Here is a 288358-nt window from a genome sequence, read left to right as displayed (position 1 = left end):
GGAGTCATTAACAACTCCAAGATGAACATGGGCCAACAATGCAAGGTGACGGTCAGTAGGGCTAACCATACCTTGTCGTGCATCCACAGATGCATCACAAACAGGGCCAAGGAGGTGGTCCTCCCCGTCTATGTGACATTGTTCAGGCCGCAGCTGGAGTACTGCATCCAGTTCTGGGTGCCGCACTTCAGGAGGAATGTGGACAGCATTGAGAGGGTCCAGAGGAGGGCCACCTGCATGATCAGGGGGCAGCAGGGCAGACCCTACGAAGACAGGCTATGGGACCTGAACCTGTTCAGCTTTCACAAGAGAAGGCTGAGGGGGGACCTGGTGGCCATTTATAAACTCACTAGGGTGGACCAGTGGGGTTTGGGAGAGATGTTGTTCCCCCTAGCGCCTCCCGGAGTAACAAGGAATAACGGCCATAAGTTGCTAGAGAGTAGGTTTAGAGTAGACATTAGAAGGTGCTACTTCACAAGGCAGCTAGGATCTGGAACCAACTTCCAAGGGAAGTGGTGATGGCTCCTACCCTGGGGGTCTTTAAGAGGAGGCTTAACATCTACCTTGCTGGGGTCATCTGAGCCCAGCTTTTCTCTCCTGCCCAGGGCAGGGGGTTGGATCTGATGATCTACAAGGTCCCTTCCGACCCTACTTCTATGAATCTATGGAGTACTGCATCCAGTTCTGGGTACCGCACTTCAGGAGGGATGTGGACAACATGGAGAGGGCCATTCACATGATTGGGGTCAGCAGGGCAGGCCCCATGAGGAGAGGCTACGGGACCTGAACATGTTCAGCCTCCACAAGAGAAGGCTGAGGGGGGGACCTGGTGGCCATTTACATACTGGTCAGGGGGGACCAGCAGGCACTGGGGGGGTCCCTGTTCCCCTGAGCACTACCAGGAGTGACCAGGAATAACGGTCACAAGCTGGCAGAGGGTAGATTCAGGCTAGACATCAGGAGGCGCTACTTCATTGTCAGGGCGGCTAGGATCTGGAACCAACTTCCAAGCGAAGTGGTGCAGGCTCCTACCCTGGGGGTCTTCAAAAGGAGGCCGGATAAACACCTGGCCAGGGTTGTTTGACCCCAGTACTCTTTCCTGCCATGGCAGGGGGTCAGATTTGATGATCTGCTCAGGTCCCTTCTGACCCTACCAACTATAAAGTGATATTAAGCATGTTTCACAGTATTGCATATTTCTTATGTTTTTACATATGTAAGCAAACTCCCTTGACCATGACAAACATCTTACTAGGTGTCCCATTTTCAGCATAGGGAAATATGGTCACCCTACATCTAGCTAGCCAAGATATACCATAAGTAATCATAGCTGCTGCCTTTAAAGGCAGTTGCTTCTTCATTCCATACATCCACTGCATGCAAACCCAATTTGGATACTAAAGAAAGCATCATTATTAAATGCATGGAAGTCATTTCTTTCCTTTGACCCAGAGTGGTCTGAATCTGACACTGAAGAAGCACTTGCAACCTGTTTGAAGTCTCAGGGGGTTATTTGTATTCCAGGAGTATACACTATGTACTAAACACTGTCAGCTCCTATAACAAGACATAGACCCTGGCCTGAAGGTCTCACAATCTCAGAAAAATGATAAAGGAAAGAGGAATGGGGGAAGTCCAGGACAGAGGGATTTTTGGTTTGAGGATACATGTTTCTTTATCCCTTGATCACTGAACTACTCAACATATTCAGTTTTGCTTTTGGAAACAAACAACCAAATCAACCCCTTTTGCTCTTTAGTTAATATGAGAGCAAAGCAGCTTGTTAATGGCTCACAGTTGGACTGCAGTCACTTACTAAAATCTTCTATTGCATTTCTTCTACATGGATTGAATGAGGTGGAACACCTGGCTGCATGGATCTGGGCTCCATCTCAGACACTGTGTTCCCATTCTGTCAATAGATGCGTGTGCCAATAGGACCAATAGCAATGGTTTCCTAATGAAAACATTTCCTTTAGTGCCTTTTATATTCTGCCCAATGAACCATTTTGAAATAAAAGGACTTAGAACCACAGGATAAATTCAGCTAGCTTGTGGGAGACAGGAAGATTTTAAAATTCAAAGAGTGCTGCCTGTGAAAAAAAGACAGGAGATGCATGCTAAGGCACATTCTAAATGTGAGTTATTTAGTTGCTGCATAAGGATCCCACTGTACAGCTATGCTGTCATTATATTTGTATCATCATAGCACCTAGTCCTAAACAGCACAGCAACAGAAAGGGATCTCAGAGTCACTGTTGACATCAAGATGAACATGAATTGCCAATGTGTAGAAGTGATCAGTAAAACTAACTGCACTTTATCATGCATTAGGAGGTGCATGACGAACAGGTCCCAGGAGGTGATACTTCCCCTCTATGCAACATTGGTCAGGTCACAGTTGGAGTACTGCCTCCAGTTTTGGGTTCCACACTTCAAGAGGGATGCGGACAACCTTGAGACAGTTCAAAGGAGGGCCACCTGTATGGTTAGGGGCCTGCAGGCAAAGCCCTATGACGAGTGATTGAGTGCCCTGGATCTCTTCAGCCTCCGCAACAGAAGACAGAGAGATCTTGTTGCTGCCTACAAAACTCACTGTGGGGGGAAGGGGGGGTGGGGAAAGAGGGGAGCAGCAAGGAATAGGAGATGCTCTGTTTACCATGGCACCTCTCGGAATAACTAGGAACAACAGCCACAAACTGACAGCGTACAGATTTAGGTTAGACATCAGAAAAAAACCGCACGGTAAGAGTTGCCAGCATCTGGAATGGGCTTTCAAGGGAGGTGATGCTCTCCCCTACCTTGGGGCTCTTTAAGAGGGGGCTAGACATGTACCTGGCTGCAGTCACCTAACCCCAGCACTCTCCTGCCCAGGGCAGGGGGTCAGACTTGATCTACTGAAGTCCCTTCCAACCCAAACATCTATGAATTAGGATCAAAACCCAGCTGCACCATCCACAGTACAAGGCCATAATAGCCAAAACTCTTTGTTCCTACCCCTTCACAGTCTAAGCAGAGAGGACAGAGAAAGCATGGCAGGGGAAACAGGCAGAGCAAGGTGCAGTGACATGTTTAAGGACACACAGCAAGGACCACTCTGTCTACCAAAGCTCACAAGCCAAGCAGGCTGATCAGGACTGGATTGGAACAGAACAGTGCAGCAGAACATGGTATCCTTCCATTCAGTAGATTTAATATTTGCCTCTGAGTCAGCGCTAAGCCAGGGCCTGCAGATGTGAAGAGGTGCAAAAACACTAGATGCCTGATTGTGTTCCCCCCTCCCCACAGCTAACAGGCTGCACAGATGTGTGCACACATACACACACAGACACTCTCTCTGCATATCAAAACTAGATTCTAAATGCCAAAGTTATTTGCAAATATACTCTTCCTTTCCAACCACATCTGGGCAGCAATTTACATGCATCACCAACAGTCAGGAAACTTGCTGATTTTTTCCTCCCTAATTCCAGAGAATAAATTTTTCCCATTATTGGGCTACTACTAGGGCTGTCCATCTGCAGTCATTAAAGATCCCTGAGGCACTTTTCATAAGAACAAGATCCATCAAATTCCAGAAATCAGTTAACTGTATTGCACTGAAACCTCTCTAGAAATGTTAATGGATATGGTACTCATCCTTAGTCTCACTCCCTGGGATGATCAGAATACAGTTTATTGGTGCTGTTAGCTAGTACCTTTCACTGCTGGTTTATCTACATTTCTCAGGAGTGGGAACTAATTGGTATTTTGCAAGGGACTCAAACTTTTAATATAAAGCTAGGGAGAGATGCAGATTATTATTGTATATGGGTAAAATAATTCCTTTTCCAAAACTACCATGATCTACTATGTTATTCTAAACATTCTGGCTCCTTGCAGATTCTGTTACTTTTATATTGGCTGGTTTTGAATCTTTCATGATATCACAATAGAATGGATTTAAGTGTATTTTAAACCTAGAAATATTAGTCTTTATAACACTGGCCTTAATGCAGGGGTAAAAGGGTAACATTTTATGGCCTACAACTTGTCTTAGACTAAACATTTTTCTGAGAGTCATTCAGTTCTGATCTGATGTATTCAAGGAAATGGAGACTCCCCAGTGTGACTTGGAAGTCTGTGCCAATGGTTAAATAAAGTCTTATTTCATTTTTCCAGCTAGAAAGCGTAAGAAATTACCAAAAGGAAACCTGAAATTCTGACACACAACTGTCATTTTTATGCCTTAGTGTATCTCCAACCTCTGCATGCATGCACGCCACTGTACACAACCAGTCCTGAGGGGCAAGAATGATCTTTTCCGAGCACATGGCAAAGCCTGCCTTTCTCTCCCCCTGTTCTCTTTCAGGTTGGCTGATCTCCTCTGGCGGCCTTTAAAGTAGGCTCAGCGGGGGAAGGGGAAGTTGAGGACGGAGGGTGCCATGGAACACCGACCAAAGAGCCACCCACAAAAACAGCCCAGCCAAGACAGGCAATGAGAACAAGAAATACCCAGGTAAGAGACAGGCGCCCAGATAGTCCTGGCATAAGGGGTGGGGGGGCAGTGCATGCACCTTCAGGAGGCCTTAAATGCCTTTACGCTAATGCTTGCAGTATGGGGAACAAGCAGGAGGTGCTCTGGTGAGGTGCCAGAGGACTGGAAAAGGGTCAATGTAGTCCCCATTTTCAAGAAAGGGAGGTAGGAGGACCCAGGAAACTACAGGCCCATTAGTCTTACCTCAGTCTGCAGGTTTGATTCAGTAATAGATGGTGGATTGTGGGGATGGATGGCAATGCAACATACCCCTTGGACACAGTTACAAATTTATCTCTTGGGATAATTCACCATTTTCAAAGGGAAACGCTTCATGGTGGGGGTGGGAGGAAAGAGGAGGAGGAACAAATCTGTAATGGGTCCCAGACTGTATTGTAATAAAAAGGCAGGAAAAAGATTTCCTGTAGGATCAGGAGGTTGAAGTTCTGTGGATCCAGACTTCACAGTGTGCATTTACAAAGGGCCCCAGTGCTGCTGTGGAGTCTGAGCAGCACAGCTCTTGCTAGTATTTTGATCCCTAGTAGGCAGCCTTATGACTAGAAACTTGGGAGCACTGTGAACTGGCCCCGAAAATAGGCTGTGCAGTTATGAACAAGACAAGTGGACTAAGTTTTACTAAAGCGCAAAATCTGTGTCTGGATTTGTCTCAACCACAAATATTTCTGGGGAAGAGTTGAGGTTTCTGGTAAAAAGGTTGGAGCTTGGCTTCACCTCTGTAAGTTACACTTCCAGCAGAAAGATCTGTATTATCAAACCAGGAGATCATTGAAAAATGTGGAACATACATTTAATTGTTTATATCTTAAAATTTAGTGGGGTCTTGGCTTTGTTTATTTTAACTAAAGTGGTATTGGCATGCAAGTATTTTCTCTCCGATTAGTGGTGATGCACTACTTTGTATGTGCTTATTTGGTCAGTTCCTACAATGGACCTAATTATCAAACTCCAGGCTCAGGAGCAATTCAATACTTAAAGACACATATGACAAGAAGAATGATGCTCCCATAGTCTGTCCAAAGTACTTAGCTGACTCATTACTGGACTGTTTGTGCACCTCACTAGCTTCTCAATGGCCCTTTGGAGGTAGAGAAGTGCTAGTATTTTGCAGATAGAGAATTAAGGTACAGAGTTGAAGGATGATGGGGGAAGCTTATGGAAGAAAAAGGCATCAAAACTAAGTTCCTAACCATTGGACCACTCTTCTTTTTTGCTGACAAGGAAATGCTCCCCAGCCCAGGACTTTGGTCCCATTAGAACTCCAGAAACTGAGAAATATAACATCAAGCTCAAACAGATTCTACAACAAAATCCCAAGTGCCTGTTGAATTTGAGCACGAGTCTCTTCTCTATTCCAACCCCTTTCCCCTCCCCAAGGTTTCCAAACAGTGTCTGCCTTTATTTTTCTTTACTTTTCTTTGAAAGGTTGATCCTCAAAAACCTCTCCCCAACATTCAAGTAAAGAGAGCCTTTAACATCCTTACAGGTTGAAAGGTTTAGCAAGGGTTCTTCGAGGAGCTGCTTTGGCAAGCTCCTGGCACCAGATGGTGCTATGCCTGCATGAGCAATCTCAGGAGCTTTTAGCAGGCCTTGGGTTTGCTCCCTTTAGAGACTTTATTCACCCAAGGAATAAGCTCTGCTTGCTCATGCTGAAAAAAATGCAACATTTAATTGCCTAGTGGCTCCCTGCCACACTTTCTTCTGATTCACCCAGGAATTCCATTGTTGACTAAGTCACCAAATGATCCAAGTAGCAGGATGTGGCTGGGTGAAGCAGTTACCCCCCTCCCCTCAAACTTCATTCTTAGAGAATTCAAAACCACTCTGACAAATGCTCTCCCACTCCTTCATATCAGGTCGGAAAATATCAAGTGTTTCTCCCTTTTGCCAGGTTTACCCCCCAGGAGTTCCAGTCTTCCCCCCCAGCCCAAATTCCACCCTCAGCCTGCTTCATTCCTTTACACCCCTCCCCCCACACTGTTGTCCCTTAGCAATATGGCAGGAAAGGAAAGGAAGATGATAAGGTGGGCATATATTAATTTGTATCCTGAGAACTACACACCTGGTGGAGCTGTGGGACAATGAACAACTGGAAGACAGGAAAAAAGGAGGAGATGCTTCCCCCTCCCCCACCCCCCAGGGGAACAGCCAGGACTTGGGGAAATCCCATTCCATTCACACAAATAATTTTTCCTCCTCCACTTGCCCGTCAGGCAGGCAGAAAACATCCTGGGAACCACAATGTCTTGTTCAGGTACACAGACAAGCATATAAGAATGGGTTCACTTTTGCAAGCAGGAGTTGAGCGCTCAGAGTACAGGGGCTGGAGGGATGGCTACCCTTTTGTCCTCTGAAGTGAGAAATTCTCATTCCTATGTCTGGATATCAGGTTTTAAAGTGGAATTCTTTCTTTGCTCTGTCCAAAATTTCAGGCAAACTGCCTAGTAGGGCTGTGCAAAGCTTCGGTCCCCGATTCAATTCGGCCCAATTTGGTGGCTGAATATCTGAATCCGAATTGAATCAGAAGATGCTTTAATCTCTCCAAATTGATATGGAGTATTCTCATTTGATTCAGAGAGATTCAGACATAGATACAGCTTTAAATTTTTTATTTATTTATTTATTTTAACATACCTCTAGGTAGCAGGCAGCTTGTGAATGCTGTGATGCTGGGGTGGATGGAGTGTCCCACAGAAGCACAGGGAGATCCCTAGCATGCTTGGCAGCAGACCTGGAAGTGAATCAGAAATGCTTCTGGTCCACTTCCAGGTCTGCTGGGGAGCATGCTGGGGGACCCATCTGTGCCCCCCCCAGCTCAGCGATTGGTGCCTCCTGAGTCGGGGGGGGTACCCAGGGTCCCCCCACAGCCATTCACTGAGCCAAGGGAGCCTGGGTCCCCCCCCCCCACATGCTCCCCAGCGTACCCAGAAGTGGACCAGAAGTATTTCCGGTGCACTTCCAGGTTCGCTGCTGAGCATGAAGACCACCCCCCCCACTTTTGTGGGACTCTCCATGCATCCCAGCATTGCAGCGATCACAAGCCACACTGGTACCTCAAGGTATATAGAAAAAACATTTAAAGCTGTGTCCATGTCTGAATCACCATCGAATCTTCAGATTTGGCCAAACTGAATCAGGGACAGTGATCCAAATCAATGAATCAAATCAATGTCTCCAATTCGGGCTGAACCTGAATCTGCAGGGGCGATGCATAGGGGGTGCACACGCACCCCCTGAGAGTGCTGGTGCAGCCCTGCCAGGCCGCGCTCCCCGTTTAGCTGGCAGGCAGGGGAGCAGGCAGGAGTACCAGTGCCCCCCCTGTGAGCACCAGCTAGGGAGCAGGGCCACCAGCAGAAGTGGCTGTGCCACTTCCAGAAGTCACATGGCCACTTCGGAAAGCGACATGGCTGCTTTTACAGTGAGTGAGATCAGCTGGAGATCACCAGCCACTGACCGGTGTCAGGGGGAACACATACCCCCTGCCTCTGACTCAAGAGGCACCAGACTCCCATGCAAATCTGAACTGAACAGGGCCCACTTCGCACACCACTACTGCCTAGCAGTTACAGCAGAACTTCTATTCAGGCAGCAGTAAGGGAATCAGCTGATTCGATGGCTCATCGTAATTTCCTTGATTCCTTCTAAATGCTTCATTCCACAGGTGTTAATTACTCTTTCCATTTAAATGGTCTTTAACGGTTCCACTACTCCAGCTACCCTTACTTCTCCAACGTTGCTGTCTGTTAGCTGCTCCTAGTTATGTAGTTCCCATTTCACAGCCTTGTTTTTTTAACTGAACCTAAAAATGTTAGCTTAGTTGTGGAAATATGAGCTCAGGTCAACATTAGTTCAGGTGCAGAAATCACTTTCAATGAAGCATTGGAAGCACTGTCCAGATGCACAAGGCGGCCTGGGTTTTGTTTTATCAATCTGAAAGAGACATACATTTAACAGTAATGACTCTAGGACTAATGGATTATTGTGGCCTAGTTTGTTGTGTTTTTATACATATAATAGATGGTATAACAAATTACTGCACATCTCAATAAAGAGGGGTTTTTTTTCACTTCAGTCTCATTGAATCGTATAACTCTAGGCCTCTACTTATTAGCAAAGCTTCTAGTTTCTTTTTAACTGGATAAAAATGTGTGTTGTGTTATACGTGATGATGCACCACAGTCTGCACCCTCCTTTTCAAAATCCTAGATCCACCTATGCTAGAGTATATGAGGAATAGTATAATCAGTTGAGAGGTACTAGAAACAACATTGTTACAAGGGACTGTTAAGATTTAATTCAGAGTATTACAGGCACTTCTGGTGACCAGCATTCAAGAGATGATTTTAACCCTGAATGGGTTTAAAACAAAAAGGGCCGCTAAGTTGGTAAATGAAATAGCTACCTTTTCTTATGGCACCAGATTAAAGGAACTTGGTGTTTTTGGTTTAACAAAGCAGAGACTGAAAGACAATATAATCACTCTTTGCTAGTATATTTGTGAAGTGAATGTGAGATAAGGAGAAGAGGTTTTTAGGCTCAGTAAACAATACTGGCACATGGTCAAATGGCTACAAACTGGCTATAGATACATTTGAATTGGAAATTAGAAGGTACGTTCTAACTATCCTCAAATTAGAATCATAGAAAATGAGGGCTGGAAAGGACCTCAGGAGGTCATCTAGTTCAACCCCCTCCTCAAAACAAAACCATCCCCAAGTAGATCACTAAACTAGAGGTAAGTCTCTTGAAGTGAGGAAGGTGTCTAGTAATCCCATGCTTCAGCATTTTGCTCATCACCAGTAGGGGCGAGAAAGGAGCATTATTTCTTTGTAAATATTTTGAAAACTGTTCCTGTATGAATGTTAAGGCTTCATCTGTAGCACTGGGATACTGGTCACAGCTAAGGAAACAAAATGCACTGATACTATTGTGAGTACTTGGGAGATGTAGTGGTTCCTATCTAGAAGGTCTAGCTCTTCTACTCAGGATCATTCTAGATGCCAAACTCGGGGGCCAGGAAAGAATGTGTCTCTTAGAACAGATTGGTACAGACTGGGCATGTCTATGAGTGCGTTAAGGTGCTTTTTCTAATGTACATTAAATTTAGTACCTCCAGTGTGAGGTATTAAATAAATTATCATTAAGCTAATGAATGTGCACCTTTATGTGATGTTTAATGTGCAGTAGCCTATTTTAACGGTGATCACATGATTTTTTATGTGATACTTTAATGCACATTAAAATAAGCTACTGCACATTAAAGTACATGTGTAGACATGCCCATGGTAGGGAGTTCCCCTTCTGTAGGGTCATTGTCCTTCTCTTAGGTTAATAGATGTTTGGAAGATCTAACTACCTCCATATCATTGCTGTGCCAGAGCATTGGAAATGCCCTAGCCTCCTTTAATTTTACTTATTAAAAGGTAGTCTTGGTGTTTTATGTATTGTGTCTTATACACGTGTATAAGGGTTTGCTTTGGTATGAGGGGTGGTAATTGCTAGGATTCCTTGGATAACAGTTTGCCTCTGAAAACAGGGGACTGGACTTTATAACTCAAGAGGCCCCTTCTAGTCCTATGTTCCTCTCCTCTACTAGATCTGGACAAACACTTGGATAAGATGGTTTAGACATGGATAAGCCTGCCTTGAGCAGGCGTTTGGATCTCCTGAGGTCCCTTTCTTCCCAGTTTTTCTGTCATTCTATGAAAACTGGGTAATGGAATGGGCTAGTGGGAACTGAGCATCTCCCCCCTCCCCACCCTTAGGTTCCTTCTTTAAAGTCTAGGCAACATATATATGACCCTTATTGGTGTTATGATCATGTTAACTATTCATCTGAGCTTTTCTACAGAAGGTCCTGGGGCACCTGAAACAACCTAGGTTTTAATTTTACCAGGCAAAACTTTTTCATATTGATATAAAAGCTTGTTTGGAGCGATTTGCTATACTGCCTAGCATTTGTTCTTGGTCTGCTTGGAGCAAAGAACCTGGTGGAACGAGTATTCAGAGTGAGGATAGTGTTTGGCAACAAGAAAGCTTAAATAGCACTGGGGCTCATTTGAGTTATCTTTTTGCTCAGAATACTTGTTAATGACACTTGTAAGAACTCAAACGACTTGGTTGTTGGAAAAAGATCCTCCATACTGAGGAGAAGGAATAGCAGCTGTTGAGAGAAAGTGAGAAGCTGGTAGGGCTGTGCAGAGCTTTGGGTGGCAATTTGATTAAGAGGAGATTCAGGCTGATTTGGTGGCTGAATTGAATCAGGGGACCAATTTAAAAGCTCAATTGATTCAAAGCTCTCCAAATCTTCAGCAAAGATTCGGAGAGCTTTGATGATTTGGGCAGTCCCCAGTGGCTGCAGCAGCGAGCTGCAGCCACTCCAAGCTGGTAAGTACTAGGGGCAGGGGAAGAGACCATGGGGGGGACCCCTGCCCCCCCACTCACTCCGCCAGCCCCCCCCCCCCCCCCCCCCCCAGCTTGGTACTTTAAAAAAAAGGCCCAGTGCTCACTAGGTGCTGCCGGGCAGGAGTGATCCCCACTGCCCCACGCTGCATCAGGGGGCTCTGCATGAGCCCCCTCAACCCCCTCCTGCTCCCCTGGCCCCCCCATGGCTGCCCCACCTGCCAGGGCTCTGGCCCTTTAAGAAAAACAAAAAGCTGAGAAAAGCCCCAGGACTCACAACTCCTCGTGCAGCCTTGGGGGCTCATGCAGATCCCCCCACATTGTGCAGGGCAGCGGCACTCACCCCCTGCCAGCAGAAGCGGTGAGTCCCAGGGATTCTTCAGGGTTTTTTTCTTAAAGGGCCAGAGCTGGCCCAGGCAGAGCCCATGCAGAGTCCTCCATGAAGCATGGGGCAGTGAGGAATCGCCCCCACCTGGCAGCACCTGTTGAGTCAGGGCTTCTCCCAACCCCCACCACCCAAAGTGCTGGGCGCTGGGGCAGATGGGGCAGCCATTGCTGGGCTGGGAGAAGGGTGGGGAATGGGCCTGGCCTGGCCGATTCGGAGATTTGACTGCTGCCGAATCTCCAAATCAGATCTGGCTGAATTGAATCAGGGTAGTGATTCGAATCAAATCACTGTCCCCTTGAGTCAGTTGAATCCAAAGCAAATACTAGCCGCTTTGCATAGGCCTAGAAGCTGGTAGTTGTGATGGCAACACATGGTAAAGAGCATACAACTATCTTGTTATGATCCTAAAAATTATACACGAGATAATGTCTCAGTTTGAACATTATGATCCCTTTTACCCATGGCTTCTTCTATTCACTTTTAAATGGAAGATTTCCTTGGTCATGCTACGGTTATGGAGGATGAAGGCTATGCAAAGGAAATGCATATATTGTACTACCATAGAAGCTTTGCTTCTGCTTTGGCTTATTATAGACCAAATGTAAATATTTTGTGCTTAACAACTTAATGTAAGCTTCTTCAAGACATAAGGAAAGGAGCATTTTGCTAGACACTGTTATATTTAGTTCAAGCTGCACTTGTGTACATAATTGTTCTGCTTTACAGTTATGAGTCTTCAACACAAGGTGGTTGCACTTTAATAGGCATTTTAATAAAAAGTTGTATATTAATGCTATTTAAAATGGAAATAGAAGCTAACATCTAAGTCTCTAACTTCCAGGGTTCTCTGAACATTCTAAAAGTATAAATAACAAAAACAGGAAAAATACAAGCACATCTCTGTCTTTTCCTCTAATCTTCTCCCCTCCACACACACATAATTTTAGAACAGTGTATCAGCTGATTGTCTATAGTGACTAACACTCAGCACCTAGGAAGTAGATTTTGTCAGAGGAACTCAGGGCACTGACAGACCTGCAGTTCCCCACTGTAACTCATGGTACTTAACAGAAAGTGCCATGAGTTACAGAAACCCCCAATCCAACAGACATTCACTGTTGTGTCAGGGGCAGGGGGAAGGGTAATTTACCCTCCCCCCCATGAGCTCTACTTTAGAACTGTTCTAGGAGGAGCTGCATGTCTGTAGCCTCTCCCCCTTAGCCACAGCCAGCCCCTCAACTCTGATGCTGTCCGCAGGATAGGAGAGGGAAGGAGCTCCAGGCTGGGATTTGCCTGGCGTGTGCTGGAAGGGGTGGGGGTGGATTGGAGCCTCGCTCCTTCCCTCCCTTAGCACAGGCTAGGCAAAACCCCAGACAAGAGCTCCCTATCCCCCCTCACATCCTGCAGACAGCATCAGCTGAGCCCTCATCAGGCAAAAATTAATGAAGGCACTTCACACTGGAGCACCTTTGTCTGAATCTTCATTAACTGAAGGTTGATTTGTCACATGATTGGTCACTTTTAATTTGCCATGTGTAAGCTCCCTGAAAGCAGAGCACATGTCACTTCTGTCAGTGCCCTCAGAGCGCTTTATAGTAGGAGCTTTAGATTACTTCCTCAATTCTGAAAACAGACAGGTTGACTACTTTTTAAACATAGGTAATGTGCAGTGCTGGGGTTACTCAGGTAATCATTTGTTTTTCTGAGCACACGAGAGCATAATGTAATAGCAAATTGGTAGTTAGCAAGACCTGACTGGGTATTAGTAGGTGAATACTTTGAATCAGATTAAGATGCAAGAATACTGTTAAAATGGAAGATGGTTGTGGGAACTGACAGGCTGGAAATACAAATGCATACTTTGGAATATAGATTATTATTAACAGCTCTTTAAAATGCTTATGCAGGAAGTTAGAGTTTTAAAGCAGTAACACTAACAATATATCATGTTTCTTTCCTATTTATCAGTTTTGTTTCTCCACAGGACATTCCTGAAAGGGAAACAACTTTCATTTCTAATCAGGCTTACTTTAGCCAAAATAAATCTTTCTGCTGTTCTCTCACTTCTGAACAACTCTTGGAAATCACCTACTAGGCACCAGATGGGTTAATGCAATAATACTTGTTAATGAAATGGCTGATGCTGGCCAGGTGTTATTCAGCTCAGTCAGTGCCAGGGCCTCCCCCCAGTCTCTTCATTTTTTTGGATGGCAGTCACACAGCCCCAGATGCCAAACTGTGGAAGCTAATTTACCAGCCAAGGCATCTGCTCCTTGGCAGACTCCATGATCCTCTACAGTGGTGGCTTTGAATAGCCTTTCCTCTTGCCATGTGGTTAAATACCTGGGGGCTAAACAAGGGGCCTACATTGCCTTTCAGAGCTGTTTCAGGAGGCATCAGTGAATCAAGGAAAGCATTTTCTCTGTAGATAATTGGCTGTACATCTCCTATATCCCTTTGTATTATGATTGGTAGGGGAGCCTGCACAGAAACAGAATCTTTGTTTCCCACTCCCCAGTCCCATTCTCCATGCACACAAGCTGAAATCTTAAGTCCTTTGCTGGCAACATCAGGGTGGTCGTTGTGGAAATGATTGTATTATCAAAGGCAGATGCATGAGATTGCAAGTTGTCACGGAGTGGGGAGAGGGGCACAGAATAAGTCAGTCAGCTCAGAAGAAACAACACTTCTTGTGAGACACCCACATTCATTTAAATGAGGTTATGAAATCATAATAGGTATACACCAGCTGGAAGATAAGAAAAAATAGCAAGGAATGGTCAGTTGTTATAAGCAATGCAGTAGAACGGTTGCTTGGCCTTGCCAGATTTGGAAGGCCAGCTCTGAAAAGGCAGGCTGAGACAATCCCCCTATTAAAAGAAGAGTGCAGTCCTGTACCAGACAGACTAAGTAGGAAGCAGGCCTATTTGCTATGAGCTTGGGAAATTAGAAAGCAGGAAGTTATGCTGCTGTAGGCATTTCTTTTAAAGCCCCAACTCTGGGAGTCATGCAATTATACAAAATCCTCTTCCAATTTAAAAAAAAAAAAAAAAGAGTTAAGGTCTTAGCTTTCCTCCCCACCTTGTTTGCAAAAAAAAGTGTTTTGAAAATATAGATTCAAAAGACACTAATGACAGAAGGCAGATACCATATAAAGAATGCAGGACTTAATTTCATTTCATGATTCTGTGAGGCCTAGACTTTTCAGCCATGAGGGTCAACAATACTGAAGAAGTCACTGAGGGAGGAACGGTCTGTGTGTTTTACTGCTATAAGTTAATACTGCTTTCAAATACAATAGATTAATTTACATTTTGTGTAACTTCTTTCATTCTCTAGATCCTGAAGTACTTTATAAACTACTAGTCAAATAGACACACCACCACAGGAATGCATCTGGGGTAGAAGGATAGCATCACCAAGTACACAGCATATTGAACAGCAGCAAAAAGAGAAGTCTTATGTAAAACTAACTTTCTGTAGAACATCTTTCTTTGATAAAGGAATAAATGAGAGAGATCATTTACCTATCCAGAACCCATTCTCAACAGATCTGAGTTTTAACATCAGTGGTTCTGCTGTTTTTCAGAAAGTTAAAAGCTTTCTTGAGATCTCTGTCATTCTCGGCAGTACTGCCTTCTGAGAAAGGGCACTCATGTCAGCCCTAAGGTTAGGAGACAGTCCACCCAAAATGAAAATTATTTGGGTTAGAAATAGGAGACCAAGGATAAAAAAAAAAACCTGAAGGGAAGAATCAGGTAATACTGCAAGAGCAGCATGTGTTTGCATATTCACTCTTCCTTCCTTTTGAGGCTTTAGCACATGCAGCATCCCATATTTGGGCTTTGGGAGGCAGAGACATGCACACCTCAATTTTACAAGTCTTGTCAGTTTAAAAAAAAAAGCAACAACAGCAGTACACAGGGATGCTTACCATTACTGTCATCATCTGCAAGACAGAAAAACTTTCTAACTCTGCTCCAGGCATTGCAGGAAGCCATTGAGGTGAAGAGAAGCCTTTAGAGAAAACTGATATTCTCTGACTTTTCCTGATTCTGTTCAGGTGACTGTTATAGCTACTGCACAAAAGCAGAGCTGTTGTTGAGAAAAAAATTGGCTTCCTTCATCCCCTATTAAAAACAAATGTGAATGAGTATTCACCTATAACACCAAAGGGGGCCTGAGAGGTCACCTGGTTCTAACTTACATCTCTGGTAGGTGCCCTGTATCTCTGCCTTTCATTGCTATAAGCAACATCATGGTCCCTTGGAGCTGGATGTTGGAAGAGATGGGACATAGGGCAAGTTATTGCATTAGGGTAAATCATTCTAAGTCACATTTAAACAGCTTTTAATATTATACTTGTTTAGCTAAATCAGTTTTAAAACTTGCTTAAAGGTAGTACTATATTGATGCATATTAGTTAGAGTGAAAACTATTTCAGGTGATTGCATTAGGTTTCATTTACCTGGGAGTTTTACCCTAACCACAGATTAGCTGCTTCTGTTTTGTGAGGAGGATGCACTAATACTACACATTACTGAAATACTTTGCCCCTCTGCAGCATCTTTCTTTTGAGGATATGAAAGTATTTTCCCAAAAGGAAAAACAGGGGATGGGAATACTGCTATTTTACGCTTAGTTAAAAAGTTCCACCCTCTGGAGTTCTGAACATGTAAATGAATCTTAGCTTAATTTTTTTTTTTTAAAAAAAGCCTTGAAAACATGACTCAGATGCATCCCAAAGGCTCAGAAACCAGTAGGTAAATGAAAAAACCCCTAAAATGTATAGGATTTTTTTTTCTAATTGTAAAAGGTGTGATTTTTGAGGGCTCCTGATTCATGATTTTCAGGTGGCAGAGATTAGCAATGCATTGGATTGTCATTTTTAGAGTAGTAGAAGCACATGCATTTTCTGTGCTATCATGGAATGGAGAATGGCTTGTTTATTCAACTCACAGGGAGCCCAATTCCTCATGCAGGTTGAACATTCCCAGATGAATGAAATGGAGCCTCTGCTTTGCCAGCTCTTCCTAATCACCCTGATGATTCTCAGAACATTTCCTTAAGCAGCCCAACTGTTTTTCAGGCTCCTAAACTTCTTTCAGCAGGGCTCATTTTGGAGCACCTTTTGACTCACTTCCATCCTTAGCCCCAACTGTTAATCCACCTCCAACTTTTGGAGTTCCACCCTGCCCCTACCTGATACTCCTCTAGAAATTACCTTGTTTTCGGAGTGTGAAGTGAGCAAGTTAAACAGCATGTCAGTGGCAGAGTAAGGTTTAGACCTCAGGTTTTCTGACTCTTATTTGCCCTTGTTCTGACTCTTGGCTTAGACAAGAGATCTTGCCATGTACTAAGATCTACTTGGGAGCCAGATGTGAACTTGTTCTCTTACCTAGTGATGTCTCTTTACCCTAGTCTCCTCCTGCTAGGAAGCAGCTCCTTAGCATGCAGGAAATAAATCCAGGGCAAAAAGCAAAGCGGTCTTTCTAAGCAGTTGAGTCCTTTGATCTATGAGAGAGGTGAGCCAGAGTGCATTACAGTAACCTCCTGCTATGTAAAACTTGGGTTGTGTGATGGGACTTCTGGCTGCTTAGTGGCTCTGAGTCGCAGCCTTTACTGCTTGGATTTAATGTGGATTTTTACAACAGATGCTGAGGAAGTGAGGTGGCCTCACTCACAAATATTTGCAGTGTTTGGCAGGCAAAGGTAAATGGGGGTAGATTCAGAAAGTTCTGGCTAGGGCAAGCACAGCGTGGTGCTAAGGTCTTTGCAGTGTGTGTGCGTGTGCTGGGGGTGGGAAGCAGTGTTGAGGAAAAAAGCAATGAAGTCCCTTGATTTTTGATTTTTATTTTCCCAGCAGAGTTCCTAGAAAGGATGAGTACTCTAGAGATTTCCTGTGAGTTTTGGAGTAAGGAGACTCATTGGCTTTCAGGGAAGCCTGTTCTTTTTTTGACTCTCAATCCAAAGCACTCCCCCTCCCCTGAGATTGCAAGATGCATCTCCCTCTGGAGCCTGTCAATGTTGTTTTGTTATTGGCTAAGGGTTGTGCTTATGCCCTTCATTGCTGCAGTTTGCCAAGGAAACTTCAGGTCCAAAGGGCATCATTCCCTATTGCCTCGCTGCATGTGCAGTACAGGATGCAGGCAATGCAAACAACATTTTCTGTGCTGTTCTAAGGCTGTGAAGGGCAAGCAGGAATTACCATGGTTCCAAGCTGTGCGCAAAGCAGCTTTGGCATCAGCTCTTTGAATCAAGTACCTGGTTCTGACTTGCTGTTACTCATGCTTTCACTTTCATGAGCATTAACTGTATCCGCAAGACGGTTACAGCAAGCTATGACCTCTAAACAGTAGTCACCACTGTTTGGCCAGAGTCTTCAGATCTTTAGGAAAACATACATGCGCACTTCATGCACACCTTACTAAGTTCTGAATCCTTTGCAAATATTATATAATCAGGAAAATAATTTTCACCCCACTTGTACAGGTATACGTACACCCAGTCCCATGTGTAAAATGCATTCTTGGACAACATAGGACTAGTCGGATCTTATCTGCTCCTGCCTTTCCCAGCTGCTGTCCCCCAAACAGCTTTTAATCGCAGGAGCAAGTGCAACTAACAAGGACACTAATAATCAGGGAACCTGGTTTTCTCTGTTTAAAAATCACAACTTCTCTGATAAAAAATAATAAATTTTCTGATTTAAACCCCTCAAATCCATGTTTTTTTTAAATGAAATACCACTATATACATAGATATCAGTTGAACACGATGTTTTAATTATATATTTACACTTCTAAAGCAATTTGGAAGTCTGCCAGTGCCTCAACTGCTATAATAAAAAAAATTCTAAATACCTATACGTTTTGGCATTTGATTTTTGGGTTTTTTATTGTGGAAAATCAGAGCTTCCCTGCCTTCTTCATTCACCAGCATGTGGGTTCAGTTGTGGCTGTTCCATCCCCCCTGCTCTGTGGTGCTGAGCAGCCCTGGTAGGCCAGTGCCCTGACCATACCATTTCTCCTCACTGCTGACCCACAGCCCCCCCCACCCCTGCTTGTGCCACTTACATCCCACTCACAGCCCCCTGCACCCACCAGCCCTACTGGAGGCAGCCCCCAGCTGTCAGGGCTCTGGGGACAGGGACTCGAGTCCATAGCCCACTTCCCCCTGCTGCAGCACCTGAGCCCTGGCTGCCACATGTGGGAGGCGGTGGCCACTGCGGAGGAGCAGAGTACAGAGCCCGGTTCTCCCGCCCCCATGGGCAGTACAGCCAGAGTAGAGCCTACTGGGGGAGCCTGCTTCAGGCTCATTCTCCCTGCCTTGCTGCCCTCCCACCGAGGCCTCCACAGCTCATTCGGTGGGGCCCAGCACAGCAGGGCAGAACAGGGTGGGGAAGCTCAGTGCTGCCTCCCTGAGCCTCACGCCACCCTGGCAAGGTGCCCTCTACCTGCCTGGCAGCAGTGGGGGTGGCAGCATGGAGTTGTACCCCTCGCTGCTGCTGGGTGGGCAGGGGGCATCTTGCCAGGGCAGCGTGGCGCTCATGGCAGCAGCATCACGTTTTCCTGCCCAGCCCCACTCTGCTCTACTATGTCTGTTCCTACCCGCTGGGCCTTGGAGACCCTAGGGGGGAGGGTAGCAAGGCAAGGAGCATGAGCCTGCAGCAGGCAGCCTGCCCCATGCACAAATCTGAAGAACATGTGCCCCCATGCCCCACCTGGGAGTGCACATAGCAGGGAGCGCACATAGCAGGGAGCAACCTCCACCCTAACCCCTGAATGAGTTGCCCATAGCTCCCTCCAACTCCCTGCCATGGCTATGTGGCCATGCGTTCTGGCCCCACGCCCCAAGCCCCACATACTGCCCGGGCTGGGCGGCAGCCCCAGTCCCAGTCCTGCCCAGCTCCCTCCCTCTCACTGTGGGGGCCTTAACCCTGCCCGACTTACCTGTGGACGTTTCTCTCCAGGCTGCCTGGTGGCACTATACATGTGTATATGTGCACATGCACATGGCATCTCCTGTCAGACTGCCCTTCCGCTCCCCCCAGCCCCTTGCAGGCTGGAACTCTGCCAACCTGCAAGGAGAAACCCACCATTTCCTGCACTTTTTTCCTTAAAATGAGAAAATCTGGGGTTTTCTCCTTAAAATGTGGAAATCTGGGTTTTACCATGTTTTTCCATCGCAAATGGAAAACTCTGATCCCTGCTAATAAGGAAGTGAATCCAGTGCCTGCATAGATAAGTGGCGGAGACTCTGTAGTATAAAATAAATTGGAAGTAAAGGCTGAAAGGGAAGGAATATGACCATATGCTCTGGATTCCATTGTCAGTGTATCTTCTAAATATCCTGGTTTCTGATGTGAGAAAACAGAAATAAAAGAAACACTCATGGCCCCCATGCCCCTATCCCAAGTGCCAGTAAAACTGAGAGCTAACAACTAACTCTGTGTAGTTGATTGTTGTATGCCCTCATGACCTCCTGTTTTGTGACTGACCTGAGCCTGGGCAAGGATTTCTCCTTGCGACTTTCTGCAAGGTGTGAGCATTTGGCACAGTTCTTGAGTTTTATCTCCTCATCCAAATCCAGGCTGCTTCATTTTTTTTGTAAAGGTTAAATGGTTCCCACAGGGCACAAGAAAGGGTTATTGAAAGCAGAGGGTCTTCTTCTGACTATTGCACTTCTGGTAAATCTCTGATCCAGCATCCAGTGGTTAACCACTGATACAGGAAATGACATTTAACATTTTATCACTCAGCCAGAAATGGAAGAACAAGGCAAGTCTGTATGTGGTGAGGATGGATCATTTCCTGTTTCCTTCCCCTTAAAGGTGTACCAATCCATTTAGAAAAAAATGTTTTTCAAGCCTAGGCTTTTCTCTCTCTTTCTCTTCCTGTAATTTTCTGCTTAAATCAGACTAAAGAATAACACATGTAACAATACTCCCTCATTTTTATTTTTTGTTTCTATATAGAACTACTAATGGGGCAATGCACTGCTAGGAATATATCAAGCAGGTAGACGGTCTATGCTCCTTTGTGTGTCCCACAACCTTTGTGGAATTGGTCAGAGAAGACTCTGAATCAGTGTTTACCTAACCCCTTGGCATGGAGCTCCTAGCAGTTAGAGATTCCTTGGGGTTTTTTCCCTTTGGATGAGATGTGAAGCTGTAAGATGACCACTAAATCTCCCACAGCCAGCTGTGAGACAATATATTAAATGAAAAGAGAACACATTAAAAAATGGCATTCCAACACAGGGCCTGAGCTTCGGCTTCTATAAATCAATGTGGTTTATTGATTTCAGTGGTGCTAGGCTGAATTACATCAAGTGAGCATCTGGCCCAGAAACAAAACACAATAACCACAGTAGTAATGCTTTGTGTCTCAGGCACTTAAACTCTTGTGCAGATAACAAAGAATTTTTTCAGGAAGAAAACAAGTGAGATCCAATGTCAGTTCAGTTCTCACAGTTTAAGTTTGTCTGCAAAAGCTGCCAGATCAGCCTATATAAATCCCTGCTGTTTCAGATCTTTTCATTATACATACTGAAAGACAGGAAACCAAAGAGAGAAGACACATCCCCCAAGCTAATAAGCTATATAGTAGGGCTGTGTGAAATGGCACCATTCCATTTTGCCTTGAGTTTCGACGGTTCGAAGGAACAGTGTTCCATTTCAAATTTCATTTTGAGTTGAAACAGTTGTTCCGTTCTGTTTGAAACAGAAAGGCTGTTTTGATGCTGTTTGAATGTATCACTGGGGCTGGGAAGTCAGCCCAGCTGGGCTGCCTCTTGCTGCCCACACGATTGAGCACCAGGGTTGGGGATCTAGTGCAGGGGATGGGAAGTCAACCCAGCTGGGCTCACTTCCCATCCCCTGCTGGATCTTGTGTTGGGGATGGGAAGTCAGCTGAGCTGGACTAAATTTCCATCCCCAGCCTATGGTGAAAAGGTTTTGACTTTCAAAATATTTCAACTAGCCTTGTTTTGTTTTGAGGCTATTTCAGATGCCTTTGTTTCATTCCAGTTTTGCTGTTTTGACCTGAAAATTGGTCAAAACAGTGTTGAAACAAAACAGCCGGTGAAATTTCACACAGCCCTACTATATAGGCAAATGGCTTCTTTTTTTAACTGTTTCACAAGAGTAAGTATCTCTGACAAATGATAGAACACAGGATGTTCTTCCAAATGTTTTGGAGATGCACACAACTTCAAGGAGAATAGAGGCTCAGATTGGCTCAAATCTGTAACATAACAGAAGTTCAGTGCACATAAATTGCTTTTAAAATGGCTGAAACAGGATGGATGTAGTATCCAACTTAACTGATTTAGACTAATCTGTCTTAAGTTAAATCGGTTTATTGAACTTCTGTCCCAGATCCCCTCCAGATTCAAGTTAACTCACAGTCTTCCAGCATTCCCACAACCCCCCCCTTGGAGGGTAGGCTAGCTAGCCTTGGCCCAGGCTGTCTGCTGCATCCCAGCAGGGAGGCATGCTCTAGCACCTGCAGCTTCTAGCCTGGGCCACTTCTGGCCTGTGCCACTGCAGGTGTGTGGCTGCATTTCTGGAATCAAAAGTGGACATCTGTTCACTTGCTTATTGGTTCAATCAACACAGCTTAGACTAACCTGTAAAGACTGAATTGATTCAGCCTCAGGCTTTTTGACCATCTGTATTTAGCCTTGGTACCACTGTGCTAAGCACCTAAGAGAGTTGTGGAAAACTGGGTAAGTAGGGAATTATGATTAAAATAATGTATACAAAAATTAAGGACAACAAAAAGTTAAGGACAACAAAAATTAAGGGAGCAAAAAGAAGGCACAGGGTAGCATAGGACCTCTACAGGACAGACGAGGGAAATTGGTGACAGAGCGGTGGGACAAAGCTGAGCTCTTCAATGAGTTCTTTGCATCTGTATTCCTAGACACAGACCAAGACAAATCTCCCAATTGGATAATAGACACAGGAGGGACACCAGGCCACCAACTGTTAGCATAAACTTAGTGAAGGGGCACTTGGCGGGGGTGGATGTGTTCAAATCACCGGGCCTGGATGAACTTCATGCAAGGGTGCTGGAGGAATTGGCCATTGTCATAGCAGAGCTGCTGGCACGGATGTTTGAGCACTCATGATGCCCTGATCCCAAAGGACTGGAGAAGGGCCAATGTGGTCCTTATTTTCAAGAAGGGGAGGAGGGAGGAATCAGGAAACTATAGGCCAATTAGTCTCACCTCTATCCTTGGCAAAGCTCTGGAAAAAACCATTAAGGATCACATTTGTGGGAGCCCAGCAGGGAAAATAATGCTGAAAGGAAATCAGCATGGATTCTTTGCAGATAGATCCTGCCTGACTAACCTTGTTTCTTTTTATGACCAGGTCAGAAAATATTTAGACACAGGAGTCGAGGTAGATGTCATCTATCTAGACTTTAAGAAGGCCGTCGATATGGTATCTCATTTTCTTGTAAATAAACTGACAGGCTGTGATGTAGATGATTACATGGTCAGGTGGGTGGCAAATTGGCTTCGGTTCACCCAGAGAATGGTGGTGGATGGGTCAATATCAACCTGTAAAGGTGTGGGCAGTAGAGTCCTGCAAAGCTTGGTCTTTGGACCAGTACTATTCAATGTCTTCATCAGTGACTTGGACAAGGGTGTGGAGAGCACCCTGGCCAAGTTTGCAGATGATAACAAATTATGGGGCAAAGTTAACACACCAGAGGGTAGGGATCCAGATAGATCTGGACAGCTTGGAAAATGGGCAGAATGAAATAGGATGCAGTTCAACAAAGAAAAGTGCAAAGTGCTGCACCTGGGCAAAAAGAACCAGCAGCACACTTACAGGCTGGGGGATGACCTTCTCAGCAGCACAGCAGCGGAAAGGGATCTTGGAATCATAGTTGACTCCAGGATGAACATAAGTTGTCAATGTGACAAAGTGATCAACAAAGCTAACCACACTTTATCATGCATTAGCCAATGCATGATGAGCAGGTCCAGGGGGGTGATGCTTCCCCTCTATGCAGCACTGGTCAGGCCACCATTGGAGTACTGCGTCCAGTTTTGGGCACCGCACTTCAAGAGAGATGCAGAGAATCTTGAGAGGGTTCAGAGAAGGTGCCACTCATAAGGTCAGAGGCCTGCAGGCAAGGCCGTATGAGGAGAGACTGAGGGACTTAGATATCTTTAGCCTTCTCAAGAGAAAGCTGAGAGGTGATTTTGTGGCTGCCTATAAATTCATCAGGGGAGGGCAGCAGGGAGTAGGAGAAGCTCTATTTACTAGGGCACCCCCTGGAGTAATTGGGAACAATGGCCACAAATTGACAGGGAGCAGATTTAGGTTGGACATTGGAAAGAACTTCTTCACAGTAAGGGTGGCCAGAATCTGGAATGGGCTTCCAAGGGAGGTGGTGCTCTCCCCTACCCTGGGGATCTTCAAGAGGAGACTGCACAAGCACCTAGCTGGGGTTTTCTGACCCCAGCACTCTTTTGTGCCCAGGGTAGGGGAGAGCACCACCTGAGAAGGGTAGGGGGTTGGACTCAATGACCTATTGAGATCCCTTCCAACCCTAACATCTATGAATCTATGAATAGGGGATGTGGGGGAAACAATGGGTTAATACTGGAGGGTGTTCTGCTGTTAAGACAGAAATGTTGTTAGATCTCCTGTCTGCTTCTAATTTTCCCTGTAGTTATGGAAATTTGTTTGAATGCAAACAGCAAAATAAAAAAGGCACAAGGAGCTGCTAACAGGGTGCAGATGAGGGCTCTGTTAGACTGGGAAGCAAAAATGGTAATACATACAGAAGTGGAGACGAGTGTGAGTTTCTGAACCCAGAATCCTGGCCCTGATTTTTTTTCAGACAGCTTTACACACGTAAATGGCCCTCAGCTCACCATGCAGTGGTGCATTTAAAAATCCTTCATGTTCAGTCTCACTAAGTTTTTAGACCTCAGTCTTCCGAAATGCCCTACACCAGCCTGTGTGGGACTTTACTGACTTAAACACACCTGAGGGTTTGCCTGTGGATGGTTACTAGCATGACCTTTGGGTGCACATGGGGAAGTGATTCTATTCATCCATGTATTTGCACCCTGTTATGTGCTTAAAATGTGTTCCTTGTATATTTTCACAGTGACTGCCAGCAGCCATCCCCAAAGCTATTTTTTAACTGGAGAAGCTTCTCCAATCTTTGCCAACCCTCACGCCCTCCCCCCATCTCAAACAATTAATAACAATAAAAATGAAGCTAGCCTGGATAAAAGAATTGGGCTGCCTTTATAAATCAGCAGCGAAGGCTCAAGAGCATCAGTCTTGCATTGTTAAACACACTGTCTTATGTTTTCCATTGCCTTGGTATCCTGGTTACTGAGTTTTGTGCCTGGTCCCTTTACGTTGTGTTGACTGTCTTTGTGCCTCCTGTCACAGGTAGAGTGGCAGATGGGCACAAGTTTTGCAGCACAGCATGTTGCTTTGATCCGTCTCATTGTGGATGTGAGATGGGTATGAATGATCCCACAAATGTGCCATCAGCCTTCTCTGCAGGGTTCATTAATTTGGGGAAATGTAGATTACGAGAAGCTGCGCCCAATGTAGCTGGGGGTGGGGGGAGGGCTTGGTGGTTAGGTTAATTCTCTGTGCTGTCAGGAGGGAAATTCTGGTGTGACTGTTTGCACGTATGTGTCTTCTTCGTGCTGTGATCTTGTCAGAAACTAAACAGCTTTGGGTTGGGTCAGTGCCTGGATGGGAGGTCCCTGAGGACAAACTGTCGAAGGCACTGCAGGCAGTGGCCTTGTTGAGCCATTAGATGGCTCTCTCCACTCTGTTAGCACTGAGGCCAAACAGCCTCAGTGCATTGTTGGGATGTGGAGCTGTTGTAGCTTTGATTATTATCATGTCTGGTAACTAAAGGTTTTGTGGCCATCCCCCCAAAATAGGGGTGTTAGTTTCGGTTTGCTGTCCTGGCTTAATTCCAGGTGAAATAGAGAGGTGTAGCAGAGAGGTTCTGTCCCGGGTGTTGTCGGTGCCTGGGCGGCTCACCTGCAGCCCGGCTGCTGACAGTGGCAGGGCCACTTGGTGTGAGGACCTGCTCTTTCTGTGCCCTCCCTAATTTGACAACAAGGGCTGGTGCTCCAGTCGACCCTCCGGGGTTACACTGCTGGTGACACGGTAGCCGCATCGTTCCAACCTAAGCTTCCTTCTGACCTTTTCAATGCACACAATTTTCTTCTGGTGCTAAACTGGCTGATAATACTGTTATTAGGCTGTAGCTAGTTTTTCATCTCGGAGCTAGCATGCTTTCTGTAGTGTATATAAGCATAGCTTGAACTTGATATATAAAAATCATTCTAAAGGATTTGGGAATAAAGGGATAATGTATATTAAATTCTAACTGTTATTGTTCTATTCTCAGCAAGACCAGGATTTTACATTTTGCCTTTCTGGAACAGCAGTGTCTATATGAAGCACATTCATCTCCTGAGGTAAGAATGACCCACTTTATTTGACTGAAGCCTCAGTCAGCACCAGAAAAGATCAAGGTGGAAATTTCATCCTGAGGACCCTGGTTGGCATTTGAAACAAGGATGTGATTAAGGAGTATGGAAAGGAAAATGGCTAGGGAAGCATATGGAGAGCTTGGGCAATTCCCAGGGAACATGGAAAGGGAGGGGAGAAAGTTGGCTCCTCTTTTGCTTGGTCTTTGTTCTGAAATTTCACATGCTTGGAATCCCTTTCTCAGCATGTGTATCATCTGTAAAATTGATCGGAAAATGATGTCATTTCTGAGTTTGCTCGTGGTGGTTGCCATCTTGCTGAGAAAATCTGTAATGCTGGCAGTGAGGAAGCATAACATGACAGATTTCTAAATCCAAACCAGCTTCCTTGAAGCTCTCACACTTGTACTGTTAATGATAAGCAGGAGGAGGTAGACACATTTTTACTTAAAAGCTGCCTTACACATGTGGAACTCCCTCCCTACAAAAAAAAAATCCATACAGCCACTACTCAAAATAATTGTTCACTTACACTAGCACAGATACCGTCAAGGCAGATCGCATGGTAAGTGAAACTGAAGGCTTAGTCTGTCTCCATTACCATCCGTAGGAACTGACAAAGTAGACTGTTACTTACAGAAGCTACCTCTCTGAATTAGTCTATAAGGTGCCATTCTGCCTTCCATTCTTCATTACACAAAGAGTGTGTGTGTGTTCCGATGACCTGTTACTTTGTTTTCCTTCCCAGCCTGATTAGTTTGTTCCACTATTTTTCATGTCTTCTACTGAGGCCCAAACACCTGCAGCTTCACCTTGTGTGGAGGTACCTAAGCTAGCTTTGAGCTAGCTGGCCTAGATATTGCAAGCAGGATAGCCTTTGCTGATCTCCATGCTACCATGCTTAACTGCCCACATATGTTTTGTGGTTACTGGCAGTTACATGAACTAACTAGTTTCAAACTATGCCACTTATCTCCACCCAAGCTACAGTATAGGGACTGCAGTGTAGAAATACCTGTAAATGCATGCTGTTCTTTACATATATGACCAATCAGTCCCATGTTATTGACACTATTCAGGTGCATTAATGTTTGCAGGCATCAGTGTTTGCAGGCTTAGGGCCTGAGCTCAAGAGTACTCAGGGTATGTCTGATACATTACATAGCACAATAAGCCCCTGTCTGGTAGAGTTCTCTCTGCTTACATATTGCAACCTAAATAATAATAAGCATTAGAAATTATTTTCCCGGTAAGCCTGTTTTAAAGCAGTTACAGTAGCTGTCTCTGTAGATGAAGTAACCATTAAGTAAGATTGCTAACCACCCCTCAAAGTATTAATTTAAAATAAAATCTGACAAGATTGAGTAAGCTTATTTGTTTTTAAACTCATTGAAGTAATCTGGAGAGGATAACTCTATCTTTTATTACCATAAAGTGGTTGAGATGATATAAATTGCAAGCAACCCTACGTGTGTGGCTGTAGGCATGCACAGAGAGCTCTGCTGAAGTCAGTGGGTTTCTTTTCAAGATCAGGGTTTTAGTGGTTCACTCCAGTTCCTACTTGTCAGGTGTCAGCATTACAACAGTAACCTTCAGAGTGAACACCTTTGCTGGTATATCAACAGGGAGGCTAAGATGGGATGTAACACATAGGTTGTAATCCACAATAACTGGATTCTGATAATAGCCAAGTGGGCTTGGATAAGAACCATTGTCTAAATCACTTGCAGTTCTGTGTTCCTAAATAGCAATATATCAAGTTGGGTGTGTACTTAGTGAGGTACCAAAGATTCAGTGATAAAGTTAGTCTATTAACATTTTCCTTTAGATCAATCTGCGTTCAGCTTTTGCTCCCAAATCTGTATGGTAAAATTATGGAAATAAATTAGAACAGTACCTGCACTGTTAGATGGATATAATTAGTTCCACTATGCAGTACAAATGGGTTTAACTGTTTTCTAAGCAGGTATAGTTACATTTCTCATTTTTACAATGTTTCATTCCTAAATGATCAACCTGAAACTATCTGGAAGTCAAAGTAAACACATTAATATTATTAGTGAATGACAGTTGTACTGAATCTGAGGGTAAATACAAGTATTACATTTCAGCTAGTAGAATCACAGTTCCATCAGCTGAAATGCTCTGTGAACAAGTGCTCACAGGGGTTTAAACAGTTAAAACATGGCTGCTGCAGTAGAAACTCTTCAATCCCTCAGGCAAGGTTGAAGTTTCAATCGATTTGTGTACAAGCATTTAAGTGAATGCTTGTATACTGCCCTAATCACCTGGAGCCACTGCAATGCCCTCCAGCATCCCAGCATGCCTTGCTGCCTTTCCCTCCTTGCCCTCTAAGGAGATGTTCTGTGACTCAGACCACATTCTACTGCTGAACCTGGGTCTTACAAATCCCTCCCTCTAATAGCTGAGGGGTTGGGAAAACCCAAAACCTCTCCACAGCCCTAAGTCAGGCTCTAGGTTTTAAACACTGCCCCCATTGGGGGGCTGCAAGTATAGGGTTTAATGTGCCAATGGGGCATGGGGAGGGGAGAAGATTCCCTCCCATGACACTTCAGAGCCCTGTGCTTGCAGCCTCAAGTGTAGAGCCTTTGTCTCCCAGGGCACTTCAGAGCTCCACAACTGCCTGAACTACTGAGTAGGGATAGATTTTCCCCCTGCAGCTGTCTAGATCTCTGTGGTAGCAGCCCAATGTGCAGGGTGCAGACTCGGGGCTCAGAAGTGCACTGCGAGGGAAAAGTGGGTTTGAGAACCTTGAGCTCTGCCCATAGTAGCAGGGCTTCCCATGGCCAGAACCCCAGCAGCAGAGTAGAAAAAGCCCTATTACCATGGCTGGAGCCCCAGCTGTGGCTGCAGTAGCAGGGGATCAACCCCAGCTGCCTGCAGGTGAAGCTCCCCACTGCAGCTAGAGCCCCAGTTTCAAAATATAGCACATTCCCACCATCAAGGGAGAGTTGTGAGAAGGAGGAGGGCCCCTTGGGATCACCAGACAATCAGCCCTAATTGGCACCTGTTTTGAGGTTTAAACTAAGCGCATGAACTTCAGCTGGATGAATGGAATGCTTGTATGCATCATAAAGAAAGTACTCCCTTAAATGCTTTGGGAACCCTCTTCTGATGCTAGATAGAGCAAAGGAGTGTGTAGGTAGATAGATCTGCCTGTTATGTTTATTTAGGAAAACTGTTGTTTGGATTCTGTATGTCTGTGGTTTCTATACATAATTTAGTTGCAGAAAAGGCAAAACTACTAAACGGAGGAAGGTGGTGAACACCAATGCAGACAGAAAATTGATTTAAAAAACAGTTAAAATTGTTAAAGAATGTGTGAAGAATAGTAAGGAAAGAGGAATTTGGGGATTAAATAATGATTTTTTTCAATATTTTATAGTTGCAAGTGTGTCCAGTTCAAATCTGAACTGTGTATGAAAGCAGATGAATGGTAACAAGTTTTCACTTTAAGGCTGTCTGTTCTGGCTATTTGTGTTATAAGACCTATGACCTCAGTCAAGAGGTCATTGACCAACAGGTGGTGACAGGATGGACCTTGGTCTAAAATCACCCAGTCTGGAGGATGAGCACTTTCCTCTTGCCTGCCATGGCTTGCTGTTATAACTTGTTAAGAGGAAATTTCCTATGGGTGATCTTTCTGGTCCTAATTCTTATTGTCTTTGTAGGGTTACATATCTCCCCTTTACCTGACCCTAGCCACTCCAGTCATTGATAGAATTAAAGTTTAGCTGAGGCCTGATAATGAATGCTCTAATAACTCAGATACAACATCAGCAGCAGCCTGCAATCAGGTTGGCCATAGTCTCAGTCTGTACTGTGCCTATAACAGGCTACACAGGGTATGGTCCTTCCTTGGACTCTAAGTAATCAAAAGACAGTCTCTTTTCATCCTTCTCTTCAAGGCCAGAAGCTGCAAAAGCCTCAGGGTGTCCTCACCCCTTACTCAAGGTGCAGTCTCTATTCCCTGAATTAATTAGTAAGTTGTTGCTCCCTCTTGAGCAGTACCTGTCTCAGTGGCAAGAGAAACCAGTCCAACACTGGGGTCCTTCTTCTGATCAGTCCCCACCCAAGGTTTCTCTGATCTTAGAGCAGTGGTGTCCAAACTTTTTTGATCGCACACCCCTATCAGTAAAAATTTTTTGATCACACACCCCATCAGTAAAAAATTTTGAGCATGCACCCTCAATATATGTATATTTATTTATTTATAAATTATATACATGTACTACTCAGTGTAACACTGTACAAAGTTTGAAGACCACTGTACACTGTGCTACTGTACTTCCGTGTTGTGGAACTCCCACTCTTCCCTCAGGATACCTCGCGTACCGTACGTGACACGTGACCGTCTGACATACGGACCAAGTGAGGGCGCCAGTGTCAATCCATATATTAAATACTAGTAAATCTTAATTTCTTTCTTATTTCTTTTAGATAAAAAATAAATATAAATAGAAGTTCCAATATTTTCTTCCCGCACCCCAATGGATCATCTTGCGCACCCCCTAGGGTGCGCTCACACCACTTTGGAGACCACTGCCTTAGAGGAAGATCACTGCTGCTTCTTCTACCGGAGTCCAATACATCTGATCCAGTGTCCAGTGAAGTCCGAGTCTCTGTGTAGGCAGTGCTCCGAGTGCCCTGCCTTTCGGGTCATTCCCACAGTGTTCCTGGCAAGGCAAGTAGCTCCTGCTCCAGGGAACAATGCTTGTCTGAGTGGCTTGTAGGGGATTGACCTCTGCCCCTCTCCGGGGCCTGAAATACCTCCTGGCAGCCTTCCTCCTCCAATCCGGAGTGTGAGGCTGCTCTGGAAGTGCTGCAGCAGCATCTGCTATGCTCTCTCTCCTGGTTCCAGCTGCAGCCTGGTAAATTGAGTATGCTGCGTGCTCTGTTTACTTTCTTCTTCCCCTTCATACTGTCATATAAGAGCATCTAGAATATTGCAATCAGTGCTGGGTAGGCCTGTACAAAGCAGCTAGTATTTGCTTCAGATTCGGATTTGGCTGATTTGGGGGACAGTGATTTGATTCAGTGATTTGGATCCCAGTCCCGAATCAATTTGGCCACATCTGATTCGGAGACTTGGCTACTGCCAAATCTCTGAATCACCCAGGCCCCATCTCCCACCTGCTATGTGTCCTTTATCCTCTGCCCACTCTTCCAGCCTGGCAATGGCTGCCCTGCCTGGCCCAGCTCCTGGCACTTTGAAAAAAAAAGCTCCAATTCAGCAGGTGCTGCCGGGCGGGGGTGATCCCCACTGTCCCTCAGTGCCCCATGCTGTGTGGGGGGCTCTGTCATGAGCTCTCTCACTCTTGAATACTCTCTCACACCACTGATTTTCATTAAAAGCCCTAATAATAATCATTGCAAAATCATTATTTAAATCATTATTTAAGTGTTGGCAATGCACTCAGTTCTGTATAAGACAGAAATCTGAGGATAGCTCCTGCACCAAAGAATTTAGAGTTAAAATGTTTTGCAGCAAGCTTCTTTCATGACTGCCAATGGAATAACAACCTGGAAAATGTTCAGTCCACTGAATAGTTCAGTGAACTCTACCTTCCAGGCTGCTTTAAAGACTCTTGTTGTTTCATAGTTATTCAGAGTTCAGGTGGTCAAGGTACAATTCCACAGCAATAGAAACAAACTAATATACAGGGGGAAAAGAAGACATAAGACGGTGGCTGCACGTACTGAACAGTTCACCTCACTGCAGAATATTTTCTTGAGCTATGTCCCAGTGGTGCATGTTGGTTTAACCTGATGCTCATTAACCTTGACATTCTCTCTTGACATGTGCCCTCTATCTATAATCTAAAGCTGTTCATGGAAGATAACAACTGTGTGTACTGGTTACAAACAGAGAAGCTGCAGTGGAAATTCACACAGACGTAGGTCAGAGAACAGCATCTGTTATACTGAGAGAACCTTACAAACAGTAAGTGCTCTCCTCCAAATTTCTACAGGGCAATTTGCTTTTTATGCTGTCCTGCTACTAGAAGTCTTATCTTCTAAAATGATATACAAGGAATACAAGATGTTTTCTTCCCCATCAAACAAGTAATATTTTTAGGTAAGGTATTATGAAAATACGTAGATGCTCAGGGGAGGAAGAGGCATAACATTTCTATGGGTGCTTAACTTGGAGTATCTTTATAAGATAAGGCTTTTTTCTCTCCAACACGTCCACATTTTCTGAAATTCTCCCTGGTGCCTTGAAGTATCTCAAGTCACACACCCCAAATCACTCAGTGCTTTAGAAAATCTTAGCATTTGTTCATGTACTGAAACGTTTTGACAGCTCTTGCCCTACCTCATTTCTCTTCTCCACATGTTCTTAGATCTTGAAGGGAATCTCTTCTAAGTTTTATTCCAGGGAAAAATAAACTTAAAAAAGGAGAATGTTTTTATGATACAGTGACAGCAACTGACTGAGGGGAGAAACATTGGAAATAGGTCTCAATTTAAGCTTAGGTTTTGAAAAGAATGGTTCAGAATCAGCAATGTTCATAGGATTTGGAAATTGTGTGTATTTGGAAATACAGTAAGATACTGCATAAAGTCTAAAGCAAGGTTGGGCAAAATATGGCCTGCAGGCTGGATCCAGCCCATGAAGCCAATCTATCAGGTCTGTGGGGTCCCTAAAAAAAATGTAGAAAATTCAAATTGATCTGTCCTTGCTTCCTGTCAAAGATGACAGGAACCAAGGGCAGTAGGACCCAGGGGAAGCTCTGGAGGGCTTCACCCAGCCCCACCCCCCAGCTGGAAGCCCCAGCAAGGGCTTCTGACCTGGGACCGTGTGGCTTCTCCAGTACTGGAACCTCAGGTAAGGGTGGGGGAGGGCAGGGGATGAGCTGCTGCAGATCACGGGGGAAAGCGGCCTCTCCCCCGCCCCGTGGCCGGCGCTCCCTTCTACACCTGCTCGCAGCCTGCACAAGGATGTTCTGAGCAGGCATAGGCAGCCCCATGGGGCTGCAAGCGGCTGTAGCGCAGGGCACCAGGCATGGGGCAGATGAGGGTCTGCTTTTCCCGTGCTCAGAACCACCTTGTAACCCACCCTGCTGCCAGCTGGGGCCCTGTGCTGGCTCCAGGCTTGACCATTGGGGCTGCACATGGCAGCAGCAGCTGCGGCCCCCCCACTTGCTGTGCCAGGCAGCATTTGCTACTGCTGTCCAGCACACGAGCTTCGGGTAGGCATCAGCAGCAAATGTTGCCCAGCATGGCAAGCAGGGGGCTGCAGCTACTGCCATCGTGTGCAGCCCTGATGGGTGATTCCAGAGCTGGTGCAGGGCCCTGGCTGGCAATGGGCTGAGTTACAAGGTGGTGCTTAGCACCAGCTCCTTCCCTGCCAGCGAGGAGGTGGTTGGGGCTATGCACTGCCCCCCCGCCTGTACCATGGGGCTGGGGGTCACTGGGAGTGAGCAGTTGCGGGAACAGGGACCACACCCATGTTCCAAGGCCAGCACCAGGAGGGCCCAGAGTAGGGTGGCAGGAGTACAGGGTCCCGGCCAGTAGGGGTTCCATGAAGCTGGGCCAGCTCCCTGCTCTCTATGCTGGTTCAGCCCAGCCTGGCTCCACAGACCCCTGCCAGCCTGCACCCTGCTCTGGGCCCCACCAGTGCTGGCCCTGGGACATTGGTCCTAAAATGGTGACCAGGGGGTGGGGCACCTGTCAAGGGGCGGGGCTACCCATGTGGCCCTCAACAGCTTACCACAACTTGGCAAGCAGCCCTCTGCCTGAAATAATTGCCTGCCCCTGGTCTAAAGATACACACCAGGAGGGCTTCATGTGCTATATATATCTGGCCTTTTAACCCCTCCAGGCTTTACTGCCTTTCAGACATTTCAGTGTGCCTTTGTTAGAGTCACACGTTCAAGTTAAACATCTTGGGTGAGGGGAACTTTCACCTGGGAATGCAATGGGGACTTGGCAAGCTAGGAGGCTTCAAAAGGATGACTGGGGAATATGCCATGTTTGGAACAAATGCCTTTTGACCCTGGAGTGGAGGCTGCATCTCACTCCATTCAACACTGACCTCAATAGATACATTATGAAAAGTGGTTGACTGGTTCCAAGCAGCCTTTATTGAGCAGATGTGACAACAAACAGGAGATGTAGGAGATAAAATGGAGGAATAAATGGACAGGTACTCAGGGCTACAAAAATGGCAGAAGACTTTTAAAGGAGGAATTAAAATGGCAGGCTGTGTACCTATCATGCAGCTGTCTAACAAGTACAACCCCTACTCCTTTTCTTTCCTCTGCCTTTTTCCTCCCTACTGCATCAAGCACCAGTTTTACCCCTCAAGGCTTTCAGCACTGATGCTGCCTTTGTCCTGCCAGTATACTCAGCCTTCACTGCCCGCCAGCTTGTTCTTTTTCAACCTCTTTAAGCCATGAATTGTAAATTGTAATGTGCCACATGTTCAAATGAATTATCATGTGATAAAAATGGTAAATCAGCCACAAATCATGTTCTACACTTATCCTTAAAGTGGAAGATTGTTTTGGCTGGTGTGTATTGCTCCTTAATTTGAACATGTTGCACTTTAGTTTAAAGCGTAGCTGAGGAGCCCAGTTGATATGGACAGAGACCTGAGGGAGAAATGAATGGAAAATATGAATGAACTAGTCAACTGCCTGTCAAGAATGATGGGAGGGGAGCAGGCGAGAATGGAGCCCGTGTCCCCCTGCCAACACATCCCCGGGACCACTCCCCCTCTTCCCTCCTGTTGCTTGGGGTTTGGGCCTGCTCCCCCTTCCCTGCCGTGGCAGTGGGGAGAGGGGGCGGAGCAGGCCTAAAGGTGGGGAGAAGCTAGCCCGCCATAGCAGCTGTGGGATGGAGCAGCAGGCCCAGGACAACACGGCAGCAGTGGGGGGATGGGGGGAGCAGGCTCGGGTCTGATGCAGGGGGTGTGTGGGAGGAGTGGGTCTGGGCCCAAGGTGGGAAGGAGGCCTGCTCCTCCACTCCCCCTGCTGCTGCTGTGTTGGGCCAGGCCTGCTGCTTCCCCCATGCACTGCTGCGGCAGGCCAGCTTCTCCATACCCACTGCATCACACCCGAGCCTGCTCCTCCCCTCCCCACCACTGCTGCCACATCAGCTCAGGCCCACTTCTAGCCCCGGCCCCATTGTGGTGGGCCCACTTCTCCCCACACTGCCCCATGCTGGGCCCGGGCCTGCTCCTGCTCCTTCCCTCCGCCGCTTGGAGCCTGGGGCCACTCCCTCGTTCCCCCCTACAGTAGCAGGGAGAGGGCAGGAGTGCATGCCGGCCAGCTCCTCCCTTCCCCACCACCATGGCCAGCCCAGGCCTGCTTCCCCCCCATGCCAGGCCTGGGACCGCTCCCACACTGCCACTTGGGGTCCAGGCCCACTCCACCCCGCAGCACTGCCGGCTCCAAGGAGCGGGGTGAAGCTAGTGCTGCTGGCCTCACCCGCACCATGCGTTCTGTCTCCAGTCCCTCCCCACTGGTCCCGTTCTTTTGGGGGGGCAAGCGGGGGTGGAGCGCATCTGGCCTCACCCCCACTTCTTGTCCAGCTCCATTCCCCCTGCTCCCTCTTCCCCCTGCTATACCGCATCCAGGCCCATTTCCTCCCCCCTCAGTTCCCCGCCGCCTCACATTTTAATAATGTTTAAACTTAAGGGAAAAATTAAAAACAAAAAATTCAAGTTAAAAGAAAAATACACCAAGGAACCTGAATGCAGCAGAAAATGAGCCAAGAGAGGAAAAGAAAAGAAGGGAAGAAGCAGAAAGATAAAGCCCAATCCTGCTGAAGTCAGTGAGCATTCACCAGAGCGTTTGTTCACCAGAGCGCCCCAAGGGATGACTAGGTCGAACGGTCACAAATTCCTGCAAGACCGTTTCAGGCTGGACATAAGGAAGAATTTCTTTACTGTCCGAGCCCCCACGGTCTGGAACAGTCTGCCATCGGAGGTGGTTCAAGCACCTACACTGAACACCTTCAAGAGTAAATTGGATGCTTATCTTGCTGGGATCCTATGACCCCAGCTGACTTCCTGCCCTTTGGGCGGGGGGCTGGACTCGATGATCTCCCGAGGTCCCTTCCAGCCCTGATGTCTATGAAATCTATGAAAGCATCTTTCCATGGTTTTCAGTGGGATCAGCACAGACCCAGCATGCTTCAAATAACCATTATGCAAGATGTAAGCCAGAACAGCTTCTTTAACATCCACATAAAAATTACACAATATTTTTTCAAAGAAGTTTGCAGATGCAGCATATCCATAAACCCTCCTCTTCTCATTGGCACAGCCAATCCTGTCAACACTTGCCACCGGGAGTAATGCTTGTTACCACAAAAGATTACATTGCCTTAATAGTACCACAGGCCCCCACTCCTGCTAAAATTGATGGGAACCGAGGGCACTCAGCATTTTTCAGGGCTGAGCCAAAACCCTCATCCTGAGTTTCTGCAGAAAAAGTCTGATGTGTTTTCCATAGAGGCCACAAGAAGCAGCAGTTTCCAGTGGGAGGGGCAAAGTTGTTTTATAATTAATGAATCTTGAAGGTGTTATCACCCCCTTCTCTCCCCTGCCCTGTAGCATTTTTTCCCCTCAGAGAATGACCACAGTTTTTCTGAGGGCAGACAAAACACAGGACAGGTTTGGCAGGACCTTTCAAAAGAAAAATATTCTCTCTCCGTCTGAGTGATTATGAATAATGGTCCCTGCAGCACATTGAGTTCAGACTTCAAAGTCTTGGGGGCTGAGGTGGTGTCAAAGTGGACCTGAAATGGTTTCAGACACGAGAAAGGGTTCATAGAAAACAATGTTTGTGCCGATCCGATTGCTGTAATCCTGCTAGCCACCTGGGTTAAACTGATTTCTATACATTATTAGTTTTGGGGGTTTTTTTCTCTCCTTACCTTTTTCCTGGAATTAAAGAAAGGATAATCAGCCCTGCCATTAGTATGGGCAAGGGGTACGATGTGAATGCTATCCTCAGTGCTGCGGAGTGCAATCACTGTAATAACGGCATGTAACTCCCTCTTGTGTTCCCCTCCTGAGGGCCCCATCTGCTCATGGACCACAATCCTGACTGGCAGTGCCCTCTGCTACCCCAGGCGTGGGCCTCGCATGCAGCTTTATCCAGTCCACATCAGTGCTGACCCTGCCACACCATTTCCAAGGCTTGAGCAGAGAGACTGCCTACCTTGCTGTGTTTGGGTGATGACTATAAAGCAGAACAGACAGAAACCACCCAGCCAGGGTGCATTTGATTGAAATCAAATCCATTTAAATCACAATTTTAATCACTGGTCAGGGAGCCTCAATTTAATCATTGTTTTCTACAAAAAGTGCATTCTTGTTAATTTGATATAACCTTAAGGCATATTATTCACAACTCAGAGATAGATATAGGTTTCATTTTTAGAAGGTACACACTATACATTTTAAAGCAGTGATTCAATGTTGATTTTTTTTCAGATTAATTTTGCAGCTACATCAGAAAACTGAATTATGATTTGGTTATCTTATTTACCAAAGATAATTGAAGTAGACACTTGTGAAGTCATTGGGAGGTGAAGTATCTCTAATTCACTAGATTAATCATGGATATTTGGGGGATATTTTTGCCACACTGTATTAGGAGGACAACAACAACTGTCACCAAAAACAACAGGCATTTAAATTGTTTTATTTAACTAAAACAATAAGCTTATACATTTTGGATATTTTTCTTCAACAACAAACATGGATAATTATTTTAACAAAACAAGCATATGTATTGTTTATTTTTAACTATTTTATTTATAAATGTGAAATGTGTTTTTAACAAAAATAAAATAGTTTATTTCAGCCAGGTCAACTTGAGGAACTTAAAATATTGGGTTATGCAGCAAACTCAGTCTTTACCTTCCTCCTCTTGTTTATTCATAGACTGGAAAAGAAAGACAAACTTTCCTGCTTTTCAGTTCCCAACAGTTTCTCAATTTAGAATGAATTAGTCCAAAGGAAGAAAATATTTGTTTTACACCTGCAGGAGAAACTACTGCTGTTAAAAGATGGATTATCACTTCAATAGTCTCTGATGGATCCAGGTGTTTAAGTGACTTCCACCAGTTCACTGGTGTGCCTTTCTTTAAAACCTCATCAGAAAACATACTTTTTGAATGGTTCACCCTTAGCCCTGAAATTTATTATAGTTGGTATTATGGGGGGATGATTGCTGGATGCCAGTGTCATAGCTAACTCCTCTTCTTCAGCAGTACAGGATTGAACCTGGTACCAAGTACTGAAAATATTAGCAAGAAAATGATCTGGATATAGTGCTTGAGCCATTCTTTTTTTTTAATGCTTGTAATTTAAATCTGTCATTGCGTATATTTCTTTTCAAAGTCTCACTCAGTTCCTTCCATGTTTCAACAGCATCAGCAATAAAATAGCAATTTCTCTGTACTTTGTTCAAGGCTACAGAAATAGGCTTCAGCATAGTCAGCCTACATCCTACATTTCTTTTTAGCCCAATGTTGAGAACTTTAGGTTTGCCAGTTTCTCTATTTTATCACAATTTTGTTCACAAATTGTCATCAGATTAGGCCAGTTCTTAATATATCACTCAAAACAGTCCACTACTGAGATCCATTGCACATCTTATGGGAGAGTTAGTTTGGTTCCTCCTGCTTTCTTCATGCTGTGAAGTGGTTGATACGGAAATAGTTTGCAATTTCAACATTAGCCTTTATTTCTGGAGCTCTGAAGCACTGAAGAGGTACATCAAATGAGAGCAGCAGCCATATGTTATTAGTTTGTGGCTTTCTTCACTTCTCGGTTTCTTCTTGTCTTTGATACATTTGCAGCATTGAACATTTGAATGTTTTTTCACAGTTTGTTACAGCTTTTACTGCTACTAGTTGTAAGTATTCTGCTGTGTGTGCATTTCCAGATGTATCAATTGTTTCTGTAAGGTAGACAGTCCCTTCTTCTATTGCCACACAAGCACATATCACTGGATCATTGTGGACATTGCTCCAGCCATCAAAAATCAGGTTAACAATTTTCCCCTCCTGACTTTTTACACACTGTTCAATTTCTGTGTCATACACTTTATTCAGAAATTTGCCTGCTAAATCTGCTCTGTTGGGTGGACTATATCCTTGTCATAATGACTGAACCATGTCAATGAAGTGTATGTTTTCAAGTTTTCAACCATATGAAAAGGAGAGTTTATTGCATAAACAAACTGAGCAATTTTTTCATCAGTTGTCCTTTCTGTAATCTATTGGTTCTTACTACAAACTTATCTATGTTTTTTTCTGGAAGATGGAGATTTTTTTTTCTTTTTGCTGCGTTTGATATACATTTGATATACATTTGACTGGAACATGAGCAGATAACGCTGAAACTGTAGACAGTGACGATGATGTTGAAGATGGATAGTCAGAATCCTGTATGTAAGTCCACCCAGGAGATATGGACAGGAAAGGCAGGGAGTCCTTAAGAAAGAAATATAAAATAAGAAAGTTAACTAACTTGGAGATCCTGCATGTTCAGACATGTTCCATTTATCATCTTCAAAGCAGCTTCCTCCTGAGAAGGAGGAATTCTCATGATGATGTTTCATCTGGGCAACAGACCTTTCATTTCTTTGTTGCACTGTGTGGCAGGGCACCATCTTGGGGCCATCTACTGCATCAGTCTGCCCACCTGTCTAAGGCAGTTTGCCTGCCTAACTTACCTGCCATGCCTTTGTTGTAATTAAAAAAGTTATTTCCAGGTGGGAGGCTGCCCACTTAATGCCCTGATGCCAAGGGTGCAATACATGGCTCCAACTTCCCCTTTACTATGTCCCATGCTTTGCAGATGGCATCACATACAGGTGACAATTCATTCTCTTGGCCCCTTATTCAGTCCCATGCTGAAACTCTTTCATGCTGCCCCTAGCAGGGTCACACTCGCTCTGACCCTTTTCTTGGGCCACAATCACACTGCCCCTTGCTGGGCCTCAATCACACTGTGTTACTCTGTATGGCCCTTCAGGCCCCTTTGGCCCTACCCCATGCAGCCCTTCAGGCTTCCTCTCTCTCATTCATGGTCATGACCCCTTGCTTACCCTTAGGCTGCCAGATTCTGGCCCTGCTTAAAGCCAGGGCATCAGGCCTACTGCCCCACACCCTGGGCTGATTCCAGGCACTGGCCTTCTCTGTCCTCAAGCATCTCAAATTCGGCTGATGGCCCACTCAGGCCTCAGGTGTCTGTTGTCATACCTGGACCCCAAACCTGTCCCCTTTAGAAGGTAAGACATCGGATCATGGGGGCTGAGGCTTTCCAGCACCACATACTTGCCGTTCACTGGGAAGGCACAGGAGTGGCATTTCCTGGAGACTGCCCCACCATAGGTAGCCCCACCACACCATCCAATGCCAGCAGGGTGCAGTTTCAGGTCATGCCCAGGACCAGAAATCTCCAGGAAGCATCAAAGGTGCCCTGTCACACACTGTTTGCATTTTGCACGCATGCCTGTCTTACCCACAAGTAGAGGAACTTTATTAAAATATTCCCAAAAGGTCTTCTTTACAGCCTGGCAATCCTGCTTCCATGATAGGTTTTCCATTCTTCTATACCATTCCCTCAATGATCTCAGATATCAAAACAGTGGAAAGGCTATACTCAGAAACTTATCCCTCAAGACTCCTTGAATCTTCTGCTCAAAATGTCTCTCTTTTGTTTCTACTGCCCCTTCCTCCTTGTATTTATCTCCAGACTCCTCTTTCTTGCCCAGATCTACTCCACTCCCAGTAATCCTCTATTTATTTAACTTCTTGAAACTTTGCACTTTTAGAGAGAGGTAAGGGCTTGACTCTGTGTACAGAAACTTACAGAGAGACAGGAGGCCTGATGGGTAGGTAATCAGGTCTGTTATCTCTCACCTCCATATACTGCTGTTAACAAGGGGTGTGTGTAGATGAAACAGGTCCCTAGATTGAAGTGGTGGGTTTTAAAAAACACTGCTTCAATTTAGAGCTGATTAAACCCCCATAGTGAGTACACACTCCACTGACCTACCTGACTCTCCAGTGGGGAGGGGAGGGCAAACTGCTGGTAGGCGGAGTGGTCCCTGGGCTGTAGGGGGGCGTGGCTGGTGTTTCCCTCTGTAGCAGCTGCACCACCCCCCCCGGTGGCACCCGCCCACAGGCACCCAGCTCAGGTGGTCCTGGGGGGCACTGCAGCCATTGAGGGAAGCACCGGTTCCCTGCACAGCTCAGCCAGGCAGGCAGGCTTTGTGGGGGGGGTGGGGAGAGATCAGGCTCGCTGCTTTTCTTGAGTGGAACTGCTTTCTCGGGCTTCCTGCAGACCTGTATAGTTGCACAGAGTCCAGTGCTTGGCTCTCCAGCTGTAAGGGCAGCAAAGTATCCTCGAAGTAGTTTTAGTTTACTGCGCCTTCAAGCCATTTGAGACTAATTATGCTGCCGAATTTCCTGCAGCGGCTCGAATTAATGTGCAATACGTCACCAAAGTGTGCAAACACTGACACCATTAAAGTGGTGCAAAAGCATTTAGCCCACTTTCAAGTGTCATGCACACACAACTCTTATTTAATCTACACACAGCCAAGGATGTTATCTCTGGAGACACAAATCTGTAGTCTGAGAACTGAAATTAAGCATCACAGAGATGCTTAATGGCATCTTCTAGACTGAACACTGAGTCCCATTGGGTAGAGTAGCTTTCTTTAATCTTAATTAATCTATAGAGCAGCCTCTGGGAACCCTGTAAGACTGGGCCTCTAATATGGCCTAGTGTGACCTATTTATAACACTTTTCTGAAAATGTTACATGAATATATTGTCTCAAATAGTATATAATTAGAAGTTATAATTCCTATTCCATGAAGATATCTTTCAGCTTTAACATATTGTAAGTTAAAACTATCTTTATATAGGTTTATTTTTTTAAAAGCATTTTAATAAAAAAATGTAAATATGATTACATTTTTAAAAACCTGATTTAAATTAAAAAAATCCAACTATTTTTATTAAAAAAAAAATCATTTATTTTTATCCACCCTGCATCCAACTCATTTTTCTTTTTCATGCACCAAGGAACAGTCTTGGCTGAACAGTAGGAACAGCTGACTCAGCTTCCCAGGAATGGAGCTGTTGTGATTGTACTTAGCAAGATAAAGGCACCCTATAATCTAGTCATGCACATAATTATCTTCTGCCTTATTATGTTTTGTGTAGTATAGATTCTGCCTTACTGTGTAGTATAGATTCTGCCTTACTGTGACTGAAGAATGTCAAACAGCTTAAGAAGAGGATGTTGATCCTTGATGGCAAGGCTGACCACTGCTTGGGGCCCTACCACATTGTTTCTAATAAGAGAAACACACTACATGAGTCAGGTGTATTCTTTGGTGCAGTTCTGTTTATTCCCAAAGATGGTACACAAAGTCTTGTTTCCCTGATCATAGTAGGAACAAGCTGCAACATATTTCTGTGCTAACTGTTTCTAAACCCTACACCTCAAGTCAGTTCTGAAGTCCATGTTGGTCTTTGTCTATAGCCATGCTCACAAGTGATTTTCTTGCATTTTTAAAAATTTTCTTTTCAGCTTTCAAACATGTCAATATTCTAGCCTCTGTATTTGCAATCACTCCACATGGAAATGTGTTGGCTCTTAAGGGCTTGGCTGTTGATTCAACCTGCATGGGGCTTAGTCACTTGGGCAGTGACTTTCAGTGTCTCCATTGATCTCATGCCATAAAGCAACTTAAGTGCTTGTTTCCTTCAGCCTGAAGGAAAGGTTAGCTAGCATACCCAGTAGCTTATAGACAACTTATTAGTAGTTTATTGACTACTTATAGACAAAGGCACATTTGATGAGGAGCTCAAAATTTGAGTACTATGTCCAGTTTTGGGCCCTACAAGAGAGCTGGACAAATTGGAAACAAAACAAATTGGAAGAAAAAATGATTAGAGGTCTGGAAAACGTGATGCATAAAGAAAGGTTGGAAGATTTGGGATCATTTAGCTGGAGCAGATAAGACTGAGGAGGGATTTGATAACAGCCTTCAAGTGCATAAAGTGTTACTACAAAGAGAAAGGTGATAATAACTATTCTCTGTGTCCCTAGGGAACAAGACAAGCAATAGTCTTAAATTGCAACAAGATAAATTTAGGTTGGATGTTAGAGATAACTTTCTATCAGGGTGGTGAAGCATTGGAACAGGCTAGAGAAGTTCTGGAACCTCTACCACCAGAAGTTTTTTAGAGCAGGTTAGGCAAACACTTGGTTTAGATGGCTTACATAGAAATAACCCTACCTCGAGCTAGAGGGTAGTCTAGAGGAGTTCTTGAGATTCCTACCACCCCATGATTCTTTTAAACACTTCCAGCAAAACAGCACCATTCATTTCAGCTCTTTCCATCATCTCAGAGTTGCTGAGTGAGATGAACTTCGCTCATTCTTCTCTGATGGGGTATTCATCTCTCTGTCACACCTCTGTCCTCAGCTACATTCTCCATTTTCCTCCACAGCTACATTCTACTTCAGTTCCAAGGATACCTCGTCAGAAAATACTTGTGGATAACTTTACATTTTGTTCTCAGATCTATCAGTAACAATTAGCCCACTTCATTTATTCACAAGGGGCTTTTCATGGTTTCTTCAGTTTATAGAGCTCCTACTTGTAGCTGTGGAAACAAACTTGCTCTCCTCTTTTTTAATTCCCACATGACCAGACATAGGAGGTCCTGTCCAGTCTCATGTCCTGAATCCCAGAGTCTTGCCAATTGCTAGCGTGGGCAATTCCATAATAATTTCACTAATAAATTTATCGAGCTCCATCCTAAGGCTAGGTATGTTGTTTGTCCTCACTGTTCTGATAACAGAGTTATTTCATTTTATCAGCAGCTGTCAAATTTTGCATGCACAGATGTGAACTTGGTCAGTTTGGGAGTCTAAATTTGTTCCTCCTCCTCCTTGTTAGTAGTTTGGGGGGTTGGGATCCTGAACTTGGCCCAAAACATGAAGGGCAGCTATAAAAAGGATGGAGAGGGATTTTTCTCTGTGGCTGTAGGGGACATGACTAGAAGTAATGGCCTCAAGGTTGGTGATTAGGAGGAACTTTCTGATTATGAGAGTGGTCAAGCATTGGGACAGGCTACCTAGAGAAGTTCTGGAATCTTAGTCCAGGGAAGTTTTGAAGAGCAGGTTGGATAGACCCTTGACTGGGATGGTTTAGTCAGGGACAGTCCTGCCTTGAGCAGGGGACTTGACTAGACCTGCTTCCAGCCCAACTTTCCTCCCTTCCCTTTTCTGCTTTGTGTCATGTGTGTTGTTTTAAGCCTTCCTCAGAAGTATTGGATGTTGGGTACAGCCAAGGCTGGGGATTTTGACTGAGGTGTGGCAGTGATTTTGCTGGGACTTAGAGCCAGAGGTTCCTGGCTAGAGAGTCTTGGCCCTCTGCTTAGGGTCAGACTGATTGCCATATTTGGGGTCAGAAAGGAATTTTACCTTGTTGTCACATTGGTATGGACTCTGGCTGGGCAGGGGTTGCTCTCCTCTCTAGTGGGGGATGTGGCGGCCCTCTACCTTGGATCCCTTGAGTGTATATTAACAGCCTTTTAGAGAAGCAGGACATTGGCTACCATGGTCCCTTTGCTTGACTTGTGGCAGGTTAGGGTGTTATGTCTTGTGTTGTGTCTGGATTGACAGTAGTTTTACTAAGAGGTTAGATTATGGATTTGCATAGGAAGGTTTGGATAGGGATGATCCTGCCTCAGGCAATGTGTTGAACTAGATGACCTATGGAAGTGCCTTTCAGTCCTACTTCGCTATGATTTGTATGATCCTATGAAGAGTGCTGAGTATTTTGTCATCTTATTGACTTTTTGATAAATCAATGGGCCGTACCAGGGGTTGTCAACCAGGGGTACACGTACCCCCAGGGGTACTTGGGAAAGCCCTAGGGAGTATGCGCGGGTGGGCAGGGATGGAGTGGGTAGGGCCAGCATAGGCTCCACCCAGCCAGACAGGTGTGGGAGGTGGATGGTTGCACCCACCACCCTACACTCCTGCCGCTGCATGTGCGGCCATGCACCACTCCCCCTCCTCCCCCACTCTGCGTCCAGCCACGAGGTGTACACTTATGAAAAAATGTTGAAACTCCATGGGCTATACTGTTTCCAATCCATTTGGCACTGTTTTACAAAAGTAGTGAACTGAACCCCTGGAGTTGGATGGTCACCATCCCTTCCAGTGGGAGCATGCTGGGTTGGTGTGCATTTTATGGACCTTACAATCCATGAACCAGCTGATACCCTTCATATAAAATGTTTTCTCCCATTTAATCTGTGTGTAGGTCACCCAAGACCCCACATCTAGTGAAGAATTAATTCTCTAGAGCCTCTGATATAGGCACAACTTTTTGGTTCTTTATTGGGTAAGCTTCAGGCCATATGGTAAAGCAATCCATGGCTACTAACAAATATTAGATGTGAAACCCTTTCTCAGTACAGGGCCAAACACATCAACAGCAATATGGCTTCTTTGGTGCTGCCCTGAGATTTACTTCATTAGGGTTCCCCACTAGCTCAGTGCCTTTCAACCTTTATTCATTTACAGAGCCCTAAAATATTTTGAATGGAAGTGAGGACCCCTTTGGAAATTTCAAATGCAGGTATGAACCCCTTGAATTGTAAGTGTGGGTATTCACATACTTTTGATTGATCATAGTCATCTTTCATGGACCCCTTAGACATAGTCTGCAGACCCCCATGGGTCCGTAAACCGCAGGTTGTAAATTAGGACTGCGTGAAACTTCAGTCACTGATTCAATTTGGAGGAGATTCAGCTGGATTCAGCAGCCAAATCTCCAAATCTGAATTGAATCAGGAGACCCATTAATCTCTCCAAATCGAATCGGAAGCCTCTGATTCAAATCGGAGAGATTTGACAATTCAGACGTAGACACGGCTTTATGTTTTTTCTACATACCTCAAGGTACGAGGTGGCTCATGAACACTGAGTGCATGGGGAACACTCCCTCCCATCCCCAGCTTGGCAACTGGTGCCTCCAGGGTCACCCTGAAGCTGATTGGCAAGCTGGAGGAGGGTCCCCCACATGCTTGGCAGCAGACCCAGAAGCGGAACAGAAATACTTTTGGTTCAATTCTGGGTCCACCGCCGAGCATGCAGGGTGCCCCCCGCGCTCCTGTGGGACACTCCATCTGTCCCATTATCTCGGTGTTCACAAGCCACGCCTGGTACCTTAAGGTATGTAGAAAAAACATTTAAAGCTGTGTCTGTGGCTGAATCGCTGATTCTCTGAATCAGAATCTAATTTTCAGATTCAACTTTGGCTGAATCAAATCAGGACAGTGATCCAATCAGCGAATTGAATCACTGTCCCCTGAATCAGGCGGAATCCAAATCAAATATCACCCACTTCTCACATCCCTATTATAACCACTGCCATAGCTTAACAGGAACCTTCTCTACAACGTTCTTCATGCAGTATTTTACACTTTCCATATGCAACATTTCTTCATTGCAAACCATAGTGATTTCAACTTTCTCCTCCCCTCAGGAGAAGAAACTGTTTGACCATGAAGGTATTCCATTAAGGAAATGATAGGTAATGTTGCTTAACAACAATGTGGTCAGAACATGCCCCTTTGGGTGATGAAATGGCTTAGGTCTGTGTTCTTACCTCTTTTATACCATGGCCCATGCTGTACCAGAAGAGGTACTGGGGATTCCTCTTCCCATAACGCCATAAAGACAGGCAGGGAAGTTATACTGTTCTTTCTCTATTTCTTTTTCTGCCTTTCCCCAGTACCAAAAGAAATGTTAGACTTTCCAGATTAGGAACCTGTAGGTCCTACGTGAATGATAAGACAAGGAATCTTTAACCAATAGGTTATAATTCAACCTTAATTGGGACTAGTAGTTATCAAAATACTTACTATTTGAGGGCTGCTTCATGGTCTAATGGTTTCAAGTCCAGTTTCAGCCATATGCACAACATAGCTCACCATCCCACCCGGCACCCTCATTTGCAGTGTCAACAGAGAAGCTGAAGACAAGATGCAGAGTTGTCATGGTGATATGCATGGTTTGGAGAGTCGAGAGAAGCAAGAAGAATAATGCCAGTGACCAGCCAGTGACTACCACAGCTGGAGGATGCTCAGACAAATTAAAAATGAATTGCATTGCTTTTTCCAAACTCTGGGGAATGCTTTTTTTTCAGGCACCCTTTTAAAAAGCTGACCTATATTGAGAAACCATGCACTTGGACTAAACTTACCAAAACGTACCAGTATTCTTTCCTGCCATGGCAAGGGGTCGGACTAGATGATCTGCTCAGGTCCCTTCCGACCCTAGAAACTATGAAACTATGAAATGCCGAGTTCAGGCCATTCTAGAATTGAAGCCCGGAAATGTGTCCAAGATAAGCAGGAACTATAATTTAATTGTTCTTTATTTTACCAACAGCCAATGGCATCTCATTTACATCTACTTCTGTTTGCATTGGCAATCAATTGGAGTGATGTCAAATGTACAGCACTTGAGAACACCTTGAACCTAGCTGTTCTAACAACGTGTGAACTTGGCTGGTGCCCTGCTGAAAACACAAAGAGATGCACAGAGATTGGAGGCTGCTGGAAGCTACAGAGCTGCAGCTTTTACCAAATCTTCCCCAGGGCACAACATTTTAGGTCCATAACAGAGCTTCATTTTGATACAAAGCATCTATGACTTGCTGCTTAAATCAAATAGCCTACTAGAGTTGGGGAAGGGAGAAGCTTAAGCGTTTTCATCCTTGCTGAAAAGAAGGATAGCTTTCAGGTGACAGACTGACTCTAAGAAATGCTTCTACTGTGGCTCAGACTACAGGGGAAAAACACAGAGGCTGAGTGAAACAGAGAAATAAGCAAGGGACAAATGGCCAGAGGCAGCCCCTGACTCTGACTTGCAATGGAAGTGTTATAATATATTTGAATAGAAGGCAGACTGAATCCCAACGAGATCCCAAAGATTTTGAAATATGTTTTCAACATTATAGAAGGAGAGTGAAAGTCAGGAGACCTTGGTCCTATTCCTGACTCTCCTTCCTGGATGGGCAAGCCCCTTCACTTCTCCATGCATCAGTTCGTGTATTTGTGAAATGGGGCAGATAACAATGATACTTCTCCTGCAGGAATGTTTTCTGTGAGCTTTAAATAATGGTTCCACAATCCTCAGAGTCGGAACTGGGCAGAGTCATAGAATCATAGAAAAGGAGGGGTGGAAGGGACCTCGGGAAGTCATCTAGCCCTCTGCTCAAGGGTAAAATATTAAAATTAAAAAGGCAAATTTGGGGTGGTCACCCTGATGTAGTTCCTTTGACCTGAAGCATAGAATTTTGTTCTGGGGTTATTTAGCTTTTTTATTTAACATTTTTTCTTTTCATGATGTCAGTTTTGAAATGAAAAATGCAATTTTGAAATGAAAAACTGCCAAGTTTCTTTTTGGGAATGCGGGAAGGCAGGTTTTGGGTATTTCTGACAAAAATCATTTCATTTTGACAATGTTGAAGCAAAATGTTTCAACGCTTTCAAAATCCTACCCCTCACCATTTTTTATGGCCAAAACTATTATCTGAATATGGCCTGAATTCACAAATACATTTGGTCCCTTTTGGCAAATTTTACAATACCTCAAAAAAATATCAACCAGCTCTACTTGGACAAAGGGCTTTGTATCTCTCCAGTGAACACTGTTAATTTGTAAACTGACTAGCAGCACATATGCCAGTAGCCAGATTGCCTAGTGATTATTTATTTTTTGTATTGCAGGGCTGTACAACTGCTGCATGAAGCCCCTGAGGAGTTAAATTGCAAATCGTGGGCTTCCACCTGGTTGCCTCTCTCCCTATTGCACCAGCTGCAGCAGCTGGGGGCTTCAGACTCCCCCTCCCTCTGGTGCAGAAATGGCAGGGAGAACAGCAGTGGGAGGGTGTGCAGTGCAGCAGGGGGTAGGGAGAGTAGCAGTGGCAAAGCACCAGGAACAGTAGGGTGGACAACCAGGTGCTCCATGAAGTTGGTGCAGCCCCTGGCCCCTCTAGAAGTTGGACAGCCCTGTTATGTTACAGCAGCTCCCAAGGGGCCCAGTCACAAATCAGGGCCTCCTAGTCCTCAGCACTTTACAGGGTACATCTACATGAGACATTTTACTGCGAAGTAGCATAGTTTACTGCTCAGTAAGTATGTGTATCTACGCATGCACATGCTTACTGTGCAATAAACCTCATCAATCACAAGTGAATTTGCCACCTGAAAATGCAAGCAGCAAATTTATTTGTGAGTAGTTACTGCACAATAGTGCTCATGCAGATGCCTGACCAAAAGCAAATCTGCTCCTGGTCAGCCAGCCACCAGGGGCAGGAGATCGCTCCCTGCCCCTGGGAGCTGCCTACTGCCAGGGTGGGGTCCACCACTGGAGCCCAGGTGCGGACCCCCCTGCCTTAGCAGCAGAGCACTCCAAGACTGCCCTCCAAGTCTGTGATTGGGAGCAGGGGCTGAGCAATCCTAATCTCCCAGTCTCTGCTTTACCATCATGATCATTCCTGCACATATAGATGCCTGCACATATAGATGCCTGCCTGGGAGTGTTTACTTGTGAGTTGTTTACTCACAAGTACACTGATCTTGGATTAATTGCATGTGTAGACATGCCCACAATCAAGCAAAACTAAGACTATCTGTGTGCTGCAGACTCTGGTTTCTGCAGTGATTATTAATGAGACCAGATTTAATTAGAAAGCAGTATATAGTGGGTCACCAAGATACATTGAAACTCCTATATGGTATGCTTCAAGTAGACAGAAAAGCTTTGCTTAAAGAAGAGAGAGAGCTGTATCTCATGCAAGGTTATTAAAGTCCATGGGAACCTCTCTATTGACCTTGATGGGCTTTGAATTGGTTCACAGATGTACTGGCTCAGCATGTACAGTGTTTGGCATTGTATGAGTCCAGAATTTGATGGTAGGTTTGGAGCTATTACTCTTGTGCTGAGCAATCAAGCTGTCTGACTCCAGAGGAACTCTGATGGGGCTGGTAGTACAGGTCCTTGGCTGCCTATACACATACTGGTTTTAATGTGTCAAGACCAGATGTGATTAGTCAAGTGTTCTAATTAAAATGCTCCAGTGTGGTTTCACTGTCATGTGTTTAAGCCCCCGTGCATTTTAAAATGGCTGTGGGTACGCTTCATAAATCTTTACGTTAGATGAAGCATCCATAACCATTTTTAAATGTGTGGGGGGATTAATACACATGATGATGAAGTGTTTTAATTAGAGCAGCTCTCCAGAAACTGCCCTGGTTATAACACTCCACCCTGCTAGCCCCTGATCATGTGTATAGGTAGCCCTTGGCAGGACAGTTCGTGTTAGGGATTTAAAAGGGTGGAGCTGGGAGCATATTTGTCTAACCTCCAGCTTTTGACAAATGACAGTCAGAGTGCTAAAGGATTCCTCAGGCGTGAAAGGCGTTCTCTCAAACCTGCATTTCTCAGAGGGTCAGATGAGAAGCAGAAATTCTGACCCATAGTAAATTTTTCATTTCTTAAAATGAAACAAAAATCAAGAACCACCCAAACCTGTCACTCCAAATCAGAAATGGATCGTGGAACTGTGAGTTCCCTGCAAGATTGCATTCTGTTTCAGGAGACCCCGAAAGGGATTTTTTTATATTTTCTCAGCTGGCAGCCTAGGGAACAAGGGAGAGTGTGTGTGTGGCAGGGAAGGGTGGGGAAGGATCTCTTTCTTGGAAAGATGGAGAACCAGGCAGCCTACTTCTTTACCAGGCAGGCAGCCCAATGAGCCAACAAGCTGTGGAGCTAGATGCTCAGGTAACTCCAGGAATTGGATGTTGTGGGAGCTGGGCAGCATACCTGCATGCCAGGTTGTATCTTAAGAAGCCAGCCAGGTGAGGACCTGGCACTCTGGTAGGCAACTGAGCAGGAAACTACTAGAAACTTGCTTGGCATGGTTGAAAATGTCATCAAGTTTGTCATGTTCTTGTGGAACCTGTGGGTTTTCACAAATCTGTATTTTCCAATGGAAAAAGTGCTAGAGGAAGATTTCTAGCCAGCTGTAATCTCCCCATGGATACAGCTCACATTCTCCTCCATCATTTTGGCTGTCATGAGCCCATCAAGCCTGGGCAGGTGGGCTGTGATTGATATGATAAGCCAGCTATGCTTACACAAGCTGTGCATGCCTTTCTAATATCTTAGATTTCTCTGTGTGTGTGTGGATGTGCCTGTGTGCATGTTTGTGCATGTGCATGTGTGTGTGAATGCCTGTGTATACACACTTTTCCTAGGAGTCATCATGTAAGCTCTGTTTGGTCTCTTGCAAGAACAGCACAGGGAGTGTTTTACCTGTGGCCTAAGGTAGACACGGTTCTCTGTGTCATAACCTAATGTAACAGCTGCCTTTTGAAAACCCTAAGGCAGATCTCTGAGTACCCAGACAGTTGGCAAATTCAGCTGGCACACTGAACACCCAAATACCTGTCAAATCCAAAGTTGGGGCAACATTTTCCCCAGTGCCTGAATCAAGAATGTAACCAGGAAGTCCTCACTCCCAGTCCCCATGCTCCAAAATTGTTTCCTTATTTAAATAGACCAAGTGCATTCATTAAAAAAGTATAAGCAGAAAATATATACTTTTCTTTACAGATATCTCTTTGCTTCCATCTGCTTTCAAAGCTTTTGTCTTCATACTTGCTGAGCATACAAAAGCACAAACCAAATAAAAATAGCCTTCCAAAAATTCTCCTTCCTTTCTCCATGAGAAAAATTTATTGCAATAGGTGGCAGTCTCTCTGCCCACATATCTTCCTCCCCTATTCCACTTGCTTACTATTTTTTTGTTTGTCACAGCCACAGTGTCCAGGACAACCATAATAGAAGATATATCTTGTTGAGGCCTAAAAAGAATTAACCTATAGCCCTGCACGCATATACAAGAAGACAGAAATAAAGCACTTCCTTTTGAAGCCAGAAGAGTGTTGCAGGTGATGTTTGGATTCGTTTCCCAGCAGCCACAGAACAGGTTAAACATGCCACGCAAGACAACTTGATAGCTCAAGTCCCTAAGGCATGCTGTCCTCCCAACTTTGGGGGAGGTAGAAGAGGATGCCCTGGGGCCACCTGTTCACTGAAGTTGAGAAAGGCACACACAGAGAGGCGCTTTTGGACACAATATACACACTTACTATGGAAGTGGGTTATGAGACAGGAGTTGATCTGTTGTCATCGTCTTCCTCCAAACACCTTGTAAAGAGTATGAGCCAGATTCCTCCGTTGGTGTAAATCAGTACAATGCTATTGACATCCATTTCAATGCCACTTCAGCCGAGCAGGGCTGATTGGTGCCAGGTGAAGACCTGGTTCAGTAAGGACACCCTGCATACCGCAAACCCTGTTATTGCCAGTACTTACCGGGACAGCCCCAAAGTGGGTCTGGAGTACTAGGGCTTTGCTCAGGAGCTGCCTCATGATGTTTATGCCTCCTTGGCAGGTGGTAAGACATGAAAGCACATGCCACTTGACAAGTTCAGGCTGTTCCCTCCTGTGGCAGCTTTCTCAACTAAGAAAGGGGAATACACATGAATGGTGCGTGCCCTCAGCTGGGGGGGCACAGCTGCGCTGGTGGCAGCAGAGTGCAGCAGCGGTGGCAGAAGCCCAGCAGTGGTAAGTGTGGAGCTCCAGCAGCAGTGGCCAGGGGCGATCGTTGACCTCCCGCAGATGCCGCTGGCCATTTCAGCAGCAGGGTGGTGAGCGGTGACCAACTTTTTGCAGTGGGTGCACCACCACGCTCAGAGGGTGCAAGTGCATCTGCATGCACCCCCTACGCATCCCCCCGGGAATACATTTGGTACTCCCCTTGTGAGCTTAGTTCTCCCTTTGGACAGATGTTTTGGATGGCAGGGGCTTCAGATGTGTGTTTCTTACATTACTGTCATATATATTTCACACTTCAGTTTCATATTGAAAAACTGCATTTGGTCCTTAATGGAATCCTAAATTATTACAGGACCATTCTTGCAAAGAGGAGTGATGAATCCACACCTGTGAAGCACGTTCTATTGTCCTTGACAAAGAGGAACAACTGGCCAGTACTTTGCCCTGGGTGGTGGTGGTGCATGCTGCAGCAGCAGAAAGTTTGTTGTTGTTACTGTTCTTTTTACCTGCATAAAGGTATGTGACATCTCTCCCAGGAGCAGCAAACCATTGGCCATGTGCCACTGTGTTCCCCTGTCCTCCCCACTGTCAGAGCTAGAGCTGTATTTTCTGCAGGGAAAGTGCAAGATTGGGGCAGGGGATGACACGAATGGAGGGATCAGCCTTCCAAACTTAGGCAGCACCTAGGGCTCCTGGTTGCCCATTGTGAAACTACTGCCACCACAAGTTAAGACTTCAAAAAGCTTTAATCTTTTAGGGTGCAGACAGAAGTATCTGAGTTACAATGATCCCCCGGACCAAACAGAAGTCCACCGCTGGTTCTGGGGGAGCTGTTGCCTGGGCTGTTTTCAGGCTCCCTCCCACCCAATACACCTACCCCATTCTCCAGCACTGGCTGAAAACCCCCCCGACTGGACTCTCTTGTCTCCCTTTCCCACCTCCCATTCTGAAAACAGTGACAGGCTGGGAGGTAGCGCAGACATAAGTTACAGAAGATGCTGTTTTGAAATGTCTTCTTCTGACCCCTCATGCACTAGGGGTTCAGTTTTTTGCTTGATTGGCCATTTTTTTAAGTGATCTGCAGCCATGCACTTGTGCTTGTTCACAGCTATAAACTGGTTTCTGTGGCCAGATTGGGCAAGAATTGTCACTTCTGTCTGCATCCCTAGTGTTTGGAGCACAGCCTGCAACCTGAATTCATGTCACAGGTGGTCCAAACAATCAGAAATTTCAGCCAAAAAGAAGAAGATATATGTTGAGAAGACATTGTATTTTCCATCACACTATGATCTAGCTTGATAGAATGTGGGTATATTGGTCAGCTTTAGATAGATCTGAACCTGCCCAGAGTTTCAGGAGGTTCAGATGTAGTTTTCTGACCTGCATCAATTTCTGTCTTAGGGTTAACAGTCCTGAGATCTTTGAATAAGAAGCTCAGCTCTGTTTGGTAGGGTTTTGTCTAGCATATATTCCTTAACTCTTGTTGCTGCACCTTCAGCTGAACCTGCCACATATGGAAGGAGTTGAGTTCATGAAAGAGGTTCCTAACACTCCACGTCTATCATTCTATCAGGCAGAGAGAGACATAGGAGAGGGCTTCCAAATCCAGCCTTTTCAGTCTTCATACCTTCCTCCTCTACCCAGTGTACTTGGCAGCCTCTGAGCTCACTCCAGGAAGTCGCAGGCATCTGTCTGTCACATTGGCTTATTGCTCTGTTTTGATATGTGGTAAAATATTCTGTACCTCGCTGCCAGCAAGACTAACCACATCACAGACGAGAAGGAATCTACATAAATATTCAAAGCATCTGGATGTTATGCCACCACAGCAATTAAATGCACTTGCTTGGTCTCACGCATTGCCTGGAGGGGCACAGGCAGCATCTTGGGTTGGAGAAGGACATGCAATGAAAATGAGCTTGTTTCTTCATAGTCCAGGTTGGGGAATCCAGTGTAAAACATGATTGTTAGCAGCAGTCTTGTACATTTCCCTAGGTTTTAGTCAATTGCTTTTCTTCCCTAGGGGGATTTTTCTTCCTCAGGCTAGTTATTACTCTACCACATCTTCACCAGGATGAACTGAAGTGTAAGATTTATTTCTCTCTGATTTCTTCTCTTTTCATCTGCCCTCTACTCCTTGGTTTTAGGTGAGTCTTAAACCTTTGTTGGGAAGGCTAGAATATAACTCAGACACCTGGATATTGCATAAACTGAAGGTATCCTGCTAGACACCAAGTCAGCAAATCACTGAAGCACATGCCTAGCTTCAACTTGGTGCCTTGTTGAATTGGAGTCTGTTTAATCTCACACTGTATGCTTGGTAATAACACAGGAGGACTCTGTGCTTGTATGACCTAACTGGCTCTTTAATAGGTAGGCTATTTACAGAAGTGCTGGCATAGCAGGTGGCATTCCCGCCAGGTGCTCACACACTTACTCCCTGGTACCTTCTCCAGACTCTTCCTTCCAGCAACCTGTGCACTCCCTTCAAGGTCCATGTGCGTCACTACCTGGTTATGCTTTACGAGTGGAATTCTTCCCAGTGCAGAGAGCCATCACAAAGTCTAGGCCCCACCTAGGTCACATATAAGTCCTATTCGGGGATGTAAGGGCTGGCCTTTTGTACAAGAAGGCATTTCACTGTATGTGAGAACAGTGGCATAAAATGCTGTCTTTTTATCACCCTGCCAAAACAGGCCCCATCTCTTTGCTGCTTCTCTGTTGCCATGGAATACCACTTTCACACTGGGTGTACCTGGAGCCAGTGGCTTGCTCCACTCCAGTCTGTTGGTGACAAATATATAGATTTGTGTGCTCAGGTTCTCTTCCAGGAAGAAAGAGCAGAGGTTTGAAGTGTGTTTGAATGGAAAACCAATCCTGTATAGCAGCAGTTCCCAAGCTTTTTAAATGGTAACCCCAACTCAAGGATCACACCCCAAATGCCTGTTGGCTTGCAGTCATGCGACACCACACTACCAGTCTGGGCCCATCTCAAGTAATGGAATGTTTCCGAGGCCTGCCGTCCCATTTGCCAAGAGACAGCTCTTACTTCTGAATACCTAGTTCAGGAATGACTGCCCTCTAAAGTAAAATGGAGACTGTGAGGTGCTTGGAGAAATCATTCAGAAAATGGACTGTAATGACTTCTCATCTCCATCCTGATAGTCTCCTTTGAAGCTGGATTTGGGGCAGTCCTATCTTAGTCTTGGATGGCACTCCTTTGAGTGCTTCAGAAGAAAGCACTTTATTTAGGGCATTAAGAGTGTCTGTAATAGAAGAAGCCTGTCTAGCTGTGTAAGGAGCAATACAGGGCCAGATTAGTATCATATGTCTTCAGATGTCCTTTGCCTTAGTCAACGATCATGCCCTTCTGGCATGGTCACAGACCGTGAGAGAGGATAACCCCAGGGATGTAAGTGACAGTAATAGACTTGATTAAAGTGAATGGGGAAAATGGATGTTGCCTATCACACTTGTTTGCAGAGTGTGACTCTCATCCATAATAAGGAGAAAAATAACATAGCAAAAATAACTATTAGGTCTCCCATCAAAAGCTGCAAAGGGCTTTGCAAAAATAATTGTTCAGACCCTGGAGCTCTTCTGTAGTTCATTAGGCAGCTGCCCACATCCTTTGATATCACAAGACAGCTGTTGAGTTTAGTCATGAAAGACGAATCGGGTTCAGCCCTTGGAATCCAGGCAAGCTTGTTCTGAGATGAGATGCCTTGGAGTGGAACTGCAATGTGGGCCAGGATCTTTCAATTAGAATGGACTCATTCCAGGAAAAAGATAGGTTAGGACCAGCAGGATAAGATAACAAGAGGGACTGCACAAGAATTACATTCACAGTGCCCCTGTGGTGATAGTAGAAAGGTTCCAGGGTCTACCAAAATGGCAGTCAGAGTTGTCTAGGTATCACTTGAGATCAGACCGAGGTTATGCTGATGGGTTAAAGGAGTCAGACATGGGGAATAGCAATGATGGAGACCTGTTTTCGCCAGCTGTTTATTCTTTTTTTATTCTTGACCATGTGTATATGAAATGAGGGGCATGTGTGCATGACACTTTAAAGTGGGTTAAATGCTTTTGCACCACTTCAGTGGTGTCGGTGTTTGGATGTGTCGGCGGTATGGTAATTCCAGCTGCTGTAGCAAATCTGGCAGCGTAATGCACCTTAAATGACTTGGGGTGCAGCAAACTAAAACTAAACTCCTCTGAGGAGTTTTAGTTTGCTGCCCTACAGCTGTAGAGCAAAGCACCGGGCTCTGTGCAGCTCAGGGGCTCTGCAGAAAGCTTGTGCAGGCAGCCTGCCAGCAGCCTGGGAAGGTAGGCTCTACCCAAGAAAAGCAGTGAGCCTGATCTTTTTTTTTTTCCCCTGGAGCCTGCCTGCCTGCCTGGTCTGCGTGGTGGCCTGGTGCTTCACTCTGCAGCTGCAGTGCCCCCCGGGACCACCCGAGCTGGGTGCCTGCAGGCGAGTGCCACCTGGGGGTTGAGTGGGAAGAGCGCCACTGCTGGGGAGGGAAGCACCAACACTCCCCCCACCTCCCCTCCTTTGCCGCAGCCCAGGGACTGCTCTGCCCGCCGCTGGAGAGGCAGGTAAGTTTGGGTGTATGCACGACGCGGGTTTAAAGGGTCCTAAATTGAAGTGGTGTTTTTAAAAACCCACCACTTCAAATTAGGGCCCCTGTTTCATCTACACACATCCTTTGTTTCTACATGGTGGACTCTGTTCAGTCTTCAGCTGCTCTGTAGTAGCAGGGGCTGAAGAATATGCCCTTGAATTTATGCTTAGTCAGCTGGCAACATCCTCTTTCAGCTACAGATCTTCCAAAACATATTTTATTTTGACGGGAATTATTTTACAGTTGTTCATTCAAAACACAAAAAATAAACAAAAATTTTCAAAACAATTGAAAAACTTTCCATTCTTCCTAAATTTTGCCCACAAAATGCTCATCAGTTTTCCAATCAGACTTATCTTCACTTATTATTAACTAATATTTATCTATAGGACTGTGGGAGCTGGGAGTCCCAATCACATGACTCAGCTGTCCCCCAGTGGCATCAGAAGTGCATACTTCAACCTAGTGTTTCCTGTTAAAGATGCCAGAGATTGGTAGAGATTTTTTTTCCTGGACCAGGTGACCTGGGTCAGCACCAGTCTGATTCACCATTCTCTATCCCTAGTGTCACCTTTAAAATGACTGTCTGATTGCATCTGTCCTGGAATCAACCCCCCTTTAGTATTATCTTTAATAAGCTGAACCTTGTACACCAAGTAAAGCCTTTCATAACAAAAGGAAAATAAATTTTATTAACATCTTTCATCTCCCAACCCTTGAAACTTGTTCCATTGGTACTAATAAAAGCATTTTGTGTGTGTGTGTGTGTGTGTGTGTGTTTGTGAGACAGAATGCATATGTGTGTGTGTATGTGCATGTGTGGCTCAAGAGTAATAAAGATTTCAATTATTCATCAGCACAGTAGCTGACAAATAGTAGACAAATGTCCAGTTATTATTCACCTGCAGTTAGTGAATGTCCTGTTTCCTTTTGGAACTATCTTGCTCCCCTTGTTTTTTTGAGGACATATTCATGGTGCAGATCAAAGGAGGACTCAGTGGTCCGCACTTGCCATGAAAAAGCTTGCAAGGTAATGCATTCAGCTCTAGAGCCTGAAGGTCCCAGTGACACTATTCTATGTAGAAACGACAACTTGGTTTTGCATCTTTCCTTGAGATAACACTTTGCACTTTTGAAGTCCTTCCATCCATAAACAGGAACACACCACTAATCTTTCAACACCCCGGTAGGCATGTAGCTATTGTCTTCCATTTTACAGTTGGAGAAAATGGTGGTTGGGAGGATAGAGCTTAAAAAAGAGCTGCTACCTCCCAATTCCAGTCTTCAGCCATAGTGTTTGCTTCTTTTTATTCCTCTCCAGGTGTAAGACATTCACCCAAAAAGGGCCTTGAAAGGAATGCCAGGATATATGACACTGAATGCAGTGGTGGTGTTGGGAGGCTGGGTCCCACTGATTTGTAGGAGAACAGAAATGAATATTGCCAGTGTAAAACCTGCTTTAAACAGGTGACATTGCCTTGTCTGCCCAGTTTTATTTTAGCAAGAATGGAGGACTGAAGGAACCAGTGTTGTTTGAATATCACCACATGAAAAAGAAGTGGCGGTGCTAGTTCTAAGCAGTTTCAACAGGAACTTCAGGGATTTCTTTAATGCTCATTTTTCAGATTCCTGAAACATCAGTGTGTTGCTTATAAATGTCACGCTGCATTGCTGTGCACTTACGTGCCTCAGAGGGATCTGGAACGATGTAGAAACTGAGTCTGGGAACAGCAGGGTTTAGAATTCAGAGTGACAAAGAATTTTACTCCGGGGAAACAAAATGGGCACTGTTCTACTCATTAAGCATGGTGCCATTTGGTGCATTTTCGTTCTTCACCACATAATTACTGTCTAAGTATTGACAGCAGCTACATTTGCAGTGAGAGAACGTGATTCTGCCCCTGGAGAGCAGCCTTGAGTGTGCTCTTGCAACTGGGTTGGTCAGTCCCCAGTCTCCTGCTATGCTGCAGCCATGCTCTTTGCACTCCTTCCTCAATCCAGGTGCCTTTGCAAATATCACATTACAGCATCTCAGCTGGGTTGTCTGAGCATGTGGCTTACAATGGATTAACAGAAGGAGAACTCTCCTGCCTTTTTTTTGGTAGAGGCGCTAAGTTGAACAAGGAGAGTTGGCAGCAAAAGACTGGGCAATGAGAGACCTAAGCAATTAAAAAACAAAGAAAATTAAAGATATCATAGTTGTATAAAGATAGAGGCTTAAAACTGTATGTCAGAGGCTAAGTGATCTGATTTCCAAAAGCACTGTGCTCCTGTTGATTTCTCTGGGAGCCGTTGGGTACTCAGTTCTTTTGAATATCGTGTCATTTATTTTAGTGCCTAATTCTAGATTTAGCAACTTAACTGTAGGAAACTGCTTTTGCACTATAATCTTCTCTAATATGCTAGCAAATATGTGTATGGGTAAAAAGCATTTGGCAGTCAGCTTCTGGTGAACCCAGTTGACAGGAGTTTGCACAGACCTATTGTCTGCTGCCAGTTCCCAGTTTTGAGGTATCAGTGTGCAAACCAATTCATTATAAAGCACAATCAAAAAAGAGATCCTCTTGGTTTTGACTCCAGAGTCACAACTCAGCATCAGATTGTTAGAAAAGTTTCTTGCTCTTTCGGTGAACCTGGGCTGAGGGTTTACCTGTATGTAGTGAAACCCTCAAAGACTCAACTTCCATTGGGCTGCAGTGATACTCTCCATAGCTCTGCATTGCATTTCATCACAGATCATGTACAATTCAGGCTGTGGCAGAACAACAGTATAAAGCAACATGAGGCAAAGTTGCATTGCTGCTGCACAGGCAATTTGTGATTCCTGAGTAACCAGACAGCAGACTTCAGACTACAGAGCTACGAATCCAATCCCATATGCCTGGAGCAGGTCCACCGAAATCAGTGGCAACATTCCTATTGATTTAAAGTGGCCAGAGTGCCGGCTGAATACTTGGGGTTTGTGATACTGGAGTGCATCTATTCCTGTTCTGTTCATATCAAGGGTGGTGACAGCCTGAAGTGGCTTAGCTTTTTTGGAACTGAGCAGAGGGTGGGTTCCTGGCTGACTGGAAATCAGCTGCTGCTATTTATTCTCTGTTGGTTTTTCCACTGAGCGGTGTAGGTGGATTTGAGAAGAGACCACTACTGGAATCTCTGTGAGCTGAAACATGGTGAGGGGGAATCCTTTGCCTGTCAGACAGTGTGTTGGCAAGAGCTTTTAAGAGCATCATGAGCTACCTAAAAGAAATAGGAAAATGAACCTAAAGTCTATATAATGTTTTTTTAACTCAGCACATCTGTCATAAACTATGTACTCCACAAAACTGTGCCTAGATGGGGAAAAACTGAGTCAGGGAGGCAGAGGAGGTATGAAGTTTGGATAGTGGACTAGCTGGACTCCCAAGAGTTTGTTTTGCTCATTCATATATTTTTCATATGACCCTTTATATTTCTTTTCAACCAAACATTTTCAAAAGGACTAAGGTGCTTTTGCAAATGTTACTGCACACCAGGAAGACATACAGACTGGTCCCTCTTCTAGGGACAGCCTCAAACCACAGTGGCCAAACCACGGCTTGTGAGCAACATGAGGCTCTCTGGAAATTGGCCAAAGCCCCACGCACTTCTCCCCGAGGCAGCTCCGGGGGACAGCATAGACCAACACCTTCTGCTGTTCCAGATTTCCCCATGGGGAGCACACCCCAAGCCTGCCCTCTTCCTCCTCTTCCTCTGGGACTGCTGGCTCAGGCGCCGGGCTGCCGGGCCAGGGGCTGCAGCTGCTCTCCTTAGCCTGCGGTGCGCTCCTCACAGGGAAAGCCAAAGTGGCTCAGTGGCACGTGGGGGGTCACCTCCACTCTGGGTCATTCAGCACCCCTCCCCACCCCTGCTCTCCAGCTCTTGAACTTCGTGGAGGATTGGATGTGGCTCCCAGGGTGAATAAGTCTGGTCACCCCTCGCCTAGAAAATACCATACATAGGCAAATGCTGCATCACTTTAAGGCAGTGGCTATAAGATGGAGCATCTACACCTTCCTTTTATGAATCTTATTGCTAAATTGGAATGGGGGTACAAGTGATTCAGGGGCTGGAAAAAGTAGCAATGAGGGAGAGACTTAAAAGCCACCACCTGTTTAGCTTACCATAAGCGAATATTGAAAGATGCCTTGATCATCATGTATAAAGTATCTTCACAAAGTAAAACATATTGGGTACTGAAGGACTTTTAATCTAGTAAGGAAATGCATGAAACAAGTTAGAATCTAGATACAGAGAATCAGGCACAAATTCACAGAAATGAGGGTGATTACTCATTGGAACAAACAGCCAAGCTAAGTGGTGAATTCCCTATTATTTCTTGATGTCTTTAACAACATGTCTGGAAGCTATGCTATAGGCAAATGCAGAATACTGGGCTCAGCACATGAGTGAGTGGGTAAAATGTAATGGGTTGCAACATACAGGCTATCACATTAGAAGATTTTAGTCCCTTCTGGTCTAAAACTCTATGAATCAATTAAGTGACCCCTGCTGTAAATTCCCTGATTCTCTTGTACTGAGTCAGTTACTTTGGCTCACCTTATACTTAGGCAATATGAATTCCCTGCTGTTCGGAAATTGCAGTAACAGAACCTGCTTTGTTAGAGTGATCTACCCTTCAGTTCCCTCCTTTTACCATGATGAACGTTGAGAAGAGATCATTTGACAACTTTACCCACTTAGCAGAGCTTGGCTTCAAATCAATGCCCTCAGGCGAATGGTGTTTATCAGCCAGCACTAGATCAATTCTAATTCCTGAACTTTTATCCTGCTTCCTGTTACAACTGTTTGTCCAACACTTTGAGATGTTGGGAAACTTTACTCACAGATGTCTGCAGGGGGCAGAAAGATTGATGTGCCCCTGCAGGTTTTGCAACGGATCATATCAGTCATAATGACCTCTATTGTCTTACAACAGACCCTGTGTTTGATTTTGATTGTAGCTTTTGATCACTAGAACAGTATGGTAACAGTAAGTTGTCTGAGGAAGTATGCTTATTGATTAGGCGTGTATGTATTCAATGGGTATTGAATCAGATTCTCAGCTGCTGCAACCTGGCAGGGTCAGCCTTGCTCTGACCCAGAAGAAAAGCTTAAGCAGAAGTTTAGATAAATGTGGTGATACCCCTAATTGACTGAAGACTGTTCCCCTGAAGAATGAAGAAAAACAAGGAAGTAATACAATAACCTGAAAAAAATCCCAAACCATTGAGTATAAACCAGCATTTGCGTGCAGCATTTTAGGAAGAAATTTGGGGCAGGGGGTGGGGGATGTATGTGAAGAAAAATATTCAGCAACTAAGTAAACAGATTGCATTTTCCAGCTTTCAATGGCTTATTATAATCAATGGCGGGAAGTTATTTTAAAAATCTGCTGACAGTGTCCAGTAAATGAAGGGTGTTCCCGCAAGCAGTAAAATGTTATGGCAACGAGAAGAAAAAGATTGCTTCTTAATTGCATAGATGACTTAATGTCTGATACCCCCCCCCCCCAGCCTGGGTTAGTGGAAGAAACTGGTGCACGGCAGGGTTTCTGGTTCAGTCAGCAGCAGCACATGCATGGCTATGCATACACGGCATACAAAAGCTTAGGACAGCTGGTTATGTGTATCCAGACCTCTCCTTTTTGTTGCAGGGGTGGGAGGCACTAGCAAAGAAAGACAAGACAAGAAGAAAAGAGAAGTGGCTGTTTTCCAGGTTTAGCCTCAGCAAAAACTGTAGCCAGAACCTGACCCAAGCTATAGAAAAGCTGGAATGTCTAGAACAAAATAAACTTCCCACAATGTCACTAATCATACTCTGCCATGCAATAAAATGCTTTCAGTTGACCATTCACTTGCATGAGAATGGGAAAAGGTGGGTTTGTGGCACCTTTCTGTTCCTTCCTCTACCACTCATGGTCCTCTAGGGCTGCTCTAAACCTTTCCTGGGTCCCTATGGTCTCATATCCCAGAGATGGGGAATCGCTGGAACATACTGTCATCAGGCTTCTTTACCTCCTTCCTCACACCCTCCTCCATGCTGAACCTACAGGTGGTGGTGAGGGTACATGGGCTGCTCTTTCCTTTGACTTGAAATATGCTTACCATTTCTGGCTCCTCATCATTGTGCATTGTTGTCCTGCGTAGTAGTTACAACACTGAGGTACAATAAGACCAATACAATAAAACAAGGTATAGAGATATCACATAAACATCAATTAAATACCTCTGGTAGTCTGAGCAGCTGAACCTTCTGCACCAGTTCACTTTATCAACTATAAGGGAGACCATTTTGGTTAGAATTTAATGGCTTATGGTGTCCACCCATCACAGGTCCCTTGAGAGTTCAGCCACTAGGTTACAAGATGCTGTAGGAGATGATCTGGTCAGACCTATTCAACTGAAAGCAAAGAAGGGAATCTGATGGTTTAATCCTACCATTAGTGTTAAGTATTTGTTTGTAGCATAACCATTGCCGCCACTGTCCTCATACCCCCGCACCCCTCGGCCATTTGGCATAATGCAGCATGGTTTCCAGTTTGTACACCAGTGCAGGTGTAATCTATTATTGGGACGGGGTGCTGATCTCCAGGCTTGACATGAACAGGCACAACTGAAATGGGGAGATAAACTTGAACTGGCACATGGTGATACATCACAGACTTTGGGTACATTGGTAGATGCATGGCAATCCACCACTGCAAGAGCTGCAGGACAGGAAAGGCATGTAATAGTAGATCCATGTGGTGTGCTAGTCCTGCGGGACTGTACCTGTCCACACAAGCATAGACTTTGTGTTGGAGAAGTCATTTACTGAAAAAGACAGTAATACTGCTCTCATTCTGTGGCTTCCGTATACCTGTAAAAAAAAAAAACAAACCCAAACATTCATTTCCTTTCTGCTGCAATCACACATTAAGTGATTTTTTTTTTCTGGGTTGCAGAGAAGTGGTTTCAGTTTACAGCTCATATTGAAATTGCCTGAATCAATTTAAACCTCTAAGCAAAACACACTTCCTTGTAAGGTGACAGTTTGTACGTTAAGTCTCAGCTTGAAGAAAGCCAAAAAAAAAAAATCAGAACGACATGAAAAATTGTCCTAAACTCCCCTCTCAAGCTTCAGGTCAGATTGTGCAGGGCAAAGAGAAACTTTGCACAGCTTTTTCTGGGCTTGTCCTGGAAACAGTGTTCCCAAGCTCTCATTCTGCTACCTTTAGGCAGCAGTTAAGTAAGAGGACAAACATGTCAGCGAGTGTACATGGTTTGTTTTTCTGTGCTGAGGTGTTTAAAAGTATGTGGACAAAGTAAGATATGGAGCTGTTATTCTGGGCTTTATATGGCCTTTAGTATGAGCCAGAAACACTGAAAAGTCTCCTTCCTATTCCAAATACTTAATTGTAATCCTCAAATTGCTGCTTGTGCCATTGTTCCAACTGCCTTCCAACAACAGGTTGTGTTAATGTGAAGATTAAATTTGTTCTGCTGGCTTAAACCGAGGAAATCAGTGACTGGGCAGAAATGTGGCGCAAGGTAGAGAATTCTCCTTGTGAGCAATTCCCAGCTTCCAAGGTTGATTTGCTTTGTGTGTGTTCATTATTTTAGAAATTTGTCATATGTCATATTTAGAAATAACAGATGAATGGTGTATGAGTGGTGTATGTAGATATTTACCCTAACAGAATCCACATCTCCTTGGTCCTCATTCAGGACAGCTGCAGAATGAGACATACTGCTCTCCAACCTTTAACTTCCCAGTGGTTTACCTACCTGGTAAAGGGGCAGAAGTACATGGGTCTTGACATGCTGAGTATTGTTTTTCATGGACTTGAAGGAACTCCAGGAGCTGTCGAACAGATGTTTTGTTTTTTGGAGGAGAATCAAAATATTAGATAGAAAAACACACTTCAATTAAAGTTCCTCCCATTGCTTCATCATGTTTCTTTAACATGTCTCCAAACAGCTTGTATTACAGAGTCGTCAGAGTGTCAGCCATGTGCTGTGATCCACAAAGAAGCAAGGGTGGGATTGGTGATTTGGGAAGGCAAAAAAAAGAATGGTCCAAGAGATTGGTTTAACATTTCAAAATAAGAGATGCCTTGGAGAACCAAATTTTGCCCACATTGGTTTGGCTGTGGCAAGGCTGCTGGTTTATTTTCATGACTGAAAATGCCTTTTATGTATTCACTTGGAGGAAAAGCAGTTGTAACATTTAGGTATCCCATCACCATAAATTTGCATCTCACAATAAGTCAGCAACAGATACTTCGCATGCCCTTTTTTTATATTAAAAACTTTTTTATTGAGATGATGTAATTACAGGCATTTTAAAAATTATTTGCAACTCACTGGCCCTGAGAATAGGCTTTTTTGTTTGTTTTGTTACATTCATTCAATTCAGTCCCTTTAGCCCACACCTTAAAAAAAGCCATCATTAATAAAAACAGACTAGAATTTGTCTTTAAAAAAAATCCAAAAAAATGCATTCTGGATTTGCCCTTCGTTGCAGTCATATACTAAAAAGAAATCATGAAGAATGCACGCTCAGCATTTATGTGATATTAGGGGAACTTGCCATTGCTTAGTGTTTATGCAGGTGGCCCCAATAGTGTTCTTCTGAAGCGACAGTCCTCAAAAGGTTGGAGACTTTAATTGGGAGACGGTTGCCTTCTCAGCCATAGAATGGCCATCTGTCCTGCCACAGTAGCTCAGATCCCTTTCCATATGCACACAGTGGCTTATTCAGGCTGGATTGCTGATGGTTGGGAGAGCCCCATCTAAATGCCAAATTTGAATGCCCCCTTACCAGCGGCAAAAATAACTGATCCTCAAAACCTTTCACTCTATTCTGATTCCCCTTGGAGGAGACAGACAGTTTGGCTGTTTGACAGCTGGCAAATTCTGCATTGTGAATTGAAGGCTGGGGAGGCAGAAATGGCAAGGTGTCCTGTCCACACACCATGTGTCAGATGTGAGATGAAAAGGAATCTCTCTCTCTCAGCTGTTAGAGAAGTGTATTATACAAGGCTTGCAAGGTTGCCTCCCAAATCCCAAAGGCAACTGAACTTGAGCAAGGCCCTCAAGATACTGCAAGTCCTTGTGATCTGTCCAGTTGCTTCATCATGCACTGCATTTCTTGTTACTATGCCCCCTCCCTGAGCCACTGTGATTTGACTGCAACTTGAAGACAGCACTGGTACTTAGCTGAAAAATTCACCATATTAAGAACCTACTTTGAGACCAGAGACTATTTAAGTTTTTTGTTATTGTTGTATCTGTATAGGGGCATAGAAAGCTACTGTTCATTAAAGACAGAAGGTATCTCAAGATGCCTGTAGTGCTGTGTTGGAAAGTAATTCCCAACGTTGCACAAAACCAAAAAGGAAATGTATAATCCTTGATTATTTGGCAATTTTGGCCTAGAGTCTTCTCTTAGTTTTTTCAGCTAAAGAAATATCCAAATTCTCCATGGCATTTCATACTCTAGAACAAATGTGTGGCAATTCAGATTCCCTTTTCTTTTGTCTTTCACTCACTCTGTAATGACACTTCACTTTGTTTGCCAATACAAACAGCAAGGAATTGAGGACAAATTGGAGAACTGTCAAATTTCTTAGGTTTATAGCAATCACATACAGGCAAGGTTCAAAATCTGTGGTTTAGCAAAGACTTTAGATACTCAAGTTCCTTTCCTTGTTCCTCCACTGTGTCATAACAATAGCAGGAGCAGAAAAAATTAAAAATGATTTATGTATTGGTCATGGCCAGTGCACTAGAGAATTTGCACAGCTCCCAGCATAAACTTTTCTTTTCTGACACCTTAAAATTGAAAGAAATACAGGAAAACAGTAAAGATCTCTATTTAGCCATAATGTTTTTTGATGTTTTTACTTCCTCTTATTTGCATTCTCTCCATAAATTTTGTCTTGGGCTTTCTTGGTCAGCGGTCATCAGATCTCTGTGCTATGGCTACAGCCAGACTGCCCGTTCAATCTAAATATACACCCCTGAGAAAGGGCTGCCATGTGTGCCCCTTAAGCAGGTTGATGGGAAGATAGATCACCAAAATTAACTAAAACCAACAAAATCTCTCTCCCCCCTCTCCCCCCGCCTCCCTTCAGAGTTGGATTTGTCACCATAAGGCGAAAAAATCCCTCAGTACCTCCCATTTTCACTTTTTTTTCTGGTGCCCCAAAAGGTTTTCAGATATACAGCATGGATGGGAAAGGGATGATCATCTCTTCTGCAGACAGATGCTTCTGCTGTTCTTTGATGCAGCAACATTTGGAAAAACAACAAAACAATATGTAGTTATTTGGTAAGCACATTATCTAAGAGTATGGAAGGCTGATTCATTAGGTGGGTGGAAAAAGCTGAGGGATAGATGTATTGCCTGTCTGGTTTCATCTGAAGCCAACTGTGAAGGGGCTGCTGCCCTCATTCCATAATATTTGGCTGTGTCCTTAATGAACCCCGTTTGCCCTACAGTAAGTGACTCAATGCACCTTACAGTGAAATTGGACTTAGTTTATTTAAGAGTACAGGGTACCACTGGTAACCAAATGGGAGGTTCTCTGGATAAATTAACATTTCTGTTAAGTATCTGGCATACACTAAGCGTTGTATGGGTTTAATAAATGATACCCCACCTTCCCCTGACCCTTTTAGGCTTTTTGGTTAGATGGAAGAAATCAAGGTGGTTATTAAATCCATTTCTAACTTGTATGAACCCATAGAAGAGGTTGTGCTAATAAAGACAGAAAGGCTTTCTTTCCTTTGGACATCACAAGATACCTACAGAGAAACTCCAGTCTCCATGTTGAAAAATCAGGTACATTTTCTCCCAAATCAAATATACATTTGACTGCTTGAATTTCCTTCACTTTAAAGGGGACACCATGTCTTCTGAAACCTTCAATGTCATGTTGATGTGTAACACTGCAAAGGCAAATAGTTCCTCCCATCTCAGACATAAAAGCCCACACAGATGGAAGGATCAATGCTTCTACTGAGATTCCTGCCTGCAGCCTAGGCAAAGCTGACCGCTCCATCCAATGCACACCTTACCCTAAATCAGGGGTTAGCAACCCCCAGCACATGTGCCAAAGCATGGCACATGAGGCCATTTTACTTACCACACCACGGCCAGCCTGGACTCTGGGCAGCTGCTGCCAGCCATGGAGCCCAGGCTGCTTGCAGCAAGTGGTGGGGAGGCTACAAGCACTGCTGCGAGCAGCCTGGACTCCATGGCAGGCAGCAGCTGCCCAAAGCCTGGACTGGATGTAGCAGGCATGCCAGAGTCTGCTAACAGATGCACCAGGCTCCGTAGCCCCAGCAGAGCTCTATAGTGGCAGCAGCTGCACATTCGCTTTGTGGCACGTGGTCAGCAAGGGGCCAGGGGAAATGCAACTTCAGCTTTTTGCTTGCCATGCACCCCAAGATGCACATGCAGCCACAATCGGACCCCAGTGCAGCTGTTTACAGCTTCCCAGCTGCCTGTTGCTGCTGCCCAGATCCCGGGCCAGCTGTGACAAGCAGCTGGGAGGTTGCAAACAGCTATACCAAGGTCCAGCCAGGCTCCAGAGCCCCAGTTAGCTTCTGTGGCAGCAGCAGCTACACAAGTGCTTTGGGGAAGATGGCAGGAGAAGAGTCAGGGTTGCGCTGCCCCAGGCCCCTCCTGGCTGTGCGTCTCAAAGTGCACATGCAACCACCACCATGGAGCCTGCTGGGGCTTCAGAGTCCAGCACAGCCAGCTGTCTACAGCCTCCTGGCTACTGGCCACAGCTGGCCTGGACTCCGGGCAGCAGCAGGTGGCAGGGAGGCTGCAAACAGTTGCACTGGGGTCCGGAGCCCCAGCACCAGCTCCCTGGCAGTGGTGGGTATACGCATGCCTCAAAGTGCACAGTGGGGAAGGGGCTGGGGCAGCGCACCCTGGCCCCTTCACTGCTGTGTGCCTGGACGTACGTGTGCACCCACCACCAGCAACAAGGATCAGGCCCTTTGCAGCTCCCCGCCTTCTGCCTCTGGCACACCAAGTCAAGGCATGGGTCAAGGTTGAAGTGTTTTTGGCACTCTGGCCAAAAACATTGTAAACTCCTGCCCTAAATGCTGGAAATCAAACTGGGGCTAAAAAAAATGAATATTTAAAATTAAAAGGCAAGAATGCAGCAAGATTGTTTATAAGAAGAAAATTGTGTTAAAAACAGGTAAGCTGAAAAGTGATCACTTCCTGGCAGAGCTGTCATTAGAAGGGGCTAGGAAATTGGATGCATCAAAAAAACCCAAAAAACCAAAAAAACCCAACAAAAAAACCCCAATTTATAAGATACCAGTGTAGCTATATGGTCTGTATTGTTTTCACTTTTCTCTCCAGCTGTGCAGGACAATTCTGGGGAGCTTTCTGAGTATTACAAGCAACTATGTGGGTCCCTTCTCTCTCCTACTAAGATGGAAAGAACAACCCTTCGCCACAAACCCCCAAACCGCTAGCTGGTGTGTAAAACAAACCTCCCTTTTGTCATAATGACTACTTCAAATCTGTCTTTTTGAAAGAAGACTGAATAAAGATTCCACATTATTTGTGTCATTTCAATTCTACTGTTTTGCTAGAGGGAGGGAGAGCAAAAGTCAGCATCAGTCTATTGCATTTTGTCAGGCCTTGGTCTTATTTCTTCTTCTTTCCTGGAGCACTTAGGTGATTGGATTTGGTCCATGGGCTAGGCTAGCAGTGAATAGCTACTTGCAGGACTCAAGATACCAGCCCATAGTATGCTGGTAAAATGTCTCAGATTGACAGTGAAAGATGACTCCCCTTCATTTAACAGATATGTATTCCAAATTGTCTTGGTAGCTCAAGACCTTCCCCAGTGACAGCGTGAGCAAATGTGATCCCAGCACATGGAACCATCAGGTGATCTCTTTCATGACACTGCCACCAATGTTTTTAGGCCATGTTATGGTCATGAGACTTGCAGAGAAAAGAACAATAGCGCACTATTTCCATAGGAAAGCCTTCTGAAGAAGCAAAATCTCACAACTTGTCCTATATGAGTTAAGAAAAGTTAAACTGGGTTTATTGGGGGGAAAAAATCCAACAAGAAATGCCCCCCCAAAAAACTGAAACAAACAAGCCAAGGAAAGAAAAATTAAAAACAACTCAGGGGAGACTCCATAGGGATGATGAAATAGTGCATGAGTCCAGGCTCTCTCTCTTCCACCTTCCTGCCAGCACCACTTCCACCAGTTTGTTTGTTTTATTAAGGTGCCTTGGGTCCTGCATGGTCTTCAAGTTAAGCGCTGACCCCATGTTCTGCTCCTGTATCGTTTCTTCCCCTCACAAACTACCCTAGCTGTTGAGGCAGATGTTTCTCCCATAAACCCGGTGAGGCAGTGCACTTGTTTCTTCAACACTCATCTTCTTGGTACATTTGTTCATCCAGTTCCTGGGACTCAAGGTGCTCAAGGCGGTCTGTTCGGCCACTCATAATCTCATCTGGGGTCTTCATGAACCTTCAAAACAGAAAGTGATACATGAGTTATATAATGACCCTGGCTCCTTGGACTTGTCTCTTACCAAGTCTCTGAACTTTCTGGGCTCCTTGGCTTGTCCCCTTACTGCAATACTATCTGCACATTTCTATTCCCTGCAACTTGCTAAGTGACTCTCTGCTCTTCCCCATTTGTACTTTCTACCACCTATGGTCCTTCCCCACATCTCCAAGTATTGACAGCCTGTCCCAGAATACAATCAGAGCAGCATTTGTTTACAGAAGTATCCACACATGAAAAAGAAAGCAAACATTTATAGAGAATAAAGTGCTCCTTTGTGGAGCCAGACAGCTGAAATGCCCTGGCCCTCCATTTCAAACATGGCCACATGTCATCACCTAAAACACAGGCTCACACAACATAAATGTAGCTGGAGGGTTTCTGCTGGCTATTGCTTTGTGAAGGATTCTAAGACTGCAAGAGAGAGAAGAAAACATCAGCAAAGCAGAGCCAGAAAAACCCAAGGACCCAAGCAGAACAAGCCCTAATAGTGATCCTGAGAGAACCTGAGTGAGCATTTTTGAGTTCAGCATTGACTGGAAAATGGTTTAAAACTGCGAGCAAAGACGGTCCTGGGGCCTTAAATCCTTTGTAAACTTGGGGACTTCATTAGAGAAACACCTGACTCTAGAATCAGTTTTTTTTAACCGAAAAAATCTGCAAGACCTCAAAATTTTGGCTAACCACTCAGGTTTGAAAGGATAACACTATTAACTACAAATCTTTGCTAGATATGAGCTCTCTCCCTCTCTCAGGACATCCTCTTCTAATACCATAACCAAGAGTGACATCCTTATTCTGGGTCAATGAGAACAGCACAGCTCATTGTCAAGGAAATGATTACATCGCTGCCAATTTAGCAGGACCAGACGTGTAAACACACTACCTGGCTTTTCCGTGCCTCTTGTACTTCCTTTTCTCCTGCCTGGGGGAGCCCTGCCCTCGCAGGAAGCTTCTGAGCAGAGGCATGTCTAGCAGGACTCTCAGGGAAGGGAGTGGCAGGTCCCACCTCTCAATATTACTGCTGATGGCTCTCTCTCTGTACTGGGGAAGATGCGTCCATGTGACAGAAGGAAGAGGAGAAGTCAAATGTGCAAAGTGGTGCCTTCCGGCTCCACTTTTGCTCTGCTCTGTATTTGAAGGCCAAAACTGGCAGCTGTGGCCTCAGTCTTTGTCTTCTCTCATTGGATTACAGCAGTGCATCAGAGTGAAAGTTGTCTCTGAGCTTGACTTGCCATCAGGTTTTCAGTAGCAGAAGCCAGTGATTAGGGCAGGGAATCTTGAGAGCTCCAGCCTCTTACCCCACCCTTCCCCTACGCCAATGGGTACGTCGGGGGCTGGGAAGAAAGACACGCTGTGGGGGCTGGGCAAATGCAGGAAGTGGGAAAGGACACATGGTAATCTTTTAATCCCTGCCTCTGCTCATTTCCATATATCCTTTGGGTTTATGCCACCACCTTTGTACACAAACAGGGTTTTAAAGCTCTGATTTTGCCTTCTGTGCTGGATTCATGAGACGAGAAAGTGGGTCACAGGAAGGAGGAAATGCTGCTTGAAACATGCATCACTTCCATGTTAGAAAAACTAGGATGAAGTATGTGGGATGTTTAGGTATCCCAAATGCACTAGAATAGTTTCCACCTTATCAAAGTCCCTCAAAAGTGGGGAAAACAGCAGGTTGTAATTAGTAAATCAGAAGGACTAGTTTTATTTTAGTCTGAATGTACAGCCAGGATCTTCACCTAGTGAAAACAAAGCTGATGAGTGGAATCATTGTCAAAACCCGTGACCCTCCAAACATCCCCACTGAAGTTAATAGGAAAAATCTGACAGCACCTCCTCCCATGAGATTGTAACATGCAGGCCTTTTATGATGGAGCCTGAAAAAAATCTTAAGTCTGTCAGCAAATGCATGGCAAAGCCTGGGGCTCTTCTGAGCATTTGCCATCCCTTCTAATTTTGGAAATCACACACACATAAGCACCAGAAATAAAGCAGTGTTTTGTCACCCTTGTGTGCCTCCTGTTTTATGTTAAAGCAGTTGTTCTCACCTGGGGTATTCAGAGACCCTTTAAGGGGTGCCACAGTGTGACTGGGAAAGGCTCTGCCTGCATTAGTGTTCCCTGCTAAACCAAAAGCAGACAGGAACCCCTGGTCCTGCTACAGCCCTTCCCAGTCCAACCCCACACGGTGTCTCCCTTCAACAGAAGCTTGCAGGGCAGACAGACCCTTCCTGGGCACCTCTGTTTCCAGGAAAAGTGCTTGGGGGGAGGGGGCGTGGGCTGGCCTAGGAGGTTGTGCCCTACAGAGTCCATGTGCCTCTCTGCTGGCTTACCCTATCCACACGCTAAGCAGCACTGATAGACTAGGCAATGTAGCTTCCTGGAACTTGCCCGGACCTGCTGCGCCCAAACATGCCTGCTTCAGTGGGAGAAACGGGGTGCACCAGTTCCAAGGGGCAGTGGTCAGGCTCCCGTGCAGCTGCTCCCTGGCCTGACTGGCTTTTGGGAGCCAGGGATACAAGAGAGCAGACAGGTGGGGAAGCTGGAGTCCACTGGCAATCTGGGGAGCCTTCTTTCTAGTGGGATTGGGGAATGGTTTAATACCAAATGGTACTACCCTGGCCAGCACCAAGCAGAATGGCTGCAGACCCTGCTGAAAGGCAGCATCCCCTTTTGTTAATTCAAGCCCATGAAGGGACTGAGGGCTCCTGAGGGACAGGAGCATCTAAAGCAGAGGGCAGCTCCAGAAAACCTCCTGCCGCATCCATACCCCTATCTGGTGATCCTCTTTTTCTAATGTCAGAAATGCAGCTAAAGACTGGTGCTGGTATGGGCTGGGGGGAGGGAAGTGGGAGAAGGAGAGATTGAGAGAGCATACATAGGTCAGGGAGGCAAGGCCGTCTGCCCCTTGTCTCCAGTGATTTAGGCCAACCATCCCCACTTGCAGATAGGGGCTCGGATCTCCATGAAGCAGAAGCTCAGCGAAAATTGGTACTTTTAAAATGTCTCAGCTCAACCCTGCAAAAAGCGGAGCTCCTAGAACAGTGATTTTCAACCAGAGGACTCTTGGGCTTCATGAATCAAGGCAAAGGTTGGGGGAAGAAAGGACTTATTTTCCCTTGTGCTTGGAAAAGTAGGGACTCTGTCTGTGTGTATCCACAAAGGGTGCCACTAAATTCAGAAAGGCTATGGAGAGATGCCTTGAGTCTAAAAAGGCTGAGAAGCACTGTGCTATAGAGTAATTCTGTTTGTGTGAGCACAGGCAGAAAGGTATAACAACAGTGGTGACTCAGGCCATAACTTTAAAATGAAAACATACTAAATCTGTAGGTCAGCTCCTGCCCTGACTTTCATGCCATGTCTGGCTTACTGACTTTAATGATATTTTGTAGGGGTTAGGTCAAAGCAGAGTATGATCTTGGGTCTCCTCTACCTTGTGTCCATTCCCTTTCTAAATGCATGTGAAACAGGATGCAATGAAACATATCACTACACTTACTGTATTATTTCAGATGTATTTTTAAAGTTATGTCAAGGGCACCTACAGCATCTGCATCAGACTTCCTTTACAGCATTTATAAATATAAATATATAAAATAATAAATGGTGATGAATTAAATGGTGTCAGACATTAGCAATGACCTCTCCTGTTGCAGAAAAACACTCAACCACTCTGATATATAGATCTCTCTCCATCTCCATCTTACTAAAAGCTCTGCATGGAGATTTTCAGAAGACAATTGCCATCATGTTATTTATAATGTCACATTTCTATTATTTTTTACTGGTGAGAAACAGCCCAGAAAGGACCATTAATGGGTTGATTTAATATAGCTGGTCATCTTTTTCACTATAGAAAGCAATAGAACTGGAGGGAGAAACCTTTTTTTAATTGAAAATGTTGCCAAAAGCTTGTTTTTCCCTCAAATTTCCAAAATATATGAAATATTATTTTCTGCTACTTTTATCCTCTTATACCCTATTTCTTTCTTTCATAGAAAAGATTGCCTTAAATAAAACATTCAATTAAAATATCATTTTTTATTAAAAATGTTTTGAGTGTATGCTTTGAGTGGTTCTCATTATTATCATGCAAAAAAAAAATCAAACACAAATTGGTGTCTTCATGTTAATACGCTTCCTGTTCCTGTTAGCTGATCTGAAACCTACTGAAGTCAAAGGAAAAGACCTCCAATGAGTTCAGTGTTGCTTGGATGAGACCTGGGTTGTATTCAGGTTGTCCAAATCCAGTAAGAATCAGGCCAGAACAGATACAGAGCTCTGCTTCAGTACTGACATGTTACACACACATACATGCTACGTCTATGTCTGCTTGGCATTCTTTAGAGCAGACACTGGCACTGCATACCTCTCATTCAATAGTACTTGTTTTAACCCACGACAGCTCTGGAAATGCCCAAACGCAGTTGAGCAATCATAATGCTGAGTTGAGCACCAGTACAATGAGCTCATGAGACTTTGGTTTAGATTAAGACTTGCTCTCTGGCTCTGACCTTGACACCAAGTGGGAGGTGCCCAGATGAGGTTGTAAAGCCAGATCAAATGCTTACTGGAGTCAAGAGAAAGGCTCCCACTGAACCCAGTGGGTACTGAATCAGGTCTTTAATCTGGTAAATTGGTACAGTCCCCTGGCAGGCTAGCAAGAAGTGGTTTCAAAGGCCACGGCCTACAGTATTACGCTACTAACAGTGCAGCATCATCATGTTCATCATGCCCTTCTCAAAGAGAAATCACCTAAAGAAAGGACAGAAAAAATAGGAAAGAGAGAGAATTACCTGAACAAAAGCCTTTGTCCTGGCTCCTTCCGGATAATATTTAGTTTGTAGTAGTGGCGTAGGGCTCTGGACATTTTCTCATAGGTCATATTTGTTCTGTTCTGTTTGTCCCAAAATAAAAAGGAGAGCAACATAAGGCAATTAAATTCTTCATTTCTTTAGCTCTTCTTGGAGCTTTATAACACAGCTAGCTGAGGAAACTACCCTAGCTCACGAAGCAATTGGCAGATCCATCCTTCCCCTATAGTTTTCATCACAAACTTTTCTGGTTTAGTCTTTCTATAGAGCAATCTGAATGCAGGTTACTTCAAAAACACTGAGGGTAAGATTTTAAAGGTCATGCTGGACCATACACAAGAAAAGGCTCTATCAACTGAAGAAATGACTTCAAACTGAATGAAGTTCTTGCTCAACTCAGCAGGAATGTGGTAGGCATCTTTCTAAAGAACGGCCTTGACGGTGTATGGACAATAGCTAACAGACTGCATTTGTCAGCATCTTTCCTGTTAAGTGCAGAGCTCCTCTGGGATTCTTCTCCATTAACAAGTTAATGTTTATGGAACTCTTTGGACAGGGAGATACTGTTTCTCTTCTCACTTAGGCTGGTGTAAATCAAGCTAACGCCATTAAAATGTTTATCTGTTTACATTATGAAACTGCCCACACAATTTACCACATTGGAAATCTCAGCTCAGGAGAGGAGACAAGGTGTTGGCAGAGGTGGGCTGATGTGATGATCTGTAGTAGCAGGTGCCACCAGGCAGAAACATGGTGCACAAGCAGAGTTGTGTGTGGGAAGCTTTTTAGGGGGAAGTTCTGCATTTAGACCATACTAAATCTGTGAAGTTTTAAGTGGTGTTAAAGTTAGAACATCCTGTGAGTAGTTGCATGTTAAGAGTTAATACCATTTCTTTGCTGCACAGCTTTGATTTATCACTAGAGGGCTGGTAAGCAGGGGTTTGTCTAGGAATCAGGACACCTGGGCTCTATCCCACTCTGGGTGATGTGGGGGTCTTGGAGTAGTGCAACCTGGGATGCTGGAGTGCTGTCAAATTGCTTATTTTATCTCCATGAAACAGAAAGAAGTTACCCTAACATGACCTAGGTAGCATGGCCCAGAATTAACCCTCACCTGAAATGGCATAACTCTGAGATGCTCAAAGGGCACTTAGCACAAGTTAATGAGCTTTAACATGCAGATGCTTGCATTTGAAGTGTCCTTATCATGGTCAAAGTGTAACGTGTAACTTCACCCTTATAGGGTTTGCCTGTTCCAGGCCTGTCATGGGTTATCTATCATCACTCCTAGGGTATACCAGCAACAAAGCACTGTGTAAAGCTCACACAAAGTATGTGGGTGAAAGTATGTGTTGAAACACTTTCTAGGTGTCCCAAGATGTATCATTCTAAAACTGAGGCCCCCAAAAGTTATCTCTAATTTTTTTTTAAATCTTGACCTTTTCTTCAATCACAGTCCACGTAACAGGAATACAGCACTTCACCATGACCACATTGCCAATGCAGCTTCTACTCTTTGGCAGTGTTAGGTTGAAAACAAGCAAAATCATTCTTAGACAAGAAAGCTTTGAAGTCTGTTATACTGATGTTTGTCATAGCACAATATTTTCTCCCACCGTGAAAGAACAGGTCTTATTAATGCAGAGAGAAATGTTAAGTAATAACCTTCAGAAACAGAAAATGGGTAACTTGTCTCAAATCCCAGGCGAGTCCCAAAATAGAAATGCCTGTCTTTTTGATTGGACAGTTCCATCCCAGAAACCCTCTATACTTCAGTCTAACCTGAGTGTCTGCTAAGCTCATACCTGAAGGAGTGAGGTAACTTGAGGGAACAGAATCATTACAAACTGTAATGCATATACATTTAATAACTAACTATCTAAAAGGCTCTTTATATGTCTGGCTTTTTGCAGCTTGTGCTGCTGAAGACTAAAATATTTTGTAAACAGAATGAAAGATTAAATTTCTCAATAATTTTTTCTCTCTTGCATTCTCTCCATCTAATGTTGTGGAATAAACCTATGAAACCTCTGAGTCCTATGGAAGTCAGTATTTCATAGATAGAAAATGCCTCCTGCTCTTTACCTTGTGGTTTCCCCACAGCCGGGCCAGCCCATTGGGATCCACTATCCGAAATATTTTGGACTCCTTGTCCTCCCATCGGATGAAGTTTTCGTACCGGCTGTCAGAAAGTAGCTGATAGACGTAATCCCAAAGTAGCCTGCAGTCTGTGAAAAGAGGGGCAAGAAACTGTCATTCAAGTAGAAACATGGGACTCTTCAGCCTGGAAAAGCATAGGCTCAGGGGTGACTTGGTGGTAGTCTATAAGTACATGACGGGGGTGCATCAGGAACTGGGAGAACGTCCGTTCACCAGGGCTCCCCATGGGAAGACAAGGTCCAGTGGTTACAAATTCCTGGAAGACTGTTTTTGGCTGGGCATAAGGAAAAACTTCTTTACTGTCTAAGTCCCCAGGGCCTCGAATAGAGTCCCCCTAGACATGGTGCAAGCACCTACTCTGGATACTTTCAAAAAACACTTAGATGCCTATCTTGCTGGGATCATTTGACCTCTTCTGAATTCCTGCCCCTTGGGCAGGGGGCTGTACTTGATGATCTTGCAAAGTCCCTTCCAGCCCTAATGTGTTATGAAATCTGTGAAATCTATGAAGTAGTTTTACATGAGATACATTTTGGGAGGTATCAGATGCGGCTGGACTATCATAAGAAACATTGCTTCTCTTTCACTGTTTTTCATTGCCTTGAAACAACAAGAGGCACTGCCAAAGCAGGCAAAGCAACCTGAAATAAAATTCTACAAAGGACTTGGATTGTTCATACTGATGGATATAAAAATTGTAACAGGATATACCATCTTTTCAAACTGGTCTGAACCCATTTTAGGACACTAATGATCGCAAATTGTTACAACTGATGTGAATCAAGAGGCTTGTTTAAAAGGGACAAGTATTTGTACAACATCCACCAACACAACTGCTCCCAACTGATAATGTCAAGACAGTTTGATCAAGGCAGTCCATTGCATCAGTGGAGGAGTCCACTGGTAAAAAACGTGTGCTTTGCTATACCTTGTTTGCACAGCATGGTTTTAATGATCCATACATAAAGCTGGTATTTTCACCATTTCTAAATTTGCTTTTCAAAAATAAGCCCCTGGGGGAAAAATCAAGTACTGTAATTATTTTAGAGCTATTGAGAGGTTAAATGCTTTCTATTTGGGCAACTGATTCAAAATTTCCTTCTGGCAAACGGTCTTTATGCTGCTAATTAAAAGTCTGACAGATACTTAGGTTTTAGTTTCATGTCTTTCAGTTGCACAGCAGTCTCTTGGGACAAAGAAAGCCAGGGGTAGATCTACTTCTCCTTCTGACTTGTGATGTCTGTATAGCACAGTATAACAACAGACAACTAGGAATTATGGAATCAAGAATTCCGCAGAGGGGTCGGTCGGTTGATGTCATACCCACATGGGAGCAGCTCAGTCTGCCAGAACACCAACATGGCCTTATGTCACCTTTTACTGTGAAGGCAGCAAATAACATTTCCTCACCAGCAAGCCAGTGAAGGACAGCCTTGTATAGTAGTTAAAGCACAGAACAAGGAGCCAGGATATCTTTGTTCTAGGTCCAGTGCTATATGTCACTCACTTCTGCATACAGTTCCTCTCCTGTTTGTTTTGGTTTCGCTATTAGTTAAAACTGGTATGATAATATGTATGGTGGTGTGTGTATGTATATAATTAATATAATACATAATGAGTAGGCTTAAAAATAGCTAGAGATTATATGAGTTCTACATTGATTCCCCATTTTATAAACATAAGGAATAGCTCTGAGTCCTATACTAGCTTTAAAAGGAAGGTATCCACTGAATCTCTCTTAGGGCTACTGAAAGGAAGAAAAAACATGTACTTTCATGTATTGCATGAACCTCTCCACTTAGGAAAACTAAACACCACAGCACCCTGGGGCTCTTCTCTTTTGACTAAATAATGTGTCCAGTATAAGGTATTTGAAAGCCTCCCTGTCAATGACCGAGACTTTTCATGGTGTTGTTCTTCTTGAACAAGGAGGAGTCCTATGTGTAAGATGGAGCTGGCTAAAATGTTTTCATCACAGTATTTTTTGGATTAAAATTTGTATTTTTTTCCCGATGAATTTGTTTTCCCATTTTTTTGTTCATTGGTTTTTAATTTTTCTTTTGTTTCAATATTAAAAAATATCAGTTTTGGACCAACTGGAAACTTTTAGTGGGAAATAAATCTGAAAAGTTCCCTTAACTGCCTACACAAAACAACTGGTGTTTTTCAACCATCTCTGTTTCATACAACATAGACCTACAAAATTCAATCCTGCAAGGGATAAGAGTCATGTGTAGGCCTCTTTGCATTGATAATTAGCATATTTATCTAGAATCTTTTACTGATATAAATGAGCACCTCAAAGTCCTTATCTTCTCTTCATAATGCTCCTGCCCCAATCTTATAGATGAGAAACTCAAGCTAAGGGCTAGACCCACACAAGCATTTAGGCACCAGACTACAGCTTTATTAACTTACATCCAAATTTGTGATCTTCACACTCCTCCATTAGTTGCCATGTAGTCCTGGAGGCACTGAAGGCCTACAGGCATCTATGTTTCTCACAGTGAACCCCTTCAACACCTCTCTCTTTGCTTCTGGGCAAGTCTAGAAGTACCTGAATCCCGATGGTACTGACTGAGTAGCTTGGCACCACTCTCTTTCACAAGAGGATTCACAAATTAACCATTCTTTTGCCTGTTCCACATGCAGGGCTTGATCCAGTAGGCCTACTTTGGGAACACCAACCATGCTTGGCCTCAAATAGAACAGCTTTAGTTGTGTCACTATTTCCTTTTTCTCCAACAACCTGATAATTAAGAGTGTTCACTAAGGGAATGTAGGAGATGAGGGTGCATTTTCCTTCACTACTGCCCGAGGGAGGTCTGAACCTACATCTCCCACCTTTCAGGAGTAGTGTGCCTTAGCCATTAGACAGGAAGGTGCTGTAGTGCCAGAGAGAGAAATTCTTTAGTCTTGTTTTTTGCGAGTGGGAAATATCTGCATGACAGCCTCGCTCCAATAAATAATGAAATATTTTATATGTAGTCAATAGGCTGGAGATTAGATCCCCCCTCATGTAGTAGTGATAAAGTGATTCTCTCTCTCTTATCAGGGCTAGGGACAGAAATTACAGGAAAACCACTATAAGTGACTGGAAACCGGTTCAAATAGAAGTTCAATTCACATAAACTACTTTCAAAATGGCTGAAACCAGTTTAAGATAAACTTGGATGGATGTAGTATCAGACTTAACTGATTTAAGTTAAAGTAGCTTATGGAACTTCTGTCCCAGATCCCCTCCAGATTCAAGTTAACTCACAGTCTGGCGGCATCACAAGAAGTTTTGCAGCTCCCCCACAATTGCATGGTACACAGGCTAGCCTTGGCCCAAGCTGTCTGCTACAGCCCAGCAAGGAGGCATGCTCTAGTGCCCTCTCCCCACCCCCACTTATGGTTTGGGCCATTACAGGCACATGGTTGCATTTCTGGAATCAAAATTGAATTTCTGTTCATGTGCTTATTGGTTGAATCCACACAGCTTAGATTCAATTTTCACTACCTGTGAAGTTTGAATCAATTCAGCCTCAGGCTTTTTTATTGTATTTAGCCCCGATGACTATTTAATTATTTCATGCTAAGTGGAACAGCTCCATCAGAAGTCATGGAGGTGGTAACCAGAGTTAAACTGAAGTCAGACAAAAGGCAGGGCAGGGTGGCACCTCAGGGCACTTCTACACATACTCTGGGGGCAGGTGGGGGTGTGGTGCTTTACTCAGAGTGCATCCCAGAGCTAGGCCAGAGCAAAGAACTCAGACAACACGAGACGCAGAAGGCTGCTGGAGCACAGGACTTGCCATGCTCCAGCAGACTCGATAAATTGTGATTGAGTCTGCTCCGATGCAATGGAATTCCAGAGTGTCAGAGCAGCGTCACTGCTCATGTACAGGCACCCTTAGAGGCTAACTAGTTCAGAGCAGCGTGGTTTTGGTAGGCAACAAACTACTTTGTCAGCTGCCATCAGGTTTTCTCCTACAAGGAGCAAAGGAAGGGGAATTTGATACTTGCATTTGCTTTCTCCTTTTCATGGTGCTCATATGCTATGTTGGTGAGTGCCCATGTAAGTACCTGGACAGTAAAGTAATTCATTCCTTTTTGTAAAGAACAGTGAGACCTTTCAATGGAAAACTGTATGGAAAAAAAACCTCGAAAACACAAGGATTCTAATTTTTAAAAAGTTTTTCCCCTCCAACTCTTCTCTCTTCTTCCTTTCCTTTTCACTTCTCCCCTGCCTCTGCTCCACCAAAACATTCTCTTTCCCTTGTCTGACCATGAGTGGATTCAGTCACATGGCCCTTTTGAAAACCCCACTCTGGAGCTCTACTGAGTGGAATAATCCATATAGCTAAAGGAATTACAAAAGAGGCAGAAACCCTTGCTCCCCTGCACTCAAGTTATTAGGTTATTTATTTTGATTGTTTGTAACCTTCATGGGACAATGCATTAACAAGCAGGAACATGCGCAGGAATGAGTGTGTGGTCCTGTAATGGAGTATTCAAGCTCCCTGCTGGCCCACAAAGTGGGAATAATATGCTGTTCTGGGTTCAATCAACCCCACCATGTGAGAGATATCAGCCATGATAGGAGCAGAATAAAGGGGGTGGGGTCTGGGAAGGCTGGATACAGCCTAGTTGAGAGCAGCCCAGGCAAAAATGTACATTTTTTTACGTTTATTTTGCTCTGATACTGAACCCATGCTTTCACAGACACCTGCAGTTGTATTTGACATGGGTCACAACCTTCCCAGCATGACTGTGGGAAGAGAGACTTGATGCCCTTTAGGACCCAGGCACCCTGGAATGGGTGGACTTGCTTAGCATCATCTGAAGGGCTGGATCCCATACATTCTCTCTGTTTCTGACCGCCTAGACCAATGGGTCTTTTTAGACTTAAGACACCCCACATTAGATTCAAGGGCCCCCTTGAAAAATGCCAGCTCTTAGTTTTCACTTGATTTTGTTTTTCACTTGTTTTTGGACTACAGGAAGCTCATAGAGCATTTTTTTTCTGTTGCAAAGAACTCAGACAACAACAGGTCAGAATGCTTTTAACACTACAGATACCTATCTGAAATCTTTGTGTTTGGCTTGTGAATCATATTTGCATACTTAACGGTGCTAACATTGCATGGCACCTCTGCGGCGCCCTGAAAAGATCTTAAGACACCTCAGGATGCTGTCAGGTGAGAATCACTGATCACTGGCCTAAACAATGCAGACCAGAGGTTGATGAGTGCTAGACCCTATTATACTTGGAGGAAGGGAGGCCTGTGACGTGCATATTTCCACTCCTTGACAAACTGACTACAAACCCCATGATTAGCTTTCAGGTTACTTTTAGGTGCTGGTTTGCCAAATCTTTTTACATCAACCGATCTAATTATATATATATTTTGGAATCAGTTTTTGGGTGCTTTGCTTGCTTGCCTCACTGCTTTGAGTGTGCTTGTGCATCAGTTATAAAACACAATTTTGCTTCCTAATTATGTTTCTATGTCTATAAATTTATATGGCACCACTGGAGTCCAGTGAAGTAACTGGCAATATTTCACTGACTTCAGGAAAAAGTCTTGTATCTTAATTCAGTTTAAGCAGTAATTAGCTGTATCTGCGCAGCCCATAGTTCTCCACTGGAAGCCAACATGTATTAATCTCTCAGTGGCTCAGTAAAATAGGAGTATAGGGGAGATCTTTTAGATTAACTCTCTGCTCATGAAACCATGTGTATCATCTTGTATTGTGTGTGTGTGTTTTACTTCATTGCTGTGGAAAAGTCCATGATAAAAGGATAATGATAAGACTAGTAGGATGCCCTCAGAGTGGAAGAAGGTGCATGATCCAAACCCAGATCTGGATTCTGCTATAGGCTTTCTAGCATCATAGAAAAATGACTGGAAGGACCCTGTTTTCTCTCATCGCTACAACTGCAGTTGAGGTTGTTCTCTAGAAACATCTCTCCCAGGATTTAAGAGACACTCTTCAAGACATATATCAAAGTTAAACAGAAACAACTATTTACTATCTAAACCATTCATGACAAGCTGAAGGACACGGGGGCACAGGTGGTATTTTCCTCTCTTCTTCCGGTGAGTAGGCGGGGATGGCGACACGAGGCCAGCACTGGCGTGGTCAACTGGTGCTTATGCAGCTGGTGCTGCCAGGCAGGCTTTGGGTTCCTTGATAATGACCCATGTTTTCGGGTGGGGGACTTGCTGGGGTCGGATGGGCTTCATCTCTCTCCTAAAGGCAAGCGTGTTTTCTCTTCCAGGTTCTTGATCTCGTACGGCAAGCTTTAAACTAGCCTCGCTGGGGGAGGGGGCCGCAGGAAGATGAGGAGACCCCATCCCAGCAAGACAGGTGACGAAAGCAAGGAGTGCTAAGGTAAGAAACGGGGGTCCAGACAGTCTCCCTAAACAGGGGGTGGCACACACAGTCTTGCAAGGCCTTAAATGCCCATATATCAATGCTCGCAGTATGGGGAATAAACACAAGGAACTTGCCCTCAAAATAGCTAGAATAGAATAGGGCTAACAGAAACGTGGTGGGATTCGTCCCGTGACTGGGCAGTTAGCATTAGGGGCTATAGGCTTTTACAGGTGGGATAGAGAAGGAAGGAAAGGTGGGGGTGTGGCGCTCTATGTCAAGGAGCACTATGCATTCTCTGCCAGCAGAATGGGGTCAGAGGAAGGGCAGGCTGAAGTGCTCTGGGTTAAGATTCAACGGGACCATGGGGAGAGCGATTTGACAGTGGGGGTCTACTACAGACCCCCCAACCAAGGGGAGGAGCTCAACTTAGGCAAGGGATGTAGCTGTCATGGGTGATTTTAATTACCCGGGCATCTGCTGGGAGGAACAGTCAGCCAGGACGCACCATTCCAGGAGGTTCCTGGCTGAGATACAGGACCTCCACTTAATCCAGGAAGTGCACGGACCCACCAGAGGAGACGCCCTACTGGACCTGGTCCTGGCCACAGGCGATGACCTGGTAAGGGGCCTCCAGGTTCCCACCTGGGCGATAGCGATCATCGCTTGCTGGAATTCACCATCCAGCGCAGGGTGTCAAGGGCCTGCAGCAAGACAGTAGCCCTAGACTTTAGGAGGGCCAGCTTCAACAAGTTGAGGAGACTAGTGGGTGAGGCGCTGGGGTCCTTGAGGGCAGGGGAACTCAGCATCCAGGACGAGTGGTTTTTCCTTAAGGAAAGGATACTCAGGGCCCAAGGGGAGTCCATCCCAACAAGAAGCAAGGGGGGCAAGAGTGCCTGAAAGCCCCCCTGGCTTACCAAGGGCGTCCGGAAATGCCTGCTTACCAAAAGGGCGGCGTACACCCAGTGGAAGCGGGGTGCTATCTCCAAAGATTTCATAGATTTCAGGGCTAGAAGGGACCTCGGGAGATCATCGAGTCCAGCCCCCTGCCCAAAGGGCAGGAAGTCAGCTGGGGTCATAGGATCCCAGCAAGATAAGCAGCCAATTTACTCTTGAAGGTGTTCAATGTAGGTGCTTGAACCACCTCCAATGGCAGACTGTTCCAGACCCTGGGGGCTCAGACAGTAAAGAAATTCTTCCTTATGTCCAGCCTGAAACGGTCTTGCAGGAGTTTGTGACCATTCGACCTCGTCATCCCTTGGGGCGCTCTGGTGAACAAACGTTCCCCCAGATCCTGGTGGTCACCCTTGATAAATTTATAGGTGGCCATCAGATCACCCCCGAGCCTACGCTTTTCCAGGCTAAAGAGTCCCATGGCTCTCAGCCTGTCATCGTAAGATCTGTTTTCCTGACCTCTGATCATGCGCGTGCCTCTCCTCTGGACTCTCTCAAGCTTCTCCACATCCTTTTTGAATTGTGGAGCCCAAAACTGGACGCAGTACTCCAGCTGCGGCCTCACCAAGGCCGAGTACAAGGGGAGAACGACGTCCCGGGATTTGCTCAAGAAGCATCTCTGGATGCAAGCCAGCGTTTTGGTCGCTTTACTAGCCGCAGCATCACATTGCAGGCTCATGTTCATCTTGTGGTCAATGATGACCCCCAAGTCTCTTTCTTCTGTAGTGCTAACCAACGTAGCACTGCCGAGCCTATAAGGGTGCTGCAGGTTTTTCCTCCCAAGGTGGAGAACCTTGCATTTTTCGATGTTAAACACCATGAGGTTCTCGTCTGCCCATTTGCTGAGCTTGTCCAGGTCAGCCTGGATCACCTGCCTGTCCTCTGGCGTGGATGCTTTGCCCCAAAGTTTGGTGTCATCGGCGAACTTGGCCAGTCCACTCCTGACTCCAATGTCCACATCGTTAATGAAGATGTTGAACAGTATGGGTCAAAGAGGAGTATACCTCCTCTGCTTGGGCTTGTAGGGGGGCTGTCAGGAAAGCTAAGGTGGACATAGAGCTAGGACTAGCGTCCAAGATCAAGGATAATAAAAAGTCCTTTTTCAAATATATAGGGAGGATGAAGAAGGCACTGGGTAATGTGGGGCCCCTGCAAAGTACACTGGGCAATCTGGTGGTTGCACCACAGGAGAAAGCGGAACTCTTCAACCAATTCTTCACCTCCGTTTTCTTGTGCAGGGACCGGGACTTCCCCGCTGTGATGCCAGATGGACTTGAGGGGAACACCTCCAGACCTCAGGCTGGGGAGAACCGGGTTAGAGAGCTTCTGAAGGGGCTGAACGTGTTCAAGTCAGCGGGTCCAGATGCTCTCCACCCCAGGGTGTTGACGAGCTAGCTGCGGTTATTGCAGGGCCCTTGGCATGGCTTTACGAGCGCTCGTGGTGCTCGGGCCAGGTGCCGGATGATTGGAAGATAGCTAACGTGGTCCCCATCTTCAGAAAAGGGAAGAGAGAGGACCCGGGCAACTATAGGCCCGTCAGTCTTACCTCAATCCTAGGGAAACTCTTTGAGAAGATCCTCAAGGAGCACATCTGTGATGGGCTGGCTTCAGGGATGATGCTCAAGGGCAACCAGCATGGTTTCATTAGGGGCAGGTCATGTCAGACCAACCTGATTGCCTTTTATGATCAGGTCACAAAGGCAATGGATGCAGGTGTCGCCGTGGACGTAGTCTTTCTAGACTTCAGGAAGGCCTTTGACACCGTCTCCCACCCCATCCCCTTTAAAAAACTAGGCAACTGTGGCATTGATGCCTACACAGTCAGATGGATTGCAGATTGGCTCAAGGGTCGTACTCAGAGGGTGGTGGTGGACGGGTCATATTCAACCTGGGGGGAAGTGGGCAGCGGAGTCCCCCAGGGCTCAGTCCTGGGGCCTGCGCTGTTCAATTTCTTCATCAGTGATTTGGACGACAGGGTGAAATGCAACCTGTTTAAATTCGCTGATGATACCAAAATTTGGGGTGAGGTGAGCACGCTAGTAGGGAGGGAAAGATTGCAGCAAGATCTGGATAGGTTACAGGAGTGGGCTGACATAAACAGGATGCGCTTCAATACTGACAAGTACAGGGTGCTGCACTTAGGCAGTAGAAACCAGCAGCACACTTATAGAATGGGAAACTCCCTTCTTGAAAGCACGGAGGCAGAAAGGGATCTTGGAGTCATTATTGACTCCAAGATGAACATGGGCCAACAATGCGAGGTCTCGGTTGGCAGGGCTAACCGGACCTTGTCGTGCATCCACAGGTGCATCTCAAGTAGAGCCAGGGAGGTGATCCTCCCCCTCTATGCGACGCTAGTCAGGCCACAGTTGGAGTACTGTGTCCAGTTCTGTGCGCCCCATTTCAGGAGGGATGTGGACAACATTGAAAGGGTCCAGAGGAGGGCCTCCCGCATGATCCGGGGACTACAGGGCAGACCCTACATTGAAAGACTGCGGGACCTAAACCTGTTCAGCCTTCCCAAGAGAAGGCTGAGGGGGGACCTGGTGACTGTCTATAAACTCACTAGGGGGGACCAGAAGAGTTTAGGGGAGACACTGTTTCGCCTACCGCCCACTGGCATGACAAGGAACAACGGACACAAATTATTAGAGAGTAGGTTTAGATTAGACGTCCGCAAGAACTACTTCACAGTTAGGGCGGCTAGGAGCCGGAACCAACTTCCTAGGGAAGTGGTGCTGGCTCCTACCCTGGGGATCTTTAAGAAGAGGCTTGATGACCTGGCTGGACTCATTTGAGTCCAGTCTTTTCTCCTGCCCAGGCAGGGGGTCGGACTTGAAGATCTACAAGGTCCCTTCCGACCCTACTTCTATGATTCTATGAAAGCTTGTGCTAGCCTTGTATCTATCTATCTATCTATCTATCTATCTATCTATCTATCTATCTATCTATCTCTACTTTGATTAGTCTCTAAGGTAGAAATCTACCCTGCTTTCTACTTGACTTCAGATTAATCCAACTAACTACTTCTCTGAACCATCCCAGACAAATGTTCATCTAATCTACTCTTAGACTTTCAAGGATGGAGATTCTATAACCTCTCTTAGTAACCTAGTCCAGTGTTGAATTCTAACCCTCCTGGTTAGAAAATTTTTGAATATACCCAACCTAAATTTCTCTTGTTGCAATTCAAGCTCATTACTTCTTGCCCCGTTCTCTGTAGAAATAGGGCACGTCTACACATGCATGTTAATGAGGAGTAACAGCCCATTTTACTGTGCATTATAGCTTTGCGTAAAAAAACCATGCAAATATGCTAATGCATAGTAAAATAGGCTACTGTACATGAAGAGTCACTTAAAAAGTATGCTAAGAACTTTTTTCCCAACTACTCAGTCGGTCTAATAAAAGATGTTACATCTACTCAAAGAACCTTGCCTGCCTATGTCCTTAGACCAGGCCTATCCAACATATGGCATGCAGGACACCATGCGGCCCGCCAAACCAATTTATCTGGCCCGAAGTCCCTCACTCAGGACAGGCGAGGAGTCCTGGCACCTACTTCACGCTCCATGGCAGTGGGGCAGTGGCAGGGCAAGGCGGGCAGGGTCAGCCCTCAGACCCCAGCCAGCAGCGAGGGGAGGGGAGCTGCCTACCCCCCACGGGGCTGGGCTTCTCACGTGAGCCGGCTCCCGCTGCTGCTGCCCCAAGGGCTGCGAGGTGTGGAGCTGCCACAGCCGTGCCTGATTGGATGAGCTGGGCACAGCGCTCACAATTTTTCCTCTGGCTCTTCCCCTTGCACCCAGCACACAGCCGGGGGAGCTGCAGTATGGCCCACGTCCTGCCCGCATGTGTGGTGGATGGAGGCACTGGGTAAATTCCCATGCGGAGCTGGGGGTGCCTCGGGGCCAGGCTGGGACTGCGGGGTGCATGGTTGCCAGGGCTGGGTTCAGCAAGAGGCAGGAGGAGCCCGGCCCAGAGGCGCTTTACCTCCAGCTGCCTCCTTGCTGGTTCAGGTCCTGCTAATGTAGCTGGCGTGGCTGAGGATGGGGGTCTGCATCTGATCGCTGGTGAGGATTATGCATGTTTGGGAGTGCCTGTGCTCCTGCTCCTGCCTCCCCGCCCCAACACGAGTCTGTGCCCGTGCCCATGCCCATGCCCACGCCCTGTGCTGCCGGCGCGGCCCCATGCGGGAGGCCAAGCAGTGGCCGCTGGCACTGCTGGCCTGCACCTGCCTTTTCACCCGCCCGCTTCAAGCCAGCCCCGCTGCCCTGCCCTGCCCCACAGCAAGGCATCACCTGCTCCCCCCAGGTGCTGCAGCTCTCCGGGCCTGGTCGCCCATGCGCAAGGCCCTGAGGGGACCACTTCTCACGTGCTGCTGGGGACAGGAGGAGCCTGGCTGGGTCTGCACCAGCCAGCAGAAGAGGCAGCAGAGCTGTGTGCTGCTCGGGACAGGCCAAGCCTGCACTGTTCAGTCCCAAGCAGCACACGGCTCCGCCGCCACTTTTGCTGGCCGGTGCAGACCTGGCCGGCCTCCTCTTGTCCCCAGCAGCACATGGGAAGCTAGCTTCAGCTGCAAGCTGCTTCTCCTGGCTGGTGCCGACCTGGTTCTGCCCAGGTGGGTCCTGCAGCACGATGTCAACCGGGCATGGCACCAGCAGGCCAGGTGGGCCCCAGGTCAGCCCTGGCCTGGCCCTGCAGCTTCTCCAGCACCAGGTCAACCTGGCTGTAGCCAAGCGGTTCCTGCAGCACCATGTCAACCCGGGCATGGCACCAGGCCGGCCGGGCACCAGGTCTGTAAAAATACTGTCCAGTGTTTGGATTGTGTTTGCTTGTTTCTCTTTGTGCGGGATTGGGGGGTTCAGTTTGTTACTACTTGTTAAAGATGTGTTACTAACAAGTTATTAATTCAATAAAAGTAAATCTTCTTGAAGATCATTCTCAAAAATGCCCATATTTTGTTGCTTTGATTAGTTTCCACTCTGGCTGATATCTTTTCCACATTTGATCTGTCGATTTGCATTATGCTTCTTTCATTCATTGAGAAGTGAGTAGAAGAGAAAGTGTTTATTTTAGTCAAGTGTTTGGTATTATTTCATTCTTGCTTTTATATTGTTTTTATTTTGGATTTTAAACCACATTTCCAGACCCATTTCATTGTCACTTCCTGCAACTTCATTGGTGTCAAAGGTCACGTGACATCACTTCCTGATGTGATACCACTTCCTGTGAGGTCTTTGAATATGGCTCGCCTGCCCAGTGGGTGATAAAAGTTCGTGATCTGGCCCCACATTCAAAAAGGTTGGACATCCCTGCCTTAGACCAACATGGCTACAACCAAAAACCCACTTAAAAAGCATGTACTCTTGGTACTGCATACTGGGAGTGCCTAATGCAGATTTATTTAGTACTTCATATTGGAGGTATGAAATGTAATGTGCATTAGGAAAACCACATAAATTGCACATGTAGGCACACCCACTAAAAATAGCCTATCATTATTCTCTTTTTAACAAACCATCTATGTATTTGAAGACGGTTATCAATTTCCTTCTTAGTACGCAGTGAATCCCAAGTGCTCATCTGTATTACTGTAGCCAAGCCAGTCATGCCCCAATTTGCATTTGTGGATTTGATTTTTCCATCTTAGTGCAGAACTCTGCACATGCCCTCAATGAATTTTATTTTATTGATTTTGGCACATTTCTCCAGTTTAGCAGGTCATCTTGAATCCAGTTCTGCTTTCCACTCTAGCCATCCCTAGAATTGATCCAACCTACACAGTGCATACAAGCCCCTTCTCAAAACTGGTTCTGCTCATGAAGAGTGGAATCTTGTCAATCCTGCCTCTCCCTTTGTTCCTGCATTCCTTGACCACAGAAAGATGTTCTTCCTCATCAACCAGTCCCACTTTTTAAATGCTTGTAAATCCTTGGGTTACTCTTAATGCCTGGTCTGAGGTTCCTGTTCATCCACATAGGCCTCTGGCTCTTCCCCACCAACTTCTGTTCTTGCTTGGAATGCAGGTCCACAATAGTATTTGTACTTTTGCTTTAAAATATATCCATGCTCTTTGCATATCCACATTTTCAGCTTTCATGTCCAACTGATTTGAGAGTTTAAGCTATTGCCTTAATTTTCCAAAATTCTCAACCTACAGATGGCCCTTTTGAAGGCAAAGTCCCCTGTTATAGACCTATACTTGTCCCCTCTGCATTTAAGTCAAAATTGAATCAGTTTGTAAACACTTGCTCCTCAATGATTTCCCACAAACAGTTCTATAAGATCCTGACTACTAGCCAAAATTAGATTTGAGGTAGCTTTGGCTCTTGTTGGTACAGTGACCATCCTTCCCCACAATGTGACAACATGGGGATACGTAGTGCCATAGAAAAGTTGTGCATTTAGAACAAAAAGGAGAATACTCCTGTGTGATTAGCTGTTACTTCAAGGGCATACACCAAGACCAGGATAAAAAACAAGAAAAAATCTGTAAATTTCATGGGAATTAAAAATGTATGCTAAAATAATTAAGGTAATCCAATCTCCTGTTTCATGTTGTAAATTGATCCTAGGTGGGGGTTAGGGAGAAACTATCTGCCTTATCCCTGCACAGCATTGCACAGTTGGCTGGGTGAAGCTTGGAGGTGTTTCAGTGAGGACAATTTCATTTTTCTTTGTCTGCTACTTGAGGCAGGATGCCAGGCTGCTATAGTAAAACCTCCTGACAAACAACTGTTTGTACTGTTCTGTAAAATCAAACTGGGGCTGAGGAGGAGGTTGCCAGACTTTACAATTCAACAGTTGCAACATTGCTGTCTGCCTTGAACCCAGATACGGGTGGGGAACAGAACAACGCCAGACTTCTACCGTGACTATGTGTGATATTGGAAATGAGGCAGGAACACAGAAAAGAAAATCTGGGTTTGCCCTGTTGCAAGCAGGAACAGGGGGTGGGAAGACTTAAAGGACTTTATCTTTTGTGTTTGTGGGAAGAGGTCAGAGTGCCCTCCTCTGGGTTATATACAATATGGGCCAGGAATTGAGAAACAGGGTAACTGAAACTCTCAGCCATTCGGCATCAAAGATTCAACAAAGGGCAGGAATGTAACCGCAGCCCTGATTTCTGTCTGGCTGCAGACAAGGAATTTACTTCTTAACAAGCAGGCTGAAAGCAACGTAAAACATACAAGGAACAATTTCCCCATACCAAACAGGTATTTCCAGTATAAGTTGCAGGTGCTGTTTTCTCTCATTATCACAACTGCAGAGAGCAGTGGAATTTGTTCTCTAGAAACGTCTCTCCCAGGTTTTAAGAGACAGACTCTTCAAGACAAGTACTGAAGTTAAATGGAAACAGTGAGGGAGACTTTGTAGCAGAGTCCTCCCAACAATGAGATGCCCCAGAGTCTACACCAGGGGCTCAATTCATCTCTAGGTTCTGGCAGCAGTAATGAAAGTGATAGCTTTCTAACGGTGGAAAAACCATGATCACATGGGGCTGTAACAGTACAATGAACTGCCAGAGCGCGTACAGCAAATTCAGCTGAACCATGTATTGATACAGTTTGGCCCCAGGGAGTTTCTCATTGCTTCGACATAAGCAGTAAATTACACTTTTCCGCTCCTTCCAAAACCTTATGGAGGAATGATGGTGGAAACACTACTTGTTCCCCCCGCCATGTGGGAATTCCCTTTTGGACCACAGCCAACTTTGCTGATAGCAGTATGAAGTGAAGACTCTGAGGCCATGTCCAAATGCAGAGTTGCATCAGTTTAACTAAAGGTGTGAATTTTTAAACCATCTCGGTAAACCAGTGATAATTCCTATGTGACCATTCTCACTCTAGTTTAAACCAAGCTTATTTCAGTTTAATTTGTGATAATTAGGAGCAGCACTTTCCCATGTTGGGTAGAGCTACAGACCTGATTCTTACTTAAACGGAGGCCTCTTCTCAGCTCTCCAGCCTTCAAAATCGGCTTTGGAGTGAGTGTAAACTAATGTAAAGAACCTACAGCATAAATGTAAAGTGATCAACCTTCAGGGACAACATTTTTATATTATCCCAGGTGTGCCAAAGAAGTAATATACACCACTTCCGGTTCCAATGCAGTGTTGCTGAGAGGCAGAAACACTTAGTCTGAGCACAGTGCTGCTGAAATGCAACTGCACCAGTAATTCTCAACCAGGGTGCCGTGAGATCCTTCTAGGGGTGCCCTGAGATGCCAGTGAACATTAACACCATTAGTTATGTGAACACCTTCACATGATTCACACACAAACTCACAGATTTAAAATAGGAATCCACAGCATCAGAAAGTTCTAACCTGTTGTGGTCTTTCTGAATTCCTTGTAACAGGAGAATTGCTTTTTTTTTCCTAGTAAAAAAAACAAGTGAAAGCTAAGAGCTGGCATTTTCTGCATGGTGGCTTGAGTCTAAGGTGCCCTGCATCTAAAAAAGCCAAGGACTATTGAACTACAGTTTCCAGTTCTGCAGATAGCCTGCAGCTACATACCATACTAGAAGCAGTATAGCTATGTTCGCATGAAGACAGGGCATGGCATGCTGTGTCCTCTCAGCACCTACAGCGAACACTGTATGGCACTGATCTGGAACAAGTTTCTCAAAATCAGGCCCAAAGCCTCATTCTAGGGAATCCTCAGGGATGCTGAGATACAAATGCAGGACTGTCCTGTGTGCAACTTAGGAAAGCTAGTCACTTGGTCAAAATTAGAACTGAACTCTTTACTCCATAATTGCTGTAGCAAGCATTTAAACGGGGCCCAAAATCTTCTAGTTGGCTGGCAAAGATGAGAAGTGACAGGATATATCTGAGTTAAAATGGATTCAACTGGACTTCTTTGCATTAAAACTCTTAACATGCCTAATACTAATTGGTGACACTATTCTTAGTACTGTGCCATCTAGCCCTGCTGTGCTGAAAATGAGGTTGAGTTCTTAAGAGCCTGGCGGTAGCTAGACTTCTAATATTGCTACTACTGCCACCCCTGTGGAAGCTCTTCAAAAATATACCTCAAAGCTAAGACTGCATACTTCACAGTCAACTCTCAATAGCTGGTCCTGTCAACATTCTTTTCCTTGCAAAGGAGGGAAGGAACAGTGGTTTGCAGCTTGTATGACAGCTCTCCTGCTAGCAGCTCAGTTTGCACAATGAAGTTCACACTTGCTCTTACTCTGCTGCTAAGGTGTGTGTGAGGAGGGAGGAGCAGCAATCAAATCTGACAGCTAAGCACATAATTGAATGAAAAGCCTGAGGGCTTAGTTTACACAGGGAAAGGGCCTGCAATAGCTAGTGCAGCACAACTGTTCCACATCAGCTCCCTGTGTGGACACTATTCCAAAATAAGAGAGACTTTATTCCAAAATAATGCCTCCACTCACAAAACAGGCTAAGGCGATGGACAAACCTAGCTTCTAAATGCTTTAAAGGGGAAGGAGACCTGCCACTGAGGAGCATACATCAGCTGTTAGTATGCAACTTGTAGGTCTTCATGCTCCTGTAGCGATACCTGTCTGTCTATATACCTGAAATGTTCTAGAATATGAGTGATTTTATTTCAGAACAGAGTGACCACTTGAGGGAGTTATTTCAAAATAGCTAATATAATATTAAACTAGCTCTATCAGCCAACTTCTTCCTTGTAAACAAGTCCTCTCAAAATGGGTAACTGAAAGGCTTAGTAACTGGCAAGACCTGTGGCTGTGATTCTGAGTTTCTCCTGGAAGAGTGGCTGGTAATATATTCACCTAGGAAGCTGCTTCTGCTCTGGGTATGTCCACGTAGCAGTCACAGAAATGACTGTACTGTAGAGATACCTGATCTAGCTTTTAAGCTCTTTTGGGACCTGGTAGCAGTCTAGACATAACACTACAGAGCTCAGAATGGAATAATTTACACTGCTTCTCAGGTTTAACGCTAACTCAAGTATCTTGACTTCACAGTCACTGCTGCGCAGACATATTTTGTATGTCCTCAGTCATTCTGATGGCAGGGCTGGCAGCTGCAAGGCAACCAAGCTCCAAGGGACTCTGTTCGCACACCCTTTTCCCTCCCCTCAGCTGCCAATAACTAAGTCCAACTGGACCCCAAATTCTATATCAGGCTACACACATCCCTTTAGTTATGCCCCCAAATTCCCTGGGCCAGCAGTAGTTTGGCAGACCAGATGTTTGACAGCTTTGATTTAGACCAGTGGAGCCTCAATTTTCTGGACACATGGGCTGGATGAGTGACACAGAGTCAGTGCATGAGCCAGATCCTGTGTGAGGTTGGCATGAGGGGTTGGTGTGTGGGCATAATCCAGCACTGACCCAATCCAGCTGTGCGTCAACCCAGATCTGACAGTGCACTGGCTTGATCCTGCATGTCTACCCACCCAGATCTGACCCTTCACCAGCCCGATCCCGTGCAAAGGTCACATTATTCACCCCACGGAGCTCTCCAAGGGGCAATTGACACTGTCATTGCTTCCCTGCCATCACATTTCTGGTCCCTTGTGGTGCCCTGTGGGCCATATGACATGACTCTTCAGGCCAGATCTGACCTGCAAGCCAGGGGATGAGCACCCCTGATTTAGACTATAAGCTCTCTGGGACATGAACTGTCTCTTACTATGCATTCAAAGGCATGTGTGGGGCCTTGATCTCCTTTGCAGTCTACAGGCACAACTATAACAACAAAGCAAAGCAGAGGTGCCCATTCTTTCAAATCCTATACAAGCTACCCTGATAGCAGCTATGTTGAGATCTTGCTAGCACACACGCACACAAACTGTAAAGCTTTAGCTCTACTATTAACCTTCTTAGGATAGATGTAGTAATGCATTAAAAAGGTGCTTGTGACTACAACATATTGCAGCTACACCACATTGTACAGGAAGGGAGATAAGCCAGCGGTGTCAAAGATATAGCCTATGGGCTGTATTGGGCTTGCAGATCCACATCATCTGGCCCTTGGTGCTAGCCCCACTGAGGACCACTCTGGAACCCCTTCTCCAACATGCTGGATTCAGTGCCCACGGCACCTGCTCTGGCCTTTCTGGGATATGAGCTGCATGAAGTGCCTGCTCCAGATGGTCCTGGGGCAGTTGCCACATGTGGCACAGTCTTGGATCAACCAGAGCAGACACCATGCACACTGGATCCAGTATATGATGGAGGGAATGAGGAGAGCCTGGTTCTTGGGCCTGATTTGGTATGCAGGGCCAGCCCTGCACTGGACTGGTCTCAGGCCACTCATCTTCTCCACAGGGCCAGATGAGTTGGACACCCCTGAGATATGACCTATTGCTCTAATTCTATATATTGGTAGAACTATAGAAATAAAGAGCACTCACCCCTGCCCCAAAATGGTAGGGTTCTTCTAGTGCAATAATTCGACCTGGAAGGATGTGGGCAGTGGGGTTCCGCAGGGCTCGGTCCTCGGGCCTGCACTGTTCAACATCTTCATCAGTGACTTGGATGAGGGGGTAGAAAGCACCCTGTTCAAGTTTGCTGATGACACTAAGATGTGGGGGGATGTGGGTGCACTAGAAGGGTGCAATAGGCTACAAGCTGACCTTGACAGGTTGCAACGGTGGGCGGATGAGAATAGGATGGGGTTTAACACTGATAAGTGCAAGGTGTTGCACATGGGGAGGAAGAACCGGCACCACACTTACAGGTTGGGGAACTCTCCTCTTGCCAGCACGGAGACGGAAAAGGATCTTGGAGTCGTCATTGACTCCACGATGAACATGGGCCGGCAGTGTGGGGAGGCAGTCAAGAAGGCCAATCGTACCCTATCATGCATCCACAGATGCATCTCGAGCAGGTCCAGGGAGGTGATCCTCCCCCTCTATGCGGCACTGGTCAGGCCGCAGCTGGAGTACTGCGTCCAGTTCTGGGCGCCACACTTCAAGAGGGACGTGGACAATATGGAAAGAGTTCAGAGGAGGGCCACTCGTATGATCAGGGGTCAGCAGGGCAGGCCTTATGAGGATAGGCTACGGGACCTGAACCTGTTTAGCCTCCACAAGAGAAGGCTAAGGGGGGACCTTGTGGCCTGCTACAAACTGGTCAGGGGGGATCAGCAGGTATTGGGGGAGTCCCTGTTCCCCCGTGCGCTGCCAGGAGTGACCAGGAATAACGGTCACAAACTGGCGGAGGGTAAGTTTAGATTAGATATTAGGAGGCGCTACTTCACAGTCAGGGTGGCTAGGGCCTGGAACCAGCTTCCAGGGGAAGTGGTGCAGGCTCCTAGCCTGGGGATTTTTAAAAGGAAGTTAGATGAGCACCTTGCCGGGGTCATCTGACCCCGGTGCTCTTTCCTGCTAAGGCAGGGGGTCGGACTAGATGATCTACCTAGGTCCCTTCCGACTCTAGCTACTATGAAACTATGAACTATGAAACTATGAATTATGCTCATACCAGATCTATTAAGAAGAAATGCTCAACCTTGAACCTGAGCCCTGAGAGGTATGTTGTGGAACAGCTGGTCACCAGGTCACTTGGGATTTGTTAGGTTTTTCTGTAATGCTTAAGCCTACATATTTGTTCTTGCTAGTCTATGATCTTAATCAGCAAAGTTTCTTTTTTTCTCATGGTTTTAAAACAAACCTTTTAATTTGATGCTAATTTTGGAGATCAACACAAATTTCTTCACAAGTGAAGCTTGTTCAAGGTTCAAAATAAAAAAACCCTGAAGAGAAGAGAAGAGAAGAGAAACACTCCAACAGGCAGTGTCTCACCTATTAAGAATTGCATGCTTACCAACCCTCCATTTAGAGGAAAATAATGGGGAAAAACCCAGAAATTGCTTCCCTTCATTGAACTTCAGGATGACATTCAACAGTGCTAGAGCAGTTTAACTATGTGGATTACCTGGAGCATAAGTCATTCCCAACCTATGTTCTGATGCTCTATATGGGGCTGAATTTCATCTCTGGTGATCATGCTGGTTTGCTCTGGTTTAAGGGGTTGCTCCTAAGAGCCTGTGAGAACCAGAATGCTGTAAGGCAAGTATCACCCTCCTATTTGAATATGGGAAAACTGAGGCAGAGATAGTAAGTCATAATTAGAGCTAGGAGCAGAATGTGCTTCCATGTCTTTTGGCAGGGGAAGGATTTTGGCTGCCTTTATGAAAGTATTTACTATAATGTTCAGCAGTTACAGTCCAATACATGGCTGGGGGATAACAATCCTCTCAGCAGTTTAAACATCACACTGCTTTTTCTCAGACTCTTGGAAAGGGAAAAACACTTGAAGCTAAATAAAGCCCAATTGCTACGGTAACCCAACTGATAAGAACTGCATACTAACAGACGTTAAGAGAAGCAAAAAACTCACCTGCCTTTGATTTTTCTTAATGAAGGCGAAAGTCAAAACTAATATGCAACTTTAGAAGAATATTAATGGAAGGTATAGTTCGGTTTTTCCAAACTATTTGCACAAATGGATCTGCCTGAATAAGGCCAAACAGGTTTGCATACACTAGCATTATCTGTACAATTCTCATTGTCCTGGCTTAATCACAAAACAGATGATGGATCTGAGAGAGTAGTCGATTCCCATCTAATTAGAAGTCATAACTCTGTTTCCTGACACCTTTTTCTTGCATGCACACCAGCTCTCCATTATACTACAGAGGAGTAGTAGAAGCATAGTGGTTAAAACATACCATGATAGCTTTCCAGAACCTCTAACCAGCAGTATGAAGTTCACCCTTATCATGGGCAAATGAACTAGCTTTTTTTCCTGTGGAAGAAAATACATTTACTTCAAGAGCTCGTGGTCTTCTTTGAGGATGCTGCTCTACAGTGATTCTTCTGGATGTCGAGACAATCGATTTTCAAATGAGTAAAGAGAGCATCCAGAATTTTAGTAGCAAGTGAACCAGAAGGAACAAAAGCCAAGCTCTAACTGACAGAGGTTAGGAAGAAACCTCCTTTGTGATAATTTAATTACATAATTACGAATTGCATGGCTTCTTGCATCGTCATTTTATAAGCAGCTGGTAGTGGCCCTTAGATTGGATCATTGGTTTTAGCCAACGCAGCAGCTCCTGTGTTTCTCCCCAACAAACTAGCTGTGCAGTTGGGGTAGAGCTTTGTCACGGTCTACTAAAGCAGATACTGGGGTTGAAATCCTGGCCAGTGATACCTTCGATGAGGTCCAGATTTCACTTTGACTGTTGCAACAGCTACTCTGGCCCATGCTATCGCTACAGTTGCTGTGCAGGCCTCAGCCTCAGGCAAAACGCTCTCAGTAGTTTCAGCCAAAGGGATGCCCCTTGCCTCTTTTTACACGATATGGAAGTGTTTAAGTCATAAAGTTGCTTGTTTGTGGACAGATCCTCCCAGGTAGAGGTGCACAGGCACTGCAGCTTTCAATCTGCAGATTCATAATCTTTTTTTTTTTTGTTCAAATTGGAACAAAGGTCAGAAATATAACATTTCCCCCAGAACAGCAATGTTGGGAGCAGCATGAAGGTATAAGACTCTGGCCTGGGTTCTAGCTAGGCCCCCAGCTACCACTGGGCCAGGCATTACCCCCACTGCTGTGTATCTATTTTATCCAGTTCATATTAAATGTAAGATGCAGTGGCCAACTTCAGAAGGAGGACTGGTGAGGGCTCTGGGCAATATATAGCCTAACCTGGTGACTGGAGCACTGTTTTGGGAAGCAAGAGATTACACTATCATAGAAAAATAGGACTGGAAGGGACATCAAGAGGTCTTCTGGTCCAGCCCCCTGCTCAGAGCAGAATAAGTTCTGTGTAAATCATCCTAGACAAGTGTTTGTGTAAGCTGTTCTTAAAAACTTGGGGAACAAACCATCACACACAACTAGTAAGCATATTGCTTGAAACATCAAAAACATCCTTTACTTCAGGTAAAGCACGGGGATGAGGGTATTGTCCGTGTCCTGCCACTGCAAGGATAGGACCTGGGACTCCTACTCCCTAAGCAAGTGCCCTAGGTACTAGAGAACTGGGTTAAAATGGAGAAAAGGCCTTTCTCCTGCTCCTCTTACTTGCACAGGGTGATTCTGTTTCTTCAGAAAGCATAGCTATGTGCTGCTTAAGCATGTGAAGGGTAAATAGGATCTTGCCCAAAGTGTTTGATCAGTAAAATTAATATTTTGAAAACGATCACATAAAAATGTTAGAGAGATTAATCAATTGCTGAGCAGAGGTCATTATTTTTCTGACAGACAGTCCAGAGTTCTATTGATCCAATTTGGAAACAGGATGTTTGCAGATAAAAGCTAGGGAAAACATTGGGTTTTTTTACAGCAAAAATTAATTGAGTGAATGAGTGAGTTCATGCATTTGTGTTAAGAGGCCTGGACCTAAATCCTGCCCTAATCTATGTTCTTTGCCAGCCTGTGGCAGTGAAAGGGCAGATTTTGGCTTTTGGCATTTAAAATATTTGAAATAGGAATAGAACCCACAACACCTGCATCCCAGTCTGCTGCTCCATCTGCCAGACCCCATCGCCTCCTTGTTTATTCCCAAAGCAGCACATTGTTTTTTTAGGAGTATTTTTAGAAATCACAGAATTCACAGAAACTTACAGTTGGAAGGGACTTCAGGAGGTCAACTAGCCCAACACCCTGCTCAAAGCAGGGCCATCCCCAACTAGATCATCTTATCCACAGCTTTGTCTAGCTAGGTCTTAAAAATTTCCAAAGATGAAGACTCCAGAGATGAAGACTCCATCTCTGAGTAGCCTGTTCCAGGGCTTTACTACCCTCCTAATGAGAAAGTTCTTCCTAATATCTAACCTAAACTTCCCTTGCTGCAACTTGAGACCAGTGCTCTACTTTTAATTCCTTAGTATAGCAAATGACTTAGCCAACAGAAAGCAAGACTCTTCCAATCTCTCAATGTACAGAGCACCTGCTTCACAGCAGAAGCATTCTCAATAGAGGGAATCTCAAGGTATTAAGGGGTTAACGTTGTCATAGAAAAAGATGGCATAAAGGAACTTAAGTCTGAGAGCAAAATGCTCCAGAGAGGAAAAGAAAACACATTACATGCCACTTTCCTTTCAGGAGCCCAGTTCTCCAGTCACTGAACTTGGAGTGGGTAGTATCTGGCTGTAGTGTATAAGAATTGGGTAGTGCTCCCTTTAAATAGTTTGTCAGCCCTTTGGAGAGTCTCTCTCTGTTTCAGAAGTCCCTGAACCCTGCCAGAACAGCAGCATGTGGCAGGCTGTCTGCAGTTAAAGACACATTTGTTTCAGCCTGACTGTTATCACTGTGGTTCTTTCCAATCACATCTGTGCACAGAGCAAGAGAGACAGCTTCAGCATTGATGCTTGTTGCAGTGCCCAGTGTGCTCTCTTCTGGTGTTGCAGATCCATCGCAAAACCCACAGAGAAACCAGAGCTAACCAACTGCTGCATAGGAAATGCTAGCTCTCATTTTCAAGCCTGAAGGGCTACTTTTTTAAAAAAGAAAGTCAAATATAACTTCCGAGAATACACCTTACGTAAAAAAGGAACAAAAACAAGGTTCCACGGAGTCTTCACTTTAAGGGAACACAGCTAGTTTTGCACCTCTCCTGATATAATATCTGACAGACCTGCCAGGGGCTGAATGTGACATGCCATGTGTGATAAATACCAAAAGGAAAGACGAAAGTCATTCAGGCAGGGAACTAAATGTTGTGCCATTGACTCCTGTAATGTAAATGTCTCTATGACAGTTTCCTCTACTAGATAAGGGTCTGTGTCCTTTGCTATTCAGGGCAAGATGGTCAGATGGGATCCTTCTGACCTTTACAATCTGAGCCTTTCTGCTGTAAATAGTTTTCTTCAGTAAATGTGAGAAGGCCACAAGTTAAGTTTCTTTAGTGGAGTAGAGAAGTCTGATACTAAATAAAAGCCCTGGACTATGGCACTGCATTTTCTACTGAACCGTTTATGTTACAAAGGAGTGTGGAATGTTCCCTTCCCTCTGTTATTTGGGGCATTCAGCATGTTTCTGAAGCATCTGGGTTTCCCCTGCTCCCTCCTCTCACCCCCCAACCTTGAGCTATTTACAGTTCCCTTTTAAGCACAAATAACACTTTCTGTAACCTCAGTTTCCTGATTCAGCTGTTGTGATGTCAATTATTTACGATAACACAAGTAAGACAAAGCCTGAGGTTTGTGTGGGATGGAGGTATATTTAGGTCTGTCAGAAGGGACAGTCCTGGTAATAAGACACATCAGAAAAGCCTAAGGCAGGTCTCCCTGAGGAAAGAAGTAACCAGGATGGCCATGTCATACAACTGGGCCCAGTGCCGCGATGTTCGGAGTACCCCTAGATGTTCCAGTGTCTCAACTTCTTTCTCAAGTCACCTTCCAGCAGTTATTCAGTGCAATGTAGGATTATACCCTTCAGGGACAGGGACAATCCTGAGGCCTTATTTCAAAGGCCTCCCAGCATCACTCACTATTTAGCCTTGGAAAATGGTAGCCTTCCTGCAAGGACAAGTTCTAGAAAAGAACTAGATGCCTTCAGACAATGTCTTGGAGGAAGGTGGTTTGGTTTATAGTAATTCCTTCTCCTGCCCCTTTTTTCTTTTACTATTAAGTAGGTAAAACTGCTTAGTGCTGTAGACACTGCGTTGTTTGTATTAGGTCAATTGATAGATCAGTGTCAGTGGGAGAAGTTGAAAATGCTTCTACCCCTCATACCCTGCTTTGGTAAAAGCCTCAGCTAAATGACTATGCACCATTTTCACTTAAAATCTGAAGAGAAGGATTAAAGTTTTGTAGCAAACCAAAGGTCCTTAAAAGTGCTGCTAGGTTCTTTAACACACTCAGGGGGAACTTCAGAATGTGTCCTTGTCCTAAAACCGTTTCCGTCAAACATTAATTCGAACTCCTCTGATAGCATTTTCTGCTTTTTGGACCAACTCAGCTTGTAAGACACTCCATTAGGGATAGTCCTTTTTTCAAGCCTATCATTTTAAAGGGCACTGACTAGCAGGAGGTAGAATAGGAAGGACAATAAGGCACCCTCTACATGTCACATGTATGGCACAATTAAATGATTAATTGTGCAATTACCTTAAAACCAGCTATATGTGCAAAGTAGCTATCATATGATAAAAAGCTCCAACCAGCTATAAAGTTAGACCTGGAAAATGTGTATTATCTTTATAGCTGTTGCTATCCAGCATTAATTTGCATGTGTAGAGGTCTTCCTGGAGGCTGGGAACCCATGAGCTGACAGGGTCCCTAGCCACAGGGGTTCACCATGCCCAGCATGAAACCCCCACCCAGGGGATTGTGGGTGCTGCAATCCCCAAGGCTTGGGGCTGCATGAAATCCTCAGGCTCAGTTGGTCATGGCTGCTGTGATCCTCCAAGCCCAGGAGTGCATGGGCACCCCTTTGGCTGCAAGCCTCTTAACTGAGGGGGCTCAGACATAAAAGCTTGCTTTTTGCTGGTGCAGGAAGAGCAGCAATAAGGCACAATGGGATCTAGTGTGCAATCCCACAACACGCCTACGTACGTACTACATGCATACGTGTAGTATGGCAGGAGGCATGATTTTGTGGATCATGCATTAGATCCCATCATGCCTTTACCTGCATATGTAGAGGGGGCCTGAAAAGCAGTAACCATAAACATTTTTTAATGCTAGTGCTGGATCAGAGGCAGAACATTCTGTTGGTCTGTTTACTTACCTGTAAAACTGATATAAGTAATACTTAACTGCCTCCACAACAGCTACAGTGAGATTTATACAATGCCAGCACATTCTCTGAAGTTATCAAGTACAAATGGAAACTCAGATAGCTATAAATCTTATTCTCTGGTTCATGGCTTTTGCATGATGTGGCAGGTGAAAATCACAGGTGTAGAGGATGTTACACTTACCTGCTATCCTTCCAATTGGCACTGAATGCTCCTCAGGAGGGGAGACAGACACCATGATGTGGTTCATGTACGCTAGCTCCTCTCGGTGGGACAGGTTGATGGGTTTTACCTCCCTGTGCAGCCCATCCTCAGACAACCTCGACGGTTTGAAATCAGAGTGCCTGGGGTTCAATATCAAAGGGTGCATGATGGGACTAGGCATCAGCTGGATGACTCGGGTGTTCTCCTGGCGGGGGCTGGAAGGCTTCTGAAGCACTTCTGAAGGAGGTGGGCAGTGGTTGTTCTCTATAGGAGACACTGAGAGAGGGTAAGTATCCTGATGGTTGTTTTCTTGCTGATGCCTTGTTCCTGGGACCCTCTCAGCTGGGGACAGGCGACGGATAGTGTTGTCCAGTGGGGACTTCAATGGTCTCTGTTCCAGGTCTGGTGATGGCCGGTGATTGGTGGTGACAGGTGATCTAGAGCGATGCAACAGTTCAATTGTTGGGGGATTGTGATGGACTGTTTCTGTTGATGGTCTTGAAGGTCTCTGGACAAAGTTATCTGTGAAGAAAAAGTAAAAAATGTAAATTATGATGGAATCACAGGACCTGGCTCAGGGAATTGTTTTAAAACAGTCTTCTATTGTGCTTGACAAGGAGGGAGTGTTGTCTAATGCAGGAGGGGACTGCTTGTTAGGACATCTTGGTTCTCTTGCTGGGTCTACATATGGGTAACTTTGGACAGACAACCTACCCTCCCAGATCCTTTGAGGAAAAAAGTTATAGAAATGCAGGTTATTCTTATTCACTTACTGTTGTATTGTTCTGAAAACAGAACATAAATCTGTCTGACAACATTTCTTACTCTAATTAAACAGGGTGGACTTAAAAACCAATGTATACAGGTATGAACAGTAGAAAACCAGGGAGGGTGACAAGAGATTCCAGACTGGTCAGCTTAATGGGGCACTTATTAAGGGTGGAAGGCCTGGTGTTAGGCCCATCTGTACCACTTTTGTTTCTCTGCAAATTCTATAAAAGCCTGTTGCAAGTCTTGGCACTGAAAATTTGGATCTGAAGAACAGATCCAAGAGGTAGAGTGTCTTGGGAAGATTACTGAACATGTGGAAGTGGACCAGACCTATGTCATGGTTCCCCACATAACACATGATTGTCCCCATATAACACATTCTCCATTCCAAGTATATCAATCCAACACAGTACCTCATTTTCCAGGTACACTTGTGAATGGTTTCAGGTGGCTTTAAGCTTGTTTTATTGACTTATACATCTCTCTGTTTCAGGTTTAAACTACATTTAAACTGGTCAAAGAGGTACATGTGTTCATACCGTTAAGTAATATAGTCATATAGATAAAAAGAGCCTGTTAGACTATAAAACAGACTAGGTAATCTAAGAACTTTTTCTTGCAGAAAGTTTTATCTCATATACTGTACTTGTTTTTCACTCTATCACCTGCTTTAAAAAATAAATACAAAAAATACCAGTAGTACTACTATGACTAAAAAGACCTTTGGAAAATAACCTCAGTGAGATTTTTCAGCTCAGCCTAAGAAGTCTCAGCTAGATAAAAAGCTTTTACAACTTTTGGGTGGGCCTATTCACGTTAGCTGTGTCCTTTTAAGATCAAGGGGAACTGAGAAAGCATGGATTCAAAATAGCATCTGCAGGGACTGGTGACATACACACAAACCAGAACATTACAACAAACAAAATATAAATGGATTTTGCCTGATTAAGGCCACGGCTTTCTGATTGGGAAACTACTGGCAGAGAGCAAAGGCTAACAGGTTTTTATCTGGAAAAACAGAGATCAAATTTCAATGCTGTTTGTCAGAAACCTCAGGTGATAACAGTTTCCATCTCCTCCATATAGGTCAACAATCAAAACAGGTAAATGTGGCCATCCTACTTGTTCATTCATCTGAGTCTGTTCGAGTTAAAAAAACCTGATTCTCTTGTTAAGGCAGCACTGCCCTTTGAAAGACCGAGTGAGGCACAAAGGAATCTAAGGGCTTCCTGCCTGTTCTGGAATCCACGCAAGTTTGTATGAGGGCTCAGCACCTTTCCATAAAAGGGCCTGAACAAACAGGGCTAGTCTGCTGGGAAGACTGGGTTCCAGCTAACACTGGCTCAGCAACCTTACACTGACCCTCTGCCCACCTACTGTCTGTTCACCTACACAACTTGCCAGCAGCTAGCAGCTTCCTTGTGAAGGTTTAGGAGGAAGCTAGATGGGTCTGGAGTTTATGATTCACATAGTTGAGATCATAAACAAGAAAAGTATATTTGTATAACTACTTAGGTTAGTAATAACAGAACAGCAGGAGGAAGTGAAACTTCATGTCCAGGCTGTGCCCTGTCTGCATTGGCTGAACAACAGAAGTTGAACTATGGAGCTTAAAAATTAGTTTAAAGGAAGTAGTGGCCAACCAGTGTGGAAAGACCAGGTCATGTTAGAACAGTGCTAAAAAACTATACTTTAAACTATACTTTAAAATATAGATGGATGTTCAATCTGCGTGCAAGAAGCCTAAAATCCATTTATGAAAGTATTTCCCAAACTCTTTTGACTCAGTAGCCATGTCTACACGTGCAGTGGACTGTGCAGTAACTGGTGGTACTACACAGTACCATGACTGCACGTTTTTTTCCTGGTGCTACTGTGTATTAGCTCATTACTGCTGCACAGTACCATTGCCACACAGTTAGTGTTTGGCAACACTACTGCGCTGTAGCCACAAGCTACTATGTAGTAACTCGTGGCTACTGCGCCGTAGCATCTAATGTAGGTGTGCCCAGTGACTGCTGTCAACCCACCCTTTTTCATAGACCCCTATGCACACTTATCAAAATGAAAAGGGTGGGGGGGAAGGTGAAGAGAGGATGTCCTAGTATGATCAGTAGACCATTTAACATGGCCTTGCAAGCCAGTTTGGGAACCAGTGCATTAAGAAAAACTTCTCTCTCTACCCCCATTTTAGTTGCTGCTGCTTTCCCCTTGCCTGGACCTAGTCATACTCCATATCCTGTTTTGAGCTGGAATACTGTTTGCAGTTTTAGGCTCTGCAATATAAGAAGCAAGTAGAGAAACTGGAGAAGATCCAGAGGTGAGTGACAAAGATGATGAAGGGGTTGGAATGCACGCCATATGAGGAAAGTTGGAGAGAAGTGTGTTTAGTTTGGACAGAAGAGATTAATAGGGAACAGGACAGCAGCTCCCCATCACTGACTCTTCTCTGTCAGGGCACAGGTCTGTGTCTGTACAAATGTGCCAATCAGATTATAATTTCTGATGAGATTTTTTTTTTAAGTGAATTCAATGCTGTGAAAAGCTGATGACTTCTATGATCCCTTTAAGGACAGGTGAGGCTCCTAAAGGAAGTAGAAAGTTGCTGGATTGTAAGTCCTGAAGACTGCAATTCTTTGCTTATCTACAAAACAGGTGCAGGCAGCAGCAGAAGCTTCCTGTCATATGACTCTTCTGATTCAAAGGAACCAGTGAAGTTAAGGGCTACGGACAGAAATTACACATAAGCCAGCATAAGTGAATGGAAACCAGTTCAAATCTCTAAAACAACAGAAGTTCAGTGCACATCAACTGCTTTCAAAATAGCTGAAACCAGTTTTAGATACATCTGGATGGATGTAGTATCAGATTTAACTGATTTAGGTTAAAGTGGTCTATGGAACTTCTTTCCTAGATCCCCTCCAGATTTAAGTTAACTCACAGTCCCCAGCATTCCAGGATGCTTTGTACCTCCCCTGCAAACCTCCCTCCCCTTCCCACCTCACAGGGTGCATGGGCTAGCCTTGGCCCAAGCTGTCTGCTCCAGCCAAGCAAGAAGGCAGGTCACTGCATTTTTGGAATCAAAAGTGAATGTCTGGTCAATTGCTTATCGGTTCAATCAACGCAGCTTAGACTTACCCATAAAGATTGAACTGATTCAGTCTTGGGCTTTTTGACTATCTGTACTTAGTGAAGAAGATTATTCAGTCTCTTTTGCTTCTTTGGCCCTTGATGTCCCTATAGTGGCTCCAAGAGGATCAGAATCAGCTTTTGCCCTAGAAATGTCTACACTTGCCCACAGGGAACTGATTCATAGATTCATAGTTATTAGGTCAGAGCGACCTCAGCAGATCATCATTTGATTTGAGACCATCAACCTCTCTTTGCATAGGCTAAAAGCTAGGACTTTGGCGAAGAAGAGACCTGATCAGGAATACAAGAATAAACAAGCCTGAGAATAGTCCTAAACCAACAACCCTATTGCCCCCTCTCCAGTGTGGTTAGTTATGCTGGAATGAATGCCCCAGTGCACAACACAAAAAGCAGGAGTGTCTAGGCAGGAGGAAAAAGAGTGGTAAACTCAGTTGTGCAAGGTCTTCCACACAGTAATGTGAGAGAGGAAGAGGGCAGGGACAGCAAGTTAAAGTACACAGGCAGCACTCAGTACCTGCCTGGGAATGTTTGGCACAGAAAGGTTTCTCATTGCCTAGGTTTGTGGCTGGGGACCCACGATTAAAATGCTTCTCAATTTTAATTGGCAACAAAATTGAAAAGAGAGAGAAAGAAGAGAGAGAAAAGGTAATTTAGTGGTTGGAAAGAAAAAGGGAGGCATGTTTTCAAAGCACTGTACTCTATGCAGACAAAATAGGGCTCATGCTAACCCTAAAGGAAAGGATTTATTGGAATCAATCAGGTTTTGTTCAGCAAGCTGGATTGTGTTAAAACTAGATGATCACAAAAGACTTGTACAATACAAATCTCGATGTGACTGGACCTTCACCTGCATCAAACCACCTTGTGACATTTTCCATAGCTCATAATGAAAACTGGATACTGACAAACTCAGGATCTTTGTTATGATCTACCACAGGTCTAGGGTGTTTCTGGGCAGCTGTCAGGGGCTGTTAGCTCAGTTTTAATGGAAATACTGATTCTGGACATACATGAATCAGCTACACTTTTTTCTTGCATGCTCAGGCACTTTAGGTCTTTCTGTTCCCACAGAAATCAATGTGAGCTTGCCCTTTATTGAGCAGACCCTTATTAATGAGAATTATGCACAATGATCAAGTGGAGAAGAGGTCCTACTGATGAAAAAGAGAATTACAGGCAATAAGGGACAGTTGGTGTGGGAAACAGATTGTTAAATCTACAGCTTATAAATCATAAGCCAGGCTTTAAATCACAAGCATGCTCTTACAGCTGTGACTTAGCTACACCAAAGATTCTGTCCAGAGGAACTGAGTGCTAGCGTACAAAATGTTCCAACACTTGGGATTTGCCTAATATGTTCTTCAGTACACATTTCACAAAGGGCTCACCTGGCCCATACCCAGTTTTCCATTAAAAAAACTCAACAAAAATATTGGGTGTAGATACAGAGCTTTCATTATCAGCCTTTGCTTGAATTCAGCTATACTGGGGCAGATATTTAGCATGGTAAAACTGTACTGCAGTCCTGGGCTCCTGATTCTGCCCTTCCAATGCCCTTCAGTATGGTCCTGCAGTCTCTTGTCTTAAATTTTGTAAAAGTGTGCAGCTCTTCCTAGGATCAACACAGACTAGGGTGAAATCCAAGTTCTTTTTTTAGAGTTTTGATTCAGGATGAGGAAAAACAATAGCAGAAAAGATTCTGTCAAAACTTTTTCTGAGAGGAGAACTGGCCTTTTTTCTAAATTATATTCTTCATGGGAAATGTCAACTTTCTTCAGAAACTTTTTTTTAAATTGGAAAATGAAAGGCTCCAAAATTAAATATTTTTAGCCCTTATTTTCCAGAGAAGAAAACATGGACATTTCCCTGCTAGCTCAAAAAAGGAGTATATTCCCACCCCACCACTCAGTACGGTGGGAGGCTACATGCCTACAAAACCAGGGAAGATGCCTATGCTTCATTCACCCTTTATTCTAATCATAAGATAAAATAAATTCCAATAATACAATTAAAAGTTTGTTTCTTTGCTGTCTCCAAAGAACATCTGAAGAAATCCTAGTGTTTTAGTCTTGCTGCTACTACACTGATAATATGCTAAAATCTCAAATCACTCCAGAGTCTGGATTCTGCACTTAAAAGGTATGAGTGCTTATGGCAGACCAGTTTAAGTGGTGGCCTGGATAGTTACTTATAAAAATGGCATAATCGAAAGAGAAGCTACATTTTTTTCAAGAACAGAATTTCTCTGAAAACACAATAATTACCGATTTAGTTAAGCTGAACAAAGAGTCATGCCTTCCATCAGGCCATCCGAGTCAAGACTCTAAATCTGTGAGAGTGTCAGTGAAAGTGAAATCCCAAGTTGAAACTTCCTCTGAGAATTTCCTGTTCTTACCCTGCCAACCTTTACATCCAGTCGATCTCCTGTGCAGTGAGAGTCCATGAGGCAGAGAGAGAGCTGTCTGCTAGACAGCTAGTACCTTGGTGTGGGAAGTGAGGGAAGGAAAGTTAATTGGCAGGCACACATTTGCTTGTAGACTTGTGCTTATGCCCACACGCACTCTTTCTCTGTCTCTGTCTCTCTCATTTGTAAGTGTGTGTGTGTACAGACACCACAAAGTCATCAGCATATTGTTTAAAGGTTATGTTGGGTATTTGGATACGGGACAAGACATCAGGGGTTAAAGCAGAATTATACAAACAAACAAATGCAACTAGAAAGCTTGAGAACTTTCAACCATTTGGCTCGTCAGACTACCTGAACATTTTAACAGCTAAGGAAGCTAGCTGCTCCAGTGTCAAGGCTGAAAGCTAGAAAAACTATTTTCATTAATTTTGAACAAGAAGAGAAGCACATAACTCCTCCTCCAGGCCTTGCCCAAACTGTACATACAAAGACGAAAGAATAACAAAAGAGACATTGTTACCTTCATCGTGGTTTTGGTGTAATATGACCTCTGGCTGAGCGTGGATAGAGTTCCCAGGGTGGAAGAAAGGTGAAAACAGCATACGAGCTTTCCTTTGCTTCAGGATATGCTGAAGCAGTTCATACAGTACATCACCTGAAAGACAAACAGCAGGCTAAAGGATATGAAAGGCTACATGCTGCTGGGAAGGCTCATTTAGCCATCTGATGCATGAATTCATGGCTCCCGGGTGCCATTTTCCAATCCAAAACTGCCTCCAGGAAAAACCTGCATCTTACTCACTCTTGTGTAAGGCTCCTTACTGGCAATTTTGCGTGTCAACAGTGTCAAAGAGGAAAGAATAGGGGGTGTGAGATAAACATCAGTAAAACAGCCCTTAATGGTCTGCTATAGAGACTTTGCACTTCCCTACGGCCTCCCTTCTGAGGCTCTCAAAACTTCACTAATATTAGTTAATGAAGCCCCACACTTCCTTTTCTGACAACCCCACACTTCTCCTGACAGTCTTAATTTTACTGACAAGCAAATAAGGACACAGAAAGTGTTACCAATTCAAGGTCATCCAGCAAGTCAGTGGTCCAACTTGGAACAAAATCCAGCTCTCCTGACTTTTAGCACTCTCCTTTTAATCATTGTACAACACTTCCTCTCTTTGGCATCTCTATATAATGAGTTTTTATACTGGAGAGGATATATCTTCCATTAACCTCCTCCCAAAAACAAACAAACAAACAAAAAACCCTTTCCCACTCTGTATTGTGGAAAGGTATTTCTGTAGTATTATGACATTTGAAGGAAATAATAGAATGCTAGGTAATTTCTCCCCATAGGAAATTTAGTCGGGTCAATGCCAATAAAGAACATGCACGGCTGAAGAGGGCCTTAAGCTAAACTTGGATGCCTAAGTCTAGAATTCCAATTCTGATCCCTTAGGCTGCTGCTGCATAATCACAGAGATGCCTAAACTCAAAGGAATCCTCCTTTACAATTCTAGAGTTCCCCAGGTGCCTTTGTGTATATCAAGAACTGCCCCATTCCTGGCAAGGCAGCATAGCTCAATGCCTAGGTACACCTAAACCCAACTGGGATCGAGAACCTAAGTACTCCTTCATTAAAGGTACTGAAGGGCTCACTTTCTTAAACAACACAAACAAGATTGGGCTCCCCACAAAATTCAGTGCATCAGCCATGGGCAGTGGTGGAAGAGGATCATAGAATCATAGAATCAATGAGTCGGAAGGGACCTAGACAGATCATTGAGTCCAACCCCCTGCCATGGGCAGGAAGGAGCACTGGGCGTGGCAGGGGTCATAAGACCCCAGCCAGGTGCCTATCCAGTCTCCTCTTGAAGATTTGCAGGGAAGGTGAGAGCACCACCTCTCTGGGAAGCCTATTCCAGGCTCTGGCCACCCTTACAGTGAAGTAGTTCTTCCTAATATCTAACCTAAGCCTATCCTCCCTCAGCTTGTGGCCATTGTTCCTGGTGACCCCAACGGGGGGCCTGGTGAACAGATGTTCCCCGAGTCCCTACTGCTGGCCCCTGATAAGGTTGTAGGCAGCCATAAGATCCCCCCTCAGTCTCCCCTTGTGGAGACTGAAGAGATTCAGGTCCCTCAGCCTCTCCTCATAGGGCTGGCCACGGAGATCCTCAACCATATGGGTGGCCTCCTCTGGACCCTCTCCAGGTTCTCCTTGTCCTTCTTGAAGTGCAGCGCCCAGAACTGGACACAGTACTCCAGCTGCGGCCTGACCAATGCCGCATAGAGGGGGAGCAAGACCTCTCTGGACCTGTTAGTGATTCCCTTGTTGATGCAGGACAGGGTGCAGTTGGGTCTGCCTATTGCTTCGTCGCATTGGCGACTCATATTCATCCTGGAGTCAATCCTGACTCCAAGATCCCTCTCTGCCTCTGTGCTGCCGAGAGGGGCAGCCCCTAACCTATAACCATAATGTTGGTTCCCTCTCATCAGGTGCAGCACTCTGCACTTGTCCTTGTTGAACCTCATCCTGTTCACATCCACCCACTTCTCTAACCTATCCAGGTCTGCCTGGATGCAGTCCCTGCCTGCCAGTACTCACTTTACCCCACAGCTTGGTGTCATCAGCGAACTTGAACAGGGTGCTCTCCACACCTTTGTCCAGGTTGCTAATGAAGATGTTGAACAGCACCGGCCCAAGGACCAAGCCCTGGGAGACTCTGCTGCCCACACCCTCCCAGGTCAACTTCGACCTGTCCACCACCACCCTCTGGGTGCGCCCCTGGAGCCAGTTTGCCACCCACGTGACTGTGCATTCGTCAGTGCCGCAGTCCCTCAGCTTGCCCACCAGAATTGGGTGGGACACTGTGTCGAGGGCCTTCCGGAAGTACAAGAAGATGATACCATCCTCCTCCTTCACATCTAAGCTCTTTGTTACCTGGTCATAGAAAGAGACCAGGTTAGTCAGGCATGATCGGCCTGGCATGAACCCGTGTTGGTTACCCCTCAACATCACTTCCCCTGCAGGGGTCTCACAAATGTGGTCCTTGATAATTTTTTCAAAGACCTTCCCCAGGATAGAAGTGAGGCTGACTGGCCTGTAGTTGCCAGGCTCTTCCTTCCTCCCCTTCTTGAAAATAAGGACCACAGGGACTTAGCCCAAGCACCAGGAGTCCTCAAACAGCCGTGCCAATGGCTCCACAATGACACCAGCCAATTCCCTCAGCACCCGCAGATGAAGGGCATTCGGGCCCGCTGACTTGGACACATCTAAGCCCTCCAGGTAATCCTTAACTAGGTCTGAACTAACAGTCGGGGGACTCGCATCCTTCCTGGGCCTCTCTACGCTATCACCCGAGAGCATCCCATTGTCAGCAGACAGGAACACGGAGGCAAAGAACTTGTTGAAGAGTTCTGCCTTCTCTCGCGCGTCCGTCACTAACTGCCCTGCCCTGCCCTGCCCTGCCCGGTAGGGATCCAATATTACCGCGAGACTTCTTCTTGCTACCTATATACTTGAAGAAGGACTTTTTGTTATCCTTAATCCCAGAAGCTAATCTAAGCTCCCGTGCTGCTTTAGCCTTCCTTACCAAATCCCTGCAAGCTCAGGTCAGGGAGGTGTACTCCTCCTTTGTCCTTGCCCCCTGCTTCCACTGCCAGTATGCTTTTTTCTTTGCCCTCAGGCCAGCCTGGATATCCACACTCAGCCATGAATGTTTCTTGGACCCTTTTCCCGCCTTCCTGCACAGTGGAATTGCATCCTGCTGCGACCCAAGGATAGCTTCCTTGAGGAAGGACTACCTTTCCTGGACCCCCATACTAGCTACACCCTGGGCTCCGAGTGCCTCCCTGACTACTGCCCTGAGCACATCAAAGTTGGCTTTCCTAAAGTCAAGCATTTGCGTTGTGCTAGTTACCCTCCCCATCTTTCTCTGAATAGCAAACTGGATCATTTCATGATCACTGTCCCCTAGCCTCCCTTGCTGTGGTACCCAACTTCATAATGTTTTGTTGGTTACAGCACTCTCCCAGGAATGGAAGAATGCAGATCAATTTCCCTCTCTGTCTAATGGGATTCAAATCCATAATTCTCACTTCTTAGAATGTCCTAGCCACCAGGCCAGGCCATAGCCTAATGTGGAATAGGGCCCTTCCCTCACTCCTATTGAAAATGAACCACTAGACGGACAAGTACTAGAGAAGGCTGCTCTTTTCCTTCCCTTCTCTTTGCCCCCACCTCCCAAATAATCTGTAACCTGTTAGTTAGGGCAATTTGCTTGCAAGTGGGAGATGTGGGTTTGAGCCCCTCAAGCAGAGGAGGTTATTAAACCCATGTCCCCACTGGAAGGTGGCAGAAGTAATGTTTTCCTGCAGCCCTAGGTAAGACATTTGGGGAGCAGGATTTAAGATTTAACCAGGCATGCAACGCTAGGCTTAAGGCTAGTGCTTATTTATTACCAGAACTCCAGCAAGCTGTTCCTGAGCAAACTCTCCAGCAAAGCCAGAGTTTTCCGATTACTGTATGGAGGCTCTAAAGGAACACACCCTTACTGTTACTAGGAAACTAACTGTTTATCTAGTGGGTAATTTATTGCGGCCCTATTTTGCCTTCCGTTAAACCTCCTCCCAACCGTAGGTTGGTACCTGAGAAGGTGCACTTTGTCTTTTGGTATATGAGGCAACCGTCAACCAGGTAACTAGAAAGGTTAACCAAAACAGAAAATGCAGGTGAGTTACTCTAACTTCTCCAGGGATGCATGATTAATCTTAATAATCTCTTAATAATAATGCCATATACAGTCCTCCACTGACCACCATTATACACATAAGCAGGAGTCAACACTAGTCAAACAATGACACTCAGTTGAAATAGCAACCAAATTACATAGGTATTTTAATAAAGCGTGTTAACAAGAACTTTGATTTTCTAGTGATTTTGTTTATTTTTCTAAAAACTGGGAAGCCATTCCATATTCACAGCTGCTTCTGTAAATCTCCAGCATTTTACCTGTCAGTCAAAGATACTATTTTTTTTTATTTTCCACTATTTCAGCTTAAGTCTTCCTCATTTCCATAGCCTTTTTGCTCTATTTCTGTACCTTTAGTACTTTTGTTATGTCAGTGGTGTCCATGGGGCATTTTTAAAGGTGTCTGCAATGCCTGAAAATTTAATTAAAAATGAAGCCTCAAGAACCCAGTCGCCTTTTCCATGTTTAATACATAATGAGACCAGAGAGAGAGATTTTACCACATAATTTGCATCTTGCAGCACAAGCTAGACATGCACATTGTGCCATCTCATCCCAAATAAATATATCCTTAAAAATGTACCTTTTGTGGTACTAGTATAATTATCTTAGTTAAGTGTGTGGGGGGGGGTTTTTTAAATCAAAATAGTTATACCAGTATAATCTTTAGCATAGTTAAGTCAATGTAGCCACTGCTAGGTAAAATAGGGAATAATTCACTCTGCCATGAGTTCCTTTACACTGCCATAAATTCATCTACTGTAGGAAAGAGTTGTTCCTCTTTAACTGTACCAATATAGTTAAAGAGTACACCTGAGTGTAGGCATGTCCTTGAATAACTAAATATTGTTATGGCACAAGAAGCATGCTTCCTGTAGTTCATATTGGAAGCACTTGGGGAACCCTGAGGTAATATTATTTTGTTACCTAATGTAATCTAGAAGTTGTAAGGGGAAGTCTCTACCTGGTATTGTCCTATGTGGTGTAGATTTAGCCTGTCTGAATAGGATTATATAGGGTTTATTAATGGCTACAATTATTTGCATCAGTATAAAACTGGATTAATTCTGTTCAGTAATATTAAGTCCCAAGTCATAGAAAAATAGTTGGAAGGGGTGGCAAGGGGTCATCCAGTCTAACCCTACTCAAGGCAGGATCGTTTGTGTATAAATTATTACAGCTGTGTGAAGCTGTGGTCCCTGATTCGATTTGGCAGAGATTTGGCCTGATTCAGTGGCTGAACCTCCGAATCCGAATTGAAACAGAGGACCGTTTAATCTCTCCAAATCCAGTCAGAACCCTCCAAATCAACTTGGAGAGATTCGGAAAGATTTGGTGATTTAGACACAGACACAGCTTAAAATGCTTTTTCTACATATCTCAAGTTAGCAGGCGGCTCATGAATGCTGCAGTGCTGGGGCAGATGCACCATCCCTCAGAAGCACGGGGCGGGGGGGGAGGGTCACCAGCGTGCTCAGCAGCAGACCCAGAAGTGAACCAGAAGCACTTCCAGTTCACTTCCAGGTCTGCCGGCGGAGCGCCTAGGTGACCCCCCCATGCCTCTCCGGCTCGGTGACTGGTGCCTCCTGGGTCTGGGAGGGCACCCAGGGTCCCTCTGTGGCCAATACCCGAGCCAGGCATCTGCCCGCATGCTCCCTGACAGACTGGAGGTGGACCAGAAGTACTTCTGGGTTCACCGACGAGCATGTGGAGGGCCCCCCTGTGCTTCTATGGGACACTCTATCCACCCCAGCATTGCAGCGTTCACAAGCCGGGCTGGTACCTCGAGGCATGTAGAAAAAACATTTAAAGCTGTGTCTATGTCCAAATATCTGATTTTCTGAATCAGCATTGAATCTGTAGATTCGGATTCGGCCCAGCTGAATCAGGGACAGTGACAAATTGAATCATTGTCCCTGACTTGGGCTGAATCTGAATCCGAATTTAAAAGGGCCCACTTCACACACCCCTATAAATTATCCCAGCCAAGAGTTTGTCTAATCTGAATTTAACAATTTCCAATTATGGAAATTACATGTTCTCCCTGAGTAATCCGTTCACACCCTTCCCCAGACTTAACCACCCTCATAGAAAATTCTTCCTAATTTCCAACCTTTATTGTAATTTAAGCCCATTGCTTCTTGCCTTGTTATCAGTGAACACAGGCAGTAGTCAATCACCATCCTCTTTATAATAATAATCCCACTTTGTATTCAAAGACTATTAACCAATTTCCCCATAGTCTTCTCTTTTCCATAATGGATAATCCGCATTCTTCCAATCTATTCTTAGAAATTATATTTTCAGACCTCTACTTATTTTGGTTGCTCTCTCCAGGAATCTTTCTAGTTTGTTCACTGGGTGACCCTGGTGCTAAAAAGAGTGAAAAAATTATTTCCCATGTTATGCACATGGCACTCCTGTTAATACAGCCCAGTTTACTACTTGGTTTTTTGTTTTAGTTTATTTAATTTTTGCAGTATTATTACACTGTTGAGTCATATTCAGTGCACAGTTCACTGTAACTCCCAGGTCCTTTTCTGCAGTAGTGCAGTTGACACAGTTGCCTCACATTTTAAATTTGTTCCTGCTTGACTGTAGCCCTTTGCACTTGTCCTTATTGAATTTCACGCAATTTATTTCAGACCCTCTGCCCAATTCTTCAAGGCCATTTTGAATTCTAATTCTTTCCCCTAAAGCAGTACACCCTATCCAGTTTGGTGTAATCTGTGAGTCCACTAAGCACACATACAGTTCTGTCCTCCATAACATTAACTAAGATATTGAGCAGTACCAAGCTTACGACAGACTCCTAGGGAACCTCACCTGACACCTCCTCCCATTTTGACACTGAGCCACTGATGACTATATTTTAAAACTGATTATCCAACCAGTTATGCACTCACCTTATAGTAAGTTCATGTAGACTAATTTCCTCAGGGTACTTAGGAGAATGTTACCGGAGACAATGTCATAAGCCTCGCTACAGAGGATATCACTGTTCTTCCTGCATTCACAAAGCCTGTCACCTTCTCATGGAAGGAAATCAGTTTAGTTAAGCATGACTTCATCTTGACAAATCCATGTTGGTTGTTCCTAATCACCTTGTTATCCTTTGCATCAGCATGTGGCCTGTGAGTAGTTAAATCACAGCCTGAAGGGGCAGAAATTCTGCAGTGGGGCAGGTGGCAGTGCTGTTAACCCCATGGCTGCCAGAGGTGCTGTATTGGCGGGGCCAGCACCTGAGAGGCTAACAGTGCCGCAGCTTGCCCTGCTGCATTATTTCTGAGTTGAAATCCCAATTGGGGATATCATTTGGCAGTGGGAGGGCAAGTGGTGATGGCGGCGTTAAACCCATAGGTACTGCTTTCCATGATGTTGAACTTCCAGGTCAAGGTCCCCATTGGGACCCCATTGCCTTTTGGTGGCACGGCAAGGGATGGCAGCGTGGTCAGCATGTGGGGTTTAACACCACTGCTGCTGCTACCTGAGGTGGATCTTCCAGTCCACCAGAGGCCCCATGGTCCAGATTTGTCCTGCCAAACCAAATGAGCTGGATAACCCTGCTCTAAGTGCTTAAAAACAGATTAAATACATTAATGATATGCTCCAGCATCTTTAGACTGAATTAAACCGCCCACTCCGTAATTTTATAAGTCCTTTTTTTAAAAGATGGGCACTATATTTGCCTTTTAACAGTTTCCTGAGACCTCACCTGACTCCCTTGAGTTCTCAGAGACTAGCTAGTGGCCCTACAATTACATCAGCTGGTTCCAGGTATTCTCTAGGATGTCTCATTTGATGCTGCTCTTTTGAAAACACCCACCTTATTTAAGTCATCTCTAACCTGTTCTTTCCCCATAGTAGATTGATTATCTACCCCCCTGGGCTTGCTGCTGACTGTTTATCATCAGATATTTGACGTTCTTTGTAAATACTGAGTTAAAAAGGCATTAAACACTTCAGTTTTCTCTGCATGGTCCATTGCTTTCCTTCTCTATTCAGCATGTGACATTCAGCTAAACGGAAGCTTAAATCACAGTAGAGGATGTGAATTCCAGAACTAAAACCTTCTCTCTGAAAATGTCCTGTCCACTGTCCACCAATGTTTTGATGGCAATATCAAGCATGATATGGGTTAAGGGAATCTAGGATGGGGAGGCACTGCCACTGTCATGCGCATACACACACACATACACACACAGACACCCCCCCTCCTTACAACCCGTTGCTCCCAGGAGGACAGGACAGGGCGGGACAGTGTGTAGGCCCACAACTGAGCTCCATGCCCATGTGCAGAGGCTGGACCTCGCTGGGAGTAACCTCCCCTCTTCCCCACAATGGCTGCCCAGGGCTGCAATGTAGAACCCAGGCCTCTGCAGTGGCTGCAGCAGCAGGGCAAAAGTCTGCTGGCAGTGGGTGACCATCCTACCTTGCCCTACGCAGGCCCCCAAGCCCTGCCCCTGGCGCCGGCCCTGTCCCTGGCCCCAGCCTGCTCTGCCCTGGCTGATCCCTGCCACATGCAGGAGGAGCAGTGCACAGCCCAATCCAGCCCAACCCAGCCTGCACTCTGCCCCACACTGCACCTTCAGCCGCTGCTCAGCAGGAGCCAGATCAGGTACTGTGAGACATATCGTACATGCTAAGTGCAAAACAACTAGTGCTAGGGATAGAAAAGAAAAGATACTTGCAATATAACAGTGGGTATTTCATACAAGGCACCAGAAAAGTTGTTTTATTCAACCCCTCTGTGTGTGTGTGTGTGTGTTTGTGTGTATTAACCCCTCTGTGTGTGTGTGTGTGTATTAACATCAATGGGATTTAAACATGTGCAAAAGTGTTTTGCTGAGCAGGTATAGACATAAGCTTATGCTTAAATGCTCTCTCCTTGTGCCACATTATAGGGCTTTTCTTTTCAGCAAGTGCTTTGTGGCTGTGCAAGAGACATTATGGTGACTTTCTTCTGGACAAACAGTTGGCTGCAAATGCATGGGGCCTAGCAGGCCCATTTCAACCCCATGGTTTTTTTGAACCATGGCCTACATGTACGGGTCCTTGGCAAAAGGTCACAAAGGTGGCTTGGCACAGACCTACTCCACATCCTAGTCAGTCAGGAACAAAGCAATGCAATGCCAACTGTATTCCTTCAACTAACACTGGCAGTCTGATAATCATTATCTTCCAGGTACTTGGTCCAAACTGTTTGATCACCTCTGGTAGCTTGATAAATTACAGGCTTCTACATTTAACAGTACTCATTTAACAGGAGTACTTTGAATGGTTGTGAGGAGAAAGCTCTTATTAGAACCAATAATTCAAACTCAATTAAATATCCCCAACACAGGAGGGAGGAGGCTCATTGTTGCTGCAATACTGAAAAACATAGGCTGCATGGGCAACATTAACATTTCTAAATTTTCTATGCAAATAAATAAAGGTAAAATTTGGACAACAGTCTCACTGATTCACACACCTGCCTCTGCTTTGCCTTGGGCTGGACACTAACATGTGACTGAGCATGGGCAAAATTGAGAAAAAAGCCCACTGGGGGCTGTAAAATAGACGAAAGGTCCCAGTGGGATAAGTCTTGCCATAGCTTTTTAGCAGCACATTAGCTGAGCCAACCGTGAGGCAGAATGGTAATGTGGGCTGCTGAGGCTGGAGCATTTGATTAGCTCAGTCGAGCAGCTGGGCCTGTGGGATGCTGAGCCTTTAAAAGACAGAGCTGGAAGTTCCACATTGGTGCCAGGTGGAGACTTTTCCTTCCCTGGTGTTACAGAATGTTTTACCTCGACACAGACTAAATTTGGATTTCAGCTCTCTTGAAGTTCAGGATCTCCTTCCTCTGCTTTTCTTCTACTGGATGCCTCCCCCTCCCTTTTTTCTCCCCTCTGTCTCTTCATTGTCTCCCCAACCCAGCCTAAGAGCAAATCTATACTGCCTCAGTACTGTGCTAAGGAGTGAGACAGGCTGCTCCTGCTGCTCTTGTCTCTCGGTCTGTGTTTAGCTCCATACTGAGGCAGGCCTTTCACCAGGACTTCTGTTTCAGGAGTAGACATCGTGGCCCTTGTACAGTACTGAGGCAGTGTAGATGGACTGTAAGTGGCTCCCTCCCTGCCCAGACTCTCATGGCATTTGCTTTTTCCTGATGCCTCAGCATGTGTGGCTCCATCCTTCCTTCTGTAGGTAAACCTCACCTGAATGAGGAGACCTGTATCGAAAGTCCTCTTTGGTCAGAAGCAGGAGAGCTTTGCCATTCATCTCAAAAGTGTTGCTGTCAATTGGCCTCAAGGAAAACTCCTTCTCTGCCCACTTGAGCCACTGAGCCACATCTTCTCTGCTCCAGTAAACTGGCTGCAAACCTGTGGGGAGACCGAGAAAGTGTATTTATGCTAAGGAACAGGAACAAAATACATTGGATTCTGGAAAGTATTAGTGAATAATCACCAGCAGCCCTTGTATGCAGAATCTGATACTGATGGTGGAGGAAGTGTCAGGACGATATATGCCCAAACATCTTACCGAAGTACTCCATAATTAATAAGCTGTACTGGTACAATCATGTCCACACTCCGGGGTTCTATACCTCTAAGTATCTTGTAACGGTTATTCGTAGTGTTGAACTGATGCTGTAGCCATGATGATCCAGGAATTATGTAAGAAGCAAGGATTTTTGCAGCTGATATCTTCCATTGGACAAACTGCCCAGTTGGGATTAATGGTGTTAATGCCATCTTGAAAGCTTCTCTAACAAACACAAGGTATTAATACCATTAATCCCAACCATGCAGTTGACCCAAGAAAACATATCACACATAAAAATCCTTGCCTCTCTGTAAGAGAAAAGCAGCGCAACTTTTTACGGCCTTAGACAAAGCAGTTAAGTTTGAACGCGGAGCCTGCTCCTGCTGTCAGTAAAGCCAAAGGCATTTTGCCCTCTGACTTCATTGGGCACAGGATGAAATCTGAGATGTGAGTTTCAATATGAGTTTTATACACAGTTTTAAAATAGCTTTCTTTCCCAGGAAAGGAGGCAGCATAGTGAAGAGCTGTTTATACCTAGACAGGTAGGCAGACAGATTATTTCTATTCACTAATAGATAAAAGTCCCCTTTCCTGTCCCCCTTGTAAGATGACTCATTGTTTGACTTGCTACACCTGCTATGCATAAATGAAAGATTCACACTGTGTATAGGAACATAAATTTGCCATATCTGATCAGATCTTTTGTACACAGCCTCTGGCAGTGGCTAATATCTTATGCTTCAGAGGAAAATGAAGCTCTCTTCCTCATATTGCACCTGGCTGATTGTATGCTGTTGCACATGGAAAAAATACCTCTTTCCGGCACCCTGTTTCATGAGATTTGATTACCTCTATCTTTGCAAGGATAACTACAAACATTCTAGGTTTTTAACATATATTTGCAACCTGTTTTTGAGTTTAAACAAAGTGACAGGTAGTGAATATTATTCTGGTGGTATTTAAGATTCAGATTCTTGGCCAGCTGCTATTTGGAAAGCCCCTGTGCTAAATTACATACAGAACTGAATCTGAGTCAGGAGGAGAATTGAGAGTAAACTTCTGGAGCTTCAGATGAAAACATACTTGACCTCAGGAAGGGAAGGGAGAGGACTTAGATGAACAGTGATCTCCTCAGCAGAATGGCATCTTATTAAATGTGTCTTCATTTCTAATGTTTGTCCTAAATTTTACAGTAAGTGCCATACTAACAAACAACAACCCCCTCGCACTAAAATTTGCATCTAATTACTCCTGCAAGAGGACCCAACCTCTCTATGTGCTTTCATGTTACTCACTGGCTGCAATGGGACTCATGAGGTGAGTGTTTCCTGTAGGTCCATTCTGTGGTGAAGGTGTGTGCAAGGTGAGCACTGTGCTCTAAAACAGCAGATCTCAACCCTTGGGTTGCATCCCAAAAGCGGCTGCAAGAATATTTCAAAGGGTCACAAGTTGCGGCAGAGTAGTGGCGGGTAGGAAGGCGCCTGCCCATTCCAGTGGGGGAAGGGGACAGGGGAGACCTGTGTGGCCAAGCTGGCAGCACCAGGACCGGTGCCCGTGCTCGCAGGGGTGGGGTGGCCAGGAGACGCTGGCGCAGTGTGCAGCCCCAGCCCATGGCAGGGGCAGTGCCACAGGCTTCCCCTCCTCCTTTCTTCAGCCAGTGTTGGGGATGGACTCAATCCACTGCCACCCATGTGAGCCGCAGCCGCTGCAGCCACCGTGCTCTGGCCCAAGAGGGATGGGGGCAGGTCCCTTGAGCTGGTATCCTGTTATTTATTCTGATCTTGTTGCCCCTACTCCCAGATCTGTCTATGGACCTCAAACTGATCAGTAACACCTTTTCTCCCTGTCCCTTTCCACTCTACCTACTTCTCTGTCCCATGTCTTACTCATGACTTGGAAAACTCTTGCTTGTTTTACTTCTAGATGATATCTCAGCTCTCTCAGTGCACCTCAGTACTGATCTAGCAGAGTATTAAGCCTTTTCTGAGTCGAGACTACAAATGCTGCCAGTTAGTGTTGTATAGATAAATATCCATAGGAATAAAACTGGATAGAGTGAGAGTATCCAATTCTTTAAAATTTATTATTTTGACTATCATTTAAACTAGCCTTTCCAGAGTCAACAGGCTAGCGGAGAGGACTTTTACAGCTCTAAAGCCCATTGCCACTATTATTTGTGGGTAGATACCATAGAATACAATTTTGTTTCTGACAGGCAGAATGAGAACTTGTCATCTTTAATCATCAGTGGAAATTTGGTAACACAGAAATTCAACTGGAGTTTTGAATTAGAGTATAGAAAATTAAGCAAAACACACCCTTCTCAACTGCCCTTCATCTCGTGCTAAAAAGTCGTAGCTTTACTGAAAAAAAATAGTATAGACACTTCATTTTATAGAATGGTAATATTATAATCTCATGGGGCTAACACATTTGTTATTCCCCTTCCAGATGTGCAGCAGAGCTTCCTAAATGTTGGTATCTGGAACTGTGGATGCTTCTGTTTGACTAGATATCCTGTGAATACTGTCCTGTCTGCAGATGCTTGTGTTAAGATAATCAGGTTGAACACAGTTCAGTATTACCGATCAAGCAAGTGTGCAACACAGTAACATTTCATGGTGGGGAGGAGCTTTTTGTTCAGTTCTTGCCCCTATCCTTTTTCCCTACCAAGTTTTTTTTCAACTCCTCTCTTGCTGAATCTAGCTTCTAACTTAGGATCTGTGGCATCTCTGAAGCTTCTGGGAGAGACTGCTGAGTAACTGAAAAGAAACCTCCCCCCTCAGAAAAAAAGTGTGGTTTGGAAGAATCAATACCTGGGTGGGAATCTGGTGGTTCTACATTGTAGGCCTGGCTTTGACACTGACTTGGTGTGAGGCTTTGACCAAATCACTTTGCCTTTCTCATTTAGTTCTACCATTGACAAAATCAAGAGAAAAATACTAACCCATACTCCCCAACGGGGTTGAAAGGATAAATACCTTACAGCCTTTTAAACATGTAAAGTTATATGCAAGACTGCAAAATAAGAAACCCCCTTGTGCTGGGCTTCTCTCTCCCTTCATCCCTCCTTGCTTCCTGTGGAAACAGTTTCCACAGGATTTGCAATGCTTTGCGCCACTCAGTTTCACAATGCTGCATCAATTCACTCCAGGGAGGATTTTTGTAGAGGTGCAGACTGACAGAGATACATACTTCTCATGGAAAACTCTATACACAACTAATTCTGCCCTATACAGTGTTGTTTATTCTGTGCACCTCTTTTCCCTAATTCTTTTTCTTAAACAGGCAGGTAACTGCATAAGGACAAGGGAGTCAAGGGCTTTTAAGGTTCAGAGGAAACAGGTCTAAAGACCCAGTGATACTTTGTGAAAACATTAATCACATTCTCCGTGATATAAATTAACCCTACTTGTGGGGTTTTTTGGATAATTTGCTGTATAATTTCTCTGGGCCTTCTCCCATTAATTCTATAGAAGCAGGGACTTATTAGGAAAAGATTCTCCCTGCCTCTTTTTATTCTTAATAAAAGTTGTTTACTGAATTATCCTAAAGTAATAGAATCATTTTCAGAACCAAATAAACACAAGGACTGCACAGTGAGGGCCAAGTTCTGCCTGATCACACATCTGCTGACATCACTGGAGAGACTTCACTGACTTTAACAGGCACTGACCAGGCACATTGTGCAAGGCCTTTCTCCTTGAAAATTCCCATTGACGTCAGTGAATCTACTTGCAGAGACAGCATGGAAAAGCGGCTAGAGCAATGCCTTGAGACTCCAAAGACCTGGAATCTATTCAGCTGTGCCACTGCGTTATTGGATAATCTTGGGCAAATCACTGCCCCTCTCTAAATTTTCCTAATCTGTGAAGTGTCTTGAGATAAATGGCAAGAAAAGGGCTGTATAAAAGATAGTATTATTATTATTAATACTCCAGATAGGGAAAGCAGACAGCTCAGAGAGACTTCATCATGCGGGGCACTCTTATCATGTAAGATACTTCATCGTATGTCTTTTGTCAGCCTCCAAGCATTAGCTTCAATAGAATGAAATCCAGTTATTTACAGTGCTGTTAATAATCTCAAGCACCTTACACATTAAGTAGAGAGAAAAATACACATTTGTCTTTCTAATATTGCAGGCTGGATCTTGGTATCTTAATAGACCATTTACTCATGTTACTTATTCTTCCCCTGAAGTGCCATTTTTGACATTTGTTACACTAGCTGGGATAAAAATGATGAAGGTGATCAATTCTCATGCTTCAGGGCACAAGCCGATAACCATCTGGAGTCGAGAAGAAATCCCTGCTCCTAGATATTGTAGCTTTGTAAAAATAAGCACAATGAAAAGAGGCTGGTGGGGTGGTTTACACCTTTCTCTGAAGCAGCCAGCATAAATAGCAAGAGAAAATCACACGTGCACAGTTACAGAGCAAGCTGGTATTACAATGCAACGCTTTCAAGGTTTTCTATGTCGCAACGGCAGGTCCCTAAACAAGCATCTGCTCTTGGCACTAAAACAGATTTGTGCTGCACAGGCTCTCTGACAATTTATAGATTTTTAAAGCCAAAAGGACCCATTTTGATCATCTAAACTGCCCTCCTGCAGTTAACTGAATTTCATCCAGAAATTCCTGCATCTAGCCATAACCTCTGGTTGAGTTACAGAATGTCTTTAGAAAGACGTCTCTAATCCTGATCCTGGCAATACGGGCAACTAAACGCCTCTTTCTTTTAGGCAGGAAAGACATGCATTTCAGACATGTGGCATTGTATGTGGTAAATCATGTACGTAACGTACATCTCAAATATGTACCGGAAGTCTAATTTACAGAATGAAACAAAGCTGCTTTCACATGTGTTTTGATATGAATCAACCTGGAGATCTAAGTCCAAAATGAAGTGCAACGTACAGTATGAAAAAAGCTGTTTTTGCATTTGTTTCAATGAGTCAATAGCTGATGTCGCAAGCATGATATAAAAACCATTTGCTACTTGATCATCATTCCTGCATTACATATCTATATTTTTGTTCCAGTTATGCTTGAAGATTCCAGCCTCATGCCTAATTCCTTATAAGCATTACAAAGAGGAGAGAAGGGGGGAGGAAAATAAAGATGGCTTATTCATTCATCCCTTTCCAGAGGGCAAATAGAACCGTTTTCACTCCCATGATAAAAATTACTACTCACAGTTGGGCAAAAAGCAAAGAAAGCAGCATGGGCAAATCAACAGTTCAGTGTTGTACACCCGGGGACCTAAACAGTATCATGCAAAGGAGACCTGACTACCAAGCTTCATACCAACTAGCAGTGGGAAACGTGCCCTACAAATGTTCACAAAAAGCAAATGCTGGCTATTGACTGGTCCATCTTAAACAAAAGCAGATATTCACTTTAGGTATGAGCCAGCGTTCATTTTAGCAGTGGAAATTTCTGGGAAGGGGAGAGACAGAGCGGCAATGCTTCCCACACCTTCTCTAGAGAGGTGTTTCCTTGGTTTGAGGAAGGCAAAGGGGAAGCTGTTGTTTGACTCCTTCCAAACATGAAAGAGTTTAGCATATAGGCAAGAGAAACTCTCCCACAGGGTGGTAACCTGGAAGAACTTTCTCTTGGCTGAGAAACTAAAAAAAAACCCTGTATGCTGGAAATTTCTACCAGGAGAGCAGAGATTCTCCCAGTAGAAACGTAACACATGTATGTGGCCTTTGTGCTCTCCATAAATTTAATGTTCTGTTGTTACTCAATCATGTGCCACACTGTCCCCCAGGGGAAGGATGGGTTTGAAGGAAGTTGAAGGCCAGAGGGTGGGTTTCCCTTTTCATTACTGTTAAGGCAGTGAGATACTTAGAAACTAACAAAGAGTAGGGCTGTGCAAAGCTTCAGTCACTGATTCAATTTGGCAGATATTCGACAGCCGAATCTGCAAATCCGAATCAAATCAGAAGACACTTTAATCTCTTCAAATCGAATTGGAACCCTCCAACTTGATTCGGAGAGATTCAATGATTCAGACATAGACACGGCTTTAAATGTTTTTCTACATACCTCAAGGTACCAGCTGGCTCGTGGATGCTGAGATGGTGGGACAGATGGAGTATCCCCCAGGAGTGCGGGGGGTTCCAAGCATGCTCGGTGACAGACCTGGAAGTGGACCAAGAGCACTTCCGGTCCACTTCTAGATCCACCATGGAGTGTGCAGGGGACACTCCCTCCACTCCCTGGCCCAGGAACTGGTGCCTCCTGGGTCTGGGGGAACCTGAGGTCCCCCCGTGGCTGACCGCTGAGTCAGAGAGATGGGGGGGAGGTCCCCTGCATGCTTGGCAGTGGACCCAGAAGCAGACCGGGCCTGCTGCTGAGTATGCGTGGGGCCCACTGCGTTCCTGTAGGATGCTTCATCTGCCCCACCATCACAGTGTTCACAAGCCGCACCTGGCACCTCAAAGTATATAGAAAAAACATTTAAAGCCGTGTCTATGGCCAAATTGCTGATTCTCCGAATCAGCTTCAAATCTTCAGATTAGGATTCGGTTGAATCGAACTGGCAGAGTGATCCGAATCAATGAATCAAATTACTGTCCCCCGATTTGGGCTGTATCCGAATTGAATACGAACCATTTTGCACACCTCTAACAACGACCCTTCTCCCCAGCTCTGCCATAGACTCACTGTGTCTCTTTACCTTTCTGTCTTGGTTTTCCCCTCTGGTATTATGAATACACTAAAATGCACAAGCAGGACATGAGAATTTATATACTATAATCTGTTTGTGCTTTGGCACAAACAAACAATGTAAAATTCTTTCTTTCTTTCTACTGCCTTTTCTCTCCAGCTCCCCAGTCCTCATCACTACTGGTTAGAGGTACAAATTGCTGGTATAGGCCACAGGCCCGGTTCTTGAACCAGGGAGCACAAAGCACCCAGCACTCTGAGTATGGCTGGGGAACCGTGCCTCAAATAGCATGTAGCTAATTATGCTGAGGGACTTTTACACTATAACACAAAGCAGGTGCCAGTATGACTCCTCATTCCCTTGAGGCTGGAACTGAATGCTGTCATTCAAAACAGCAGCTCTAGCATTCTCATTACAGAGGTTTTCCCATTAGGTATCAGTCCTGACAGCCATCAAGGAAGAGGCCAAGTGGCCATTTGGGATGGTATGTTCTAGGAGATTTAAGAACTATCCCTTCTTGAGGAAGTTACCCTACTCCTAATCCTTGCAGAGGACATGTCTGAGTGAAGGGAGAGAGAGCTCTGTCAGGGGCATGGCATTCTGAAGGCATGTGTGGGATTGCTAGAGTGTCCTGAAAAGGGGAAATACTTCCTTCTTGTGGGCCCATGTACTGGTTCAATGTGTCCTGAGACGGGCTGGAGGCCAGTGTCATCTAGGAAGGCAGTTGCCTGCTAGTGACTGTACAGGACCAGACTGCTCTTTATGGCAGGTATGTATCGGGGTGAGGTGTGACGGAATTCATTCCTGCCAGACCCTGTACAAGTCTTACATATCATGAAAGAGGTTGTCAAATGGGCTCAAGTTATAACATTAAGTCCTGAAAATGTCCCACAGCTTTGTCAGAAACACAGCAACCACAGAAGTACCACAGGGGGCAACCTCCCGAAATACAAGAAGGGGGCTGAGATACCTTTGGCAACAGAAGATGGCACTAAAGGAAAACACTTGCTCTGTCAAGTGAATTTCTTCTAGCACAGAGCAAAAGTTTAGGGCATGCTCTTCTGAGCCCTTGGTGAACAAATCCTGCTGCACTTTTCTGTACAAGTGCAACAGAGCCATGATCAGCTCAGTCTTCTGCTTTGCCTCCAGAAGACTACAAGGAGACCTTTCAAATGCCAGCCACCCTGGTCCCAGGGGGCTAAAGTGTCACATGATAAGTAAATTAAATTGTTTTTCTAATGCAGCCCCTGGAAAGCCTGAGAGAAATGTATTGATTGGAAAATGCTCAGTTAGAATGATTGGCCTGTGAGCTCTTGTACAGGGAAATAAATCTTTCCAGTTCCCCACACCCAGTGCCAAGCAGAGCTTCCTGGAAGCAGCCATGGCCCTTTCTGGAACTGAAGTGAAAATCCCATGTTCCATCACCTCTCCTGACCTGCTGACATTACACATGGTTTGCATTTGCTGATCAAATGCACAAGTAGGACTCTAAATTAGCTTGCTGGGCTGAGATGGTTCACTGATTAATGACAGCAGATGAAGTCACCAATAAAAGAAGTGGGAGAATAAGGGGGAAGGGAGGACTGGAAAAGGCCAAACTTTCCAAAATTAAACAAGGAGAACTTCCCTGTTTCTTGTGCTGCAGAACTTTTTTCTTAACCAATATAGACAAACAGCACCAGTGGGGGGGAGTAGGGGTGAGAAACATATCTGCACACATAATTACCGCATAATTCTCTACTTCTCTCAAAATGGTTAGAATTCTCCAGTATTCAACCCCCCAAAATTCAGGCCAAATCCTGGAGTCTTTACTCAGGACTAGAGTCTTGTATCAGTTTGTATATTCAGCCATGATTTATTGTGGTCAGTGCAGTTACATCATTGTATCAAAGATAAGTATATGGTCCACTGTTTATTCTTTCCCTAATTGGATGGAGAACTTGCCTGAATGAGGACTCACTAAAAAGTGAATATCAGGACTTAGCTCTTGAGAAACAACATTTTGGATCATTGCCATAGAATACTACAGCAGTCTAAAATGCATGGAAGTTAATCCATTGCAGCAATAATGTTACCTGCAGTCACCTCATTCATTGTGTGTCTGTGTGCAGACAGTTCCACTGCTCCCCCAAAAGCATACCTGTCATGCACAGCTTGTCATGCAAGGCTCTCTAATCTGCGTATGTGTAAATCACACTTCAGCACAACACTTGCGTCACCAGCACCCTCGTCATTCACAGTAACATACCCAGGGCTCAAGTATTAAAGTGGCCATGTGCAGGGTTCCAGACAAGGCAATTCCCAGTTCGAGAACTACATGTGCTAGCAGCTGTCAAAAGCCCAAACCACTGCCTTTTTTCCCCCCCCACTGCCCTTCGTAGCCCCACCAATTTCTTTCGTCATTGCTTGTAAAACCTTTCTGAAAAGCCTGAAAATTACATTCTTTCCAGAGATCAGGATTCTTGCGTCTGGGTGCCATACTCCGAGAAGACCCTGCAGGAGCAGTGACTCAAGGAGCTGTGGGCAGCACAGCACAGCCAATTGCTGCCAGTCACCCACTTGCTGTGGTTGCACACACTAGGAAAGAAGAAAATTTGCTTGGGCCCAGGCTGCGCCCTCAGCTGCTCAGTTGTGACCATAAATGAGGGCAGGCAGTCATGTGATTCTTACTCAGGCCCTGCAAGCAGCACAAACAGCTGTCTGGGGGATGGGGGAAAGTTTGGTTGGATCTGGTCCCAGTTATAGTCTTAATCCAACCCTGACTCCTTCCCAACTGATTTTGGCTCTTTTCCACACAGCACACTTTGCTTTCCTCCTCCCCCCTTCCAAAAAGGCACTGGAATAAATGTCTTTCCTTGCTTACTTCCTTGCTTGTGAAACAGTGTATCATAAATAACTTTAGCAGAGTTCTGGGAATGGACCAGGTTAATTAATGGCTTAGCCAGGGCTAGCAGAAGCAGGTACCTTGTCCTATAGAAGTTTGTATATTTAATTTCTCCATGAGTTTTATTTTGCAGTCACAGTTCGGTTCTCCCCTGCCCCCAAAATCTAGGGCAAATCTAAAATTCTTCACATTTTGGAGGGACTGTGAATAGTGCAGCATACCAGCCACAACTGCTACTGCCATCACAAAAGTATTATTATTAACAACAATCATATTTGCATTTCAGTGCCCTTCAAGCAAAGGCTGGTTATATTGTTATATCTACTTCATAGAGGAGAGGTACAAAAATGTTGGGAGTCTGCCTGCATGCTGAACCAATGCTAGGGTCAGGAGCAGAACCCAGGGAATCAGCTCTACTGTCATTTATATCAGTGTCTAAGGTCAGAACTTGCTAATTTCTCTATTGCTTCATTTTCCTTCTCCATCCTCCCCTCTGTATGTATCATCTGCCAGTGGGTCTTATTGTAAAGCAAATGTTGTGTGACTTCTTTGGCTATGAGGACTGTCTGCACTTCATATCTATACACTGTTTAGCAGTTTGACCCTGACCAGTGGAGCAAGTAATTAATAAAAATTATAGGGCACATAATTAATAAAAATAATAAATTGACCAGAGTAGTGTTGAGCCATGCATGCTTCCTCTTACTCAGGCATCCACTGACTATCTAATCATTTATCAACACTCCTTACTACTGGAAAGATATTATTTTAGCTCAGATAATGTAGCTTTGGTAGTAGAAGCTAAAATGCCGAGTCTCCATTAGCCATTCGGACAATACATCAGAAGGATTTGAAAATCAAAAGCAACCTAGCCTCTGCTAGGAATCAGGTTACTGGAATTAAGATGGGACTTTCAGCACTTTATCACTTTGACCTGCCATCACTTTGGTCATTCCAGAGGCTGGAGATCTTAGGGCTTCTAAGGAAAGCCACTTCATAATCCTGAACTAGGTGGAGGTTTTCAAGCCTCACTGCCATAATCCAGCCAATTACCAGATAGGGCATATCAAGACATCATTATCCCTTGTACTAAGAAGCTGTTTTCTTCTCACAAGGATATTCTTTTCTCAGAGGCCCACACCATGGTGAAAATGTTTCTTGGGTCCTTTGGTCCTGAGGAATTTGGGGTGGGTTTTTGGTCCCTAACTCAGCCGCAACTGTAAAAAACACTTGATCTTAGCCCCTGGGGACAAAGAGCAAGTTTTCTGCGCTGTTTCCATGGAATCTGAAACCAGCTCTGTCATAAAAGAGTCCACTGCAAGGCAAGAAGTTTGTTTGCCTTCTCAGCATCTGGGGCCCAATAATTGAGTCACAGCTACATTTGCTTTGAGTCTGTAAAAGCAGAACTTGGCAAGCTAGCTAAGTCCATGGCTCACTTCTAAGCAAGGGAAGGCACCAAAAGCTTCACTTACACTCAGGAGCCCACTTGACTCAAAGGGTTTTTAATTTTGGGACCTGTGTTCCTGTTTACTCAGCCATTTTCTGTTGGCTCACTAGCCTAAGAAGGCCATAAAAGCTTGTCTCATTGGATCAATATATTATTTCCTTTGCTCTTTATGCAAAAGACTGCCTTTCAGGTGACATTAAGTGTTAACCCCTTGAGTACCAATGTAGAAAATGGTGTGAATTTTGGCTCTTCGTTAATGTATACCTTTCTAATGAGACTGATATTCTGGGCTATGAAGAGAAAAGCCCTATGTCTAATGTGATGGAAAATATTCTGCAGCAGCAGGCCCGGCCAGGGAAGGGTTTAAGTAGTCTAGTTTCTGCCTAGATTTTTGGAGGCTCTTCATGAACCAAATTCTTGGCTGACAATAATTGCTCCAAGGAGGCACTACTACTCTAGAGAGTACTCAGAGGCTCAAAATAACTTCTGACCATACTACCCAGCCAGGTCTTTTCCTCACATGGTGTTGTGGAGAGATGACTGAGATGATGCCAAACTGCTTTTGACCATCACACACTCTGAAGCCACAATCGAGTCGTACTGCTTTGGACGTTCTGCATTTCTCCTCCCAGAGGTTTTAAAACTATACAAGGAGTTTTCCTTGTGCCAAGGTACCTGAACTTGACCTCACTGAATTCAGGCTGAACTTGAGGAAGGTAGATATCTAAAGGTATGAAGCAGGGGCAGGGCTCAACTTGCACTAAAAGTCCATGGGGATGGGGCAGACAACTCTCATGAGCATCTCTGAAAATCTCTTCAAAATTCAACCTGGAAATAACTTCAAAGTTTACAATGGATGGGGAGGGATCTCTGCAGCTCTGACTCAGCCACGCAAAGACTCCAGGTGGGACTCTCTTGAGGCAGAGGGAGTACACTCCAATGTGAAGTATGACTACTTTCATCCGGCTAGCTCGAGTGCCCATAGCAGAACAGCTGCAGCACTGCGGACTACAATGTGTTTTGTAACAATCCACATGAGACCATGGGTATGTTCTTGTATGCTCAGTTCATGTGAAAGCCTGGATCGCTTTCATTGCAGTTGATACCTGAGTTAGCAAGGTTAAAGCAATGCCAGGTCTGCCTACTTGTGCTGCAATCACACTTCCTGGCTAAAGCGTATGGACGCCCTATGAGGCACAGCACAGAACTTACAGCTCAGGCCTAGCAGAGATTATGGCATCTTTGAGACCACCTTGTCCCTTAGTGGTCCTGATTTACTCTGATCTGGAACAGGCTTCCTCATACATGAGGCAGAGTCTCTGTAGCACTATGTGCTTTGCTCCTACTTCTAAAATACCCTGTTGGGCCCCTATCAGCCCTCTGTTCCTTCCTCAGCCACAACAAGGGATTCTTGGGTCCTTTTCATACTCTAACCCCTTTAATGGGTTTAAGAGGTCTCATGGGGTGAGATTCTTATCCTAAACTTTTAGACTGGGCATCCTTGATTAAACTAAAAGTCAAAGCCCAGGCTTCTCATTGTGTCATTTAAGAACCAGGAGCGGTTTCAGTTCACTTGTGTTAGAGAAGCTGATCAGAGAGACTTGCACCCAAAACTGAAAGGACTGGCACGAAATAATATTATGTCAATACTAGCAAATAACTCACAATAAGCATTCCCAGCCTAGGCCCAAACCCTGAGTGAAACAGAATATTGAAGACCTGGCTGATTCACAAACTGCACAAACACAATCTCTGTCTCGTCCCACTCTTCAAGCATCCTGTAAGATTAAGGTGTTATGAGTGAGTGAGGCTGTGTATTTCTTGAGACTTCATTACTTTTATTATTCATATCATGGTAGCGCCTTGGGACCTTCACTGAAATCAGAGCCCTGTTGTGCTAAGTACTGCAAAATGCAGCACAGCCTCTGCTCAGAGCAATAACTACTGTATCTAAATAAATAAAAGAAGAAAAGAGGAGTGGGGAAGGCATCTAATAACACACCAGTGGAGTGAGGAATATAATGGTCTGCAAATGTCATAGTAATGCCACACAGCATGTCAGGAACCTCTTACCAGCACCTTGAGGAGTTTTATTAGACGTGACTGCAACTATGCTACTATAGCTGGCTGAAATATCCAGAGAAAAAAATCAAAATTAGTTAAAATGTTTCTTCTCCATAAATGCATTGGTGAAAATTTTTGTAGAGCCCCCCTCCCCCAATCCAATCCTGAACAATCTCAATCAACGCTGTACACGACAATGATCAAATCAAACAAGGCACCATTTAGGATTTTTATGGTTAATGGGTCACCTCCCAGTCTGCTCACAGAACTCCACAATCATGTTGCTACTCAGGAAAATAACAGAGGCTCACCTCTGTTCACTGGTCATACTTCTCATATTGTTCAAACCTGCTCGATTTACATTCACTCAAAATCAAAAGCGTTTGGTATTCTTTTAATGTCATAACTGTCAAGTGATCCTTTTTCCAGAGGAGATCTCTGAAAAAACTCATCATTTGGGGCTCTCTCCCCGCGCTGTAGCACGTGCCTGGACATCCCTGCCTCACTGTCATTCTGCCCTGTATCCGGTTTAGCTCCTTCAGCAGAGAAGGCAATGGCACAAGTTGAGTACTCCTGGCAAACCACCTTTGTCATAGGTAATTGCCAGCAAAGAGCAACTTTCTGAAAGGCTCTTCAGTGCCAAAATGAGAGGAAATGAGCATGCTCAGTGAAGGAAATGGAAAAGTATAAGGTAAAAAAGGATGAACACAATGTCAAATTCAGATTTCAGTGGAGATGACCAGTTCACTCACTCTCACTACAGTCCAAAGGAATGTGTGTGTGAGAGAGAGGGAAAGGGAAAATGAAAGAAAAGAGGGCAGAAATAATAGATGGAGAACGGAGAGGACAAAAGAAAGGATGATGAACTACATTTTGAGAAAAAGATACCCCCTTGACCCTGCTTCTCATGCTGCCCTCACTGTACCCTTCATGCCTTGTTTTAGGCTCTACATGCTGACAGCTATGTTAACATGCCAGTGCACCGGTGTACAAAAAATCAGTGCAAAGGAACCAGAGACAGGCTCAAACCCATGCACTTTTTGTAAAGACCTTGTAAATAAGAAAGTGTCCTGGGTAAACTTTGCTTATGAAGGTGAGTTTCTTTCAAGCAACAGGGGCTGAAAGGCTTCATGCTGACAGCAGGCCCAAATCTGTATTTCTGTATGATGCTGTCAATCTGAAAGGAGTGAATTCCAAAGTATCATTTGAAAAAGCTGGGAGGGAGCAGGAAAGGGCTTTGACATGTCAAAAATTTAGCTACAAAAATCAAGCTCTGCCACAGCTCTGGTAAGCAATAGACATGGAACATAGGGATTTAGGCATGGTATATACACACCAACATGCATCCCCAGATTGTGATATAAGAAGTACTTTCCAAAGAAATGGGTGTCAGATATAGGAAAGATACAAGAAAAGATATAACCCTGAAATCTTCAGGACACAAGCTAGACTTAAAATAATGAAAGTTAGGAAGAAAGTTTCTCTAAAGCCTGGTTATTACATAAGCAAGCGTCTCCAGTACAGACTGCTTATTCCAAAAGTATCTACACGAGGGTTTCTTGCACTCCCCTATGAAGCAGCTAGTACTGGGCTGTGTAAGGGAGACAGCACAGTACCAGGTCTGATTCAATATTTCAATATTTCAATTTGTTAAAAAATGGGACTTTATCTGTCAGAGTAGGAGCGTGTTAACTCTCAAGAATGCCACTGTGACTATCTTCCAACTACCCATTGTTTTGTTGCTGCCTCACTTGGAAGGTTTTTCTGAATTTCCCTCCCCTTCCCCCACAAGCACTGAGGTGTGTGTGCACGCGCTGTGTAAAGAGGAGATGTCTTTTGTATGATCAGCCTAACCCTTATTCATTTCGTGCTGTCACAGTCACGCTTTTGCAAATCTGCTGACGGAATCAAGTAGGAGGAGGAGGAGGCTGATTCGGCAAGAGAAGTCTTTTGTCTGCCCATAAATACCTTGATATAATCAGCTATGAAGGGGAAAAAAAAACAAGGAGAGAAAAGAAGGTGTTTAATGCCAGAATATTTCAGATTTGTCCCCTTCCTCCCCTGACTTGTGGCTGTGGTTTAAAAACAAAGACGATCCTATCTCCATGAAAATAGAGATAGTAATGAAGATGGAAAGAAAAGTAGCGATACATGCGCAGAGAGACTGGGAACGTTTTCAAGGAAACCTAGGTCTGTTTTGGTCTGGAGTTAAAAACCACCCTACACTCAATGGTTTAATTTGAATGGTCTTTACCTTGCCTTTTGGAATTTGTCTGAAACAAAAATGCCAAACTAAGGACTGGGTAAATAACCAATACACAATGAGACCTTTTATCTTCTTCTTTTTTCAGATACCAATTAATTAAAAGCACTGATGTTCCCTTGGCTCAGGGTAGCTAAGGCCAGCATCATGTAGTGGGAGCACCTTCAGGGTGTTCAGCCTATTCAAGATTCATTTAACGCTGCAGCCAACCTCTTAACAGGCCACAAAAAAGAAGACGATTTTTAATTTGCTTTCACGGTTTGGTTGCCAACATCACAGGCTACACATCTGTGTCATACCAGTGAGCTCAAGAAGAGGAGGATGAGCATATCCCTAATCACGCTTTCCCAATTGGCAGGCACAACACAGAAACCTTTTGGTTATACTAATAAGGTCATTTACATAACTCTACCCAAGTGGCTTTGCATACATTTTCCCCAGCTAGATTCCTTTCTTCTCTCTCTCCCATTCATCACTGCCCATATATTTGTCCATGCCCATAAAGAAGCCCAGGAAAAACTTTATCTGCAACTAATCCCAGTGTCCACTCAATCACTTACATGTTCATTCACCTTTCAGGAAAGAGCCAAAAGTTGTAACCTGATTATTTATTAAGAAAGCAGTCTGGTGAATACTAAGAAAAATCTTTGTTTTTGTTTTTTTTTAAAGTGAGTTTAGGAAAACTAGCTATTAATAGAACAATTTTAGTACGGTCAAAAATGGTCTTATCTTGGGCCTTGAGGAATCCTTGTTACTGTCTTCCCATCCTAAAGTGGAGAATATGTGGTTGTTCTGGGAGGTAGAACTGAAGGCACCTCCACAGACCATCTAGTCTAATCCCTTGCCTGAGGTAGGATCATCCCTATCCAAACCTTCCTACACAAATTCATAGTTTAACCTCCTAGTAAAATTTCCATCAACCTTAACACAACACAAGATATAATACCCTTACCTACCACAGGTAAAAGCAGGGCACCACAGCAGCCAACATCCCGCTTCTGTAAAATGTTGTTAATATATGCTCAAGAGATCCCAGGTAGAGGACCATACCCCACATGACAGAGGAAGGCCAAACTGGATGCTTATCTTGCTGGGATCCTATGAGCCCAGCTGAATTCCTGCCCTTTGGGCAGGGGGCTGGACTCAATGATCTTCCGAGGTCTCTTCCAGCCCTAAGGTCTATGACTCTATGAATCTGTGAACCCTTCCCCCACACACAAACAGTACCAATATAACCTTGGGTAAAATTCCTTCCTGACCCCAAATATTGCAATTGGTCTGACCCTGAGTGGAGGGGCAAGACCCTCTAGCCAGGAACCTTAAGCAGGAACACTGGCACGCTCCAGTCAAAATCCCCAGTTTTGGCTGTAGCCAACATCAATGCCTCTGAGGAAGGTTTGGAGAAAAAAACAGTAATGTAAAGTGAAAGCGACACTCCTGTATCCATTGTCAACTGGATAAAAATACAAAATGCAAAATATATCTAAGAGTAGGAAGCTGTTAGAACTTTTAAATTCCTCAACTTTAATAGTTATGACATTATCAGCTAGAGTAGTACTGGCCTGCAGAGGCACGTCATCTGGCCTGTGAAGCTCTCTACAGGTCAGAAAATTAGGTGCAGTGGCAATTAACACTACCACCATTCTAGAGGCTGCCGCATTTCCAAGCCCAATGGCCAGATGACATAGCCTCGTGCACTACATGAGGTCAACACACAGGGCTGGGGCAGTGTGCCCAATCTGATGCACATGGGGCCAGGGATGGAGCAGTGGGCCTGATGCAGTATGTGCTGGGCTGGGGCTGGGCCTGGGGCTGGGATGGTGGACCTGATCTAGTGTGATCCAGCAGACAAAGCTGGGAACTCAATCTGGCATGCAGGGCTGGGGCCAGGTCCAGGGTTGGGGCCAGGAGCCCAATATAGTGCACAGATCTGGCCCACGGATTGACCCCACACCACCTATCAAGCCAACAGCCCAGCTAGGGTACCTACATTTCATTAATTTTAGCTGAGATCCTCAAGAGGGTAAATACCCACAAACAAGCATACATGAACACACTATCCTTCTGTTGTTGGGACTTTTTAAATACACATTTTTTAACTTAGATGTGTCTCTTCAAGTCTAGATGTTTTGTTCTGGAGCTGATTATGCTGAGATGTTGATACATTCCAAATCCCTCATCCAAAGTTTCTACCAGGTTAATAGTGAAAAATGTCTATAAAAGTAGGATTCTTAACTTGTTTTCAGAGATGGACAGAACAGGTTTTTTCTGGATACAATGGTTAACACAGCGATAAAAGGCCACAAGATGCCACCCCTACAAAAATCATCTTCATCCACATAATCTTTAATATCTCTATCCTAGTATCATTATTATTCTTAAATAACTGGATTACTGTAGTACTCAGGGACCTAATGCAAGACAATTCCTAACCCATGAAACTATACTTCCAGAAGTGACAAAAAGCATTGAACTAGTTGGTTTGGAAACGTCATGGATCTTATTCAGGGAAAGAAGGCTCCTTATTTTTAGAATGTAGGTTAGTGAGAAAGAGGCCAGGAGATTCAGAAGAAAGAAAAGACTATCAAAAAGAGCTAAGCTAAAAATACAAATCCAGTTGCACAAAAAAATAGCAACATTTCTATAGTGTTTTCAATTTAACATATTCCACATGGAAGAGTTTTTCATTATTTTAATCCCAACATTTTTATTGAATATGTTAATGAAAAGTTTTAAAATGCTGGAAACAAGAGCCTGTATCTTTTTTCTGGGGCGGGGGAGCAGGGGAGGACTAAGCATTGTTTCAAACCCCATTGGGAACACTTTCAATAAAAATGTTGAAAGCAAACCCTTTTAATGTCACAAAATTCTTTAAACAAATTGGAAGATTTCTATGGTCTTGACAATGTTTTTACAAAAAGTTTCGTCTTCAAAAACGGCTGGTTTGGGGTTTTAAAAAAAAGCCAATTGAAAAAAATCCATCACATTTTACTACCAAGCCAATTCTCTTGATGACTTCAGAACTGAATGTGAACATTTTTATTTACAGTTTATCAGTGCTAATTTTCACATTATTTATCTACCAATCTGATAATTCTTACTGCCCCTTGAAGTCTCATTTTCCTCCTCTGAAAATACTTAATAGCTAATGCTGTAGTGAACTCTAATCTTTCCAAGACTTCATTACATTTAAACACTATACCACAGGACACTTAATAGTGCATAATGAAGTGTTACCATAAATAATTAAAACCAAATAACATTTTTCAAAATAAATGATGACATGTATCCTGGATTTCTTTTCAGTATATTTGTGTGATGTGCTCTAGGTTACATTGGGTGGGTCTACACGAGACATTTACTGTGGAGCTGCCTAATTCGCTCCACAGTAAACGTCTCCATCTCTACACATGCAGCCTTACTAGATTGCAGAAAACAAACTCCACAGCAGGTTAGTAATTTACTAACAAGTACTAACCTGCTCTGGAGTTGTTTTTTTGTAGTCTACTAACCTTCTGAAATACTAACCTGATGCAGAGTTTTTTGTGTACAACAGTGCATGTGCTGACCCTGCCTGGCAGACTGGGGCAGGAGGTGTTTCAGTGCGGGGACTGCTTGCTGGCTAGCCCCACACTGGAGCATTGCTGTGCCCCAGCAAGCTCCTCCACAATGCACTGAGCTGAGTTGGAGCAGCCCTAGGCCAGTAGGTTGACTACCCTAGGTCCCCTGCCAGGCAGGGCTGCTCCTGGCTCAACACGTGGTCCCAAGCACATGTTCAAATGTCATGCCCAGGAGCAATATGCAATGGAGTTTATTGTTATGTATTAATAGTACGTATATTATTTAGATAGCATTATGTGAACTTTATACACAATATAGGCAGGTCTTTTCCTTGAAAACCTTACAATATACTTAAGTTCCAACCCAAAGCCCACACTACCACAAGAACCAAGGGGTATAAATGGATCGTGAGTAAATTTAGGCTAGATATAAGAAGGTTTTCAACTATCAGGACAACGAGCATCTGAAATAGCCTCTCAATAGAGTTAGTAGGGATAGAAAAAACCCCTAATTGTTCAAATGGATCTTGGTATGTTTACGTAAGGGATTTTATGGTATGAAGCCTGTTGCTCAGGGGCATGATGCTATCATACAACTGGATGACTTAGGTGGCCCCCTCCAGTCCTATGTTCTTATGAGCTCACAGAAGAGCTCCTTTGGCTTAAGCAAAGTGTGGATCAGGTCCTTGGAGAATGCAAATGAGGAGCAGGCAAATGTCTATGCTATGCGTTTTCAATTTGCAGGCAAGTACAGATGTTAATAAGCCTTTTCTATTTGCCTCCCTCTGTTATAGTTTAGTTGACCAGTTCTCAAGCTCTGGCATGCTGGGAACTTATTGGTGGTCTCAAGTGAGCTGGCTCTTCTCCTGGTTTTTCCATCTGCTGAATTACATTGCAGACAGCTAAAAATACAGTAAATACTTTCCAAATATGACTCTCTCGTGTAAACAATTGTTGAGTTGCCATGTGGAGGAGGAGGATGGAAAGTGTGCCCAAGTTACTTCAAAGACAAGGTCTGTCTAGTTGCTGGGAAACTGGCCTGGAACTCCAAGACCTGATTCCAAACTCCAGCCTTTCAAAGTATGAGAGAGGACAATGGTCCACCCAAGTCCAGCAACTTGTGGCAGGTGTGGTATCATGTCTGGCTGCCTTTGAAACTCCAGCCCTGATGACTAGCTACCCATTTGGCAAGCACATCTGTTTATCAGACTGTCACTCTAGATAAGCAAGGCAGACCAGTGATTACGGTAAGAGACTGGGTAGGAGAAGGCTTAGATTTACTTCCAGACCATGCCCCTGACATGTTCTTTGATCCTGGTAAGGTCATTTCTCTCAGCAGATTTACCCACATGCAAAAAGGCTTTAATAGAATTTTTCCCTCTCCCAGAATGAACAAAGGGTTGTTAAAGGCATTTAAATCCCCTGCTTAACTAAACTTATAAAAATAGTATGCCCAACTCTTCAGGAAGGTCAAAATAATAGCATCATTGTCTCACCATGGGTCCAATCTAGTTCTCATTAGATTCAAAAGACTTCAGTGTGAGCTGGATCAACTCTATTACATCAGCTATTCACATTGTAACACTACAGCAATATGTGAGATAAAAGTGTTGTGCCGTGGAAATTAAGATTTGGAGATACTAATGTCCTGGAGTCCCAGATGAATTCAGGCCGTTTTAACTATCCTGAAAACGCTGGATGGACTTGTGTAAATTTTGATACCTCAGACGTAGTAAAACGAATATTAACATGAACACTCCCTCTGCTTCAGATGCTTCCTGATTTTTAAGCTGAAAGAACATTTTTTGTGTGGATATCAATTAAAAGGTCAAGGATCCTTGTAGACTAGATCAGAATTTCCTTGTGTATCAATCCCCTCAATTGACTCTATACGCCTGTCTCTTTTCCCCTTTATTATTAGTTAGCAATTATATCTGTGTATCCATACAAGTCCCCATTTTGCTAGGCTTTGTGTGTATATATGCAGAGGTTCCATGCTAACGAGAGTCTGTGAGCATGTAGTTATATCATAATCCATGTAAACAGACAACATTAATTCTGGTATTTCCTAACTATCAGTATGTGATGTTGTAACCTGGACTAATTTGTAAACAGCAGGTTTTTTGCGTAATTTCCTATGTTTTTTTTAATGGAAAATAGACATTTCATCATATGACATCATGCTGAAACCAATACTGAATCATCATCCAGGTTGAAACATTCAGATCCAACCCACAGACCTCTGCCACTTGAGCTACTGGAGCAGCCAATAATGAGAATGGTGTCATCCTCTACATGGTCCAGCACTCATACAGGATGGGATGTTTTGCAAGTGGGTTTTACTGATATTTGCTGACGATGATGGAACAGTGAGAGGAACTGTAGATTCAGTCATCATTCTTCTGGCCTCTCATTCCAAGCCCTGGCTCCTTGCCCAGGTAGTCCGAGTTCCCTTTTCCTTTGCCTCCTCACCTGATCTCTCTCCCTTCCTCACTGACCTCCATTCAACCTCACTTCCCATCCCCAGCACCTCCTTGTCCAGTTTCTTTTACCCAGCCAGTCCCACTCTCTTCCTTTCCCCACAGCCTGGTTCATCAAAACTGTCTTCCTTGCTCCTAACCTCTTTGCCCAGTCTCCACACTACAGTGACCATTTTCCTTCCCTTCCCACCTTAACAGCCTCCAGCCCCAGTCTCTCCTGAGATTCCTTGACCCAATCTGCTCCCATTAACCCTACAGGTAATGTCCTGTATACCACCAGCTTTTGTCCTGTACACATTTGAATCAGGCAAGTTCCTCTCTCAACCATCCAGGCTCATCAGTGGGATCATAAAATGCAGGACAGGCACCACCCTGTTTGGAGGCCTAGGCCTTGTCAACACCAGGCTGCTGTCAGAGGGATAGCGCCGGAGTCTGTAGATAAAGGAGAGGTTTCTTGCAACACAACTCCACTTCATCAGCTGTGCTAGGAAGGCAGTAAGTGCAACCTCTAGAAAGCAGCAGCAGAGGCAGATCTGGTGGGGCAGTTGCACCCTTCCTTTGACTTCTGCTCCATGCAAAGTTTAAAACCAACTGCCTGGCAGTGGCAGAAGCATTTCTGTCCAGGCAGCAGTGAGGGAGTCACTTGACTTTGTGACTCATTATAATCCACCTGATTTCTTCTAAACCCTTCATTCCATAGGTGTTAATGACCCTCTCTCCTCTTTAATGGTCTCAGTTAGTCATACTAATGACTACAAGGTCTAATGAGACAATATATTTAGAATATTTTTGCCTAGTTTGTTGTGTTTTTATATATAATAGATGATATAACAAATGAATGTGCATTCCAATAAAGTTATATTTGTTTTAGCTTAAATCCTAGCTTTTAGTAAAGCTTTGAGTTTTCTTTCAACTGGAGAAAAAATGTGTGTTGCATTATATGTGATGATGCACCCCACCATCTGCACCCTCCATTTCAAAATCCTAGATCTGCCCATGGACAGCAGTCCCATGGTGCAGACTCATTGATGGGCTGCCCCTGGTGCCCTGTTCCCAGCTCCCCCTACAGATATGCTACCGGGTGCAGGGATGGGCTTCCTGTGGCAAAGATGCCTTATGTGGGGAGCACCATTCTGCTCACCCCACTGGCCCTCTGACCCCCAGTCCCAGACAGGGCTGCCCACGCCATAGCGAAGATTCTCAGGGGGGCATTTTGGTGCCCCCTTCATAGTTGCCCCCCAGGGCTGTTGCCCCCTCCCTAGCTACATTATGGAGTAAGTGAGTCTACACAAGTTTTCTAACAGTTATTGGGAGGCAAAAACCTTCTGTTGACCAGAGAGCTGCTGTTTTCTTCACTGCAGAAAGGAGAGGCACAGTTGCCAAATGGAGCTGTGAGTATAGGTGCATTTTCTGTTCTGCTGGCCCAGCACAAAACTAGCTGAACTGCAGGGAACTTCTTAGTCAGCCCTGAGCTGGAAAATGTCCCATGCTGATGGAAGACTTGGGGAATTTGGCTGCCAAATGCCCATAAGTCTCCACTGAGCATGTGTAAATGATGAGGTTTCAACCAGCCTTGAATGGATTTTCATGATAATGGTAAAATGTATGTTTCTGACACAAAGGCCACAGCCCTTCCAAATGTTCAAGTCCCTGTTTCAGAGCTTTTGGGGAATAAAAGTTTTAAAAGAAAATGCTGCTAACTTTTTTTTAACATGGGTAAAGCAATGTCTTTTTCTCTAAGCTTGTTCTCAGAAACAGCTTCACGATTTTGTCTGATATTAAATAATAACAATAGCAACAACAATAAAAATAACAACATGATTAATATAACAATCATCATTATGATCCTGAGGCAAATGTATGTCATACATAATGCAAGTACAAACACATAAAGATTGGCAAAGATGTAAACAACTGAAAGATCTTATCATAGGAAGGGGAGGGCAGCCTTAATAACAGTTGATGTTAACTGCCCTATATAATACTATATGCACACAGAGTACAAGCCAGTCCTTGATGTAACTAGCTTTCAGCCTAGGTCGGGGTGGGCAATTATTTCAGCAGGAGGGCTGCTTAACGAGTTTTGGTGAGCTGTCGATGGCCAAAAGGGTAGTCCTGCCCCTTGACAGGTGTCCCGCCCCTGGTCACCATCTTGGGACCAGAAATCCTGACCCTAACCCCTGACTTTTGCCACCAAAAGTCCATTCCCTTGCCCAAGAAGTACTCCTGGGTGGCGCGGAGGTGCCATCTTGAAACTGGAAAAAACCCAAATCATATACTACTAAAAAAATGCAATGTCTACTATAACTTTATTTTATTTTACTTTTAAAAAATTGTCTTGATTTATGTGTGTTTGCATAATGTATCTAGAGACGATTGCATAATAGCTCAAAATACACTCTTACTCTTGTATACGGAGTGGGGGGGATAAAAGGGTGTATGTGGGGGCTGTGTGATTGGGGATTGGGTGTTAGAGGGTGGTGGGTATGTGTGTGGGTAAGGTGGGTGGGGAGTGTGGAGAAGGGTGGGGGGTGTAGGGTATGTGGTTGGGGTAAGGGTGTGTGGGAGGATGGGTGTATGGGTATTGTAGGTGTTGGGGTGGGAGTGTGTATGGGGGCTATAGGAGTGGGGGGGGTATAGGGTTATGGTGGGCAGGTGGAAGCTTGTGTGGGGGGGTTGTGGGAGGGTGTGGGTGTGTGTTGGAGGTATGGTGGGAGGTGGGGAGCCAGCCCTACCCATCCCATCTCAGCTGCAGTGTGCCATTCCTGGCTGCAAGGCTGGGACCCATATGGTGCAGCATGGAGGCAGCCAGGCCTGTCCCGCTCCCTCCCAGCAGCACATGGTTCCTTGCTGAATGGTTAGGACCCATGAGGCACAGCAGAGAGCCAGCCCGGCCCAGCCCAGCCCAGCCCGTACCTTCTATGCCACACCGTGTGGGTCCCAGCCATGCAGTGGGGAACCACATGCTGCTGGGAGAGGTCGGGCTGGGCTGGGCTGGCTCTGTGGGGGGCAGAGTGGGTCAGGTTGGCACTACCTTGGTTGCGTCACAACCAGAGCCCAAGCCGCTTACTGCTGAGCTGGTGGCTTATGCTACTGGCGCCTTGTTGGCTTTCAGATGGGCAGCCACAATAATTGTCTAAATCTTAGAAGGGTGCCACGGGCCGGAAAGAATGGCCTGGAGGGCCACATTTGACCTGTGGGCCATATTTTGCTTGTTCCTGATCTAGGTAGACAAGGCAAGGAGACAGAGAGTGGGAGAAAAGAAATATTATCACCCTCATTTTAGAGAGTAGGAATGGTCATAGATGTGCCTTCCCCAAGGTCACCAGGGGCACTTATGTCCAAGCCAAGAACTGAATCTAGATCTTGTGCATCCCAACACATTGTCTTAACCACATGCAACCCTTCCTCTCTCACCTTTTCATCTCCAGATGAAGGGAAAAAGTCCTTCCTAGTAAGAGAAGGGCTCCTATGCTACAGCTTCCAGGGATAGGCAAAGTTCCAATAAAGTGCAATTTTTTTCCAGGGGAGGTAGGGGAGGCAGCAAGCAAGAACTTAGACGCCCCTTGCCCACTTTGAACCCAAGAACCTTCTTTGCTTCTCAGCCTTGGGTGCAGCTACAGGTCTCATCCTAGGGGTGAAGAAAGGCTGACTTAGGTAAACTCACAAGGAGTACCCATTGCAACTCAAATGATTCCATGTTTTTGAAAAAATTCACAGGCAGCAGCTAACCTGTGACGCTAGCTGCAGTCACCAGCTTCCAGCAAGCAACTCCACTATCCGGACACCCAGAGTATGCAGGAAGGTGGTTGCTCTTCCTGCCTTCCATCCTACGCTTAAAGAAAGCACCAGGTGACAACGCCGCTTCAGCGGCTGTGGTTTGTGGGCTTGAGCGACTCTGTTATCTGCCCCCTGCAGCATCTTGCCTGACAGGAAGTTTCCCCAGAGTTTTCCATCACAGGAAATTTCCTGTGGGGAAGCTCTTACTAAGCAAACAAAGAGTTCCTTGGTACAAAAAAAGAAAAAGAGAGAGAAAAAGAGAGAAGCTGCAGCAGCTCCGGCAAACATTTTAGCTCACAGGATCAGAACTCTGTTTAAAGAACTTCTTTGTACAATGGTTCCAGGTGCTGTATGCCTCAGAAAGCTGGTAACAGTATTTTAAAACCTTTATTTCTATAACAGCCAAAAATTGTTATAATCTGAAGTGTCTCTCTCTGAAAAGATCTGATTGCTTTAGTCCAATTTCTAATACATAGGTGAACACAGCACAAAGAAGCCCTAACTATCCCTTTTGGCACTTTCACTAGTAAGGCCAAAAACTGGGTAACCATCAAGAATAGTCTACTGTCTTCACTGGAGATGCAGTCAGGGATGGGACATATTGACATGATGCTCCTTGTCAAGTTTGCACTGTTACTTCTTGGGCCATCCTGTTGTAAGAAATTTGAGCACCTCAAAATTTCCCTTTGGCTCCTTTGAAAATCACATGCTAAGTATATTCTGGGTTACATTTTCAATGGGTGTGAGTTAGCACACTGCTGTAGGTGTTTTTGTCTCAGCCTTCATATCCATCTATGTCAGTGATCACAACCAGTGGATCTTGATCCACCGGTAGATCTTGGAGCCTCCTGGAGTCGATCCGAGGCCGGGGTGGGGGGCTGAGTGCCTGCGTGCATGCATGTACGCGCCCCAGCCCAGCAGATCAGTCCGTGGGGGAGGGAAGGGGCAGGGGCAAGATCAAGGCCCCCACGGTGAGGGACAGTGCTGCAAAGGCAGGAGCAGGGGTAAGCTGAGCGAGGCCCTGGCTGGGTGGGACATACCTGCTGGGGAGGTGTGCCCCCAAACAATTTTTTCTCCCTTTGCCTCGATCTGCCCCCCTTGCATCCCTTCTCACAGACTTACCTACTACAGGGGTGGGAGGTGGTGGTGGCGCACAGTAGATCTTGGGTTGCTTTTTAATGCCAAAGGTGATCTCCTGCTTAAAAAGGCTGGAGACCACTGAAGTATATTCTCATTTTCCTCATTTAGGATATGATTCTGCCCTGTGTGTGCTATTATGAAAAATAAACTGGCTCTTATGCTGTCCAGTACAGTCATTCCCATGCCTTCCTTGTTTGCCCTTTTCTTCATTCAGCCTGGGGCTGTTCCTTCCCTCTCTCTTGTAAACTACCCTCTACCCTTCTCACTAGGCTACAATCACTTATATTTTTGCACCATATTTGATCTCAGTTCCTTATTCCAGCTAAACTCTGTCTCCAGTCACTGAATTTCCCAGATGCTATCTTCCTTTTGTCTCCCAGAATGTTGTCACATGATAGAGTTGAGGATAATCATGCACATCAGCAAGGTGGTGGAAATGCAGAAAATGCTCCATGTCAGTCAGACTCACTCTTACCTTAGTGAAATCAGACTTTATACCACAGGATATGGCACATGGGCTCTTGAGAAGAAAGTTCTCTGTAGGAAGCCACATGGGAGGAGGAAATACTATCAACAAGGAACACTTGCATATGTAAGCTGATAGCTCTCTAGTTTAAACACGAGAAGGGAAAATATCAATTTTGTTAAAGCGGACTGGCCTATAGGGGGAGGAACAGGATATAGGAGCATATGTAGTTTCAGGGGAATATGGTCATCCATAAGGGACCTTTTTCCCGTATGCTCAAATCCCAGAACCAGTCTTTTCAACCAGAGCCATTCTAACTGGGATCCAGTCCCTTATTTGACACAAGTAAAGCATAAATACAGGAGCACAGCCTGCGGGAGAATACAGCAATAACTGTGCACCTTTTTCACTTGCTCAATTCCTGCTTGTGTGTGTATTTATCTGCAAACCCACAATCTTGATTTAATGTTTGTTTGTGCAGTTCTTTCTAAAAAGTACATTGTTCAGACTCCTTTCTTGAGCTTGGTGACTGCAAAAGGTTGATGCTGACTGTTTTCCAACCTTTTCTGGTTAACTGCAGCTGTGGTAAAGGGACTCCTGCCAACAGTCCCATAATGCACCCCTCCAAAGGAAGTTCCCAAGATCTCTTCCTGCACAGGAAATTTCCTGTGGTCAAACAGACATTCCTCTTGGCTTTTATCACTCACATGCATTTATTTTGGCAAATATCTGTTCTTAAGTAAGAACAATAAGAAACGGACAGAGCAAAAGCAAACACTGCCTCAGAAAAAGCAGTTATGGACAGCAAGCATAACCAAATTAGTGACTGTCTCAAAGGAAAATAAATACTTGAGGAGCTAACTTTTGAGGCCTTGTATCTTAAGCATTATTCAGAAATTAAAGATGTATGATCTATACACTGCATACCTTTTCCAAGAGCCCTCATACTTCCTTACAAGTCTTAGAGACACTGTTTCTTAGAAACATGATAGTATTTGTCCAAATCCGTCTGAATTTTTACATCTGTTTGGAAAGCCTGTGTAATCATTTATGTTCCTAATTCTGATCTGGCATCAGTGTACCTCAGTCTAAACTTGATTAGTAATGTCAATAAAATTATACCTAATATAGACTGTCATAAAAGCAGAAGGGGCTATCCATCTATATAGATTTCCTCAAGAAAAAATACATCAATGATATTTTTGCCATATCCCTACTGTCATCAGAAACCCCAAGAACAACAATTAAGTTAAAAATGTTTCAGTAAAAGAACAGATTTCAGTCTCAAATTTCCATGGTGTTCAAGCTAATTAAAAAGTACAGTGCCAGATTTTCAGAGATATTTAGGTACCCAAAGTTATAAATGGGTGCAGATGGAGATGGATCCAGGGAGAGGTGCTCTGGTACACTTGCACCCCCCCCCCCCCCGGAATCCTGCTCCACCCAAAGTTTAAACTCAACTGCCTTGTAACAACAGCAGCATTTCTCATCAGGCAGTGCTAAGGAAGTCAACTGACTTCACGGCTCATTATAATCTATCCTTATACAAATCTTCATTCCACAGGTGTTAAAGACCCTCTCTTCTGTTTAATGGTCTTGATGTTCCACCAATCAAGCTATCCTTTTTTCTGCCATACTGGTGTCTGTTCCTGATAATGGAGCTCCCACATCACAGCCCTGAAGTTTGTTTTTAACTCATTTCAATGAAGTTATATTTGTTTTTGCTTCAATCTTAAACTGAATAATACAGCCCAAGGTCCCAAGCATATTAGTATGCTTCTAGTTTATCTTTAACTGGAGAAAAATATGTGCTGTTTTATATGTAATGCTGCACCTCACCATCTGCACCCTCCTTTTCAAAATTTGAGATCTGTCCATGGATGGGCATCCTTACAAGTGCCTAAGCAGGTAAAACATCCAATCACTTGAGAAACCCAGCAGGTGTGTTTCAGCATTTTTAGGCCAATGATTCTTAACCAGAGTGCCACAGCACTGTTAGGTGTATGCACTATTCAGAAGATAAATTAAGTTAATTCAAATAGGAATCCATAGTGTTAAAAACATTCTGACCTGTTTTGGTCTTTCTGAGATGTTTGTAAGAGAAGAATTGCTTTATTACATTTCCTAGGAAAAAACAAGGTGAAAGTTAAGAGCTGGCATTTTCGAAGGGGTGCCTTGGATCTAAAATGATTGAGACCCACTGCTTTAGGCACTGAAATGCCTCTGTATATCTGGCCATGGCCCTTTAAAGCTGTAATCAGAATCTGTTCATCCCATTTTTCTTAAATGGTAGCAGGAGAGTTAGCACTTACTGTCTGCATCATACAAAGAGTACCTTACAAGTAAACTGAAATGAATTAGGAGAATGAAGGGAGCAGACAATATTTTATAATCTAGGCTTCAAAATATGTTGTTGGATGCCTGGAATTCCATAACTGTTATGAAACTTAGTTCCAGAACTAAAATCCCATTTAGTCTCCAGCACTTGCCACCATATTTTGTTTTATTTTATTTGCACAGCAAAGGAAGCAGAGCCATCAAATAGTACAAAGCATGCAGACATTCCTTGTTACAAACTTTTCTCAAGGTTTTTCAATATGCACAGATCTGAGAGCCTGAATAAGGTCAAACAATAGGCTTCCGTGTGCTACCAATAAAATGTTGCCTCCTCATATTACACTTCACATCAAATGAAGAGGGTTCAAACAGCCTAAGCTTTTTCTTTAGTCTACAAAGTAAATGAATTCCACACACAAAGAATAACACATTTTTATTCTTTAGCAAAGTAATTGTCTTCAAGCCAGATCTTTGCAAGCCATTAAGGTAATAAAGGAACTTACAGTGTTCTGCAATAGTTAACTTAGCTGCAAGAAGTCATGATTATCTCTGGCGTAACTCATTTAAATCACTGAACAGTTTTGGTTGCAGTGGGTATCTACTTACTGCTCTGGACCTCTAATAATGCTACTGAAAGCTTCACTGAGCCTTTATTATTCTTTAAATATGTAGTTACACCATTTCCTGGAATATTTTGATCTCTGAACCAGACCACTTGGTATGTTGAAAGTGCCAGTGTTACACCCCATCCAGTAAAAGTTATTACCTTTGTGCATTTTGAACAATCTACTATGGGTACTGCATGATCCATAGAGAATTTGGAACTGAGTACAAAAATAATTTGTACATACTGAAGTACAGGGGTTAGTTTCCATGCTCTGTTCCAAAATTCTCAAGACTTTCTGGATTTTCAACAGTATTTTGTTTTCCCCATTACACCTCTCTAAAATGTGCCTGGCTTCTCACTGTTTCCATTCTTCTAGCTTTCAGACACTATTTCCTCACTGGCAGCTCTCTATCTTCCTCTCCCATTCTCAGACAGTGAGGCATAAGGCACTGATTTTTAAATACATATTCAAAACACACCCACCTACAAACAATACTGAGAGCAAGAGACATCCAAGGTGGAGTGACAATTTTTGAAGTGGCCGTATGGTACAGCAGACATTATAGATGGTACTTATCGCATACATTGGATGATGACGTAATAGGTGATTAAAATCCATCTTTTGGGAACTACCATAGGCAATAACAACCTTTCTCTTCTGACTGCAAAGTGCTGACAGACCAAACACACACATAGCAGGCAAAGTGATCTAAACCATAAGCTGAGAATGCTAATGTGTGTGTTGTGTGCATGTGTGTAAACCCATTCCCCTCTGTCCAAAATTGCTGCCAGTGGTTCTAGTTTACAGGGGGAGAAGCACTTGGAGTCTAAGACAATTATCAACACCCATCATAATTTTAAGGCCAGCCTTCTGAATCGAGAGAGAAAGAACAAAATCTGAGATGTGTTTGGTAGGTGCAGATGATTGGTTTCATAGTGGCAAGCAGCCTCAGAGTCAGTGCCAGTAATCTGGAAGATTGTAGCCTCTGTGCTTCATCATGTTCCCTCCCACAGAAAGAACCATCAGGAAGCAGCTCTGGTGCTGTGACCATCCCTTGAGCTTCCTACACAGCATGTTCTTGAAAGCATTCTGTCATGGCCATGGTTCCTGAACAAACTATCTGTATCTTTTCACCTTCAAAGGAATCCACAAGGAACCAGGATCATATACATACAAGTCCTGTGGACTCTGGAGCCTCTTGACCTGTCTGGCTCCTGCTCTGTGACCCTCCTCTGTCCATAGCTCTCCTTGGACCTCTCACAACAGGAAGATCCTACAGTGCAGAGGGCTTGTTGTGAAAGTATAATCCAATTTCAAATGGCCTCGGAGAGAAAAAACACACATCCTCCAAGTCCTCTTCTTTCCACTGTGGCCCAGCCTTCCTCATGCAAAAGCTGCATAGCAGAGTTAGGATTATGTTATGGGGGAAGGGGCAACAGAAATAATCTTTCCTGTGTAATTCAAATCTTATTTCTCATCTCAAGCCATTATTCAGAGCTGTCTAAAAACTGACACAATGTTTCTTCGCACCTAGAGGATGGGTGCACCCACCAGTCACTCCCTCCTGGTAGCACACACAAATACTGTGAACATAGCACAACCTCCCCCTCCACAGACACGTACAACTATTCCTCACTTAACGTCATAGTTACGTTCTTGAAAAATGCAACATTATGCAAAATAATGTTAAGCGAATCCAATTACGTCACAGTAGTTACCTACTAGCAGGCGGCAGCCAAACAACGTTATAACCGAACATTGTGCAACTTTAAACAAGTATGTTCTCTAATAGATCAGCAACATAACAATGTTAACCAGGATGATGGTAAATCAGGGGTACCTGTAGAAGTCATCAGCAAAGAGGAAATCCAGGACCTTCAACACCAAGAACATGGGGCTAGACACCTAGCTAAAAGAAATACAGCTTTAGCTTTATCAGCTGAGGCCTTTGCTTTTCAGAGGCTTATTAATAATGTTGACCCACAGGGGGATCTGTACTCCTATGAACCCCAGAATCTTGGAATGAGCTTTTCTTGATAAGTGGAATAGGACTGGTAACATGCTGCTTAAGTACATTGTGTCTTCTCTTAGCAGTGGGTGTTTACAAATGGTAAGAGCCTCCCATCACGACTTGCTAATGGAATTACTCTTAGTTTAAGTGGTAGAGTTTGGTGCTTTTTGAGCTGATGGAGCATGCACATAAACACCCCCACAAATACCTATTTATATATACACCACAAAAGTGGATGCCTCCCCATTTGCCCTGCACCTTGTAACCAAGGACCTTGACTCAATTAAGCACCCCAGCATTTTTTTCTGCGTTATATAAAAAGAACACAGATCGCTCACATGGAGAGACATTATTGCCATTTGACTTCTCTTGATCCCTCAACATGCTTCTAAGAAAGTGCAATGGTCTCGTTCTTCCGAGCAGCTTGCTTTATTGATACCTATCCAGCTGCTGAAGCTGGGTGGAAGGATTTACAATCACACAGCAGCAGGAGACTGAGACGTTTTTCTGAGCAGGCCTTTTCTGGTTGTGTTTATTCTAACTTTCCTTGGGATGATCTCAGCTTTCATGATTTTTAGATTAAAAGTCTTTTGGAAAGAGAGGGGGAGGGGAGAAGCTGCAGAGACTCAAATCCCATATGCGATTTGATACAGCATTATTCCTTCGCATTTGTTTTTCTTTTTTTTGTGCATTCAAGAACAGACAGAATTCAAAACCAGGTCCTTCAAGACAACAAAGGGAATGCAGCCTGGGTTACCTATATTCAGGCATCTGTTATCTTGACTGGAGTCTAAGCAAAACAGCACAGAGAAGCTCTAACACAGGGACAGGCTAGAGATTCCCCCCTACCCGTCCTGCCTCTTTACCCCACACATCCTTCCATGGGTAAAAAAGCAAGCCTGTTCAGCCTTCATGAAAGGAAAGAGGTTGGATGACATGTTGATTCCTAGCTCTCTCTCTATTTCTCCCCCTAGTTCTTGAAGAAGAAGGAAGAGATCCCCTGGGGGAGAGAGTGAGCATATTAATGGATACTTATTAGTTGAATCTCCTGGGAACAGCTTTTAGAATAGGGCTCTCTGTTTCATACCACGGTAATGAGTGTCATCATCATTTAGAGAGGCTGTGGATGGAGACTCCTGGGTTCCTACATGGCAATACCACTGACTTACCATATGAACTGAGTGCATATCTACCATACAGTCATTGATACGATTAGAGCTCATGTAGACATACCTATGCTATATTTAAACTATCTCAGACACTGCTAGTGGTACAGGAGGAGTATGAAGCACAGAGTTGGCTTCAAAAGTTTCCTGAAAAGCTGGATAAAAACTTAAGTACTAGCCTGTGCTGAGCCTTGTGTTGTCATGGGTATACTGCTAGCAGTAACCAAACTAGCTGGTTTAAAGAGAGGTAGTTAGCTGTGTAGACAGGGTAGAGTTGCACCTTCTAGACTAAGTGAATCAGGGATGCATCAGCAAGAGCTCTAATGAAGTGAGCTCTTGCTCACAAAAGCTTATGCATCTCTGAGTCAGCCTACAAGCTGCACCTCTACCCTGCCTTCTGCCTACATAGTTTAAAGCTAGCTTGGGTGTGTTGACACAAGCTGCAGTGTACAGAAGTGACTGAAGTGTGGACATACTCTTAAACCAATTGACAACCTTTTAGGAGTAGTGGGCTGCTGTAATGGAGCTATATGTCCAAAGGCAGGCTGTCACGTTTGATCCAGCCACTGCTGCCACCACTGCCACTGCCCAATGCTCCTCTCCCTCTCCTACCTGCTGCTCTCCCCTGCAGTGCCCCCTGCTGCTGAATCACTGCCAACATGTCAGCTTCATGGACTAGATTCAATCACTTGGCAGGCTGGATTCAACCCACAGGCCACTGATTATGAACCGTCTTAGATAAATCACTTAAACTCTTTGTACCTCAGTTCCCTCCCAACCCATGAAGTAACAATAATAATAGTACTACTTGCTTGACTCAGGGGGGACTGGCAAAATAGAAGTATGTAAAGTTTCTGGTCATCTTTGTCCAAATGTAGCACAGACTTGCAACTATTATTAGCCAATCTAAAGACTAGGTTCCCAATTCTCAAATGACTGCCTTTGAATGTTATTTTGTCAACAATTCAGAGCAGCACCAAAGCATGAATGTTGCCAGCATGCCAGGTACAGACAATTAACGTGCTGTCAGGGTCCATGACTCCTTAATTCTGTGAAAATAATGTCAAACAAATTGCCTTAGGCACACCAAACAATTTATTCATAGAAGAGGCTTAATCTCTTAATGGTTAGTTGCTGAAGAGCATCTTGCTGTGTTGGAGAGAATTATATGATAGACAATGGTTGGGCTCCCTCTGAATATTTTCTTGTTATGGTTTTACTGGCAATTAAAGTCCTCATGGGGGAGGACTAAGGAGTAAGTGCAAGTGACTGAATGTGTGAGTAATGTTTTAATTTGTCAGACAGAAAAGCGGGTTCTTCTTGGCCAGTCTCCATGTTTCTCAACCCCACACCTTGCAGTTTGGCTTTGTCTACAATTTTTCTTCACATTCTCACATTGATAGGGAAATCAGTGTTGTGGGAAGGTCTGAAGTGTCAATGAAATAATAAGCCAATGACTAGAAGAATTAATTTTTCCTTGTTCTTTTGGCAGTGTGCTTCATTTCCCATCTAGGGAATAGGCTCCTAGGGATAGGAGGCTGTTTCATCCTCCGCGGCCATTCAGTCCTTCTGTGACTGCCAAATGGGGTGACAATTAAGGACAAAGTGCTGGTGGGTTTAGTGACAGGGATACCTATTCACCAAGGACTGGACTGAGGCTGTCAATTCGCTGAATAGAAACCACTGAGACACCATCAGATGTTTATTTATGGGCACTGCTACCATGAATTAGACTTGCACCAAATTCTTTGAACAATCCCCTCAGCTGGCTTCTCCCCCCACTCCTCTCTCCCTCCCCCTCCCAGTTTGATCTGTGACTGGAATAAAAGAAATGACATTTAGTGGTTGTCCGGAGCAAGTTCCACAAGTTTTATATTCCATCTGCTAGGCCATCCTGAGAAATTGGATTGGCAAGGTATTGCAAGAATGGGCTTTATGAAAATAGTAGGGAACAAAAACAGAAAGAAAAGGGACTCATTCACAGAACTAAGGTATAAGGATTCTTGATTCTACCACAAGTTTAACGTTCAGGGGGAAATGTGATGAGTCAGACAACACTGCAGGGAGGCAGCTTCAGCCTGTGCCCCTGGGGCTTATTAAGCCAAAGTTCATCAGTGTCAGTTGACAATGGCTACATGAGAGGAACAACATTAGATGACATGGATCAGCTCACTGGCACAATTCCTCCAATGCAACGGGTAATTTTCCACCTATTTGTCTTATAAAGTCTGCAAAGGAAATTCCAGTCTCTATACAATGACTGTCTTACAGTAAGCCTGAGATGTGATAAAAGAACAAAATTCCTCTCCACCCCCTCTCATGAACTCATTGCAGCAATGTCTGGATTTGTTATATTTCAAAAGGTTTTTGAGATATATGCGGCATGAAAGAGGCTACTTGCCTTTTCTATTTTGGAGTCTTGGTACTAAGAACACTACACTTTGACCAGCAAACAGCTCTCAGGAGAGAAGAGTCACTAACTTAGGTTTGGTTGAAACTGGAAAGAGTACTCTGTTGTACTGCCAATATCATCCAGTTTTGAAGAAAAGCAGCCTTCATTTAATAGCCACACCTTTACACAGGGGAAGGCAATTATAGCCACCCAGGTTTTGAAGCTTCTCTAGATTTAAACCCACAAGAGGGAAATAATTAAATGAAATAGATGCCAAGGCTTCTCAAAGAAGATGGTAAATAAGGTAAATACAGATGCTGTATAAACGATGGGCTAAAGCATCTGGAGCAAACCCTCCTTGGCCTTACACAAGGTGTAAACTGCTGTGGCTCTATTGTGTTCAGTAGAACTACAGTTCGCACTAATGCAAGTGAATGCAGAATCAGGCTTCATGTTTTTCCATCAGAGAGTCAGCCAGTGTACTTTAAATGAATGCAACATTATCATAATTCCTTTTATAAAAAAAAAACACTGGAAAATATGAAATCTGATTTTTTTTTAAGGGTCTGAAGAGAAACCTACAGCTAAATAGCACACAGGAAACAATGAGCTTCTCCCTCTTGAGTTCCCACCATGGTAACTTTGTCCTTGTCATTACTGTCACCATCACCGAAAAAGCAACCAGTTACAGTAACAGAGCCCAAACATTTCTGAAAAACAACCACTGCCCTTAGTTTAAATAGATCCTGATGGCTGTTCTGGGAGAAGGACTCTTGGAAAGAATTAGACAACCAGCGACAATGAAGCTACAAGAACACGAAAATCAAAATTGCAGCCCTGATACCCTCAGGAAGGGAAGGCAATGGGGAACATGTATGTTAAGTCCTTCCTTCCATCCCCATCCTATCTTGTCCCCCCTGCAACCCTGCAGCAGTTTCTGTCCACTGTCTTTGCTTCACTAAATTGTTACTTGTTAGTATTTTCACATGAACTTTGCTTAGACAGATATGCAGCTGTCCTTCTAGTGATTTCAGCTGTTTCTTCTGTGTGAGAGGCTGACTTTTCATTAGATAAAACTTAAGCTGCTTACAGACGTTAAAAAATAAAAGTGCTTTACCAGAAGCAGCAGCACATTAGTTCAACCTGGCTCTGCAGCATATGTACAGATCGGAAGCTTCAGCAGAGCTTTTTAGTGCTTTTATCTAAAACTGATTCAATCAGCTATTAGATAAAAGCACCAAAAAAACCCCACTAAAGCACCCAATCTATACAGATGCTGGGGGAGCTGGGTCCAACTGACACACTGTCTCTTCTGCGCATGCGCTGGGCCCAGTTTAAAGTGCCATTTTTGTTTTGCTTTGTTTTATCATCTGTAACCAGCCTTAAATTGTTGATGTCATCTTGTTTTCTCATTCTCTCCTCCTCCTTCCCAAACAGAATTAATGCTACTAACTTCGGACTTAGTTGTGCACCACACCTTTCTTTAAAAGATCTCAAAATGTGTCACCAGCAGTCATAAATTTATCCTCACACCATCCCTTTTTTATGGGCAACAAAAGTAAGTGGTAAGAGTGGCACAGCCAGGGGCAGAATGCAAGAGGCTTGACCACTGCTCTATAAACCCTACACCACACTGGATCATTGGCTGGTTGACAGCCCAGACATCACAAGTTTGAGGCCATAGCAGAAATGCTCATAGTCTGGCCTGTCAGGTTCCAACAAAATCTATGAATTTTGCTAAATACCTTGTCAAAAGGTAAGGAAAGGCAAGTATACGAAAGGAAAGAAACCATACTGGATTATTAATATGACAGGGAAATGTAACAAACAATGATAATTTAGGGAAAACTCACGTAACTAGAAAAATCGCATGTAAACTCACAGTCTGAGAGTGAGATAAAGAAATCATTCACCCTGCCGATGTTACTCATTGGTTGATTATCAACAGGTAAAATTCATGATTAATTTGTTTCTTTTGTACTCATTGCCAGAGCTTCAGAAAATCAATTCCTTTCCCTGAGGAATTTACAAGTGGCCTTCACTGCTCATGTTCTGGCACTGATGCAGGGGCTACTTTATAGGCATTCGGGGCCCTCTGGGCATAACTTCTTCCCAGGCATCCTTGTCTCCTTTGACCTCAGACTTGACTTGGGGCACACTGCAGCCACTTGCACAGGAAATAACTACCTGGTATTTTTTTAACTCTACAAGTAAGTCTTTCCTTTCTTTGTCTCTCTCTCACCTTCTGGGAGGCAGCCCTCATCCTGCCCCTGACCCCATAATTTGTATGCTACAAATATTTGGGGCACATGGAAGTCAAAAGATGTGGTCCAGCATGAAAAAAAAAACACAACCTTTGCAGGGAACCTGCGATTGGCCTAAAACAGTGGAAACACGGTCAAAGGACTGGGCAGGACTTCCTGGATCATCAAGTCTATTCCATAGGTCATGGAGGGGTGTGTGTGTGTGTGTGGGGGGGGGGGGGGGGAGGGGCTACCATTACAGGTAACCATGACATGGAATCCCCTTCATATATGTATTTAGCTCCATCTTCAAACCAGTTACATTTTTCTGCCATTACTACTCCTATCAGAAAGCCCTCCTAGAATTTCACTCCTCTGACAGTTAGAAAACTTACTCTAATTTCCAGCCAAAATTTATTCATGACTATTCATTGTGCTGTTTTACTCATAAGTGCGGCTAGACGGAGGTATATGTTATTTATTTAATTACCTTAACTTCCATGGGGCTCATTGCTTTAGCAGCGGAGTGTCTCAGAATAATTAAAGACACAATACAAGGATGATGAAGAGGGCATTAAATTCATATTAATGTAGTAGGCAAGGGCAGAAGCTCATGTGTATTTGCTACAGGGAGGATAGTATGCAAAATGTTGCATTTTCCAGTTCAAGCTGTTTATAGGAGTACGTCTAAATCACACTTTTTAATTGGGGAATGTTCAAAGTTCACAGGTGAGAATATGGCATTACCTCAGGTAACTGTCTGGGCTGATAACTGGAAGTTAAGATGGTGATGTAGATCAAGGTTGCTGGCTGTATCGCACCACCAATCAATGTCAGTGAGGTGTAATAGGAACGGCTGTCTCATGCGGGGTTAATTATAAGATGGTGGGACCAAGTGGACAAGCATGTCATCTATTTGTGAACACCTCAGACTCACTACACAGATTTGACATTCACAGCAGAAGTGAATACCTACCCTTTGGTTGTATGGTGCATCACATGCATTAGGCTATAGAACAACCCTAGTGGTTTGACAGGACATGTACATTGATACAAATGCTATTCATGGTCACCTGCATGGTTAGTCAGTGAATAGGGAGGAAGGTACAGTTATCATGTTCATTACAGGTAAGTCCTCAGACTCCTGCACTTATTTTACAGTTCAGATTCTTTCTCCCGGTTGTGCAATTCAGCCCATGGAAATTTCCCTGTTTGCATAATTTTGTTCTGTTGATATTGTGGGAGGGAGAAATGTATGACAATTTGAAAACATAAAAATAACCTCTCCTATCTTTCTGTAGAAAGAGTCTTATTTGTTTTTAGTTAGCTTCCCATAAAGCACTGAGGTCATTTCAGGGTTGAACTGAACTGCAGGCACAATCCATGCTTTTAGGGGCAATGAAGTTCCCACAGTGCTCATCATAAAAGCTGGGTTAGTACTTAGAAGCGTCTTAGTTAACTCAAACTTAGAACTTGCAAGGAAGCACTGCGACAATATGTCAGCAGCACTTCAAATATGGATTTATAGCAGAATTCCCATACCTAACCAAGACTAGATCCAGGCTTGCAGAATCACCTAGGGTTGCCACCTTTCTCAGGCTCATCCTGCTTTCCAGCAAAAATCCGGATAGACCACTCATGAGCTTCTTTGTGCCTCCTTTGTTTCTCTTCTTTTTTTCTAGTCTCCTCCTTAAGCTGTTGTGCTCCACAGGCTTAGCATCGCAACAGGATGAGTATGCTATGAAACTTACTTTGGGCAAGGTCTTTTTTTTGGATATCTTTTATTGAACCATCTTTATAGTTGGGAGGGATGTTGGACAAACTTTCAAGCCCTTCTCAAGATATTTAATGTTCTACTGCTAGGGACACAAGTAATCTCTTCGACAATGGTCGGAGGGTAGGACCAGGAAATATCTGAGACCTGGTCCTTTAAGGCAGTCCACTTGAAAGGGACCACCTTTAACAGGCAGGTTTTTATTAGTCACTGCTATGTCAACAGCTGCCTTTTCCAGGAAATGTGCAATAAGGACACTCCCTCTACCCACACTGGATTTAAAGAGAACTATTATTATTAATAATTTCTATGACTAAACTTCCTCAGAAAGGAAATTTCCCTCCAAAGAAAAGCACCACTCTGCATTGTCAACAGTCCTTCTTGGGTACAGGCAGCCAAACTCAGAATAGAGGAAGAGATACCACCTCTTCCCCGCTTCCTCTGGAAAACTCATCAAAAGCATGAAAACATGCAGCTAGGGCTCTACTGAACTGCTTATCATTGTTTTTAGATTCAAGGCACCCCGTAACTTTTCTGAACTTAGTGGCATCCTGCTGCCACTGCTGCTGTCAGATGGAATTTCCCTGCAAGCCTTGGGCAGAACTAGATGGGAAGCGGCTGCTCCTGTCTCCGTGAGGTTTATCCGATAAACCTGTAAGTGGTCTGACCCTGCATGGTCCTCCTCGAAGCAGAGGTGTGCAGGGCAGTTCCACCTAGCAGCAGCAGTAGCAGCGGCAGCACAGCAACCTGAAAATTTCTCTGTGTGTTTTCTGTGGTACCCCAAGCTGCAGCCACCACCAGGTGGAACTGTCCCACATGTCTGTTTCCAGGACAAGAGTGCAGGACTGGATGAGAAAGGGCTGTGGCAAGAATGGGCACTTCTGCTGACATTAGGAGTGCCTGCTCCTGCCGTGAACACTTCCTGATCCCATGCATGAGGGACACTGTCATCTGGCTGTGGCATCCCTGAAAGGGTCTTGCAGCACCCTGTTGAAGACCATTAGCCTATCATCTCATCATGTCTCCTAACTAAACAGAGTTGAATTTTTACTGTGTTTAGGAGGGATAAGGAAAGCCATGGTGTGCAATAGGTACAGTGTTCTTGCTATTCCCATTCTCTGCTCCTCTGCTGTTTTGGCAATATTCTTTAAAGTGAACCCAACAGCACCTGCTGCTATTCTCATGTTGGGCATCTCTGGGTGCCAAATTATGCAGGAGCTTCGTCAGGACAAATTCATGCTGGCCTAATGCTTGTGACTGAACAGCAACCTTAAAGGAAGTTTCATCCTCAAGAAAAGAGATGATTGAACAAAGCTTCTTACTTCCAGCAAGGTTCATATCTATCTATCTGTCCCTCTATATAAATATATCTAGATATCAATATTATATTATATTTATTTATTTATCAGACAGACAGAGAGGATGTGAACTAACACTAGGAGTAGAAATGCCATCACAGGGATCGTGCAAGTGAGGTAACTGTCATCCCTATTTTTCCATTTAAGCTCTGGATTTTCTCTGAGAATCCACTTTCTCATGGGAACTGCAACCAGCTAATGCAGAACTGTCACTGGCGCCATGTTGAAATGTTGTCATAGTGATCGCTCAGGCAACATATAAACCTGCGTTGATCTAGAGATAAGGTTTTTGCTCTCTGGATCCCAAAGAGATCAGATGAACTTAAAGTTAGGTGCTCCCAGGACTCACCAAAAGTTTTTATTTTATATTTGAGTTACTCCTCTAGCACAAGCATATAGATATTTAGAAGAAGTCAAAGCAGAGTATTTACTTTTCTTTCCTGTTAGGGTTTCTTTCTGCAATGAATCCGCGATTGTAATTTACACTGAGGTGAAACAGGAAGCTTTTCAAACGATGAGGGTCAGAGACAAGAAGATAAAATACCAGTCACTCTCAGCACAGCCTGGAAGTCAGAGTCTGACAATGACTGCTTGAAAATGCTGCTGCGTTCCTTCCACAAACAGAGTCCAGCTTATTTTGATGCAAGATCTGCTGTGCTTTCAGAAACACAGCATCTGCTTTATTGCACTGTAGGAAAATGTAATAGCCAGGATATGGGAAAAAAAAAAAAAAGAAGAAATATTTGGTGTAAACATCAAGAAAAGAGAAAGATCACTTAGGATGGTCCCAAGTGAGAGTAATTGAGAACAAGGAGAGTGAGTTGAGCAAAATTAAGGCTAAATACAAAGTCCTTGTGGCATGATCTATAGCTAATGACCTCCCAAGGGAAGTCACCAAAACACCATCAAACAGGACAAAACACTAAGACCTATATTAAAGTGAACCATTTCAGGGTGAGGACAGACAAATGATATTTCTACCCCTAAAGTCCATGCTAATTTCAAAGCAGGTTATAAAATATGCAGTGAAGCTCAGATTTTGGAGCTAATGCTCTAACTCCATGTTTATAAACAAGAGATTTGGAGGGCGGAGGGGTGAAAAGCATCCTTCTTCAGCCCTCCTAGAGCCTCTAACAATCCTCCCATTGTTTTCTTCATCATCAAAAACCTTGCATGTATAACCTTTATCCAAAAATGGAGATGGCTTACAATGTGGCTTAAACTTCCCCTCCCCAGGTAGTTCTAATACTAGCTCTTGGTATTAAGTGCTTTCCAAGATGTACCAGTTTTAGAAGCTACCCCCTTCCAAAACAAGCATAGATGTAGCTCCAGGTCATAGCTATGTCCTATTTTGCTACATGGGACACCACACAGTGTTCATCATCACAAGAAGGGAAATGGGCTTTTCTCTTTTGAACCATTTTATTTTCTATTCTCACTGTTCCACTGATACTCAATGTCAAGTGAATAAGGGGGTTTAGTGCCCTGTTACAAATGTCTGTTAGAACATAAGAAGTGTCATGTTAGGTCATAATGGTCCATCTAGTCCAGGAGTTGGTCTCTGACAGTGGCAAAATAAATGTATCCAGTCCATTTTTGAACCTGGCAATGCTATCTGCTTCTACCTCTGTTCTTCTTAGTAAACCTTTATGCTTCCACTCTGAGGTTAGTGCATCTCAGCCTGAAGTTCTCAAGATATACCCTGTCCTACCCTGTTTTGAGGACCAGCATGTACTGTCCTTGCTGCTATAAATCATTTCTCACCACACCACATCTGTGAGATTTGCCTCAATGGAAATTGGATACAACTGTCACAGATGGAAGTAAATTGAAGATTCTCCTCTTTATTTCTTACATGTCCAGATTTATCAATGTGCACTGTTCATAACGAATCATTGTGAGACGGATTTTAATACTACTTTTTAATATGTTTTTAATACTACTTTAGGGTTGTTGTTTTTTTTAACCTTGTAGTAAATAAAACCTTAAGGCGCCATATTTTGAAGCCTCCAGGACTGTGATTCTCAACCAGTGTGCCACAGCACCCTAGGGTGCCTTGAGGTTCTTTCAAGCATGCTGCAGTGTGTCACCCGATGTTAGCACTGTTAGGTGTGCAAACATAATTTGCAAGATAAACCCAGAAATTTCAAATAGGAATCCAGTGTCAAAAACATTCTTGCTCGTTGTGGTCATGCTGAATTCTTTACAACAGAAGAATTGCTCATTCCAAAAATGAATGAAAACTAAGAGCTGGCATTTTCCAAGGGGTGTCTTGAGAACCACATACAGGGATGGAAAGAAGGGTGTATATGCGTGTAAAAAGAGGTCACCTGAAGGAAAGAATATGACCGAGTACTGTCAGCTTTTTAGCTTAAAAAAAAAGTGGGTATACTATTTTGATTAGTATAATCATCATCCCTGTTTCACAGGTGGAGAACTTGAGGCACAGGGAGGGAAGGGAAAATATCCCCCTGCTCCATCTGGAAAGAATATTCTCAAACGCTCAGTGTGTGCCTGCACATACATATAAGGATGTTTCAGGAGCCTGGTGCTCTGGGTGAGTTTGGATGGTGCTAGCAGACCTGCATCCCCAAGGACCCCACTGGTCAAAGGGACCCACCTAAAAGAACTTGCCAGGGGTAGATCAATGCTTACTTCTCACATTTCAACACGCCATGGGGAAGGGGAACCAGAAGCAGCATACAAACTGCTGCTGCTTTTCCCCCCCCCCCAAACTGAAAATTTCAGTGGAAACGAGCCAAGTACTCTAGGGAATTAAGTCTGCCCCTCCACTCTGCCCTAGCTGGGGGTGTAGTGAAAGTTCTCGCTTTCTCACCTATCTCACTGTTTCCACGATCATACAATCATGCTCCTCAACACTGCCCAGGTCTGACTCCCCAGCCTTGCCAACATAGACCTACCCCTACACTAGCTGCCATGGCACTGAATGCTGTACCAGTTGCATTCAGACCCTGCAGCTGAGCCCCTCCAAATCCAATGATTTAATAAAAGACCCTGATATTCCTTAAAACACCCTGGATGGGGCTTAAAGCATCTCATGCTGCCAGCATGAGGTGTAGAAGCACAGGCATTTAATACAGCAGCCTAAGTGACATACCACTTGCATGCTGGCTGGAGGGGGCTGTAAAAGATAGCTGAGATAGCAGCTTATAGCGGGGGTGGGGAAAAGTGAGAGCAATGGGGAGAAGGGCTGGAGGGAAGGATGTACTCCAGTATTGAGAATCCTGTCAGGATGCAATTTATTTTCATTCTGCGCGGGAGTATAATAGTGCACTGCCTGAGCTCTCTCAATAGATGTTTTGAAGCGAACCAGGCTGGTATGTCTTTAATTTATCATTTCATTATGAAACGGTTTCCCTTCCAAGAAGCCTTCAAGTCAGGAAGCTCTGTCTGCCCACACAGGAAATTCCTTTGCAGCAACTTCCCCAAAAAGGAAATTTCCCTCAGAAGTGAGCCCAGCTCATGCCTTTGAGCAGAGCTGTTTGAAGAGACTTTGGCATGCAAGCACCGAAAACACCCCTGGCTTGTTGCTACAGCCGGATTGCTGGGATCAACAGCTCTGCTCTCATACAGGCGTGCAGAGACCCCTCTGCATTTGGTTTGACTCCTACTCCCTCTCCCCAACCCACAGACACCCAGGAGCATTCAGAGGAGACAAGTTTCTGAGTTCATTACTACTAAAAGCATTCTACAAGACAGATACACACCAGTTTGGGATTTCACATATACATGTGCATGTGCACGCACACACACATGGGATTCTGCAGAAGTGACAGGAGAAGAAAGTAGTGAACTGGAGGGAAAAGAAAAAAACCCACTCTAAACCCTTACTTGGAAATCAGGGACAAATTCTTCATCACAACTTAGATTTCAACACTGAAGACTCTAAAGGTAGTTTTCTGCCTATCGCATCTATGGTCATTTTCTTGACAACAAACTTTCACTGTGAGGATTTTTACGCAAAGGGAAGCACCGGAGGGGAAAAACAGGCATACAAAAATGAGTCGCACAGACATCTTGTGAATCACTAAGTGGGTGAGAGCCAAGAGCTAGAGTGAATAAGAACATACCGTATTTCATGAACCACCTTAGCAAAGGGGACATGGATCAAAAGCACTGCCAGACTTCCAGTAAATTGTTGATTTCCTATTTCTGCTCAGGAATAACACTTAACAGTAATTTAGCAAATGAGTAAGGTAAGGTCAGCTGTTTTGGGTAGAGGCACAAAAGGAGCCAGGCTGAACTTGACATGGTATGTTTTAAGAATGAGACAGGGCCTTGCATATGTTCCTAAGATCAAACTGGAACATGTCCCCACTTAGCTTGTATGGTAACAAGTGAAAAACAATAGAAACCAGCTTAATTATAAGCTGGTAATTAAGGGGGGGGGGGGAAGGAGGGGGCTAGGTTCCAGAAACCAATGAATTATATGTGGAAGCCTGTACACATAACCCTGAAACTCCCTCCCTCCTTCCACATGAAAACATATTTCTTTGAAGGTTTGAGTCCATTCATCCCAGAGCTCTGCTCCTTAAACCCCCAAATTCCAGCAGATGGCCAGCTGCATTCCCTTCAATTTCCCCCATGTCTGATAACTTTGCCCTGTTCCCTAGCCAGCTGATTTACATGACTTTCTTCTATTGCTGCCCTTGGCACTATGCTCAAAAATTCAGTCAGGCGTTGTGCAAAGAGATTTTTGTCAGAGTTGCTGAAAGGCAAATACCCTGATTAACTTTTATCCAGGGCCTCTAGTTGCTGAGTTAGTTACCACCTTCAAGAGCAGAACCATAACACATGCACAGTGCACACATACACACTCTTGGATGATGTCCCCAGCACACCACCACAACCATCTGTAGTGGTTAAAAAAAAAAAAAAAAAAGACAGCTGACTTTATTCATATAGGCATAGCAGTACCATGCTGCTGCTCTACAATCCAAAGGACAACAGGAATTATTGTACTGTAGCTAGACTCTCCATCAAGAAGACAAAAGACACTATGGAGGGGACTAGGAATGCATGCAGTGGCGACCATGGGAAAAGCCAATGCCTCCTGTAAGTCCTTTAGCCCAATCTGTAGAAACCTAGATTAGAATGGGAAAAGTGAAATTTGGTCCCATTGCTTTTTCTAGGCTGCCACATATGCCCCTCTAAGGAAAAAGCTTAGATGAACCAATGTTCTCAAAAAGAGAATAATATTAGTTACTGCCTTGTAGCTGAGCCACCGCCCTGCACAAACAAAAGGTGAAAATAACGTAAAACAGGTTTACAACCATGCCAATTCTTGGTGGCATTCTGAGCTGTTAATTAAACAGGTGGCTATTGTTTCAAATAATATGGAACAGGTTAGACACCTTTCCAAATGGCAAGGTCCAGAGCTGTTCTTGTGCCCCAGACTATACAAGGCATGTTCAAACTTTAGGGCAGGTTTAAATATAGTTTTTGTACTCCTTTAACTATATTATAAATCCATATAGTTAGTGGTACAGACTGCCCCCAGGAACACTGTTATATTCTAGGAAAAGGAGACGAAGAAAAGTACTTTTAAAACTGGTCTTACTGCTGTGTCTAGGTTATGCCACTTGAACAGCATCCATTTCTACAGCAATTAAAAAACCTGTTTGTGGACCAGCCCTTACATTTGAGGGCTGCAAAGCTGTGAAAGTCCAAGTCCAGTCCCAGGCAGCCTGAGTAGCCCCAACTATGGTCATTCTCTGCAGCCAGCATTGCATAATAGCGATATAGCCAGCATTATGTTCAACTTACATCTCTGAAGCTGTAACAACTAAGCTGGTCTGCCATTATCCCCTCCAAAACTGCAGAATCCTTTCAGTATGTAGCCCAGAATATTCCAAAACACTTTTAAAAGCATCCTCAACTAGCAAATGTATCCAAAACACAGTACCCTATGTACAATTTTAACCTGGAATCTTCACCGAACAGCATACATTATTGATATCTAAATTTGAAAAACTACCTCCAGTGAAATACTGAGTGAAAGAGACAGGCTGAAAGTGAACATTATTTTACAAAAATGGTAACCACGTCTCCCCACTGCATATCTTACACAGTTAAAATAAGTAGTTGCAGATGGTAGGGCTCTAAATGCTTTGGGGAGAGTATGATATGGCAGAAGTACCATATCCACTGCATTTTTTGAAAGTATGGTTTTTCTAAGCATATGCAGTAACCTGACACATGCATAAATGAACAGTTATAGTGTGCATTCACTAGCACAAAATAAGAAATGCAATAGACAGAATTTCCTGTGCATAACACCCATCATGCTAGTTGTTTATACAAGGGCTGCCCAACTTCTCAGGAGCTGGGTGCTGTATTCCCCATGGGCTGCACCAGAGGGGGTTGCATGCTGAAAAGGCTGCCCCAGCACAAGCCACATATCACTCTGGCTACAACATGCTCCTCCCCCCACCAAATTCTCACACTGTGGGCATCCACTGCTGCTCTGTAGATACAGAAGCTCCAGCCTCACCCTCAGCACTGCAACCAGGGGCTCCCCTGGCACTGGAGGCTGAGCTGCCCTTCACCTAGAGCAGGGGCAGAAAGCAGAAGCCAGAGGAAGGAGGGGCAGCCTGGAGACCATGGTTGCAAGTGCAGCCAGAGTGACAGGGGGAGTGGCAGCTGGGGGGAACTTGAGTGCTGCAAATAAACCCCGCTGCAGCCTGCAGGCTACCAGCTGGACAGTCCTGATTTATACCATGCTTATCTCTATGGGATCGGAGCACCTCTACAGGTTCCGAGCAGAAGCAGCAGCACCAGCACCCTGCACGAGATGCTGCATCCTTGAGGCTATTCTGGATCAGGTGTAGGCTGTCATGAGGCTCCCACAACAAAACTGACTATACAGCAGGTTTGGGAAAGCATCTGGATTCACTTCTAGGCGTATGGCTGAGCCAAACCAGCATGCCCACTTCGAGTCTCAACCATTGCATATAACAACAATGGCTGGACAAGGGGGGCAACAGTAAATACTGACAGGATTAATGTCTCCTTTGCTTAAGGCCTGCCAATTGTGGACACTATGCCCTGCTCCGACCTCCCTGCTTAATTCTCATCCCAGCTTGTTGTACCTCCTCTTAAGGTAGGTTCTGAGCCTGATGTGAGGAGGTCTGACTTCTGTGGATAGAATTCAGTATGAGTATACATGCTTTCAGGACTAAGGTATTAAGTCTTAAAAACTCTTCGGGTAGAAACTGCACAATCCTACAGACTGTCTGGAAACCATGCATTTTGAGAGCTCTGACACAATGGAGGGGGTGCTCCATTATAGGTACAGCAGCTGCCCCTCCTGCCAGCCTAACTGCCATGCCCAGTCTGGCCCCTGCCACTACCACCATCTAGAGAGCAGACCCTGGCCGTTACACCTCTAGTTCCAGTACCAGCTTCCAGGGCTTGAACTTCCACAATGTGCATCCATTCATTATAGCCCTGCACCCTGTGTCAATCATTTACACTGAGGCAGAGGGGGCGTACATGCCATTTTGATTTGTATGCTCACTTTGCACTAAGGCAAACCATTGCACAAGATGCAGGGCAGTGGTGATTTAGGCCCAATACACTGAACAACAATGACATACCTCCTCTGTGTATCAGGATTTAAGCAGCATTAAAAAAGGAAGAAATCTTTATAAGAGAGACCAAAGTGCCCTAAACAATTACACTTAATGGCTAGCCTGAATAATGAAGCTAAAATCTCAGAGGTAATAAGGTCATTTAGGAAGTTTCCAAGGAAACTGGCTACAAAGAAGTACAACACAGAAAAATATAGGGGAACAAGAAGTATCTGCACACATGGGTATTTTTAACAAGATGCCTTCACTGAAGCACAGTGAGGAAGTGAAAGCCAGCGAGGGGTTAAATACCGAGGGAAACAGACAAGTTTGGAAGAAATCAGAACAAGAAGGAGAGTAGAAGGGAGAAACCACTGTTCACTAAGGGAGATTTCCACCACCAGGAAATGCACAAAGATATACTTGGTGGCAGAACTGAAATGAGTAACTGGTTTGTCAAGCTGCATAAACCAGCACTACTTCCTTCTCCAATGCAAAGAAGGAGGAAGTAGAAAGGGAGAAATTCTTTTTAGCATTGCACAAGGTCCCAGAAACAGAATTGTTCCAGTCTGTCTTCCCAGAATCACAGTCCAAATAAACAACCATGCAGGGGTGCAAGAATTCTGGGTAAAGGTTTGGCCTGGTGAAAGCCAAAAGCAAAACCCTTTTTCTGGCTTCAGTGGGCCAGAATTTTGCCACTTTTTACAGCACCCATTTCCCCTCATACCCATTCCAGCAACGATATTTTCATCTAGCACTCCTGCAACTTTAGACGCTAGGTCAGGCTGTCAGCTCTGATTTTTAATGCCCCCCCCCCTCTTTTTTTTTTTAATTTGTTCCCAGGGTGGCAGTACTTTGAGCTCTGGAGTCTGTAAGGAGGGAGGGTTTAAATATCACTCAATCTATCTGCTGGCTTGAGCTGATGGAAACGTTCTTTAAAGCCCAGCATCAAAGCATTCACTTTAGAAGCTGGAAGCCTTGGTTCTTGTGCCAGCAGCAACTTCACCCCATAATTAATTAATACCATATTAATTGTGCATGTTCCATGGGCCTGGTGACAAGGTATGGTGTGGCCTAAACATTCAGATTACCTCTTTCAGAGAAGCCCGTGAACACAGGAACCAGAAGGGTAAAGCTTCAGGTTTGTGTGTGTGTGTGTATATATATATATAAAAATACAACCCATATTCTCAATAGGTTACATGCTCAACTCATACAACACAAGCGCTCAAGCCTTCGATGGCATTTCAGTGAATAATGAGGTCAAGGAGGGGACTACCAGCAGCTGTACCCTTGTGCAATTAAGTTGGGCTCAAAGCCAACCCAAAAGCACAACCAACAGGCCAAGGGGAGGGGCTCATACAGCAGCTGATGCCTTTTTGGGTAGGATTTGGCTACAAGTCACAAGATCCTGCAAACTGGTTGCTGTTGGGGGGAGGAAGAAAAGGGAGCTTATTTGACCTAGTCTCTGCTGGAGGAAGCTGCTAGGTTGGAACTACACCTTAAAACTCTCTGTTAAGGCACACAGGAATTTTGTTCTCTAATCCTTCCCCAGGTGCTGCCACTGCTATGCTGGTGGTGTCTGTGGCAGAAGGGGCACAAAGGTATGCAATCTCTGTACAGTCCATCAAGGCCCAGACTTGCAGTTTGTCACTTGAAAGAAACAAGTGAAAAGAAAGGGCTTACTCTGCTCTGTTAATCTGGCCTATGAAAAAAATAACCAGACAAATACTCAGTGATACGTGCCAGGATTTTGCCACTGACGCTTCTCTCTCAGCGACTACGTATGGACCTTTCTGTGCAAGGAGCAAAATGCAACTACTGCTGTTACTGGATACCATCTGACAGGTATGGCATTGCTCCTGCCGGAAGTGGTTTTATATGGATCCAGCTCCAGGCAAACTTGTGTGTACAATACATATATTTTCCTTTATAATGTGAATAATGAGGTAAAACTAGCTCCAAATCCACCTTTTAATACAGTTTTATATATATAACTATACATATATGCCCTCCTGATAGCTAATGCAAATCCAGACATAGTGGGGCTCACTGAAACATGGTGAGATCCAATGCATGACTGGGCAGTGAACATCAAGGGCTATAGGCTGTACAGGAGGGACAGGACAGGGAGGGAAGGCAGGGGTGTGGCGCTCCATGTCAAAGAACAATTCACATCGTCAGCGAGTAGCACTGGGTCAGAGGCGGTGCAGACTGAAGTGCTCTGGGTCAGATTACAAGGAAATCTGGGGGAAAGGGACTTAATGGTGGGGGTCTACTACAGACCACCCAACCACGGGGAAGAGCTGGACCACGAATTCTCAGGTCAGCTCGCAGAGGCAGTTAGGTCAAAGGACGTGGTCATCATGGGGGACCTAAACTATCCGGACATCTGCTGGGAAGAGCAGTCAGCCAGGTCTGACTGCTCACGTAGGTTCCTAGCCATGTTATAGGACCTCCATCTAACCCAGGAGGTGCACAGCCCCACCAGGGGAAATGCCTTGTTAGACCTGGTCCTGGCCACAGGCAATGATCTGGTGAGGGGACTGCGGGTGCTCGATCACCTGGGCGACAGCAATCATCGCCTGCTGGAATTCACCATCCAGCGCAGGGTGGCAAAGGCCTGCAGCAAGACAGTAACCCTGGACTTCAGGAGGGCCGATTTTAATGGGGTAAGGAGATTAGTCGGGGAGAGACTGAGGCCCCGGAGGGGAGGGAGTTGGGAAGAATGGTCGTTCCTTAAGGAGACAATCCTCCAAGCCCAAAGGGTGGCAATTCCAACAAGGGTCAAAGGGAGCAAGAGTGCTCAAAAGCCCCCGGGGCTAACAAAAAGCATCCAGGAATGTCTCAAGGCTAAAAAGGAGGTGTACATCCAATGGAAGGGAGGGGCCATCACCAGGGAGGACTATACCTCGGTTGCTTGGGGCTGTAGGAGGGTGGTCAGGAAGGCCAAGGCGAAGATGGAACTGGGACTAGCAACCTGGATCAAGGACAATAAGAAGTCTTTTTTTTTTTTAAATACATAGGGGGTAAAAAAAAAGGTTTTGGGTAATGTAGGGCCTCTGCAGGACGTGCTAGGAAGTCTGCTGGTCGTACCAGACATCAAAGCTAACTTATGTAACAATTTCTTTGCCTCCATTTTTCTGAGCAGGGATCAGGTCATCCCCCACATCATGATCCCTGATGGTCCCAGGGGAGGCGCAGCCAGGCCCAAGGTTGGAGTAGACCTAATCAGGGACCTTCTGGTGGGACTGGACGCATCCAAAATCAGCATGTCCAGATGATCTCCACCCCAGAGTGCTGAGGGAATTAGCAGAGGTCATTGTGGGACCCCGGCATGGCTTTATGAGCACTTATGGTGCTCTGGTGTGGTGCCAGAGGACTGAAAAAGGGCCAATGCGCTTCCCATTTTCAAAAAAAGGAGGAAGGAGGACTCAGGAAACTATAAGTCAGTCAGTTTTACCTCAATCCTGGGTAAGCCTTTTGAGAGAAATTATCCTGGTGCATGTCTGCGAGGGGCCAGCAGGGGAGATTATGCTTAGGGGCAACCAACACAGGTTCATTAGAGGCAGGTCCTGTCAGACCAACCTGGTGGCTTTCAATGACCAGGTGTAGCAGTGGATATAGTCTTTCCGGACTTTCCGAAGGCCTTTGACACTGTCTCTCATCCCATTCTCATTAAAAAACTAGGGGACTGTGGTGTTGATACCTACAGTCAAATGGGTCGCTAACTGGCTGAAGGGCTGCACCCAGAGAGTGGTGGTGGACAGGTCTTGTTCAACCTGGAGGGATGTGGGCAGTGGGGTCTCCCAGGGCTTGGTCCTCGGGTCCGCACCGTTCAACATCTTCATCAGCGACTTGTATGAGGGGGTAAAAAGCACCCTGTTCAAATTTGTAGATGACACAAAGATGTCAGGGGAGGTGGGCACGCTAGATGGGAGGGACAAGCTGCAATCGGGTCTGGACAGGTTACAGGGATGGGCGGATGAGAATAGGATGGGTTTCAACACTGACAAGTGCAGGGTACTGCACCTGGGGAGAAAGAACCAGCAGCATACCTACAGGCTGGGGAACTCCCCTCTCGCCAGCACAGAAGCAGAAAAGGATCTTGGAGTCATTATTGACTCAAAGATGAATATGGGCCACCACCGTGGGGATGCAGTCAGTAAGGCATCCATAGATGCATCCATAGATGGATCACGAGCAGGTCCAAGGAGGCGATCCTCTCCCTCTATGCGACCTTAGTCAGGCCCCAGTTGGAATACTGTGTCCAGTTCTGGGCGCTGCACTTCAGGAGGGATGTGGAAAACATGGGGAGGTTCCAGAGGAGGGCCACCTGCATGATTGGGGGCAGCAGGGCAGGCCCTATAAGGATAGGCTACAGGATCTCAACCTGTTCAGCCTCCACAAGAGGAGGCTGAGGGGGGATCTGGTAGCCACCTATAAACTGGCCAAGGGAGACCAGCAGACAATGGGAGAGTCCCTGTTCCCCCGAGCACTACTGGGACTAACAAGGAACAATGGCCATAAGCTGACAGAGAGCAGATTTAGGCTGGACATCAGGAGGCACTACTTCACGGTAAGGGAGGCTAGGATCTGGGACCTAGGAAGTGGTCCTTGCTCCTACCCTAGGGGCCTTTAAGAGGAGGCTAGACAGACACCTTGCCGGGGTCATCTGACCTCAGCATTCTTTCCTGCCCATGGCAGGGGGTTGGACTTGATCATCTGCTCAGGTCCCTTCTGACCCTACTAAATATGAAACTATATACACACATATGTACATGCACATATATACGTGGATGAATTACTGTAGATCCATTTCTCTACAAAGTTCTGAGTAGACAAACATTTTAAAAAATATTAGTCAACAGTGAAAAGTAGGACTGGTATATAAAAGGGTGGGCATTTGTACCCAAAAGCTTATAAAAAGAATAATTTTTCCAACTATTTAGTTGGTCTCAAAAGATATCACATTTACCTTGTCTGCCTATGTCCTTAGACCAACACCACAACAAACAACACCCACAGGACTGTATTTCAACCAGAGCATATACCCATAGACTTTATATTGAAACTGCATCAAGACCATGAGAAATCTGAAGGATTTAGCATCTTATTGCATCTGAAATGTCATATCTACTTTTAGAAAAAGCAGGAAATCATGTCTCTTTGTGGGACACTCAGCATAATAAACACATTAAAGCAGCATATGCATCTCAAATGCAGTGGTTTACAACCTTGAGGTCACAACCCCACTTAGGGTCGCCATGATAAAAATGGGATTGTGTACTGTCAGGGAGAGGGGCAGGGAGGATGCATGTTGCCCACTGGGAGCTTGGGGCTCCCCACTCTGCTACCCTAACCCTAGGGCCTCTGTGGGAGAGTGGGGCGGGGAGGCTTGATGGTGCTGCCAGAAGCCCCACACTGGCTGTACCACCATGGCAAGGTACCCCCTGCTCACCTGGCAGCAGCAGGGGACACAACTCTATGCCACCACCGCTGCTGCTCCCAGGAGGGCAAGGGGCACCTTGCCATGATCACACAGCTGCTGCGGGGCTTCCAGCAGTGGCATGGAGCCTCCCTGACCTTCCATGATGGGTCCCGCCCACTGGGCCGTAAAGGGCCCAGAAGGTAGGGCAGCAGGTCAGGGAGTCCTAAGCCCACAGCGGGCAGCCTGCATCTGCACCCCCACTACAGGTTCTGCTCTAGCCGTGCCACCTGCAGTGGTAAGGGGAAGGGGTAGCCAGGCTCCACGCTCTGCTCTGGCCACAGCAGCTGCCGCCTCCCACAGGCGCTGCAGGCCCTGGCCCTGTAGTTCTGGCAGCCCTGCCAGCAGGGCTGGCGGGGGAGGCACAGGGCCATGGGTTGCAAGTGTAGGGCACCAGCAGGACTGTGGGAGTGGAGGGCTGGGGGTGGGGAGCAAGGGGGCCATGTCAAGGAAAAGGCTGGGAAGCACTGCTCTAGTGCTATTCATTTGAAAGACCAGAATGGCACTTTAAAACAAACTACATAAACATAGCAGTGCTAAATATGCAGGCTGGGGTATAAATCAGCACACAGCAAAGGCAGGGTGAATTTTGCTCGGGACAAACCTTTACTTGTGTGAAAGATGCCATGAGGTCTTTAATGTCCACAATGCCAACACGTCTGGATATTTGTTCTTAAGGTTTTGCGAGAAGGACAAATAAACACACACTCCCCCACTCTCTGTACCTCCCCTCTGTCTCTCTGTCTCTAACTTTCACGCAACTTAATTTATCTTCTTTGAAAAGATTAAAAACTTCAGTCTGTGCAATAGGAATATGAAATTGTGATCTATGAGTGACAAAACCTTACCATAAGCCATTCTTTCTTTCAGCCAACTGAAAGAAAGGGTAAACAAGTCTCTCTATGTTTTTTTAAATAAAAAGGTATCTATTTATAGCTGCATTTATTGAGGCTGCTTCCTTATCAGGAAGCATGTAGCTGGGAATTACTGTCTGCCTACATCGGAAATTCTTTCAGACATACAAAAACCCAAAAAGGAAATTTCCCTTAAAAAATATACTGTGCATTTTTGTTACTGGTGGGTTTAAAATAAAGAGCCAGTGCTTCTGACCAGGTCACAGCCCCATCGGGATGCTGCAGACTAGAAGCCTTTAAGACACCCGAGGGAAACATACAATACTTGCAAGGAACTCAAAGAGGGAAAAGTGCTGAGAATGCATTAATAAGTGATCCCCCCCGCCTTCCAGTACGTTTAGATGGTACAATTCCAGTACCATCCCTTAATGCCACACCCTCTCCTTACCAAAAAGCACAGGCACATAAGGCTTATCTTCACTGGAAAATGTTGCCACAACTAATTGCTATCGTAGGAGTCAGGTGAACTTGCATGTTGCTGCCCCCGCCCAGTTAGTGCAAACCAGGACAAACTGTACAGAACTATATCAACCGTGATTAAATACTTGTCCCAAATTCACTGGTGCTTTTGTCTGCTTGTCTCTTCTCCCCGCCCCAACACATAGGCAACACAGTTCAAAAGGCAGTGCAATCAGTGCTGTTCCACTGAGCAGGAACTGAAAGATACCAGAATCCTGCACCTTATTCCACATTATCTGCATGCTTCAAAGCTGGGATACAGCCATCCAAAAGGATGGATTGATGAATGACTGTGCGCTTGCAGGAGAAAGATACACACCTTCTTCCATGCTGTTGGAACGCCTCACATTCCCGAGTATTACATACAGTAACAATGAATGAGTTAGCGGATCTACTGCTCGAAAAACCGACTGGCCAAACTGCAGTATGAGAAGGATGTAGCTGTGTGGGATGCAGAGCCTTCAGTAGGAGAAACCATTTTGCCATAGTTTGAGGGAACGAGGCCATCTATTTTCCACTGCTGTCCAGCCTTTTGGCCATAGCATAGCTACAGCACTCCAGCTTTAAGCAGGAAACGGCTCTTCTCTGTGCTGGGACCCTCACCAGCATGGATACATTTAATTTCTTGTTAACTATTCTTAATTCAGCGCTTCTGTTTTCTTGTCAGTTTACTCATGACAAGGCTGCCTGATCCTGTCATGAATGCAAAACAGGTACATACTAGTGGGATGAGCATATGGAGATTGTATTGAGTCAGGCAGAGGCACTACACCAAACCAACCTGTTTGGGCTATTCATTTTGCAGGACTGTCTGAAAGATTCACCAGCCAGTCCCAAGTGATGCCAAGCACCACTCTGATACAGACTCTGGAAAACCTCATTGTTAGTGGCTATTGATTAACCTGCTACCGACGAAAACTACAGGCCTATTTCATAAGATAGATAACTCATAAGATCTGACTTTTTAGAACACAGATTGCAGATGTTTTAAAGGCAGCACAAACCTACACAGTGCAGAAGAGGGGATATGGTCCACAGTACACACAGCCCTCCAGCCACTTAATTCAGGGTTGTCCAACTTCTAAGGCAATGACAGGGCATAAGGAAATATGAGTTTTTCTCTGGCATGTGGTCTTCAGGTGGCCCTGGGTAAGTCACTGAGTCTTTCTGATAGTCTGCTTTCTATCTATAAAATGAGGACAATAGTGCCATTAAAAAAAAGACATAAAACATTTATATAATTTTTTTTAAAGCTCACTTATTATTATGAACCCTCACAATGCTGAAACTTAACTCTGTTTCCTCCTTTCTTGTCTTGGTTTTCTATTAAACAGCAGTCAGAAAGTACTGGGCAGAGCACCAATCTTTTGATATAGTAAGCCTGTTCAAAGCGCTAGTTATCTGTTGTTCTAAAGGCAGTTTTATAGGGCTGCTTGCCACGCTGGTGGGTTTTTCTAAGGTGCTCCCCACACAATGGCTTGTTATGATAGAGTTTCTTAGTCAGGACTTGCACAGTTTCTTTTCTTTCCTTTCTTTCTTTCTTTTTGTGTGTGTTAATTATAGGGTTATTTGGGAGTGTTGTGTTCTTGACACTTTTTTTCTTAGGAAAAGAAATGAGCACTGATACATTTGTTTGGTAAAACACAAATGTAAAAATTATACAGAGACATGTGGGGGCGGAGAGGGAAGAGCAAGTTAATTTTAGGTTCACTGATCTTGATGGCATCCCTTTAAAACAAGGCTAAAAATGCTTCAGACCCAGCAATACCATAAATGTCCTGCTGCTTTTGCTTTTGATTCTTCCCCCCACTTTCCAGGGGAATTCCAGGCAGGTTCGGCTTGAATCCCAATTAAAGGGATACAGCTCCCTTTCTTCTGGCAGTTGAGAGCGACATGCGTTTAAGATTTAAAACCAGCTATGAGGCCTTTCATGTGTGCAGCTGATTAACGGAGCATCACTACTGTCCTGTCAGCAACTTATGTCTGGGAACCTGGGCTCCTAGGGGTGCACCAATGAGAAGCACATCCCTGCTTAACAGCTGCCTACCACTCTGCACATGCCAAGCCCACAAATGAGGCAGAAGCTGCTCTGAGGGTGGCACCTGCACTCTCTCTCTGTCTAGGTGCTTGGGAGGGGCACCCCAAGGCAGCTTTACTACCTTGTCTCTGGGGTTGTTGTGTGCAGAGCAAGAACATGTAGATGAAGCTCTGCTTCTCAGTGGTGCTCTCCAGTGTGTCATAGGAGGAGTATAGATGTCCCCTTGGTCTTTCCCATCTTGGTTTTGTGAGAAAAAGGGGGAACAAGATGGGTTTTATCCTTCCAAGCATTTTCACTGCAGACTGGCCACTACATTAACACAGCCTGGGCAGGTGACAAGTGTGAAAATAGTGCAGTGTACTTGCACACCTACTTTCTTGAGCAGCAGAAGCAGGCATGCAGCACCGCGTTCAAATGCCCAGTTCTGCTACTTGTCAGTCTCAATGCATCTGCCAAGGTGGCCAAAACAGAGGTGACTTCAGCAACCTGGGGTGCTGTTCTACACCTTTCTTTTACATCCGCAGTGACCATGAGTGACTGAGGTTCCTGAATCTGTGGGGGCACCCACAGAAGCCACCGATGGTGGTGGCCCTGACGGGGGGGCACCAGCCCTACCAACAGCATCGGTATCGGTTGTCAGGGGAGGCACTGGCCCTGTCAGGGGGAGCACATGCACCCCTGTGCATCCCCTACCAGTCGCCTATGGCAGACACATGGACAATGAACTAGGCTCCTGATGGAGTCCCTACTGGCAGCATGGCTTTTAACTCCCTGCATATGCCTGTGCCTACGTGTTATGCCTCAGGTGAAATCCAAGCCAGGCTTTTCTTGGCCCACAGGGCACAACCCTTCCAGCTGGGCCAGTAATAAGAGATTAGTTTGTCCATGCCAAGAGCTTTCCTGCTAAAGTAGTGTTAAATTAAATGTCCTCCTTTTAATCTCTTCAAGCCTAGACCCTTGCGCTCTAACCACTAGATAAATGGTTCTCAATTTTTTAAGACTCCAGACACCCCTCAGGAAATGCCAGCTCTAACTTCTCACTCACTTTTTTTACTATAGAAAAATAATAAGTCTTTTCACATTTAAAAGTGGTAATAGTAGGTGTACCCGATGGCACCCTTAACAGAACCTCGCAGTACCCTAAAAAAAATCACCGCGATAAATGCAGTCTCTCTTTGATAAAAATGCTTAATAACTTATTACAGTAAAGTAGAGACCAATAAAGATCAGAACCACATTGTACTGGGCACTGTACAAACACAGAGGAGTTACCAGTTTCTGCCTTGGAGAGCTTACAATCTAAATAGACCAGACAGAGGCTGGTCAAATACACAAGTAGAGCGCACAGTATGGTGGCTGACAGCATAACAGCTACAATTTTGCTTTTTCTTGGATTGGATTCCTTTGGGTTTAGTGACGAGGGATTAGCTAAAAGTGAAGAAAAAAAAATTATTTGAAAAGAAGAGGATGAGGGGAAATGTATGAGCATGTAGTGGAGGGTAAGAGGGGTAGGCTTGGAGTGCTGAAGTGAAGATGTTGGCAGGGTAGGAGCAGGAGGATGTGGAGCAAGCCAACTCACTGGCACCTGGAAGCAAAAAAGCCAAATCCATGTCATACTAAAATCATGGAAGCTCAATCACTTACTCCAGGATTCATCCCACAGTCATTAATTTAACATTCTGGACATCTCTCTCACTCCCTTTGTCTTCTGTAGCTTTATTTTTATTTCCCTGAATGTGCGTCAGTCAGTTTGGTTCCACAAGGATCCTTCCAAAGCAAATATTTTTATTGCTCACTGCTCTAAATGTGGCTTAGGGTGAAGGGCTTTTTTTCTTCCTCCTTCTCTATGTACTTGAAGTTCAATGCATTGAATATTCTAGTAACTAAACAGCAATATGTCTAATGCTTAGAAGCAGCTTTTCCTGCTGCTAGCCAAAACTAAAAAAAAAAAAAAAATTAACAGGTGCCAAAGGATTAATAAAAGTAGTAACACAATTAATAAATCCTACATAGAAAAACAGATCACAGGCCATTGTGACAGTGTTGTTGTGTCTCCTCCTCCCCCTAATTGTTTCCTGCATTCCTTTGAAAAATAAAAACAGTTGCACTTAAAAAACAAATGGTGCATAAGAGCAATAATATGTAGTTGGGAGTAATGCACTCACAATAAACTGCTTTCAGGTCTGGCAAATGCCTGTTTTGCTTTAGCGTCTTCCCAACCCAACAGCCCTTTGACTGCCTCCAATCTACTAAGAGCTGCATTATGGCTTAGTTAACACATGAATCAGGCAGAGGTTATTTTCATACAGCCATGTGTCACATGAGCAGAGTGCCTGAGACCGAGTACAGGACTGAGCAAAAGCAAGTGGTCTGATCTTGCCCAAGACAAGAATCCAAACTACTCACGCAGAAAGAGATGCCATCAGGTGCATATAAAACACTCACTGTTATTTAGCACTTCTCATGTATATTTCTACTGTAGAAAATTAAATCAAGTACCCTTTTCTTCCATCACCAGGGGCAATGGAACACACGATTATTAATGCTGCCTGCTGCTGTATTACAGTGACACTAGCATGTTTAGATGAACAGGAGACCCGACTGAAAGAATATGAACACATCTGGGAAGTCTTACAATACAGCTACTGTTAGAAAGCACTGAAGCTCAACAGAGCCAATCACAGGCTAGACTACATCAAGGGCTAGACCCTGAAAAATGATGAACACCTGCACCTGACTTCTGAAGAAACTGGGAGCTGCAGGTACTCAACCTGTCTCATGAATAAGCCCTAACTAATTTAATTCGCTCTTCTCTTCACAGCCCCCAAGAAATAATACTTTGCATTATAGAGCATTGATTTAAACATTCCTCTCTACATCATGATGTTGCAACAGCACCTGGAATAGTGCATTCAGTTCTGAATGTCTCAATAGCAGATAGATTGTTGGGAGTTCACATAAAAGCAACAAAATATTTTTTTTTAAGAGTTCACAAATGATTGATTCAAAAAGAGTTAACACGTGCAATTTGCCTCACTGGACTCCAAGGTGTGATCAAGAAAAGAAGACCTGCTTAGAGAACATGGAAACATCCGAAGGAGTTTCTTGACAGCAAATGCATCCACACGTGCACTTTACTGCAGGGTAGATTAATTAGCTCTACAGTAAAGAGTCACTGACTACATATGTATTAGGGCATAGTAAACTAATTAACTCCGTCATAAGATACAACTGTTGAAGACAGATATTAAATGAATGACTGTGGGATGAATCCTGGAGTGAGTGATTGAGCTTCCATGATTTTAATATGACCTGGATTTGGCCTTTTTGCTTCCAGCTGGCTTGCTCCACATCCTACTGCTCCTACCTTGCCAACAGGGATAGTACTGTCTTACAACAGAGTAATTTACTGCACTGAAATGCACATGGTCAGCCTAACAAGCCAGGGGAGTAGTTTATTCCAGCTCAAACTGCTCCAGAGTTTACTGCTTCACATTAATTGCACGTGTAGATGCACCCAGTGTGACCTATTATCCTGTGGAGTCAGGAAAACCCATTCAAACTGCAAGAATCTGTAGGAGCTGGAAGGCATCACAGGTCCTTTTCTTCTCTAGCTTCAGTATTTCTATGCCTCATGCTGTAACATCTTTATAGTAAAGATGTGATGAGAATGCCTGCCTGGCCCATTCGGAACATCCCATTACAGTTGTTGTGCAGTAGAGGTAGTGGAAAAAGGCAAACACAGGACTGTTTTATTTTTTCAGGTTAAAGAAATAAAAAGCTGCTTTCTCTGAGATTCAGCACCTAATAAAATACACAAGAGAAGAAGGTAGGAATCTTAACTGTATTTGGTTAATGTCACATGACTCTGGGAAAAGCCCCATTTAGTGGCTGGGACTTGAGCACAGTATCACATCTCCTGATGGCCTTCAGAAATAATGAAGAGGGAGGGGGTTGAGGGAAGATCAATAGTTATCAAGTGTCAGCCAGTTTGAAAGAATTAAAAGCAAAGGATGACCCAGACCAGACCCTAGATCTGAAAACACTAAAAAACTTTGTGGATCTGGACCAGATATTTATAGCTACCCCTCATTTCTGTAATGGCATGAGCCAATTTCCTTGACATGAAGTGCCCTGCCTTGAATTTGAAAAAGTTCAGACAGATTCAGATATCGTGGTCTCATCTACATCTCTAATAGAAAATGGTCCTGCAGAATTTAATTAAAAAATACCCCACACAGATCACTTAAATTCTGTATCTCAGGGTGGAGAAGGTGCTTTGTTATCTCTGTAGAAAGCACTGGTGAGATCATTACTGGAGAAGTGTGTTGTGCTCTGGAACCCTTACTTTAAAAACAGATGTCACAAATGGAAAAGGGCTGGCTCGAAGAAACATACCAGAATGATATGAATACTGGAAATTGTGCTATACATAACATTTCATAAGCCCACACTCTTATTCAGTTTATCCAAGGAAAGGTTAAGAGGTGACTCAAATCACAGTTTCAAAATTCCTATATGGGAATGTAACTTTTGATAGTATCTAGGAGGAAAGACCATGACAAGAGCCAATTTTTGGAAGGTAAAGCTCAATACATTCAGACTACAAAATGGGACATAGGCTTATAACTTTGAGGGTAACACTCGTTGGAACACATCTAATGAGGTGGTGGAATCTTTATCACCTGAAGTCTTCAAACCAAAGCAAGAAATCTTTCCTAGAAGACATGTTATGGGTTAAACAGAAATCCTAGGTTTTATGCAGGAATCACTAGGTGAGGCTAGAGTAATAGTGGAGGTCAGTCAAGAGTATCATAATAATCTTTTTTAGCCTTAAAACTCTATGAATTAGTATCTCCAAAGAAAGGAATTCCATTAAAACCATGATCTCTGCTCCACATTGCTTACAATTTCTACGAGACAGGCCACAGACGTGGTAGAAGACTTTTCCCGAGATGCTTGCTAACTGGTCTGCCCTGGCATTTCACTGTACAAGAAACTGGACAGGCGTAAGAAATATTTGTGGCAGGGATAACTTCCTGAAAATTTCAACTTACGTAACTATCCAAGTCAATCAAAAATCAAATAAAAAAATCTTTTGGGTCAAAAGTTCTCCATTGGAGGTTTACACTTGGTCTACAGCGGTGGCTGCACAAAAGTGATTTGAGTGATGGCTGGCCCAGCCTGCTTCTTTCGTGGCCAACTTAGTTTAGTTACCAGATCCAGCTGGGAAGGCAGCAAGTGAGTATAAAAGCCAGCAAAAGAGACTTGGCTTAAGAGAAAGGAGACAGCAAACTAGAAGACTGCCTCCTGTAGTAGCTTCTGGAGCAGCAGAATTGAAGGAAAGGACATAAATACTGATCAAGGCATGGGGAAGAACCTCAAGAACCTGTAGGCCACAGTAAGCAGAGAAACTACCCTTTGCTTTGATATTTTGCCCACATGTAGTGACAAAAAATAAACCTGTTCCCTGTTAGAAACTTTGATTGTGGCTGTGAGGCTTTACTGAAATGGGGAAACTGGCCAGTAGGCTTACACACAGGGAAGCAGCTACTTACACACAGTACGTACTGTGGGACAGGATAAAGGGGAAACTGAGGGCTAGTAACAGATAGGTGGTGCCAAAACAGACAATTCACACATTCTGTCCAGAAAGCTAATCAGATAGGATCACCTGAGTGAATGGCTGCACAGGAAGGAGAAAGCAAGAAGAACAAATGAGCAAAAATAGGTGGCTATCACAGGTAAGCACAGGACACTAATTCTTGGGACAGAAAGAGAGGAAGAACAGGATTTCTAGATGCACCAATAAAAAAAGGCAGGGGTCTGGCTAAGGAATGCTAAAGAGGCATGCCTAAAGGAAAATTTAGGATAGGGATTCTCATGCTTTATAATACCATGGATATGTTTTAAAAAGACGGTGTCTTACGGACTACCGCCCTTCCAAAATCCCATCCCACTCTACGTGGCACTGTATTTGCCACCAGACTGTGATTGCTCCTTGAATAACAGTAGTACTGAGACCTGGTGATTGCTGAACTAATGACTGTATGTAAGTGTTAAAGTTGGATTTGTTTCCTTTCCCAAAAGGAAAATTCTAGTGTCTCCTTCCCCCCAGCCCCCCATTTCACTCCTCACACCCCAAACCGTCATAGCCACTGCCCCAACCTACTCCCCAACAGCTACATCATCTCAGCAAGGAAGCACCTGATCTGGCCTCACAATCAGCTCCAGTCCTGGTCCTAATGTCAACTACATACCACTCTTTTCTCCCCACCAATGGAGGGAATGGTGCCCTAGAGGATGCCACTGGGATCACTTCTCCCCTTTTCATACGTGCATTCATACTTTCCAGTGCGGTGCCAAGGGCAACTGCAGGAGGAACTGGCTGTACCATGTGGCCAGTGACTACTCTGTTACCACCACCAAAGAAGTTCCTTTCAGCTGGTCACACTTGAAGTTGTGCTAAAATAGAAGCCACAACACAGCAAGCAGCCAAATCATGTCAGGCTTAACCAAGCAAGAGGGGCAGTTTGTTGAATCAATGGGCCAAAATCATCCCTGGTTCAACTCTGCTGAAGTAAAATACTTCTGGTAGGATTTGATCCTCTCCTTTTTTATTCCCCCCTTGCCACAAGAAATAACTCAAGCACATATGACAAGGCAGAAAACAAGCTTTCACTATTTCTCAGCAATTTCCTCAATTAAATAAATGATAAACACTCAGCAACTAGAACTTGTTTAAAAGATGTCCCCTTGCACACCAACCTGCAGAACATGCACACCCTTCACCCCACCAGCTTAGCCACCCCATTGGTACTCACGCAGGTGTGCAGGCAGTCTGATCGCATCTTCCTCCATCCTGATTGCTCGAGGCACTGGGACATGTAGTGGTGATGAAGAAGTGTAATTTGGTACCGGGCTCGCTGGAGGCGTGTATGAAATTCTTTCCTGCTGTTAAAAAGGAGGGAGAGAGAGAGAGAGAAAGAACAATGTGAACTTTGGAATAGAGGTGTGAAACTAAGACAGGGTAGAGGGAAGTGGGTGGAAGGAAGGAAGTGTGCATGTGTGGTGGGGGCGAATAGCACTTACTATGCACCAAACTGGCCAGGGAACCACACAGAGTATCTAATTTGTCCACTTGCTGTATAGCTCTGCAGAGGGGGGGAAAAAAAAAAAATCAAATCCCTAGAAGTTCCAAGCCTGCAAGTTGCAGCCAGGGAATACAGAGCTTTTAAGATGATTCTTTTCATCTCAGAAAGGTCCAACAAGTTTCCACGGATTTTCTCAGAAATTTGCTGGAGGAGGAAAGGTAAATGACACAGAAGTAGGGAGACTTGTTTTAAGTCACTGTAAGTGTGTGTGTGTGTGTGGGGGGGGGGACTGGGAGGCTTTAAGTCACTGTAAACCTCATGGCAATTCTGTATGTGTGCACATGCGTGCATGCACACATTAGGCATAACTGTTCTACAGAAACTGCTCAAATGACTACATCACATAACAGCATAACTGCAATGCTGTGGGCATTAACATTAAATATTTAGCACTTTATATTTTCAGAGCATTTTGCACACATTAAGTAATTAGTTGCTTTACTGTAATAAATGCTATTAAAGCATTATATTACTTGACCCTAATGTACTTGCTGCAGAATACTGCAGGATTTCTCCCTCCCCCCCAAGTTATTTGCAACTTTTTAAAGTAAATTAAATTTAATTTGCAACAACAACAACAACCACCACCAGTCAGGAAAAAGAAAGTAGATAACAGAACATTCAAACAGAGTTTAGAGGCGACTTGCAAATGCCATGCTAGTTCCACAATTGCGTGCTCTTGGTTTTATTTCCTAAAATGTCTGTAAAGAAATCTAGGACTAAAATTTCATCTGATCTGATGGAAAAATTGCTCCATATTCTAAACATGTGCTGTAATCACATCACAAATTATACCCTTTGTAAATAAACATAGCCACAATTTTGTAGGAGCATAGAAATCATCATCATATGCTCCCTGATGATTATGTAAGCTATCCCAAAGCTATGCTGCTAACATTTCACGATAGCGCTGCAGCTAGCTGGGAGTGCACAAAAGAAGCTACATTCACATCAAAGCTTCTGTAGGAACACTTTAAAAATGAATGCCGCCACATACATTCCCCTTTCTCACCACAGAATGCGGGAAACAAAAAAGACCAAACTTACTGGCAAAACAACGGGAAAAAGTAAGATCCATTATAAACAACAGTGTTGTCACCAAAGTGTGATATGGAACTAGAATGACAATGTCATGGCTTTCTGGCACTCTGTCCCATGCACACAAGGGACAAGAGAGTCTTCCTTATTCCTGACAACATGAATCAAATGGTAATAAAAAATGTAAAAGCAGAACATTCCAAGGGGGGGGCGGGGCTTGACAATGAAAGAGAATTGGAAGTATTCAACTTTGTACCCTTCAGCCACTGCTTCAAACCAAGTTTAGGTCAGTCTGATCCGTAGGCCATATCCTATTCCAGGCACAAAGGTGTCCCTGAATAATAATTAATGCAAAAGGGTGAATGGTCCTCCTCTTCTTTGCTACTTTTTATGACTTTTCACAGTGATGGTATGTTACAAATGTAGAAGTGTTAATGATTTTGCAGGGCTTCGAGCAAGGTAGAAGATCACATTTAAGTAATACTCAAATCCACTTAGATGCCTCATAGGTAGAACAGGATCTGGCCCATAGCATCTTTTAGCTGCTCAGTCATGCACATACACATTAAAGAAACAATTTAGTTTCAGCCCAGATGCCCATCAACAAAAATCCATCTTCTAACAACCACAATTACAATAACTGGCAACACTGCCAGTACTTGCAGCAGAGGCATCAAAGACTGAATGGGCACAGAGAATGAATAATCCCTACTTGCAATGTGCTTCTTGTTCTGGGGTTATTTCTTTAATTCATATACCATCTTCCCTCCAAAAAGGCTGTGGGCAGTTTATAATAAGATTAATTATAAAAAACAGGGGAAAAAAGGTTCAAGTAAAACAGTATAACAAAACGACTCCCCTAAGCATTATTCCAGAATTTGACCCCTGCCTGTTAAACACTGCCCAAGTAAAAAGGTCTTGCTATATGCTTCTGTTGTAAGAAAAGTTGCTAGGCACTCTAGCAGGGCATGCGGGAAAGCCTCCACTTGTCAAGACCCTGGCCTTTCCCTCTTTTGTGGAGGAATAAGGGCCTTCACTTCAGCATCTTTTACCATGGCTAAGTTTACAGGGGATTACTAGCTCAAGAGCTGGAATATTCTTTTGCTGGGGATATTCAGCAGGTAAGAAAATGGATAGAAAAATCTACATGTAGAAGTTGACTGCTATGCCCTGAACTTGTGCAATTTGCCCTCCAGCCAAATATGGCTGACACTGAGCTTCGTGTTCCAATAAGGTCCATGCCACTGTACCCAGGGGAAGTTCTGCACTTTCGCTGGCATTTTACATCTTCTGAAAGTCAACATATACGTAACAAATGGGGAGCTGATAAAAAACGAGACCAACCACTTCCTTGCACTTCCTGCTGTGATCCTCAGTTCAGATATCTGAACCGCAATACAGCTGGTGATGTTGCTTATTTAATATGATATTTATTTTTTTGAGAAGAGGGAACCCTGTCCAAATAAAGCCAAAGGATACCTGCCTCTGACAGATTCACTATAAGGAAAAGGGGAAAGAAGCAGCCTCTTTCACCTGAAAAGCAGGAGACAGACCACTACTGTGAGCTCTGCTAGCAGCCTCAGGTCCCATTTCATGCTTGCATATGTTAATGGATCAGGGCTTCACAGAGGAGCACCAACAGCCCGAGAAAGGCCTTCCCACTGGACAACAGTGGGAGGGAATGCTAGTAACATCTACAGCAGAGCCCCACTACTCACAGCATTTCCATCAACACCCAGGAGGTGTTGCATCATATATGAAGACATAGTGCCTCAAGCCACCACCGCCTTTCTGTCTACATAGCTTTACCACTAAAGGTGAAGCACAGCCCACAGTATTTTAAACAATATTTATAACCAAAAGATGCAGTTTCCCACAGACTTTTTAAAAAGTAAATGCATCTGATCCATTGTTTTCCACCATTCACAAATTCAAGGTAGGTAGGAAAATGTAACAAAAATTGTTGTTATAAACATTGCAGAAACTGTGGCTTTTGTCACAGCTGACATTTCCATTATGCCGCAGAATACAATCGTAGGGTGTGAATCAGCCACAACTGTAGGAGAGAGTCTCAAAGGCCAAGATGGGAGTTGGCCGACCAAAATATTGTTTTGTGGTTTTAAAAATTTTCTGCCCTATTAATACTCTGCATTTCTTCAGTGCCTATAATCCAGTGATCACAGCACTTTACAGTATAATTAAGGAGAGCCCATTTTTACAGAGGGGAACCTGACTTAACAGAAAGAGTACAGTAAGCATGAGCTAAGCCAGTGGTTTTCACACTTCCTAGAGTCATGGAACCCCTTCATATCACTACTTCTGCCATGGACCCTCTACCTCTAACTTAAAGATTGAGGTGGAACCAGGCAACCTAGCTCAGCAACAGCAGCACACTGTCTCCCAGCCCACTCCTCCACTGGCCCCAGTCTCATTGCAGAACCCCTGATGACCTATGGTGGAACCCCAGTGTCCCACAGAACACACTAAGCTAAGCAACTGCAGAGTTAAGATGCCTTGAAAAACAATAGCTAAGGTAACCCTAGGACAGCCTTTACATCTGGATAGTTATGACTGACTAGATTCTCAATGGTGCTGACCACTGAGACAAACACAGATCGTAAGTGACTTGGCCAAGTTCACACTGGGCACTGAATTTTCACCATGAAACACTGCCTAAACGTATAAGTGAATGCATAAAGCAGGGGTGGGCAAAATGCAGCCTGGGCTGCCTGTCATGTGGCCCTTGATGCCTTGCCAAAACTCAGTAAGCGGCCCTCTGCCCAAAATAATTGCCCGCCCCCGTCATAAGGTCACATCTAGCTACTGAAGGCTAGTCAGCCAGGTTCACAGATTGTATAAACTGAGTTCCTGTTAAGTCAACACACCTATATGGATTTATACTAGCTAAAGACTTTGCCTGGGGAAGTCTAAAAGAGGTAAATGCCATAATTAGTGGAAATGGAAGAGTTCAGTCAAATTAATTCAGTATTTTCCTTTGCATTGTCAGAATCAGATGATGAGGTTCTGTTCCTAACTCTGCCACTGACTTGCTGCACAAATTTGGGCAAACCATGCAGTCTTTCTGCAGCTAAGTTCACCCATTGGTAAAACCACCTTTGTTAAGAAATGTGTGAGAGATAGTTTGAGATGGTTGGTGAAGCATGCTATAAAAGGGCAAGGAATTATGCTGGGCCAGGCTCACAACCTGATACAATGGTCTAACAAGACTGAATATTATAAGTACAAAAATAAAAGATCAGCCCTGAATAACTGCAATCTACAAATAACTTCAAAATAGCAATTCCATAATATTTTGCCTGTGGCTGCAAGTGCATAGGAGGATGCACAGGTTGGCATGATTCCTACTGTCTTAAGAGCTTTTGGAAGATATCCCTTCAGCTCTCACTAAGCCAGAAAAGTTTGCAGGGGAACCTTACTCAGATTAAAACCACTTCAAGAAAATGGTCTGGGAGACTCCTTCTCTGGTTCTGCTTCCTAGCTAGGTCCTCCAGCAGTATTATCTGGTTAACCAGCTGGATATGAGGCTTGCTAAATGCTTTGGGAATATTTTCAGGAGAACACTTGAACATGGGCTCATGTTTAACTTTAGTGGGATTTAATCAACACTTAAGTGCTCTGCTGGGTAGCAATGGATTTAAGCATGGCCACAGGAACTTCCCTGAATCAAAGCCTAATACAGGACCTAGTCTTCACATTCAATTTTGCTCCTTTCTGTCAGAGTGCAGTGCTACGGAAAAGTCCTTAAATCAAAAGGCCCAGTCTTAAAAGTGAGGTAACACACAATCTTCATCCATGAAGCCTACCCTGCATGAGTATTCATATCCAATTAACTAAACTCCCAAAGTCATGTTACAGCATGCATTGCGTTCAGCCTGAAAAACTGGGATAGATCCTCTGTGGACAGAATCTATTTTGGTAAAAAATTCAGGTTAGCAATACAAAGTGAATAACCAAGGGACAATTCAGAAGAGGCAAAATATTTTGCCTTTACACTGTTGGGTTGTTTTTTTTGTTGTTTTTTTTTTTTTGGCGGGGGGGGAGGTTGTGAAAAAGTCTAGTATATTTTGTGTTTTTATGAAAAAAATCCATAACTTGGGGGGTGGGGGAAGTCAAGTGAAAACAACCAAAACCAGCTTCTCACCGCTACTAGTATAAGGCCCTTTGATGCTGCAGGCCTCTCTCTGGCTTGCAAGCTGATAGTCCTATTTCTTTTCCCACACCAAGTCCTCAAAAACTGCATGCACAAAGTAAATTCATATTTTTTGCAGAAGTGAAACGATTGCTGAAGAAAACATGTTACAAAATGTATTCCCAATGACATGACACTGAAGCAGATGGAAAAATTAGTATATTGCAACTGAATACTTTGGTACCCAGGAGGCACATGTAAACCATGCAACAGCATCCAGGCTGTCAAGATGGCTGATGTGGCTGATCAGCCCTAAATGTGTATATTAAAAGGCCCCTCCTCAAGTCCCAGATGGAGAGCGTGACTGTGTCCGTCACTGCAGAGAAGTCAATGCCACTTCTACATGTAATGGTATTACAGTGTTCAGGCCAGCTAAACGAGAGCGAAAGTTTATTTCTGCTTGCTACACCGTCTGCTGACTTGTTACCCTATGTCCCTGACTCACAGTACTTCCTGTTTACCTAGCCCAGAGTTTCCCAGATCTTGATACCTGCGGCACACTGTTTTTGTTAGATCAAAATTGGCACACGCTTCACTCTAGGGCCCAGAAACTACGTCCATCTATTTTATATATATGTATTCCATATACATATAATGTGGATAGACAGGCAAACAGAATGAGCTTTCTGGGCCTAAAAGTGAAGTGTGTGCCAATTTTAAATCTAGAAAAAAAGTGTGCCCCAGGTATCAAGATTTGGGAAACTCTGGGCTAGGTAAACAGGAATATACATGCACACTTATATATAAAAAATTACGTGTGTGTGTGTGTGTGTGTGTGTGTGTGTGTGTGTGTGTGTGTGTGTGTGTGTGTGTGTGTGTGTGTGTGTGTGTGTGTGTGTGTGTGTTCCTGCTTACTTAGCCCAGAGTTTCCCAAATCTTGATACCTGGGGCACACTTTTATTATATTATATATGAGAGAGAGAGAGAGAGAGAGACACACACACACACACACACACACACACACACACACGCACGCACCAATATATATATATTTCCCCACAAAAAACATGCAACATATTCCATTTCCCTGCAAGAGGAAATCATACCAGTGCTAAGATACACGTTTAAAAAAATGACACCAAATACATCCTTCTCTAAGCAAAGGATTAGTTTCTAGACCGCTGGTTCTCAACCTTTATAGCCTCAAGGCCCCCTTCTGTAACTTCCCTGAATTTCAAAGCACCCTAGCTGAAAAACCACTGAGCTAGATTTAAATTCAGAAAAGATGCAGGGGTGGTGGCCTTGAGGCTAATAAACTTGAGAACTACTGATTTAGCTGGTGCCACTTAAAAGTGGTTAGGACAGGACATCATAGATTTCATAGACATTAGGGCTGGAAGGGACCTCGGGAGATCATCGAGTCCAGCCCCCTGCCCAAAGGGCAGGAAGTCAGCTGCGGTCATAGGATCCCAGCAAGATAAGCATCCAATTTGCTCTTGAAGGTGTTCAATGTAGGTGCTTGAACCACCTCCGCTGGCAGACTGTTCCAGACCTTGGGGGCTCGGACAGTAAAGAAATTCTTCCTTATGTCCAGCCTGAAACGGTCTTGCAGGAGTTTGTGACCGTTTGACCTCGTCATCCCTTGGGGCGCTCTGGTGAACGGACGTTCCCCCAGATCCTGATGGTCACCTCTGATAAGCTTATAGGTGGCCATCAGATCACCCTGCTCTTTCCACTGTCAGCCCCATCCCACCGCCTGGTCTGTTCCTCAGTAAGGGCAAGGGCACCCCCTTTTGCTGAGGCTGCTCCTGCAGAATCTCACATGCCAGCAACCACCCTTGCAGCCCCCACTTTTGGCCCCGGGTACATGGGAGAACTGGAGGGGTCAAGCCAGACTGCAAAGCATGGATCCACCTGCTCGCCCACTAACAGCCGAATGCACAAGGGAAGGCAGCAGCACAGGCGGCACTCTTCAGAGGAACAGCCACAGGTGTCACTGGAGCAGGCACATGGTACCAGACAGGGGAGGACAGCATTTACCTCTTCACAGGGAGGGGGGGATCTCATGTCACACTAGCATCACTCTTGTAGCACACCCTTTAGGAATAACTGACCTAGCCTTTCAAAAGGGTCAAGTATCAGTCCTACCCGCCCACTGAGCATCTCACTACCAGGTGGAGACACAGTAATGTGGGTTTAAAAAAAAACAAAAAAACCCCCAACCACTCTAGTATGCAGGGCCAATGACTAAGGGAAAATGGAAGATGAGCTGCACCATCCCCCTTTTAGTCTCACAAATGGTCCCATCTGGGTGAGGTGACACTGCTGCCCTCTAGTTATGAGCAACGCTAGCTGTCAGTAAAGCTTCCAGCATCATCCATACTATCACTACCAACCTCGTATGACTATCACCTACCATGGTATCATGACCACCTTATTATGCACGTGAAATGCTGGGCCCAGAGATGACACTGGCATTCTGGCCATGCTCTTTAGTTAGTAGCACAGGTTTGAAAAGAGATCTCCTAGGCAACAGCAGACAATCATTACCTGAAGAAAACCCCCACATTACCACTGCAAACCCTCACCCATAGCTAGTTGTGGGGAAACACCGCTCCCCTGCCGTGGGATTGGAAAATCCCCTTGTGCAAAAATTTATACTGGGTAAGGGAGCCATCAGTTTCTAAAGAAGTACATTTTTAGCTCTCTCGGCTGTAAAAGTAAATGTTCCAAACACAAACACAGTGCCCTTTGCCTGACTGCACAGACAGAGTATTACCAGCTCTGTTAGTAGCTGTAAGAACGGATATGTCAAAAAGGCAAGTTGAGGCAAAAAGGTGGATGCCATCGCTGGAGAAGCTGAGGCACTAGGGAAAGGAGAAAAGGGTTTCCTGACCTTGGGCATTGATGTGTAGGTTCTTCCACAGTGCTACCTTGGCAAACCAGGAGAGGGTTAGTGAGGGGGATACATTTAGAAATGCAGAATCTAGCCAGCAGGAGACCAGGGTCCTTGGGTTCAAGGAGCAAGGGGTATTGGACTAAAGGGTGTCTGGCCAAATGGGGGCAGGTTTTGGGAGAGTAGATTCTGATCTGGCAAGCACCACTGGGTTTTGGGTTAGGCCCATAGCCTGCGCATGCCAGCAGGGGAGATGGGGATGGCAAGAGGGAGGTAGGAAGAGACCTGGGGCATAGAAAAGGGAAGCAGGAGCTTTGCAATTTGGAAATACAGATTAAATTCCCTTTTGTGTCTCCTTGTTAATTTCTATAGCAGACTTCTACTCAGTTTTGATCCCATTAATATAGTAATTCACATCAAATCTATAGAAGCATAATCAGAAATTAGAGAAATTAAAACAAACATAGCTCCCTGGAATGGACCTTAAGCAAAGCAGCACTGAGAAAAGATTAACATCTCATTTCCTCAACACAGAGAGCAGAGATTGTTTTAGTGACCTTAGTGAGTTCATGGAGTTCAGTTCCTCCCTGCCTCCTTCCTTTAGACTGAATCTGAATCTCAGAACACTAGGGCAGGAGAGATATGCCCTAACATCTCATTCCCTGCTACAGTGAATGCTTGGGTAAATGAATACAACAGAGACGCTCCAGTTCATCACAGAAGGGGAAGGGAATGAATGCTTTTCCCAAGATTATTACAGCCACTGTTCTAATTAAATTAAAAGGCTACGGACAACAATATTAACACATTCAAGTGTTGTGAAAAGCTAGCCTGCAGAGGTCAATGCCATTGTGGAAAATGCCATGATAGGATTGCATTATTGTCCGAGTACTGCAGAAATGTCTCAGAATTAGCAAATACAAACTAAGAATCTCACTAGAGGAATTCCACACACGTATTGCTAATATCGGGGGGGGGGAAAGAGAGGATAATGGCTCTGAGGAGCTAATACAAGGGAAAACTACAATATAATATTGAGGCAAAGACTTCAAGAGGATTCTGAAAAGGACTAGTCATTTATATGAATAAGCAGATCGCTATCCATAGGAATCCTAGCCAGCATGCATAAAATTTAGGAGGAAGACAGGTCCCAGCTCACTACTGACTAGCATCTTGCACCTGCTCCTCCTGCAGTTCAATGCACTGGTGCAGAATGGGTGTAAAATGCCATCGACTGAAAATGGGAGAACATTATACACACTTTGCACTGATAATAGCACAAGGGGAAGGTGAACTGTGAATAGGTCCTGGTGCCCCTCAAGTTCCAAGGCAGAAGCGAGCTCTGAATCATCTGCCCGATGCTATGAAGAAACACTCTCTTCCCCTTGGCTCTGTTCCATTGGCATGTGATTTCAAAATTTCCCATATAGGGACTTTCTTGCATTCCCTTGAAGTGTGTGCTACTGGCAACTATCAGAGGTGGGATTCTGAAAGAAAGGTCTACCATCCTGATCAGAACAGCTTCTTTGTTTCTTAATATCCAATTGCAGTGTGCCTTTAAACCAAAGCATTTAGAAAGGCCTAAACACAGACTCTACCATTGTGGGAGGAAAAAAGCCCCCCAAAAAACAGAAGTGTTTTAAAATCACTGCAACTGAATGTCTTGGATGATAGCAAAGACAGTGCTCCCTGTAGATACGAGGGCACAAAGCAACTATCCAGGTATGCAAAATTGTATATTAGAAGGATGTTTCTTAGTATATTTTTCCTGTTCTCTCTGCAAAGGGGAGCATAGGTGAACAAACCTACGACTCTCGCCATACGGTAGTTACACAATATCACCTGTATGCATGGGAATTCACACCGTGAACGCCCATTAATGCTAACAAGAATCGTGTATACCTGGTTTCACTACAAAATTTCTGGAGGCCATGAAACTACAGTGTGAAGACTGAAGGGACAGGTTTACAACCAAGCAAAGGGGAGGTGCCCATATCATATGCTAAGAGGCAGCAGCACCCTGTAACTGTTACCCCAGTGTTGTGCTGAAATGGCAACACAGTGTTTTCACTTTGCTGCACTTCAGGGTCCTTACTACAATAAAGCCCTGCAGTCCTACTGCGTACTGAAAATATCCACAGGTTTGTCGTCATAATTATCTCTCTGGAAGTATTGGACTTGTTTGGGTTTTTTTGTTTGTTTTTTAAGCTAATCACTTCTATGAAAAAGTTAAATTTCATTGCCAATTGTTCTAGAGCAGCAGTTCTCAAATATTTTCACAGACTGTCATCGCCACACACGGCCTAGTTCACAGTCCTACATCTTTGTAGCAGCAGCTACAGCCATCTTGCAGGTGGAAGAGTAATCTTAGGAAAGTATTTTGTAAACTTTTAGCTTCTTTTAATATATGATGTGCTCCTGGAAGCAAGGAGGAAAGTCAGAATACCATGGAATGGACACTCAAAAATGCAATTAAACAAAGAATTGTGGCATACAGGCCACTTTGCAATAATATTACAGAGCCTGATTCTGATCTCAGTTACCTGTGTAAAATGAAAAGTCCCTTTATATTTTGAGTAAGAGCTCCAGACTTGCTTCAGCAGCAATTTATGGCCCAGAGACTATTTTTCTCAGCAAACACCCAGATTTGCTCTCCACCCCACAAAATCTATTACTCTGGACCTTAAAGTGAAGAGTGGATATAAACATATCCAGTTGAAAACAACGTGCATCATGAAATGCAGCAATTATCTTTTGTCTGATATCATGTGCAAACTGTGACACACCCAAAATCCAAGGTACCTGCTTTAAAAAAAAAAAGTTGTTTATATTTAATTATACACACCTCATGCCCACACAACTTGAAAAGAATACCTCTCCACAAAGCACATCTGTCAATTGCGAAAGACAATAAAAAAAAAATACTGATCATCCAGAGCTTCAGGAGATGGTATTTAAAAAGAACTTTTAAAACCAAGGAACTGTGCTAGGACTGCCACTGCTGCACTTCCATTGCAAATAAAATAAACTGTATATCGTGAAGTTGTCCAGTCTATGCATCTAAGTTTTATCCCAATAGGATAGATGTCTTTAGAAATCTGTCCACCAGGAAGAAAAGAATGGTGCCGATATGTCTCAGTGCCTTGCAGTATTTCATGACGCTTAAGGCTTCAGTTATAGTTTTCAGGACAATCAAACCAGAACTGAACGTCCTGTGAAATTTACAATGAGTTTTAAACTATGGGGAGCAAGGCTGATAATTGAGACCCATGTTCTACCTGTGTTCTTTTCCTGGTATTGCCACTGTGACCTTGGGTAAGTCACTTGGTCTTTTGTGCCTCAGTTTCCCCTTCTGTCCTTGTCTGTTTTGTCTACTTAGACTGCTAGCAACTTGAGAGGAAGGTTATCCCTTGCCATAGGCTTGCCCAAGGCAGATATAGTCCTGGTTGGAGCTTTTAGATCAGTGGTTCTTAACCTTTTTGGACTTGAGGCACCGCTCTGTAACTTTTGTGAATAGAGTGGCACCCAAGTTCAAAAACGAATTTATATTTCACAGTGCTTCCTTCCTCGCAGAGAGGTCTGGCAATGGGGGGTGGCGGATTGGCCAGGCAGGGACAAGCTTGAGCCTGCCCTTATCTGCTTAATTTTCTCACACCTCACTTATCTACTCACATTTTGCATCACCCTTCAAAGGATCTGCCAGTAACTTGGTTAAGAATCAGTGCTCTATAGCAGTGGCTCCCAACCTCTGGGCATAACCCAAATCAGGGCCACGGAGGGTTCAACCCTTGCTCTGCCCTTCCGGCTCTCCCAGAGCACAGTCCGCGTAGCTCTCGCTGTCGCTAACCCCATGATCCCAGCCCGGCCTGGGCTCCTTCCTAATAATCTCTTACCTCAATGTGGAAACACTGAGAATTTAATACCATTAGACATGATAGGAAGTGTGCCATACATTCTTTAATAACATTTCCTCTGATCTATTAAAAGAAAATTGCTGCCATTGCCTCTTAAACTTTGATAAGCCAAGTCTAGAGACATAAAACTAATCGTTTCCTCTAAGGACATATCAGAAAGCAGAAAGAGCTGTGAAAAATAACTTTCTTTGCGTTGACTGTCTCTATTATGCAGAATCTGTATAATTGGAGAACATCAAATCATAACCTCCTCCTCATAGTTATAAGTCTCTTTCTCTAGGATCCTTTCCAGCCTCTATAAACACATGAGGACTACAAAGCCAAGAAACAGTGAATCAAAGAAAAAAAAAGAGTAAATCAAGACAACTGGTAAAGTTTCACTTGGAATACTATGCACCACATAATTCTGAAAATAGAAATAAAGCAATGAAGAATAAGTATTCTGAGTCAGAAGGTCCAGCTTACACAGAAAGAAAAAAGAAGCTACAGAAACAAAGGGAGAGATGACAGATCTACTCAAATTCTCAATCAGAAGCAACAATAAAGGAGGAGAAAGACACAAAATGTGTTTCAAGAAGGGCAAGCTTAGATGAGATATGGGAAAGTGCCTGAATTATAAGACACAATGGCCAAGTGAAGCTGAGGTATATCAAAGATTATTGCTGAAACAAGATATGTAGGAGGGCATGACAGAGTTAATTTGTTCTCAGTGCCCTTGGTTGGCCAGAGAGTCCTTCTATCCCTATCTACCATTCTCAATCACGAGTCAAAACCAAAGCAAAGGCAATCAAGAAAGAAATGAAACATTCGCCAATCAATATACTAGCTTAGTTTAATTGTTTACTTTCTTCTGAGCAACTTTAACCATCTTGGAAGAGAGCCTGAGACAAGGTAAAATCTTTATTTCCCATCATGTGGGGTCCTCCCAGCTCAGAACTGTGGGTCTTGGCAGGACATTAATATGGGAACTTCGCACATAAGTGTACGCAGACTGTCATGTATGGCATAGAATACCAGAAACTTTAGCTTTCATCTGCCTTTGTAAAAAAAAAAAAGGTTGCTGCTTCCTATTCAGCCAACCCTTTTAAAAAGGGATCGGCGATAAGCCTGAATTTAAAAATATGCTCTGTGTTCCAGGGGCAGCAATGGGGTCAGATGATAAGACTTTATTAGATGCTTTCTCCTCCATTAATGCTGCACACTCTAATGATTTGGCCATTACCATTAACAAATCTGCAGTGTCCCTGCCTGAAGCTAATAAGTAATGAACTGAGCAGGATGAATATTTTGTTGTGTAAGGAGTGCTATTAGCAACTGTTTCCCAACTGCTCTGTAAATGAGAGATGCCTTCCAGGTATTACCCATCCATGTGACCTGGTACGTCCCACGCAGTCTTTATTCATTCACTTTGGAAATTCCATGGGCACTCCCAGTACTCAAAAGTGGGAGAAAGAAAAAGTGGATCATCTCCTGTCATGTAGCAGTGCAGGTCTGACCCAGGGAGCAGAGAAGAACCTGTTGGATACAGACTGCACAAGAAAAAGCAGCCCAGCAGAAAAGGGTTGAGTAAGAGAGATAAGGAGGAGAAGGAAAGGAATGGTGGTGTTAGGGCCAAACAGCTAAAGCAAGCATCAGGAGAACTAGGTTCTATTTCCAGTTCTACCACTGATTTATCAAGTCACTCAGGGTAAGTCACTTCACTCACCTGTACTTTGATTCCCCCAGCTGAAAAGACAATAGAAAGCTTAGATATTTGTTCAAGGCTAAACACATTTAAAATGGTCTCATTCTGTGCCTGCCATTCTTGTACACATTTTATGTCTTGAATCTCTCCTCTCCCCCTTTCAATCTTTGCATCACATTTGCTTTCCTTTGTCATGATATTGTTGTTTTGTTCTTTTTGTACTTTTCTAGATGTGTGTTCTGACCCTGCTCCTGGCAAAAGAGAAGTGCCGATGCTCTGGGTATCCTCTGCTCATTTTTGCAATCAAGTATTCATGATTCATAGTTCAGCTAAATCCACAGGAAGAGCCCATCAACCTTGACAACGAGTTTTCCTGCTGAATCGAAATGGCCTTACTCTACAAAGGATAACAGTAAGCTTAGGAACTGAGTTGATCAAAGTATTAGGTAAATTATAAAGCCTTCTTTAAAGGGAGAAAAACAGTATCGCTAAGATGTTACCTCCAAACCTAGCGTGAATCACTATGCAGCACTATGTAGGTCTGGACATGATCCTGTCACCATCACAGCATCTGAACACTTCCCAATCTAATCCCATAATAACCTCATCATATTCCCACGAGGTAAAGTAGGTTATTTAACCCTAGTTTAAAAAGTGACAGGCCAAAGCATAGAAAGATTAGGAAACTTGCCCAGGATCAGATAGGAAACCTGCGACGCAGCAGATTTGAACAAAAACCTGCCGAGCCCTATTCAGGACCTTAAAAGTAACAAAATAAATCAGTTACCACCTAGAATTCCTACCAAGACCCCAGCTTCATTATTACCTAACATTTAGGCTAAGTACAGCCAATCAAAAGCCTGAGGCTGAATTGATTTAGTCTTTGCTGATTAGTATAAAATACAGTGATTAAACCAATAAGCCAATGAACACACATTCACTTTAGATTCAGGAAATGTAGCCACATGCCTGCAGTGGCTCAAGCCAGAAGCTAGGAGGCACCAGAGCATGCCTGCCAGCCACTGCCAAAGGGAAGTGAGCCCTCAAGACTGCCCCCCGCCCCCCGCTGGAACAGAGGGGGCATCCACCCCATGCTCTCACTGGATAGGGAGCAGGGTGAGGAGAAGGTAGTGGCATTGAATTCATAAAGCTTGAACTAAAATATTTCTCTCTCTGAAAAACTATAAAACTGAAGAACTATAAAATGCAGTATGGGCTGCATGCTCATTTACTCTTCCTGCTGCCTCTGAGGTCTCTAGGATTTGCAGTCCACAATCACAGCAGCAGGACTCTCAGGGTTGCTCATCACTTCCTGCCTTCAGGTGCCTCTGGGATTTGTACTCCACAGCTGCAGCCAGCATTAAGTTTTAGCAGGGCAGGACAGCTCTGTACTCAGAGAAAGGTGAGTTTAACCCCTCTCCCTGACACCAAACCCCAGCTGGGGTTTGCCAGGGGCAGGGGGTGGGGGGAAGTGAGGCAGCCAGTGAGGCCTCTGAGACAGTCTATGAAACAGAAGGGCGGGGCCAGCCCTGCTCTCTGGAACAGACAACACAGCCCAGCTCAGGGCTACAAGGCGCACTGGGATGCTGGGGGACACTGATTTAACCTAAACCAGGAAGGGGTCTGGGACAGAAGTTTCATAAACCAGTTTGACCTTAATCAGTTACATACAACCAGGTTTAACTTAAGCCAGTCTCCACAATTTTGAAACTGGTTTATGTGCACTGAACTTCTGTTCTGTTACAGGTTTAAACCCGTTTCTGATCGCGTAAACTGGGTTACGTGTAACTTCTGTCGCTAGCCTTATAGTGCTAGAATCTCAAGGCCCCATCCAAAAACCTGTCTATTCAACAGCAACAGTATATCGCAGGGAGCATGAACGGCGCATGTCTCCAGCAGGGGGGCATGGCTGCAGTGGTGGGAGCGTGACGGGGGTGAGAGGGGAGCTCCCGCAGATGCCACTGGAACTGTCAGCAGTGGAGGGGGTGGCAAGTGCCGACCATGGGTTGGCAACCACCCTCAGGCACCGCTGGCAGCAGCAGCCGGGGCAATAATGGACTACCGGTGGTGCTGGCAGTGGGGTGGCAAGCAGCAACCACCCACAGGCACCTTTTTGCTGGGGTGCACCGCCATGTCCAGGGTGGTGCACATGCATTTGTGTGCACCCCCTATGCGTCACCCCTGCCAGGGAGTATAGTGCTGAGCACATCTGGTCCATGCAAGTCCATGGGCATACTTCATACCAGGAAGGGAGGCTAGTATGGGCTCTTCCCCAATACCAGATGTCAAATTCTCAGTCTCCAGCAATCCAGGGAGTGACCAATGGGGTTAAGCCCAGAGCAGCCTCCTCAGGCAATTTCTGATTCTGAAGTGCATCAGTAGGTGTAAGCGAGCCACCTGCACCCTCATGGAAGCCAGCTGCTGTGGAAGTACAGAGAAGTCCACTGCATCAAAGCACTACATGAGCACGTAAAGCTGCTCCTTGGACTAAAGAGAATACAATATAAGCAGACAGGACAGGCAGAGGTGGGGAGGAAGAAATAATTGTCCATAACCCATTTTACATAAGGGAAAAAACAGAGGTAAATTGCCCCAGGGCACACAGATTGCCTAGATCCCAGTCCAACACTTTAGTCACAAAAACAGGTTTCCTCCTCCTGCCCAGGTTACCACACATGAAAGCTGGGTCACCACTGCTGTTGTTGAAATGGAAGGAAGAAAGAGGAGGGAAAAGATGAATTTCACAAATAAAATTAATCAGGAGGAATGACACATATACACTGCATTAAGCTCACAGAAGGTGGTATTTTGCTTTGTATTTTTATATGTATTTTAAATCATATTTCTTATGTTCTACTTCACCCCCCCAGCACTTTGGCAGTGGGCACATTAGGAAATAAAAAGCACTGACTCAAAGCATTTCCAGATAGCAGGCCTGAATAATAAGGGGAGTTGTAAGGAGTGCTGCATATTATTGAACCTTGTCCCTCCCCTGCTGTAGAAAAACAGGACAGAGGCATTACAACCTTTCCTAAAGTTATGTGACTGCAATGATCCAGCTATAAAGGCAGTTTTCTTTTACAAACTACTTCAGAAGCCAGTTCTGCTAGCACAGACAGTGGAGGTATCAATCATCCCAATCTACCATAATCAAGCAGGGCCTGTTTAGCACTTGAACCAAGCTGTTACACTCTCTCAAGAGATTAAAAAAAGCCTCCTTTATAAAAAAAATCAGGACAAAGTCATTTTTCCCTATAACGAACAGGGTTACTGAGACAAGCCCTGAACACGGGAACATTCCCAGTTTTCAGGGACAATTTCAACTCTAGAAGGCAATACATTATTTCTTACTATGCATGCCTTGCTATATGTTAACTGCTCACACAGAGTTGTCTGAAGCTGTGTGCATACTAGCTGGATTTTTTAAGCTGGCAATAAAGGCACATGAGTCTTCCTGACATTTTTCCTGTTTATACAGGACTCACCAAACCGGTTGCATGATTTTTATGCTGCTCTCTTTCCACATGCTCCTTTGAAAGGCAGGATAATAGAAAGCAAATAAGAAATAAAGGTTGAGTTCTGCAGTTCCAAAGAACTGAGGGAATATTGCCCAAAGGAAAAACTGAGTAGAAACTCCCCAACTGTTTTTAAATATCATCAAATAATAATTAGTCAGTATGATTATCTACTTTTATGTTAATTAATAATGTTTATTATGGCAGCATCTAGAGCACTGATTCTCAACTGGCAGATCCTTTGAAAGGTGATGCAAAGTGTGAGCAGATAAGTGAGGTCTGAGAAGATAAACAGGTAAGGGCAGGCTCAAGCTTGTCCCTGCCTGGCCAATCCACCACCCCCCATTGCCAGACCTCTCTGCAAGGAAGTAAACACTGTGAAATATAAATTTGTTTTTGAACTTGGATGCCACTCTATTCACAAAAGTTACAGAGGGGTGCCTCACATCCAAGAAGGTTAAGCACTACTGATCTAGAGGCTCCAACCAGGACTATATCTGCATTGTGCAAGCTTATAGCAAAGGATAACCCCTGCCTCAAACTGCTAGCAGTCTAAGTAGACAAAACAGACAAACTGAGAGAAGGGGAAACTGAGGCACAAAAGACCAAGTGACTTACCCAAGGTCACAGTGGCCATACCAGGAAAAGAACGCAGGTGTCTCAATTATCACTCTTGCTCTCCATACTCCAGGCCATCCTAGCGTCCCCATGAAGGAGGGTATCCATGAAAACTCCAACAACTGAGGCCATGCTATCATTTCTTCCAGTAACAAGACTACTCAACACTTAAACACTTCCGACAGCTGCACACATTCACAGCATGGTACAAACAATAATTGATGCATTATAACCATCCACCCACAAATCCAGTGCTAGGACCAACCAATGGTCAAATATTTTCTGACTAAATGATTTTTCCAGAAGGAACATTGCATTTTGCTGAAATCCAACTTTCTGCAAGATCAAGTTGATTTCTCCATTTCATTTGTGGGGGGCGGGAAACCATCAGACTGAAGTAATGCTGAAACATTCTGATCCAATGTTTTCAAAATGGAGCAGTTAAATTTTTTAGTTGTTGGATAGAAAAGAAATTTGTTATAAAAATTTTAAAACCTTTGATTTGAAGTAAAAAAAAAAGTCTCAATTGTCCAAATAAATTTTTTAAAAACAATCTAATCTGCATTTATGGGAACATTTCAGAATGTTGGCGTCTCATTCTTTTACACAATGCTTTTCTCCCAGAAGGTTGGCATTTCCTACAAAAAGGGAATGAAACAACAATCCCACCAAAAGACAATGGGTACCTGCTATTTACTCAGTCTCTTTTCTGATGCCATGGACACTACCTCAAAATTTAGGTTATCACTCAATTCTTTCATTTCTGGGGCCTCCCAAAATAGTCACAGGCTGTCACTAAGAATCTTGTCACACATTACACTTAGCACTTGTTAACTTGCACTAGTGTCCAAGCACTCAAGCAGCGAGAAACATCATAGCATAGCAAAGTTAGGATTTTTCCAACAAGGAGCATTTCCAGATTGTATTACATAACGCATGTTGAGCTAACATCCAACTGCTCCATAGAGATAATACAAATCAGGAGACTCCAGTGCAATGCCAAGGCTGGGACCAAGAGCTAGCTATTTGTGGATCCTAGTCCTCATGGCCCACCAGTCTTCAATGGCTCCAGTGCTTATGCTGTTTTTTATTTAGATTGTAGTAAGCATTACTGTGAGGCTGCTCAGAAACCTTTCTAACTCACAGTAATAATGCTCACTAAGATCTAAATAAAATAGGTCCTGAATTTAATGTGCGACAGAGCCCTTAAAATGGCTCCCTGTTTCAGGGAGTAACCTGCTTATTTGGCTATGCAGGAGCTGCATGGTAAATACTCATTTTCACTGGGCTGTTCAGTAGAGAATCAGATAAAACCCTGAGTAAATGGACAAAGTTCAAGCTTACAGCTGCTCCTCATGGGCTACTTTGATGCGACACACCTGCTTCTTTGGCAATAGTTTTCTTTCCCAAAGATTCAGCCTTTATCATCAGCCTTCTCTGCTGAGGCAGATAATGTTCAGAAAGCATCCGTCAGTCAGTAAAATCTTCAAGTGTTTTACAAATAATTTACAAGTGATTTACAACCCATGTTCCAATCCTTTACACACAAATACAAATACACAGCAATTTGCATGCAATAAATAATGGGACTAACTAAAAGGCTTTGAATTACCCAGAAAAACAAGGGTTTACAGGTGTGCTTAGACATGCTAGTGTGAATCTTTTGCTCACACAGGTAAACAGTTACGCCCTCAAGTAACCTTGTGGATCCAATAATATTCACATAATTAAGTGCTCACCAGTGTGTGAATAAAGAATACACAATCAGACCCTAATTCAGGAGTGGGCAAAATGCAGCCCAGGAGCCAGATGCAGCCCACCAGGCCATTCTATCCAGCCCATGGGGCCCCTAAAAAATTTAGAAAATTAATATTAATCTGCCCTGGGCTTCCCATCATGCGGCCCTCGATGGCTTGCCAAAACTCAGTAAGCAGCTCTCTGCCCAAAATAATTGCCCGCCCCTGCCCTAATTGCATAGAGTCAGGCCCCCTTCACCCACCATATGCAGAGGGTCTTCTCCACAGCTTTAGTGCTTCTTCTGCCCTAGGTAATATGCAGACATTCATTCCATTGAGGGCAATGGAGCTTCTTGGCACAACAAGTAATAAGACTTTTCAGGATGAATCAGAGAGAATTACATACTTCCCACAAATGAAGTAGGCATATCCACGTGATAAACTGCATTCATCACGTATCACTGACGAACTCACCTGCCTGCTGCCTACTAATTCAAATCTGCCCCACTGAAGAAGAACGGGGAATAATCTCCAGAAGCTTCAGGCAGCTTCAAGGTTTTCCAAGGTTTATTTTTTTCCACCATGCAAAAAATGGAATTCTACCCCCCTCACCTCTCCAATAAAAATACACTCTCCTAAGGACCAAGATATGCAAGTCCTGTGTCAGTGACAGGTTTAAAATGTTATCTTAAGATCCATATGTATATGCACATCCCCCCAAGCACATATATGCACCAAATTACAACCCCTTTGACACTGATTATTTATTGTACTAAGCATTTGCCTTAAGCATGTTGATCAGGAACCAAAGCTGAAAGATTTTTGAAAACTTCTCCTATTAATGAAGACTGTGAGGCCTTTCACTTGGACATGACATGATAACCTTGAAATCCTGCAGCCAAGGCCTTTTATTTGATTCTATATTTTTATTCCCCAGCAAAATTAGCTCCTTATATGCAGTCAGTCAAGGAAACTTGCTCTGCAGGTTTCTTCAGCCAGTGGAGTTCCACTAGGATAGCTAAGGAAGTACGGGCTGGATGAATGGACTTTAAGGTAGACAGAAAACTGGCTGGAGCACTGGGCTCAGAGAGTAGCAACCAACAGCTCCATGTCTAGTTGGCACCTGAAAGATGGCATAGAGTGCACCCTCAGCAAGTCTGCAGAGGACACCAAGCTGAAGGGAGTAGTAGATACACTGGGGGGTAGGGCTGGGATTCAGAATGACTTAGGCAAACTGGAGGATTGGGCCAAAAGAAATCTCATGAGGTTCAACAAGTACAAATGCAAAGTCCTGCACTTAGGATAGAACAACCTTATGCATCAGTACAGGCTGAGGGCTGACTGGCTGGGCAGCAGCTCTGCAGAAAAGGACCTGGGGGTTACAGTGGACAATAAGCTGAATGTGAGCCAGCAGTGTGCCCTTGTTGCCAAGCCTAATGGCATACTGGGCTGCATTGGTAGGTGTGTTGCCAGAAAGTCAAGAGAAGTGATGGTGCCGCTCTATTCAGCACTTGTAAGGCCACATCTGGAGTACTGTGTTCAGTTTGCCCCCCTCCCCCCGCACACACACAAAAAGGATGTGGACAAACTGGAGAGTCCAGTGGAAGGTGACAAAAAATGGTGAGGGGGCTGGGGCACGTGACTTATGAGAAGCTGAGGGAACTGGGGTTCTTTAATTGAGAGAAGAGAAGCTGAGAGGGGATTTAATAGCAGCCTTCAACTAATTTGAAGGGGGGGGGTTCAAAAAGGATGGAGCCAGACTGTCTCAGTGGTGGCAGACAACAAAACAAGGAGCAATGGTCTTCAGTTGCAGCGAGAGAAGTTTGAGTTAGATATTTGGAAGAATTATCTCACTAGGAAGGTCGTAAAACACTGTACCAGGTTACCCAGAGAGGTGGTGGAAGCTCCATCCTTGCAGGTTTTCAAAACCCAGGTAGACAAAGCTTTGGCTGGGATGAATGATCTAGTTGCTTTGAGCAGGGGGTTGGACTAGACAACCTCCTGAGGCCCCTTCCAGCCCTAACTTTCTATGATCTGCTACCTCTGTTCTAACAACTACCAAAAACAAAACAAACAAACAAAAAAAACTTTATCTAGCCCAAGCCACTTTTCTCCTTCAAAACCTCTCAACACTTAAGTGCTCCACAGGGTATTCTACCACACTTACCAATACCAGGCACCTTTTTACTCTAGGGAGTAAATTAATGAGCAGTAAAGTCACCAGGAATTCATACACAGCAAAATGATTTACTGAGTGTGAATAAGGATAGAAAAATATGGCCTTACCTAAATATGCAAGATGAATACCCAAAGTATTTCCAAAAAAATTTTTGTGTTTGTGGGACACCTTGAGGGAATTATTTACTCATCCATATCCTTCTCCCAAAGCTGGGAGGAACTGGAAAGAAAGAAAATTCTCTCATTCTTATTTTAGGGGTTGCCTAGACTAAAGATATGTCCTCCATATTAAGGAGAGTTAATTTAATTGCTGATCAAAGAACTAACATGACTGTATGTGCTAATATAGACACTCCACAAATGTTTCTTCCAAGGCACAGTATCTGTAGTGTACCATACATCTTCAAGTTAGTGGATGAGCCTCAGTCCCTAAGGACAACCACAGAAATGTATGTATGTGTCTGCGTCTGCATGTACGCATGCTTGCCCGCCCCTAAAACAAACGTTGGTATCAATGAACTTGAATCAAATAGCAGTCTGTTAATTTAGACCCCAAACTCAAAAACGCAGCCAAACACTTGGGCCTGACCTTCACTGCATAAGCTAGTTTGAGTTAGTACTGTATATCCAAGTTACTCCACTCAAGGCACCCCATTTTGAAAGAAAGTAATCTTGTTGAAAAACAGAGAGGCTGGATTAGTAGCAGTGATCAGATTAGCTGCTACTGAATTGTTACTAGTGCTGCTGCATTTCCACTGCAATAACAGTCAAGTTCTCAGCTGGATTTGAGCTTCAACAGTTCCCTTGAGTTTAAAGTAACGTAACTTGAGCTAGAGCTGGGGATGACCAAAAGTTAGTTTTGGGGCAAGACCAATGTTATACGCTGAGCTTACATTCACACGTTTAAGGTAAACTAGATTTAAAGAAGAATTTTTTTTTTTAAATATACGAATTATTACATTTTAACTGAAACATTTTGAAACTCCAGTAGAGACAAGGGAAGGTGTACTTTAACACTTGTTACCTGTTGACGGTGAACATTTTTAATACTGTTTTTCCCCTAGTCTAGATATACCCTCAGATTGGTCTGGAATTTTGAGAGCTCATTTGCACAGACCCATCAGATAACTACAGGTGATGGTGCTCAGATTTCTACCAAATCACAGTTTGTACAGGTACAAACTTACAGAAACAAACTGCACTCACAACAAGACAATCATAACCTATTTGACTACTGGCCCATCTATAATGTTCTGTTAAATATCTTTCCCCATTTTTTGTTGTTGTTGTTGTTGTTACGCGGGACTCCTACAAGAAAACAAGATCTTTGTTCACTTCGGGCAGCAGTACAAAACCAAAGGCTGCACTGGCAAGTTGTAAGGGGATAGAGTGCCAGGCCTAATTTGCCTATGTTTACATAAGGTTGCACATGTGATTTTACCGGGGACACATGCCCACAGTTACTATTATCTGCTCTATTAGTGTGAACAGTGCTTTACAAAAACAGGTAGATAAGCAAACTGAGCTTTGAAAGTTGAAGAAAAAGGAGCTTTTATATGGAGATTGATTCTGCTTCGATATTCTTCACTGTTCCCCAGCTGGAGGTTTGGGTGGTCACCTCTCTGTTCTATATGTAGACCCCAACCTAAACAAGATTTCAAACTCTGGGAGAATTCAATTCCAGCTACAAGCTCTGTGTCCGACTTGGATCTACTTTGTACAAAGACAAAGGAAGCCTGTACCAACAGCAGTCTTAGATTCCCAAGTAGCTATTACTCAAGCAAGCATTTAGGGTTTCATCCAATGCACACTGTAGTCAATGGAAAAAACTATCACCCCCAAAAATGCTTGCCTCTCACAAATTTCCTAAACCATTATGACCACGACATCACTTCAACACTACAGATAGTTCAGACATTCATTCTCAGGTTGAACAATTCACCGAGTTTCCTTCACCATTGTAAACCCATTGATTATAGCTAATTTCAAACTGCTTTTCTTCAGGTTCAGCTTAAAAAAAGGCTACGGACAACCTGAATATGATTTTCTCCCCTTTAAACTGCTTGAATCATAGAACACACTAACACTAACTCTCCTCAGTATCTGTTTTGCACAGCTAGCTGTGGTGATGCCTCACAGAGCAGATGAAGATTTCAAGTGGGGAATAATTACTAGGAGCCAACAGACTCAAGTGGCAGAAACCTTGTCATCATGCAACCACCTCTTGTAATTAAAGGAGGAGAGAAGAGAAATCCAGAAAATATTAGATCCAAGCAGAACTCACTCAAATGTTTTTCAAAGTTTCCCATTGGGTACCACTGGGCCTTCAGGGGAAATATTGCTAAGTATGTCTTTTAAAGCAGTGACAGCTGCTTCAGTCAGTCCACAAACATCTGGGTCATGGAGCTTTTAATAAATTTCCAGAGACATGCAGCTACAGAAAGAGAGAAACCATGGCACAAGAGAAGGGACCTGCCATTCAAGGACAGGTCTATTGTTATATGACAGATTGCGTCTAGCTCCCTTCAGAGCGAATTTGAAGAAGGAGGGAAAGGAAGAATGAGCTTGTCTCTCAGAGTGGTTGTTCAAAGGCCCATGCTCATTACTCAGTCCTATCTTGATTCCTGTGCAATGTCTTTCCTAGCAAAACATGAAATCAGCAGGAAACAGAGATGGTTTATAGACTGCATGCTGCTGAGAGCAGCCTGCTTGTTCTCAACGACAGTTAAATTCAGGAGAAAAATAAAGGGACTGAAACAAGAGGCAACACGCACTGTTAAGAGTGAGACATCCTTTCTCTTACCAGTTCTCCCTCTCTACCCCTTTTAGAAAGCTGAACGACTTTCTTACTTGTTGGCAGTGGAATGAAAACGGAGCTGAACAGATGTTGCAGGGCTCATGATAGAGGGTGATTAACATTAAGATACAGACTACATGCATAATAGCTGCAGAGAGAGGGAGCCTGGTTTTGAATGGAGGACCTCCTGACCTCAGAGCAGTAACTCTACCCAGCCAAGCCAAAAGAACAGTTGCAGTAGGTCAGCTTGAGCTATGCTGGGATCAGAAAATATATCAAGGCAATGAATTATATTAAAGCTGTCCAGGGATAATTTCAATTACCAAAGTTAGAGAAAATAAGTCTGCTTATAGATTGGAATCAGGAACCAATCATCTGTACTCCCTTAAACCATTTGCAGAAAATGAGGGCCTCACCCACCCACCACACCACTAAAGGCATCTCAGTTCTGGAGAGCCATGCACATTTACTTGGCTGACATCACAAGGGAAGGGTTTCCTTTTAATCCCCTGCTTCTCCAGACAACCAATAGGCCATGTTCTCAAGAAATCAAGTGACTAGAAGAACCCAGGAGCATCATAAATATGGGGGAAGGAGCAAGGAAAAGAGTGCTCCTTCTCACTCCCAGGTAGTCTCTGCCACAGCAGGCACAGTGTTGCATACCCAGTAACATATTTGTGAGGCAAGGGAGGAGCAAATGGAGCCCCAGAAATATCTCAGGGAGGCTGGCCACAGGGCTGCTGCCAATGATTGCCACTACAGGAACAGCAGCAGCAACAGCCTTCATACAGATGAGAGCAGCAGCAGGTAAGGCTTCACTCTCTCTCTCTCTCTTCCCCATTTCCTGTTCTCCAGGGGTATCCAACAGGTCCCAGGAAGTGGAGGGGCTGATTACACTTCTGGAACCCTGTGTGCTGTGGGTCAGAACTCGCTGGTAAAGAGAAATGACAGCCCTGAGCAGGGGGTGGTAGAGGCCAGTGACAATACTGCGAAGTGGGGAGCTTGTGCCATAATTATTCTGATGATGCCTGGTTTTAGCCTCTCACTTTTCCTTCTTCTATTTTTTTTTGAAAATGCATCCAAAATATTCCAAGTTAGTTCCTACAGCTTTGGGACAGATTTCTAACCCAAAAGCAACTAATTAGAACTACTAGTATGACTACCACCACCTACTACTATTATTACTATTAGCACCAGTCCATGCTTTATCCCACAGGTGTCAAACTTACCCAGTTCATTGACTCGGATCCAGACGTGGTGATGGTGGCAGGAGGGCAAGCCATGCAGGTAAATGCACCCAGTTTGCCCCCTCTGCTGACACATCTTCCCAATGGGGCTCCGTGACCCAGATTCTGGCAGCCTTCTCCCCATCCCCAAGTTTCTGGCCTCTCTGGGAACCTGACAGGCCAGATGACACTTCCGTGGGCCAGATCCAGCCTGAGGGCCATGTGTTTGACAGCCCTGCTCTAGCCAGTAGGCCACACTGTTCAGAAGAGAAACCAGAGTATACGAAGTGCACTTCAAATAACATGTTTGAGTATGCAGTATATCACCTTGGGATTGGATACTATAACTGCTATTGAGCATAGAGCAAGTTGAGCTTCCTGCAAGATTTCAGAAAAAGAATTACATTATTATTATCATCCAACTGTAATAAAATTGCCTTAGCAACAAAAAAATACAGCTAGATATTCAGGATATGCAGCTGTTGCATAGCCAGAGCTTATACATTTCCATTATCATGTCATCTAATCTAATCTACCAGTTCTGATATAGCCCCTTCATCATACAAAATAGGGGCATATCTAAGGAAAACAAAAGGCAAATTTAAAATTGATATGGAAGTGTTTTCGCCACCCACCCCAACTGTAACACCTAATTATAACCTCTGGAATTCACTGCCACAAGAGATCACCATAGTGGAACTCGGAAAGAAAAGAAAAAAGATTGCTTCCCCATAAATAATGAAAGCATCGCTCCTCTCACCAACTACTACAGAGTTTGGATCAGGTTCCCATTGAGGACGGAGACTACATCAGGCATGGAGTGTTAGGATTCAGAATGCCAAGATATAAGGTAGCTTGGCATAGCATCTGCCCTGAAGTTTGTAACATCATTCTCCTTAGTTTTTCAAGTGTTCAGTTTCCTCTGATATTTATAGAAGGTACAAGTATAAAGCAGTTTTGCCCTAAAAGTTTTTTTTCAATGTAGTCTCACTGACTTGCTTAGAAATTTAGAAGCCCCACAGACTGGGTCAAGATGCAATTTAAAGATCAGATTGCTCTTTACAGTCTGTGCAATGCTCCACGTGTGAATGATTTCTTTCCCTTCACCAAAAAAAAACAAATGTAGCTCCCAGCAACAACATTTCCTACAATTTGTTTTTCATGTTTCTTATGATTTTAATTCAGAATATGTTCTGAGTATTAGTTCACCACCTTCATTCCGTGCTTTTCCACTAACAAAAGCACAATATTGAAGTGGTTTCTCAAAGGGAGACCCTGATGTCATCAAATTAAAACGCCGCTGAAATTATGCATATTAGGTATAGGAAAGGCCTTGGTTAGCAAATCAAAATGGTACCCATTGCAACCGAAGCAGACAGCCATTTATTTATCTGATGAACCAAATAGTCAATTGAATACTCCCACCTATTTTTTCAGGGGGGAAACTTATATTTTACTCCACCCCTCCAACCTTTTTTTCCAAAGGGAAAAAGATTTCAAGAGGAGACAGAGTTTTACCTAACAAAATGAAAAAATGTTTTATTTATTTTTTTAAATCATGGAAAATTTCAAGCAAAACCAAAAAATTCAGATGTTAAAAAGTGTTCATAAAATATAGTAACTAGTCACAAAAGTATTAATAGACTGCAAAGCTCTGCATAAGGGGGTGAGCATGGTTCATTTGGAACAGTGTTATCAGTTCCTTTAGGCCAGTTTTTTTTCTTCTTTTACCTAAACGTAATCACTTGATCCAGTAAGATGCTACCCATTTCAGAGTTTAAAGCAGTCACTTTTTTTTCAGGATATGGACCTATTTGAGAACTTCATGATTGAGCTTCTCAGTGGAAAGGCCATGCAGAAGTACACAGCAGTCCTGACTTGCGTTGAAACTTTTTGTGAGGAGAAAAAAAAGAATAAGCCAAAATAAGGTAATAACTAAAAAAATTATGGAAAATGTTTCTCTGGAAAACCAAAATATTTTTAAAAAAAAGAGAGAGAAGAGCACTGAATACAGAAATGTGGAAAAATGTTAAAGAATTTTTTTTTTGTTAATTTGTATTGAAATTTTCCACCAGCAATACCATTTTCCAACCAGCTTCATTTGTATAAAATCTAGGTTAGCTAGATTTAAATAGACACAGAAGATCTATTTCAATTATTAAAGCTAAGCTAACTTGCCCCCCTTCCACAAATTCAGAACTCATGTAGGAGGAATTTCTGGCTACAGCAATAGGGACTGAGCTTAAATTTGCACCCTTTTTATATTAGTGTTTTAAAACGCTTGGCCCATTGCTAAGACTGATGGTTTCAGAATCATTGCATCATTGATGAACTGCTCCTTTTCTGACTAGCTGGTAAGAACATTCAATTTGTGAAAGGTCTTCAGTCAGATATACCTCTTTCTTCTCCTCCCCTCCTATTTTTGGCACAACAATTAATCTATAGCACATATTCAGGGAACCAGAAGTTTACATGAAAATTAAAACACTTACAGATTTTGAGTTCACAAGTAGTGACATTTAAAACGGTAACTTTGAGTATCAGGCTACAGATTCTTCTATTACATCCGTTAGGAGCTAACAGGCATTGTATTAGCTATAGGAAAGCACCTTTTTTGGTCCCTGAACATTACAGAAACTCTGGAAGTTGCATGCACAGAGTTAATACATAGACTGCAAAGTAAGACTGTACAAGGAACCTGAAGTGCTTAGGCACATAACTCTTATTCAAGGGTGTCAAAGAAAAAGACCATGGGCAAGGTCTGACCCATAAAGCCATATCATCAGGCCCATGGGTCTCCTGGAAAGAGTGGAATTCTGAGGTGGGGCCCACTGCTGAATTTTGGTGTATGGAGTGCCATTGGGGCATGTGAGGGAGGTGGAGGGACAAGGGATGGGTGCATTAATCCCCATGGCATGCAATGCCACTACCGCTCACCCACTGCTGGAGGTATGCCCAGATCCAGTCCATCAGTATCCCTATGGTCCAGATCCAAGCCAAGGGATGAGTAGGGGCAGGGGAAGAACAAAGTTTGACAGTCCTGCCTTATTATATTTCAATGGGAGATGAGTAGCTAATGGGAGCTCAAAAATTTGGACACTCACAGTTCACTCAAAGCCTGTTCATAGGATACATGAATACAGAAAAAGTTATGACATTTAATTAATGTGCATTTTCCTTTTTCCATAACAACTCAGAGATGAAGATGATGAAAGCTTTTCCTTCAGCCACCTTAGAAATGTCTCAGTAAATAGGACACCTATTAGAATGTGAGAGGGGGTGGATGTGCACAGCAATTTCAAAACCAGTTCCAGTTCTTAGAATAGTCTGGGTCATACCTAGGCTTGGCAGGATTGGATTTTTATCAGTAAATGTTGCTAAATGTTGATTTAACTTCAAACTCAGGGTGACAAACCGATATTTCCATTGTTAATAATCAAAATTCACAGAAAGGGAATGTAAGAAAAATGATGGCTGATGGGAGTGTGTGACAACAGAGAGAACAGTCCTACTGAACTGTGCTGGCTATACTTTTGACTGCAACTCCCAGAAACCCCAAAAGACCAGAAGACTGGGAACAATGGGATGAAGTGACAAAGCAGATGAAGGAACTATGGGTGAGCAGAGCCAGGATAGATGGTAGTTCTGCCGCTCAGCTGGTGGCAGTCCTGCAGTAGTTACATTTGCCATGGCAGGCAGTTTCACTGCATTATTATTATAATAATAATAATAATAATAATAATAATAATAATAATAATAATATACTGCTGTCATTAATAAGTTGTCTGCCCCACACCTGTAATTACACACAACCCTGAAAATTTAAAATGGAGAAAAATCTAGATAAATGCTTTAAAAAAAAAATAAACATCAATATTATCTGCCAAAATTACAAATCGAATTCTGCCGAACCTAGTCATAATCTGCCTTCCCCATCAAGCTCATCCCCAGACAAAGAACAATATTCAAACTCTTTTACTGGTGGGGAAGCCCACCCTACAATCAGATCAGTGTAGGTGGATCCCTGCACACAGGCAGAGACCTACTGAAGACACAAACACCTATGCAGATTAGATAAGAGGATCAGGAATTTGTCTTGAGTTCATTAAATGGGCTCGTCTGTACTTGGATTTTTTTTTAAATACTGGAGTAGCTAACACCTTGGTCAAAACCAATAGTAGGAAGGCTCCATGGCTATAAAAAGGGATTTACACTAGCATCACTTATTCTAATTTAAAACAAACCTGGAATACCAAAGCACAGGTGTTTCACTCTATTTAGTGAAGAATAGCTATCCACATCATTCTGGAATAAAAGCACCTTTATTCTGCAATACCATGTTAACTCACAAAGCACAGTAATTATTCTGGAATAGTGTCCCCACTGGGGATTTATTCCAGAATAAATCATTTAATTCTGGAATAGGTATTCTAGAATAATTATGCAGATCAATTTTCCCCACCCAAACAAGACCACAGGCAATAAAAGGACAGATCCTAATGTCTGTTTGAAATCTCTGGGAGTCTTCCCATGGACTTCAATGGTATTTCACTCAGGCCCTGGATAGTGGATATTGCTTAATTCCAAAAGGAGCCTAGAAAAAATAAACAGACAACACTGAGTGGCAATCCCACAAGCATTTATATACATGAATAATTCCACTGAGCTCAGCGGGATAACTTGTGCACGTGTTTGCAGGTCTGAGGACTGGGGCCTTGGTGTATCAAGGCAAGGTCCATTTTTGGAACAACAGAAAAGGACAAAGCTTCCCCTTGAGGATAAACCCTACAGTTATACTCTGAAAATCTATTAAATCATGTTACACACGTCACACATTACACTGTTTTTTCCTTAAATAACTGGATTAAAGGTGCGCTGATACTTTGGTTGCGTATCAGATAAGCACCGATATAAGGAAAATTGAGAGCTTCGTCAATCAGCCTTTTTTTGTCTGAGGTGGCAAATAAATGCCACGTGCATGTGCGGAGCCACAGCACAGCACACAGGCAGCCAGGAGCACAGCACACCAGCATGGAGAACAGCCGGGTCTGGCTGGTAAGTGGGAGAAGGGGTGAGGAAAGGGGCAGATCGAGACCACAGTGAGGGAGGGAGAGGGAGTGGGGCTGGGAAAGGGGCAGAGGCAGGTGCTGCCCAGCCAGGGCAGGATGGGGCGGTGGAGCGGGTGGCTCCAGCCACTGCATGAACCCGGCGGGGGGGGGGAGCCCGGCATGTGCTCCAGGCCAATACCAATGGCTGATTTTTAAACTAGCCATATCAGCCAATACCAATCTGATTCCAATATGCAGCCCTGCAGCATGGAGAGTAGCATCTGGCTGGTATGTCTGTTGTGAGGGAAGGGCTGGGGGGAGGGATGGGGCATGGCAGGGCAGATCGAGGCCCTTGTGGTAAGGGTAGGAGTGGGGTGGGGCATGGGACAGAGCCACAGCCCATCTGGGAAGTGCAGGAGGGGGTAGCTCCTGCTGCTGCAAACACCCCAGGAGGGCATGGGAGGGTGTATCCCCAGATCTGTGTGTGGAGCAAGAGCGGACTGCATCTGTAGGCTGGGGGCAGGGCTGCACCAGGCTCTTCCTGGCTAGGGAGAGAGGGCTGGGCTGGGCTGCACTTGGGGCAGGGAGTGGTGGTGCTTGGAGCAGGGGTTGGGGGGGGCTGCAGCTACCCCAAAATTCACTGTAGTCCCGCTCTCAGAGTCAGCACTGCCTGCCCTGAGCCACCCAGGACTTACCAGCCAGACGCTACTCTCCATGTTGCAGGGCTGCACGTCTGAATCGGATCAGTAATCGGCCGATATGGCTCGTTAAAAAAATTATCCATCAGTATGGGCCCCGCCAAAAAAAACCTATCAGTGAACCCCTAAATGGGATGTTTGTGATGCAAATGGAGAACCCGGGTGTTTCAAGTTTAAGTCCTAACCTTCCAAACTATTTCATTTTCCAAAGGAATATCCAATGCTCGATCTTTGTCAGAAGAGTGTATTTGGTGGTTAACAAAAAACCATTGGGAATTTTTTTAGCAGATAAAACTGCAATGAGAGGAAAGTTTAGCTTTTCCATTTAACAATTCTAACCAGACATGGATTTCAAACCTTCAAATTTAGGGGTGTTAAGATCTTAACTTTCGTCAAAATCAAATATAGCCCTCATTGACAAATAAAGCAGTTTTAAATTACTTCATTCCCAAGGTGATATTTGGTCAAAGCTGGGTACAAATTCATAAAAAAACCTCAGAACTTTACATGAACCAGGCCTGAACTCCAGCCAGTCATATTAGCATGCAAGTTCTGCACAATTCTACTGGCTTGGTTATGAAAGTGTGGCTGAGCACTGCGATGCGAACTGCACGTATGGCAACAATTACCTAGGGTGAGTTAAGGACGGAGTGTCAGTTTCAAACTTGAATTACCTGACTCTCCTCAGTTTGCAATGCCAATTTCATGTTACTTCAGGAGGGATGTGTGTTTCTTTTCCTTTCTTCAATGCTGTTCTGCTAGGTGGTAAATTAGCTCTCTTGATACGCTTCAAGTATGAGCAACCCCTTTCACATAATGCATTTTCATCCCTAACCACACTAAAATAAACTTTTTTCCCCTCAAAATGAAATTTCCAACATTGCCATGGTTTAATTTTCTACAAATTGACACTTATTTATAAAAGGGCCCCAGTATTAGCTTGCTGCTTCCCAGTTTGATAGTCCACAAACCCATATGGCTGTGGCCTGGTTCTTGTCCCGCTCTGATCTTAACTGTTTCCTTCCTATTCACCCTTTTCTTGTCTCAGGACTTTACACACTCCATTCAACTGCTTCTAATCTTTCTCCTTCTTCAGAAACCAAATGATCCCTATTTTCCAAACATCACATACTACATAACTTTGTTATTGCTAATACTTCACAATTCTAGTACATAACACTTTATACCTGATGATTACTAAATATTTTGAGGATATCAACATTAATTCAAATTTTATAACTTTCCCATAAGGCATATTTCAACCCTTTTCACTGCAGCTCAGGCAAAGAGAGGGTGACTAACTTAAATAGAGAGCAACTCTGGGGCAGACCTCGTAATAAGACTTATGAGTCCTGCTTCAGATCTCATCCTCCCACAACCAGGCCCTTACCCCTTAAATTTTAGAAAAGGGGTTACTTTTCAAACAAATACGTTTGTACACAACAGCAAGTCCTTTTCAACTCTCAAAGGATAGAATTCTTCTCTGAGATCAGTGGCAAAACTCTCACTGATCACAAAAGGAAGAGAAGCAAGACCCAATTTTGAGAAGGAGCTCATTGTTCACAAAATCGTGAATCTATAGAGCATCAGCAGGGAAGGAAAATAAATAACCTCCAGGGATCAGACCCCAAAAAGTCATCTACTCGTAGGCAGTCCCACTTCAGTAAGTCACCCTACCAGTGAATACTTTGGAACAGTTCTTTTGAAGTTGATAGCAAAGCCCCCATTGAACCTGACTGAGATCACAGTGTGGACCACTGAAATCTGGGGCTGTTGAGAAAGAAGGAATCTTTTACCAACTTGAATTCGAGTAGAAAGCGAAATTGTATCTCTCTACCCTCATCCCACAAACAGCCCAGGATTTGAAATCCCTGGAAGGTATCATTTTGTTGTCTCTGTTACTGCTGCAAAGTGTAGGCTGACTGTCAAACTTCTGGATTCCTCAAGACAGCTTCCTTTGTGGACCTAAGTCTACTTCTCCACCTGATCATGAAACATTTTATCCAGAGTAACTCCAAGTCCTGAAGCTCTCTTCTGAAAGGTAGTGAAGCAGTAATTTCTTTAAAAAAAAAAAAAAAAAGGCAGTATATGTCCTTTATATATTCAAGGCATGTTCTTGGCATGACTAATAAAATCATAGTGCTGCTGTACTACTGGTTTTAATAGGTGACCTTTGTGTATTATTGTGAGAGAGAGAGAAAATGCATGTGAACTCACACTCCTGTATCTTCTAAAATCCACTCAGAAGTCTAGATTTACTTTTCCACTCTGTTTAACATGGGATCTGACAGTAAGGCTGAGTTCATTTGTTTATTTCCATTTCAGGCATTCTTGCTAGTAATACCGATTCTGCAAGCCAAATGCTGGCCTCCTATATTCCTGCATAGCCCAGCTCTGTCCTCAGTGACAGTTGTGCAATCCCATTTCTGTCTACAGGTCTGCCCAGGTGACCTTGGCCCCGTGATTGCGATTTGGCACACAGTTCAGATCATGAAGCCCAGCTTTAGGTCAAGTATATTATGTATTTCTTTATGCAATGTATATGCCACACTTTCCAACAAAGGCTCGGAGCAGCTTACAATAAGAGGACAAAATAACTTATACAGCAGGGATGCTAGAAAAAACAAATCAACTTAAAAAGGAACTATAATAAAACAGCCCCCCACCCCAACATCATCTTAGCCTAGTTCCATTTGCTAAACTCCTGCCCAAATAGGAATGTCTCACAGTGCTTCTGAAAGATGTCCGCACTCAGGTTCTGGCAAGCCTCAAGAGTGAAGGAGTTCCAGAGCAGAGGAGCAACTGGCTGCAATGACCTCCTATACATTTTCACCAAGCAACCTTGGCTCTCAGCTGACTTTAGGGACCACACTTTGAAAAGTGCTTTGCTAAATGGCTGTTTTTGTGACTACAGCGGTGTGACCTAGTGGCCAGATCACCAGACTGACATTCAAGAGATCCATGTTCCCTTCTCAGCTCTGTTCCATCCATGTGCCTGCTGGGTGACTTGGACAAGTTACTTCTCTCTCTGGGTCTCCTGAATTGTTGGGGGGCGGGGAATAGGGGTTTTCCTATCCCAGGGCCAGAACAACTTTATCACACAGCTATGTCTACACTAGCAGCACTTTGCCAATACTCCCACATTTCCATAAATTTCTTCTAGCCCCTCATTTTCTAATCTGCAATTTCCACCCCCTCACATATGCATAATGCCTTGCAACTCCAAATTACAAGTGACCACGATAGCTTAAGGACTCCAACAGGCAGAAACAGCCCATGAACAGCAGAGGCAAGTGCTAAAGGGCCTCTGTTCTATGAGCCCTGGATGGATTAATACTGGTAAACTTCATGTAATGGCTACAGGTGCTGATGAAATTCTTCAGACCCCTCCTTTTACTCCATCCTAATGGCATTAAAAATGCTTCAAACAACCTGTCCCTCCCTCACCTCCTCAGGGCCCTTTAGAACAAACAGTTCTTCAGGACACTAATCCCCCAGCTAGCCATGAGAAGTGTTCAAAGGGAGAGTTCTGGCCTACTCATCATCCCCACGCACACTTCATAAAGCTTCTGTTGAGAGACTCATACTTGCATATCAGTTCTTAAGAATCCTCAGCTTGCCAGTAAAATGCGCATGGGCTGGGGGAGGAGAAGGAGGGAAATGACCCACCTCCCAGAAGCCATGAAACAGGCCCTACGCAGAAAACCTTTCATGAGGTCAAAAAGACCCCCTTTCTCATTGTTCTTCCAATGTAAAGGATCTATATGCAAATCCTATAATAGAATGATCCGAACACTTCCTAATCAAAGAAGAGGCCAATAAAATGGTACATAGGAATAAAGCAAACCAGGCAGTCAGGATGAGCTAAGGCATTACTCAGCCTGACCCCAGATGGAGGAGGATTCTCCAACAAGAGTGGTTTCAGCTTGGAAAATGCCTGCATACTCCTCAGGGAAGAAGTGGACAAAATGGACTGTCTCAGCCATGGAAAGGAAGAATGATGGAGTCATCCACAGTGGGCATAAAACTGATTTGCCGTGCTAGCGAGCACTGAAGCTTCAATACTGATGGAGTAGCAGCTATTGTACGACATGCCAGAAGGGACTGGTAGAAATGAGAGAGAGGCTCAGGGAAGAGTTAAGGCCGGGGGTGGAAGTCTAAGGATTTCCTTGCATTGACTTACTTCCTTTAGAAAATTTCTCACTTTCAGATATTTGAACTGTGTTTTTGATAGCAATAAGAGTCTAAGGAATTTTTTTTTAAATTAACAGGTGCCTTGTTGTGGCATTAACATTAGGCAAGGTTTGTAAAAAAAAAAAAAAAAAAAAGGAAAAAGATTATGTAGTGCTACCTCCACTTCTTGTGAATGTTACATTTACAGTTGACTGAAACCCTAATTTGGCTAAAATTCACATACCTGAAGCCAGCTTTTGTTTGGACAACTGGAGCTTTATTCACCTCTGCTTTACAGCTGTGCATCCGCTAAGCCCTGCACAGAGTGGGTGTAGTGTGCTAGCCTTCTGCAAGCATTTAACACCTACACATAAATACCATGAAGGGTACAAAACAATGGGGGGGAAGGGGGGGGGCGGGAAAATCAGGCCTCTGACATATGAGCAAAAGGAGAAAACAGTACCAGACAACTGGAAATAAATGGGGGAAAAAAATCAGATTTAGATATTTATGCGTCAAAATACACAAAAGGAATTGTTATAGATAGATGGAAAATGCAGGAAAACAGGTGAACAGCCATTTATGGGACAAAGACGTCATGCACCGACAGCATCTTTTACAGAACCTTCATGCTACACTTCAGAGTCCTGCCATGAAGCACACCCCACTCACTTGCTCCCTGTCCAACAACATACAATCCTGGAAATAAATTAGTATAGCCAGTCTGGAGCAGCACTAAGCATGTGCCAATAACCATGCTTGAGAGAGAGAGAACCTAAGGGTGAACTTGCATGTTACACTTAGACCACACTAAAGGCAATTGAAACATGAGACTCCATATGTTAAAGCTTATCATAACTCACACTAAGTGCCCTCTAAGCATTTCAGATTTAATCCTTAATGCAAGGGTTAACTCTGGGTTGCGCTACTTAGCTTGTGTTAAGATAACTTCAGTCTGTTCCATGGAGATAAAACAAGCAATTTGCAGTCCTTCAGCATCCCACATATGCAGTGCATGTACTTAGCTCATTCTAACTTTAACACTGCTTAACTTTCCACAGATTTAGTATGGTCTAAGTATAGTGTATAGCTTCACCCCAAGAGCGGTTCTGGACATGTGCCTAGGGCTACATTATCTTCAAAAAGAGACCGGATGCACACCTTGCTGGGGTTATTTGACCCCAGTCTTTCCTGCCCAGAGCAGGGGGGCTGGACCCAATCATCTCACAAGGTTCCTAAACTTCTATGAATCTGTCGCTGTATTGCCACAACTGGGGGATTTGGTAGATGCAGAGTGGGAGTAAGGAGTGCTTCACAGGTACCTTCCCAGGCATGGCACAGAGGTGGTGCTGATATGCTAGAGGCCTTAAGAATTGTTGGCATGATTCATTTTGCAGAAAGAAAAAAAGAATAAGACACCCACAATATTTGAGAAGGTTCCCCAATTAGTTTTCAACAGGTTTGGTGATACAGGGTCTGCAGGATCCCTTGTCTGAACTACTAAGACAGAGCAAGGGAAGACAGTCTTATAACAGGCAGAATACTTACAACCCATACACATGCACCCCAAAAAGAACAGATTCTTTAGGGCAAAAACCATCTTACAATTTCTGGGCCAGGTCAAGAGTCTGTGACAATGAGGGGCAAGCAACCTCCTCCTGTACTATGACATTGAAACAGATGGGTCAGGCAAAGTGTTGCTATCCTGATGTTTGAGGGCAAGATATGTCAGCAAGTCAGACCTTGCAGGGAGGTGTCCGATTGCTAGATGGAGATACTACCCAAGACAATGAGTGGTACCATCTATGTAAAGTCTCAAACAGTCACCTGAATTACTTAAGGCTGGATGCAATACAAGGATTGTTAACTAAAACCTCTAAATTCAGAGGTGTTTGTCACCTTTCCTCACAAAATGACAGACTCACAGATAAATAAATGTCAAGGCAGAAGGGACTGTTACTAGTACTGAGAGGAATCGTCAAATCGGGGAAAAAATGCATGGTGCTACACCTTGGAAGGAATAATAAACCCCCTCCCCCCGAAATGTGTGCGAAACACCTGACTAGGCAACAGCACTACGGAAAAGCACTTGGGAGTCTTGGTAGACTACAGACTCAATGCAAGCCTGCAGATGCAGCTGCACAAATGGTGAATGCTGTTTTGAGATGCATTAACAGAAGCATTAAGTGTAAGACATGAGTGATGATAGTACCTCTACTCAGCACTGGTTAGGCCTCATCTGGAGTAGTGTGTGCAGTTCTGAGCTCCACATTTTAAAGAGGACATGGAGATGTCAGAGAGGATCAAGAGGCAGGCAGCATTAAAGATAAAGGGCTTGGAAGGCAAGTCATATGAGGAGAGGCTGAAGGGACTAGGACTGTTCAGCTTGTGGAAAAAGGTGCTTATGAGGGGACACGATACCAGTCTTCAAATATGTGAAGGGCTGACATAAAGGAGAGGGAAACCATGCCCCCTCCCCCCTTCCTGGTACATGTGTCAGTGTTTTTAAGCCTTTTTCAGAGGTATTCAGGCTGGGGGGATTTGGACTGGAGTGTACCAGTGCTCCTGCTGGGACCAAAGCCGGAGGTTCCTGACTTGAGGGTCTTACCAATTACCATATCTGGTATCAGGATCGATTTTTAGCCCGTAGTCAGATTGGTATAGACTGTGTGTGTGTGTGGGGGGGGGGGGGGGGGGTTGCCTTCTTCTGTAGTGGGGGACATGGCCTTTCACCCAGGAGCTCTTGAGCATATATTGACAATATTTCCAGAAGCAGGACATTATCTGCCATGGCTCTCCTGCTTTATCTGTGGCAGGTTAAGGTGTTAAGTCTATGTTGTGTCAGGGTGATGGTAGTCTTATGTAGAGTTTAGATTACAGATCATATGGGATGGTTTGATCCTGCCTTAGGCACTGGGCTGGACTGGATGACCTCCAGAGGTCCCTTCCAGCCCTACCACTCAATGATTCTATGCTCTCTCTCTTTGGTAATCACCGCTTCATATATCAAATATTACCTCTTCCCATCTTCATTGCTGGTGGGTGGTGTTATGCTGGGTACACCTACTTAAAAAAACTTCAAACACAAGCTTTCCCATAGGAAAATGTGGTTTCAAATATCAACATCTTCTGTGGAGAAATATCAGTTTTTAAACATTATTTTCCCCAGTCAAAAATTTTAAATATCATTTCAAAATGTCAAACTGTCTCATTTTAAGTAAAAAATATGCTTGCTTTTCACGTTTCAGATTCTAAAACATTCAGGGTTTTCTTTATTCCATTCAATTTTTTGGAAATTTCACTTTTAGAAAATAAATTTCCAAATGTTGACACTTCCTATAAGAGAAAATTCCTATTTCCTGATCAGCCCTTGTTTACAAAAACTAACGCTGGCAAATAATTGCCTTTCATGACTTGAGTATCACCTGCCAAACTATCAAAACAGGCTTAATCCAAAGCTTCCTGAAGCCAATGGTGCCTTTCTATTGGCTACTGTGAACACTGGATCAGTCCCAGTGAACACCATTATCTGATCATCTTTGCTCAACAGCTGAGACTAGAGACTGGGCTCTCCTCCTTCCTCAACTGCAGAAGTCACTTTCAGTTCACTTTAATTGTAACTTAAGGAAGGGAAATGAATTTAAAATCTTATACTCCTAACATAAGTTTCAGACTGAGTCAGTGACTAAACATTAACCCAGATGTTTGATAGATCTTAATTATAATTTTATTGGAAACTTAAGTCCACAACTGTGAAAATACCCTTCCACATAAGAATCAATTTAATGATACCTTTTGTAGTCTTGAATCAGTTCATACCTCTTTCTGCTTGATCTCACAGTGAGAACTCCGGATCCTAACAATGAAAATTGAGGTGTCAGCCTTTTAGCAAAAATACCTGGCTATTCTCAAATTGTAGAGAATTGGAGTATTACATCCTAACCCACAAACCACATGCCTGTTGTGTTGTACTGTCCGCCTAATTTAAACTACCAGAAATTGCTTCAAATCTTCCTTGCCTGACAGACGGAAAACTGTCTCCCATATTAAAAATATCTCAGTAGAATTCCTGCAATGTGAAAGATAATCAATCCATCTAAAAAACAGATGGCAAAAAAGGTCGTTTCAGCTTGTGGGAGGATGGACAATGGAAGAATATGGCCTTGTGCTTACTCAGGCAAAATAGGATATGGGTATCTCGGGGGGGGATGGGGACACAACAACAAAACCTCTCTCCAGATTCCCCCCTACCCCATTGCCAATCATCCTACTAAAGGGCTGGCAAATGACAGCTATTTATTACTTATATTCTGGTAGCACATAAAAAAGTGTCCCAGCCAGGACCAAGATCCCAATTCCTTAGGCATATGTAAGGAAGTCCTTGCCACAACATCAAACAAGTATGGTTAAACCCCATTCTACAGCTGGGCAATTAGGAATTAAATGATTTGCCTAGCGTCATACAGCAAGCCGATGGCAGTTGGGATTTAAGTCAAGTTCTCCTTTACCGCAAGACCATCCTTTCTGTCTGGAGCGAACAGTTTCAATGCTTGGGCTGGTAAATGTTTATGATGGTATTGAAAAACTGGTGTAGAAGATGTAGAAGGAAATAGAAAGAATCTGTATAGAGGCCCAGTTATCTAAAGAAAGAAAAAAGATGACACAGACATCTTCCTCCCCAGAGTCTACAGAGGGGATATATCAAGTTCCCACGAAAGCTGTGGTGAATTTGGCTCATGAGCTAAAATGTATGAACTGAATGTATCATTTCCAATCGTGTTTCAGGGACACAATTTTAATAGATAATTGAAACTCCGAAATGACCTCTAGATTAGGCATGTGGGGCAAACTTCCTCCCCTGACCCAGGGAGGCTTCACACTTTAATGCGTGGTTAAACAGGCTTGGACTGTCTGTCAGCAATAGCAGTACAGAGCAGCATAAATTTGCAGCCAAAGTTGGAGCCTGCAGAGTTCTCAGTCTCTCTCTGATGGCTCACAATGCACAAAGGTCTGGTTTTTTAAATGAAGGCAATATTGCTCAACAGTTAAAACATTAATGGCACAATCTAGGTGTAGAAATGCAAAGCAATCTCAAGTACATTAGGAATTTTTCGAGTCACAGTGGTAGAGCCTCAACCTAACAGACTCACGTATGCAGATTCTCTGTAGATGCTACATGCTTGCTTAACCAAACATCTTAATTCACGCTTGTTATTTTGAAAAGATTGGCAATTGTTGATACAGAGAAAGGAAGGGAAGGATAGTTTCCTGGCAAACAGGGCTATCCTTGAGAGTAAAAATTAAGTTTCTACTTTTACCTAAACTAAGGAAAGAATAATGGAAAGGACCTTCAAACATTGCATTAATTTGAATTCCAGCCACCAGAATTAAGCTTTAGGCTGATTTGCAAGTGTAACAACAACTTATAAGGCCTCTAATGAACTCCAAAACCTGTTGTAAAAAGAAATTAGCTCCTCAACTCTATTAAGTAGGTGGTAGGAGTCTTCTTTTACATGGTAGTAAACTTGAGACCAGGAAGGGGAAGTGACAGTACACAGGAAGGTCACACAGGAAGTGAATGCTTGAGACAGTCATACTACCAACAACACCTAGGACACATCCTCACATCACAATACAATGTCATAATTAATGCCTTGATTTACTTCTCAAGTGGCATTCTCCTCGGTATTATGCTATTAGAGAGTGACAAAGGACATATGCACCTCATTCACCACTAGAAATACAGCTCTGGTAGATTACATATTGCTGCAATAGAAAAAGGCCCTAATTGATGTCACAATAACTGGGGGACAGCTTGGGAACACAGTAAGCCACTTTCTGCATCTGTTTTGCAAAAAGGGAGTCTGGTTTTGGCCACAGCACAAACTAAATGACAAGGAGGAAAATGGTAGGAGAGTTTTCACTAGCAGGCAAATGGAAAACAAGACACTTAGTAAATTACAGAAAATTAGTGACTTCAGTGCAAAGGATTTCCCGCTGGAAAAATGCTTGGAGTTCAGGACTCCCTAATGATCCCCAGGCCTGCATAATAAGCAAACAATTGACAACAGAGGGACACAATTTCAAGAAATGGAGGGAAGTTAATGGCCTGGACACGTGAACAGCCTGCTCCTCATCTGTAGGGAGACTAGCGCGCTGGTTTCCCCAGGGAAAGCTGCTACACAAACTTGACAGCATTGGGAATGCAGCACAGCTGAGGTGATCCTTTCTGCTGATTTGCAAGGTTATTAAAAACTAAGATCAATATATTTCCTATTACTGGTCCAAAACCTTACCCATCACATTACTACAGAATGTTGCCATGTCTGGGCACACCCAAATTTCTCCTTCATTTAGAAAAGGGTGGAGAATCAGATAACAAATAAAATACTTTTTTCCTTTTAAAACCCAGCATATAGCTAACTCTCACTTCAAGAAAATAAAACAAGAGGACTTTGCATCTGCCAGGCCTGGACTGTCCCTCTAAGTTAGTCACCAGCATCTTCAAGGTTTTGGTGCCTAGGATAACAACATCCAATGTTGCGGCAGGAGAGAATAAGCTAATTTGCCAAAAGCCTGAATCTCAAGCCCCAAGCCAGGTGTTAGACCACCAATACGCAGGCCTCAGCTTGTGAGCTACAAGTGGCTCTTCAAACTATTACCTGTAGTTCTTTGCAGAAAAAGAGGGGATTTTGCTATATGAACTGGGCATGTCTGTCCTGCAGTCACAAGTAATAAGACGCATTCAACTCTTATGATACACAATCTTTTTCTTTTTAATTTCTTAAATACTGGAATTTTCTTCATTTCCAAGCCACTCTGTCACTAACTTTTAACAAACATAAATCAATGACATTTTAGTCCTAACTGCTTTAAGTCACATGGGCAGTCAGTGTTAAACAAAGGGCCAGAAAAGTGTGAATGGTGACGAACATATTCTGGTTCAAAAAATGTGTAACTAAAGAATGTTATAATACTTCCCAAAGGTTTAGAGTAAAATTTTTTAATGAAAGCTTACACCCTGTTTATTGAGTAAAAAAACAACAACTGGGCATCGTGTGTGTTGTATTTTTATGAAATAATTCAAACTACTTTCCTGAAAAAAAAATTGAACCCAGCACAGCTTTGGGAGGCTTGTGAACAGGGGCAGATATGGTAAGCAGCTCAGCATCCTATATCTCCTTCCTGAATTTCATGGCTATGGCTTTGCATTGTGTGCATTGAACACGAGAATGGAAAGGCCTCTGGAATTAAAGGACTGACAAGCTAATATTTTCCTTTGTTTCTTCTTCTTTCCTTCCCAGTTGCATATCTGTTGCTTCTGCAGAGGGTAAGACAGTCATTCATCATGTCATTCCCAATGAAGCATTCTCCCCTTCCAAATTAATTCATTTTTCTGTCCCAGCTGCCCCTACCTTATATTCTGGCATTGCACCTCAGCCCCATCATAGATTGCTAGCAGAGAGTGATCACACCTGCAACAGTCTAGTGCCTATGTCCCAAAATGAACAAGGATTTTTTTTTGGTCAGATGGCTAAATACTTCCATTTTTCTAAGGGCTTGACAGTCCTGAATTGAACACAACAAAAAGCTACAGCACAGAAAACAGTAGAGCATGCTGCCCACCCCAGAGGAGCTTAACTCTAGTCTTGGAGGATCACTGTGAGGACTGAAGTCTTGGCTAGCCTTTCATCAGCCAGTCAGTCTATGGCAGTGATTCTCAATTTGTTTTAGAATCGAGGCACTCCTCAGAAAATTCCAGCTCTGAGTTTACACTTTTCTTTTTTACTATAAAACAAACAAACACAGAACAATTCTTCTGTTGTAAAACTCTCAAAGATCATAAACCGATCAGAATGATTTCAACACTATGGATTGCTCTTTGAAGTCTCTGGTTTATCTGGGTTTATCTTGTGAATCGTGTTCGCACACCTCACAGCTCCTACAGGATACCACGCAAGGATCTCAAGGCACCTCAGAGTATTGCAGCACCCTGGATGAGAATCTTTCATCTACAGCATCTCAGACAGGACTGAAGAGCAAAAGTACAGAGTCATTGCCAGGACTGGAGACTTTTATGGACACATGTCTACCAAAAGATGGAACAATGGATTTCATTTAAGGTCAAATTGACCTTAGATGCCAATAACATACAGTCTCTACTATTAACCTGCCTGGGCACACATACACCAACCATAATGTGGATAGAAAGAAATGTGGTATCAGCTACTTACATTACATGATTGCCTTTTTTCCCTTCACAAAATATTTGTTTTCTTATTCAGCAAACAGCATAAATGTTTGGATGACTTGAATTATACCCTGTAAGGCAGGGGTGTCCAACCTTTTCTAATGTGGGACCAGATCATGAACTTTTTATCACCCAGTGGTCCGGAGAGCCATATTCAAAGACCTCACAGGAAGCGATATCACATCACTCCCGCTCCTCCCCCCGAAACAAAAGTACAGTGTTTACTTTAGTTTTCCATCGCAGCACCCTGGGCCTCAGAAAACGGCTTGGAGCATGGTGGCCCGCGGGCTGTATGTTGGACAAGCCTGCTGTAAGGTGTAGAGCACCCCCAGAAAAGCCCTTGGATTCTACCCAAACCAACAGAGAGCGGAGGTACTTGACACCTTGCAGGATAAAAGCCTCGTGTTCAGTGCTGCTGAGTCAGCAATTGCCTATCCCGGCAGATGCTCCTATTTGCAGCCCAGACTTAAAACTATGTGACTAAGGTTGTTAAGTCTCACCATTCTGGTACATGATGTATTCTCTGGTCTACATCCTCTTGTGCTTTCTAAGGTTTAATTAGTAACATGCAGGCTTCATTTTGTCCCACTGATGTGAGAAAATCATATTCACCTTTGAGACTGTATGTTAAATAACAAAGACCTTCAACTTTGTGACTCGATATTGAGGGGGAAGGGTTGAGGGGGCCAGAGGGGCAAAGGTGGAGACATGATTAAGGCTAAGTGGTTGTGCCAGCAAATTTATCCCTACATCTGTTCCATCAAGTATGGGTGAATTCACCATGTCACAGAGCTGTATTCTGAAGTCTCTTATCAACTAACAGGAGAGGTGTGGCTGAGACTGCACATGGCCCCTGAGTTATTTAAGGATCTGATTATTTTTCATGCTCTTTGTCAGCCAGATCTGGGAAAAACCTGGAGAGAAACTAGTTATTAGGAACAGAAGAGATCAAAGCTCTTTACCACAATAAACTAGGTCACAGTCCAGAAGCAGAGTCAAGAACAGGAAAATCCCTAAGCACTTTCTGAATCATTGCGATAAAGGTCATTCAAAAGGCCAAAAGGCTTCTGAAAAACCTTTCTTCTCAGTCTTAGACTGTCAGGTCTCCAGTACTGAGGGAAAAGGGATGGACAAGAACAAGATACCTGAATAATATCGGTAGCTTTCCAAGCTGCTATTTCACACAAAAATATACTTTGTTCTCTGGTTATCTCTGGCCCTGGCCTGCTTTTCAGATTTTACAAGACACAAAACAGAACAAAGCCAGACAAAAAACACAAAGCTTCGCTCTTTGCCCCCTTTCCAAATAGCTACAGCCATTCCTTCCTAAGGCCCCCCCTCAATCATTTTTTTAAAAATAGAAATAATAAGTATACCCTAATGGACAGCTTTAAGGAGACAAGCATTGAAAACCACCCTACTCTGGAGAATCCATTGACTTCCACATGTCTGTGCAAGTCAGGGCAAGAACTGCCACAGTTGTGGTACCCAAAGTAGAAGCAGAAGTTTGCCACCTTTTCCCCTAATAAGGAGCACATCTAAAGAGAAAGATTGTCCCACAGATGTTCTTATGCGTAGCCACGAAGATCCACCTCTTCCTCCCCTATACTCATTGCACATAATCCCTGTCGGCCACAGTAATGGCTTACGTGGTAAATGAAAAATTACGGATATGATGAACTTTCTATATATTACTGGAAAGATGGTGAAAGCAGAATAAAAAAGGAGCTAGTGTCACATGGCCAAACTGGCATTTGGTGATTATCAGGTGGTCTGCAAGCCCCTGAAGAGCCCTGGCCTTCAGCTGGGAACCTCTGGGTTAGAATTCTAAGAAAACAACTTTTCCCCTACATATATTCTTCCACCTAAAAAGTATCAGTATTTAAACTACAAAATCAAAGCTGTTGGAGGACTTGGGAGACCCCAGGGGAATTTATACTTCCCTATTTCACAGGGATAATACACAGTTAAAGAGAGTCTGAAAGAGAAATAACAGACACTTCAGCATCTCAAAGCACTGCAGCTTTCCAGAGTGAGGCAGCTAAATGAGCCTTCCTCTGCAAAAGCAAATAGTGGGAGGAGATAAGTGAATAGCAGGGAAGGAATCCCTAGAAGCCAAGTGAGTATGCTGCTAATTTTGCTGCAACTGGTTCTAATAAAGAAAAAAAAATCTATGCATTTCACAAAGGTTTTTCAAACACTTTCTTGAATCTGAAGAATTAAAACAACAAAACTAGATATATACTGACAAATATACAAAACTAGATATATACTCCTTGACCAATGAATGAATGCTTTAAAACTCTGTTACCAATACTTTCTTCTGAACCATCAGAAATAGCTGCAAAGAGAGAGCTGGGCTGGTGCTATCTCAGGGACCACTTCAACACCTCTGTTGGGCAGACAGCTTATTTACCACGTGTCTATTCAGCTCTGGTAGATTTAGCTATTGGCTGGGGCATAGGCTAGAAAAAATAGTCCTAGCCCCCTACTGGAAACCAGTCCACCCTTCTAAACTGGGTTACTACAACCTTCTAGGTCCTCACAAGTTTATTATGCATCTTGCAATTAGTTTTTGCTCATCGTAACAGGGGATACTGTTCCAAAACCATGGCAAGAGTCCTCTTTTGATGACAAGATCTCTATTTCCTTTACCTGAGATAGGCACCTGTAATGTCTCTTGCTTTCTAGTCAATTAGTACTATACAAATTCATCTGAAACAGGGTGGCTCACCCATGGGTAAGATGGCTCTTATATATTGCACATATAAATACCAATGTGTGTTAAACTTCTGTGACTTCTGTAATGTTCACATTGTCTCACTGGCTGCATCCCTGTGGGACCAAGGCATACAAGCACCCTATGGTTATAGTTCAAAATGGGAATTTAGTATAAAGGAAATTATATATATTTTTTACCATTTTAGCTCTGCCTAAAAATCAGGATGGCTAAAATGGATAATATACAAATATACAACAAGTTTATTTCTTTAAACATTAAAAAAAAAATAAACTTAAACAATTTAAAATTGAAGTTATAGCAGCTTATATTAAGACCTATACTTACTATAAATACATTAAAATTATTTAAATTTAAATTAGAAAATAAAATAAAACCTCTACATATGTTTGCTGTTGAAGTTTTAAAGAAAGTCAGACAGATGAACTGAAGGAAATCACCAGCTAAGCAACTAAAACCAGAACTTGAAGTTAAAAACTGCCAGTGATAATCATAGCCTCTTCTCCAGGTACACAAAGAATACATTTCTTCATTTTAATTTATTCAATTAGTTTAGTTCAATGACAAGCTAATTCAAAACTGAGAAGCCAACTGAAAGCTGAAAAGATGGGAAAGTTTATTTTCCAATCTCTAAATAAAAGCAGGTAAGAAATAAGGAGATCTACCTGTTCTAAAAAATCACAGCAGCCAGAAACAATCAGTCCATTTAATTTATTATAGATAGCACTTTTATAATAAATGCCTGTTTTTATTAAATAAAACTAACTTAAATATGCTTGTTACTTCATTTTGCAAGTAAATTTATCAAATCATGTTTTATATTTAAGATTACTTTCATATATTTTAATTGTTTCAATTTATAGCCAAATATATTGGCTAAACATTAACACAATCACAACCAAAAGATTAATCGACTAGGAAGTAATAAATGCACCGTTCACAATTATCTGACAGGAAATGTAAAATTTAAGAAATCTAAATACATATGTCATGCTATTTAATTGCTTACATAGATTTAAGTACAATTAGCCAGAAGACATATCCAATTTAGTGCGATGCCAATAGTTAGTATCGAAAAAAATCAGTAAATTCTACTAGCCAATGCAAATAAATTTCTCTTTAAGGTGGAAACCCCCCCCCCAAAAAATACAAAATGTAAAAAATTATTAAAATTGATCTTTTAGATCAGTGTCTCTCACATGATGATTTAACACAAGACTAAAAGAACTGGTGATTTAAATCAGTCCAGCCTGGCTGAAGGTCTATGCAAATATGAATAGCCAATTCTGAAGAAGACAGTCCAGTTACCTCAAGTATTATGTGGCCAGGCGTGAAAGCCTCTACTTCAATGCCCAGCTCTGACAGCAGCAGTTAGGACACCCATGTGTGCTCCAGCCGAGATAAGCTGCAAGAGAGCTTGTGGATGATCACGGGGCTAGAATTACCGGGGATGGCAGCTGCGCCTCAGTTCAGTGCACACACAAGGGCCTTGGAGTGGAGGGGGGCAGTAGAGGAACTGGGGAATAGCAAAAGAAAACCACAGCAAATACACTCTCCTCCATTCCTAAGAAAGGTCATTTTCCTTTCCACCTTTAGCTTTCACATTTATCATTTGCATGAAAGGGGGTTAATGTTGGGGATTTCAAGAACACATTTCAAATTTGTAACAGTGGGAACTCAGAGGCCTTTGGAAAGACATACTTCAACCCATGTACAGCTCCTGGAAGTGAACAATGCCTCTTCCTCAAAACCAGACAACTTCTGCTTTTTTCAAAGGCTGATCTGTAATTCCCCTTCCATGTATTCCATGAAGGTTTTTCACTCTCTTTCTTGAATCTGAAGAATTAAAATAACAAAACCAGCCTCCTGTTAGTCCATTTCCTAAAGAACTAGACTTTTTAAAATCCCCTAGTGAATCAAAAACATTTCCATTCCCACCCAGATATTTTCCTAGTTACAAATAAACAGCAAGTCTGAATGCAAGCAGGTTCCTGCAGGAGACTAAGGTGGAAAGTTTAGTTATAAGTAATTATTTTCATAAGACTAACCAAGCATAGACCCTATAAAAGCATTCCCAAGTGTGGAATTTTCTCTCTACTTTACCCAGAAAGTAAATCAAGACTACCCAAATCCTTACCTAAATCTAGCTTCAAGTTTTAAAACCAATTCTGTAACCTACTCACTATGAATCGGTAGTCATGCCATGGAAGAGTGAAAGGACAAGCTTGCCCTTTGTGTTAGCTTTCAACTTAATCACTGGAGCCTCCAAAAGGACGGTTCATAGATTTCATAGGTTTTTAGGGTCAGGAGGGACCTTAGTAGATCATCGAGTCTGACCCCCTGCCTGGGCAGGAAAGAGCACCTGTCCAGTCTCCTCTTAAGGACTTCCAAGGCAAGGGAAAGCACTACCTCCCTTGGAAGCCCAGTCCAGATTTTGACAACCCTCACTGTAAATCATTTTTTCGTAATGTCTAATCTAAAATCTGCTCTCTGTCAGTTTATGGCTGTTGTTCCTAGTAACCCCAAGGGGCGCCCTGGTAAACAGTGTCCCCCCAGTTAATTTGCAGACAGCCAGTTCCTTCCTAGCTGCTTCTGGAATCCTTTGCATAAATTCCCCTCTTTTTCCCCCATGCACCTGCAGGACACAGACTCAGCTTGCCTCTTGATAGCAGCTCTGGAATAATAGAGTCAACATGCACATATGCTAGTACCATGTTCCTTTCTGAGGGTACTGCAAGACCCCAATTAACTTCCAGACCTTTCAAGTAAAAATGGCAGAAGCAAACACACGTTTGAGAGTGAGGCTACCAACGCAGTATGTATCTCATACTGGACACCACTGACCATTTTTATGTGTAATTCCCAAAGAATCCACTCACTGGTGGCACAACCCCATGCAGAATCAAATATTTATGTATCTGCCACATATCCAAACTCAGATATGTTAAGTTCAGAAAAGAATGGAGATATCCATTCCTGGCAATCAATGCCTTGGGTCACAACCTGAAACTGTTGGCAGGAACTGAAGAATCAATTTCCCTCCAGTAAGATACTCATTCGCTAGCTATTTCACCTTTTCACCTACACCATCACTTCTGCCATGTCCCATCAAGTCCTTCAATACCTTATTTGCTTGAGATAACTCAGGTTCTGCCTCTCACCAAGAACCCATCCACATACAGAAGTCTATAGCTCAAAGTAAGTGATGCTTTAGTTTGGCTGCTGGGGGCTATGGAAAGGTAGGAGGAAGATGCTGGAGCTGGAATTAGTAAAGCGGTCCCATTTGAGACAGGACTGCTCAAATTACAACACCTGCTAATCCAATCACTCCCTTTAGTTCAAGTGTTGCCTCTGTGTAATTCAAGAGTATGGTTATTCTCCCTCAACTCAAAGGCAGTAAAATGAGCATAATAACTGGAACAGCTTGAGCTGATAGTTGTTTGCATGGAGAGGAGGGGCCTGCTGCTTTGGTACGGTGCTTCCATTAGGCTCCATCATAGCTGTGACCACCATCCCATCCAAGAACATCACATTTCCTAAACTAACCCCTTCACAGGCCTTTCAGCCCTGGCTTCTTTGCCTAGATTTTGACGCACTGGCAACTATATAGCAGACTCAATATTCAGGCAAGTGCAAATTTAAAACCACACCATGTTAGAGGCTGCAGAGAACATGCTGTTATATTTCCCTACCTTAAATCAGCTAGAATAAAAAGGATTACTTCCTTCATGGGGAGGAATCCTCATATAGATCTCCAATAAATTCCTAAAGAATAGGAAGAGTTCCCCCCCCCAATAACATCTCTGCAGTACTATTCACCTTCTACACCTTCTGAAAGCTCTACACACACATTAGCTGAACTTCACAAACATACTTGCTCATAGCGTTCACTAATTCAATCATAATTTTAAAAAAGGAAAAAGGGAAATATGGGTTTACTGGATAAACTCATCCATTAACTGGAGAATCTGACCAGTGACTTAATCATGGTGTCAGTGTTGCTGGGCCCTGCCATTTTATCCTGGGCCTTTCAATAATCAGGAGTATTTCCTAACACTCTAGTTCCTGGATTTCCATGGCATTCCATAAAACTAAAAAAAGTAAGACTCTTCCACTGACAGGTGTTTTGGACAATTGTTAACATATATTTGAAAATTATGTCTACTGTAGAATTCTATGGAGTGCAGGACCTGAAGGGTGAAGGTATCTTGCTTTCCAGATCTACAAGTTCCGCTCCAGATCGATACCAATGGCCGTCTCCTGTCAACCCAAAAGGTAAAAGTTCCATTCAGGCTACAGCATCAGTGGTAGTAAGATGCAATGATCGTTGCATCATTTCTTTGTATGCCATTTGCTATAGAAAGTGATGGTGGTTTCTAGTAGATGGTGGCTAGTAAAAGTTTTTGACCTGTCTCAGATAAAATACTACCAGATATTTGGGAAAAGAACCTGGTGATATAAAAAGATCTTATTGTATACTATACTGGATTTCTATATTGACATACTGTGTTACTATTTTAGAGTTAATAGGAGCTATACTAATTTATAGAGGTGCACCGATATATTGGTGCCATATTGGATCAGCACCCTTAAAGGAAAATTAACATTATTAGCTGTCGGCTTTTTTTGGCCTGTGTAGCCAATAACGTTAATGGATAAATATTATATGCCTTCTGGAGGGGGCCCCTGGATGCCACGTGCATGCATGTGGCCAGGAATGTAGCTGGGCAGTGTGGAGAGCAGCACCCCGCGGGTAAGTCTGTGGAAGGGAAGGAGCAGATCAGGGCCCCCATGGTAAGGGAGGGAGTGGGGTAGGGGCAGGGGCTGGGGGCACTGCTCAGCCCAAACAGTGAATGAGACCCAAGGCTGGGGTGGGGAGCAGGACAGAGCCTCAGGTGGCTTGTACAGGGTGTGTGGAAGGGTGGGGAGGGGGGCAGCTCCCCATCACTGAACCCCACCATACCCTCTGTGGGGGAATGGTGGGGGGATGTGCTCCCCCCAGATTTGTGCACGAGGAAGAGGCAGGTGGGCTGCCTGCTGTTGGCTCGGGGCTCTCCACCCTGCTGCCCTTGACCCAGGAGTCATGCACTGGGGGCAGCGAGTTGTGCTCCCTACCTGCCTAGCAGCTGGAGGCATGAGGCCAACACAGGGCTCCTATAGCAAAGGCAGCACAACAGAGAGCCCGGAACCCACAGCAGACAGCCTCCTCCCTCTCCTGCACCTCTTCCCCTCTATAGACTTACCAGCAGGAAGCTGCTTTCCATGCTGCTCAACTGTGGTCCTATAAAATCAGTTATCAGACTAGTATCAGCCAATATGCGTGGTGAAAAATCAGCTATTGGTATCACCCAGGAAAATCTTTAAATTGGTGCACCCCTACTTATTTAAAAACACTTAACACAGGTGGGGCCAAATTAGGCCAAGAAACTCCTTATAAAATAGATGAGAATATAAAATTTAACATGGAGGAAACCGCAGAGGCCAAAGAATTTAATGAAAAGATATAAGGAATATCTTACTTTTTTTAAGCTCATTTTCTAAAATTCTACAGCAGATATTATTTTATTTTAATGGAATGTCCAAAACATTTACAAAAATTAAAAGTTTTCAAAGTTCTGCTAGACTCCATCCAGTGATGCATTCCAGCCAAGGCTCTTCCCCAAGCTAGATTTTTTTAAACCTCTGCAGGCCAGATTTTCCAAAGCACATCAGTCTAAGTGTTGTCTAAATGACATTTTTGAAAAAATCAGGTCCTTCTTTAAGTACCTAAATGAAAGCTGAACTATTTTAAGAATCAGGCTCAATGTGACTTTATATTAACTAGCAGGCTTAATCACATTAGAAACCTGTTGAACTGGACATACATTTACTACCTCTGTTTAGTGTATGGCTTCCCTTATCCCTGTGGTTTCTCTCTTCAATGTGCTGTTCTTGGAAATGGCCTAAACTCTGTTTTTTGTTATTTTTGGGGCAAGGGTGGGGGGGCAAAAATTGGCTTCCTACTATGTGCCTGCACAACACCCGATAACATGGAGTTCCGATGCTCATATTTCAGTGCAAATAATGATAGTAATAAATAATTGTCCTGAACTCTGCTTCTGTTGCAGCATTAGCAGAACTCAAAAAGCAAGCAAACATCTTAAAGGATACCTCATTAAACAATACTGAAAGCAAAGGAAAATAATTAATTTGGCTGACAGAAAGGCAAATAAAAACCCCAGAAAACCCCAGAGAAAAACAGTACTCACTCAATACTGGTAAAACTACAACATCCCCAACTCAAGTTTATGATGATCAGAAAGTATTTTAGAAGACATTCTAGTGTACATTGGAGATAAGATAATTCTATGGTGCACACAGTGCTGCTTATGGCATTTCACATAGCTTTAAGCAATTTATGGTGCCGTTTATCTACTCCTCACATACAAAAACATTCCACATGATGCAACTCTAGTGAACATCATTATTTTGCTGTCTTAACCCTGATTTAATTCCTGAACATGCACACACTTATTTTAACAAGCTAAGACTTCTAAGCACACACAAGAAGCTCAAAAGTCAAGGAACTTTTAGTGGCATCATGTGGAATAATCTTCAGAAGAATCATGCATCACATGTTCTCTAACTGCAATACCAATCCACCCTGAAGTTCAGCTCCTTTATATTAGAACTGAAGTAGTGACAGCTATCTGTTGAAATGCATGATCCATTATAAGCCCCACATCTATGGTTCCTTCTAACTTTTCTCAGACCAAATTAAATTAGTTTGAAGTTTTCTATGTTTATTCTCATACATGGTGATGACATTTCTGTAAAAGTTTCAGCAAAATCTAGTCGCAACATTATTAAACGCTGCATGCAGTTAAGAAGGGGGGAAACAGAGCACTTGTTGACTTGAATGCATGCAATTTCAGAGGAACAACAGCTGAACGAATATTGTTTAAATTTGGCTTGGTTTGTAGGTTGAAGAAATAAGCAGCATTTATTGGAAGCTGCTTCAGCAGTTTTGATGTTACAAGTGCTGACATTTTTCTGAGGCCTGCTTGGTTTCTTTACTCAGTTTGAACCTAAGAACAGAGTGGTACTCAGTTTGGTTTGGACTGTGCTGCAAAAACGTGGTTTTGAATGCTGGGAACATTCTGAATTACAACCTAGAAGTACAAGTGCATTCAACATCTGGCAAACTTCACAAACATTTCAGAAGTCTGAGATGCTGTAAAAGGCAAGGAAGAAAGGGAAATCTCCTTAGAAAATGGGCACAAACAAGGGACACTCCTAGTGATTACCCTAATAAATGCTCTGCCCCACAGATGTAAAAAGTTATCATCCCCACTTCATGGATGGGGAGAAAAGGGGCAAAGAAAACCAAAAATCAATCAATCAGTGCTTTTAGAAGCTATCACTACTTCTGAATGGCTTAATTTTGGAGCATCTGTCATGTCCACCTTGAAATACAAATACCCTAAAATAGGCTCACAAACTTTTCAAAGTAACTTACCATCAAAATAAACAGTCTTTCAGGAACCATAAACTCAGCCAAAAAAAGGGCTAGCCTTGCTCTTCCTCCAAGTAGATGGCTCACTAGGTAAGTGTTCTGTACAAAAGTTCCATAACTGAATCTCTGTTGGATATAGCCATTAAAGAACAGAGAATATGTTTTGTAAGGAATGGCATTTACTCCTAGTGTAACTGCACAAGGTTTTGTCTCTACTTATCACTGTTCTTTTCACAGTTATGTTGATATGCCATCTCTCTCAGCCCCAAAAGCCCTTGTATGTATATAATTTGTAAAGTCCTTTGAAATCCAAGGTGTTCTGTACATGTAAATCATCATTACAGCTTCTACTTAATTGGGACATACTAGAGTCCATTATCTTATTGACCGCCTCCTAGGAAACTGATTTAGCCTCTAAGGATACATAGTAAATAGGAAACACCAATGCTTAATTGGGATGATGTTAATAAAATTCTGCTTTATGAGGATTAATTTAACTAACATCAATTAAGTAATTTATCAGCTATTAAATAAGTATGCCAGCCCCAAACTCTGATCTTCTGCAATTCAATCTCAATCACCCAGTGACCTTAATGACAGCATTACCAACATCAAAGTGGGAAGAATTAGCTTATTACAATAAAAGTTTCCACATAAAAACCAAGTAGTAAATTTTCCACAAGTAATGAATTGGCCTTGGTTAAGGGTGGCAGGAATATGATGGCATCAAACTAAAGACTTCCAGAATATGGAAATTACAGGATTCATCATCACCATGTTGTGGGCGGAGAAGGAGGGAGAAAGAGGAGGAAATTCTTTCCAACCAGTAAATCCTATGGCTGTGTGAAATTTTGCCACCAGTCTTGTTTTGACCTGTTTCGAGTTCAAAACAGCAAAACTGAACAAAACTGATATGGTCGAAGCAGCCTCGAAACAAAATGAGGCAAGTCGAAACGTTTCACCGTTTTGAAGTTTCGCCCATAGGGCTATAATGGGAAGGTTGAAACAGCCTATAACTTTGTCATTTCTGGTCAGATTTGGATAAATCTTGCAGAAATGGTAGCCCCTTCTGAGGGCATAAAGCATGCCAGGTTTCAAGAAGATAGCTGCAGGAGGTTCTGATAAACTGCACCCCAAAGTCTTGAGAGCCAAATTTGTGTCACGTGTATGTGTTAAGCCACAGCAGGGTCAGAACTGCAGGCATGCTAACCCCTGCCGAGGCCATGAAGCCTGCCGAGTTTTGCTTCTCTGCAGCTTGAGGTGCAGTTTCCCCCAAGCCCCTGCACTTATCTCCTTGAAACTTGGCAGGCTCTGTGGCCTCAGAAGGCACCATCACCCCTGCAGTCTTCAGCCCGCTGCTCCTTTAACACGCACAGAGTCATCTATGTCACAAGTTTTACCTGTCAGCAGCTTGAGGTGCAGTTCCCCCCAAACCCCTGCACCGATCTTCTTGAAACTTGGCAGACTTTGTGGCCTCAACAGGGGCTACCATCCCTGTAGTTTTGACCCTGCTGTGGCTTAACACATACACATGACATGAGCTTTGCTCATGATTTTGGGGTGCAGTTTCTCCAAACCCCCTGCACCTATCTTCTTGAAACTTGGTAGCCCCTTCTGAGAGCATGATTTGTGCCATTTCTGCAAGTTTCATCCAAGTCTGGTCAGAAATGACAAACTTATAACCTGTTTCAAACTTCCCCATTATATCCTACAGGCGAAATGTTGAAACGGGGTTGAAATGGCAAAACATTTTGACGGAACGAAACGGAACTGCCATTTTGACTCGAAACAAAAGCCAAAAAACAAAACACTGTTCTGTTGAAACACTGGCCGAAATGGAACGCTTCCATTTTGCACAGCCCTAGTAAATCCCCACAACATTGAGCATCTGTATAGCTCTCAATAGAAACCCTGCAGATTTGGAAGCCATGCATAACTGACTGGAGGAGCAAAGTTTACATCAATCCATGCATGAATTACTTATGAAAATTTTACATACGGGAAGCTTTGGTTCAGAGCTACCTACAGAACCAGCTTACATTTGAAGTTTTAATGTAAAATATAACACAAGCCAAGTTCGGGTAAATTATGTTCTTAAGTTTACATTGTAAACCTTTACAGGCAGCAAACAGAAGCTTCCATTTGGAATTTTAAATGAATTTTCATCAAGAGCTATTTCTGACTTTGGGGGCTAAGAAACAGTTATCACATGGCTCCACATTCAGTCTGCTGTTAAAGGGGATGAAGAATAGCTTTGAGGGTAACTTGTGCAGTTGTCACCAATCCCCAAAATTGAAAGAGAGAGAGTCAGATTCCTAAGAGTCATGAAATTAGTTTAAAAGTCACAAGTGGATTTCCGCTTCTACTGATTCCTGCATTTTGAGATTTTTATGTTTGAGCCTCCTGGATTTGGAGACTTCATTTTGCCTGTACTCAAGTCCTATTTTCAAGCTTTTTCCACAGTAAGGAACAAAAGAAGTTTCTACTAAAAACAACCAAACAACCAAACAAAAATCGTATAAGTGATCTGTTGAGTTACAGATTTGAACCAGTTTCTGAAGTTTGGTACACACTTTCAAAATGGCCAAAACCAGTTTAAGATAAACCTGGATGGATGCAGTATCAAACTTAACTGATTTAGGTTAAACCGGTTTATTGAACTTCTGCCCCAGGTCCTGAAGGACTGAAACTATTTTCTTCAACTGCGACCCACTGAGTTGCAAATAAAAGTTGAGTTGAAATCCTGAATGCTCAATAATGGAATCTCAAAATGTTTAGCTCAAGGCATTTTACAAGGAAGGGTATCATTATCTTCATTTAGCAGTGGGGAAACTAAGGCACAAGAAAAGGGAGCAACTTTTCCTTTGTTACAGAAGCAGTCTGTCAGAGGAATACAAGTCTCCAGCTCCCAATCTTAGCATCCTGACCATAGAACAAAGATTTACCATGCAAATTGGGATTTGTTATATTCTATGTACTATATTCATTTATTGATTGAAAAACATTAAAAAATGATACAAAGAGGAGTTCACATTATAATGCATAAAGAGTACAAAACAAAGCAAACTCACTTTTTAACTTCAACTCTTCTTTCCTGACTCCCTAGATCTTAATTTCTGAACCTCAAAGCTGAATTAAATCCAAATCCTACAGACTCTAACATATACATGTTTAAAACTTCACTGTTAGGACAGTCCAGTTAAAATTCATGGGATGACTCACCCGAGTATAGGAAAGGATGTGCTAGGTAAAGTAAAAGAAATTAGTATTTACAAGATCAGGGCCTTAGCATAATTTCTGCCCCCCTCACAGAGAACAAATCTTTATACATGTATAAATGTTTATATATATGCAAAATTGTGCATATTGAAAATTAAGTGCCACGCTGATTAGCGTTTGACAGAGAGAGATTACCATGAATTCACACTGGATGAGAACAAACTTAAACACACACTATAATGCCACCACATCATCCCCAGAAGTGTCTCCTAAATCTCAAGCAGTGTTTTCTAGTGATATAAAGACTCTACAACAATAATCTCACACTTTCCCTCACTGCCTCCATCCTAACTTTCCATGGTTCACCCCACTAGTTGCTGTGGAATTTATTGCACATTACTTGTTCCTTGTTGCTGGAGGAAAACACCTTAACAGAATACATTTACAAACAACACAACTTCCACCTCAAACCTCCCAGTGAATGGTTTTGCTATTCCTACAATAACATTGAACCAAATGCTGCCTTGATCAGCAACATCAGTTTAAGTAGCAGATTTGTAACACAGCACAATTCTTGCCTGTATAGACTCCTAGCAAACACAGCAAGCTGAGATGTAATACAGTGAAATAATAGATCAGCCTCATCGAGTTACATACACATCGCTTAAAGATTTTTTACCTCAGCTACTGACCGACTGCCGACTTCCAATCTGTTCTGAATGGAATAAACGTTTAAAGACAATGACCGTTCAAAACCAAATGAAGAGAAAAAGTTACCCACAATGGTGTGACTTTTAAAAGGTGGAGGGGGGCGGATCTTTGACTTAAAATTTTAAGTTTTGGCTGAATAGTTTGCATCATCCATGCAACCAAAATGTCTATGAATGAGATAAATTGAACCACCTTCCCTATTTCTTCATTTTTGTGTATTCTGTGCATTGGACAGCACTGTGGACATACCGTTTCCCCTACATAGTAGCCAGTTTCTCTCTTGATAAAGCAATACTCATCTCATGAGAACAGAAAACACTTATAACATCGTTAAGGACTTTTCAAAATTCAAAGCATGCTTAAAACCATTAGTTACTTAAAAAAAGGGGGGGGCGGCTAATGATGTCTCTTATGTGTAATGAAATAGCTGCATGTTTACACTATTAAAATGATGTAGTAGGACTATATGGGAAAAGTCATATGCAGTTAATTCCTTATAATATGACTCCATAATGTATCATAACAGAGACGTGAGGGACTAGTACTACTGTCAATGGGAGTTTCCACTGACTTGAGTAGGAGTAAGCATCATTTATTTGTAAAAATGATGCATTTCTAACACAAGGTAAAGAACCACTTAGCAACACTATTGGTTCTTATTTAATAGTTAGTGTTCTCCTACCCAGAGAACAAGTATTGTGTTTTTGTAGGGTTAGTTAGGAATTCCCCTCCCCACAACCCTCCCCCCCCCCAAAAAACCCAACCAATAGCTATTTTATTTGCTTTGTTAATAATGCAGATTTTCCCCATACTAGCATTTTTGGCCATCCTGTTAACCAACACACAACACCTATTACAATATATAATTTGTCTGTCCCAATTACAGAAATCAGACTAGATTCTCTAAGTCCCGAGATCTCACGGGACATACCAATGAATTCAGTTTACCCATCAGAGTTCCATTGTTTTCAGGTGGGATAACAACTTTCTATTGCATGCTGCCCCTCCTCACAATGCAATGGAAAGCACCTTTTTTCTTGTAGGCATGGACAAACAACCATAAAGCGTTTATTTATTTGAACAGGACTAAGCCAGGTTGCAAGAGAAGCAAAATTACTCCTAAGGGAAAAAGATAATTAAAAAATAAAATCAGGGAGAAAGATAAAAAGGAAATCCCCATCTCAATGGATTTGCTTGATAGGAAGGATCAGTCTGGCCAAAAAAATCAAAAATGGAATTTGGTCTCCCCGCCACCATTGTCTCAGCTTTATACTGCCTCCACTTAAAATGAAAAACTTCACAGTGTAACATGTTCAATAGGTCAAGTCACAAAGAAGCGCACTCCTCAGGCCCCTCGTAAGGCAAAGAGTTTAGTGTGTAGCACTTCTACTCCCACAATATTGCATGACACCTTCACAGATAAGTGACACAACTAAACACCTTGATTACAAAAAATCCCTCATATGGACTACACCTCCTTTACAGTAGCAAACTTTCCACAAACTTTACAGCAGGGGACAAAACCTCCAATACTACCAGACTATGAAGGACCAGACTAAGTGTTAATTTAACAGATCCAACATACTATCTCCAGCAATGAAAAAAATATGCCTCCAATTATAAGCCATTTCTACACCAGTGGGGTTTTTCTCCCCACTCTATTGACAAACACACAAGCATTCTTAAGTGCCAAACTGCATAGGTAACTCCTCTTTGTGTTAATCAAGAGTCTCTCACTTGTTTTTCCAGTCGTCAGGATGCCGCACACTTAAAAAAAATCCTTGTTGATTACCTTTGAGAATAAAATATATATGTTGTACATGTACACACACACTTTGCACCCAATGGAGAGATCATATGTAGAACATCTGCATATCAAGCACTAATGCAGGCACAATGTGTTCAAATTTATAGCAAGTTACTCTCACTGCAGAAAAGAAGTCTTTCCCCATTGTACCAAATCATCCTTTTTTGTAAAAGAAATGTTTCTATTCAGTTTTCTACTGAAAAAGAACTCTCTCTCCCAGTTCCTTCCCCCCCCGCCCCTTCCTCCCCCCAAAAGCACAAAAAGTTCCTATTCATTCTACGTGCTCCTGGACACAGAGATCAGGTTTAAAAAGAGTAATCGCTGAGTGTTTACTGCCAAAACTAGGAAACAAAGCAAAGAAACACAAAACAAGCTGAGCTTCGCCTGGCATCTCGGTTTCTCCTTACAGAACAAAAAAGAAATAGCAAGGTTAAACTAAAGGGTAACATAGAACAGTAAAATAAATAAAAATTTAAAAAAGCAGCATCCCCCCCCAAGCCCCTGCACACACCTAAAAATAGAAATATAACATTGCAATCTCCCCCCAAATCTTAGGCAGGTTTCAGAATAAAGGGGGGTAGGGGGGAGAATAGGGTTTTTACCTTGATGCAACACTGAGCAGGAACCTCAGACATGTCTCACAGAGTGGGGGAATAAAAAAAAAAAAGGAGAGGGCAGAGAGAGAGGGAACGAGAGAGATCAGGAAGTTCTCAGGGGGGGGTTTCCCCACTTTCCTCTCCTCTCCCCAACCCAGAAATCCTTCAGAGCCAGACGCAGTCATTCAAGGAGAAGTTACTCCGACCATCTTCCCCAAAGAGCTCAAGGTGCCGGCAGATCTGCCCCTAGCAGTGGCAGCCCGCATAGTTTGGTGGGGGGGCTGCTGGCTGGGGAGGAAGGGGCTGCCAGGGGGGTCTGCTTCCAGCCCGGGAGGGTGAGGCGGCGGCGGCTGCTGCTGCCCTCGCTCCCTCTCTCTCCCTCTGAATGTTTTCCTTCCTGGAAGAGAGAAACTGAAAGGCAGAAGTGAGAAAGCTCTTTGCTCATTGATCTGGAGAGTTTCAGGGCTGAAACTGACGTGAATTCCCAGCACCGAGCTCTGCCTCTTAAAGGAGCCCCGGCACCAGGAAACACAAGCTCGTGTTACAGCCGGGCGGCGGGGAAACAAATGCAGCAGGACGCGGTGGGGACGGGAAGGGGAAGAGGAGGAGGAGAGGGAAGGGAGGGGAGGGGAGGGGATTTGCTGACACAAAAGCATGCCCAAATTGATGGTGAGACGGTGGGGGGGGCTTCAATATTGATGCTCTACCAGTGGATGCAGACAAAACAAGCAGATCCCTATAGATCCAGCTGGGTTGGAAGGGGCCTCCACAGATCCCGCAGTATCCCCCCTATCCACACTGGGCTGCTAGGGGGCAGGAGGGAGAGGGTGCAAAGCAGCAACAGCAGCATCTGGGCTGTGGGGGAAGGGCATGCTTGGAGGTGCTCCCCCCTTGGAGTTAGTTTTCTTTTTTGGAGGCATCCCCGCTGCAGCACTTCTTTTCCTGGCTCTGATGTGGCTTTGGGGCCAGGGGACAGAAGACAAGAGCCTTTGTTCTGCTGCCTCCAGGCCCTGCGGGGCAGGGAGAGCACAGCCCCCAGCTGGGGGCAACCAGGGGGGTTGTGCTTATTGCTGTCCCGGCTTGTGCAGGCCATTGGGTCATCTTACACCCGTGTGCCAACCTCAGAGGGACTTGTGTATCTGCCAGAAAAGGCATCAGTGCCTGGGGAGGACGTTCCAGGCACTGCTGCCAGCTCCAGAGACTCTTTTATTACAAGCCCCTCAGGAAGGCTGCAAGTCCATGAGCCTTCCTCTCTCCCACACCGTGACAGAGATCCTGACCTGTGCAGCTGGAGAGGGAAATGTCAGAGGCCTGTGTGTGCCTTGGAGATCAAACAAGCTCCTAAAACCAAGATAAAGAGCCCAACCTTTGCTTGGTTGTTTGGTTTTGGCATCTCATAATGTTTAGGAATGGTCCTAGCATTTAGGGAGGCTTGAGAGTTCCCTTTGTTTAGTGCCTGGGACAGGTAATATTGCATGTGTGGGCAGGTATGACACATGTTTCCATGCGCATGTGTGTATGTGTGGGCTCATGCATATGTATGTGTATGTAAATAGGTTATTTCTTGCCAAAAAATATGTGTGTGTATCCCCGTGCTACTGGAAGGCAAAAGTTCCTATGGGAGCATCTGATTAAGGCACCATAGGTTTGAATCCACTGTGTACCAGTTAACTGATGGGGTGCAGTGAAAGGCATGGAGTGAAAGCAAATCCTGCCATTAGAGGCTGGCTTAGTCCTGGGTTTAATATGCACACCTGGCCTGGCAGTCGCATCTCTGCATGGAATGCAGTGCTTCCCCGCAAGCAATGCAGTATTGACAGAGAGAGTTTATTGGTATCCCTGAGGTATCCCTTCCCACCCCCAGGGGCTCCCTCCACCACTGCTAGGCCATGTTGCAGTCTGTATGATGGGACAAACTTCAGAGCATCTGTGTTTCACAAGGGTCAGTTTCAGCTTTGAAAGACCCTGACCCTATTAAATGAACCAGTGGGAGAATGAAAGTCCCTCTCAGTTTAAGAATAGCCGACTTCCTTAATCTAGGGCCACATCAGTCAGGATGGATTCACATTCCCTTTTCCCTTCTGTTAGTGGCTCTTTCTGTTCTCCCCTCAGGATAAATAGTCAGCAAGTAGAGTCCTTGCATGCTTGCTGCTTTCACAATACAGCTCTCTCTCCCCTATTATTCTACCCACTTAATCTGTTTGACATTTTCTCTTTCTACCTTCATCATGATTACAGACACTACCCAAGTACTGACTCATTATTCTACCTATCATGGCAAGGTATTTAGTGATTCCTCATATTAAACATGGAAATTAGAGATGGAAAAGACTCATTAGGTCATCTTCTCCATTCCCCTGCCAGGGCAGGATTTACAATGCATGCCTGATTGCTTTGTCCAGTTTAGTTTTAAATGACTCAGGTAATGGGGTTCTACCTCTTCCCATTGGAGACTATTTCACGGTCTAACAGGTCTCCTGGCCAGGAAGATATTTGGCTTATATTTTCATTTGGTTGGTTTCACCCAATTACTCCTAAAAATAGCCATCCATTGTACTCCCCTGAACATTTTTTTCCCTTCTGGATGTTTGTACCTTCCAAATACCTGTACCCAGCTACCACATCCTTTTTTAGTCATTGTATATAGTTCATCTTCTTCTTTCATTAATCAGTCCCCACAGACACTTAGTCATTTTTCTTGTTCCTTCCTGAGCCCTTTCCAATTTGCCAATATCTTCCCAGTCTAGCGGTGCCCAGAGATGGACACAGTATTATGCACAGACTTGTCTCTTCCTGTTTTGTGATGTGATGCCTTTGCAAACACAGCCAAAAATCACAATGTCTCGTTATTGTATAGCGGGCTCATTGAAGGCTTGTTGACCCCTAAAGCCCTTGACTTGTTTTTGGCACTGCTAATTTTCAGTCATCTACAATTAAATTTTAATCTATATTTCTCCACATCTGTTAGGTCAAAGTCCACTCAGGCCTAGCAGCCCACAGGGTGGCATAATGAATATGTAACAGTTTTTCTAGCTAGTGGCACCCAAAGGAATGATGTGGCCAGCATCATACCTGGGCTCCCTTGATGCCTCAGCCTGACTGGCCAGGTACCCACTCACAGCAAGGTCAACCGGAGACAGCCTTTGGGATTAGTTTAGAGCAAGGTCAAACTCATGTCTTTGGACCTGCAGTGAGACATCTTAACTGCTCTGCCTCTGTGCCCTGTTTCAACATCCATTGGCTCGCAACTCTCAAATCTGAATCTCATTTTAATATTTGCTCCTTATTTCTGCCCTCTCTAAACTCATTTTCCTCTCTGTTCTTATTGATACTTGTGACTCTCCCCAGCTGACTGACTGCAGAGGGCCTCAGCCTGTACTCACTGAAGCCCGAGGCCTACTTTAGTAAGCTATTTTCTGGCCCTGGGTCCATTATTTTCTAGACATTTTTTTCATGGGAGTTTTGTGTCATTGCTTTCATAGCTTTAGTGGACAGCAATTAGTAGGATCACACCTTTCCCCTATTGTAAAGTTCAGCAGTACATCATGCCACCCACTCTCCTTCTCTCCCTCCTTCCCTCTTCTGGCCTTTTCCTGGCCATTGAGACATAATCTCCACTGGTTCAGTTAAGTTTCTGGCTAGCCCTTTGAAGGTGCTCAGATGCAGGTCCTTAGTTTTTCCCTTGTGCGGAAAAGCCTGAAGAAGTGAGAGGAAACTCCACAGATTTCAGAGAAGCATCTCTGGTTTTCTCCACCTGCCTACAGGGCACATCTCCTCTGAAAGTGTGATGATAGGCCTCCATTAATGATAGTTCTCCTCTCAGGCCTCTTAAATGGAGATGGCCAACCAGAAAAGAAGCGTCTAAAATGTAATAACCCTTCAACAGATTCTAAGCTGGTTTCAATGGGTATGTCCTATTCTCCCCGCCTACAGGCCATTCCTTAACCCATGCTCTATTCCCAAGGAAAGTCACTCCAACTCACAAAGTGGGCTACAATTCCACAAAGGTGCTTTACATATTCCCTGTCCTCTCAAATTCCCCGGTGGTCAAGGGAATGGTCTGTCCCAGCCAAGGTGTAAAGGTGCTTCAGCCTGCAAGGTGATCGCAACCTCTTTCATAGCTGACCTCGGTGGAGTTAGAAGGAATAGAAAAGCTGGTGAAAAGGATGAGCGTGTTCTCTCCCCTCCTTGGTGAAGCCAAAAATGCTTTGACTGCTGATTTGTTCTGGCTCTGAAAGGAAGCCTTGACAGAAATATAGAGTGATTTTTAGCTGGGCTTTTTAATTTTTCTTTTGTGGCTTTACATAAGTCTGCAGATAAGTGCGCACTGGCTTTGTCGTCCAGACCTCTTGTATAGACCCACATGTCCCAGTGTCTCCTTACCTGCTTTTCTATACTAACAAGGGATGACATTTTCTAAAGAATTGAGTGATTAGGAACCTAAGTCTCATTTTTGAAAGTGACTTGGGTACTTGGAACATATATCCAGTCAAGACTTTAATTTCTTCTTAAGCTGTCCACATTTTTCTTTCTTTATTTTTCCATGTCATGGCAAGGTAGTCCAGAAGCTTAGCCATTTATTAATAAACATTGATTTCACTTCTTTCTCATTTATGAACCTACATTTTCTCCACTGTTTCTTTTTCCTCTTTTATATTTACCAGTGCTCTTGACATTACTCTACGCCCCATAGTTATCATTAACTTTAGCTGTCCTTATCTTTCTCCTCCCATTATCTTTACCCAGCACAACTTAACTGACTCATTTTTAGTTCCTTCTTCCTTGCTCCATTTCCATTACCAGTTATTTTTTGCCCTCAGAACTTTGAGCAGTCACTCATAAAAAGGTAAACAGTTGTGGTTTTCTGTTCCTGAATAGTTCCTGGGGGCTTGTAGTATGTTTTTTAAAGAGATGTCAGTTCTGTTATCTTCATTGGCAGGTTTAAAACTTTTACCTATTGCATTCTACCCAGAAGGACCCTGATCTTGCAACCTGGGCCCATTGAACTCCATTATGTTCTCCAAGGATCCACTCACAACAATTAATTTACATGTTCAGGGTCTTATTTAACAGTGTGTAATAGAAGTGTGATAACAGAAGTATAACCTGTAGTTAAGGAGCAACAGGCGTCAGCTCCTGAGGTAAAACAGTAAGACAATGAAGCTCTGCATTGGGGCACAGGTCTGCCTTTGTAAGTCCAATTGCAGACTCAGCATCTAGATTGTCCTTGGTTTACTTTCCTGAATTTACTAATGTGCTCCTAACCTCCCTGTGAACTCACTGTGCCATAATGAGATTCCTCATAGTTGCTAGCACAGAGATTACCTGTTACCTTCATAGGTCACTCACGTGTAACTCCCTCTTGGAAAAGGATTTATCCAGGATATCTCTGGTGCTAAGAATCTCTTGTCTCCTGATTCATGATGTTTACATCGAAGAATTTCTTGCTGTCTGAGTCAGGACAAAGTAAGCACTTCTTACACTGCCTGAATAAGGTAAGGACTGCTGCAGTCTACAGCTCGCATCTCACACCTGTAGTAGTTTTAATTCTTCACCTGACTTGAAACCAATTCATGTTGAAAGCCAATATGACCTTGACCTTCAAATGTCTGTGGTCTACCATACCTGCTGGTTTTGTACCCGGATACTTACTGGGTGTGATATTTTACTCAATTATACAAGTGCAACCTCTATAATGTAAATTTAGGCACACTTACTTAAAGACCTTTCTACCACCTGGATATAAAACTGTTCTTGTTCAAATGTGAGAGCATGCCCACACTGTGAATTGTACTGCTTCCACTGTACCTGGATATGTGAAGCAATATGACATTGGCAGGTGAGGGAGGCAAGGATTTCATATTTTATATCTTTTATCTTGATCTATTTTATTGGACCAATTGTTCAGTTGAGAGAGAAGTTGGACAAGTTTTCCAGTACAAAGTGCCCTTTTTTTGGTCTACCTTTGGCAGGTAGTCCAAGCTTTAAGGCCAGATCCACAAAGGTATGTAGGCTTTTAACTCACCGCTAAAATCAGTTGGTGTTAGGCCCATACATAAGAATTTGACACCTAATGTTTTTGTGCCTCTAGGTCTTAGTAATTTTTTTAACTGGGCTGCAGGATCCTAAGTCACTTAGGGCATAGGGCCTCTCAGTGCTGTGCTCAGGAACACTTCTGGGAAGCAAATACTCCCTCCCATTCTGCGTTTGCCGGGTCCCAGAAATGAGGTAATATAGCCTCCTTATGCAGTACGTGCCACTAAGCTGGGACCCAAACAAAAAAGCTTGAGAGCAGTACTGAGCGTACAGGCAAGGCTGCTCTAAAACAGCTCCCTGGCCTCATTTCTAGCATTGGCCCACATGGATTTGGAGCAAGTGATGAGGGTGTGTTTCACAGCAGCGCTCCTGGGTGCTGCACAGACCTGGTACAGACATGCCCACAGGCACTTTGGACTGTTTTATCCCCCTTCAGTAATACCTGCCTTCATGACACAGTGCTTAGTATTTCAGCAGCAACCAGCATATTGTCACCACAGGGCCACTACCATCCAGAGCACCTGCGTAGCTAAAGTGGTGTGAGCACAACTTTCCTTTCATAGACTAGGCCAGAGATGTCAAAGATCCAGCCCACAGGCCAGATCCAGACCCATCATCTGTCCCCTTAGTGCTGCCCCTGGGTCTCAGAGTTGACTCACATAGCACATGCCAGACCAATAGTGAGTGCGGGACCTAGGACACACAGTGCCTGCTTTGGCTCGTGTGTGGGACACATTGTCTGCAGTACTGACCACAGCACATGTTCCAAACTGGCTGGAGTGGGCGCTATGGGCACTGGATCTGCTGTGAGCTTCGGGCTCGGGGCTTCCTGCCCTGCTGCCTTTCCCTCATGAGCCCTATGCCGGCTGTGTGCCCCCTGCCTGCCCAGCAGCTATGGAGGTGGCAGTGGTGCAGAATTGTGTTCCCTGCTGCTTCCAGGTGGGCAGGGGACATGTGGCCAGCATAGGGCTCATGGGGGAAACGCATCAGGGCAGGGAGCCCAGAGTCCACAGCTGGCAGCCTGCCCCTGCCCCTGCCCCTGCCCTGCTCTGTTCCACTCCAGCTGTGCTGCCAGCGGAAGTGATGGGTGAGGTGGGCATGTGTCCCACCTTTACATTTTAAAAAGGTGATCACCCTAGTGGGCCTGCAAGTCTGGCCCTGTACTATTCATCTGCCCATAGACTGGCCCTTTGGCACTTACCCAGCATATCTAGCCCACAGGGCGAGATGAGTTTGACACCCCTGGACAAGGTCAAGCAGATTTAGGTATAGTTCTTCACTGTGCCATTGCACTGTGAATTTTGACCCTGCTGTGGTAGGAGTAGAAGAGCAGCACTATTTTCAGGCCTTCACCAAGTTCTTCCATGGTCCCTCGCCTTGGTTAGAATCCCCTCAAGTTGGAAAGGACTTCAAGGCTAGGGACAGAAATTACATATAAACCAGTATAAGTGATCAGAAACTGGTTCAAATCTGTTTAAATTCTGTTGAAACAGGTCCAAATTCTGTTGAAGTTAAAAATAAATCAGGATGGATGTACTATCAGACTTAACTGAGTGAGGTTAAATTGATTTATTGAACTCCTGTTCCAGATCCTCTCCAAATATTGGATCCCCACCATTTCAGATATTGGAAAACTTTGTCACATCAGCGTTTAATCTCCAAACTAGTGGTTCTCAACCTCTTTAGACTCAAAGCATCCCTCATTAGACCCAAGACATCCCTTGGAAAATGCCAGCCCTTAGTTTCCCCTTATTTTTTTACTACAAAAAAATAATACAATTATTTTGTGCAAACATCTCAGAAAGACCCCAACAGGACAATTTTTTTGAACTTTTGGATTCCTATTTGAAATCTCTGGGTTTATTCTGTGAATCATGCATAGGCATTTGCACACCTAAGAGAGCTAATACTGTAGCACTCTTAAAAGGTCTTCACAACACCCTGGCTGAGAATCGCCACTCCAGACTAAATTACCATACATTGCTCTCTCAGCCTTTCCTCACATGGCTTTCATTCCAATTCATCCTAATCACCCATTTCCCTTCAAATTAAACCACTGGCCATCAAAAAACTATGGATTCTTTCCCTCTCTGTTCCTTCCTCATCTCAGAGCTCTGAACACACTGCATTGTATGTGTAGTAAGTGATAAATATGAAAGAGCTGATGATTAAAGGGAGGGGAACCCTAGCATTATTTGACCTGGGCAAGACCAAGCAGATGTTATCTGATACTCTACTTTAGTAATGACAACTATAAAAAAATAAAAGAATAAAAATCAAAATACACACATTGCCCTGGGTGCAATTAACAAAGAGGAGAATGAAATACTGAGTCAGCAAAGACTGCTCTAACTTTTGTATAGACTGCTCTAACTTTTATCTGAGCCTAATTTGCACACACTGAACTTTTCCAACCAGTAAAGACCTTCAGCTCTCCTGTGAAATATGAATTTGCATTTCCATCTGGAAGAAATTTTACAAGCTTTTCATTCTCCTATGCCTGAGGAAGGATGTGTGCCTGAAAGTTTGCAAATAAATATATTTTGTGCAAATCTCTAGTTGGTCTAATAAAAGTTATCACCTCTACCATGGGTTCTGATTCCTTGAGTCTACAACATCGCTGCCTGTGATGAAGGCCTCTAAAAACTTCCAGATTTCTGCAAAGTATGAGGGGAAAGACTTGTTGACTGCTTTTGAGTTATGCCTTGCTCTGAAATGCAGTTTTGTCTAACATTGCTGGGGCCTTTTCTGCCTTGGTGATGACTAAGTACAGCCCCTTTCGGTTTATATATATTTACAACTCCCTGAAATAAAATGTGCTGGTTAGTTTGAAAGGCATAAAGCTGTAAACCACTATAGAGATGGATAATTTTCATTGTGGACAGCAGCAGCAGAACTACAAATGGCAACTGAAGTGGGCTTCAACTTATGGTGGACAGTGATGTCATGGCCAGTAATTTATAAATAGGCAGTGATTTCAAACAAGCTCAGAAGTGGATGGGTATGGGTGTGGGTATGGGTATGGGTATCCTAGTGGATAGCTCAGTAGTGTGATTAGGGGTGGGTGGGCAAGGCACCAGCTCCAGGTACCAACTTAGCGGGGACACGAAGTTGGCAGCCACCACTGCTCCCCAGGGAACAAAAACTGCATGTTACTCCTCTGGGACAGTTTAAGGACACAGCCTAACTCCACTAATTTTAATGACAATTGTGGTCCTTTCTGTGTTCTCCATGATAACACTATGAGTCTTTTATTCCCCCTTTGACTTTAGTAGGAAGTTCTGGGCCTGATTTGCCAACACTAAAGTCAACGGGAACTTTTCCATGGTTGGCAAGAGTACAATATGAGGCAGTGTTATGTTGTTCTGTTGACTGGCAACATCTTACATATTTCTGAGGTAGACATTTAATACAGTCAAGCACATAGGTGACTGGTGCCTCCCAAGTCGGGGGGGGGCCACCAGATCACTGATGGGGGAGTCCCCCCACAGCCAATCGTCGACTGGGGGGAGGGTCCTCCAGCAGCTGATCATCGAGCTAGGGGCAAAACCAGAAGTGCACTTCCAGTTTTGCAGCTGGCACTTCCAGGGGGTGCATGGCCAATCTTAGGGAGTGCATGTGTATCAGTGTGCACCCCCTATGCATTGCCAATGGTCAAGCATGAATGACTGGTGCCTCCCGGGCGGGGCATAATTTGTGGACGGCAGCATCAGTGGTGTTGGTGGAAGGGTGGTAAGTGGCAACCGCCCACAGAACCCAGTGGCAGCCAATCTCACAAGGGGCATGTGCCCCCCACACGTCCCACCTACACATCGCCTATGCTGTCAAGGTTCATCTTAACTTTGTGGATAGGACATGGAAATGAAAGGCCTGATGTGACAGGAGACTAAGGACAGCAAGCTGGGCTCAAAAGGAATCTGCGATAAGTATAAATACACAGACTAATAGAGCTAGATCCTATTCTACTATTAGGTGCCAAAGTGTTATCCTGTTCCACTCTGCTTGAGTCCCTGAAAACTTCTTAATGCAGAAGGTGGTTGGGTGAGTCCTCCTCATACTTGCAGCTTTATTATGAGACTTAGTCTTGAAGCTCAGATGACTGCATGTTACAAAATTAGGCATGCTAATGGTTTTTCAGGGACTTGAGCATGGTGGCATAGGATCTCACTTAAGTGGATAAGTTCCCTTAGATGTCTAACTGGTATAATCTCAACTTTTCCCATACTGGTGACCCTCTCCCATGTAGCTGGGACAATTAGATGATAGTACCTGTTTACAGCCCTCAACTGAGAACCTTCAGCTGAACCAGCCAGATCTTCATAGCAGTTACCAGGGACAGATCCGAGAGGGAGTGCATTGGTGCACCTGCACCCCCTTTTGATTCCTGGTCCATCCAAAGTTTAAAGCTGACTGCCTAGTAATGACAGCAGTGAGGAAGTCAATTGCCTTAATGACTCATTCTAATTTGTTTGATTCCTTCTAAACTCTTCATTCCACAGGTATTAATGATTCTTTCCTTTCAAATGGTCTATAAATGTTCCACTGCTCCAGCTACCCTTACTTCTGCAATGCTGATGTCTGTTAGCTGCTCTTAGTTTTGTAGCTTCCATTTCACAGTCCTGAAGACTGTTTTTAACTGTAGCTAAAAACATTAACTTAAGTGCAGAAGTATTAACTCAGGTGAACATTAGTTCAGGTGTGGAAATCAATTTCAATGAAGCATTGAAGGCACCATCTAGATGCTCAGGAAGGTTTGCTTTTGTTTTATGAATATGAAAAAAAGAAATATATTTGACTATAGTGACTCCAGGAATAATAAAACATCTTTGTATTATTTTTGCCTAGCTTGCTGTGTTTTATATATACAATAAATATATGACATAGCATATGAATGGACATTCCAATAATAGGTGGGGTTTTTTGCTTCAGTCTTGTCTTGAATGATATAGCTCTAGGCCCCTACTTATTAGTGAAGCTTCTAGTTTCTTTTAAACTGGAGAAAAATGTTGTGTTGTGTTACATATGTGGTGATGCACCACACCATCTGTACTTCCCTTTTCAAAAGCCTAGATCTGCCCATGGCAGTTAGCTAAGGGAAATCAACTTAAATCCTTCAAAAAGAAGCATAAAGAAGGGAGCAGAAATGAAAGGCAGAGCTGGAACGCTTGAGAGGGAAGTAGTAAAGAGAGGAGACAAATCAAGAAACGAAACTGTAAGAACTGCACAAAAGAGGGGTCTCGGTTCACAGGAGGCCTTTCCAACGAATATAGAGGCAGGAGGAGCATCTAATAGGTATAAATAAAACTTTGATAAGAAGAAATTAAGAATACCCACACGTATCTCATCCTGGAGCAAAGAACAGTCTACAACATCACTCCCTGTGATGAAGGCATACGAGCATGAAAAAGCAACCTTCCCAAGTAGAAAGAAGACAGACACCAAATATATGGAGAAGACAATTTGGTGTGCTGTGGCCACAAGTTAACTCTTAATTTAAGGATGAGAGATCAGAAAACAATATTTCACTCTTAAATAGTATCATACAAGCTGTAATTGAATTTTTGCAATACCCCAATGAGGTAAGTGTATAATTATTATTCCCAATTAAAAAAAGGTGAAACACTGAGAAATGGTGTGCTCAAGGCCATGTAGAAAACCAATGGCAGAGGTCACCGTGGAACTGAGGACCTCCTAGCTCCCACTCTGGTCCTAAAGGCACTATGCATAGCACCCTTCATGATAAGAGAAGAAACAAAGATGGTGTCTCAAGTGCTTTTTCACAAGAGAAAAAATGTTAGAAATAGCCCTGACACTTTGCCAAGAAAAAGCCATAAGCTGAGGGTGAATTTCTAAGGAATGATGTGGAAAGATTCAGGAAAGACATTAACGATGCAACAATTATTGATATGAGTAATTATGAAGGGAGCAGGCCTGACAAACCAGAACAAAATAAAAGGGAGAGAAAATAGGTCAAAGGATTTCTTAAAGGGTGGTAAGGTTTTTGAAATGCCTGGGGCAGAGGAGGAGGGGAAAAGAGGAGGAGCAAGGGGAAAGAGAAAATGCCAGAGGAAAGAATAAGGAGAGGTGTGGTATTCAGAAGTTATTACAATAGAGGCAAATGGGGAAATGCTATTAGCTTGAACATAGAGCCTCCTATTTCTTGGCTGATGGCAAGAATCACGTACCATAGCTTTATTAGTGGTACACTTTGCATTTGTATTGTATCAATGTGGTGGCAAATGCCATTACCTTTGTTTTTCCTATAAATGCAACCTAAAATTTGAATAGAGAAGTCCTGGATGTGCAGTCCTAAGTGGCATGGGAAAGAAAAGTAATAAAGAGGATTGCTGTGAGAAGCCAAAAACTATTTTTATAGAAACATACACAATGCCAACTAAAATGACCAGTGGGAGTTTGAGGCTTGGAATGCTCGTGCCTTAACCTACAGGCTAAGATACATGCAAATGTATGTTGGCTTGGCCACCAATTGTGTTGCATGTCCATAGGCAAGTCACTTAACCCCTCACCCACTTCTGTACTTCACAGTGATTTCACAAGGCTAATTTTATTCAGGTTCATAAAATGCTTTGAAATTCTTGTCTGGAAGGTGCCACATTTCATGGTTACTACTAACTCCTCCCCCTGCCTTAAAGAAAACAATTGTTCATGTATCCCCTGACTCCTGCACTCCCAGTTTTTAAGCCAGCTGTAGGTCATTTAGCCTTTGTTGTAAAAATATTACCTCCTCCCTCTCCAAAGAAACCCCCAGCAGTCTTTGCTCTTTGTTGGCTTGGGCAGAGAAATACCTGCTAAAATAAAAGGTGAGAAAGGGTGAAAAAGTAGTACCTGAATGAATTAGTGAGAAGCACAGTACCATTGAGAGGCCCCTTATGAAGCATTCTTTTAGTAATATCAGGTGAGAATGAATTTTAAATCTCCACTGTTTATTCAGACATTAGCATGTTTCCTCTCTCTTCCTCCAGTGACCAAATGAGCATCTCAGTCTCACTACATCCTGCTTGTTCCTCTTCTCTGGGGACTGGTTTGCTCAAGTTCAGTGGTTTTCAACTTGTGGTCCATGGACCCCTGGGGGGGGTGCAGACTATGTCTAAGGGGTCCAAAAATGTGACTATGGTCAATCAAAAGTATGTCCACACTTACAATTCAAAGGGGCCTGCACCTCCATTCAAAATTTTTAGGGGTCTGCGAATGAAAAAAAGGTTGAAAACCACTGTTCTGGTTGTACAGTGCTGTCACCCTCTGGCTAACTTCAATACTGCATAGCTCATTCAGCAGGAGTGACTTGAACTCCAATATCGACCTCATCTATATCCAGGATAAGATAAATGCTGCCTTTCAGTGCACTTAGTAAGATGATTAACTCCCACCTAGACTGCTGCACACAATAACTGCTTTGACTGCTTGTTTTTTTATAGATGAATTGAGTACTGGTGAAGGATACATTCTCAATTGTGAAATTCCTCATCAGTGCAGCACAGGCAACTGCTACCAGTTTTCCTTTTGCCTTCTTGCAAAAGAAGCTGAATTCTCTTTTGGGAAGATTAATAGGGCAAAGCACTGAATGGGCACATGAAAGACCCTTGCTCTTCTCCCAATTCTGCTGTGACCTTGAGCAACTCACTTCATCCTTCAGTGCTCCAGTGTTAGTTGAAAATTAGCTGGTGGTCTTAAGACAGTTTCTGGTGAACAGATATTCACAGCACAAATACACCACCAGTACTATAGCCCCAGTGCTGGAAGTATTATATAGGTGATAATATGTCTAATCTACCTTGCAGAAGAGTTGTTAGGATGGACTCATCAATACTTGTGAGGTGCTCTCATATAGTACAGATATGTAGCCCATGAAACTGCCTGCTAGTGTTGTTTCCAGGTCAGAGTATGGGCACGTAAATTAGTTACCTAGGGTGGCAAAAGGCAGAGGGTGGGGCAAAGGGATTTGCTATATATCAACTAATCTGGGGTAAACTGCCCCATGCAAGCTCTCACCCTGCAACATGTGGAAGCTAAATGACAGTAGCTTAACCCTCAGTGAAAGGGGGGTGGCTACTGCAAGTAATCTGTCTGGGTACAAGCATACACATGAGGACTTATCATGGAGCAGCTGAAATGAGGTAAAGGTTCATCCACTTTTACTCCATGGTAAGTTGTTTGTATGTCACTATGCGCTTGTTCAGTTCTTTGTGTCTGTACTGACACTTCCAGTACTGGGACGATGGTAGTGGTGGTGTGTGGTGCTCACCAGGAGCTGTATTAAGACCACCAGCTCATTTTACAGCAAACATTACACAGCAAACTGGATAGTAATGACATGAGGAGTGCAAAGTATTTGCTACACAAGGCCCAAGTTCTTAGAATATCTAGCATAGTGCTTTGAACTCAAAAGAATGAGTCTGTTCTCCCTAGAACTTTCCCCACATTTTACTCAAGAAAGTACGTAGTGAAAGCTAGCTTTCCAAGAGAAAACAGGCACAAATTCAAAACACAAGTTCAAACCTGGCTATTTTTGTAGGGAAATATCCCACTCTTTGAAGAGTCCTACAGGGAAGGCAACTCCTAGGACACAACATACAATTGCTTTCATGTAACATTCTGCCAACGTTGCATATCTCTAGAAATTCTTATGGATCATTTCAGTTGTGTCCAGCTTGGATCCACACTACTAAATGAGAGTCAGAAAGCTCTACTGTTTGTTATCATCTCCTTGCAATATCCAGTCCTGCTTGCTGCTAATTTCTACTATACTTATACCAGACACACCCCTGCAAGAAACAGCTGTGATGGGACTAGAAGAAGTACTGGATTAGTGTGTATGGCATGACATACTGGAACTGATACAGGTAGTAGGGTTGGAAACATGATTTTTCTACTGAACTATTTATGCAAGTACAAGCCTGAGATGCAGTTATCCTGATGGAAAAATGTTTATAGCTTATTCGTCTTTGAGGTTTTGAACAGCTACACTGGTATAACTACCTTTATACTGATGTTACTGAATCCACTCTGAGGCATTGTACCAATTTACCTATACCAGTATGTGCTGCAATTTTGTGCGTAAACAAGACCCAATTGTCAACATCATTAACTATTTCATTTCTTAGGTTGGAAAGGAGAAAGAAGATCACAGTCCTCCCTAAAGTTCTCCTTAATTAATTGTATGACATCTCATGGTGGTTCTACAACAGAGTTGGGTTAGGGAAATATCACCACTTTTTTTTTCCTCCCACCATTGATTTAGAACAGTTCAAAAAGCCTCTGGGCATCTTCAAACCCCATCCAGGGTAAGCCAAGTGGAAAAAAACCAAGGATGCTCAAAGAGCATGGCCAGTCACAGTGAATATCTGCACAATGTACCATGAACACAGGATTGCCAGCTCTCTGAATTTCAGAATGAGTCAGACCATGAGTCCCAACCCCTGAGGTCCTGAAGAGAATGTCAGTTTCCTCTTTTTAATTATTATTATTATTCAAAAAAAAAAAAACAGGTAACTTTCTACCTCTCATGCTTACAGAGAAAAAGCTTGAATATAGGACCACTAAAGATAAGAAAATAGAAGGCAAGTAAAAAAATCTAAAATGTATTATTTTGAAAACTTTGTGATTTTAAAGTCTTTTGTGATCTTTTTCAGGTCTCAGCTCAAATGTTCAGATTTGATAGCAATGGGAATGGATCCTCCCTCTGGAAACTGTACAGATGAAAAATACATGAGTACTGCTACCATTTCAAGCTCTGAGGCTTACATGCACCCTACTATTCCTGACTACTTGCATGTAAACTGTGATTAAGCCTTAAGGGAGAGGAGTATGGAGGAAAAGAGTTCAAATACCATTTTTGTATATTAGCCCAAATACATCCATATCAGAGCCCAAACTTAAAGGATAAGGAGACAGCTATGGGAGGAAAGGTTACTACACTTTATTGGTAGTGTAGCAGTGGTTCATTGCCCTCCCACAGTGGTCTCAATTCTTCACTGCTCTTCAAAATGAACAATATCTGACCATAACTGCCAGCAGGGGTCCAGTGTGGGACCATCAGTACCATAAATCCTTATTGCTTGAGAATGTTGTTAGCTTTAGGACACTAGGAGTCTATAGAGCCCCTAATGCCAGCCCCCAAAAGGAGGCAAGACTGAAATCCCTAAGTCAAATATTATATACTTCCTCCCCCACTCCAGACAAATGTGCCTCAAATAGCTGAAGCCCACAGGAGTTCAGATTTCACCTTGGCAGTCTGTATGACTGTGGTGCTCACTTACAGATACCAATTTGGTTAACCACGATGAAACCCAGAGCCCTCTAAGTAAAGTAGCCCTCACTTTTACCTAGTTAAAGTGAGATGGACACCGACATTCAACCTGGGTAGTATGGTTCTGGGGGCGCGGTGGCAGCATGTTATATGATGTCTTGCTACAGGTCTAGCCATGTGAATTCAAGGCCTGTTCCACACTTGTATTGATGGAAGTCCATTGTCAACCTAGCTATAAATGGGTACCTGGTTATTCAATTCAAAAGTTGTTGGGCATGACATTAACCTCATCAATAGCTACGAAACCACTCCGCCCTAGCTATGCTGGCCAGATGGGCTGTTGGAGGATTTCTGATGTATTGGATTATCACTTGTACCTGTGCAGAAGTGTTATAAAAAGCCACCCAATCAGAGTCATGGGTTTTAATGCCACTTCTGTGCATTGGACTAGGCTCCTATATCATTTATACCCGAGTAAATCAAGAGTCACTGACTGACTTGACTGCAAGTTTACATGGATGTAACAGAGATCAAAAAATGAGTCCCTTGCATATAGATAAAAGTTACTATGGAAAGTGCAAGGCATTGGTGATTCAGAGCCTATATGTTGTACATCAAGCATTGATTTATTTCTTTAGAAATCCTCTCACAAGATCCGGGCACTGGAACAGCTGCTTAAAATATCCATAGCTGGGGCTTACATTAAAAAAAACTGATGACTTCTCTATTTGAACTTGAGCTCACAAGACATCAATCAGTCACCACCCACATCTGAGTACCCAATATCCCGCAACTCACCCCCTCAACAAAGGAGACAAGTCCAGCAGCATGGCCTCACTCACCAAAAATAAACTCCCCAGCCACCCATCCCCATCCCACAGTTTACCCCCTTGCCCACAGACAAGCATTCATTTATTTAGAAAACATACAGTGTGCTCACTGTCTTGGTAGATGAATTTGTGTTACAAAATTAAAAACAAACAACTGTTGCCAACACTGCAACCCACAACTCTTGACACATCAGAGTTCTCCCTCCCTTACCCTGCCTCCAGTCACCAAGGAGAGTCTGGCTACAGGTCTAAATTAAGAGGAAGCCGAAGAAAGCATGTAGCATCACATCCTTTAGTGGTCAAATCTGGCCTTTCATAGACAGCAAGTAGGAGGGAATTTCAGAGCTGAGATTGCTCTATTGTGCCTGCTCTTTTCATTTGCCACTAAGTTCAATGCCAAGGACAGAAAAACAGTAGGTCTGTGCAAAATAGCAAATATTTGCTTTGGATTCGGCCAATTTGGAGGGACAGTGATTCGATTTGATCTGGCTGATTCAGATTTGTAGATTTGGCCACAGACTATAATGGGGAATTACTAAAATACCTATAACTGTCATTTTTTTGCAGATTCAATTTAAAACAGCAGGGATGGTAGCCCCTTCTGAGGACATGAAGCCTGCCTCTTTCAAGGAGATAGGTGCAGGGGTTTCTTTGAAAGTGCACCTCAAACTGTTGAAAGCAAAACGTGTATTACTTGTGTGTGTTAAGGCAGAACAAGATGAAAACAGCAGGGATGGTAGCCCCTCATGCAGGCATAAGGCCTGCCAGGTTTCAGGCAGAGTAGTGCAGGGGTTTCTGTGAAAGTGTACCTCCATGTTCTGTAAGCAAATAGGTGTGGAGTGAGGAGGGTGGCACTCATTCCATCTGTACATGGAGCTTGGGGAAGCACAGCAGCGGGAGGTTCACCTTCAGGAACACCAGCTGCTCCACCAAAACAGGACCCAAGCAGGTGCAGTGTGGTGTCACAACATCCCCAGCAATGCTGAACACCCTCTCGCTTGGAACACTGCTTGGTGGACAAGACAGGGGTCCCCAGGCAACCTGTGGCCAGATCCTGCCACACCTGGCTGTGGGTTGCCCAGTAGGCCAAGGGGTCACAGTGCAGCAGCTCCACGTCCTTGGCAAGGTAAGTAGCCACCGAGGCCTTCACACCACCTGCCTGATGGTGGGGTCTGGTGCCTCTGGACCCCAACATTGAAGCTATGCCCTTGACCCACGTTGGCAGCGGCTGTGGTGGAGGAGATTGCCTTGTGGTTGGAGTGCTGGCACAGGGAAGTGGACCCCCGCCCCGTTCCATGTCCCCCTGCCTCTGCCCTTCTGCCTTCCTGAATCTGTTCACCAGCACCTCTGTCCAGTGATCAAGGGTTTTGCTGCAGCAGACGTTTACCTTCACCCTCAGGTCATACATGCCTGCCAGCACATGGACCGTACTGGACTGCAACAGATCCGGGCATTTTTTGATGCCCTCCTTCAGCTGCTTCACCAGTGCCTGCACCTCTAGTGAAAGTGGCTTGCCCTAGCCACGAACATCGATCCCCCGGGACTTCTCCTTTTGATTCTCAAGCTCCTTCACTATGGGGATTACCTGGCTGAGGAGGGCATTGCCAGTACTGAGGCTCTCAGCAGCCTTGAGGAATGGCTTGAGGACCACCAAGATCTGAGAGATGGTATCCTGCTCAGTTTTGTTAAGGGCGCCGCTGACCCCAAGCTCCCTGACCAAGGCCATCTCATGGATGCCTTCTGTTGCTCAACCAGCCTTTCCAGCATCAGATATATGGAGTTCCACTGAGTCTCCACATCCTGCATGATTTTGTGCTGTAGGGTGCTCAGCTCTGCCTGTTTGTCCTGCAGCATCTTGCCCTCCTTGATGCTCTGGTGCAAGTAGCCCACCACCTTCCTGCATTTTGAAATGGGCTGGCTGGTAGTGATGACACCATTACCAGGACGCCTGTCCACCTCCAAGGCATCCCTGACTATGAGGTGAAACTTGTATGCCACAACAAAGTTGGCATCACACACTGCCTTGACCACATTGGCCTCATTGTTGATGACCATGAATCAATGGGTAAGCTCGCCCTGCCCAACAAGCCACCCCTGCACCATGTGGTTCATGGCCACCATGATCTCCCTTGCTATGTGAGACTCACCCATCACCTCCACTTGAAGGAGAGCCCACCGACACCCTGACTGATTGCATCAGTGCCCTGTGAGGGGGAGGTAGGCATGATCTCCACCCCAGCTGTTCCACATGCCCAAGGTGAAGTGCAAGGCTGCCTGTGGTCCTGCCTTGCACAGCTCCTCCCTCAAATACTCCCCGCATGCCTCATACAGGGAGGGCACCACTTTCCTGCTAAAGGTGGTGCATACTGCATGAACCCTGGTTGCTTAACTAAGGAGAAGGGCTGGCCATCCAAAGCAAGTATCTCCCCAATGCTCTGGGTGACCTCACACACCTTCGGAACATGCCTCTCTTTGTCTCTGCCTTTCCCCCACTGGTCCAGGATGGCCTGCCTCTGCTTCTGGGGGACGGGGACTTTGGAGCAAGAGGGAGACTTCTTTTTTTTGGCATGCTCCCAACTTGTGCCATACTGAGGAGGAACAAGGGCAAGGTGGTGCTGCCTCCTGAGATGCAGCAGCATTGCCGTGGTGGTGAAGTGTTTCACCTGCCTTTGGCAATGCTAGCAGGTAGCATACCTGGAATCATCTGTCACCTCAAAATGAACCCACACTATATTACCCACTGCTTCTGGGTTGAGGGTGGGGCTCCTCCCTTATCCCCCTCCTCAGCAGGCAAAGGCACAACAACAGGAGGAGCTGAGCCACCTGCCCCCACGACCTCTTCCGAAGTACCTTCCAGAGAAGGAAACCTGCCTGTAGAGGAACTTGGAGATGTGTGGACCACAAACTCAGATTCCCACTCCTTCCCCAGAATTTCTCTTGCTATGGCCCTCAGCTCTTCTGCTTTCAGATCCAGCTCCTCCTCTGGCACTGGAAGGCTCATGCTGGGAACTGAAATTGGGGTGGAGAATGTCATGCTGCTGCTGGTTAGTGGCACAGGTGCAGGCATTGCTACCACCTCCTTGCTCCCACTAGCAGCAGAAGACTCATCACTGTAAGGAATGAGGGTTTGTCTATGTTTGGGGTGAGGGGAACTTGCAGCTCTCTCTCTGGCCCCCTCTCACTCCCTTGTCAGAAGACCTAGCACCTGCCTTTCCAGTACATTTCATAAAGTTTGGTGTGCTGCAAAATGTGTGCATAATATATGTTGTGCTTTCCTGCACAGTGATGACACACTGTCAGGGAAAAACACTGATTTATTTTTGTGGGAGGAAAGAATCAAGACAGACTAACAAGAATAAATAAGAGGATTTTGAGGGAAGAATAAGTTGAAAGAAACGGATAGGGATAACAACAAGGATTTTAGGCAAGGGTAAGCAGGAAAGTATTGGATACAACTTACAAAAAGAGAGACTAGCTAGCAAGCCAAAGCCTTTCAGACACTGCTCCTCCAAGAGAGACACAGCTCACAAAAGGCACAGATCACATCAAACACAGCTCGATATGTTGTTTCTATGCCCCTCCCCCAGAGCACTGTGACAGGAAGGGAACTCAGAGAAAGATCACAGTCACTGGCCAGCTACAGCTGTCAATATCTGAGCAGTCTTTCTTCCCGCTCAGCCTTTTCCATATATGGAAGATCACTCCATCCCACTCCCTCGTCTCAGTTTCTGTTTGCTGCAAGCCATCCAAATCTCCCTGAATCTCTCTGAATCGACTCAGAGGTTTCCGATTTGATTTGTACCTTTTAATGGGTCTCCTGATTCAATCTGGATTCAAAGATTCGGCTGCTGAATCAAGCCAAATCTCCTCCGAATCAAACTGACTACCGAAGCTTTGCGCAGCCCTAAAGACCAAACAACCTGAGCAGGCCCAAGGCAAATCAGTCCATGTGTGTCCCCACCCCCACTCCAATCCCATGTGCCCCGGACCCAAAGGAGCTGCCACCGCCATCAGCAACGGTGGCATTGGTGGTGGAGGGATATAGCGAGTGGCTAGACCCGATGCCGATGGTGGTGGTACGGAGTCACTGTGGCTACTCCGCCCAGCTCTATGGGGCCCCCCAAAGTGCAGGGCCCCGGGCAGTCTCCCCGATTCACCCCCCACCCCAATGGACGGCCCCACTGGCAACAGAGGGAAACTTTTGAATCCTCTCCCTGTGCTGCAGCAAGGACCAGTTGTGGGCACTTTCCCTGTGCTGGGGGGAGACAAGTGGTGGCAGTAGCAGGGTCCTAGTGCCTCCCATCGTACCCATCTCTGACCTGGAATGTGTCATTCCAGCCTACAGCCAAAAAAGTTTGCCAACCCCTGTAATAGGGAAAAGACTGTTTCTGAGATAGGTCTTAGCATTAAGAAAATCACAAACTGATCTACCAGTCAGAGTTCAAGTTCTTTATCAAAACTGTGAACAGAATCAGAAGCAAATCAACTGTGCTGCTGTTTATTGTTCCACTGTCCCATCTCCTTTACCTTTGCCGTAATAAGTATATTAGATTTAACAATTAACAGAGATTACCATATTTTCTCATGGACAACACACACCTTTTCAAATTTGGGTGTGTGCTTTAAGCAGAGAAGCTATTTTCTTTGCTAGAAAAGAAACAAGCCTGGATATCATGCATGCCAGGCCACTGCCAAGACGACTGCCAAGATGGCAGAGTCCTGTGTTAGCCCTCTCACAGCCACAGCCATTATCTGAGCACTGTAATTTGTGCTTGAAGCAGCAAGCGAGCTGCTGGTAGTACCTTGATGCAGCTTGTGATATAGAAACATACTTTATTTACAGGAATTTATATAAAGAACTATTTACAGTAAAGAACAGATTTGCTAAGAAATGACAGAACCTATACCCAGCAGAACCAGAGGTACCCACCATTGTACCCACCACATGTAGCAAGGATAAGGAGGGCATGACGTCCCAACTACCACCCCACAATGTCTTAAATTTCCTAACAGGTGCCCATTCCAATATTATAGAACTAAAGAAAGAAACCTCACTACCAAGATGTGAGTTAGTAATACCCTAATAACAGGAATAACATGTTGCATAGTATCTTTGGTCTTTAAGGGTTCCAGAACTGAAGGCCAGGTCTTGAATTACTTGTTTAGGCCAAATTCCCATCGATGGGGAAAGTGGACAAGATCTGTAATGCAATTTCAAAGTCATCCCATCTGCAAAGAAGGAAAGTGACCCCATGAGTCTAGTCACAAGTTCCTTCTGTTTAAAGCACAGTGCAAACTCTTTGACTGCAGCTGGGCCCTTATCTCTCAGGGAGAGAGACAATCTCTGAAGCAGGCATGACCCAGCGGTGGTGGGTGAGAGGGTGGGATGAGTGTGGCAGCAGCCTTGGGTGCTGATGTCATGTTTGTTATGTCTTAGGGTGGTGAATATATACATTAATCTGATCGTATTGCAGTAAAAGTTATCCATATTGCTTTGTATCTGTTTTAGTTCTGAAAGGGTAATAAATTTAGCCTGTATGCTAAATGTGACGGGGCCAGCCTGGAGCTGGTCACAGTATTGGCCTGCCCACCAGTCTTGGACAGTCTGCCCTCATTGTTCTGTCACGCCTTAATGTAATAATACCAGGTGGAAAAATGAGGGAGGCTTCCCATTTAATGCCCTGATGCCAAGGGCATAATACACGGCTCCAACCTCCCTTTTACTGTGTCCCATGCCTTGCAGATGATATCCATCATGACTTCCAACTCCCCCCTGGACCCAATGTTCAGCTGCACTTGGCCTCGGGCCCAAACTTGGCCTCAAGTCCTTAGATATGCCTGGGCCTCTGGGCCACATGCCCCCTCACTGGGGCCTCTGCTCCAGCTGGTCTATGCATAATCCTTCAGGCCCCCTTGGACCCTACTTTATGTGGCTTCTGGCAGCCACTTCACCCCCTCACTGGGGCTACTACTCCACCCCCTCACTCAGGCTTCTGGGTCTTATGCTCCTTGGGTCTCAGGTGTCCATAGTTGTGTCATTCAGGCCTCAGGTATCTGTCAATGTGCCTGAACCCCACCTCAGGTCCAACTCAATGGGCTTGGGCCCTGTGCTCTTTTGTCAAGGTGTACTCCCCTAGCCTTTCTCCTCCACAGGATACCCACAAAGCAGTGGGTGCTGAGGCTTTCAGGTGTCCCATACTTGCCTTTCACTAGGGAGGCACAGGTCTGGCATTTCCTGGAGACTGCCCTGCCACAGGCAGCCCCACCACACCATCCAGCCCCACTAGGGTATATTTTTAAATCATTCCCCAGGACCAGGAATCTCCTCCATTCCCATAGTTCCTACCCTTGATCTCCAGGTGCTCTGGGAGCAACAACTCCAGCTGAGAGATGTTCACCCTTCAGCTCCCCAGTTGCAACTAGCAGCCCTGGTCCCTGAATCTGGTCTTATACCCTGGCTACCCAACCCTCCTCCTATCAGGCAGCTTTCTGACTGCCATGTGACTGTTTGATTGGATTTGCTCCCACCTGCAGACTGGTCTGTAGCCTGCTCAAGTCCTAAAGGTGCACTGCTACAAATCACACTGTTTTTCTGCAAAAAAATGTTGAAAGAAAAAAAGTACTTTTTTGGGAAATACTTTTTTGAAATAACTGAAACATTTAGTTTCAGTTCAAGCAAGCTGAAATGAAAAAAATGGGTGTTTCAGTTTGATTCAATTCCTCTCCCCCCTGCTTTTCCTTGCCATCCTTTTCCTAGCAATGGTGGGAATAAAAAAAAGCACAAAAAGCACCAATGATCACCACAAACCCCAGAACATTCTTTTGATTAGAAGCAAAGCAAAAAACAATTATTTTACCTTCATTTAAAAAAATGTCAAATGCTATGAACCTTTGCAGTGATAATGTTTGCATTCTTTGAAACAGGGGCTTTGACAAACCATTTTTTGCCAGAGAAATTATCACCAGCTCAAATCAAAATCAAACCCTTACATTTCTCCCAGAATTTGTGTGTGACAAACCACAAAGCACTAGTGTTATGCTTCTTAACTATATTCTTTAGGTATAACTGAGACAACTGCAGTTTGTTGATCCATACAGAAATTCCAATTCCAAACTCACTCTTACTCTTCAGTTTGGTATATTTTTTATTTAGAATTTTGTTCTGGTCCTCTTTCTTATGGTAACTGGTTACTTGACTGACTTGACAGTGAAAGGCTAGTTCCCTCACTTAAATCAATTTATGAAGATCCTCTCAGGGGATGCTGCGAGGAAATTCAGTATGCAGTTTGGATACTGTAAATTAAACTTTGAAAAATGGAGAGGAATAAGAAAAATGCTATATATAATCTTATATTAGTTTCTAGAAAGGAAAAGTTTTAATAGCTCATCTAGTCAAGTATTTTTATACCTATCATATATGTGACTGAGTCTAAATTGCTCTGTGTTCCTTATTAAAGCAATTTTAAAAGTCATCTGATTCTTTTCTCTGCATAAGGTACAGCATGTTAGTATTACTGTAGTAAGTAATTACTTGGAGAATTTCTTATTAGTGTAATGCAGGGCTTTGTTTGTCTCAGAAAGATCAGAAAGGGAGCAACAGGGCAGCCATTATCATTGTACCAACACAAGGGCTTAACTCAATGCTTTTCAAGCATAACAGCAGATAGTAAAGGGAGATAAACAGTACTGACAGGAGTGCATAACATACATACATAATGCTCATATGTATGAGTATGTATATACATAACAGGCTTGAACTGCTGTTAATTTAGGAAGAGAAATCTCTCTGAATGATCATTCTGCTACTGTCCCTGGATGAGGCCAATACGTGCCTGCTGCTGAATTAGGAATGATCATGTTGTGGGTTTTTGTCTAGAGGCTGAATGTGCCTTCCTAAATTCCTTAGCAATTAATACTGATGAGCTACCAAGTGCATTGATCAACTAGATTAGCAATTCCTAACCAAAGTGCTGAGGCACCCTAAGGTGACTTGAGAACTTTAGAAGAATATTGCAGGGTGCCACATAATATTAGCACTATTAGCTCTTGCAAACATGATTCACAAGATAAACCCAGAGATTTCAAATAGGAATCCATAGGATTAAAACGATTCTGACCTGTTGTGGTCTTTCTGAGGTCTTTGCAACAAAAAAATTGGTCTACTATTTTTCTGTAGTCAAAAAATGAATTAAGAGCATTTTCCAAAGGGTGCCTTGAGCCCACTGAGGGGTGTCTTGAGTATAAAAATGGCTGAGAACCACTCAACTAATTCATATTCTATGTCAGCGGTTCTCAAATGTGGTCCTTGAATTATAAATGATCCATGGAGTTTTCCCTGTTGATTTATGGAAGTAATGTGTAGAAAACACAGCAGTGATGGGATGGGGAATGGTTCGTGATGATTTCTGGCCTAAGAACTGGTTTGCAGAATGTAAAACTCCAAGAAACACACTACTAATCAGCTGCCTTTGTAATGGATGTTGAATAGGTGGGGCAGGGCTCACAGAATTTCAATTGCATTTCTGTTTCAGCAGAATTAATTTTTTTTACTTGAATGTTTGGATCTTTTGGTTGTGAAGAACATCTTCCAAATGTCAACCACATGCTGATCCCTGACTCTGTCTAACCCCATAAATAGATTGACATATAACTCCACCTTCTAGTGTCTCCAAAAGATTATCATAGATCTACCTTATAGTAGCAGCAGGCACATTGGCAAACCTAGTTACAGAACTGCCAATTAGATTTAAAGCATGAAGATTTCCACTCTGAACAGCATCAAACAATGTTTTTAATGTGTCCTTCAGTAAGGCCACATTGTCATTCCTACCGTAAATGTCGGCCTTTGGTGACTTTGTCAGTAGCTTTCAATGTGATTTATCCTATACGTGATCTGATTCCACACATATGCTGGTTATGAACTGTCTCCTAACCACACTGGTATTCTGTGTTCCAGCACTGGTTATGTTGGAATGTGTCCAGGTGCACGAGGGCATCTGAATCTGAAATCTTTGACCCAGGCACCAGCAGCTAAGGCAGTAGAAAATGACTGTGCAAGTGTTCCAGGACATACTGATGCAAATGTGGCTATGCAGCAGGATAAAGGTGGATGGGCCAGCATGTCTGATAAAACTGTGTTTGGAAAAACTTATGTGCTGGATGCAGTCGCTCATATCAGAGAATAAGTTACAGTGTCAGAAAAGCACATCAGCTCCTGCCTACCCTTAATATGGCTCCACATGGAAACTACTTCTCAGGCATTTCAGTGGGGTGTTAATTCTGAAAACTTTATGATAATTTTAATATGAAAACTTCTGGTTGATTAACTGCTGGCCAGATGCATTTACCAATACTGTAGGGTCAGACAGTGATGTATCTATTATTCCTTGATAAATGGTGCCTCACTATTAATACTGTAGTCCTGTACTGCATTCTTTCTATTTCTAGGTCTCAGTGCCTAGAACAACTGACAAGTGGATTTCTTCAACTGCTGCTTAGAAGAAGCCTAAGGGAGAAGGGGGAAAACAGACCTGCCCAAGAAAGAAGGGGTTATTTTTTTATGTTCCAAGTGTTGTACATTAATGTATCCCCGGACTTTCCTTTTACCTTTAGTTCCACCACAGGGTCTCAGTTCTTTAAAAGTTTCATTTCCCATTTAAAAATGTCTTTACTTGGTTCTCATAAAATACAGACACACTCCTGTAAAGTGTGTGGACTTTCCCCTTCACGTTGTGACCTGGCAGAAGCATGGGAGAATAAAGACTAACCCTGAACATCTCCTATCACTTCCCTAATTTCAGTTATAAATAAAGGGTATCCAGAATTTCTAAGAAGTCAGAGTTTGGTCCCTTCTTAGAACTCATAGGTTGGAAGCAGAATGGAGCAGAGAGTAAGTAGATTTCTCTGAACTTTGCCAAAAGAAGGATAATTCCTTCAAGGCTAGGCACAGAAATTACACATAAACTGGTTTGGCTAAGTCCAGGCCATCAAAACAGCCTGAGGCTTGAATTGATTTAATTTTTGCAGGTTAGTCTAGGCTGTATAAAATGAACCAATAAGCAAGTGAACAGAGTTTTGATTCTGGAAATGCAGCCACATGCCTGTAATGGACCAGGGCAGAAGCTGGGGGTGCTATAGCATGCATCCCTGCTTGTCTGAAGCAGACAGCTTGAGCCATGGCAACTGGAAACTGGTTTAAACCTGTAACAGAACAGAAGTTCACTGCACATAAACCACTTTCAAGATGGCCAAAACCAATATAAGATAAACCTGGTTGGATGTAGTATATTTAGGATGAACTGGTTTATGGAACTTCTGTCCCAGATCCCTTCCTGGTTCAAGTTAACTCAGTCCCCTACCATCCCAGGATGGCCCTGAGCTATGCCATCTGCTCCAACAGAGCAAAGCTGCCCCCTCCCCCCAGCTGTCACAGAGCGGAGGCACTAAAGCCTCAGCTCCCCAGCCTGTTTCCTGCCTTGGCCTGTTAGCCCAGCAGGGTGGGGGGCAGGGGAATGGATGCTCAGTCCCCCTTAGCCTCAGGCTGTACAACAAGGCAAGGAAAAGCCCCTGTGGTGTGGGCTTTTTGTTCCCCCACTTGTAGCCCAGCTAGCTGGGCAGGGACCAACTCAGCCCTGCCCTCTCCCCATCTTCCACCTTCTAGAGAGGATAATGCACCCCTTCCCACGCCCACCTTACACTCCTCCCTATTTGCTCCCCCAGCTGGATTTTGGAGGAGGAAGCCCCCAGCCAAGAGCTTTTTGCCTGCCCATCCTACCCGGGCAGCTCACCTGGTCCTTCCCCAGCCCTCTGCCTCTGAGAGAAGGTGAGGAGCAGGTGGTGGGAACACCACCCCCCCACAACAACCTCCCCCCAGCTGACTTCTGAATGATACAGAGGAAAAAGCACCCAACCAGTGGGGGGAGGGGGGCTTTTCACCTCCTCCACCTCAGCTGGAGCCCAGGTAGGATTTCCCAGCCCTGTCCCTTCACCAGCCATTGCCTCTGGGAGGGAGGCTGGGGTGGAGGAAATGAACTCCCTTGGCCCGGCACCAGCTCTCCCAGCCGGGGTCTGCCTGGCATGGGTGGAAAGCATCCACATGGAAGCTTTTCGTCTTCCCACAGTTCAAAGCTGTGTTGGGATGGTTTCAGCCTGGCCCCCTTCTCAGCTGTCTGACAGCTGGGTAAGGAGCAGGGTTGAGATGATACCAGAGCTCAGGCTTCTGCCTGTTTTAGCCACCCAAATACTGAATGTTAGTTCAGTTTGTTACCAGTTCAAACTAGGCAGCTTAGAAAAACCTATGAAGATTGAACTGATTTTGCTTCAGGGTGTTTCAACCTCTATACTTAGCTAGTAAGTCAACAGAGCTATACTGATTTAAACCAGATGAGATATTTACACTACGTTCTACACTTCATCAGCCTATTTGTTCATCAAGAACGTAGACTCATCCACAAATGAGTTTATCATATCTTAGGAAACCCAATGCAAACTTATCTCTATAACTATTATTATTAGTGTTAATATAGTGCCTGAAGGCTCCTATAATGCCTAAGTTCACTTGTTTGGGGCTATATAAGTACACATCAAAACCTGTTCTTGGTTCAGTAAAAAATAAAGAATCTTGAATTAGATTCTGTTCCTACCTTTGCTGATAGTCTGCTGAGTAACCTTGGGAAAATCGTTTCACCTCCATATGCCTCAGTTTTCCCATCTGTAAAATAGCATTATGGTAGTGAAATTCTTTGTAAAGTTCTTTGAGATCCACTATGTTAACTCCTTTTAACACCGGCATAGACATAGTTTAGCACTTTTCAATCCAGCCTCCTACCTACCTTGAATATAATACAACCTGCTCAAACGATTTAAAAGGTGATGGTGTCTGTATGGAGACCTTGCAGGTGAAATTAGGTACCACTTGCTAAACAAGTCTGACACCATTATAAAAATTCCTTTCTGAATCTAGCTGTTACCAAATATTATGTGCTCATTAACCTTCTATTACAAAAAGCATTTCTACAAATGTCCCTGAGACTTTCCTACAGTCTAGGGTTTTTTTGTATGATGCACTTTATTCCACATTTGTCATGTATGGCTTATAAAAACATTAGTCAAATGCAAATATCTATGCGATTTAAATAAAGAGTCTCCTGAGTGCCTAGCATTAGAAATACATTGTTCCATAATTCCCTAGGGGCACTGAATAATTGTAAAGAATTTATCCACGTCACATTACAAGGCAGTTGATTTAATTTTAAATTGAACAGTTTCATCTCTTCTTTGTTTTTACCATCATATGATTTGGTTAATTTCAATGTGTTAAGAATTTTTCTTACCTAATACAAGAAAGGGAAAGTGTTTCGTCTGATAATTACAAAATTATCTGGAGTGTCCATACAACAGTGTTGGGGACAGTTATCAATTGAGGCATTGCTTTAAGTTTTAAAACAGTAATATCCCCCGCTGATCTATCATGCACACATAGAGACACAGAGCAACTCCTAGTTACAAAACCATTTGTTCATTCTGATTTCTTGATATTTCATAATTTTACCAACTTCTACAAAGCTGCCCATTCTTAAACAAGGGGTTAGGTACAATTTAGACCAAGAAAAAGCCATTGGTTTGTACTGAAGCTGGTGGGCTAAGCCTGGAAGAACTAAGAACACTTCCAGTGGGCATGTCTACATAAGATGCTAATGGTGCAGCAGAGTAATTCTACTGGGCATTAGTGTGGAACAAAAAAAAGTGCTAATGCACAGTAGAATTAGTCCACTGAATATTAGCATCACTTAAAAAGCGTGCATTGGTGCTAATACACAGTAACACTGACTACAGCACATTAAGCTAGTACCTGTGATTACAGGTACGAAACTCAATGCACCGTAATTATGCACATTAATAAAAATGTATATGTGCCCAGTTATAACAGCACAAATCTGGAACAACTCCACTGACTTCATTAATTCATAAATTTTAGGGCCATTCTGGTTACTTAGCTTGCCCTCCTGTATAACATAGTCCAGGCCACCCAGCAACCCATGCATCTAGCCCTACCAGCCTATGATGGATTGACACTGCAGGCTCTATAATAAATAAGGCCATTCTCAATTTAAAATATTGAGATGATGATGAATTTTTTCATTTGCTAAGCTGTTCCAGTAGTTAGTTACCCTCACTAGAGGTTTATACACGTGCTCCAGGAGTTGTTGGGAGTGCTGAACATTAGTTTCACTTAAAAGCATGCACCGGTCCTAAAGCTCTAATTGAAGCACCTGGAGCATCTCATGTATCAATCTCCCTGTTCTTAAAAAAGGCAGTTGGGAGCACTTTAACTAAAGCTTATTGAATAAGTTCTAAAGCGTCCCCACCACCTTTTTTAAGCATGGGGATGTTGATACATGAGATTCTGGAGTCTGCTGCAGCGCAGTAATTACCATGCTCCAGCAGACTCAATTAATCAAGACTGCTCTGATGCTCTGTAATTATACCACATCAGAGCAGCCTTGCTGCTTATATATAGATGCTCACTGTAAACAAACTGGCATCTGAGCTCCAGTTCAAATTTTAGATTGATTCTGATGGAAGAAAGAGACACACTATATTTATAGGTTTTTTACAATCTCTCAGCAAAACCAAATTTTATTTGTGTGTGTATATATATACAAATACTTTTATTTTATTTTATATATACAAACATATTTTATTGTGTGCATATATATACAAATACTACAAATTAGCTCTTTCACCCTTTGGAATAGTACTTTTAAGTAACAACAATGTCATTATTGGGTCCATAGTACTGCTAACCACTAAACCAAGAATCTAGCTCCCCTCCACAAAATTAGGAGGTCTTGCTGTAAGTTGTAAGATATAAAGGGTAATATATTCATGGCTTTCTTTTCTTTCTAGTTTTTTAATGAGCCTTTAGGATTCACATTTCAAGCTTTACTCCACTGCCATTAGACTTTCTTGGCAATCATTGATCCTCTGAATCATGGTGTACTCACAGGAGGTCTGTGCAACCATCACAGCAAGACCTTCAGCGTTTATACCCAGGCAAGGATATGGAGGAATGGAGGCTGCCCTACACCAGTGGTTTTCAAACTTTTTGTGGACTCCTAAAAAAATTTTGAATGGAGATGTGGACCCTTTTGAATTGAAAGTGTGGGTATTCACATACTTTTTAATGATTGCCATTTTTCACGGACTCCATAGACAGGTTGAAAACCACTGCCTTAGACCTACCATCCCCTTTTCAGACTGAGTCCAGGTGTTCATTGCCTTGACGGTCATAGCTTCTGCCAGAGAACAACAGATTAAGGCTGGTGCTGACTGCATAAGATCTTAGCGGGGCATGTTTTTGTCAGGGTGGTCTCCTTTAGCCTTACTGCAACAAAGGAGTACCCACAAAGGGCTAGGGTTTTGAGGCACCCTATGCTCGCCTTACTCTGGAGGTTGCAACATTATGGTATTTTACAGACACTATCCTGACATGAATAGCTCCACCACATTGCTGTCAAGCCCTCCAGTTGGATGCAGTTTATGGTCATACCCAGGACCTTTTTGGACCTTAAGAAAAGAAAAATCCTGAGTCTTCAGGGGCTGAGGCTTTAAGAAAAACAACCATCACAAGCATAAGAATCAGGAAGTCTTTCATACCAGTCTTTTTTCCCCTTAATGGTGCTAAAAGGAGCATTGTTTGTCAGACTCATCTGTCTCCTTGTTTAAATAGATTTTAAATTTCTCAGGACTATCTCAGAGGTTTGCTGGGCCCCTTAAAAATGGTTCAGTTCCTTCAGACATGGCAGGGGTAGCCCAGCTGACCCTTATTCAGAGGGTCAGGTGGCCCCTGTGACTAATAAGTGATGAAAGAGAGAACAATAAAGATTTCATAGATTTCATAGACATTAGGGCTGGAAGGGACCTCGGGAGATCATCGAGTCCAGCCCCCTGCCCAAAGGGCAGGAAGTCAGCTGGGGTCATAGGATCCCAGCAAGATAAGCATCCAATTTACTCTTGAAGGTGTTCAATGTAGGTGCTTGAACCACCTCCGCTGGCAGACTGTTCCAGACCTTGGGGGCTCGGACAGTAAAGAAATTCTTCCTTATGTCCAGCCTGAAACGGTCTTGCAGGAGTTTGTGACCGTTCGACCTCGTCATCCCTTGGGGCGCTCTGGTGAACAGATGTTCCCCCAGATCCTGGTGGTCACCCCGATAAACTTGTAGGTGGCCATCAGATCACCCCTGAGCCTGCGCTTTTCCAGGCTAAAGAGTCCCATGGCTCTCAACCTGTCATCGTAAGATCTGTTTTCCTGACCTCTGATCATGCGCGTGGCTCTCCTCTGGACTCTCTCAAGCTTCTCCACATCCTTTTTGAATTGTGGAGCCCAAAACTGGACGCAGTACTCCAGCTGCGGCCTCACTAAGGCCAAGTACAAGGGGAGAATGACGTCCCGGGATTTGCTCGAGAAGCATCTATGGATGCACGCCAGCATTTTGGTCGCTTTACTAGCCGCAGCATCGCATTGGAGGCTCATGTTCATCTTGTGGTCAATGATGACCCCCAAGTCTCTTTCTTCTGTAGTGCTAACCAACGTAGCACTGCCGAGCCTATAAGGAAGCTGCAGGTTTTTCCTCCCAACGTGGAGAACCTTGCATTTTTCGGTGTTAAACACCATCAGGTTCTCATCTGCCCATTTGCTGAGCTTGTCCAGGTCAGCCTGGATCACCCGCCTATCTTCTGGCGTGGATGCTTTGCCCCAAAGTTTGGTGTCATCGGCGAACTTGGCCAGTCCACTCCTGACTCCAATGTCCACATCGTTAATGAATATGTTAATGAAAGGAGTCCAGCTAGGTATGTACAGGTGGTTCTTGAAGGGAACATTTTTCTAGTTGGAGCTTAAACAAAGGGCTGGGGCAGAAGGACCTACCTGTGGGCTTTTTAATGAGATGGCTAAGCGAAAAAAAAGCGCTCTTCTGCCTAAATAAGTCAACGGGCAAAAAAAGGGTTTGCCCTGAGAGATAGCTGACTAGTAAAAGGGCTTCCTTACTGTCGGGAGTAAAGGAGGGAGTGTTAAAAACTGGACCTGTCTGCTATCTGTACCAGGGTACAGAAAAGCCCTCTCCCTGGTAGAAATCCTGATGACTTTTCCCTGATGAGAGACTAAGTGAGGGTAGAGGCGATAATTAGCAGATATTTAAGGACCATGCATGGTTGAACGGATGACCTTTGTATTGTAGGTTTAAGAGCTTTTCTGCCCTGTTGGAAAAAACAAACTGTCCTGGTTAGGGTAGGGGTGAAAGGCCATGTTGTGTCCTTGAGGGTATGAGTAGGGAGATGCTGCCCTGTATGGGAAATGGGTGGGGGGAAGGTGTTGGGCAGGGTTGCTATGTGCATCCACAGGCAAGGACAATCCTTTTGTGTCTGTACAGTTTTTGTGACTGAGCCCATCTTTCTGAACAGACCTTCTAGGTGCTGTCAGTATACAAGCAACGACAATATGCTTACAAATACGTCCTTTAACTGTTGAAGTTAAATGCATAGGTATCTTTTGGCATCTAAATCCCTTAAATGACTGATGAAATGACGTAGGGAACTTGTGACAGCTGGAAGTTAAGGGGAATAGAAGTGCTTTTCAATAAAATTGCTATCTATCTGCTACTATCTGACTTCCCTAACCACAGAATTTTGATAAATAATTTGATAAAGACATCTTTGCTTTTCACTATATCTTTCCCCAGATGTGGTTTTGATGGCTTAGATGACACCACAAGTTTCTATCATACACAAACAAATTTCTTGTTCTGATACCTGAATTGTGCTTTTGTTATTAATTGTCTGGTAATAGGCAATGCTTGGACCCTGAGTCACCATTTCCAGATAACTTTTCTTTTACACCCTTGCTGTCCTTTTGAGTATGTCTCCTGTGAATGTGTTTAGTTGGTCCCAGTACTGTCAGTGAAATAAACTTATTTCTAGTACTTTGGTATTCTACTGTAGTAATTCTCAGCCAGGGTACTGGGGCATCCTGGGGTGCCACAAACTTCTTTGAAAGGTGTCACAGGAAGTGTAAGAAGATAAGTGAGGTGTGAAGAAATAATCGGAGAAGGGCAGGTTCAGATTTTCCCTGCCTAGCTGCTGCCCTGTCCTCACTGCTTGCCTCCTCTGTAAGCCCTGTAATAAATATATTAGGTTTTGAAATGCGGTGCCGCTCAATTCATAAAAGTTATGGAGGGGTGCCTCGAGCCTGGGAAGGGGTGCCACGTCTTTAAAAAGGTTGAGAACAACTGCTCGATTGTCTTATTTAATTACCATTTAGTTTATTTTTGTTTTGACTGAAACACCTGGTAATATAAGGGAGGGATTTTTTTAAGGGTTTAATATTTGCCTAATGGCTTCCGAATCATTTATTTATTTTTTTATAATTTCCAATCATTTCTTTATTTTCAGACTTATATCCTACCCTATTCACAAACACCCACTTCGAACACCTTCAAGACACATTTGGATGTTTATCTTGCTGGGATCCTATGATCCCTGCTGACTTCCTGCCCCTGGGGCAGGGGGCTGGACTCGATGATCCTTTGGGGTCCCTTCCAGCCTGAATGTCTATGAAATCTATGAAATGGCTCAAAGTGACTTACAATAACCAAGTGTTGCACAGACAGGATTTCCCAAACACCACCCTACAACTTGAGAGCTCCAATTTTCCCCCAAACTCTGACTTCCTACCTAAACCCCCACAAGAACAAATGTTCCTGCCAATCCCAGCCACACCTCCCACCCACTGCTGGCATCCAGTTACAAGACAACTTTTGCTACTTCTCATCCACATAGGGGCTCTGCTGGCTCTGTAAGGCTGCCTGCTGGCCAGGTCCTTCTCCCTCCTTTGGGTAGCTGAGCTGGTGCCTGGGGTAGAAAGCCAGTTGGCGTCACCTCACAGAAGCCACTCAAATCAGATAAAGCCACATAAACTTCTACAATACATAAAAAAGTGGATTAAGCTAAAAAAGATACGATTACCCTAAAATAAGAGGGTCAACATGTGGAATTCATACTCTGACTTATTTCAGATTAGCTTTCAAGTGTAGATGTACTCTTAAATCAGTGCTGCATTTTATCCAATACAATATAGATTTGCTTCTCAATAAACTGAGTGGATTCTTGTTTGAGATAGGCAGGCATGAATCAGACGCTAGTCAGGAGACCAGCTCCAGCAGAAACCACAGGGATTTGATAATTAAACATCAGTCATGGTTGTGTGTGAGATTCAAACAGAGCTGAGTTGAGGAAGAACATAATGAAAGACAGCCAGTGTAATGCATATGAAGAGAGGACTGAAGGAGTCAGGAGTTCCCTCAGTGCCATAGCCAGGTGGGGCGAGCAGGGTGACTGCCCTGGCTGCCAAAGCAAAGGGGCACCAACAAGCGCTGCCCAGCCAGGGCAGGACATGGGAGTTCTTACTGGCTCATTTGGGGGGGTGGGGAGGGGGCAGGAATAGGGGAAGGGTGGTTCCTGCTGCTGTATGCACTCCTGGGGAAGCATGGGGGGCATGTATGCCCCAGATTTGTGTGCAGGGCAAGGATCTGTACTGCAGGCTTTGCCCAGGCACCAAACTTCATTGCTACAGCACTGAGTTCCCTCTGCTAACTACTTAGTAGTTAGTATTGGTAATGGTGCGACAGGGCCTCTTTGTTAGTTGTACTTGTGTAACATGCTGCCTAAACTAAATGCAATGCCATTGCAGTTTGAATGAGCTACAGCAGGGGGAGCAGCCCTGCTGGCTGGATTTGGACTACAGCTGCCAGAGATGCTGGGGGCAGAGAGACAAAGAAAGAGGAAGCGGACAAGACCTGGTTTGCACAGGTAGACAGAGGAGAGATGTGTGGCATGAGTGCAGAACGGCAGCAGTGGCCTCAAGTGGAGCCCACACAGAGAGAAACTAAGCATTTTTGGGACTAGAGACTGGTTTGGAGCCCTTCCACCAGAGCGGAGTTAAGGTTTCTCAATTGTATGTACAACAACATTAGTGTTTCTTACCTGTTGCTGCTATCTGCACTTGGGGGATTTCACAGCAGTGTCACTGTTATTACCTGTTATCTGGATCCTAAGTATACATACTGTAATGTTTCATGTTTATCTACCCATATTTGTTTATTCCACCCTAGCCCATTGGCTTGTGACCCTAATCCCCAGCATTTTCTAAATAAAATTGGGAACCCTTTCTTTTGACTTTCTGTGTCAGTTACTGGGGTTGTGGGATCTTTTACAGTTTGCTTTTAAGATTTTCCCGTCTTATCAAATCATTTCAACTTTCTGACCTCACCCATGTGCTAGTTATTCCTAAGTGAATTCAAGATAGACTTTCTTAAGAGAAACCACCCCCTTTTAGAGCATGAAGAAAGGAATTATGATAATGGAAGCACTGAAAAATAAAAGAACACAATACAGATTGGAGCAAAAAAATCTTGAAAGCATTTTCTGGAGAAGCTCCTTATACACGTATCCTTCCACGCATGGCAAGCCATATGGAAGCACTTGACTAATGTAGGCCTGGCTCCAAGTAGAACAAAGTAGAGTTCCCTGTTCAGCTCTGAGGGTGTCTTCCTTTGGTGTCCTAGTTATTAACCTTTGATCTGGACTCCTGTTCATGTTTTATCATCCTTTCACTGGTGAAAGTAGCTGTGACCTCCTTCCAGTCATTGAGGTGGAGAGGGGGTTGTGGTGCACTGGCAATGTAAAATAAATAGGCCTGTTTAGTTCTGAGAACTTGAACAACACGAGAAGAAGTCACTGTGGGATGTGGACTGGGTAGAAGGAGATCTGGCTGTGTGGCACTAAGTCCCTGTCCATGCATTCTCCTATTTGTAAAATAGAAGTAATAACAACTCTCCTTTCAAAGCATTTTTCATCTATGGATAATACTCATCTGTCTGATCCAAAATGTACTGAAGGGGATTGAAAGTCTTCTATTGACCCAATAGATTTAGCAATAAGAATCTCCATTATTCTTATTAAAACACAACTTATTCTGTTGGAGGAACAGATACCAAATTCTCTTAACTTTAAGTCACTGTCTTATGCCATTCTATTAACCCACAGGATTCGGCTATATGTTTATTAGCAATGAGGTCTGGAAGCAATTTCTTTGTCTCCTTAAGGTTGCATGACTGGTTAGACACATTTTGGAGGGGTTGTTTTTCTTATTCTGAAATATCAGATGATAGCTACCACTGAGGGAAGGATAATGTAATAGGAACGTAGTTCTCAAAGGAGGCTTCCTGGCCTGTCGAGTCTAGTCACATGCATTCAGGCAATTGTTAACCTGAAGAATTGCCAAAATCACAACTTTGAACCTTAGTGCATGACTTTGAGGCACAGTACCCAACACACCAAGCACCCTTAATGCCATGCCATAGGAGAGATAAGGACGCCAGTCATGTCCTGCCACTGCAACAAGGAAGTAGTTGATTAATACATGCTCAGATGATTCTAGGAAGAGGAACATCCACCTTGCTACAGATGAGAGTCAAAAACCCACCGTCATTGCCAATCTGACCTAGGGGAAGGGAGGAAAGAATCCTTCTTGACTCCAAATCTGGAAAGTGGTATGACCCCAAATAGAAGAGTAAGAACTTGTCAGGAGCCTCTAATTTTTCTAAGGACCAGCAGGAGCATCAGTGCACCCCTGTCAAAGCCTCCCAGTCTTTGCTGTGGTCAGCATCACAATACCTGAGAGGCAAATGAAAAAAACTCCTAGAAGCCAACAGCATTCATGAAAGGTAAAAATGTTTTTAATTTTGAAATTTAAAACCAACAGGCAACCAGCAAAAGCCATGAGGAATAGGATTACTTGGCACCTTCCACACCATATTATCACATTTGTCCAGGACATTCATAAATAAATTACTCCAGCCACAAGTGTGGGAAAAAGTGTTGCCAGACTGGCAAGCATGGGCTACATTGTAAACATAACGTAAAACTATATATTCATTGCCATTAGCAGATTCAACAGAAAGTAAGTTTAGATTTGCATGTGCAGATTCAACACATTCATGTATCCCACACATGTGAGCTACCTTTATACTCCAGTCTGGAGACAGGAAACAAGTGACTTGACATAATGCACACTAGTTGTTGAGCCAGAGCTCCCTGTCCTATTCTTCTATCCCTTGTATAAACTTATCCAGTTCAGTCTTAAAGTGGTGCAGGTTCCTTGCCCTTACCACTTTCTTAGAATATCTTTCCAAAATGTCACTCCTCTGATAGTTAAAAATCTTCTAAGTTCCAAGCTAAATTTATCCATAGTTTCAAGCAATTTGACCATATACCAATGTTGGATTATTGCACTGCTATATTTCAGTAATGTAACTTTATTAGTATGACTGAGGATCCTTAAATCAGGAACATCAGAGATCAGGTTTGCAGACTCCCATTATCTGGCCTCCAATATTGACCCACATGCTACATACAGCATGGGCCAAGCTATCCCCATGGGCAGGACTGGGATGTGTGCTGCACATGGGCCCCCACTCTGGCCCAGGACCCACGCTGCTTCTGATGTGGAGGTCTAGGATCTGGCCAGCAGGTCTAGGATCTGGCCTCTCCAGAGTGACAGCTACTTGCAGTGGAGGTTCCAGACCAGCCAGAATAGGTGCCACATGCAAGGTATGTCTTGGACTGGCCCTGTGCAAGTTGTGTGTGTGACAGTCCTAGAACAGCCAGAGTAAGCACAGCATGCACTGGATCTGGTATGCCCCACCACTTATCCAGGCCCCACCACTTATCTGGCCCATGGACCAGCCCTGCACGTTTCATCTGGCCCATGGGACCAGATGAGTTTAACACCCCTATTATAAATCATTGAAATACATATATTCAAGAAAAAAGCAATATACTTCAGATGAGTTGTTCATATTAGTTACCACTTACAAGTATTTTTCATTTGGAAGGAAAAGTGGATATCAATCAATATTTTGGCATCTTCTGCCTCCCATGGGTCTTAAGCAATCAAATATTTTCACATCCCTTTATACCATGTGATTGCTATTAATATAGTTACAATATTATATCTATCCAGGTGGAGGGGGGGAAATAACCTTTAATGACTTCTGCAGGCTTCTCATTCATCATGAGCAATTTCCTCAATTAATAACTAAATCAATTATCTGACCAAAGGGAGACAGTAATAATGTACATTGCACAGTGCACTATAGTCAGCAAGCGAAGGCAAACAGCATTGGGTCATTAATTGTTACATGGAATCAATCATTCTGCAATATAGACAGTTCTGCTTTAGATCCATAAAGCATCACTTTCAAATCATGACCTCCTAGCTTTTCTTCTTTGTCTGATCTAAGCTGGTCTTTCCCCAGGTTGTTATATGAAAAACTAGCTAAGTGAACACTAGTTACCAGGTATGTAATCTTGTCTAGCTAAAAGGAGTTCTAGAGCATATTCTCAGAAGATATAAGAAAATGTTTTATGAAGACATGACTGTTACCTTTGACTGCATGGAAGTAAGCCCATTAAAGAATAAAATGATTATGATGTTGGATTAATGCTCTAGAAATCTGGGTTTAGTGTCCCACTCTCCCACAGAGTTAGTGTGTGACCTTGAGTAAGTCACTACAGGACGAATCCATAATAGCTCCCTGGTACTTAAAGTACAAATTTTGTTGACTTTAGGTACCTGCACCCATGTGAATGATCCACAGAAAAGCTGAATAATTGATTAGGTATTTAGGAGACTGTAGCTATTGAAGTTTTTGCCAGTAAAGTTATTTGAGAGCCTGAAGTTCTGCTACTGAGCATGGCCAGAGATGATAGCCATTTTGGTCAAATTCACTGTGTCACCACCTGTCTCACCCCAGTTTGGGATTTGCAAATTAGGCATGCCTTCGCCTGGTGCACATGCCCATGAAGTCCTGCATCAAGCATTCTAAAACATTGATGGCGATGGTGTCACCCAGTTTTAACAAAATAACCTACTTGTTTGAGCATTTTTCCAGAAAGAGTACATGAAGGGTGTGATATAGTTCAGTGCTTTCTTCCAGCCAGAAGGGGTTCAAACTTACACACCTTACCTCCTAGGAGAGGTCTGGGGGCAAGGTGCTCTCACCCTTTGTCCTTCCTATTGAAGATGACCTCTGTGTAGAAAAGAGCATAAGATTTCCTGGGCTCGAGAGAGAGACTATGTAAGGACGAGGGAGCATGACTCTAGCCAGTGATAAAGGTACTCACATGGGACAAGTGGGTTCTGAATTCTGATCCCTGCCTTAGGGGCTGCGTATGCAATTTTCACTAATGAGCTGTTGAATAAAGTCTGCAGACTGCAAACTTAATCAAGCCATTGCCTAGAAGGCACATGGTAGTAGCCACTAGGCCTGTGAGAAACAGCACCATTCTGTTTCGACGGTTCGATGGAAAAGTGTTTCATATTGAATTTCATTTTGAGTCGAAACAGCTGTTTCGTTCCGTTCAGTCGAAACAGAAAGGCTGTTTCAACACTGTTTCAATGTTTCGCTGGGGATGGGAAGTCAGCCCAGTTGGGCTGACTTCCTATCCCCAGCACTAGATCGCGCCAGGGGTGGCAGGCAGCCCAGCTCAGCTGCTTCTCCATTCCCGCTAGATCATGCTGGGGGTGGGAGGCAGCCCAGCTAGCCTGTTTCCCCATTCCCCATGCTAGATCATGCGGGGGGCGGTGAGGCAGCTCAGCTTGTTTGCTACCCAGTCCCCCACACTAGATTGGGCCAGGGGTGAGAGGCAGCCCAGCTGTTGCTGCTACCCAGCCCCCACCATGCTAGAAACACAATTTTATGAGAATCCCACTGCTACCTGGTCCCCATCTGGGCTGCCTCCTGTTCCTGGTGTGATCTAGCAAGGGGATGGGAAAGCAGCCCAGCTGGGCTGCCTTCCATCCCCAGTGTGATCTAGCACAGGAGACTTGCAAGCAGCCCCCTGGACTGCCTCGCCACCCCCTACCAGATCTTGCATTGGGATGGGAAGTCAGCCGAGCTGGACTGACTTCCCATCCCCAGCCTATGGTCAAAAATTTTGACTTTTGAAACATTTCAACCAACCTCATTTGTTTCACGGCTATTTCAACAGCCTTTGTTTTGTTCCCATTTTAATGTTTCGACCTTGAAATTGGTCCAAACAGTGTCGAAATAAAACAGCTGGCAAAATTTCACACAGCCCTAATAGCCATGTTGTAGAATCACATAAAAGTAGGGCTAGAAGGGACTTTAGGGAGTCATCTAGTTCAGCTCCTTGCTCAAGGCAGGATCATCCCCAATTAAACCATTCTAAACAAGTGTTTTTCTAACCTATTTTTGAAGCCTTAACAAACAACTCTCTTTCACAGATACCAGTACGATACCCAAGGATGAGGGCAATATCAGTGTTCTGCCATTGCAAGGATAGCAATATTTGTTAAAATATGCTCAAGACAGCTAAGAAGTAGCATCATGCCCCCCACTACAGAGAAGTGTGGGCAGGGGGGGAAACAAGCAAAAAACTCAGTCTAGGCCAGCGTAACTTCAGGAATTCCTAAAATTCCTTCCTGATCTCAAATGTAGTGATTGGTCTGACCCTGAGCAGAGGAGCAAGACCCTCTAGCTAGAGACTGGGATTTTTAAGTCCCAGTAGGAATATCAAGTCCCAGTCAAACTCCACAACCTTTGCTGCAGCCAACATTCAATGCTTCTGAGGAAGGGAGGGGGAAAAATAAACAAATCTTAACACCTTCTAATAACCAGAGGGGAAAAAAAATCCTTCCTAGCCCCATGTGGCAATCAGCAAAGCCCAGAAGCAAGGAATAACCAATCACTCTCCAATCTGCACTGCAACAGAAGTGAGTCATTTATCCATATTCAAAGACACCTCGCTTGCTAAGGCCATGAAGATG

General features: G+C 44.0%; 1 protein-coding gene and 2 long non-coding RNA genes across 9 annotated transcripts; 2 read left to right on the top strand and 1 right to left on the bottom strand.

The window, feature by feature from the left end:
- Nucleotides 1–4437: 4437 nt before the first annotated feature.
- LOC149866518 (uncharacterized) lies at nt 4438–30491 on the top strand. Its single transcript, XR_016441914.1, has 3 exons — nt 4438–4498; nt 25742–25811; nt 30285–30491. It is a non-coding gene; the product is annotated as an uncharacterized LOC149866518 (long non-coding RNA).
- A 37083-nt stretch (nt 30492–67574) lies between these two features.
- ETV6 (ETS variant transcription factor 6) lies at nt 67575–246870 on the bottom strand. Of its 7 annotated transcripts, none has more exons than XM_090043820.1 (9): nt 246325–246870; nt 225319–225355; nt 185499–185628; nt 121205–121369; nt 110783–110917; nt 103911–104453; nt 77640–77782; nt 75537–75637; nt 67575–70699 (listed from the first exon to the last, which is right to left on the bottom strand). In XM_090043820.1, the coding sequence occupies exons 1-9, from the start codon at nt 246501–246503 to the stop codon at nt 70594–70596; spliced, it is 1539 nt and encodes a 512-aa protein (XP_089899946.1). In that variant the 5' UTR covers nt 246504–246870; the 3' UTR covers nt 67575–70593. The 7 variants fall into 7 exon arrangements, with proteins under 7 accessions (XP_089899946.1, XP_089899950.1, XP_089899951.1 ...); XM_090043824.1 differs by lacking the exon at nt 225319–225355 and adding an exon at nt 234192–234326 and having other exon boundaries at nt 246325–246463; XM_090043825.1 differs by lacking the exon at nt 225319–225355 and adding an exon at nt 234192–234326 and having other exon boundaries at nt 185499–185625; nt 246325–246463.
- On the top strand, nt 199315–204165 carry LOC149866517 (uncharacterized). Its single transcript, XR_016441592.1, has 3 exons — nt 199315–199513; nt 199741–199922; nt 203717–204165. It is a non-coding gene; the product is annotated as an uncharacterized LOC149866517 (long non-coding RNA).
- Nucleotides 246871–288358: the final 41488 nt, after the last annotated feature.

Source organism: Crocodylus siamensis, chromosome 4, assembly GCF_052110815.1.
Source record: "Crocodylus siamensis isolate JL-2025a chromosome 4, ASM5211081v1, whole genome shotgun sequence".
Lineage (NCBI taxonomy): Eukaryota > Metazoa > Chordata > Crocodylia > Crocodylidae > Crocodylus > Crocodylus siamensis.
The sequence above is the reverse complement of the archived record's forward strand: the minus strand, read 5'-3'. Positions and strand labels throughout refer to the sequence as shown.

Coding starts and splice junctions, on each gene's coding strand:
- ETV6 (XM_090043820.1), bottom strand. CDS start 246,503: ATGACTGCGTCTGGCTCTGAAGGATTTCTGGGTTGGGGAGAGGAGAGG. Junction 110,918..121,204: donor ATACAGGTCTCCTCATTCAG/GTGAGGTTTACC, acceptor TTTGTCTTTCAG/GTGATGTACTGTATGAACTG. Junction 75,638..77,639: donor GGCTGTGGGGAAACCACAAG/GTAAAGAGCAGG, acceptor TGGGACAAACAG/AACAGAACAAATATGACCTA.